Below are 288,358 nucleotides of genomic sequence, written 5' to 3'. Positions count from 1 at the left end.
AGTAACTATGTACATATACACAATGGTTAGATTATGTACAAACAAAGAAGATTGATAAACTTTGCAACACACCCCCTTCACTGTTGTTGCAAACCTTGAAGAATGTGTTAAAGTATTGTATTGCTTAGGACATGCTTAAGGGGCAAATGCAAGAAGGATCACGTCAAAAGTGCCACCCTCTCCTTGTTCCACACTTCACCTTTAATCAGTCTGCGTTGCCAGTTTCTTTCTCAACAATCTTCAACCTTGTGAAGATGCGCAAGCACACTTTCTTTGCATCCACGCCTGAGATCATATTGCATTTAAGCCATCTCTCCATGCTGACTTTGAACAGGGGGATGTCTTCCCATCAAGCTTTCTGGCATCTGTGAATTCATCTTAATACAAAGACAGGAGCAAATGAGCAGGCGCTGTCTTTATTCTATGAGGTTACAAGACACTTCTCGAAACGCACACAACAACATTTTGCCTTCAACCTGCTTATATAGGCTTATTTGGATGATGCAACACCCTCATACAAATGACTACTTGGTCAAAGTGTGCTTAGCCCATATTAGCATACTTGGCATTAACACTGGCTGTCTGATTGATGCATAGACTGATAGGCTATTTTAAACCCGGCTGAAAACAATGACATTCTTCAACTTCTGCCAAAAACAATTTTAATCACATCACCGTTAATCCCTTATCTGCTTCGCGAGGTGCTGCCAAGTTTAATTAGCCCTTATACCATGGAGAAATAAATAAGCTTAATTAAATGGTGCAGAGTAATACAGCTGGTCTGGATGTTGCCAAAGACTATTTCATGTGTCAGTTTCTGTTGCTTTATCAGCATGAGTCAAGATTTTCCCACACCCAACATTAACACTAGACACTAGTTTGTGCTTGCGGTATCCATTTTGAAATATCTCTCAGTTTGTCTACTGTATTTAATCTTTCAGGGAGCCATTATTTGTTTAAGCATTTCTTGCCTTGTATCCTATATTCATAATACCTCTTTGTCATGATGACATGTGTTTGGTATTTAAAGCACCCTTCACTTCTTGGGTCATCTTAACCTAGATACTGCAGCGCCACTTGCACCTTTACTTTAATAGAAGGCACTATAATCCTGATTTCTGCAATAATGGAACCATTGTTCTGCCTATCATGTTATCTGTACTCATTTGAGGCAGGGTAGTGGTCGGCACCCCTATACAACTTATCTGATTCCTAGTATGTTCTGTCTCAGAGGATAACATCCTTGATTTACACAGCTAACCTGTTGGTGTTGGTTTACGTCCCTTGAACACCTCCAATGGAGAAACTCCAGTCGTGCCGCATGGAGTAATTCTGTACTGGAAAACTCTTGGTATCAGGGCACTCTTCTGCTCATCATTCACACTGACGTACTTCCAAATTCCAACCATTATTGTTCTATTAAATCTCTCACCTCAACCATTGCTCTGAGGGTGATAAAGAGCAGTCCTCTTCTGTTCAATCCCCATGCTTTTTAACCACTCTTGAAATTCCTTAGAGGTGAATTGCGGCCCATTGTCATTCACCATTACTGGGGGTTAATGTTCTCACCAAAACACTCCATCCAAAACGTTAACATACTAGCAGACGTGAGCTCACATAGTTTTACCACCTCTGGACACTTGGACAATAGATCTACGGCAACTATAATGTAACTGTCCCATGCACCTGAGAAATTCAATGGAACTAAAATGTCAATAGCTATGGCTTCCCATGGCATCTTTGGTGCCCTCGGAACCAACATGGGAGGTTCCTTAGTCTCCAATACTTTATCATCATCTTGACAGGGCACACAATCTCTCAGCTGAGACATCAATTTCTAGCCACTAAAAATCTGCTCTGATTATTGACTTGGTTCTAGAAACACCCCTGTGACCTTCATGTCCCAGCATGACCACTGCTTCTCTCTTTCCTTCAGGAACTAGCAATCGCTCACCTCTACACGCATACTCACCTAGTACACTAAACTCAACTTTGACCTTTTTAAATTTCTTTTTAACTCTTGAGTCAAATCATTTTTCCCATCACCCTTCTCACACCAGTCAGGATTTGTTTCTTGACCTCTTGATACAGTGCATCCTGAGCACACACTTTGTTCCATTCTTCCTCTTTGAGACAAATCTCCAAACTAAAAATATCCCTGATGCCTTCCCTCAATCTTGCACACCCTTCCATACTGTCATCATCAATAGCATTCCTTGACCAACCATTTGCCACAGCATTCTTTTTTCCTGGTACATGCTCCACCACAAATGCTAAGCCTTGCAATCTTGTCACACAATTCTGCTAGACACACTGTTCAATCCTCTCTTATTGAAGTTTGCAACAAGTGGCTTGTGATCAGTTCTTACTACAAATGCCCCCCCACAGAGGTAGACCTTGAACTTTATTATGACCCACACTAAAACCAGAGCCTCCTACTCAATCACAGAATAGCATTTCTCCACATCCTTAAGCATCCTGGATGCAGGCTCCACCATGCTCCCACTGCCAGCATCCTCCTTCATCAAAACCTGCTCCTAAACCCAATTCACACACATCGGTGTAAACTATCATTTTGAGACCTTCTTTAAAGCCTGTCAATATGGTAGACCTTATAATATCCTCCTTGACTCTCTGAAACTCACTGTCACACTCTCTCCCCCAAAGAAACATCTCCCCCTTTCTGATGAGCCATCTCATGCAACATGTTTTGTTCGACAAGCCTTTAATAAACTTGGCATACTACTGGATGGTTTTAGGAACAGCCATCTCTGCTATAACTTTGACTGCACTAGTCTTTGGTTTGACACCACTTGCAAACAAAGTGTAGCCTACATTATCAACCGCTGACATACTGAACTTACATTTCTCCAGTGTCAATGTAAGACCAGCCTCCCCTAACTTCAATGCCAAATAAAATCTGTGGTCATGCTCAGTCTGATCAATACCAAGATCCAATATATCATCCTGGTAGAACCTAACACCATCAATATTCCCAAGAATGCTATGCATCACCTTTTGAAAGACACTGGCAACTGTTATCAAATCAAATGGCATCCTTACACACTTGAACATTCCCATGTGCATGATAAAAGTTGTGACATCTGAAGACTGCGATGTAGCCTGACTTGAAGGTAAGAGGATTTGAGATCAAGAAGAGAAAACATTCTTGCTCCAGATAAATCAGTAAGGAGTTCAACTATGCGTGGTAACGGAAATCTCTCTGCAACCACACACTTGTTGACTTCTCTCAAATCTATGCAGATTCTAACCACCCCATTGGATTTCCTCACCATGACAATGGGACTAATCCATTCCGATGTATCCATAGGTACTATTACACCTTCACTGAGCATGCAATTGAGTTCAATCTCTACTTCTTTCTTGAGTGCCAGTGGTACTGTACCAATCTTAGCCACCAGTGGTATTGCTACTCTCTTGAGTTTGATTATATGTACAAATGCCTTAAAACACCCAATCTTGTCTTTGAACACATCTGGCACCCATGACCCTATGTTCTCGTTCCTCCCAGAAAAACTTGCATCACTATCTTTAAGTGGCACTTCCACTCCCTCCTTCTCCAGACCCTGCTTGCTCTCCTGTGCCGTAGCACTTCTCACCATAAGAACAACTTTGCTCTCCCCAATGTAAATGTGTTCCTTAGCATTGGGATCCAATTTCATCCCGAGCTCTGGTTGACATCCCCAGGACAAATGATTATCACAAACATTCATCACATATATCTTGCTGCTTGTGCTCCCATTTTGAAACTTCAGTTCAGGGTGCATGTCTTCTATTATCTGAATAGGGTTTTCACCATACGAATTGGCTTTGACAGCTGCTTCTTTCAGCACAAAATACCCAATCTGGGCTTGCCAGGTATCTCCCCCAATGAGTGTGTAATCAGCTCCGCTGTCGATCAACACTCCCACTCCATTCACATCAACTACTACTATACGTTTCTTTATCCTGGCGCCCATATCTGCATTCACCACATGAATGATTTTGAGCCCTTCTTGGAGAGCCGATTCAGAATTCTCATCTTCACCATCATTCTCTTGAACAACCCCAGTCCTATCAAAGGCAAACCTATAAAACTTGGCAAAGTTATCCCTCCTGCCACAAAACCTACACTCAACATATACAGCGGTTCTTTCTTTGTCATTTACAAAATGTTGAAAACTGCCCCACCTAAAACACCTTCTTTGCTGGCAATTCATTTCCTATACATTTGACCATGCAAGTCCCATTAATCTCTCTTTGTCCCATTGCTCTTGTCTCTGCTCCTGTCTTTACTCCTCCAATAATTTCTCCCATCACCCTCCTTCTCGGACCTTTGGGCTTTCAATTTCAATACAACATTGTGCTTGTCAGAACTCTTGTCTTCCTCCTTGCTGAGCTGTTTTTATGCATTGAGCAGTGTGCTCAACTTGCTTGGCAATTTCAATGGCGCAGTCCAGATAGTGATCTCTCTCTTTCCACAACTCTTCTCTGATTCGATCATCCACGCACTTGATTATCAGTTGATTCCTAAGGTGTTCCTATTGACAGTGCCCAAATTGGCACTTAATAGCCAGACCTCGCAAAACAGTGACACATTCTTCAATTATCTTCCCTTTCTTTTGGTCTCTGGTGGCAAAATGATGTCTCGCTAAAATCTTATTTTCTTTAACTTCAAAATACTTATGCAGTTTTGCAATGCTAATGTCAAAACTATTTAGCAGTACACCATCAGAGGCCTGCTAGGGCTCCGGCAACCTCGTCTCCTGACAAGCATGACCCAGGCAGTGATACACAAGTGCATCCTCCCGCTCAATCGCATAACTGGAGACATACACCACCAGCACAAACTCCTTAAAATACTTCTTCCAGTCTTTCCACTACACCTCAGGCTCTCCCGTTTGAGGTAAGTATAATGCCTGACCTGGTACATTTGCCATGTTGCTGCATGAAGCAAATCACGTTACACTTCAAAAATGTACAGGTAATTAGAATGGTGACACTCGTCAAAAGAAATCTCCTCCGCACCTCCAAAACATCAGTCCTTAATGACAGCAATAGATAAGATACACACAAGACAGTGCCCATGCTCCTCACCTTCTATCACACTACTGAGATGAAGAGGAGGAGTGGCGACCAATCTTTATATTCGTGTTTGAGGTATGGATGATTGCAACTGCTCTACGGCACATGGTCCTCTCCTCTAATGTCTTTGTCCCCAGATGTTTTAACAGGCTTCCTCAAGGCCCAGCATCCACGTCCTTGACAACACTGCTGCAGTTAGGAGGTTATTAGACATGGCGAATGATGACAGGGAATCACATCACTTACCCAACTCGGCCCCTATGATGTGGCCTCACCTCTCACGGCAACTACGGTCGAGCTCACAGTTCACTCCTCACGGCAGTCTGTGCCAGCACTTGCACCCCTCCCTCTCACAGAGGTGCTACCGGACAGTTTGTCCCTACCAAAGATCTCCAATGCCACACCCAGCACCAGTGGTTGCCACACCTCTCTTCCAAGGGCACAGGATGGGGAAACCACGCTGGCTCGAACCCAACTGCTGAACTGGTAAATCATGTGAAAGCACCAGTGGTCACCGCACCTCTCCCAGGCACAGCGTGATGCACCTCTCCTGCAAGGGCACTAATGGAGGAACTGCACCGGCTCAGCCCCAACTGCTGAACTGGAAAATCCCATGGATCCCTCGGTCAGCTGTCCACTCCACTGCAGTCAGGACAGCAACAAGACTGTTGTTGCTAGTTTAATAGCAAAAGGTAAATCTGTAGCTCTTCTTGAAATGTTTTATTTATGATGACAGAACGGTAATGACTGCAATCTGTTCCACCTCCAATCTCTCTTCCAACTGAACTCTCATCCAACATTCCCTTTTCTCTATTAGTACCCGGCGAGGGAGGTGTGGTGGCCTCCCAGCCAATGGGAAGGCTCAGAACACAGGCATTATAAGACAGTAATCCCGCCGGCTTGAGCCTCCTCTGGGCTCCGGCCGCCATCTTCTTGCGGGGAGAATGAGACAAGTCTTTTCCTCCCCACCCCACTTACCTTCTTTTTCTGTCCGCTTCCGATCTGTGACAAGCCATCATGGAAAGGAAGAAGCGTTAGTCCCTTCTCTCCTTTCCATGTCGGCCATTTTTATTTAGTTTACTTTTTTTCAATTATTTTCAATGGCTGCCATGGAAAGGGAAAACAGAGTTCGTTTTCCCTTCTCCAGTGGCCAATTTTTGGGCATTTTCTTTTCTGTTCTGAAAGGCTGTAACATTTCAGAACAGAAGAAAATATGCTTTTTGTACCCCGGTCTCACAGGCCGGGGTACTAATAGCAATAAGCCCCTCAAAGGGGGGGGGGGGATTTCAGGTAATGCCCCGATGCCTTCATTAAGGCCTGAGCAAAACCTATGGGTCCTGCGGCATTACCTGAAGTGGTAATGCCCCCCTGCTCGGGGCTTATTGCTAAATTCAGCAAATAACAATTCTAAAGAGAACCTGTACTGCTACAATTCTATATAGCATGCTGGAATGATAACAATAACAAAGTGGTAACTATGTGCATATAAACAAGGGGTTGCTTATGTACAAAGAAGATTGATAAACTTTACAACAGTGTACAATTCGTTTTCCTCAAATAACAACATTGTGTTCGTCCACACGCTTCACCCCCCTTTCCCTTCTCAACCCCTGTATCTGTTATGGATACAGAATGTGGTACCTCACCTCCGCACCTGAACTATCACAACCCTACAGAATCATTTCTGTCCCTAAGGTGTGCTACGATAGCTCCTGGTGCAAAAACGTCCCTCCACACCAGGTGTGATCTTTTATGAGCAGGGTGTACAATTCATTTCCCACAAATTACAACACTGTGTTCTTCCACAGGCGTCATCCCTCCTTCCCTTTGGTGGTGCAAATCTTCTAGAGCTGGCACAGGTGGTTGGTCCTTTCTCCGCTTGGACCCTCCCTTCAGAAGGCATTTTCTCTCGATCACTCTCACTACCAATTCTAGACCCTGTATTAATCACCCAGCAGTGGTCATATCTTGTATCCATGCAACAATCTGCGCTAGCGCTGTGAAGCTTTGCAAGGGGAAAGGTTGTGCCAATATCCCCAAACGTGTCTCAAAGTTCACAACCTTATGTGACTACCCCCTCGCCCTACCTCCCACAACACCCCTTGAGAATGCACTTTGCCTTCCTGGGGATGGGAGTGGATAAACACACGTGGCACCACCCCTTGAAGAAGGTAAGATGCATTCTCCTGCATTGGTTGAACCGGATGAGTAACTCGCATCATGATGAGCAAATAACAGGGCAGCTCTGTGAATCTTCCTCTACTTCCTGCCACGTGTGCATCTTAAGGGCAACTCATTGCTTGCTAGCTCCTGAAATGTGACAGGATCTGGCCTCGTGAAAAGTGGCGTACTCTGCTCCCTCTGGAATCTCTGCCCAGGGGCCTTAATGGAAGCTTTCCTCTTCAAAGCACTGGCAAGCTCAGCCTGCAGCAGATCCACCTGTGTCAGCAAAAGCGAACGGCGAGCTTCCCGTCTATCAATAATTCTAGGCACGGTACAGCTGTGCTTTTGAGAAAATATCGACATGCAATAGAGAAACAAGCATGCGCAGAGAATACGTAACGTGGGAAGAAAAGCTGAGCAATGGCTTTCATGCAATGCAATTAAGATCACGGAACTCTCCAGCTGTCCAGACTCAGACGTCCTTTCCACATCAGAAGGGAAGTCCAGAAAGAAAGTAGGAAGAAACAATGCCCGACTTACATGGAAGTCCGACAGGACCTTTGCTCAAAAAAAGAAAGGATTTGTATGTATGTGCTTAGTCAGTGTTTTATCAGGTACCATGTGCGCAAGTTACTCCAGAGCATGCACAAGGCTTGTGAAAGCAAGACATCATCCCAACATTCAAATGGCAAAAGGAATTTAGCTAATGCTGGTCTGGACAAGATCGATACCACTGAGAGGAAGCAGGAGCTTGTGCCGACTTAAAAAAAAAATTCACGGAAGAGGTCCTGAAAAGCTAAGTTTTACTTTCTTTTCTTAACTTGAAATGGCCGGTTAGATGTGTAGGGGAAATGCACATATTCACTTGAACTTCCTTAATGATAAAGTTGCTTCATTTATAATGCAGAATGAGACTAATATGCAAGGGGTAGTCTCCTCTAGCATGGCCCAGAGACCTAAAACCTGGTTGAGGAGATCCTGAGTGGGTTATAGTTTTCATTAGAAGAGTTCTCACACTGGTGGCTTTGGTTCTAATGCATACAACATACCACACTAGTCTTCATAGTTCAATACAATAGGTATTTGTACAAGTGCTTAAAAACCTGTCTTAAAGAAATATACTTTGCTCCACAAACAAGGAGAATGTCGAGTTACAGATCAATGATTTAGACAAGACGAGTAGTCCCTTCCTTTTAAGGAATGCCACTCCTGTCTACATGTATGGATGCCCCTGTGATTACTGAGTCAGGAGTCACAGGAGCAGTACAAGAGGTAGCAAGGGAGTTGCCAGGGATAACAGACGGTACCCTGGGCAACTCCAAAATGATGTTCCAATGGGTCATCCCTGGGCAAAATCCTGATGTTAGGCCAAGAAGGCACCTTTGAGTCAATAGACTCAAGCGACAGCTCCCTATCAGGGTCCTTCCCTGCCCACACAGTCAGGAAAGCACACATCTTCAAGAGCGGTGCCTGTGTGACGAGACGTCTACTTAGATTTGGCTTCTGTTGAAAGAATTCCCAGAATTCCTGTGATGGTTGTTGTGATCTACACTGGGCTTGCTTTAACCTGTGTGTGGATGTATGAAGTGTTGGTCTTGTTGTGGAATTTTATGATGCAAGACTCCCGTGGGATTCCACTTAGTGTCAGTTGGGACCAGGAGCTTGAGTGAGTGGGGGACCGGTGGATGTCTCTCTAAGCATGAACTTGACCTAAATGTGCTGTACTGATTTCCTAATGTACTTACCTGCGCCTGTGAACCCAGTAAAGTTGTTTCTGTAACTTGGGGCTCCAGAGTGATCTGTTACATATAAAATGCTCATCTCAGCAATGGTCATCTTCCAATGGGATCTCACAAAAGCCCACTTGTCGCACACCCTCCGTCAGATAAATCCCACCATAATGCATTGTTATGTTTGGTTACAAGAATGTGTAGGGCGCAGCTATGAACGGCAAGGGCATCACAGCGATGAGAATAGGAGCAGAAAAAAGGACAAACAAATTTAGAACAGCAAAGCTTTAAGAAGACGACAGAAAAATAGGCGATTGTCCGTTGCGCAAAGGGCGAGGGGAACTTTGTTCCACAGCATCGCAGCGACAACAGAGAAGGCGCCACCCCCTTTCCTGGCACGGTTACAACACAGTACCTGAAGTAAAGGTGCTTCAGAGGAGCGGAGGGCACGGTGTGGAATGTAAGGGTGACAAATGTGCCTGCAGATATTCGGGGCTGGTGCTATAAAAGGCACAATGTACAATACAAAGTGCTTTAAATTCAATACGCTTCGAGACTGGGAGTCAATGGAGGGAACTCAGAATAGGGCTGCTGTGGGCACCCAGCGGCGTAGAAGTAGCAGCCGAGTTTTGAAGGATTTGGAGATGATGAAGAAGGTAGGCAGGTCGGGCTGGAAAAAGAGCTGCACTAATCCCACATCGCAGAGATGTAAAAAGAACCCAAGGAGCATGAAGGTTAACAGAGAGAATTTTGCACAAAAGCATGAGTTTGAAATGTCCAGACTGGCACACATCACTCACCTGGGCCTCTGCTGATAGAGAGGACAAGGGCTTAAAACCAAGATCTTTAACAACGGTGGCTGCCTTAGGTAGAAGACAAAGGAAGGAGGGACAAAAAGCTGGGGTACATAAGGTAACAGCAGATGGAGGACCAACCACCAGCACCTTACTTTTATTGCTGTTGAGGCGCAACCAGTTATCACTCATCCAAATGTTGACAGCCTGCAAGCATGCGCGGCAGCGCCCTGCTGTGTCATGTTGAGCCAAATCGAGGTGGAGGATGATCTGGATATCATCTGTGTAAGAATAACAGCAGAAACCAAAAGACTATATGAATGAAGCCAAAGGTTGAATATAAACATTATTTATACAGCAAGTGTTCCAGCTTTCCAGAAGGACTCCCCCACCACATGACATGGAAGCCTCCAGCGAGGGTCCCCCATTTCCAGAAGGAAAGCTGGAACACTTGCTGCACACATCTGATTGTGCCTCAATTTCTGTTGTTTGAGGACAGCAATTGTATTTACTGAATATAAGCATTAAACAACAGAGAGGAGGGCGCAGAACCCTGGGGAACACCACAAGTAACAGAAACAGGAGAGGAAAGGTAAGGGCTGAGGGAAAGAGATTGTGAATCATCAGATAGAAAACAGTGAAAGCAAAGCAGGAATGGGTCGAGATGCCTGACGAGGAGAGCCCGCTGAGCAGGATGGAATGATTGATGGTGTTGAAGTCAGAGGACAGAACTAACAAAATCGGTGCTCCTTCACCACCTTGATCTGCAAGCCAAACGAGGTCATCGAGGGCAGAAAACAAGACTGATTTGGTGCCCCACCAGGACGCAACCCAGACTGAAAAGAATCAAAGAAATGAGAGTTCGCCAGAAAAGAGCTAAAGAGAGAAATAGGGCCGAAACTAGCAAGGAGTAGAGAATCACAAGAGGGTTTTTTCAGCAGTGGGGTCACCAAAGCATGCTTAAGAGTAGATGGAATAGAACTAGAAGAAAGGGGAAGATTGACCACAGAAACCACAGCAGGCGCGATCGCAGACATGATCACTTTCAATACCAGAAGAGGGATAGCATCAGAGGGGGAAGTTGATTTCAGGCTATTGGTGGCTGCCACAATATCAGAGGGTCCAAAAGAGGAAAAGAGGGCCAATAATGTGAAGGATTGACCCCGTCCAGAGAAACAGTGTTCTCATGACACTGAGAGCCTGACGTAGAGATTTTCTGGCGAATAATAGCAATCTTATCAACGAAAAAGGAAGAAAGAGTCACACAGAGCTTGAGAAGGGAGAAGGTGATTAGAGGAGGAAGAATTGGCAGACAGTGCCTGAACATCTCCTTGGACTGATTATCAACAGATTCAACCGGACGGGTGTAATACAGTCGTTTAGCATTAAAAAAATGGAACACTGGTAGGTGGCGATAGCCTTGGGCAAGGGCGATCTAGCAAGCGGGCAATAGGATACGTGACATTTACGTTCCGCCTGTCTACGGAAGAGCCACAAGTTGTCCTGTTAAGGGGTCAACCAGGGTTCAGATAGACGACTTTGAGATTTCTATATTCTAAGTGGAGCTAGAGAGTCAGCAGTGGATTTCAGAACAGCAGAGAGCGAGGAAAGCTCAATCATAGACAATGAGGCACAGGAATCAGTGATATGCAAAAAGAAATATCTGATGCAGAAATAGAACACCAGCACGGATAAGGAGGATGGCCAAGGGAGTGGAGTACTGGAGAGGGGAGGAATCACAATGGAGGAGGGAATGACGAGACGGACAGTCCATGAAACCCGACCGGGGGCAACACTGGCGTAAGAGGGCCCCCCTCAGCCCCTGTGGTGCGGGGGACCCCACTATCACATGTCCTAGGAGGTTTCCCTTACTTGGGGGAAAAAAAGAAAAAAAATATTTTTTCAAAACTTTAATTTAATTTAATTTAATTTTGCAATCACTCTGCCTTCATAAAGAAAATAATGTCTTTATGAAGACAGAGTGACTACAAAAAGAAACTTTCTTTTTGAAGTCCGGGGGCTCCCCCTACCCCATGACATGGGGACCCTCGCTGGAGGCTTCCATGTCATGTGGTGGGGGAGCCCTATGACTTCAAAAAGAAATAGTTTATTTTTGAAGTCACTCTGCCTTCATAACGAAATTATTTCCGTTATGTTTGGTCCTTAACGGAAATCATTTCTTTATGAAGTCAGAGTGATTTCAAAAAGAAACACTTTCTTTTTTCAGTGATAGGGTTCCCTTCAACCTCATGATGTGTGCGTGTATTGTGCGTGTATATGGTGAAAGGTGGGTGTGCTTGTGTTCAGGGGCACAACAAAACCTACATTTCGAGGGGCTGATCCTTCAAATGTTAGGAGAGGTGCTAACTTCACGGGCGGTGGGGGAGGGGCAAGCTTATTTGTGTCAGAGCATCCAACTTCTTTACGCATTTTAATGAGACTATTCTAGCGCAGCATAAATGTTACAAGCAGTTAACTCTCTCCTTTAAGTGTGAAAGCACCCACTTATAAACTGCTGTGAGAATGAACAGTCTCCTGTTCCCTTTCTAACCCTTCCAATCACTTCCCTGGCATGAAAGTACTAAACCCACATCACAATTTAAATTGCCTTAAAAATGTGGCATTTGAATGCAGGTACTAATAGTGAAATGCTTTAAGTTAGTAATTGCTGGGCCCTTGTTAAGAGCGAAACCCAGGTGCCGTTTTACATCTGTGTCCTGTTCTGTCCGGCAACTGCTCTGATGGTTGAGTCAGGTTGACTCAACATAGCCCAACATTTCTGGGGGTGAGTGCTGCAGCCCAGTGAACTCAATATTGTGAAGCCCCTACTTGTGTTTAATGCCTTAATTACTTATTGGTAATCGCCATTACTCCTAGCCCTATTCTTCCTTGTCCCAGTACTTGTGTATGAGGCAGTGCTTGTGTATGAGGCACTATGCCTCATAAACAAGTACTGGGATGAGGTAGAGGTACGTGGAGGTACTGCCTGACTTAGCTACCTGTATCTTCATTATTCATAATCCCACTCTTCCTCATCCCAGTACTTACCTATGATGCAACAAGCCTCAAATGTAAGCTCTGGGAGAAGGAAGAGGGACGTGAAGGTAATTCTGGGCCAAGGAGCTGATTTTGGAGGTTGGGATAGTGCATGGGAGGGAGAGGGAATGTGTGGGGGGTGAGATTGTGCAACAAATCATAATAGTTGTCCATGTCCAGGCTAAGCAGGCATGATATGTGGTATTAGTGGCTAGAGAGGCATTTTGGTACAGCCAGTCTAGTTATTCCTCAATTTGGTATGACTTTTTTTTAACTGCGCATTTCTGATAAAGCAGTCCTACTAAGTGTAATTACCTAGCTAGACTGGCATTTGGGTGCTGCCAGTCTAGCCGTTTCTTACTGCAGCATTGTATATTTTTTGGGCATCTGTGATAAAATTATATGATATAAGTCTATTATAACACGTCTGTACACACGTGTTTCTAGGCGCGACAAGCAAGGGAGGAAAGATAGAGGGAGGACAAGACAAATGATCTTACTAGGCCTTGTGTCATTCAGATTGTGCAAATGCGAGAATGAGAAATGCAAGGGGAAAGGGAGGGGAAAACAGGGCAGGAATGCTCTGATTAAGTGCAGCCAGGGCAGTGCGGCTCTGGGTGTTGCAAGGAGAACAAGGGACTGTAGGATTAAAGTTACAGCCCCTAAGTGCATGGTAGGCCGGAGGCAGTGGAGGGTGACTGATCAAGAAAGAACCTGGACTCAGTGAGGCTCTGAGGGTAGCCAAGCAACCAGTCAGTACAGCAGAGAGGTGGGTCAGCAGGGGATGGAGAGAGAGCAAAAGCAGAGGAGAAGAGGAAGGTTTTGAGCGGCTTCTGGGAACATCAGGTGGTCTGCTAAAGTTTGAAAGGGGCAAGGAGGCCATTCCAGAGGGAGGCATCTGCAGAGGAGAGAGATCTACCCCCCAATCCCTGCCTGGAGAAGCGTCTAGCCCTTAGAGATTTGGAGGTAGCTGGGGGAATGGCTCGAGAAAGAACGTATTTTGGAAGAGTGGGCCCGACCCCAGAAAGCCTTGTGGACAATGCAAAGGGTCTTGAACTTGATTCTTGCAAACACCGGGAGCCATTGGAGAGATTTCAGGGCTGGCGAGATATGATCTCTGGGCTTGTGGCCAAGGATAAGTCTTGCAGTCCTGTTCTGGATTAGTTACAGAGGGTGGAGAGTAGAGGAAGGCAGCTTGAGAAAGAGGTTGTTGCAGTAGTCCAGTCTAGAGAGAAACAGGGCTCTGGAGACAGTGAGCTTCTGGGGGAAAGTGAGAAAGGGAAGAGTCCCTTTGAGGAGGAGCAGCTAGTAGGTAGTGGGACTTCTTGGCGACGTCTGAGATGCGAGGAGAGAAAGAGAGAGTGGAGTCGAAAGATGACACAAAAGGTTTTTTGCCTCGCAGGAAGGTCGAAGGAAGAGGGCCCATGGTGGGCTGCCAGAGTGAGTGAGGGAAAGCAGGGGCAGCGTCCCAATGAGACAGATCTCCATCTTGATGGCATTAAGGCAGAGATTGTTGTAGGCCCACCAATCCTGAATCACGGATAGACAGTCAGGAATGAGCAAGAGACGAGAGGAGCCTCAAGGAAAGCTGAGTGCCATCTGCATAACACTGAAAGTTAGAGGAGAAGGTAGAGATCAGGTGGGCCAAAGGGGCCAAGACGAGTTTGAAAAACCAGGGTGAGAGGATAGAGCCCTGGGGAATGCCACAGTTAGAGAGAGAGGTGGCAGAGAGAAAGGGACCAAGTTGGACCTGGGAGGGGCAGTCCAAGAGGAAAGAGGTCAGCCACTCCAGGGCCTGATCCGTGATGCCTAGGTTCTCACGTAGTCGATTGATCAGGAAGGCGTGGTTGACTGTGTCTAAAGTAGCGGAAAGATCAAGGAGGGCTAGGAGAGAAGGAATGCTGGCATCAAGGTTAGAGAGCAGATCTCCCCGGGTGTGCAGGAGAGCAGTTTCTGCGCCTCTGGCAGCTCTGAAGCCAGACTGATGGTCATGGAGACAACCAAGAGATTCAATGTGGAGAGTAAGCTGAGAGATGGCCAGCTTTTTTCAAAGAGTTTGCCCAGGAAAGGGGTGATGGAAATTGGGTAATAGTTTGCTGGACAGGTAGGATCGGCAGACGGCTTTTTGAGGAGTGGGTGCACAAGGGAGTGCTTAAGGGGAGAGGGGAACGTTCCAGTGGTGAAAGAGTGATTACAGAAATCTGCCAAGGCTGTAGCGAGGGTGTCAATATGGTCCTTGATGGTTCTGGAGGAGCAGGCGAGCACTTGTTTGGACAACACTTCCATGGATCGGACTTGTCTAGAAACCTTGTCAGGTGTTGTCAGAGAGAAAGTGGAGATAGGAGGAGAGGTAGAGATGGCCAAAGGGGGACCGAGAGAGGAAGAGAGAGCAGAAGAGGCGCTAGTGGACAGGATGTCCTGAGTTTTAGTGGAGAAGTGAGAGGCCAGAGCCATACAGAGGGTCTGGGAGGGAACAGGAGAGGTGGAGACCGCAACAGGATTCAACAGATCTGTGCAGATTTTAAAGAGTTTAGTCATGTTGTTAGAGGACGCAGAGACCCGGGCTTCAATGTGTGCTCTCTTCTTGATGAGTGTTATTGCTTCGACTGGCATTTTTGTGCAACCAGTCTCGGTATGTCTAAATGTGGCCTGGCATGCTTTACTGTAATGTTATTACGTTTCTACACTGGTCTACATTGTGCAGCCAATGGGACAAGTTTTTCAATGTGGCATGGCATTTTGAATAGCAAAGCTTTAATGTTCCTGTGCACGGTTCGTGACTTGCATGTATTGAATTGGTGTTACCCTACAAAACAATTGCAAATATTCAGGCTTTTTACCCAATTTTTCTCAGAAAGTGTGCTGTATATTGCATTAAAACACATATTTAACTATTTCTCCTAGTACAGTGTGAGGCGTACTACTTCAGCAGCATGTTCATACGTATTGTACAAGCCTGATAATCTAGGCCGGCGCAGAGTGTAAGACAACTCGTGATTTGCTGCCGAGTTGGGGGGGAGAGGGCCCTCAGCATGGCTCGCAGGGGGGCCCCAACATTTTGTGTTAAGCCACTGGGGGGAAATTGGTTACCAAGGCAGGTGGGGCAAAAATCAAATAAAGCGTATTGGTGAGAAGATGGATAGGTCCATTCATCAGCTGAGGGAGATTAAAATCGAGCAAAGTTGAACGAGCAGTTTGCAGGTCAGAGGTGTATGTTAAAATCATAAACGATGATTAAGTCAGAGAAACGTAACTTACGGTCTGAGACTAGTTCCAAAAAAGTCAAAACAAATGAGGAATCCAGGCCAGGGGGCCGATAGATATTCAAATATGAAGTGTTTTAGTTGGGGAGACAGCAGACTCCAACAGGAGAGATTCCATTTTGATATCATGGGCAAATGGAAGTAAAGCACAGACCAGGGAGAAGAAGTATATCAAAGTGACTCCACACCCAACCCCCTGGGAAGCACAGCAAGTCGGTCTACCCTAGGAATGCTGTAAAGCCCATGAGGCAATGCCTGAACCAATCATGGGCCAGAGGTGTCTCCCAACCAGGTTTCGGTGATACAGGCCAGGTCAGGCAAATGCTCATTTAGTAGCTTATCAGGCTAGCGCGTGTGCCGAGAAGGAGCGGGCATTGAGTAGAAAGCATCTTACCTGACGAAGAAAGCTAATCCAGTTGGGTGGAAACAAGGTATATGAGGGAGCTAGAACGATCAAGGTGTCATGGGAATAAGGCAACACATCTGATGACGAAGATGCCCAAGGCCTGTCTGCGGCCCGGATGGGGACAGATGGGCTGGACTTTGGCACGACTTTGGTGCTTTGAGTTCACCTCCACTGCGCTCATCGGCTGGGCATCCTTGGAGCGAGTTCTGTTGTATGGCACATTGTGTTGGCAGGAGGCAATCGGGCCGACTCTGTCGACAGACAGAGAAGAAAGACTCCACTGGTGTGTGCGAGTCAGAAAGCAAATAAAATACAGCATCCTATTGTGCGAGAGACCCCATAGTCGCCACCACCACACCACATTCCCCACTAACCAGGCTGGGATCAATGCCATAAAAAAAAGGTTTTATGACATTGCTGGGTTCCCTAATGAGGTGGGGGCTGTGGGCCACATACACGTGGTTCTTGTACCACCCGGGGCATTGGAGCAGTTCAGCCACAACAGGCATATCAAGTACAGTAGCAATGTCCTGCTCTTCAATTCTTTGTTTGCAAGATTCACAGGGTCAACACATGACTCCATTAAGCTGGGACAACACAATCTGCCGTGCATCAGGAAGAGACTAACATGCCAGACATGTCTGCTGTGTAAGGACAGCAACCCACACTCTCACAAAAAGCAATGTCATCCCAGCCCTACATAATCTGGAAATGTTCACTTATCACTCGTTGCACACATCACACAGAGGTGAGTGGACATCATCTTGCAGAAAAAAAGTATGTCAATATAGCCACATATGAATACAAATCGCTACGTTAGTACTGATGGTGTATTGCCACGCAATTAAATGGCCATCACTGTGCTCTTAAGAACTCCTCTGCAGGATGGTGTGGCCAGCATTGTCATTGCAAGCACCGTTTCCTGATTAACACATTTGTTTCATCTATTTTCCAAGCACCCCAGAAATGCATGTGCACCCTCTATGAGCATGCCCAGATCACAGAATATGAGTGACATTGTGGGAAGTCCCCAAATTGTGCCACCAGCACAGCCCATCTGTCAAGTTCAAGAATGATTACAGAAGGGCAGCAACCAAAGCATGACATGAGCAAATAGCACATTGTGACATTCTTAGCAACTAGGAGTAGCAAAAAGGTATGTTTTAAGAGAACATCTGAAAGCTTAAGAATGAGCAGGGCATCCTCATCATGTGAATGACATCCATTTTGTAGTGTGGAAAGAGGAGGTTACATACAAGAGGAGAAATAGGGGATCTAGCCGGGACCCCTTATGGGGTGTCTGGTGTCTGTGATGGATGAGTTACCAGTGCCAAGAAACATCTAATGGAATTTCCCTGACAGAATTAAGAGAAGCCAATCCAGTGCCTCAGGAGAGAAATAGGCACTAAGTATACCGAAGACAAACTCAGTCAGGTAAGGCGGATCATCATTCTCAGCCTTGGCCCCCATGCTATGGAACTCACTCCCACCCCACATCCGCCTAACTGAGGATTTAACTTCTTTCCGCAAACTGCTGAAAACCTGGCTCTTCCCCTAAAACCAACCCGTACCAAACTAACCCAAACAGACTAACAGCAACTCAATGGCCCTCATTAGGACCCTGGCGGTAAGGGGTTTGCGCCAGCGTTAGCTGCGCCGACCCCTTACCGCCAACTACGAGTTCCCATAGCGCCATGGTCATTTTTCCGCCCGCTTTTTGCGGGCGTAAAAATCCATGGCGCTATGGGACCTTGGTGTTAATTACGCCACCGTAATTTACGGTGGCGTAATTAACTCCTTCCCCACTCCCATTGAGCCCTATGGGGCCGAAATGGGAATGGGGAAGGGTCAATGGGGACTTACCGCCCCGCCGACCTCGGAATGGGGCGGTAAATCCGCCATCCGCCATGGCGTAAAGGGACTTTGCGCCATGGCGGAAAAAATCCGCCAGGGTCCTAATGAGGGCCAATGACACCATTCCAACAAACTACCTGATGTGAGAAATTGATAGTTCATAACCCCCAACATAAACTAGAAGGACAGAATTATACAAATAAAGTAGATCAAAGCAGTGAAATGGTTAATAAGAGTAAATCATACAGAAACAGTAAAGAGATTTAAACTGCTGAAATGGACAGAATGCATGAGGAGTGAACGAAGTGAATTGCGTGGATGAAATAGTTAGAATGGACGAAGCAGGTGGAACAGATGAATGCACTGAGTGGAAGAATGCATGAGTGGAAGAACAGATAACTATATAGTTCGAATGAGTGTGGAAATCGAATGAATATGTAGATCAGATGAGTGTGTAGAATGGATGAACATGTTGAGCGGATGAGTGTGTAGAGCGGCTGGGTATGTAGAGCAGAAGAGCGTGTAGCACGGATGAGTGCGTAAATACAGAGAAGCGAGTAGAACGCAGGAGTGCGTAAAACAGATGAATGTGCACAACGGATGAGCGTAAACCGGATGAGTGTGTAGTACAGAGGAGTATGTGGAGCAGATGAATATGTAGAGCATGTGACAGCTCCAGGTCATATCTGCAGGTATTCGCAGGTGAAGCAAGTAGAGCGCAAGAGTGTGGATAGCGGATGAATACAGAAGTGCGGAAGAGTGTGTAAATCGCTGGAGCAGATAAATGTACAGACCGGGCGAGTGCATAGAGGGGGTGAGTGCGTAGAGGGGACGAGTGCGTAGAGGGGGCGAGCGCGTAAAACAGGTGAATGCATAGTACGTGTGAGGGCATAAAGCGAACCAGTGCCTGGAGCGAACAGACGTGTTGCGTAGAGCGGACGAGTACATAGAACGAACAAGCACAGATTGCATCCAGTACTGATGAGTGTGTAGAATAGATGAGTATGTAGAACTGCTGAATGCGTAGAGCATGGGGCAGACAGGAGTCCATGCGTGGGGCAGATAGGAGGCCATGCGCGGGGCAGACTGGAGCATGCGGGGTGGACTGGAGCGCGCGGGGAGGGCTGGAATGCATGAGTGTATGGAGCGGACTGGAGTGTATGGAGCAGACTGGGGTGCATGGAGTAGACTGGGGTGCATGGAGTGGATAGGAGTGCATGGAACGGACTGGAGCGCATAGAATTGCGTGACGTATATAGTATGGTTTGGAATGCACAGAACGTTTGAAAGAGCATATAACCCATCATATCACACCACCATGCTTACTCTCTCCTTTATATCACCACTCAACTAGAACACAGAGATAGTATGACACCATTCGGTATAACTGTTCTCATACCAACATCCGCCACTCACTCCACATCATTCTAAGTAAACACTGCTGGTTACACACCCCCCAGCCAGGCGTTCTCCTCGGGCCTAACGCAGCCACATCCGGTCTGGATAGATCCTGCCAGAACGAACACATACTCCTGATCTCTCAACCACCAAACCTACTGCTAAGAAGCAGCTATTACATGAATACCCACGAGCTGCACACATACCCGGTGCTCACACGCACCATTTGACTCCCTCTACTCTCTCTACTGATCTGAACTTCGGTTCCCAAAGGCATTCAACCTACCAGCACCTTGAGACCATACCAATGGTATATAAGGCGCTATATAAATGCAAAATAACATAACATAACATAACTAAGTATGCTCATCTGCACTCTGCGATCCACCATGTCACATACCCACAAGAGGTTGAGGGGGGCAGATCAGGGAGCACTTGCCAGACCCAGGGGCTTCTAAGGTGGAGTGACAGGCCTACTGGTCACTGCACCCCATGTCCTGGGTGGAACCCACACTGGTGGCTGTCCAGAATAGTGTTGGCTAGTACTACGTCCGAAATCTGCACAGTAGCCATTGCCTGTAAGTAGGATTGCCACCTATCTGGATGGAAGTTGAACTGGGCATGTTTCCTAGTGCGATGCCCAGATTACCGGATTGCCAGTGGTGGAGCCAGGGGAGCAGGGGGGGGAGGCAGTCGCCCCCCTGCATGTCCCCTGCATGTCCCCTGCTGGAACCCTATTATCCAACCCCCCCACACACCAAAAGCTGCCTCCTCTACTGCAGATTTCCCCTCTGCAGTCCAGCTTGCATTTGCTTCCGCAAAATGGAGGCAGGGATTTATGTTCTATGCTTTCTCCCAGTTGCGGGAGTGCAAAGCCACAGTAAAGTGTGTGGGGTGCATTTAAAGGGCCCAAACAGAAGTCCCTTTCACATGAATGTCAGGCATTTTAAAAACAAATGAAAAAACCGCCTGGCATTCATTTTTTTTTTTCAAGTAAAGTTAAAGAGCCATGAGGAAAGGGGCCTACCTGTCATTACCAATGGACAAGCATCATTTTAATTTACAAAAGAAGGAGGAATCAAAGATCCCCGTGACATGGAAAACCAGATTTTTAAACATTAAAAACAAAAACGGCCTGCACATGTGTGTGCAAATAAAAACGGCTTTAAAAAGCAAAAGTGAAAAAAATATCACTGCTCACAGAAACATGTCAGAAAAACAAAACATGATGTCCGGGTTGACAAAAGCGACGTATATTGGCCCCGATTCATGGAATATTTGCTCAAAAAAACAGGATTTGTGCGCTATTCTGCCCGCAAATCCCTGTTTAACAAATGGGGATTTGCAGGCAGAATGGCACACAAATCCCGTTTTTTTCGGCGCAAATAATCCATGAATCAGGGCCATTATGTTTCACCTGCAAAACTCCAGTGACATTTAAAGAGCCACTTTGTTTTCATGGAAAATGTCAGCCCAAGGCAGAACCTGTTTCTGGCTGTGGCCAAAGCTTCACAAAAGAAATCTCCCACTTCCGGCCTCGATGTCACATCTCCCATCTAATGACCACCCGCAGTAAAATGTCCTGCTGAAGGAGTCGAAAGCCCAGTGTTCTCCAGACCTGCTGGCTCTGAAAGCAGGGGCTTCAAGGAAAGTCATCTTTGGCTGGAGCACGACTATAATGTGTGAAAATGGGGGCACCCACTTCAAAGAGCAAGCTTCAAACACAAAGGAGGCTGATGAAGGTACAGGCTGACCCAGTGAAAACAAATGGCCAGAAGCAGAAATTGCCATTTGTCCCACAGGAAGATTCACAATTAAGTTAAAAGGATTATTATCATTTAGGCCTTTTTCTCAGCACTCATAATGTGGATTCATTTTAGTACAATTTTTATGTCATTTCAAGGCGATTTTGGGGATATAAAATGCATCTACCTTTGACTCTGGGAACTGTAATAGCCAGTTAGAGTAGGTTTCTGGATGATCTGAACATGTTCCAAATGTGAGAGTTTGTGACCGGGTGGAAAATGAAATTAGGGATATGCTCAATAAATTACATATTCATAACTGTTGTACTTTTTATGGAAATGGAAGAAATGTGCCACATGGCCGTGCTACATCATACGGATTTGGTGGTCGGCTTATCTCATTCTCCATGATTAGCTAAATCAGAAAATATGTTTAGTATGGCAGTTACTAGTAAAATTATGAAGTTGTGATACATAACTAGTTTTGCCACAAAGTTGACAGGAGAACAAAGGGCCGATCATAAATGGGAATTGCCATATGTTGCTCCTGTCCCCTAAACCAATGCTGACCTGGAGGCTGGGTTGGGCGGAGAGAGAAGGGTAACTATCCCATCCTAGTGGCAGGGATTATTGCAGGGTACTTGCCCAAGATTGTAAAATTGATGATCTCATTGCTGCTATGTAAGGGGGACTGCACTTGGACAGGTGATACACAAAAACCAGGAGACAGGAAAAGGAAACAAAAAGACAGGACAGAGAGATGAGAGAGACATCAGGAAGGTTACTGAAACTTACCATCTGACAGCTGTTAGGAGACACCCGGGAGATTGCTGAGAGTGCATCTGGGTGGAGCTGTCTATTTCTAGGAAGGCATCAAAGCTGACTGGGTCCTGTGGTGGAGAGCGTGAGGTCATCTTTGAGAGTGGAGTGACCAGACGCCAAATGCAGCTGGCTTTCCTGAACCGTAAACAGAGGCTTCCTATGTAAGTAGAACTAAGCCCTGGGAAACCAAAAGGTGGGGGGTGACTGCTGGCCCTGAATCCTTTCCCTTTATAGTGGGTGGGGTGAAAAACTGTGTAGATCCGGGGCCCATGTAAAAAAAATATATATATTAAATTAATTCCCCATTTGGCAGAACACTACATGGTGAATTTTATTAAAATTCGAAATTAACAAAGCTCACTTCCCAGTGTGTGCTGAAAACTATAGCCTATAAGTTAATTGGATAATCCTTGTTGTCCTGCTGACCCCGACCTCTTTAAGGAAGAAGGGTGTCTTTGTTCTTAAATCAGTCCAACCTTTTTATCCAGCTTCCCCAACACAGGCCTTTCAGTAAGGGAGGGGGTCTGAAATCCAACATTTCCCAAAGTATTCCAATTTTGCTGTCTGACTTCCCAACACAGAACAAAGCAGGGTGGGGGGCCTGAAAAACAAAGCGATAAATCACCCCGTGTTTGTTTTAAACCAAACGTTTGGGCGAAATGATATTATTGATCAGTGCAATCATTTTGTGAAGTGAAATTGACAGAAGGTGTACAATTGTGATTGTGTTCTTTTTAACTCACTTTTGTGATTTATTTATGCTGAGAGAAGTTGATTGTTTTGTCCCACGGATAAAGTGGCGTTTTCGATATTTCCGTGCTAATTTCTATTGCTGTCAATTTAAATAAATATCAATATATTTCCCGTACATCGGCCTGGTTCTTGGCTCATTGTTAGCTCAGGGGAGAGGGAATCAAGGGGCATGCATGATATGTGTCTGAGATAGGGCTAAAAAAAATGTGTTAAATTGTTTGTTGCATAACCACTTGAGTGGGGAGGGAAGGAACTCCTTGTGTGAGGGTGGCTTCTCAATAAACCATTGCAAGTTTCAGTTGCATTTAGCTTCTGCTTCTGGGACCACGCAGCAAAGCAGCACTAGCCTAGGCCTCCGCCTGCAGTGCCTAGTGAGCCTCCAGTGCTGTGGGACCTCTGGGTAGACACCTGCAAGCTCTACTTGAGGGCAGCTGGCGGCGCCATGTACCTGATGATGAAAAGGAGGCAGCGCTTTAGAATTGTTTAGGCACTGAAGGGCTGAGAGTGCTCTGACATTTGCCTGGTGAGGATTTATATGCATTTCCATCTCAACGCCCAGTCCTGTACCACTTGGACTTGCTGAATAGAGGGAGGGGAAGGTCCTTGAAAAACAGGAAGTCCTGACAAATTAAGAACTGCTCCTGGACTTACAAAAGGTGACATCTGGCGCCTTATTAGACAAAAAAGGGCATTTACAAGATAAGCACATATACGTTTTCTACGTCTTTAAATGTGTCGATGTAAATATGCACTAGTCTTACTTTATGCAGTTACAGAGCTCTCAAGTTTCCCATGGCCATGCGTGAGAATTCCACCCTGTCCCGTTTCCGTTTGGAATTTTGGGACTTGTTGTTTCCCCATTTGAAATTTAGGAAAACTACAAGTGCTAGAATGCAAAGGGGAAACACAATATTGGATGGCCTTCTCACGCCTTGGCCATGGAAAACCTGAGAGCTCTGGCAGTTAACGCATATTACTGAGTTGGGAGTTTGTCCAGTTTCATAGCAAAGGGAATGTTTTTTAAAAACTAAATTGGTCTCCTTTGGTTTTATACTTACATAGACTTTCAGTGCCTCATGCCATTCACAGAACTCTTTGAAAGAGAACTGGGTGGATATAACCGGTGACTGGCAGAGGGGGCATGTCTGGACTTTTAAGTGCCAGGACAGTTCTAGTTCTTAGGTGTCAACAAAAAATATTTCTTGGGATGAAAGATCTTTATTTTAAGGGTACACTGGTAAGCGCTAGACCGGAATCTTGCAGGGTTTGGGTGTTGCATTATGTGTAAGTGATGGGCAGGTTACCAAAGTAACCTCCGCAAAGCACACATTCCTAGAGCGTGCACTCACGCTTCCCCAGCCTCTGCATGAATGGGTCCTTCCACCATAGTTTCATTCTTTGCATTTTGGGATTTGTAGTTTTGCATTTGCCATTTTAAATTCAGAAATGCAAGTCTCGGAAGGCGCAGCAAACTCTAGAACTGGATGGCCTGTTCACCCATGGCATGGGGGCTGCACATAGATGACTGAACGTGGTTTATGGTCGCTTGTTAACGAGATCCCATACAGCAGCACTGTTCGACTTTGTTGCCACTATAAAGTTGTATTCCTGATTTCAGTAGTAAAGCTGTTCTACTAGGCATCACACATCATTGTCTAGTGTTTGGGGCGTTCACAGGCCACTACTAGAACCGTGCCGGTTGGCGCCAGCCCATCCAGTAAAAACAATAACAGCAATGTTATTCTGTAAACACCTCGTCGCCTCATGGACAGTGTTATAACACGAAGTGTTTTAGAAATGTCCACAAGATGGCAATGTTGACCTATGTGCTTTGTCGAAGCGGAATTCTCAAATGGAATACTTTTTTATATTCACAACACTCACGCAAGAACCACAGCTAATCAGGTTGTGTTTTGTTTTGTTAAAGGCTATTTATACCGTGCACTGTCACCACTTGAGTGTTCCCTGGCGCTCTGGTGGATCTGAAAAGCAAGAGGTTAGGGTAAGTTAGTAGGACTGAGTTGGAGAAAGAGCAAGAGAGCAGTGATGTGCTGTTGGCAGCTTCAGTTCGGTTTACACCTTCGCTGAGCTTAGGTGTATTTTTGGGTGGTTGCCTTCATGTGCTGTTGTGTGAGGCTGGGTGGTTTGTTTTGTTGTTGCAGTGAAGTGCGTGCAGTTTGTTGTGGCTTAGAGGTATGGTTGTGTGTAGTCCAGAGTTTGAGAGTTGCCAAAGGGAGCTCCCCCTCTCCTAGCTTCCAAGTGTAATCTTAAAACATTTACCTTGCTTCTTGACGTTTGTATGGCTAGCTTCTTGAACATATGGGTTCCCCAAATCATTTTAAATTTTTAGTACGGAAAATGGTTGATTTCCCAATAATGCTGTGGGCTGAGAAGATGGCGTTACATGATTCCTTTGCTAAATGGAAGAGCCCCAACGGCCCAGCCCAGCACGTTCAGTAGGTCAGGCGCTGTACTGACATCTATAAGAATACAGATAGGCCTTGGGGTGAACACGGCGCTCCTCCATGTTTGCCAGAGGCAGCGCTGTCTTGTTGCGCCCACTTTCTTCCCTGCTAGTTAGGTTCTCAAACCCATCTCCACAAGACGATCCATAACTTTTGTTCCGGGGGGAAACCCTGGTCTCATTTTCCTCTTCCTGGACTTTGGTCCCACAGTCTTCTCTCGGTATCACCTCAATGCCTCGCCACGTACCCATTCACGTCCACTCCACAAGGTGTGTGGCAATGTCACCACTGTTGTATCCGCCCTGCGTCCCGCAACGCGGTGACGCAGGGTGTCTAAATAAAAGCCCCGCCTCTGCGGATGGGAGGCAGTTCCGGGCCGAGATACTAACGAGGTGTGAAGTGTCTTATTTCGCTCCTGCTGGAGTTGCGCCACTGTGGCCTACTTCTGAGGCCTCTGACGTTCTGTCTCCCCTGGCGCCGCAGCGTGGAGCCAGAACGTAACACTGGCGACGAGGGAAACGGGACCCAGCACACGCGTTTGACGCCCTGTCAGCTGTTCACAATAGCAGCGACACGCTAACTTTTTGGACACCCGGTGGGGGGGGACACAACACCCCCCGCCCGAAAAAAAAACAAATTTTCACAAGGAATGTTTTTTTTTTCTCTTCTCTATCATCTCATTCTCTCACAAGCCCCAGTTGATAGAGGAGATACAGTCTCTACACATGGCCATAAGGAACTGCAGTATCCACCCACTGACATCCAGGGGTCAAATGCACCACGGCACAATGCAGGAAGACGCCACACACGCGGCATGCACGTGTGATCACGGCAACCAGATGTGGTAAGCACCTGGATCAAGGCAGAAGGCCCATCCACCACAGCTCGAGAATTCAGCCACAGAGGGGACCACAGACGCCTGAAGCTACGCACCAAGGTGAGGCAAATAAACCCAATTAGGGGACAGTGAGGCCCTGCTATCATGACCGGCGTGTCCACCCCCAGGCCCGGCACGCCTTTGCGACTTGCGGCTAATCTATCAATGTCATCACTGCAAGCTCGCCCACAAGGGGGCTCCTCTGTAATAATACAGCCATTTGACCTATTCACGGATCCATCATCAGTTGCCCCCTGGTGGCAGCTATGGATTCAAAAATTTGAAATGGCAATGGAATGTAAGGACATAACCACCGACAGAAAAATGAGATCACACCTGTTTCTAAATGTGGGGGACGAAGTGCTACGTATTTTTAACTCGCTAACCATTGATGATGGCCAGGACATCTACCAGCAAGCGAAGGATGCTCCGACGGCTCATTTTCTCCCACAACTCAACCCCGATGACAAAACCTTTATATTCTGCAGCACAATTCAAGCAGAAGAGGAGACCTTGGATGCCTACCACACCCGACTCAGGAAGCTGGCAATATCGTGCGAGTTCACGAATGTTGAGAAAGAAATCCGAAGACAGCTCATCAACGGCATCCAATCTGAGAAACTGAGAAGAATGATACTGAGTGAAAGAGGCATCTCCCTAACACGCATTCTGGAATTGGGTTGTCAAAGAGAACTGGCACACGCCAGGGCCGCTCACATGGGCCCTACTCTTCAAAAACTATAGCCTGCCCTCATGACAGCCATGGTAGGCCAAGTCACCAACAGGCAGTCGACAAGTTATGAGACTGCCAGAAATTACACACATACCAGATGGCAGCCATGAATCCCCGGACCTATGTGGAGTGTGGATGGTGTGGTGGATCGCGACATGGACGGCGGAACTGCCCGGCGCAAGGAACAACATGCGGTGCATGTGGCAGGAAGGACCACTATGCTAAGGTTTGCCGGTCATCGAGCACCCCACAATCACCACCACAAAATCCTCAAGAGAAGAGTGGGACCAAGAAAAAGAAGCAAGCAAGTGCCCGGCGAGTGGAAACGACAAAATCCTCGACTGAGGAGGAAGGAGATGACACGACCGGGACCCAACAGGAGCTTAGCAGGGAACAGTGGAAGAAAGGGAGAAAGGTCTACCTGGTATCAGCCCTGAATCATGGACATGCCATGCCAAAAAAAGGGCCCAGGAGGCGCAAGTGCCAGATCACACTCCAAAACCAACAGGTATGGATGACCATAGACACGGGAGCATCCGTAAATGCTATGCCCATAAGCACATTTCAAACACTGCAGCCACAACCGGACCTGAAGGACACAGGCACTTTGCTGTTCGCATATGGTTGCAGGAAACCCCTACAGGTGGTTGGCAGATTCCGCACTACCCTCAGCCATAGTGAAAACATTTTACCGTGAAAAATCTACGTGTAGATGCGGGCATCGAATGCCTTCTAAGTGGTGATGCGGCCGAAGACCTGGGGCTACTAAAGTTCATCTGTCAAGTAAAGGAGGCACAAGAAGTCAAGAAGATCCTGGCACAGTATCCCAACCTGAAAAAAGGAATAGGGTGCTTAAAAGGAAAGGCAATCAAACTCCACATTGACGAGTTGGTCCAGCCAAAGGCCGTAAGACACAGGAGAACCCCATTCCACATGCGCAAACAAGTGGAAAAAGAACTCAAAGCGCTGGAAGAAGCCGTCATAATAGAAGAAGTAACGGGACCTACAACATGGGTCTCCCCGATGGTAGTCACAAAAAAACTCAAACAGCCTGGAAAAGTCCGGATTTGTATCGACATGCGTCTCCCGAACGCTGCCATCAAGCGGGAGCACCACATCACGCCTAACCTGGACGAAATTGTGGCTGATCTCACGGGGTCAAAAGTTTTCTCCAAAGTTGATTTGAAAGCAGGATACCACCAGCTAAAACTGCATAGGGAATCTCATTACATAACCACTTTTTCGACACACATGGGTTTGCGAAGATATAAGCGTTTGAGTTTTGGGATCTCCTCAGCTGCCGAAGTTTTTCAACAGACAATTCAGGAGGTCATCTGGGGCATACCAGGTGTCCTAAATGTGAGTGATGACATCCTGATCCATGCTCAGGACAGTGAAGAACACTTGAGGAGGCTACAGATGCTCCTGGGCAGACTAGAAGGAGCTGGACTAACTATTCACAAAGAAATATGTGAATTCTTCAAAACGGAAATATCATTCTTTGGCTACAAGTTCAGCAGCACTGGCATATCACCAGATCCCCAGAAAATTGCAGACATCCAGGCTGTGAGACCACCCATGACACCCACTGAAGTGTGCAGTTTCTTGGGGATGGCCACATACTGTGGGAGATTCATTCGGAATTTGGCCATACTCTCGGAACCCCTTCGAGAACTTACCAAACTCAACACAAAGTGGGAATGGGGACAAGCGTGTCAGAAAGTCTTTGAAAACATCAAAGAGTCGCTGTTTGTGGACACGAAAATGGCGTATTATGACACCGCGCTCCCAACTGAACTATATGTGGATGCCAGCCCCGTAGGCCTAGGGGCCATCCTCATGCAGGTGACCAAAGAGGGTGAGCAGAGGCCAATTGCATATGCGTCAAGAGCTCTCACAATGACGGAGCAAAGATACTCCCACATTGAGAAGAAGGCAAATTGCCGAACTTTGGGGGTGTCGTCATTTCCACCTCTATCTGTATGGCAGAAGATTCACAACATTTACAGACCATAAACCCCTGCTGCCAATTTTCATGGGCACATCCTCCCACCCACCGGTCAGAATAGCCAAATGGCTGCTACATCTCCAACAGTACAATTTTGAGTTGGCCTATCAGCCGGGAAGTGGGAACCCGGCAGACTTCCTCTCAAGACACCCTCGAGCAGCGACTCCACAAGAAGTTCAAGTAGCCGAAGAGACTGAGGAACATATTTGCCAGGTGGTGCGTGCCATGAGACCAAAGGCCGTCAGTATTGATGACATTGCAGATGAAATACACAAAGACCTGTATTGTGACCTAGTAAAGGACTCCATTATCTCAGGCGATTGGAAGTCCTGCATGAAGAACACCCACAACAGGACAGCGGAAGCAAAGGCATTTCTCACGGGGATGTTCACCATACGGCAGGACCTATCTATAGTGGAACAAGGGTTACTACTCAGGGGAAATCGCATCATCATCCCGCCGAGCCTTCAGGACAGAATAGTGGTGTTAGCCCACGAAGGCCACCAAGGGACTGCCCTGACGAAAGCTCGAATCCGGCACCGAGTGTAGTTTCCACAGATAGATGAGAAGGTCGAAAGACTAATCAGCACCTATCTACCATGCCAGATAACCGGAGCTCCACCTGACCCTGAACCCATCCAGTCAGCAGAACGTGGACTTGGCAGATGGGACGCAATAAGCATTGATTTTTGCAAACTTCAAGAAGGCTTGCACCTCCTGGTGGCCATTGATGGTGGCCACTCCCGATAAACCGAAGTCGAAATCGTTGAATCCACGGCAGCGGAAGTGGTCATCCCTGCCATGGAGAAGATGTTTGCAACGCATGGACTGCCCACAAGAAAAAAGAGTGATAATGGCCCACCATTCCAAGGGGAGGAGTTCAAACAATGTCTGCAAGAACTAAACATGCGTTACCATCACATCATGCCAAGGTGGCCCCAGGCGAATGGGGATGTGGAACGATTCATGAGGACACTCAACAAAGTGCTGAGTTTATCGAGAGCAAATGCCAGTCCGTGGAAAGTGGACCTCTATCGTTTTCTGCGAAACTATAGGGTTACCCCTCACAGCACGACAGGCGTCCCGCCAGCCGACCTGATGTTTGGCACAGTCATAAAGTCTTCCATTCCACATCAACCCAGCAGAAGCCCGGACAGGATTGACAATGAGCGCACCGAAAGAAGGAGAACGGGAGCCAATGCACACATGAACACAATGAACACAAGGCAGACCAGGTGGTCATGCTGCGAAACCCGACAAAGTCCAAACTGGACTCCCGCTATGAGTCTCTCCCATGGACTGTCAGTGAGAAACAGGGGACCATGATAACTGTACAAAGAGGACACCGACAGGTGACATGAAATGCGTCGTGGTTCAAGACTGTGCCACGCAACCTATGGACTGATGGAGAACGAAGGAGAACCCGATCACCCTCAGGAAGAAGATGAAGTGAGTGACAGAACGTGGGAGCAGTGGAGCGAACCTGACATGGGTGAGCCGGACATGGAAGGTGAGACACCCAATGAAACAGTGGGGCCCAGCTCCAGGGGTGGGAGATATGGTTTGAGAACCGCCACCAAGCCGCCAGCTCAGCTCAAAGACTATGTTTGGTAGTCAGCCCCATGAGAACTATGAGAGGAGAGACCCCTTATTTGTAGCTGAAATATTTGCAGAGATGTATGACATGTTTTGTTTGATGTTGAGTTAAGTTGAGTTAAGTTAAAATAAAGGAGAAATGTTGTATCCGCCCTGCGTCCCGTAACGCGGTGACGCAGGGCGTCTAAATAAAAGCCCTGCCCCCGCGGATGGGAGGCAGTTCCGGGCCGAGATACTAACGAGGTGTGGCATGTCTTATTTCGCTCCTGCCGGAGCTGCGCCACTGCGGCCTACTTCCAAAGCCTCCGACATTCTGTCTCCCCAGGCGCCGCAGCGCGGAGCCAGAATGTAACAACCATTGCCGCTCCGGCTGCCCTGAACACGTTGGCTCGAAACGGTGTTCCCCACCATGAGGCAGGAGCATTAAGGGGCAATGGCTGGGCGGTTACAGCACTGGGAATAAGCCACGTGCCAGGGGAAAACTGTGGGGACAAACCTACTTAAATTCCCAGAATGCCTAGCACCATCACATTTCCAGGCAGGTGCCGGAGACCCCAAGGCCTTTTATGGCCATGCCTCCCTTATAATAGTGCCCAACATTTGGGTTTTTCTTACAGGTTTACCGGGTGCTTTAAGTGGGATAAGAAATCGAGGAGGGGTGTAAATAAAGGAGCCAATCGAGAGTTCATACGTTCCATGAAAAGGAGTACATTTTACTTTAAAAGATGTTTAAAAATATAACGAATGTGTTTAAAAATATTGACCAAAATAATATATTGAAATATAAAATAGAACATGAAATCAAAATCTATGAGCACACCAAGCAATCCCTAAGTTCTTTTGAAAGAAATCCATGACTCTTAAGCACTATTACCACTATTCTCCTGTCATTTCCGTCAGTGTTCAAACAACCACATTTCGTTAATTAATGTGATTCTAAACGCGCCTGAAACTGACATCTACTCGCGAAGAGCAGTATTGCCACTCACATTTTCATTTGCATTACTGTCTAAGAGAAATCTGGTCAGGTGAATCAGTTCAGAGCGCACTGGCTCAAGGCCAATATTCGGAAACTGTCAGGGCTGAGCCGGGGCTAGCCCTGGCCTACATAAAGCCCTGAATTTACCTGTATCTCAGTTCTGGCATCCTCTGGCAACAAGGAAGCATTGTGAGTGGCTTCCCTGTACATGCTGGCGAGCAGTGCCTCCTCCACACACCTGTGAATGACTCTGCAGAAACACTTTCGCATGCAAGTGTGAAAGAAAGAAACCACAAAGTGGGACTTCACCTGACCATCTGAGTATCCTGTGAGAGCCTGATCAGGCCAACAGCCATAAACCATGCATCATCAAGATGGTGATAACGGGTACCAAAAGAGAACCACTCACTCTCCCTGTTCAGTGCCGTGGCCCTGCCCAGAACTTGCCAGGAGAGGACGCTGCATTGCGTTCATTGCCGCAGCCCAAGCTTTTTCATTGCTGCTCCCATTGAGGACACGCAGCACCCATCGTTCACTGCCGCCTCCAGGGCTGCGTCTGCCATGTACGCTGCTGCGTTCCTCAGTCAGGAAGGGGTCCACTGTGTGATTGGTGCTGGACCTGCCCCTGCAAGATCTATGTGATGACTGCGCCGTGTTTACTGCACCCTCTGAAAATGTGGATTTTTTTAATTTCACCACCCTTTTCACGCCATGAGACCCCCGCAACCACCTACATGCATTATTATTATTTTTTTTTATTTGTGTATGCTCCAAATTGGAACTTTACAAAAATATGCATTTGTTTACAAGGTCACTTCACAATGCGAGACCCTGGTCATGTTAAAAATTTCATTGTCTGTTCAAGGATTTTTACTGTGACTAGGAGCCAGGTTGTTCGGTCACCACCTATCAATCTACGTCACCATTTTTCTTCATCCCACCCACGTTCTCCAGCTAGCAGGTGGTAGAAGTACGTAGATCTAAGTTGTTGATTTTTTGGGCACGACAAGAGTAGGTGTCGGATTGTTTCGGTTTCAAAATCACATAGGTGACACTTGCTTGTCTCTGAGAGTCCTCTGATTAGACAGATTTCATTCATATCCAGAAAATGTAACCTTGCCCTCAGCAGGGAGTTGCGTGCCGTCCTGCTAGGGATTTTTTTTTAGATATCTCATGGGTTTGTTTAATTTGCAGAACGATTGAGGCAGTTGGTGGAGCAGTTTGTTTTTTTCTGCTGTGTCTTGTGTTAGTATCCAGTCTAGCTCTTTCAATTTCTTGGTTAATCTGACTGGGTTGGTAATAAGATCTTCTTCCAAGGAGGCGATTGTCAATAAAAAAGCCTTATTGACGTTTTTCCATGTCAATAGCATTTTCACCTTTTCTGCTTGCATTTCTTTGTTCAGCACACCGTAGAGTTCTTGACTTCCTACGGTGATGCATTTTCCGTATAGGAGTAAGGAATTTATGTTGACTGTTGCCGTAAGAGATAGGAGGCGGAGTTCTCGCTGTATTGCTGCAATGGCCGTAGATTTTGGCAAAGAGAGGACTGACTTCCAAAACTGGCCTTCTAGTTTTGGCCAGATTTTTGTAGGAATCAAAGGCATGGCCTCCGCGCCATAGGTGATTGAGGGGATGACTTTCTTCTTTTAGAATTCGATGACTGGAATTGCTGAGAATCTTCCGAATTTCATATCTATCGCCCTTCCTTGGGCTGCCAGCTTTATATTTTGTTTTGAAGGTTTTCCTGCATGGAGGTTTCTTGTTTCGAGTTGTCCATTATCACTCCGAGATATTTATACTCCTTTACTTTTTCAATCTCTGTGTCCTCTAGAAACCATTTATGTTTTTCAGGTCTTTTTTTTTGGACCCCCTTCCAGGATCATAATTTTGGTTTTCTCTTTATTGATTTTCAGATTGTTTTCTGAAGTGTAGAGGAGTAGGTTGTTTAGCTGTCTTTGAAGTCTGATCTGGGTCTGATCGAATAGAATGAAATCGTCCACGTACAGTAGGCGGCTAATTTTGACAGTGGCCAAGGTTGGGGGGAATGTTCAGGTGAGATCTTCGGTTTCCCCATAGTCGCCGATATAGGCTAGAAACAGAGCTGGGGCTAGGCGGCAGCCTTGTTTCACCCCTCTTCCTGTTGGTATTTCTGCCGAAAGGTTTCCTAGTTGTGATAGTCAAACCCTAAGGGTGGTGTCCAAGTGGAGGGCTTTTATTGGCTGGAAGATCTCTTGTGGACAATTCCACCCCTCCAGTTTTTCCCAGAGGCGAGAACTGTCAACTAGGTCAAAGGCCTGGGAGAGGTCTGTGAAAACCGCAAAGGTTTGTGGCTTACCCTCAAGAACTTTGCTTTTTAGGGTGCTGATTGTTAGTATATTTGCTGATGTACCAATGTTTTTTTTTAAGCCCGTTTGGAAGATGTCGTTACAGGGTGCCAATTTGGCCCAGGTTGAAATCTTTTCAAGCTCCCAAAAACGTTTCCAATACAGTCTAAAAGTGCTATGGGGCAGTAGTTTGATGGGTCGTTGATGTCACCCTTCTTGTTAATCGGGACAATAGTGGCTTTTGTCCAAGATGGCGGAATAGATTTCTGAGACGCGCATCTCTTAAAGATTTTCTTAATGAGGGTTGCCCATTCACCAGGATTTTTTTTCAAGTCTATGTTGGATATCCCATCCGAGCCCGCTGCTCAGGAGTTTTTCAGCTTTTTGAGGTGGTCTAAAATTTAATCCTGGTCGTCCAGTAGAAGCCAATCTGTGTCATCAGGTATCCTTAGGGTTGGTTCCAGGTCGAATGGCGGTTGGAAGAGGGCGCTGAAGTGGTCAATCCATTTTTGTTCACCCATGCAGTTTAGGATCAAGTTTTTATTCGAGGGCGTTGATGTTTTTAGCAGAGACCAGAATTCCTTCGCTTTATTTCCACATATTGCCTTTAACATATTTTCGGAGTCCTGCTGGTATAATTTGTGCCGGTGGTTTTTCGACAATTTCGGTATGTTTTTATGTCGACCAGTATTTCTTTGTTTGGCAAAGATTTCCCTAGCCTTCTTTTCGTTCTTCGCCACTCTCGTCGTTTTTCTACCAGGAGGGCGTCATATGAGTGTTTGGGGACATTGAAGGAGTTAGATGGTGCTTTGTTTTTCACCATATACTGGACTAGTAGAGGTACATAATCGGGATTTTCTTTGTTTTCCGGGCACCCTCCGGGAGCGTACCGTGCGGTCAGTTTTCTGACTGAATCGGATATTAGTTTCAGGCAGTTTCCCCGGATGTTTGGTTCAACCACTAAGCTATTAGGGGTGGTTGTTTGAAACTGTTGTGCCACGATGTTGTTAGCTGATTGTGGTCGCTGTTTTTTGTTTTAAGGACTTCAAAGTCCCTCGCTTTTGCCAAAAATGGGTGCGAAACGAAGATGTAGTCGATGGTAGCTTGGAGGGTTCCTTGCTCCCAGATAGGGAGGCGGTCCTTTTTTGGGAAGGTTGTGTCAAGGTTTAGTAGTTTCCTTGAAGCCATTAAAGTCAACCATTGTTGACTTCTTTTAGCAGCTGGGGAGAGATTTGTTGCGAGTCCTGTTTTGTTGGAGGAGTTGTGGCATTGGGCATTCAGGTCTCCCCAAATTATGATGAAGGGGATCTGATGGATAGATTGGATGTCGTCTATGGTTTGTTCCATCATAGACTGATAGGTGTTTTGGTTTATGGCCGCCGGGTTCCAGTATGTGTTTACAATTGCTATTTGAAACGCCCTGTATTCCGTAGACTTACCCAGTCTATAAGAACTGTCTGGAAAGATAGGTTTGATTGTAGCGTGTCCTTGATCTTCAATCCTGTTCCCTGTCTGCACGCTGTGAGGAGGCCAGAAGTAGGGTGACCAAAAGGTCCTTTCTTGGCCGGAGCTAGGATATTGTCGTACCCGTCCAAGACTGGTGTTTTACGTAGCCATGTCTCTTGGAGACAAATGATGTCAAAAGAGGCCAAATTTGCGTCTCCCGGCAACGTCAGATGAAGGTGGCCTTGGGTGTTCCATGAGCAAAAGCGTAGCAAGGTTGGTTTGTGGTCGGCTGTCAAGTCATCATTGACCCTTTGGTGCCGACCTGTGAGTTGCTATTTCCTGGTTTGTTTCAGTGCCTTTGGGAGCCAGGCCCAGAGGCCCTGAAGTTTGTCTCTTGTTTGGGGCTTTTGCAGAGACCTTTCTTTATCTGCGATTGATCTGGCATGAGGTCTCCGCTCTTGTCGATTGACTGGATCAATTTTGTTTCCATTGTTATGGGTATAGCTTGCTCTGTTCTTAGCGCTTTCGTCTGGGTTGTTGTTTCTTTCCCTCAAGCTTTGGACCAAAGATGGATTAGGGTTATGTTCAGTGATTTTTTCTGATTTTTTTGTAGTCGTTCCTTTCCTTTAATATGGCGTCGTAATCGTTTCTTCTGTTCGATCTTACTGGTGCTTTTTCTCGGTTGTACCTGGGCACTGGCTTCTGTTTTGAGATTTCCGACTTTCCGACTTTGATCAGTCAATATGTAGCCCAGAGTTAGTAGGTCCTCCTTTGCTCGGGTTATTTCTGTTTTCACACTCATTGAAGAGAAGTAGGCTTTGGCTCTTTGGTGTGAGTGGTATGGGTCCACAATCTTCAATTCGTCAGACTTTATCCGACGAAGGGCAGGGATGAGGCCGAACAGGGTGATAATTCCCCTTCTGTTGAGGATTATGTCATCCCTGTTTTCGGCGTGTTGTTCCAGTTTTATAGGTGACATTTTCGAATGCCTTGTCGTCTTGTGGTACATCTCGGTTCTGGATTTATAGTGCTTGTGATGGTGGGGCAGATTTTCTGTGCTTGAATTTCCCCTCGGGCTACGCTGATTTCTGGCCTTCAAGTTGCGGTCTGACCCAGGCACTCCACTCTTATGGTGTAAGGTTTGGGGGCGAGCGCGCCATCTTTCTGCTGGACGAAAATGGAGAAAGCGGCCTAGTTGAGAACGATACTGTCCGCCCCCTAGAGGAGGTAGCTGACTTCCTTTTTGGGTTCTGATGGAGCTTTGTCCTTCGATCTTCCAGGGTACGGAAAGGGGGGGGCTTCGTCTTCAGTGCTTGGAGATTTAGCTTGGCAAGAGAGTTTTTCAGGCGTCGCTGTGACTTGGACCTTTTGAACAACGGGCCCCTGTTCTGAGGACGAGGTTGAGTGGTCAGTATCGATATATTGAGAAATGTTCATCAAATGTTCCTACGCGAGGAAATCTTCCGTTGTTTTAGGTGAGGATTTGTTCCCCTTTGGTTTATTCAATTGAAGAACGAGGGTTTGGTCTGGTCTACGGGTCGAGGAGACTTTATTTTTGGTGCCAGTGGTTATCTTTTGGTTTATCTTTCCCATAGGTATTTGAGCTTGGAGCAGGTTTTCAGTATTACCTTGTTTGGCTGTGGAGAATATTGGATAAGCTCGATCTTTTGCCTCTGGGTTTGGTTTTTGATGTGAAGGATTGAGAGGGGGATTGTCTGTGATATGAATGACGTCCCGCTGATCTATCCTGATGTTTTCATCCAATGGAGCGAGTAGTCGTGTTGTGGGTCTTGTTTCAGGTTTTGAGCCTACGGGGGTTTCGTGTTGATCTTGAAGGTGGACATCCTCCCTACGCTTTTCACCGTTGATGTTATACTTCTTTAGACGTTCGTCTAGGGCGTTGATGTAACCTTCCAAAAAGATTAATTTTGTATGCATCATCGCTTGTATGGTGGTGTGGTCTTTTAAATTCTCGCTTATTCCTTCATAAAGTTTCGTAAACGGCGCCAGGGCATTTGTTACAGCTGACATGATGAATAAAATGTCCAACTTTTTTTGATGGTGTTTCATTTGGTGTTCCAATTTGTTGGGAGTGTCTTTTTGACGATGGCGTTGTTGTGTGGCTCTCATTAAGCAGCCTTCTGGCTGTGAGGCCACTTGTTAAGACTAATGACCCTTGCCGGTCCCGATCCAAGGTCAACTTTTTGTTTGAAGGGGTCAAATGGATCACCCTCCAGGAAATGCCGGTTTGAAAGCCGGTTTTCATTGCTGGGTAGTTGGAGTTCTTGGTGGGAATTTCTGGGCTTCTGTCCCATTGAGGACCCTTTGGCCGTGCTCGATTCATGGAGGCCGGGGGACGAAGTAGGTAATGGTTGATCAGGTTGTGTCATGTGGTCCACCTGATTTTCGTGCAGGTTGTTGGCTTGAATTGAACTTTGATTTCCCCTTTGCTGAGCCTTCTAGTCAGGAGTTGTTTGGCCCTGCTGATCCTCTCTTTCCTCCTGGACCCTATGGATAGCTGGTGTCAAGCTTTCTATTGCCCTGGAAAGTGGGGTCAGAGGTGGCATCCCAGCTGGGTGGAGAGGGGGTTTATTTAGAGATTTGGGAGTCGGTGGGCGCGGGGATGTTCTTTATGGGACCTTGGGCGCCTTAGAAGCTTTGTGATCCTTAGGAAGCGGGTCTGGAGCCAAATCCCTTTTTCTGGCTTTTTGTGGGGGTTGGCAAGTCATAACAGCCTCTAGGATTTCGGTGTCTGTTAGATCATCTTGTCGGTGCAGTGGGTGAGGTGCAAAAGCATTGAAGAAGTCAGTTACTAGGCTTGCCACTGATGGTTTGGTTGATTCTGGTTTCCAAAATTTTTTATTTGATTTTTCTCCGGATTTTTTTGATATAATTGCCATCAAGGCTGTATTTGATTTTTTTTGGTTTGGTTTTGTTTTCTCTTTCAGTTTTGGATGACGCTTTTTTCCTTTTTCGTTTGAAGCGATCTCACTCCACCAACGTTTTTTGATTTCATGGGTCGTGGCGGCTGGGGAGCCTCTGCATGAGGGATGTCTGGGGTGCCTAGTTCTTTTGTAGTGGACTGTGCCTGTCCATTGTAGTCTGCCTGTAGCAGGGGGGATACCCCAACCGGAGAAGGAGAACCTTTTTGATGCAGTCCCGAGTGGACTTGAGCAACTGTTTGTATCTGGCTGTTATGGGCACTGTGGTTTAAGTCCTGGTGCGCTTCCGTGTTTGAATTGGATGTCACACAGTTTCCCCCCTCATATGTGATTTCATCTTGTAGCGTTAAGATCGGGTCTTTAAAATAGTTTGAGGTCGCGAGGGGGGCGTGGCTTCACCCCGGAATCTCTGCTCGGCAGCAGGGGGAGCCTCAGTGTCGTCATCGGAGATCGCCACCCTCTCAACCAGAGGCTGTGGTCCCGCTTCCTGGCCTCCCGCAGGCTTCCCCCCCCCGCTCATGGATCTCAGTCCTCCCTCCGGAGGCCAGCAGGGACCAGAGTTGTGGGGAGGATTGCCACGGTGGAGACGACGGGTGAGGAGGGCGCAGAGCAAGATGCGCACCCGAAAGTAAGAGGACTCGTTCCACCTCAAGATCAGAGCTCCCTAGGTCCTTGAGGGAGGGGGGCCTCATGGGGGGCAGGAAGTTGCTTTCGCCCTGTCCCGGTGGTGTTTGTACTGCGGGGGTGTGAGTTGGTTCTTCGCCTCTTTGAGGCAAGGTTGAAGCAGGTGATTTCAGAGGCGGTCGATTTTGTAATTGTTTTTTAGTAACTAAGCGAGGGCGGGCACTTCGAAGCATGCAACCTTCCTCCTTACCCATAGTGTCGAGATCGTTTTCAGAGACCAATGGGTTTGCAGGGTCTGGCGCCATGGCAGCCATGCACAGACTGCAGTAGACTGCACACTCGTAGCCACACACCGCGGCTCACTCTGCGGTGTGGTAAAGGTCTTATAGCAAAACAGCAAAGCGGCTCCTCCTACAGGAGCAATGGAGACTGGAGAGAGACTGCAGTAGACTGCACACTCGTAGCCACACACCGCGGCTCACTCTGCGGTGTGGTGAAGGTCTTGTAGCAAAACAGCAAAGCAGTTCCTCCTACAGGAGCAATGGAGACTGGAGAGAGACTGCAGTAGACTGCACACTCGTAGCCACACTCCGCAGGTTATATATATATATATATATATAATACCTAACACTCCACATATATATGTGGTGTAAAGGGGGGGGTCGAACACTGTCGGGGGGCGCAGTGTAAAAGGCACAGTAATTGCATAATCCTTCTTTCCCCCCACCCAGCTCCATGCCAAGGTGGGCCTGTTCTCAGATACCGGTGACTACTTCCTCTGATCCTTCTCACCTCGGGCTTCAGTAGAGCTATCTTGGGTCTCCGTCTTCTTCTTCCTTCTTGTCTTCTTGGTTTCTTCACCTTTCATTTCCTTCTTTTTCTCAAAGAGGTAAGGGCGAGTTCCCCCGGAGGCCACGTTGCCTGGGTAAGGGTACTCCAGGCAGTGGGGACTCCGAGGAGCCAACCCCACTCAGGGAAAAAGCCTTGCGGCTAAAATAAAACCTGGATTGATGCGAGGGTCCAAAAATATAGCAGAAGATCTTATAGTATATATATAGTATAGTATATATATAGTAGTAATATTCTCTGTGAATGTGGTGAGCAAATCTCTTGGGAATAACGGCTTCAAAAGTATGGAGAACTGCGCCAAGCGGCACGGACAGGAATAGTAAGTAGCAGTCGACAAGGAGAAAATAGGGTTATGCACAGCGTTGAACCCAAGGAGAAGTCATGGAGAATAGAGGAGAAACAATAGGAGGAATAGAGCTTCCAAGGCAAGCCAGAGTGAAACCCAGAGAAAGCACAGCGGAAGGAGGCAGCAAACAGGTACGGCTCGGAGCAGCCACAGAAGCAGATTGCTATACAACGAGAAAGAGAGCAGAGTATGAGACAGCGAACAGAAGCCCGAACACCGTAGTGGGAAAAATAATCAGCCAGCACTGACAGAGGGAGTGAAAGAGCGAGTGAAAGAGCAAGGCAAGCGAACTAACGAGCGTCCCATCAGTAACTATGGTTCCAACCCTCGGAGCCGCTAGCAGGGAACTTGGAAGTAGTGGCGGCAGCCATGTTGGGGAAACACTAGACCGCTGCAAGAACCGCAGAGGAAAACGTGATGGAACATTCTAACAGAGCCGCCAACGTTGACAACACTTCCAGGGTTTCAGTATGACCCCTCTTCATCAGGGGGCCCCGGGTTTGCCTGGATGCTGCTGGTGGAACAACTTGATAAGGCGAGGGGCATGGATATGACCCGTGGGCTCCCAAGTTCTCTTGGAAATTTAGTAACCCTTCCAATGCACAAGGTATTGTAGGGTTCCTCGTTTGTATCAGGAGTCAGTGAGTTCGGAGACTTTGTATTCTGGTTCCTGATGTCTGGGTACCTTGAGACCTAAAGTCTTCCGCCCATATGGGTCTGGCACATAGCCAATTGCCATAGCCTAAGGACTCATGCCTATTGCGGTATGTTTGGTATTGTTGTAAGCAAATTTAGCCATGGGGAGAAATTCAGCCCAGTTGTCCTGTTTTTGGTTGCAGAAGCATCTTAAGTATTGCCCAAGGGTTGAATTAAGCCATTCCGTCCGTCAATTGCTTTGAGAGTGGTACCTTGATGACAATGCCCATTGCATTCCTAACTGTTCACACATAGAAGACCAGAACATTGCAGTGAACTGTAAGCCATGGTCGAACACTATTGTGCGAGGGATACCATGCAATCGGACAATGTCCCGCAAAAACACAGTGGCGGTCTCAGGTGCCAATGGTAGACCTTGCAGTAGAGAGAAATTAACCAGTTTACTGAATTAGTTTCTGGTGACAGTGATGGCCGTGTTGCCTCATGAGGGAGGTACATCCACGATAACATCTGTAGATAGGTGTTCCCAAAGTCTTGAAGGAAGGTAGGATATTTGTTGGAAGCACAAGTCGGACAAGCGGCCACATAGGTCTTGACATCTCTGTGGATCGTTGTCCACTAGAAATGCCTTGACACAAGATCCAGTTTGGCTATCAGACCCTTGTCACCTGTCGTTGGGAGATTATGGCACCAAGAGATGGCCATGGTCTGTAGGCCTTCAGAAGGTAGGAACAAGGCCTTATCATAAAAATAAAGGCCCTTCCTTTCTTTCAGCAGATGTTTCGGGAAACTTTGTTTGCAGGTCTTGCTAGTACTTAGCCGAACATCCTGTAGAAAGGTGTTGACCACAGCTAGGAATCTCTTTCCAGCCAGAAGTCTCTCATGACCTTGATATTGACCTAAATCATCTCCGAGACTATGAGACAAACCATTCACTAGAACTTTCGCTTTCCCTGGAAGGTAGGTGATGTCAAAATCAAATTGAGAAAAAAAGTATGCCCAGTGGGCATGACGGGAATTCTGACATTCCATCTGCTGGAGTATATGCAGGTTGCTGTGATCGGTACATGCGAGGAAACGATGTGTCGCTCCCTGGAGTAGATGCCGCCACTCCTCACAGGTTTGTCGTATGGCAAGCAATTCCTTCTCCAGGACTGAGTAGTTTCTATCACTTGGCGTGTGTGTCAGAGAAAAATAGGCTACGGGATGTTCAAGACCATCCTTTCGTTCCTGTAAGAGAGCTGCTCTCAAGGCACCCCCAGAGGCATCTGCTTTTTCCGAAAACCTGGGTAAAAATCGCCTATAAAAATTGGCTACGCCAAGAAAGCGCTGAACATCCTTGATGTTTTTAGGTTCGTATCACTGCAACATCGCCTTGACCTTCCCTGGATCCATTTGGACCCCATCCTTGGAGAGGATAAACCCCAGGTAGGATACAGACGAAACCTCCAAGAAACATTTCTCAGGCTTGGCGAACAACTGATTATTGTGTAAACAGAGCAATACTTCGCATACGTGTTTCCAATGTTCCAACAGATTAGCCGAGAACACCAGAATGTAATCTAGATAGACAACTACCAAGGAATACAGGAGATCTGCGAAAAACTTGTCCATGAACCGCTGGAATACAGCGGAAGCATTAACAAGACCAAACAGCATAACTTGGTATTCAAAGTTCCCTATAGTGGTCCATTAGGAATCACCCATTCTTATTCTCAAAAGATGAGAAGCACCCCAGAGGTCCAGCTTGGTGAAGACAGTAGATCCCTGTGCAGCCTCCAGAACATCCTTGACCAGGGTCATAGGATATCTGTATCGGACTGTGAGGTGGTTTAGTCCGCGGTAGTCTATACAAGGCCGAAGCTCTAGAGTGCCCTTCTTAGGAATAAACAATAGTTAAGCCCCTGCTGAAGACTGAAATTCTTTGATGAGGTAGTTCTGGAGGTTGACATCGAGGTACTCCTTAAGAGCGCTCCCTTCAGGCAGGAAAAGAGGGTACATTCTACCAAATGGCACAGATGCATCGGAAACCAAATCGATTGCACGTCATTCCGGTGTGGAGGTAGGGTACAGGGAACCTTGTCCTTGAACACCTCTGAAAACTCCTGATAGTGCAAAGGTATGGACTGTATTACAGACGTAGATAAGGAGATTTTCATCCTGAGGTTCTTGGACATGCTGCACGAAACAATGCTGACTGCAGAACGAGGATTTGAAAAAATCGTGTTAGCAGACCAATCTATATTGGGATTATGTCTGCGAAGCCAAGGAATTTCCAGTATGATGGGGAAGTGGGCTGCACGTATGACATCAAGCACAATCGTTTCCCGGTGTTGAAACATAGTGACCTAGATGAGGCTCGATTCTTGAACTACAGGTCCTGATGTTAAGGGAGAGTCGTCCACCCCTTCAAGTGGAATGGGTTTCTGTTTCTCTTGTAGGGGATTGCTGTTGTCTTTAGCCCAAGTAATGTTTATGAAGTTCCTGGCCGCCCCGCAGTTGAGCATGGCCAGTGTTAGGAAGAATTCTCAGAAATGTGTTCACTCCCTTCTACCTTAGAGACCCCCAGCTCTTTTGCTGGACTTTAGGACTTTTTGTCTCTCATGTAATTTTAATGTGATTTAATTTCTGTGTTTCTTTTGACTTTGGAGTCTGACAAGCTCCATAGGTATCATCTTTACATTGTGTCACACAGCACCTTCAGTGCAGTGGCAAAAGGAATTCTCATAGATTTCCCAAAGGTTTAAATATCTTCCTTTGGAGAAACTACTGTTTCCAAGAGCAGTGAAGTGAAATTGTAACTTTCTAGATTCAGCACACACTATCTTACCATAGGGTGCTGGAGAAGTTTGGTTTTTAGCTTACCCTTCTTACAGTTAATGGCTGGTGGCAGTGGTTTACTTTTTACTACCATCGTGTGTTTTTACTGCGGGCTGCGTTCACAGCCACGGTAAGGCACCCATGGGTGCCCATTTCGTCAAAATGGCCCCAGTCTTCTTTTTCCGCCATTTCTTGTCAGGAAGATCCTTCTTGAGATTTACTCTGTGCGCCAAACCAGGTTTGGTCTCTTTGTTCATTTTGTCTTTGGTGGGATTCACGAGGGAAGCCCGCCTCTAGCTTCAGTATCTTTGGCAGGGGCAGGAAGTGAGGGAGGTGCCTGAAACTCCCTGTGCTTAATCCCCTTGGTTACAGGAATGCACCCAAAGGTGATTGGCTGGCTGGCTGTCCGGCAAGGTGAGCTACCTTGGTGTGTGATTGACAGCTTGGTTGGAATGAATGGGAGAAACCTGCTTAAGAGGCAAGGCTTTTTGGCTTGGAAGGCAGAGTCGATCACTGGACAAAGGAATCCAAAGAAGAACTTGGAAGAGATGCCTGCTGCAACTCCTGGACCGTTGGTTTGCCCGGTGAAGCCCTGCTGCTGTGCTGAAGCTAAGAATTCACCTCGACTAGAGAAGCCCTGCACTGACGACTTCTCCCTTTGAGATGGTGGGACCAATTAACTCCAAAGTAAGCCCGCCTGGCCACTCTCTCAAAGCTGGTTGCATTTCCACTGCAGTTGTTGCTGGAACCGAAGAGCCAGGGAGAGGAACACAAGATTGTGTGGGTTGCTTTTAAGTCGGACCCGAGCACTGGGAAGATCCTCAGGACTTCCCTGATGCAGGACTGACCAGGCCTGAGCCACCTCAACAGAGTGCTGGACCCCAGAAGCAAGGAAAGTCTGAAGTGGTATACGAGAACCGCAGTGTTGCTATTTGCTGTCAGACTCGAGGAGCTGAAACACAGAAGAACCACTGAATTGAAGTTTGCTCATTAGTGCCGCTGACCATCCCATTGCAGAGCAGGAGTCCCCAGACGTCCCCCCTCTTGTCCCCATGACTGAGGCCCAGGAACAACAGGATCTGCAGACCTGCACAGGAACAGAAGCCAGCTGGAACCATTTCTTCTAACGAGAGGTACTGTAAAGTCTAAGAGAACTTCCCTCTTGTTGTGTAGCCTTGCTTGCTTTCAGTTGAGACCTGTCTTGGTTACCTTGCAGAGTTGCTAAATCGTTGCCCTTCACAAGCCTCCCAGCTTGTCGCCCTTCAAGTGTTCTATTTTCTACAAACATTGTGCAAGACCTTTTTACCTACCTGCAAAGAAGATCTTGAGCTCCTCTTGACATTGTGCAATTAACATTGGCTGTCCTTACTCCTCGAGGCTCCTCTTTACCTCCAACTTTGTGCTTTGGAAGGTGTTGAAAAGTATTTTCCTGTTTTTGAGCTATTTGTTAACCTCTGTTGCATTCTTCCATTCTATCTTTTTCACCTAACTCAGTATTGCTCTGAATGTACCAGTGATAAATCAATGTCCACAGTGTCCTAGCTATTTAAGTCACCTGAGGGTGTAGGAAGTGTCTGTGTGCCATCCCCAATGGGTGTCATCTGATTTAGCAAAACAGAGTGTGTTTTGAAGAATATTTAAGTGTTACATGTTTTTCTCCCTTTCTGAAGAAGGCTTATATAACTGACTGTGAAATAAATTAATAATTGTTTTATCAAGAAACCTTGTGTGTAAGTGTTTATTTGGATAACTGTACTGTGAAACTCTGTGTCACATCATTACTGCTCACATTGACCCCTTTTGAGATAAGCCTGGCTGCTCGACCACACTACCAACCTCTGTAGTTCAGACTTATACCCAAGGTTGGGTCCCTATTGCCAGAAGGTCAAGGTTATTGTAGTGCACCCAAAGGGTACTGCATACAATCTTGCCTAACAGCCAGAACTTCCAATGGTGGCAAAGGATTGATGTATAACAGTACTTGAAACACCATCAGCCTGCTCTCTTCCGTATCACCAACCCGTTGGGTAGTATTGCAGGCACTGGAGAAATCACCCCCGAACCTCTCACTGTTTAGGGTTGGGGTGTTGCGTTTCCCTGTCATCGAGGTGGGACTTCTGGGCAGTTTCTCAAGAGATGTTTCGAGGATCCACAGCACATACACAACCCTTGGTCTCTGCGTCTGTTGCGCTCCTCTGCCGTTAAGGGTCCTCAGGCAGTTCCAATCTGCATGGGTTCCTCTCCCTGAGTTTTCTCTGTGGGTTCAGAAGGGCTAACTAAGGGCGGCTGGTACCTTCTTGGTCTTCTCCTTTACTGCCTGCCCGGTGCTCTGCGGTAGTGCTTGGAATGGGGCGGGCCAAATGTGAATGACGCTGTGACGTCATCACCACCTTGTGTCCCGCAAAAGGATCTCACAAAGTTGGCCATCCTAACCTCGCCTTCACCTTGGCCTGTGCCTGTGCCTCTGCCTTGGCCTATTATAGGAGCGGGGAGGGGGTCATATACATACATTTCCCGCGAATCGGACTAACAGTGGCTGGCAAGTGGCAGCTAATCTGTGAGACAGCTCCCTGCAGCCGCCGGCCCCAGCCCCCAGCATGCCTAATTGTGCTCGAACAGAGCAAGTCAGGACAACCCGCGTCCCGAAAGAGCCACTGAGCAAACTCAGGTATGCAGGCCAGAGCTCCTGGAACATATGCAGACCCACCCCTTGCATAGCACAGAGAGGGGCGGGCTGCAAAAGAGCACACTGGGGGAGTAGCAGGAAGGATGGCAGCATTGGATGCTGCCATCCTGGCAGTGTTGGATGCTGGCACAGGGGATGCTGCCAAAGAAAATAATGCACCACAGGTGCAGCAGTGACTCGGGTTGTCCCCCCACTGAACGAAGCCGCCCAAGAAGATAATGGCCCATAGGTCACAGCAATGACAACGGCCCTAAGGCCAGGGTTCCCCCAGGAAGATTAATCGGCACAACATGCACGGCAGTGATGGGAACCTCCCCAACCCCTCACGGCATAGGGGCTGCCGAAGAGCATGAAGTGAGCCGTGAGACCATGGGGATGAGATAGGTGGTCCCAAATGACTGACGGAGCCACCTAAGAACAGTTAATTGTGCCACCAGGTAAGACGGCAAGCACAGGGATACCCTACAAACTGGACGGAGCAGCCCCATGTTACAGCATGGGGTAGATCCCTAACCACCAATGACCACACCACCCACAGGTATTGAAATGGGGTGGATGAGTACATCGGCCACCCCATGCAACATAATGTGAAGTTGTGCTGTTATTTGCGGGGTGGGTGAGTGCGTGTGCGTGTGTCCCAAAAAAGTGCTCTTCTTATGGGTTAAGCAACTTAACCATAACTACACCGCTGCTACTGCAGGCATTGTAATATACATATATATATATGCATACATGTACACTCACTTGTGCATCATTGTTTAAAGTATAGTTAAATGTATGTTTATAGTTAATATATAGTGCATGTTATAAAGTGGAGATGTATATAGATTTGGAAGGGTGCGTTTTGAAGACAGAAAAAAAGGGTGTGGCTTGTCCCCTCTACAGTGGGTGGTGCAGAAGAGGTTAGGGGTCTGTTCCGCCAGACCCTAGGCATCTTATTATGAGCCCACTAAGGGATGGTGTGCTAGAGAGCAAAGCTCTCAAGAAGAACTCACCCCAGGAAAGAAAAAGAAGCAGGTTAGTGTTATCAGGAAATGCTATTAACATTGTTCCATGTACTTTTATAAATAAAGAGGTGTCCGTGTTGGGGTCCCTAAAATTCCACCTTTATTTTTATTATTATTTTATTGTTTAAAGCGCAGACCTAGCTCTAGAGCAGCAGAGCGCTGTACAAGGTGCGGGTAAGCTAGCATTTGGGCTGGCATCTTTTAACAGTAGCACAATACTGTGAATTGGTCCATTGGGATTAGCCCTTGGTGAGGTGTTGAAAAGGTCCTTGGGTGTTGCGATGGGGAGGGAGCATGCACCCCTTTCCCCAGTGTCTGAGCAAGGGAAGTTCCCCCTCCCCACCCCTCATTTCCCGATTTGATGGTGGCTCCTATGCCCCAGAAAGGAGATGCAGCAGCACAGGAGCAGATCCAGCAGTGGGACACGGGCCAGGGCATTGCAGGGCGTGGTATTCACTGCAGCGGGGTGAAGCAAGTGCAACCACACCGGACGCTGCTGGGGAAAGTGCATGGCTCCAGCCGACAGTGTAGCCTGCTCGAGCAGGGAACACCACTAGCCCACCAGGGAGACTTACTAATGAAAAGGCCCCATATAAGCCTTAAAGACAAAACCACTAGCCCACCAGGAATTTGAAAAAAAGAATAAAGGACTCCATAACGGCCATGTTGACCCAGTAAGCCACCAGGGATATTTGGGGGAAAACTGGCCTCTAAAAAAGGCCTTGTGTTAGGCGGAAACCTGTGCAGTTCCCTCTGGGACCACTGCAAAAGATTTAGGACTACAGGTGTTTGGCGGTGAACCCACTTGGTAGCAGTCTGTACCACACAGATTCACTTGGTAGCTGTGGCTGAGCAGTCAGACTTCCCTCAAGAAGAGTTAAGCAGTATGTGGAGTATACAAAATAGGGCAATTCTTCACAGTCAGACAAGCAAACACGCAACGAGGCTCAGTGTAAAGATATTAAGGTATTTATTTATAACGAAACATCTATCAAAAACACTATGGCACTATCGCAGCAAACAAATCAATCACAATTACTCTACGAAGAAGAAACGATCAATCCCCCTAGCAATATTTCGACAAGTCTAGGTTCTACCGGCACCACTTATTTACAGGCAGAGGTGTATGCCTCAACCTAGATGGCACTCTAATATTAGTTAGGACGGGAGAGAAAAATAGGCAGGTTACGAAATCAACACAGTTCAATAATTCACGGGTAAAAATGCAAGGCAAGAAGGCAAGAACCACAGTAGATCATAAAGTTCAGAGGCCAGGCCCACTCGGAGACAGGCAAGGCGATATGTCCCAAAAAGTCTCTAGTGGAAATGCGTTCGAGTCTTTGTAGCAAATTGTTATCGGCAGATTGAACTAGTTCAGAACAACACGTGAGAAAGCTTGGAGGCGACCCAACGGAAAGGAGAGGATTAAGACATCTCACTCGAACCGATCGAAAGGGAAGCCAGGCGGACACGGTACCTTGTTGTGGAGGGCAGCTCCGGCGGGGGCAGTTGTTCCTGGTGGTGGATGCACGTCGGGTCTTTGCCAAGAGTAGAGATGTTCTCGTCGTCGAAGACAAGTGAAGTCCGGTGCTGTAACGCTCACCTGATTCCCGTAGAGGCGCCGGTCTTGACTGGGCGTATACCGTATCTTCAAAGGTGATGTGTAACACACGGCTGGCTCTTTGGGCTGGACCTCTGTGCACTGTATGTCTGACTCGAAGGGTAAGATGTCTGCAGATAGAAAATATGGGATTAAGGAACTGGGTTATTGAATGTCTCTCTCTTCTTCCCTTTCTCTTCTCCTGTAGAACCCCAAAGGTTAACACTCTCACCTTAGGTAAGTGAACGCCGTGCTCTCCATCTGCCTCGGGGCAGGGTGCTGTAACCAGTTTCTTCACTGGATAAGGGGAGCAGGCCTCTTGACTTCAGAGGACTGCTGTCCGTCGTTTACTGCACGAACTGTAAGTTTCGAGTAATTCTAATGTCTTTAAAGTCTTTAGTAATGATGTTTCTTGTTTTGCAGGGTTCCGGCGATGGCGGATGACGGGCTGAAGTGAGTTGAAGATGGAGCCCGTGTGATGAATAGAAGCGCCTGGAAGCACTTAAGTAAGCGCTTGTTGCCTGCTTCACGATGCGCTCTAACTGTCTTTTTATTTTGCAGGTACAAGTTCGGAGCGGCTGCAGGGTGCCGGAATACCCACTGGGTTAGATGTGGAAAGGAGTAATGGCACGTGAGTATTAAAGTTCCCCAATGTCTTTAAACGCACCTTGTTTTGTCTTTCAGATGCGGGATGCAGCGCCGAAGGCCTCCGGAGCGTGCAAAGAGTTGGTAAGCTTTTGTCTTTCAGATGCCGGAATGCAGTGAGAAGACCTCCGGAGCGTACGAAGAGTAGGTAAGCCTTTGTCTTTCAGATGCCGGAATGCAGCGCGAGGCGTTGGTGACAGCCGATGGACCAGGTAAGTGAAGAGCTGTCACTGAAGACCGTAATGCTAACCTGTTCTTTCTTGTCTTTATAGGTGTTGCTGAAGACTGGATTCAGGATGGTAAGCCTTTTTCCTTAGGCCCAGGATCAGATGCAGAAGACACGATGAGCGTTCTGCTGCAGAGGATGCAGAATAACGCAAAGCAAGATTCATCCATCGGGTGTGGTTTAAATAGCCTCCTGTAGTGCTAAGGTGTCTCCTTCCACAGCCACGCCTAGGTAAGAAAAGAGTTCCTGCTTTCCAGAAGAGTTCCAGTGTTCTGAATCTAGGGAGTGGCTCCTGCCCCACCCAACAGGAAAAGTAGTTCCAAACAGAAGAGGATCAGAGGCTCAACTGGCAGGCAAGTAAGCAGCATGGTCTGCTGCAGGTAAGTCCACCCAAGCATTATGAGCCCGGCGCTTCCAGCGCTGGGACTGGGCATATTTATGAGCCTGGTGCCACTGGCGCCAGGACTGGGTCCAAAAGGTCCCAATTGGGACTGGTTGGCACTCGGAACCTGGGTTATGGATCTGCTTCCAAGGGAGTTGGGAAAACCCTGACCTTTTGGAAGCAGAGATCATGACAGGTGCACCACCAGGGAAGAGACCAGCCGCGGAGTGCTCTGTCACAAGGCACCACCTTTTGGTCGCGGTACAGGGGTAGTGGCTATCCGGTTGCCGAGGCTCTGCACGGGCAATTCGACCTCTGCGTCCTGAGGCTAATAAAAAGCAAAGGGGACTGGTTGTTCCCACCAGTCAGGGGAAGAGACTCTCCGGCAGGGAGATCTCCTCTGTCGTCGGGAAGTGGTGAGTCGGCTCTGCAGAGCTCCACCGGAGGTGTCGTCGTGGCAGGTCGGCTCAGCGTTACCCTCGTCGGATTCTTAGGTCCTGTGGCGACTTCTGAAGATCCAGTCCCAAAAGCCCTGCTTTTATGCAGAAAACCCCCATTCATTCAGCCTAGCTGTCAATCAACACATGCTAAGTGGTGAGCGGGGAGGCTCACCACTTGGGCCAATCACTCCAGAGTGCGACCGGAGTTGGCAAGGCAACTCGGTCCGGGGTGCCTAAACCCCCTCCCACACCCCTGTGGTAACCCAGACAGAATGGCACCACTTTGGAGGGTCTCTGTACAGAGCCCGCCAAAAGTGGAACAAAGTGCTCAACCTTTGGTTTAGGAGTCACAGAGACGAACACAGATGCCATTTTACAAACCGAGTTCTGGCAGAAAATACCATCCGATAAACTTATTTAAGATAAGTAGACCGGTGGTACGTTAGAGATTAACGAGGAAAAGTATCCATCTCCAACAATGGGACGAATCCCATAGGGTTATGTTCGGGGTCGAACATAACAAGTAGTTTCCACTGCCACCAGCCAAAACTCGACGAGGGGGGACAGGAGAGTGCCCCCTCGAGTAACAGACCCAGGAGTAATCAAATTACCCCTACTAGCACGTCCACAATAAGGTGGTTTGTACTAGTTCTGTTAGTAAATTTAGGTCTAGTAAAGCCAATGGTGACTTTACATGCCCGGGGAGACAGTAGTCAGTCCCTGGGTATGGAGTCTATGGTGGAGGTCCGCTAGGACGCCCCAGTGTTACGGCACGTAGGGTGCGGTGTAACACACATAGAAAAACATATGAGACCCTATGGAGTAAAAGACCCCATAGCCCATAGAACACATTGACATTCAAAGGAATTACACACATTCATGTCCAAGAGTGGGAGGAAAAGAGTCTCACTCTTGGCAGAATGGAAAAAACAAACTCCCGAAATCCAGCAAAGCTGCTGGGGGACTCACTAGGTTAGGAAATTCAGCCTAAACAGAGAATTCTCCCTAACACCTTGAATAACGAAGTGCCCTGGACTCTATCTGGGTCCAGTTGGAAACAGCCACACCAGGAAAAGGGGACAGGGCTAAAAGGCCTTTTTGAGGCCTCTCTCACCCGTTTCCATGAGACACCCCCTGGAAACAGGTAATTCTATTGGATAGGGTAAGTATTCAATCCTGGGAGGGGAATTAGGTGCATGTGAATAATTCAGTGTGGGTTAACTGGGTGAGAACAGTAGGAGGAGGAGGAGGAGGAGGAGGAGGAGGAGGAGGAAAACGTCCGAGAGAGCAGAGGAGGTGAGAGCACAAGGAGTGCAGAGGCTATTATTAAGGAGGGGTCTGTGGAATACTTGTGTGGGAGAGGAGGGTGTAGGAGTAGCGTAGTGGTAGTAGTGGCAGAGGTAGCAGTAGTTGGAAGTATAGATGTAGCATGGTAGTAAGAAGTAGTAGTGATAGGGGGCATGAAGGATAGGTTTAGAGGTAGTAGTAGTAGAGCAGTAGTGGAGGGTGATAGCAAGGGTTAAGTAGGAAGTAGAAATAGGAGGAGTGACAGAACAGTGAGAGCGGCAGTCAGTGGGAGCAACTATCATCGTAGGGTGAGAAAGAGGTTACAATGAGAGACTAGCAAGAGGTGAGAAGGCACCACCCGTAACACCTAGGAGGTCTAGGAGAGGGAGAGTTAGAAGACCCCCCAGGGAGTCGGGTAGCCAACTCCTTAGGAAAGCCACTCTTAGGGCCTCATCACAAGTTGGGTGGTAACGCCGGCGCTAATAGCGTTGGCGCTATCTGCCCTACTGCCAAACCCCCGGCGCTATTAGCGCCGGATCACGGGTTTTGCGGTAGTGGAAGTCCCCATTCCCCACTGAGCCCATTCGGGAATGCCCCATTCCCCATGGGGCTCAATGGGGAATTTTCGCGCTCATACCGCTGGCGGATTTCCCGCCGGCGGTATGAGCGCAAATATTCAGCGGATTTCCCCCCAGCTCAGAGCTGGGGAGAAATCCGCCGAAGCCCTGATTTGGCGGACCCTTAAATCGGGTGGTAATAGCGCTATCACCGGATTTAAGGGTTACCACCAAACTCGTGATGAGGCCCTTAGTCTTTAAAAGAACAAGAGACAGTAGGGGTCAACTGGGGGTAGCTACTAACCTCCCGTTAGGGAGAGGCAGAAGACAGGGGAAGTTGAGAGAGAGAGAGCGCGATTGAGAGAAAGAGAGAGAGGGGGGGGACAGCCCTAGCATCAAATTCCCAAAGAACCCCCGAGACCTACCCGAGAATCCTAAGCCCAAAGTGACTGTAAAGTCCTTATAAACACCCTCGGAATTCGAGTCAGTGTGGTTCTTTGTGGCTTGCCGCCCGGTCACAGTGTCCGTGTCCCATTGGAGTGAACAAGGTAACGACTCAGGGCGTAACCCACCTTCTGTTTAACAAACCATTTTATTTGCAGGTTGCAGTGCCCCCTTTTCATTCCAGCTGGTCTGGAAGGTGGGGGAGATTTGTTCCCATGGGGACTGCCCCTGGCCTGAGGTGAGGGAGGTGCACACCCTTGGCCCTGCTCAGGGCCGGAATACAGGGGCTACAAAAGGATAGCATAGCCACCCTTCCCCTCCCCCGATTGAGGCAGAAGCTATCAGGGTGGCCCTGAGGGAACGAAGGAGACATTGGGTGGGTCTAGAGAGGGGGGTGAGGTTCATGTGCAGAAGGGCTGTGTGGGGCAGAGAAACCCATTACAGAACAGAGGAGGGCAAAGAATAGGCAGGTTCAGCTGGATTGAATTCAGTAGGCGGGGCAGTGGGAACAGTGTTGAGGGTGGGGGGTGGGATTTGGACACTGAAGTCGGTGCACACACATAGATCCCATGGAGTGCATGGTTGCCAGGTAACCAAACATGCTTCAGGGAAGATGCTGCAGTGAGGACACTAAACACAAAGCTGTTGAGCACCAAACTGAATGACTACGAGGAGGCATCAGTATATGCCAGCAGACCATTATTAAGCAACCTAAGAAAGTAAAGTAGACAAAGGACGGCAGGTGCACACAAGAACAGTTGCTACATGCATGCCATTGTCCTCATGACTAAACTGCAAACAAAAGACAGTAATTGATTTTTCTCTTTGGGTTAGACATTTCAGGCATCCTACCTATGCCCCAGGGTGTTCACTAGGGTCAAGCAAAGGTAGACCGCTTCTTGCAGTCGTCCTATAAGCTTTCTGCACAAACAAGTTGTAGGCCAATGCCTCCCACACTAATACCAAGGGCATCATTAAGAGTATGCCAGTGCGGTAAAATGTGCCGATAACGTGTACTGGCTCCTTTTCGGGACCGGCATACTCAGAGTCTGCTGGTAGGGGCAAACTACTGGCAGGTCTGACCTGCCAGTAGTACAGGCCCCTACCGGCAGATAATTCGCAGAAGCACCGCCAGTGCGTCAGTGGTTCCCATCCCATGGAGTCCTACGTGACTCCATGGGAATGGGAACTTAGTTACTCCACCGCCCGTGATATCCCGTTAATATCGGGGTATTGTGTGGCAGAAAGGGTAAGCAGAGATTGCCGGTAAGCCGCTGGTACTACACTGCAACACTGAACACCCCAGCGACAAGGAAATGGCTAGGATTCCTGGGCTCACACCTTTCCTCCCAATTCCCTAGAACAAACAGTCCAAAAGAAAAGACTAATGGGAAGGTTTCCTTAAATAGGTTTTGGACGTTTATGGCTCCACTGATAGAAACGTTTCTTTGCTGCGTCACTGTTTAGGGCATAAAGGCTTGAAGGTATTTTATAAGTTACCAAAACCCAAAAAAGAAGGGGAGCCGGGAGTAACCTCAATGCTTGCAACAAAAACTATAAGAAACTAGATACACACTACATCCTAAAGGGGGGTACACGTCTGGCTAGGTACCTGAAATAATCACTGTGTGATGGGTACATTGGGTAAACCTTCTGTAAGAAGTGGTCATAGAAGTAAAGACTCACAATCTCCTCTCATGTCCTCAACTGCAGCACTATCACCCATTCTGCATTACCTCACCACCCTCTGGAACCTTCTTTACACAGGAGACTGGATGCCAGACATCTCACACCTTACACCCAGGAAAGGAAGGACAAGGGAAAATTGCACAATTGATCAATACCAAAGCTTGTCAATCTTTTACTCCAAGTGATGTCTCAAATAGTTCAGTTTGCCACACTGTCTCCTGGGTTTGCGCGCATCCAAACTTGGACTCTTCTCCAATTTGACGACTGTGAAATAGGCAGCTTCTCACAGGAGGGCCACCTCTATGGAAGTCAACTCTTTTGCTTTAGCCAGTGGTTTCCATTAGATACTTCCTGTCCGAATTAGGTTTGCAATCTATCATTTTTGCTACACTTCCACATTCTATTATGTCCCCTACACCCATCTGCTGTCCTACCAGATCCACGCAGTAGGCCTACTATTCAACATGGGTATGGCCATGCATGTGCTTGTCCTCTCAAAGCTGCAGAAACTTTCATATGAACCCACTCTTGGGTGTTGAAAACTAATTGACACTACAGCCGTGCGTTTATCATATAATGCCTTATTGCCGATTTGTTGTGCCAGAATCTTGTCTTTAACACCGTCAGCATCAGCACATGAGTTGAGACACGGAGTAGTGTTCGATTTCTCTCTCTAATCAATACAGTACAGAGACACAGCCATGGTGGGGTGGGTGGTGAGAATGCCAGACTCAACAGTGCCCATAGCTGTTTGTTGCCAATGTTTTCCCTGTCATCAGGGCACTATGTATGCTCCTCTTGATTACACGGTTTAAAATGTCAACAATCCCATTTGTTTCAGGATTGGTATGCTGTGCTGGTGCAGTGATCCAACCCATTCCCTTTGAGGAAAGCTTCCATCTCTTGGGTTTTCAATTGAACCCCCATTTCATCTAGACATTTGATGACATCTTTCGTGCAAATATCTTCAATAAAGACGATCTCTACCCACCTAGTTAGGAGATCCACCAGAATTATGCAGTTAGACTGAGTAATGGGACTTCATATGGGGCCAACTCTTTCGAATCCTTTTTCTGACTATGGAACATTGGGAACAGTCATGAGGCTGGTACAAGCAGAACAGACGTCCTCACTGTCCTCAAGAGTGGCCCATTCCCTACTCAGCCTCTTCATCTGTAAATTGCATGCAAGCCACCAAAATTCATACGTTACCCTCTGTTTGGTCTTGGTCATTCCCTGGTGTCCCTCGTAGGCTAGGCGGATGATAAAATCTCATACCTTTACAGTGGGCATGATTCCATCTCTTTCTGTAACAAAACCTTATTTGGTAGTTCATACCTAAATCTCCAGAAAGGTTCACATCATAGATCTTGAAACACCCATAGATTTCTAAAAGCAACCTTTATCCCATTGAGAGAACACTCTTTCTGCATGTTGGTCTCCTGCTCAATCTTTGACACCATTTAATGTTCAACTGATAGAACCTGGTTGCCCCTTCAGAATTCCCCCTTCTTTTGCATCCGAGAGACAGTCAGCAGCTCTATTCTTTACCCCTGGTAGGTATACTATTTCCATAGTGTATTCTTCAAAACCAGTAATCATTTTCCTAATAATGGATGACACTTTATTTAGCCCTTTGGTGGTTAGAATGTTCTTCAACTGTTTAGGAACCAAGCGTAACTCAAACTTAGTATCCCATAAAATGGGTTCACACTTCTCTAAAGCCCATCTGATGGCTAACCATTAATTTTCAAAGTTAGAATGGTTGTTCTCTACTCCCTTCAACATCATTGAAGAATTCCTACGCCCCATCTTTCTGCATCAGAATAGCACCCAATCCTTTCCTTGATTGCTGGCTTCACTAGTCCAATAATTCCTCTCACTGGTTTGACATTTTTTAGCAACAGTGCCTTTCCCAATGCACAATTCACTTCACAGAACTCAGCCTCACACTCCTTGTCCCAAATAAAACCACCAGCCCTTGTGGCTAGTTTACACAGGTTGCAAATTTGGGCAGAATTTTCAGCCATACCTAAGAAGGCTAGCGATTGTTCCTGGTCTTCGGGACCGGGTGTCTTCTAAAAGGTGCCTATTACACCTTTTCTGGGCTCCACTCACTTTTGAGTATCAAGTGCATGCAATTTCTACATTTCTTGCACTTGCCCTTACTTACAGTAATTCTGGCTCTACTTAGCAGTAGCCAATTCAAACATAAATTGTGTTCTGCAGAGTCTTTTCCATATACCAATACATCATCCTGAAAACAAGCTATGTCTTGCTCGTTCTGGGATGAATACAATCAGAAGGCAAGTTGGTACCTGTTTTTTTAAATACTGCAGCAGTGGATACTAAACCAATGGGTATTCTTGCACATTGAAATAACCTTTCGGGTGTTATAAAAGCAGCAAGGCTTCTAGAAGTCGGGTGCAATTTCACTTGATGGTAGGCACACCCGAGGTCTAGAGTGGAGAACAATTTAGAGGCCAAATTGTTCCCTAGTCCAGACCTTAGGTGTGACTTCCATCAAGTGAAATTGCACCCGGTGTCTGAGGGCCTGGCTGCTCTTATAATCTCCTGAACCATGGGAGACACGCCAATGTTGGGTTTTTTGTCTAATCAATTAAAAAGGGTGGCACACGCCCGTAGTGGGATGGGGATTGAGCCTCTGAGACTGGACAGTGCCCACATCTGCTTGTTTCCAATATTTTATCCAGTCATCAGGGCACCCAGTTTTCTCCCCTTTCTTACTCAATTGAAACTTTCAACAGTTCCATTAGTTTCGGAATGGTATTCCCTCACCGGAGCAATGTTCCATCCAGTTGCTTTTGAGAAAGGCTTCAGCCTTGGTACTCAGACATTTTACCAAAAATAAAAGAGTGGTAAGTTTCACAGAAAACAAAACTACCAAACATTTTAATTAAATACATGTATGGTAGTGGGGTAAGAGGTCAAATGGGTGGGGTTAAATGAAAGAAAAATGGGGGGCTTGCATGGTGGGGACACCCCAAATTTAAATAAAATTAAAAAACAAAAAAATAAAATGTGTATTTTTTCAGTATTTTGACCACTCTGAAATGTACCACTCTGGTGTTACCTTTGGTAACATCACAAATAACCTCCACCTGCAGGGATTTCAATTGAACTTAATTTCATCTAGAAATGTGAGAACATCTTTGGTGCAAATATCTTGAGTAAAGCCAATCTTTACCCACCTATTTAAGAGATACATCATGACCATGCAGTAAGACTGAGAAGTGGGACTCTGTATGGGGCCCATATATCAAATGATACTTTTTACTATGCAACATTGGAAACAGTCATGGGGCTGGAGCAAGCAGAATGGTCTTGAAGAGTGGGGCATTCACAAGCCCCACCCAGGGTGCCCACATTCTGTAATGCTAGGCAGTGGATGCCTGTCTGGAATAATGCACTTGTTGAGCGATCGGCAGTTGATGCACAATCTTAATTTGGCATTCCATTTGCACAGAACCACCAGGTGGGACACCCTTTCGGCCGATTCAACTCTTTATCAAGTCCTGTTTCTCCACAGAGGGTAATTCGGCCTTTTCTTCATCCACTTGCAAATGGGTAGGTTCCTGACCCTTTGTACAACAGTAACTGATCTTAGTATTAGTCAAATTGGATGGGATAAACATCTTTGAGGCATCCAATGTCCTCTTTGACCACAAGGTGCCTATGTAATTGATGCTGAATGTGCTCTCCTCCATTCTCAAAGGACATGACAGATTCTTCAGCATTGGGCTCCAAACACATCCCCAACCTTCGATGATGCGGCCAACTCAGTGGAGTGTTCCCCTTACGTGCTACATAAATCTTACTTCGGCAGATCAGTACTAAAGAAAACACCCCAATAACTCAGAATGCTCTCCCCCATATGCCACTGAGTTAATATGCATTGTATTGATAAGTTTACACTGCCTAAAGCAGCATCAGAAATTATTTCTGGTGCAAAGCACTCGCTGCTACCAGTATCTACCATCATCACTACAGCCTTTCAAGCAACATGTGCTGTATGTATCGCAGCCTCATCATCAACCACAAACACAGATTAGTCAGATTCGTCACAAACTTCCTCTACAGCATTTGCGGTGGTTAGGCTGAGACCACATTTGACCATGTGGCATCTCTTCCTGCACGTTTTGGACACCATTTAAATTGCTAGACTGGCCTCACTGTTAGACAGATATTAACCATTTCAATGGTAACATCTCCTCCTATCGGCTCAATCTCATTTCTCTGCGCGGTTGGATACACCCTTTCTTTTGAAGGCAGGTTTTTCTTGGTCAACATGTTTAGGTTTCACAGTGTGTACCTCCAAGGATGGCAAATGATCCTGCAGACTTCCTCTCTCAAGTCTTTCTCTCCAAGTCCTTGACACACTGCGTGGTGTGCTCCACGTCTTTGGCAGCCATCAGGATTTTGCTCAGGGATGTATTTTCCTTGGTCCAGAATGGAACCCTTACTTAACTCTCTCTGCACTCCAGCAGGAATTCATTTCTGAGGCACTCCTCTAAACTGGTGCCAAAATCATAAGAGGCATCCAAACCGTGAAGGGTTATTCTATATTGCTCAAGAAACTTACTTCTGCTTGTATTTATCTAAAAATGATAACGCTCCAGAATCACACCCACTTTCTTTTCATAGTGCTTGTAGAGCATTTTGACCCACTTCTCCTAATCGTGGAGGCCTTGAGCTTCTGTCTGATTTATTAGAATTGGAAGAATTTCAAGTTGGCTCTGCACAGCCGTGCCAATGCAATGTATAAGGAGGGACCTCTTTCCTTCCACCCCACAATTAGATTCATGAGCTGCTCACATATAACGTTCAAACCCTTTTTCCATGGTTTCCATGGACATTTGGATCTCTCCATGTAAAGCCAAAACAAATGGGTGGCGTATTGCAAACCCTTACACTGTAAGCATCACCTGCGCTAAAAAGGTAGCTGCCCGAGACTTCTAGTTGCTTAAGAGGAGAAGTAGGTTCTACAGTATGCCACCTGTTGTGATGCTGCACCCCATTCCCATTTCCTGATGTTCTTGACATCATTCCAAACATACAGGACGTTCCCCGTCCTTTCTTAATATTTTATTGCAGATAAAACATGCAGTTCTGGAGTCTGAACTACACATTCACAATCAGTTCTGCCGAACCAGAGGGTCAGCTGTTGGCAGGCCACACTGTAGAATCTATGCGTAGATAGACAAAAGTTGTACCAAGCAGCATGCTTACACTCCACACCACATGAGCAAATCTGGAGGCAGGCTCACGTGGTATCCTACTGGATGCCCCATGGCTCCCAATCACCTTGCCTGCAGTCCATCCCATTACTGTTGGGTTAACACTTCAATGGATCAACTGCTATGGACACAAAACAAGTCGTGCAGCTCGTCGTCGCCGCCACCAGTAGACATATCACATCCTTCACTTTTTGCGTGGTTCATCACGGCTCCAGCTCCGATGGGGCACACTGGGAGTGAAACGATCAGTGTGTGACACAAGTACATTTGGTAAGCTTTCTTTAATTGGTGAGTTGAGAAGTTGTCATACAATGTAATGGTAAAGACTGATAAACTCTCACTACTCCTTCAGATGGCGCACTCCCATCCAGAGTACTTGACTGTCACCTAGAAACACCAAGAGGGTATTCCCAGATATAGGAACTATAAGGGTTTTGGTGGCCAACAGTGTTTTTGCCATGGCAATTTGGGGGCCCTTCACACAAGTGAGAAGGGCAGATGGTGGAAATATTAAAAGGGAAAGGGCTTTCCGGAGGCGAGTGAAGCAGAGGGTGAGGAGGGGCTGTGCATCAGTGAAATCTTAAGTGGATACGAATAAAACCCATCTGTGAGCATTAAAATCAACAGGTAGCAAGCCAACCTCCTAGCAGCTAAGTGGGTTAATCCTATTAATCATGAGCGTACAAGCCAATGCTTATGGTGATGCATAAATTGCCTCTCTGAGTGTCCTGAGGCATGCTTTAATTCACAAATGAGACCCAATGCAAGATCAGTTCCAATTGTGTTTTTATTTTGGGAGTGCACATGATGTGCCAAAATAATAAATGGGGAGGAATCAAAGTAAGACATCAGAACTCAGACCAGACAAGGCCCTTTCAGGGTCCTTCTTTGGGGGCTTAACAGAGTTCAAAAAAGCTTCTTCACCAAGACTTCATTGCAGGCTTCCCGAACTCTTCTTCTGACTTGGTCTTTTGTCTTTAATTACGTGCTTCAATGTTTCCGGCTGCCCAAGACTCGGGTTTGTGGAGAATTGTATCAGTTGTGAAAGCCTGGGGATGGGAGGCAGGCAGAGGCGAGGAGTTTATACTACTTTCCTCTAGAAGCTCTTTGCAGATTACAGTCACCTCCCTTTCCTAGGGTCCTGGCCTGGCCTGGTCCCAGTTGTCCACCTCTACTTCCGCTCTCACCCCATCTCCTCCGAAATGCACAGGATCACCTTGTTGGACCCACAGCCTCTTTGACTCAGGATCTTTTCCCTGGCCACTGCCTTGGGTTTAGCATGCCACCTGGAACCATCCTATGCTTTCTGACTGCACCTTCCGCTTGTACCTTTCCTGCCAACTCTACAGGATGTTCACCAACCTTCCTCCGATATCTCTCACCAACCTCCTCCTCCTCCTCCTCCAGGTGCTGCCCTTTAAGGAAGCAGTGAGCCGTTTGAAAGGATTTGCTCACCAGGTGACGCCAGACCCATCATAGCTAATGAGATGGCAAACGCCATTTGCTGTGAGGAATTAAGTGATCTCAATGTAGGAGAATTAGTAGGAGGGAAACAAATTTAAATTAACCTTTCATTTCTCACAGTGGGTCAGCTATGCAGCTGTAACACGCACAGTTAACAGATCTGGGAGGCTGTACATTGAACTCTGTGGACTCAGCAGAATATCTACAGAACAATTTCCAGAACATTGCGGAAAAAAGGCAGCAGCTGTATTCAGAGTCAGAATTCTCTCACTCACTAAAGTCCTTCTGTCATCGGTTATAGGTTGATCCAAACGCCATTAATTGGACAACCTTTCTTGCACCTGTTGGACATTTCAGATGCAGACACATGCTGTTTGAGCTAGTCAATGCGGCAAATGTTTTTAGAAATCATGCACGACAAGTAAAAAGACAAAAAACACACCTAAAAAGACAGGAAAAAAGGTGGATGCTCAGACAGCTCCCAGACCCAAACACAAGGCAGAAACTGTCAGTTGGACTGCTTGGGATGTATACGTATAGGCAAAGGGGATGGCGGCTCTCTGCAGGGCGAAGGGATGATACTTCTGCTTTACAATAGGAAGAGAAGTTTTTTTTCAGCCTTCCACATGGTGAGGGGTAAAAACAATCTGGGAAGGCCCAAGACCAGATGGGTGCAAGCAATGGGAGCTTCCATTAGCAATGAACATGTGGTCTTCAGCAGGTTCTCAGATCGCAAAAGCTGCCCGACCACTAAAATGATTGCCGATGGTGAGAATTGCTTGAAGTCATTTTTTAATGTTGATTTGCCAGATGGCAAGGGACTCGGTGAAAGAGGGCCTGGACAGAGACCACATCCGTTAGTGAACCATTTAAGGGTGGCAACTCGCCGCCCTCATCAGACAGCAACAGGGTTTCAGAATGGAATGAGCGACAGAGGTGCATGACACATACCTTTCTTCAAGGAAAGCAAGGAGGATGTCGCAAACATCAGCGAGTACTCCATAAAAGACTACGGGAAATGGTTCGAGTGGAGCAGCTCTTGCTGTATCTTGAGCACAAAAACCCAATCTGGATTGCAGAGTTCTTGCATCTCCCTTCATAAGGTTACATTATGAAAGAGCTCTGCAGTAGCTGCATTCATAAACATTGTGGTGATTGGAAAGTCTGAATAACAAATGTCTGATATATTTTGGACTCCCATAGGAACCTCGAAAAATTCAATTGTTAATAGAATTTAAGCCAAATCTGTTACTCCAATCTAAAGTTAATTAAGGACACTCACTCCCCAGACTGCAAAGTTTGGAAACGATTTGTTAAAAAATAAAAGGTTATCAAAAAGAAAAGAAAATCAAAGTTGTGACCGAGATCCCATTAATTTTCCCATAGACAAACAAGGTCAATTTTTGGCCGACGGCACAGTACACAAAGCTCAACAGATTTGGTCCAGGTCTGAACCAACTTGGGCACAAAGTGTTTGTTACAGGCCTTTTTGTGGTTTGGGGTTCTTCTGTGCAGCATTTCTTTAAAATATTTCATGGAGAAGGGAGTTGCCCCTTCTCCAAAATAGATAGCTATGTCGCTGGCAAATTTTCTAAGCTGGGTGTTTTTAGAAATAAAACAGCCGAAATCTTGTTTTTCTCTTGATGCAAGAGATCATTTTTTTTTTACAGCTCCAGTGACGTCGGGGGGGGGGGGGGGGGAGAACCACTGACCATGGCCAGTGACACAATAGCCATCCAGGTCTCCCCCAACCATGCAGTAACCAGGACCGTTCCTGCTTAGCTTCATAGTGAGGAACGGGTCAGCCCCCTCCGGACATGTGGCCTAATAAATGAGCCCACATTTCAGGACCACTTAGAGCAAGATGGCCTGACGAGGCCAGGCCCTTCCTTGCTTTGAGCTAAGCAGGGTCAGTCCAAGTTATTGCATGGATGGGCGACTGTCCACAGTCCCAGATGTCATGTGTTTTCTTAGTTTTAAACGTCTGATAACCTAGTAAGAAAACACATAGCATCCGCATTCTTTTTTTAAAACCGTGCTTCCGCCAGTCCTTGAAAGCTTTGCAGACAGAGACCATCATTTATATGCCTTTTGCTGAATTGCCTTCTGGTAGTTCTAGTCTCCCAGTCAGGATGGGGGGAAATAATGACCCAATTGTGCACTTTTTGCCTAATATAATTCTTTAAGGATGTATATATTGAGTGACACTATGATGTGTACATTTCAACTTATCTTTATAAAGCAGAGTACATCTGAAAGCCAGACATGGGGGGTGAGGAGGGGATATGATGAGAGGGCAAAAAGTCATGAGTATTTGCCCATGATGTGGCAAGAGAGTTTGCAATCCTGGAAACTGGTGCAGTTATTTTCCACCGATTGTTGCTGCTTTTCAGGGCACAAGTTAAGGACACATGTGGGTGGACAGCGTATCTTTTTTTTTTTTTTTAATAGGGCGGGGGCAAACTCTTGTGGTTTATAGAGGTTGGCAAGCATGCTCAAGTATTTGGCAACCAGTATTTTACTCAGGTTGTCATGATCCCTGTGCAGATACTTACTCACAAGAACACAAGCACTTGTTTCGTATTGGGACTTTGATTTTCAGGGAATATTTCACAACAGATTGCTGGGTTTAAAAGGTGAGCACCTTTAATAATTTGCCAGCATAGTTATTGGAACATTTCCTCTCTGTGGTTATTTTTCTGGTGTTCAAAACTTTTTTTTAAAAAAAAAGTCCAATGCTAGCTTGTCTAGCTTTTCTTTTAAGGAGAGGATCACAAAGAGACTGGCCATAAAACAAGGGGCTTGTAGCACACAGCTTAAGTGTGTGATACTCAGCAAATAATTTAATCTGACTGCTCATTGCCTAAAAACATAGTGAGTTCTCAAAGCCTGCAATCTTTTATACCTGATAATACCACTGCCAAAACAGAGGAACGTCTTTCACTGATGGAGTGGCTGTGCCCACCAGCCATGGCTAGTGGTCCGGTAATGTTCTAAAATATACAGTGGGCATGGCTGTAGGCCGTGGCCACATGCAGAAAAAAATAAAATCTATGGAATAACAAAACCCTTGAAATTCAAGGAAAAAAAACTTTGTTGCAGGGACGTTAAGGTGAGAACTTTATGCAACAAAACACCTGAAATTCAGCTGAAGCCACCATAACTTTGGGCCCCCTGTTGTGCAGCCTATGACCACAACAACATCATAGATGATATCACTGGTGACATTTATGACAAACAAAAGTCAATGTATTAAAAAATTGGATGCTGCTTAAAGATCACTTTTACTTTGTACAGTATTAGTTTTATTTTAACATGTTAATCACAAAAGACAACAGAAAGAAATACACATCTATGTACATGTTTCCAGTCAAATGTAGAATTGTTTAACTTCAATTATGTTCTATACATATAGAGTAATAATCACTTTTATTTCAATACCCATGTATGGAAATCTTAAAATAAATCCTAATGCATAGTTCCTTGTTTTAAAGCACTTGTCATGTCATTTAAAAACTGATACATGCAGAAATGTATCTTACAATAAAACAATAAAGCATTATCATATGTTCATTTTAAAAAGTAGTAAATGATCAGGGTTCAACATTGTCTTTATTTCTACTAATTATTTTGTAAATGTATATACAGATTATATTATGGTGAACATGTCTTAGATATACTTGGCAGAAACAGGCACATTTTAAGCAGTGTACTATTTATAATTCATATATCTTTTACCAAAGTTCTACAAAGGAAAACTTCACAAGTAGCGATATGATGTATGTGCTGTTCACGGTTTTAAACAATGTACTCATTGTTATAAACTATTCTAAAATGCTAATTTCACATATGTAGAAACGTATGAGTGGTCTAAATTTTGGCAAAAACCTAGAGTGAGCTTATATCTGATGACATTAATTAAATAATCATGGATGTCAAATACAATGTTATTACCGATGTCACCAATGATGTCGTAGATATCATTAGTGATACCATCAGGGTCATAGGCTGCGCAAAAGGGCCCGTGAAGTTAAGGTGGCTTTAGCTAAATTTCAGGTGTTCTGTTGCATAAAATTCTCACCTTAACATCCCTGCAACTTAAAGAAAAAACAAATTATATATATATATTACACACACACAAGCCCATTTGAGCCAAGTCACACATTCCACAACACCACCTAGTAGCCATTGTTTGAAGTTCACCTCCAGTTCTGAGCCACAATAGCAAGGCATTGTGGGTATGCAAATTAGCTCAAATGCAAACCCTTTTCTCCAGGACATTGTCTAGGTCTAAGAGGGGCAGTGCTAATTTATGCGTAGCTTAATCAACACAAGAGACATTTGCAAGGCTGCAAGGACAAGGCTATAAGAGATACATTACTCACCATAATCGTATTTCTGATGCTTGTATCTACTTAGATTCACATGATATGCATAGGCCGACATCTAGTGGTAGCCGCAGAGTATAAAAAATGTTGTTTTCAAAACTCAAAAAGGGATATCGACAGGCGTGCCAGTAATAATATCCCTAGTGTGACGCATACTGTACCCATAGTCCTTTACGCGTCAAGGTCCCTCAGATTGTTCTGTTTTGGACATGAAGTAGCATGAAGTGTAGCGCGAGTCCAGATGTAATAAAGCCGAGAAGAGTAGATAAAGCCAGAAACATCTATGCATCTTCTACTCCACAGGGGAGGCACGGTGGGCGCATGTGAATTTAAGCAGATACAAGCATCAGAAATATGATCACTGTGAGTAATGTATCCCTTCTGAGGCATGTGGATCTGCTTAGATCATATGCGATGCATAGATTCCCAAGCAGTGTCTGGAGAAGGTGGTGGGGTTGTGAGAAAGTACAGCGGCAAATAGATGTTTTAGCACTGCTTCTCCCACCTGTGAATCTGCTTTAGAATTTGTGTCAATGCAGTAGTGCTGAGCAAAAGTATGTACAGAGCTCTGTTTGCTGCTTTGGAAATGGCATGCAGCAGGATGTTTGAAATAAATGCCAGAGTCCCTCTTGTACCCCTGGTAGAGCAAGGTCTTGGTGTGAAATGAAGAGGTTTGTTTGATGTAGAGTAGCAGAGTTGTATCCACTTCACAATCCATCTGGAGATGGGGTTCTTTGAAACGTAATCATCTTCCCTGCCAGTTGCCATGCAGACAAACAGTTGGTCTGTTTTTCGTAGCGGTCTTGTTTTGTTTACTTTGTAAAGGACTGCCCTCCTTACATCTAGGTGCATGGAGTTTTTTCTCAGCTGAGCTTGAAGGGTTTTGAAAGAAAGCTGGTAGTTCGATGGACTGGTTGACATGGAACATAGATACGGACTTAGGTGAAAACCTAGGGTGTGTTCTTAGTACCAACTTGTCTTTGTGTATAACAAAGAAAGGGTCTTGCACTGACAAAGCTTGTAATTCACTGACTTCTTATGGAGGTGATAGCCAGCAGAAAAGCTATTTTAAATGTAAGGTGTTTAAGGTTGGAGTGATACATAGGCTCAAAGGGCTGTCCCATGAGCTTTTGCAATCACTTCATTTATGTCCCATCCTGGAGGTGCGTTTGAAATGGGGGGTGGAGGGGGTAAAGTCTCTTTACTCCTTCCATGAATGCCTTAATGACAGGGACTGTCCACCAGGACACCTTGCTTTGAGAAGTGGTGTACGCGAATAGAGCCGACAGGTGTACCGTGATAGAGTTAAACACTAGTCTGGAGTCAAGTAAGTCGAGCATGTAATGAAGAATGTCCGATGGAGTACATTCTATTGGATTTACATTTTTTGACTGGCACCATATTACAAACCTTTTCCACTTGTTAAAATCACAGTGTCTGGCATTTGGTTTTCGTGCCTCCTTAAGGATTTCCATACACCTTTGAGGTAGTTTTACATGGACAAAGTCTATGACTTCAGGAGCCAAGCCGCCAAGTTCATAGACTTAGGGTGTGGGTGGAAGGTTGTCGCCCTGCACTGTGCAAGCATGTTGTATGGGCATGGTAGTTTAATTGGATCGCACATCACAGTTTATGCAGATGTGGAACCCTGGGTTGTATCACACACATGGGAGCAACTAGGATTAGTGTCACTTGTTCCTCATGCATTTTGTACACTAATTTATTCAGTATTGGTGTTGGAGAAAAAGTTTCCCTGACCAGTTCATCCAGAGAGTGCTCCCCTTGGATCCTTGTTGGGGAAACCTGGATTCGAAGTCTGGGCATTGCATGTTTTTGCTTGTGGCGAACAAGTCTAAAGGGTGGGTAACCCCACAGGGAGAAGATATCATTTACGATGTTTCTATCGAGCTGCCACTCGAGCTCTTCGGGTAGAGGGTCTCTGCTTAATGAGCCTGTCTGCAAATTGAGTTCCCTTGGAACATGTCACAATGTTAGGAACATGCCCTGCTTGAGTACCCACTTCCAGATTATTTTTTGTGCTAGCCTGAACAGATTTGGAGAGTGTGCGCTGTCTGTCCTGACAGGTGCACTTGGAAAGGTTGTAGGGCCGTGAGTACTGCTAAAAGTACCAAAAGGTTTATGTGATTTTGGGCTGTGTTCTGTGTCCACAGGCCATGTGCTGTGTGGTGAAGGTAATGGGCTCCCACCCCCAGTGAGTGATGCGTCCGTTGTGACAACTGCCTGCACTGCTGAGCTGTGGTCTATGTCCACAGGCCATGTGCTGTGTGGTGAAGGTAATGGGCTCCCCACCCGGTGAGAGATGAGTCTGTTGTGACAACTGCCTGCACTGCCGGGTTGTGAAAAGGTTTTCTCTTGTCCACCAGCATAGCGCTTGAACTAGGGTTAGCAAAACAACCACTAGATCGTCCCACTGATCGCTTGCTTGAGACCACTGTTTTGCTAACCGCTCTTGCATTGGGTCCATGTACAACCGTGCGTGCAGGACCAGGTAAATGCATGAAGCCATCATCCCGAGCAAAAGCATTGTTTTGCATACGGTTACTTGTCAACCGTCTAGATACTGTGGTATTTGCAGCAGTATGTTTTGCACTCTTTCGTTTGATGGAAAAGCGAGATCCTCTTCTGTCTTTATGACAGCTCCTAAGAACTGTTTTGTTTTGCTTGGAATGAGTCTATTTTTTCTCGTTGATTGAGAATCCCAATTGAAACAGAAGATTGATTGTTCGCTGGGTGTTTTGCTTGCAAATTTGTGGGGATTCCCTTGTTATCAGGCAGTCTTCCAGGTAAGTGTACACTGGAATTGATTGTCTGCATAGGTGCGCTGCCACTACCGCTAGTACCTTGGTGAATACCCTCGGAGCAGAGGCTGTGCCCTAGGGTAGCACCTTGAATTGGTAGTGCTGGTTCGTTATCTTGAAGCCCAAGAATCTTCTGTGCGCAGGGAAAATTGAAATATGAAAGTATGCATCTTTCATAGCCAAGGTTGCCATGTAATCCCTCCGTTTTAGCAGTGGGATCACTTCCTGTAGCGTTGTCATGCAGAATTTTTGTGGCTTGACATGGGTGTTTGCAGGGCGCATTGTTGGGTCTTTTTTTGTTGGCACAAGGAAGTACATTGAATAAATACCCATGTTTACCAGGACGATTTTTATGGCGTCCTTCAGTAGTAGCGGTTTGACTTCTTCGAACAGGATGCACTGTTCCTCCTGTGACGTCTGCCTTTTTCTTGGCGGGTGGTTGGAGCAGCTCTATGCAATAACTCCTCCACGGTGGAAAGTACCCACTTGTCCAAAGTGATCCTCTCTCAAGCGTGGATAGAGTCTGAAATAAGACCTCCTACTGGAGTGGCATGGGAGGGAACCTGTAGCGGGTGGTCATTGCTTGGGAGGGCTTGAGCCCCCTCTTGAGGAGATCTGCCCCTACTTCTAGACCTTTTTTGGCATCTTTGAAACCCCGGTTGGGAGGACTGCCCTTGTGAAGAACTCCAGGATGAACCTTGCCCACCCTGGTTGTAGTTTGAGGACCGCTGGGAGTTCTGTTCTCTAAACCGGCGAGTTTGATTCCCCCTCTCTGCCCAAAGGGTTTGTTAGTGAGTTGTCCTAGGGATTTGAGGATATCATATTCATCCTTTACGCTTTTAAGCGCATCCTCAACTGCTTTGCCAAATAAAGCAGTGAGCTTGATAGGCATGTTTAAGAGTATAGCCTGGGTCTCCAGTTTGACCCCCAACTGGCGGAGCCAATCCCGGCGCTTTATCAGTGTGCCCTCTGCCACAAAACTTTCTGCATGGTCTGCTGCATCCAAGTTGTTTTTAAGGATGCATCTGGCTACCCGTTTTCCCTCAGCAATGGTGAGTGAGAGTCGAGGCTTTAGGGGCTCTGCGACTGAGTCTATCTGCTGAGCGATTTTGTCCCATTTGTGGCAATTATAACTTGCTAATGGTTTTGTGTTATTAGCTATCCTTATCTGATAGGCTGCCGAGGAAGCTACCTTCCTGCCAAGGGTATAAATTGTTTCATTCTCCTTGTCCGGAGAGGCCTCAGAAGAGGCCAGAGGGGTTCCCTCTCTCTTTCTTGTGTTGGTGACTAACAGAGTCAGGTTTCAGCTGGCCCCTGTTGTATAGGGTATCTAAGGGGGTCGGTCTAAACATCTTTTCGATGCACGGGTTGACTGCACGTGTCAAATGGGTGTAAGCAGAGAGGGTTGAATAAGTCTCTGGACTGATTGTAACAGGGGGGGGGTAAACGGAGTTGCCGATTTGTTATCCCCTAGAACGTCCTCCACAAAGTCTTTGTCAACTTGGGCTTCTTGAGTATATATTTTCAAGTGTTCTTCAGCTTTTAGGAGCAAGTCATTTTATTGCAGTTGATAGTCTACCAGGGACTATGTAACGGTGGGTCAGTGTGGTCTGGGGACTGGATGAGGTATACGTCCTCATCATAATATTGGTCCAAGTCTCCCATGTCCCCTTGGTCTGTGTATGAGCCAGGGTCTTGTGAGCCTTGGGTGCTGTAATAATAAGTGTCCTGAGCTAGCGCCTGATGTGACGAGGTGGTAGCCTGCGTGGTGTCTAGGCTGGCTTTTTTGGCAGCGAGCTGAGTGACTGCAGCCAGTCTGCCGCTGTGCTCTGTGGGGTCCCATGAAGGCTGTGGAGGACCTCAGGGTGATCGTCAAGATGTTTATAAAACAGGACTTTCTCCTCATGACATTGTCTAATTGTTCTGTGGTCCATTGAGAGGACCTGGGCAACACAGAGGGAGTAGGAGTAGGTGGAGGTTCTGGTGCAGGTGTCTTTTCATGATGCATAGCCCCTGAAAGGGGTGTCGAAGATGTTTTGTTTTTCGACATTTTGGGACTTTAGAAGGGTGTCAGGAACATTTTTCTTAATTAACTCTCTTAACTTTTAGCTTTTTGCAGAGGCCGTCGACACGTCTTTCCACAACTGGTCATCGGCACCCATGGACTTCCCAGATTTAGACGTGGTGTCAGAAACAGACTTCAACGTCTGATTGGGGAGCCCATTGTGTGGTGATTGCGACGGCCCAGAGGACAGGGAAGGTTTGAACCTCCCCCTCGACACCGCATGTGGCTTACTGGTCGGGACGTGATCAACTTTCGGCCATTGGGGATGTGCTTGGTGTGATGCGACTTGGTAGTGCTTGAGCCACCGGGCATCATCCCCATAGCAGAACCGCCAGCCTGCCTGCTGGGGTTGGGGAATCCCACGCGGGAATCTGATAGACTCCGATTGCCATCAGCGCCACTTAGGACATCGATGCTGCCATCGCTGGAGGCTCCCTCGACGTCCATGGCAGCCTCAGGCTGCATGGCATGGTGGGCCCAGCACTTGGTCTTGCAATCCTTTAAAGTCTTTGGCCTGAACAGTTTGCAAGACTTGCACTGTCCTTTGGCATGGTCCCTGGGGAGACAAAGGTTATACACTCAGCGCGAATCGTTCCAGGGAAACCTGTTACAGGAAGGCAGCATTTAAAAGGAGTGTTCTCCATTTTGTACAAGGATGGCAGCCTGGCGAAATAAATGGGAGTAAAGGGGAATATGCATTCTCTTAGAGAGACTCAAATATGAACCTCCCCCCGCTCTCCCTACTGTGCAGGGCCGAGGCATGTGAGGCCTTGGAAGGCCATAGTCAAAAATTCTGTTGAGACGGGAGTCGGTGTCGACGAATGGCCTTGCCCTTGAAGCCATTGCTGGAGATCGTGCGGTAAACGATTGTCAAAAGGACAGAAAGAAATACCAAGTTAAACTTTTCATAAAGTAATGGGTCAGCCAAGAAGGAACTCTGCGATATGCGTCCGACTACGATGGAGGGAAAAAAAAAAACAATCTGAGGGACCTCAAAGCGGTCCCTCAGATTGTAGACGCCATACAAGGGATAGTATTACTGGCATGCCCGGTCAAGGCCCTTTTCGAATTTCAAAAACAAAAAATGCAATACTCTGTGGCTAGCACTAGATGTTAGGCTATGTATATAATGTGATCTAAGCAGATCCACATACCTCAGAAAGACACAGTCACACGTCTTTATGCCAGATTTCTCCTACTTCTAAGTTCTGTGCAGTTATTATTAACCAATTTAATGGTATTCAATTAGTCGACCTTGGAAGGACGAAGGACTGAGTCGGCCTTCCGAAGGGATTCAACCTTGCAAAGTGGGGGGTGGGGGGTCATGGCCAACCAGCACTCCTCTGTGCTCCACAGCCGCTAGCCAGATCCTGCGAAATATCCTGTAAATACTGTTCCAGCAAAGCCCCAAAATTCACGCTCCAATAAACAACAAAGCTGACAACAGCGGACATCAATACAGCGCAAATTCGTTGCGTGGGGAAGGAGATACAGACTGCCGAAATTACGAGTGCCTGCGACCGCACCACGACCAAGATGGCTGCCGTAACCGCCGAGTGAGAGAAGGTCAGGCAGCCCCAGCAAAGCGGAGCTTCCCTCCTGCCGAGCTCCCCCTGTGCCGGCAAAACAACCAGAGAAGGAAGACTGGTGAGACTGCCCTAGCCCAAGCCCCGAGCTGCAGGATTGCAACACACAGCGGATAGACAGCGGAGGAGATCGACCGAGACCATCGAGCAGGAATTTTGCCCGACCCGTTCTCCAGACGTCGGCAGCTGCCGGCGCCCATCTGCACACCCAGGCAAGCCTGGCAGGCCCCCCCCCACACAGACTCCCACGGAAAGGGGTGCGCAGAGCTGCCGGATCACAGAGCGGGAGAAAACGCGGCACCCCAAGCAACACCTGGGAAGCAGTGCAAGCGAAGCCGCCAACAACCGCTGCATGATCAATGGGAGGCACGCCAATGTAGGTAAGAGGGGAGCCCCGAGAACATAGCATCACTACGGGCCCGATCTGCGAGAGCCTGCGGCGGCGGCTATACGTAGGACTAGCTGTGCGATCAGCCGCCACCGACATCGAGTGTTGCATTTGAACCCTGACTGTTGCTGTGAAAAAAAGGGAAAAGGATAATAGCAATTTGAACCACCGTGCCACAAGTCTGGGGGTCTGGGTTGACACCGAAGATGAGGAGAGGCCAGCTCCCTCTTACACTCAGGAACAATGTTGAAGGTGGTTATACCAGAGATATACAATCCACCTAACAACACCCGTTCAGAGCTGCACAAACAATCTAGCAAACCCCTAAGCACTTAAACATGTACCACACCAACTGACAAAAGATACAAACTTACACGTTGTAAGACAAAATTTAAAAGGCTCCCCTGTGAAGCAAAGGAAGCAGGGCCCCACAGTCTGGAGAGACACGCGACAACTGCCATACCTGCCTAACCTTGAGACTGCTACCCCACCAAGAGCTGGAATTACACGCAGCGAACAAATCCACACTGCTAAAAAAGAAAGAAACACTCCAAATCTGAAGCACAGTAGTGACGAGAGACCCCTGAACACTACAGCAGTGTGAAGACACACACGTGCGTGTAACCTAAACAAACGCAGGTGAAAATAGGGACTTGCCCACTGGAAACACACCTGCCCCCCACAGTGGCCAGGAACAAATTAAAACAGAAGCCCACAGCAGTGCAATCCCAGAATGACGCCTCCCGTTGCAGCACTAAATCCCACGACTCCGCGGACAACAAACCCAAGACACTGAACAACACCTGGAAGGCAACACTACCAGCAGCTCGAACCTCCCCCACCCCCACAAACCGAAATAAAACCCCTACTGTACGACGACGAAAACCACAATATGGTGAAAGACAAACCCAGGAAAACCTCCACACAGAGCAGAATAGAACAATACATAACCACACCGTCATCTCGCTCACCGGAACGGCCTGCATCAGCGGAACCGGAGATCACCGAAGACGACATCTCCCTCAGAGACGTAACGGGTGCCACTGCTAGCTTCAGATCATCAATGGAGAAGAAAATGAACAGTATAGGCGCTGAAGTATCTCTGCTGAGACACGACTTGCAAAAACTTCCCTCACGTACCGGGGAAGCTGAGGCCTGCATCTCAGACAGAGGATAACCTGCGGGGGGGTTAACCGACACATGTCTGGCATGTTGGAACGCATCAGAATCCTGGAAGGGAGAGTGGATGAAAGTGAGGGGAGATCGAGACGCATTAATATCCGCATCCTCTGCCTTCCTGAGAAGGCAGAGGGGGCAAGCATGGAACTGTTCCTTGAGCAATGGCTCAGACTTATTTGAAATGAAATCCTTCTCAAATTTATTTTCAATATAACGGGCACACCGCATACCAACTGGAAGAGTCATACCAGGCTCACCACCACACACAGTCATTGCAAGGCTCCTAAATTACAGAGATAGGGACGCCATACTACAGATGGCAAGGACTAAAGGATCCACCACCTACAACGGCTCCAAAATTGCTTTCTTCCCTAACTTTACCAGTGAGGTGCAAAAAGCTCACCAATCCTTTCAATCCACTCAAAGGCGCCTGCAAGCAATGAAAATCAAATACAGACTAATCTTCCCAGCCCAACTTAAAATATTCCACAACAGCACAACGGTGCACTTCACAGATCCCAAAGAAGCATGGAACTTGGCAGAGAGACATATAGAAGGAGACTGGAGCACAAGAGGAAGAACGGTGGGCGAACGCAACAGACCACGTCCAGAGAGACAACCAGATATTGGTTCACAACAACATCAAGAAGAAATGCCACAAGAGGAAAACGAGTAATGGGAAACTGCAGCCATAAATGCCAACACAACCTTTGGAAGCGAATATGCAACAGTACTTCTGGAACGAAATGGAACTATGGATCACAGATGTGCATAACAGCTGGCGGCCAAGCCCGAGCCGCCCCCCCCCCTACGAAGAAGTGTGCACACAACACCAAAAAGTGAGTGAGTTAGACGTCCAAGCTTCACCGACCATACACAGGTCGGGAAACTTGACTAGTAAAGTGTTAATGTATGTGAGTTGAAGTTTAATTGTTCACAAGTTCAAGACGGGACGACAGATGCTTCCGTTGGGGTTGGAGTATAGGGAGGGGGGAGTTGGGAAGGAGTTTTCTATTCACCGGCTGGCATACAGAGGCACTATGTTCACAACAAATACAGGAGAGTCAAGAACAACACACACCCTAATAACTGCAAGACATTCACATTCTGTGGAACATATCCACAAACCACTATACCTAGACACTCAATGGCGCCACAAACTGCACTAACCAACAGACACCTGACACTTATGACATGGAACGTGAATGGACTAGGATCTGGCATCAAAAGGCATCTGGTGTTGCAATATATAAACCGACACACACCAGATATAGTGCCCCCAACTGAAACACATCCTGCTGGTACGATATGTAACCTATTCAAGAGATCCAACTTTCGCACCACAATTCTCGCAGGCTTCTCCATGGGTACTACAGGGGTACTAATATTAGTCCATAAGAGGCTACCATTGGCAATATCAAAAATAACTCAGGACACCGGAGGAAGAAATGTATACATACACGCTACATTATGGAATCAAACCCTGGCGATTATGGCAGTATACTCTCCACTCCTAGCTACACGAGTAACAGAAACCCCCCCCCCCCCATCCTTGTTACAAATCCAGCCGATACCTGGATTATAGGTGGAGACTTCAATGAGGTTATGGACAACACAGATTGCACGCACATGAGAGGGAGCAATCCCACAACCAACACCAAACTAGCCACCTTTGCCACTGCACTGGGCTCGAGAGATGTATAGGGAGACCTACACGGAGACACACGCGAATACTCCTTCCACTCAGGCGTGCATGCCTCGCTATCTAGGATAGACTACTTCTTCCTACCAGCCCTGAATATACACAAAGCACACAGTGCATCCCTACTTCCGCGCGGCATATCTGACCACTCCCCACTAATACTAGAACTTGAAACAGAAAGACCACGACCTCCGTCTACCTGGAGATTTAACAACTACTACTACCTGGGGTTCCCAGACCTAGAAGAAAAAATAGAAAGAGATACCTACACTTACTTTGAACTGAATGTGGGCTCTGTGGACAACCCCAGAACATTATGGGAGGCTTATAAGCCAGTTTTGAGGGGTGAAATCCTCTCGTGGACAACAGCGCAAAAAAAGCGCACCGAGTACAGGTTGTAGAAGCTGAAAAAGAAGTAGCACTTAAACACAACACATAGATAGCAATACACCTGAGACAAATAGAGCCTTGATACTAGCCCAGAAGAAACTACACAACCTGTCCTTAGACTGTGCCAAGAAAGCACACAGAGTCATGAAGGCACGTCTGTATGAAACAGGGGAAAAAGCAGGCAAACCGCTGGCTTGGCTGGAAAAACGAGATGAAGGGCACCAACAAGTCAAAAATATCAAGGCTATAAACGCGGAGCTAGTCTCCACTGACCAGGAGATAGCATAATGCTTTGCAAAATATTACAAAGAGCTAGACAAGCACCCAAACACCCTAGTGGAGAGGACTGTAATAGATGAAACTGACCTCCCCACACTCACCACAGACAAAGCCAATATACTAGACGATAAAATAACAGAGGAAGAAATATCAGCAGCTATGTCCCAACTCCAATCAAGCAAAACCCCAGCCCCAAACGGTTTCCCACTGGACATTTGGAAAAAACTAAATAATCTAGATATAGCAAGCCACCTGCTAAATATGTTTTAACACTCAAAAAGAGAAGGTATACTCCCACTAGACCCACGTAAGGCCACCATAATAGTAATTCCAAGAAAGGGCAAACCCCCAGACGACTAGCTCTTACAGACCCATATCCCTAATTAATAGCGAAGCCAAAATATTAGCGAGGGTATTAGCCAACAGACTCCAAACGGTAATTACATCATTGGTCCACCCAGATCAATGTGGCTTCATGCCGCAGAGATCTACGAGGATGAACATCCGCAGGTTACACTTAGCACTTGAAAGAGCACCCACCATACAATATTCATTGGCACTATTAGCCATTGACTTTGAAAAAGCCTTCGACTCGGTCCACTTGGAGGCACTATGGTTAATTATGAGGAAAATGAACTCTGGGGAACAATTCATAAACTGGGTCCAGCTCCTATCCAACGCCCCAATAACAGAAGTGAAGGTGAACGGATGGCCCTGCCGCAACATCCAACTGGGAAAAGGTACCAGACAAGGCTGCCCACTATCGGCGATGCTGTTCGCATTGATTGAGCCATTGGCGGTGATCCTGCGAAACGCATGGACGTGGTCTGGTTTCCGATGGAGCCCAACATGGGAGGATAAGGTATCTCTCTACGCAGATGACCTTCTGGTTTACCTGGGCGAACCGGCAGTCTCTTGTCCCATAGTTACACAAATACTGATAAGTTATGGTGCCTTCAGCGGCCTGAGAGTGAACTGGGCCAAATCAGTACTTTTCCCAGTTAAGGGAGTAGACTGTATACCGCCGGATGGCTCCCCATATGAAATCAAACTGAATCAATTCCGATACCTGGCCATTCTGATCTCAAACAGACTAGAAGACTATGTGACCCAAAACCTACATCCAATAGAGAAGCGATTTGCACAGGACGTGGGCCACTGGCAGTCACTGCCACTGACACTACTGGGAAGAGCAGTGCTCTTCAAAATGCTCCCCCTCTCCCGCTTCTTATATATACTACAAAATGCCCCCCCTAAACATCCCCACAGCGGAATTTCGCAAAATAGATAAGGCAATACGGAAATTACTATGGGGAGGTAAGCACCTGAGGATAGCCCTAAGCTCCCTCCATCGATCAGTATGGGAGGGAGGGTCTGGGCTCCCAAACATCCAAATATATTACTGGGCGACCCAGATGGCGACGGTGAATGATATATTACATGGTAATCCGGAACAACCGCACATACAGGCGGAAATAGCAGCAAGGCACGGCATACCCCCAATTGAAAGCATTTATAACTCTGGAATAAGCCCCCCCCCCCGCCCACACAATAACAGCCCACACGGCCCAAGTCTGGAGGGAAACACACAGACACATTGTTTGGGAAAACAAAATCACCCCTGTGCAACCCCTTTGGAACACAGCGGCAATATTGACTATCCAGCAGATGATCAAAGAAGACAAAATCATACCCTTTGCCAAACTATCGGCTACTCATGGTCTTCCACCCACTGAAAAGAACAAGTTACTCTCTTACCTGGTAACGTTCTTTCGGTGGGAGGGTCCGACGACGTATTCTATATCTATGACAGACTCCCAAAGCAGTACCAATTTATGGAGGAGGGAAAAAGAATTTAGAATATAGAAATTTAGAATGCCCAATCAAATTGCAGAGTAAAGGACCGCCTTGCCAAAGGCCGGATCCTGCCCATGGATAGAATCTAGGGAGTAGTGTCGAACAAAAGTATGGATCAAAGCCTAAGTGGCTGCTTCACAGATGTTACGAATAGGAACACCCCTCTGCAGGGCAGTAGAGGCAGCCATACCCCTAGTAGAATGGGCCCGTAAGCCTACTAGAGGGTACTTACCCGCCAAGCGGTAACATTCAGAAATTGCCAAGATAATCCATCTAGACAAAGTCTGCTTAGTAACAGCTTGTCCCAAACACCTTCCAGCGTAACCAATAAAGAGCTGATCGTCCACTCTGACCCGGGACATGCGAGAAATTTAGAAACTTAAAGCTCTCCTAGGATCCAGCCTATGGTGCCTCTCCTCTTCCTTACCAGGATGTGGAGGAGGATAAAATGCCGGAAGAATAACCTTCTGGCTTATATGAAATTCCGACACCATCTTCGGAAGAAAGGAAGGACGAACTCTAAGGACAACCCTGTCCTTATGAAACACAGTGAAGGGTGGCTTAACTGAAAGTGCCTGTATCTCACTCACTCTGTGAGCGCAAGTGACCAGAACTAAAAATACAGTTTTAAGGGTTAACAGTCTCAAAGGACAAGAATGTAAAGGCTCAAATAGAGGACCCATTGGAAACTTGAGAGCAAGGTTCAAATCCCAACCGGGCACCTGGAAAGGTGACGGAGGGAACACATTAGTGTACCCTTTCAGAACCTGAGAAATTAAAGGAATTTTAAAATAAGAACTCTCCTCAGACGAGTGCTTAAATATGGACAGCACCGCCAGGTAACCTTTAACAGTACCCACTTGCAAGCCCCTGTGGGCTAAAGAAAAAAAAAAAAGACAGAACCACAGGAATGTCGCATGAAAAAGTGTCCACATTCTTAACCCTGCACCAGTCGCAGAACTTTCTCCAACGGCAATGGTACAGGGACTTTGTTGCCGGCCGTCTGGCCGAAAGCAACACCTCCATCACGTCTTCAGGGAGGTCCCAATCCTTATACCTCAACCTTTCAGAAGCAAAGCGTGAAGGTTGAGGTATCTGACTTCTGGATGGAGAACCTGACCCTCCCCCCCCTTCCCGTGAGAGCAGATCGTCTCGGAAGGGAAGACGACGTGGAGGGCAGATGGACAAGTCAAGAAGGTCCGGGTACCACATCCTCTGGGCCCATGCCGGAGCAATGAGGATCATCCGGGAACCGAACCTCCGTAACCTCTGCAACACTTGCGGGATGACGGGGACTGGAGGAAACGCGTACAGCAGTGGGAAGGACCACTCCACTACGAACGCGTCTCCTAAAGCTCCTCTTGGAGGAAATTCCCACGAGCAGACCCTTTCACACTTCTGGTTGACACTGGAGGTGAAGAGATCCACTTGAGGGGTCCCCCAAAGAACCCCCAGAAGAAAATACCTTCTTCGCCCAGCCGTCAAAACGTTTGGTGTCCCTATCAGGAGGGATGGTAGGGTACGACGCCTGCTTTGCTGGGTCGTAGCCGCCTGCACCACCAAACTCTCCGGAGTAGGGTGCGTGGTCAAGTAGCAGGGGTCGCCACTGGCTGGGCGAGATTTCTTCGGCCAGGGCTTGCTCACTGCCGGCAGACTCTCCAGAGAAGTCCAAGCCGCAGCCACCCTTCTCTGCAAGGCCATATGGAATGGCAGCACCGGGTCAGTTTGAGGACCTTGGTCCAGGATATCAGTCAGGTCATCCTGCTGAAAATCCCCAGGGGGGGGCAGACCACCCCAGGTAATCTGTGACCCTCAACATGAGGCGCCGGTATGAGGATTCAGCATGTGTGCCAGGCTCCGGCCTACCAAACTCCACCTCCGGAGAGGTGTCTAGACCACTGGCGTCGTGCAGCGACCGACGCAGGTCCTCAAGTTGACTATGACCACAAACAATGTCATTAGGAACCTCTGCAGGAACTTTACCTCCCTCAGACCCCTCATCCACCTCAGAAATATCCATAGGCTGGAAGGGGGGTACAGAAAAAGGCACAAAGACATGTTTAGCCTTGGCCAGCGCTTCCTGGCGGGTGCCACCGTGCGACGGGGCACCTCCGACCAAGCGACCTCGAAAGGCGTTGAGGGCGGTGCCGACAGCTTCGACGTCGACACAGGCCTAGAGGGCGGAGCACCGAGCGGGTCTCTCGACAGCCTGGGCGCCGATGGTGTAGACGACTTCCTCGGAGGTGGGGCCTCGAGAGAGTCCGTCGACAACCTCGGTGCCGCCGGCATCGATGTCTTCCTCAAAGACTTCACAGGTTCTCGTGGTTTCGAGGGTGTCGAGGACCGGGACCCGAAACGGGCATGTCTAGAGCGACAATCCTCGTCCGACCGGGACCTCGAAGGCGCCCGGTGGTCGCGATGACTGCTCAAGCCCAAAGGAGGATGAGCGGTGTATCTAGCACGGCCGGCGTCCTCCGACGGCGCGGATGGACCGGAGCCCTGTGATTGAAAAATAGCCAACATCTCCCTTCGGAAGGAATCCCATTCCTCAGGAGTGGAATGCTTGTTGGGACAAGCAACCCGTCCACGGGCGGAGTCCTCGGAAGAGGACGGGGAAGGAGACCTGTGACGGCGCTTCCTGGAGTGCCTCGAAGAGGCAGAGGAATGGCGGGACTGACTCCCAGACCGAGAACCCCCGGACTCAAAACGACGATGCGGAGAGTCGCCCCTCGAATCGTCTGTCAAAAGACCAGTGGAATGCGACTTCTGGAGTTTGGCCACCTTACCGACCGACAGCTTCTTCTTACGTTCCCGCCAGGCCTTCGATGTGAGCGATTGGCAGTCGACACAGTTGTCCGTATCATGGTCCTCCCCGAGGCACCAGAGGCAAGTGTTGTGCGTATCCGTCAGCGACATCAAGTGGCCGGTCAAGTGGCACAGCGAGTAGAGCGCTCGCTTTGACACCCGTGCAGAGCCTGTTAACGCAGGTTCGAATCCCGGCGGGGCCAAACTCAGCCTTTCATCCTTCCGAGGTCGATAAATGAGCACCACACACCGTGGGTAATAATAAGCAGCGCTCGGATACCTGAGGGTTTGTAGCGCTATATAAAAGCCTAATTATTATTATTTTATTATTATCTTGGACCCGCACACCCGACACTTCTTAAACCCGGACCGCGGGGTGGAAGAAGCCGAAGGCATCATACAAACTCAATGAAGAAACAAGTTCTAAGAACCGAAATAACAGGATTCAGTAGAATCGAGGCGCGCCAAGATCTCCGAAGCGAACAGGTTCGCAGAAAAAAACGGAACTGAGGCTACGGGCATCGTGCGTCCTACTTATATAACATCCTGTGATGTCGGCTCGACGGAGGCCTCGAGGACGTCATTGACGCAGAAAGATTTTCCGAAGCAGCACAGCTGTGGTGATTACTGTCATAGATATGGAATACGTCGGAGGACCCAATCCCCTCGAACTATCATTACACACAGCTATCCCATGAGTTCATTAAGCAAATGGCAAAATTAGTAGACCTGCCAGAATGTACACCGATAGAAAGTAACAGTCATAGACAGCGTGAAAACCAAAACCACATCTAATATGTACAATGCAATCTCCTCCTTTGCCACGAAAGAGATGTCTGGTCTGAAAGCAAAATGGGAGAGGGATGTGGGCCCGCTACTACCAGAGGAATGGATATCAACTTTAATGTACCCCAGAGAAACTGCAATATCAGCTAGGATCCGACTCATGCAACTGAAAATACTTCACCGAATATACTACCCCCGAGTAGCACTATTTAACTGGGGCAAAGCCAGTGATGCCAAATGCCTACGCTGTAAACGGGAAGAGGGGACCTTCTACCACATCCTATGGCAATGCACACAGATAAAAGCACTTCCGGCAAAATTGTTGTGAAATAGATAAAAAAAAATGAAATATGCTACCTGACAAGGGTTATAGGTCGGCCAGTCCAAAACGAACCAAAACTACTTCTCTTGGGAATTGAAGAGGAAGGAGAAATGACCCGTTTCGAAAAGCTCCTACTTTCAACAACCATCGGGCTTGCAAAAAGGAACATCGCACAACTATGGGGATCTGCGATTGCCCCTCAATATGACCAACGGACAGCGGACATAGATGCCTGCATACTAATGGAGCGTCGAGTCTATCAAGCAAGGGGATGCCTGAGGAAGGCAGACAAAATATGGCAGAAATGGGAAAAGACCATGTAATGAAAGTAACAATCAAACCAAGGGACTCTGTTACATAAAACTGGAAACATGAAAAGGATCCGATCTGGGAACTGTCATAATACGTCTAAATAAGTGTCATTGTACCTAAACTGTATATGGTGTCTAACCACAATGCCTCCATGTTTGTATGCAAGTAAGTTATGTATTGTACATCATTGTTTTGTAGTAACAAAATACAATAAAATGTTATCCAAAAAACAAAACTTGCGAAGTGGGGGCTTGTCCCATGGAAAGGCAAGTGCTTAACTTGACAACTTTCCACTTAAACATAGGAAACTTGAATACTGACGCTCTGATCATTTTCAGCGTAATTCTAAGAGGATCATTGCTATATATTTGGGCAGACAGACTCATATTTCCAAAACAAAACAGAGCTGTTTTAGCCTTTCATTTCTTTTTAAACGTTTATTTGCATTACAAAGTCAGAATTGTAATCGCGAAGAAAAACAAACCTCTTATATGGAACACATCTGATGAAACTCAAGTACAATTCACAAAGTAGTGCCAACAAAATAATTACTTTGAGAGACACATGACCTTCCAATCCAATAGCTAAGGAGAGGAAACCCAAAGTGACCGCTGACTTGTACCTTGAAGACTCACCCAGACAGGAATCGACTGATCAGTCAACTGAGATGTCTGAAAGTTTACCTTCAGGTCAAAGCCACCTAAACAAGAAGGTGTGGTCTAAATGCCCCTAACCCTTGCTACTAATATAATCTAGAAGACCATAGGTGCTCAAATACTTAATTGACTAGTTAGAGAGGGTTCTACAACAATTTGACTCTTGCATCCAAGAGTGGGACTTTGAACTTGGAGCTATAGTTGACCATGCCACACAAGCACAAAATAGGAGTCCCTAATATTGCAGGAGGCACCAACTTTCGATATTTTCCCTTGTTATCAGGCCATCGCAGTGGAATTACCAAAGGATACATTGTAAGGGCTATGGCTATGCCAGTAGCAGTGCAATCTTGGTTAAAAATACAATTCAGCGTGATTCCAAGATGGCTGCGATGAGCTGAACACTGCAGCCGCAGAGCTCCCGTCCCGAAGCCCTGCTAATCTGCATATAGGCCGAGTCGTCCTCCCCAGGCAGCAGATTTCTTTTGGGGGCTGAGGTCTGGGACCAGTGGCAAGCCTCCGGCGACGAGGAGAGGACAAGGTGGGGTCGGGGGGCAGTCGGCCCTGGGAGTGCTGGTGTGGTCGGTTGGAGGCCGGCGCCGTTGCCAGGGGCTTGGCTGTGACCTCTGAGTCGCTGCGCTGTCTGCGGCGGTGTGGAGGAGGCAGGACGGGCCGGGGGGGGGCGCTTGGCCCCGAGAGTGCAGGCAGACACGCTTTGCGGACTGCGCTGCTGCCAGGAGTCCGGCACTGCGGTCTGCGTTGCCGCCTCGCGGGGGACTTATTGGAGACCCGGCCGCCCCTGGCGGAGAGGACAGTGAGGAGCGGGGCGCCCGTCTCCCGTCTCGGCGCCTTGAGTTGTGCACGGCCGCTGGAGCCGAGAGGAGGACCCGGGGGTGGGACCCCCTGCATCGGCGGTGAGGAGTGGAGCCCAGCGTGGGTGGCCGGCACTGTCCGGATCGGGACCCGGGAGCCTTGGAACCCAGCGCGGGGTCGGGGCCCGCCTGCCCCCGCAACTTGTGGTCTGCTGGGTCTGTTGTGGGGCGGCCATTGAGCTTGGCATATCTAGTGCCGGCGTGAAGAGGGAGAATTAAGTCTTTATATGGCTGCCTCTTTGGAAATGTCATGGGTTTGAGCCCAACTTTGCAAAACATCCAGGTTGAACGGAGCTATAGGGAGGATTTAACATTATGCGCCCCCATTCACAAGTGCTAGCATTGAAGGACTGGAGTCTGCTCTCAGCACTGAAGCAGCGCATCTGGGTGGTCTGCCCTCCCTGGGTCCTCAATCAATGGTTACACCCCGCATTCCCAGTGATCTTTGAGAGGATTATTATTTTTAGCCTTGGGCCCCAGAGGGGTTGGGGGAGGCGTTGGTGGGCTCCCGGAGTAGTCGCCCCCTACCCCGCGTGTGTCTGGTTCTTCATTAGAGTTTGTTTTCAAAGGGGCGCAGCGGCACTATAACTTACAGCTACAGCGTGGTGCCCGCTCGGCGGATAGAGGGGCATAGGGGCCCACTGTGCAGTGTTGGGCGCCCGAGGTAACGGAGGTATGGAATGCCGCTCCTGGCGTCTGCTCATTGGCCATCATGTCGAAGAATAAGCATAAGGACATGCAGGCCCTGCAGAAGCCTTTGAGGAAAGTGCAGGAAAACGCACTGTCTAAGCTATGGTCTAAGGAAGCTGAAGAACCACAGACAACTCCGGCTAACGGCACCCCCCTGGGGGAGTCAGCGATGGATCTGCCCATGTCCTCTCAGCAACAACCGGTCAACTCAGTCGGCACTGGAGCTCTTGTTGGCTGACATGCTTGATAAAATTACCAAAAACAAATGGGCGCTCTTAGGGAGGAACTTGCTGAGGTCCTCCAGGAGATTAAAAGGAACATTTGCAAGATAGAGGAGAGGGTGGATACCAATGAGATGGTGCTTCAGGACCTAGCCGAAGATGTGAGGAAGACGGATTCTCTCCAGGAGACATTGGCCACGGCGACGCAGAATCTCGAGCTTCAGGTGGAAGAACTGGAAAACAGGTCCAGGCGCTCAAACATTCGCATTAAATCTCTGCTGGAGGCCTTTCAGGAGCTCGACCTACCCCAAACGGTGAAGGGTATCTTCGCGGACCTTCTGGACGAGTCGGGATCTGAGGAAGTTGTCTTTGATCGGATACATAGAGTGAGTCCCAAGCGGGCGGACCCGGGCGCGAGGCCCAGGGATGTCCTGGTGGCCCTGCACAGTTTCACCGTGAAGGAGAGGATTTTGGCTGCAGCGCGAAAAGCCGGGCGCCTCACGTATAATGGCAAGGAGATTGCGCTATATCAGGACTTGGCACGGTCGACTCTTCTCAAGAGGCGACGAATGGGGCCGGTGCTGTCCTACTTAAGAGCCTAGGGCATTCAATATTGGTGGCTGCATCCCTTTGGTTTGGCGTTTGACTGGGAGGGGAAGTTGCAAAGGATCTCCACCTGTGAGCAAGGTCTGGCCCTGTTGGGGGTGCAGGACGACGAGCCGACTTCCTCGTCCCCGCCCGCATCGCAAGCTCCCGCACGCAGAGTGTGGGAATGGTCCACGGCCCGCCCCAGGAAATCGAAGAAAGGCAACAGACCACGTCTGGGGGGCCCTCTGAAGGGGGGCGAGAACCAGCTGCAGACTTGATTGGGTACCTATGGGTGTGAGGTCCTGAGGGGCCTTGCATATTAAAGCTTTCATCACATGCCTGGGGAGGGCATAAAAGCGCAAAGTTTGTTAGTTACGGCCTTTTCGTTGTTAATTGGCATTGTTTGTAACGGCTGAGGGGGGGGAGGGTGTGGGGACTCACGTCTTGGGATTGGGTGATCCCGAGTTGGAACAGTTGGGGTGCATTGCATGGGGCGACTCAAGGTTCTAATTCGAGGGGGGCTGAGGCCAGTCACCCCACATTGTAGGAGGAGGCGGGGGGAAGACCAGAGCTCCAGTTGCAATTGGAGGGGTTGGGGGGGTGGGGGGGTCCATTGGCGAGTACACCTGGATCAGTGGGAGAGTGGGCTCTTTTATGCTACGATTTCATGCCTAATCACAGGGCTCTGAGGATTTTCTCCCTCAATGTGAATGGACTTAACTCCCCATTCAAACGCAGGAAAGTAGAGCACTATATTAGGCGTGAATGACCGGATATCGTCACACTTCAAGAGACCCATATCCACACCGCAGATTGGGGTAGGATTCGGGTATGGGGTTACTCCAGATTGTTACAATCTACTCAATCCGAAAAGAAAGCGGGGGTCCTGCTGGTCCTTAGAGATGGGTTGGAGCTAAGGATTGCGGAGGAAATGGTTGACGATCACGGGAGATTTCTAGCAGTGTCTTTGGTGGGGGGTGGGGGAGTACCAGCCACTCGCGGTAGCTACGGTATATGCTCCAAATGCGGAGCAAGAAGGTTTCCTCCGAACTTCCTTGGGGAAGCTTGAGAAGTTCGCCAGGTATCCCATTGTTCTTACGGGCGATTTCAATATTGCTTGGGACCCAGCGGTTGATAGATCAGCGGGAGGGGCGGGTTCCCAGAGGGGTCCTTCGTGCGATTTGAAGAAGAAATTTAGCGAGTTGGCATTGGTGGGAGGGAGGGGGGGTACACGTTCTATTCTCACGCCCAACGGTCCCACTCCAGAATAGACTATGTGTGGTTGTCAACTGTTTTGCTGGGGAGGGCCAGGGATATTTCGATGGGTGTCACTACTCTTTCTGACCATGCCTCCCTGACCCTTTCCCTGAAATTCTTCAGTAGACCGTCGGGCTTGTGGAAATGGCGCTATCCTATTGCCATTTTTAAGGATGAAGTCCTGGTGCGCGAATTGGAAGACAACATGAGTCGGTTTTTTGCGGAGAATCCCGATGGGGACACCTCCCCTCAGATCAGGTGGGAAGCATTTAAAGCAACCATCAGGGGGGCCATAATAGCGATTAAGGCGAGAAGGGAGAGGGAGCTGGCAGTGAAGGCGGCGCGTCTGGTAGAGGCTCTTAAACTGCGAGAGTGGGGACTCATCGGACTCGGGCTACTAAAAGGGAATATAGGGCGGTGCGGGCCCAGCTACAATTAATTCAGTCATGGGCGGTGGAGAAGAGGCTCCTGCATCTTAGGCAGAGAATTTATATTAAAGCCAATAAGGCTGATCGTCTGCTCGCGAGAATGCTAAGAAAGGAGCAGAGTGAGAAGACGATACTCTGAATTAAGAAGGGGGATGGCTCCACTAGCACTGACAATGAGGTTATTCTAGGGGAAATTACCCGTTTTTACTCAGCCCTGTACGCTTCCGATGCCCCGGCGCGGTCGCTCCAGTCTCAATACTTGGATAAGGTCACTCTTCCTTGCATTCCAAGAGAAGAGAGGGACGCATTGGAAGCACCGATCATGGTAGATGAGGTCAGGGATGCTATTAGAGCGCTCCCTACCCTTAAAGTGCCGGGCCCGGATGGGTATGTTGCAGAATTTTACAAGCGCCATAAGGAATGGTTAGCTCCTATTCTAACCTCGCTTTTTAATCAGATGGGTCAGGACAGCGCGATTACAAGACTATGGAGGAGGCAAAGGTAGTTTTAATCCACAAAAAAGGCAAGGACCCCTGCGAGTGCGCCTCCTACCGCCCCATAGCGTTAATTAATGTAGACCTGAAAATCCACTCTAAGATCACCTTGTCCCTGCCTTGATCACCCCGGACCAGTCCGGTTTTGTAAGAGGGAGGCAGACCACCGACAATGTCAGGAGGTTGGCTCACTTAATGGAGAAGGCTCACAAGAAGGCGGTCCTTGCTCTTCTGATGGCGATTGACGCAGAAAAGGCGTTTGATCGGGTGGGGTGGGGATTTCTTTTTGCCACCATGCTTAAAATGGGCTTAGGCCGAACTTTATGAGTAGGATTAGAGCCAATTATAGGAATCCGACCCTTAGACTGTCGATTAATGGTCAGCTTTCAAATCCGGTGCGGGTGGCACGAGACACTAAACAGGGGTGCCCCCTTTCGTTGATATTGTACGCCCTCCATTTGGAACCGTTCCTTCAGGCGGTGCGAGCTAACCCTCTGATTAAAGGAATTCCTTTCGCTGGCGAAGAGCATATGATTGCGGCATTTACAGACGATCTGATTCTGTCCTCGACATGCCCGGGTACGGCCATCCCAGCTGTGGAGACCAAACTGCCGCAGTTTGGTAGAATGGCGGGCCTAAAAATAAACCCTCCCAAAACAGAGATTCTCAATCTCTCAGTCCCGTCCCCAGTGTCCCGCTCCCTACAGTCCGGCTCTCATTATAGGTGGGTGAGCAACTCAATTACTTACCTGGGAATAAAACTTGACAGCGAGGGTGGAAAAATTGTATCAGGCGAACTATCCCCCCTTCTGGAGGAATTAAAAGGTAAGATGATCGATTGGGGACCGTTAGCGGGTTCCTGGTTGGGGCGTATCAACATCCTAAAAATTGTTGTCCTTCCCAAGCTATTATACTTTTTTGCAGCCCTTCCGACGCATGTTCCCCGGCCTTCTTTCGCTCCTTAAATAAGTCGGCCAGTAGATTTGTATGGGCTAACTGGGCCCCTAGAGTGGCGGCCAAGGTGATGAGATCTCCCACTGAGCGGGGAGGGTTGGGATTTTAGAGTTTACTTTAGGGCGGCCCAGTTGAAAGTCCTTCGGGACTGGCAAAAAAATTATCGGCGGAAGGTCTGGCGGGTGATGGAAAGGGCGGTTCTTGGGGAGGATCTTGAAGGGGTCTTGTGGAAGCCGAAGCAGGACAGGCCTCATCGTCTGTACTGCAGTGAAATTCTGGCCTTGGTGGCCCGCACCTGGGATGCGACAGTGCAGCAGACCCACTTAACGACGCACCCATCCCCCTATACACCACTATTCTCCAATCCACAGTTCACGCCGGGCCTCGTTCTTGGTGCATTTCAAGCCTGGTCCCAGGGGGGACGTAGACTGTTACGGGATTTATCAGAACGTTTGCCATATCTTACTGCAGAACTGCACTTTACTTGAGGAGTTTAGAATCATGGTTACTTATCCACAAAATTTTGAGAGGTGAAATCTTACGCAATCCCAAGTATCTAACCAGGAGATTACAAAACCAGTGCCACAGAAGAGCATACACAAAGCGCTCAACTGCATCCATCATATACTTCTCTGTATAGTCCCAAAAAATGAATTCCTGCCGCTACCACCCACTGTCCCATTTCGCAAAAGGTGTTCTCTTCAGGGCTACTGTAGATGTACTTGATACTGCAAGTGTCGACGGATGTGAAAACCAGCTTGGAACCAATGAAGTAGCATGACCGACTATACCCAACTTTGTGCTTGGAATGCTACGTAGTACATGAATGCGTCTTCCGAAGGTAGCCTGCTGCACTCATCCCTTCCGAAAAGGTTTGGCATGCCTGTACAATACCAGGGCGAGTAGAAGTAACCATCTACATCTGGGACCCACATTTTCATCCCATATATATTTGCAAATGTACCTTTCGGAATAAATGTGAAACTCCTCCCTTGCAAAGTGCGCAGATTTTACCTGGGACCAATTTGTGGAATGTGGAACTGCCAAACTAAGATATCTCCAAAGTGGCCTTCCTTTATATCCATAAAGAGAAATGTTTAATTGTCCAACAGTGTTGCTTGTACACACAGGTCAGCTTAACCACATTAAACAAGTTTTTTCTGCTCGTAGCCGACTGTGCAGGAAGCCCATGATTTGAGGAGATCGCGAAATAGTCAAGCCCATGAGTTTACTATATGTTATCAAGAATCATGACACGGCATTCCTTAACAATGCCAGGGCGATTAGTGTCACTGCTCATAAGAAAGAATAAGGGGTCATCAACCTAGAAGGGTATTTTATGGGTAGTAATCTGACCTGACCGTAATTTCCTTTGCACATCAACTCTCACAACTAAAGGCACCATGGACAGCACAACATCAAGGAGATAGGGTAGCACTGTCAGGTAACCAGGGACAAGCCCTGGCCATGTGAAAGGTTTGCCTTGACCCAGATCCCAACTTCGGGAATCTGAATGCAGGCCACAATTAGATAATTTTGAGGCCAAATCCAAACATGGACTAGATATACATCCAGTCTATACTGCCGAAAGACTTGTATGCATTCAAAGAATTCATTTTTACGATTAGCCAGCTCCAAGATCCACAGCGCGTGTCTCGTATTATGATGGAGGCTACATCCTTAGAAGGAATCCGGTTTGGTCTCATGCAACTAGGTTGCGAATAATCAGAATCAACCTGTTAACTATGGACTTGGTAAATATCTCGAGATTAATATTCAATACAGCTATCATTCATAGGCTTCCCTCTCAAGTTTATCCTTTGTGGGCAATAGCAAGGTTGCAGCAGATTCCAACAGAGTCATTAATCCGGTTTAATAACGGTGTCCCCTCTGAGAATATATTGTAAACAGGGAAGAAAGTCTTTACTGGCCAGGCCTTTTATTACAAGGCGACTTTCCACAACAGCGACATCCTTAGACATCTGTGGAGTCCACCGCAGTCACATTGGAGCGATGTAAATCTCTCAAGAATTCCTCTTGTGCAGGCTCACAAAACGTTGGCTGTGTATAATGAAGAGTAGTAGACAATTATTAGTGGCAGTTTACACACCTCGTCTTGAAGTGTGTCCATACTGTCCCTCACAGCAGAGATGAAGCGCAGCTTCTATGTCAAAAAGCAATTAATCTGGTTACTTTTCGAAAAGTAAAACTAGCAGACTCTCCAGAGAAGTCCAAGCCGCAGCCACCCTTCTCTGCAAGGCCATATGGAATGGCAGCACCGGGTCAGTTTGAGGACCTTGGTCCAGGATATCAGTCAGGTCATCCTGCTGAAAATCCCCAGGGGGGGGGCAGACCACCCCAGGTAATCTGTGACCCTCAACATGAGGCGCCGGTATGAGGATTCAGCATGTGTGCCAGGCTCCGGCCTACCAAACTCCACCTCCGGAGAGGTGTCTAGACCACTGGCGTCGTGCAGCGACCGACGCAGAGCCACAATACTGAGGCAAAGAAACCCTGGGTCATCTTTGACTCCCCTCTCCTTCTCGCCTCACATCACGGATCTTGCCAAGGCGGCCCACTTTCAGCTGCACTAATCAGAGGCATTCTCCTTTCCTAACCTTCTGGCAGAAACTCAATGTCTCCAGAGCTCGGATACTCTCTAGGCTGGACTACTGCAACAGCCTCTTGATCAATCTGCCTAACTCCTCCTTTCGCTCCCCTTGAACAAATCCATAATAGGACTGAGACTTATCCTTGGTCTCAGGCCCAGCGACTGCATCTCTCCAGCCCTAAAATCTATCCACTGGCTCCCAGTTGCTGTGAGGATCAAGTTCAAGACCGTCATCCACAAGGCTGTCTGTGGCCTGGATCCCCGCTACATCCAACTTTCCCTAAATATCCCTTCGGTCTTCTTGTTCCAACTCCCTGCAGATCAGACACTTCTCCAACCAGAGAGTGGGTGGGGGGAGGGTAAGATCTCTCTGCAGGTGCCTCCCTCTGGAATAGCCTCCCTACCACTCTTAGACTTGAGCTGGATCTCCTTAAGTTCCGGATGCTTCTCAAGACCCTCCTTTTTTCTTCCTCCTTCCCTCCCCCTCTGCCTCGTGACTGGCTGAAAGGTCCCTTCAGTTCTTACAGGGCACCAGGCTCTCCCCGACCAGTCTACCCCTGCACTTGGTCGCCCCTAGCCCCCCACATTTTGCACTTGCCCTTCTGGGCACCCTCCCACTGCACTAGCCTGACTGGACCTGCACCCCTTGAGCCCTTTCAGCCCAGAATCTTGCACTTCGCTCTTTGACCCCCCCTTTCCCCTGCGCTCTCTGCCTCTGTCCACCTGGCCTCCCCTGGTGCTTAACCCAAGGGCCATTCCGCCGTGACCTGCACGTTCCCCTTTGCCCTCTCCCCTGCATTTCTAGTTACTGCACTTGCATGATCCGAATGTCACAAGGCCTAGTAGGACCGTTTTCTGTCTTGTCATATCTGGACATCCTTCCCACCCCCCTTGTTTTGCCTTGAAACGCATTGTGTATATGCGCATTACAAATAACCAACAAATCATCCAGTTCATTAGCACTGATAATTTATGTCAAAGTCACAGTGCTAACATCACAACCAGCCCCATGTCCACCTGAAAGTAGGACTGACAAGACTAGCTCCAAATTATATTCCAACCCACTGAGAGAGCAACTAGCAAGAACTGGTAGTGCCCAAAGAAAGCAGGAATTCGGAGTTGCCCCCCGAGGCCTTTGTTGAGAAAGCTGGAGAGCATCAGAGAAGGGGGGTAGGGGGAACACACAAGTCCAGAAGAGGGGCGGGCTCCAGTAAGGGGGGAGAAGAGCATTTTGAGCCCCACAAGAAGGGTGTGTTCCGATGAGGGAGAACAGCCCCTTTAACTTCAGAGAAGAGGTTAGCTTCTTGAGGGGTAGAAGATCCCCTTTAACCCCAGAAGAGGGGTGTGCTCCAGTGAGGGAGAGAAGAGACCCTTGAACTCCAGAAGGAAAGAGACGGTGAGCCAAGAGAAGTGAGAGTGTGAAGTAATGAGAGAGTGACTGGTCTCCCAGAAGAGGGGATGTGTAACAGAATAGGAGAGCCCCTTGAACCCTAGAGGGGTGTGCGCCAGTGAAGTGGTGAGGGGGGTGGGGAAGAGGGGCCAGAGGCCAGTAAGCCCAGAAAAGGTGTGTGCTCCAATCAAAGTGAAAGTGCTCTTGAAGTGGCGAGCCCCTTGGCTCACAAAGAGGAGAGTATGTAATGGAGGGAAGGAGAGCCCCAATCTGTGGAGGGCATGTGGGACACTTGGCAAAGGGAGGAAGCCGTAAAATCCTGAGAGGCAGAAAAGCCTTGTGGTCCCCAGAAAAAAGGATAAGAACAGAGTTCTAGAAATCAATAGGAATGAGACCTTCCTATACAGATCCTTCTGTAAATCTTCACTTGACGACCTTCATATAAAATCCTGCATCAAGGACTATGTTTCCCCAAGAACCTTCATGTCACAGCCACCCTGAAACCATTTCCAGGCGAGAGAATTAGGTTTCAATTTTGCTTAGTAAATCCCGTTAACTTCATTCCATCGTAAGTCGTGTGGTTCCCTTGGCCATGCGAGATCTAGCCTTGATCACCTTCACCTTCACCTTGAGGTCCACACAGGGTAGTCGGTCATTTATGGGCAGCCTCGTAGCAAGTCAGGTCTTTCTCAAGAGATTACCATTCCGCTTGGCTTTCAATTAGGAACCCCCTCAGACTGTGGCCTTGCTCACATCCCACAGCACAGACTGAGACAGGCACTCTAAGATCATTCTCGTGGACTATGCCATCTACAATAATTGGCATCCTAAAGGACGGAGTCATTCATTGCACATTCAGTCGGGCTTGCCTTCATTATTTTAAAGTCAGTAACATTCATATCAGATACTTACCATGCTGCAAACTGTTGGCCTAAGCTCTATATTTAAAATAAAATCAAGGGTCTAAAAATAACAAATCTCCGTTACAAACCCAACACCCCCGCCCCCTTTCCTTGCAGGAGGCGATAGATAATGGTCTTATAAACAGCATTGAAAGAGTAAAAAGGTAGCCGAATGTTCTTTTATTCCTTAAATAAAATGGGGATTGTATTTTGGCACAGCAAAAACAAAGTGTGGGGGAGGGAGCCAATGTTTAGGGAAGACTGGCCACATGAGTAATGCAATTATCAGATGGGTACAGCAAGCAACGACCCCATACTATACCACACTTCCCTCCCCTTGAAAATCAACAGGGCGTCGTTAGCAACAGTGCTAGAAGCAAGGTCCTGGTAAGAAATAATAATGTACATTCAAATTAAACAAATATCTTTCGTTTCTCTGCTTCACCTTGATATTTAGTGTGTCACATAGATGGTGTGCACACAACAGTGCGACAAATCAGTAAACTTGATATGAAGGGGTAGAAGTTACTAGTCAAAACCTGTAAAATATATATATATATAGATTTATATAAGGTGAAGAAAGACATGCACAGTGAGGAGTCACATGGTGGCAGCTGTCCAGACACATCAAAGTAACTGATCAAAGGGTGATAAAAACAGAAACGACTATGCAACCTTCAAGACCAGGGCTGCGGGTGAGCAGAGTCCTGTCCTATTGCCCCATTCCTTCGTGATCCCTTCCTGCACACAAAGCAACTCACAAACTGCAAAAACACAGGCAAGCGCCGCTAGCCACTGAGCAAGAGTTTAGCGTTAAGTAGGGATGGCAGAGTCAGGAGGTGGCATAAGAACAGTATAACGGTTTTGAATTGTGTGGATTTTAGGCATCTGCCCCTTCCTCTACCACCCTGGCGCAAGACTGTATATTGGGTTCATGATGGCAGCATAAAGCTCAATCAGTGACTCCACCTTGCACCATTCAAAATGCCCAATAGGCTCCTCTGAGCTCTGTAATCTGCATCATATGCCCATTTGGACTCGAGTAGCTGGTCATTCCAAAGCAAGGCATGCAAGGTGCACACATCCATGATTTGATGAGGTCCCGGGCAGCTGGGGGTGAAAAGGCATCTATACACAAGACCTCGTTTCCGTAATGTGAAATGTATTTTGGTATATGTGGTTTTATGGATGAGGGGCACCAGTTCTGGTCCCATTAGCCTTTCCAGATCTCCTAAAGCCAGCCTCACATCTTCTCAGGTCTTCACACCAGGAGCTTGGTTGGTGAAAGTGGGAACACAATGTTGTGGATCCACCAACAATACCAGCGGCTCTTAAAGGTTTCCCACGGGTCAGTGTAAGATTTCAGAGATCTTTGGGAACCACCACAGTCTACAACTGCTCAGTACAGAGACAAAAAGGTATGCCCACGCAGACCACCTGATGAGCAAAGCTTGGGATCCCGGATGACAGAGGGCAGCAAGCATAACATAAGAGAAAGGTGCCACTATGCAGAAATGCTGAAATGTTATTCATCAATTGTCCAAGTACTTGAACCATGCGTCACTGTATTTAACTGTTCAAACAATTCTTCTTCGGTTAACGATTCAGCACAGCTTCCCTTTGAAGAGCACTTGTCCGGCAGGCTGAGCAAGCGGTGACAGAGCAGACAGCATCCTACCTCCTCTGACAAGATGACGTGAAGCAGTATCCATCTGCTCCTCGGTGCGTTATTCTGTAGCGACTAGTTGCAGTCCTAATGGCTTAGATGGATAAAATGTTATATAAATAAAATGAATTTAATTCAGTCAGTAGCTGTGCTGGCTTGCAGCATATTCTGCTAAGACTTTGAAATGCAGCAACATGAATGGGCTGAGAACCACAAGTGTAAAAACATTGTACGTTATGAGATTTAACTTTCAAACATGTTGTGAAAGGGGAGGACCCACCCTCACCCAGTGTGGCATGGCTACCTTTGGGGGAAATTGCTGAGACCATTCCTAACCTTTCAGCTGATGAAAAGCAAAGGATCCGTCACAAGTTATCCAGAGAAACAGCCACGTGTCTGGTACAGCTGGCTCCCATACACCTGCCCCTCCGACCCCCAGCCTCCCTTCGGAAGTGACACAAGGTGTGCAAAACAGTCACAACATGCAAAACAACTATATTCCAGTGACCTAACCCGAGACATCATACAAACAGCAAATACCTATTAAAAGAAAAAAGTAGCTCCCGCTCCACTATCCGACAGCCACAATAAAAATTACATTTCATTCAGCATTCCCGGGCTGCGACCCAAAATCCTTTGCGGTCCAAATGCCTGCCGGCGTCTCAGTTTGTGTGCAAAGCTCTAAAACCACATTTGGAACCGGGGGAATGCAGGGATCTCGGTTCCCTCTTCTCTCTCTCTCCCATCTTCATTTTAATGGCGTGCAAACATGGCAGTCTATCACAGGGGTGTGAGCAGATTGTTAACAGTCGTGCAACACATCTGATCAAGGAACCAATAACGTCGTCATTCTTTACAGTTATTTAACCCAGAGTGAAAAAGATCTCCAACGTCTCATTGGTTAGTGAGCATTTCCAGACATTTTAAAGTGCCATGTTTGAGTTTCCATAAAAACAAAAAAAAACAAGAATGGAACCTTATGAATATGTTATGCTGTTAATAATAAACATTCCAGCGCCGCCCACTCATTCTTATTGAGGGCGGAATGCACTCTGAGCCGCCCCGGTGGCTGCATTGGCGGCTGCTGTGCGAACCGCCTGGTTGGAGAAGACGCCAGCTGCAAACTCCTCTTGAGCCTTCTGGAAACTGGCTTCAGTCCTGCGGTACATAGAGTGGATCTGGTGTAAAGAAATAAAACAAACAAAAAACCATTCAATAAAGACTGTAAAGGTATAGCGTCCATATGCTCATCCAAGATTTTCTATAAAGTCATTATGCCATAAATAGGAAGCTGAATGGGCCAGAAAGAAGGTTGTCAGGAGACCAGTTGCAGATGTCTAAATGACGGTATTGGTCATTGCATCGAATCCATAGCATCGACAGACCAATCCATCTAAAAAAAATAGCATCGAAAAAAATGTATCGAATGCATGTTTTTGGACAGTAAAGGGTTTATTTTAGTGGGTAAAAAAACGGGGGTTGGGGAGAACCACCCCATTAAAAAAAGTACATAGAAAATGCATTTGATGAATTTTCTTTTCAATGCACTTTTTTTGGATGGATATGGATGTTGATGGAACGACTAGGAACCCTAAATGACTACTACAATCAGTGGTCAGGTTGACAGAAGTCGGATGAACCGTCATGAGAATTCCCCATAGGCCATGCTCCTAAAGGGCTGTCAAAGCTGGAGCAGCATCACCCATAGGCCACCTTATTGACTGTTAGGTTGCTGGCTCAGGAATATCACCTTTTCCCCGGTGGTGTGCCAAAGGGCTCCCAGAGCCAGTGGATGATGGGCCCAGGGCAGAATAACTAGCATCTCCAGGCCACCCCTCCTTTGGTCCCCGTCACAGGTCAGAAGAATCCCTGGCGGCCAGAGCAGGGCAATCCTGGTAACATGGATCCTCCAGGGTTCTATGTGGTTTCATCCGCCACAGTTTGCGAGTGGACATTTACTTGGACCTGTTGTGGGTAACGCAACTTTTTATTTTTTCTTTTTTAAATGGAGGCCTCACCAAATATCCCCATGCCTGAAACAATGTACACCCTACCCGCCTTCATATACGTGCACACATATATATATGGGATACATTACTCACCGTAATCGTATTTCTGATGCTTGTATCTGCTTAGATTCACATGCTGTGCATAGGCCGACATCTAGTGAAAGCTGCAGAGTATTACAGTTTGTTTTTCGAAACTCGAAAATGGGCGTCGACACGGGTCGTGCCAGAAATACTATCCCTAGTGTGACGTCCACTGTACCCATGATCCCTCACACATCTAGGACCCTCAGATTGTATTTTTTCTGACATGAGGTAGCATGAGGAGTAGCGCGAGTACAGATTATCCAAGCAGATAGATAGAAAGATAAGACTACAAGCATCTATGCATCTTCTCTCAAAGGGGAGGAAGGGTGGGTCGCATGTGAATCTAAGCAGAAACAAGCATCAGAAATACGATTACAGCGAGTAATGTCTCCCTTCTGAGGCTTGTGGAATCTGCTTAGATCACATGCTGCGCATAGATTAGCGAGCAGTGTTAGAAGAAGGAGGAAGTGGGATGTGAGAAGGGTATTGAGCAAATAAATGTCTAAGAACCGCTTGTCCCACTTGAGTATCTGTCAGTAGTGCTGAGTAAAAGTGTGAATAGAGCTCCAAGTAGCCGCTTTGCAAATGGTGTCAAGGGGTACATTTGCAATGAAAGCCAGAGTGGCCACAATGCCTCTTGTAGAGTGGGCTCTTGGTGTGAAAGGCAGAGTTTTTTTCAGAAAGGGAGTAACACAGCTGGATACAACTTATAATCCACTTAGAGATGGCCCCTTTAGAGACGCGATCTCCCTCTCTGACTGTAGCTACGGAGACAAACAGTTGGTCCGTTTTCCTTAGCGGCCTGGTCTTGTCTACATAGTATAGGACCGCCCTACGCACATCTAGGGTGTGTAGTTTCACCTCAGCAGAGCTTTCGGGTTCTTGGAAGAAAGCCGGAAGCTCAATGGACTGGTTAACGTGGAATTCAGAAATAAACTTCGGTGAAAATCTAGGGTGTGTTCGTAAAACCAGTTTATCTTTATGAACAGTAAAGAAAGGATCCTGCACTGACAGAGCCTGAATTTCACTGAGCCTTCTTATCGATGTAATGGTTACTAAGAAGGCAGTTTTATATGTCGGGTGTTTGAGACTGCTTTTATGCATGGGCTCGAATGGGGGGCCCATGAGTTTAGCCAGCACCACATTAAGGTCCCATCCTGGTGGTGGGTTAGAAACTGGAGGATAGAGTCTCTTTACTCCTTCCATGAAGGCTTTAACCAATGGTACTTTCCACCACGATACCTTGTTATGGGAGGTGGTGTATGCTGACAGAGCTGCCAGGTGTACCTTGAGTGAATTAAATACCAACCCTGCGTCCAGCAGGTGGAGCATTTAGGTGACAATAGTGGAAGGAGTGCAATCAACTGGGTTGAATTGCTTATTCTGGCACCAGATAACAAATCTTTTCCATTTGTCAAAAAACAGTGCCTAGTGTTGGGCTTCCTAGATTCCTTTAGGATGTCTATGCACCTCTGTGGTAAGTTGAGGTGTCCAAACTCTACGACTTCAAGAGCCATGCTGCCAAGTTCATTTAGTTGGATTGAGGATGCACTGTTTGACCTTGGTGCTGGGATAGTAGGTTGTACCAGCACAGGAGTCTGATTGGTTCGCACGTTGCTAGCCTGCGCAGGTGTGGGAACCACGGTTGTCTCGCCCACATGGGATGAACTAGGATAAGCGTCATCGATTCCCTGTGCATCTTGTTGACCACCTTCATCATCAGAGGAGTTGGTGGAAAAGCGTAAGCAAACATCCCTGACCAGTTCATCCACAGGGCGTTCCCCTTGGAGCCTGGCTGGGGAAACCTGTGGCGAATAGGTCTATAGTGGGGAAACCCCTCTGTGAGAAGATGTCTTCTACGACTTCTCTGTGTAGAGACCACTCGTGTTCTCTTGGGAGAGGATCTCTGCTCAAGGCGTCTGCTAGAGGTTTGAGATCCCCTGGAACATGTTGAGATGACAGGAAAATGTTCTGTCTGAGTGCCCATATCCACATTTTTTGTGCAAGCTTGCACAGATTTGGCAAACAAGTCCCTCCCTGCTTGTTTAGGTAGAACATTGCTGTTGTGCTGTCTGTTAAGATCTGCACTGACAGGTTTAACAGGTGGGGCTCGAACGCTCGAAGCGCTCTGAATACTGCCAGAAGCTCTAGCAGATTGATATGATTCTTTGCGACTGTGTGAGACCAGAGACCCTGAGCTGTGTGGTGAAGGAGGTGTGCTCCCCACCCTGACAGGGATGCATCTGTAGTGACTACGGCCTGTACTTCTGGATCGTAAAAGGGTTTCCCCTTTGACTGGTTCCCTCTTGTCCACCAGTGAAGAGACTGTACCAGTGTTGGGGAAACGACCACTAGATCGTCCCACTGACCACTTGCCTGAGACCACTGTTTCTCCAACCATTCTTGCATGGGACACATGCGCAGACGCACGTGGGCGACCAGGTAAATACAGGACGCCATCATGCCTAGCAAACGCATCGCTTTGCGCACCGTTATCTGGCGACCGGGCTGATATTGAGGAATCTGCAGTAGTATATTCCGAATTCTTTCCTCTGCTTGAGTGTTTAGTACAGCTCCCAGAAACTGTTTGGAGGTGATTGGCACCAGGCTTCATTTTTCTCGTTTTTGGAGAAACCCAATTCGAAGAGGAGGATGATCGTTCTTTGAATGTTTAAACTGCAAATTGCTGGGTTCTCCCCCGTGATGAGCCAGTCGTCCAGGTAAGGGTACACTGGGATTGCCTCCCTGCGTAGGTGTGCCGCCACCACCGCCAGAACCTTGGTAAATACCCTTGGAGCCGAGGCTATACCGAAGGGCAGCACCTTTAACTGGTAGTGCGGACTGTCCACCTTGAAGCGCAAGAATCTTCTGTGTGCTGGGAACATGGAAATATGAAAATAGGCACCTCTCATGTCCAATGTTGCCATGTAATCCCCTTTTTTAGGAGGGGGATTACCTCTTGGAGAGTAGTCATGCAAAACTTTTGGGGCTTGACATACTTGTTTGCAGGGCGCAAGTCTAAGACTGGGCGCATTGTTAGGTCTTTTTTTGGCACAAGGAAGTAAATTGAATAAATACCCTTGTTTACCTGTTTGCCCGGGACGAGTTCTATCACGTCCTTTTCTAGAAGATTGACGATCTCCTCGAGGAGGATCTTCTGGTGGTCCAAGGAATGTAGTTTTTGACGTGGGGGGTGGTTTCGGGGACGCTCAAGCAGTTCTATGCAGTATCCTGCGGACACTGTGGACAGCACCCATCTGTCTGATGTGATCCCTTCCCAAGCTTGGGTGAAGTTGGTAATGCGTCCTCCCTACTGGAGATGCGTGGGAAGGGACCCTGATCTCGGCATCACTGTTTTGAAAGAGGCGTGCCGCCTCTGCTGGGGCTGCCTCTTCCCTTACCACAGCCCCTCTTGTTTCCCTCGTTATATCTTTGGGTAGACTGCTGGTTGTTACCCCATGATGTACCCTGCCCCTGAGAATAGGCGGAGCCTCTGAATTGTGGCCGCGGGGGCAACGAAAATGGCCATTCCCTCTTTGATTAGGGGGCTTGTTGGTCAACTGTCCCAGGGATTTCAGAGTCTCATACTCGTCTTTGGCATTTTTTAATGTGTCATCTACCGCCTTGCCAAACAGTAGATTAGGCTCCACCGGCATGTCGATTAAGGATGCTTGTGTCTCGGGTTTAAACCCGGACGGTCTTAACCAAGCATGCCTCTTAATGACAGTGCTCTCTGCTATTAGCCTGCCGGCGTTATCCGCGGCATCAAAGGTTGCCTTAAGGATGCAACCGGACACGGCTCTCCCCTCTGACGCAACCTGTGCAAACTGGCCCTTTAAAGGTTCCGGCGCGGAGTCTAAGTGCAGCAACTTGCTCCCACGGTGGCAGTTGTAACTAGCCAGCAGAGTGGTGGAGTTGGCAATCCTTGCCTGGAAGGCGGAAGTGGAGGCTACCTTCCTTCCCAACCCGTAGATCTTCTTGCTCTCTTTGTCGGGGGGAGCCTCAGACGAAGATAGGGGCGTTCCCGCCCTCTTCTGGGTATTAGTCACTACTAGGGAGTCCGGTTTCAGTTGCCCCTTTATGTAAAGCGGGTCCGATTGGGCTGCCCTGAACAATTTTTTGATTCTGGGGTTTACTGCCCTGGTGACGTTAGGATTGATAAGGGAAGGATCAATTCTCCTTTGTATAGACTTGAGAATAGGGATGGCCTGAGCAAGGGCTCTTTTCCCCCCTACTAGTTCCTCAGCAAAGTCCCTCTCCTTCTGTGCTCCCTCGGTGTCTATGCGAAGTGTTCAGCCGCTCTAGACAAAACCTCATTTAGGAGAGGTTGGTTGTCGACTGGAGAGTCGGTAACCTGAGGTTCTTTGCCTACCGGGGAGTCTTCCTCTTCCTCTTCCTCCTGGTCCTAGTCATCCCCATAGTAGTCCACCCCAGTTTGGTCGTCCAACGTTACCAATTCTGGATCCTCATCTTGTAGTGGATCCTGACTATACTGAGTGTATGGCTGTACGTACAAAGGGTCAGAAGACAGACCTTGCGTTGGTGCCTCAACTCGAGGTTTCTTACCGGGGGTAGCGGGTCTCTAGACCCTGAGGGAGTAGACCCGTCAGGGGGTATAGGAGAGGAAGTGATCTGGGTTCTTGGCATAGAAGTCCGCTAGGGATGACATTCTAGACATAACCCTGTCTATATCCTCACTGGACCATTCTTTGGAGCTGGGTATTACCCTTTCCTGGGAGTGTTTCCCTGCTATGACCTGACTGGACCTATGGGCTTTTGCAGGGGTCTTGGGTAGCTGTTTATCAGAAGACCTAGCACTGTCTTTATGTACCAGATGAGTAGAAGAAGGCTGAGAAGGTTTCTTCTGCTGTTTTCCCCCCTCCCCATGAGTGGAAGAGTGCTTCCCTGGTGTTTTCACTTTCTCTGGGGTTTTTGACGTCTGGCGTCGAGATTCGGGGTTAGTGTCCCTTTCCTTACAGTGAGAACGTTGGGAAACAGGAACCACCGTCGAGCGGTCTGCTGATGCTGACTCCTGGAATGCGGCCTGGAGATGGAGGTCGGCCTCGTCTTCCAACGATCGTACCTACATTACTTTGGTGAGTGAGGCACTCTTGGCAACAGTGGATGGTTGCCTGGTGTCATGCGGCGATCTTGACCGAGAACGCCCAGAGGACACCGATGCGGTGGACCGTTCTTTGCGTGCCTCTTTCCAAGGACTCGACACGTGCGTCGAGTCTCGGTTGGACTTAAGAGTGTTTAGTGGAAGTGGTGTGGGTAGCGCTCGCGTCGCAGGGTGTGCTCCCCAGAGCTGCCCTGCCGGACAACCTTCCGAGGTTGGGGACTTGCGCTTGGCTGTCTTTTGACGCCATGTTGCCCTCGCCGTCCGATAGTACGGCGTCGCTGCCATCACTGAAGGTGCCCTCCGCTTCCATGGCCTCTCGTTGCCTGGCGTGGTGGGCCCAACGTTTGGTCGAACGGTCCTTTAGAGACTTAGCCTTGAACCGGCTACACGCTCTGCAGTTCGCCTCGGGGTGGTCCCTCGGCAAGCAGAGGTTACAGGTGACGTGTCTGTCAACCCAAGGGTACTTGCGATTGCACTTGGGGCAAAATTGGAAAGGGGTACCCTCCATACGCACCCTGTGGCAGTGGGCTAGTGTGTGTAGGAATATATATATATATAAATATATGTGAGTGCAGAGTATGTACCACCCCCCACTCTCCCTACTTGTAGGTCCGAGGCCAGAGGCCTTCCAAGGCCCGGGCCAAGGCCAATGCCCTTCCAAGGCCCAAAGTCCGTCGTGCAGCTCTCGACGGTTGTTTTCTGCTCCGGGCTGGCGTCGAGCTTCGATATTCAGTGACTCGACGTGGGGATGGAAGAAACGGGGAAATATTATACTATTTGCAAAATTATGGCTAAAAGCCAGGGAACTCCGTGGAATGCTTCCGACCAGTATGGTGGAAAAAAACAATCTGAGGGTCCTAGGCGCGCGAGGGATCATGGGTACAGTGGACGTCACACTAAGGATAGTATTACTGGCACGCCACGTGTCGACGCCCATTTTCGAGTTTCGAAAAACAAACTGTAATACTCTGCAGCTTCTTCTAGATGTCGGCCTATGCACAGCATGTGATCTAAGCAGATTCCACAAGCCTCAGAAATATTTTTATAAACTATCCAAACGGGTCAAACTAAGTGTCCAAACTGTGGTCCACGGAACCACTATATATCATGCACACTGAGAAGTTCTGACCCCCATCCCCTTCTGAGCCAACATTTACACTCTCCAACAGAGACTCTGAAGCACTCTGTAGGCAGACCCAGAAACAGCTTTACCCACACAACACTTGTAGCGTTTACCCGGCTATGGTTACAAGTGAATCCAGGGTAACCGGGAAGTTCGTTCAGAGGAGGCACTTTCTCTGGAACGCAGGATTCGGGTGCTCGCAATGTTACACATCCATGGTTTTCAGACCACAGGTTTAACCACAAGGGGTACGGTATTTCCTGCCCATAGTCGCCTAGCAGAGCATTTGCTGGATAATGTCAAAGTTGAGACTTGACCGTGCACTTCCATTCTATATACATTGAGAACAGGTTTACCAGGAGCTTTTGCAACATTCAGTTTACACGCTGGGGAAATGGGGGAACTGGATCCTTTCCCAAAAGAGTGCCAGGCAGAAACAGGGAGAAGTGAATCCCAAGATGGCTACTAGGGCTTCAAAGGATTAGTCTGGCCCACCCAGCACAAAGTAAGTGTAAGTAAACAGGGCGAACACAGCCAATCTCAAACCAGCCACAATTATGGACCACAGGTGCAAACCCTCAGGGAGCGTCCACTAAGGGGGCTGGAACAGAACCCTATATAAAGCAGACACCACAGTCAGTCTGTGTGTGGTGCAGTAGGCTCGGGTTAGGAGGCAGAGGGAGAGGGCTGGGAAGGAGACAGCAGTGGAAAGGATGACAAGGTAGTAACATCCAGAGTGCAGGAGACCAGGCAACATCAGGCAGGGAAGGTGGTAGGCCAGTGATCGTGACCTTAAGAAAGAAGGAAGAGCTAGTAGTATCAGGACTGTAGGTGGGGTTGGTAATGCCAGGAGCTAAGGGAATAGACCAAGTAGATGGTACAGTCACGAGGTAACACCAGGAGAAAAATGGTGGTAGAATGGCAGAGGAGGTTGCAACATCAAGAGAGGAGGAAGTGAAAGTGGTGGAACAACGGAAGCAATAACAAGAGGGGACAACAGCCATGCCAAGTAGAAAAGCAGTTCTGCAGTTGCAGCAAGAAGATTGCAGGTGGGCAGGCCTGCTCTAGGCAGGATCAGAAGCTGGGAACACAAGAGAGAGACAGAAGGATATAAAGGGTACAAGACCCAGGAAAACTACCTGCTAGTCTGACATCAGAAAAGGGGGTTGTTAACTGCTAAAACACGCAATCCAAGGAATTCAAGGGGGTGGGAAAACCACTTTGGGACTGTAAAATGAGATGGAAGTATGGAGAATTAACCCTAACCAAAACATGGCTAACATCTCACCTCCAAGAACCCACCCCACAGGGGTCCATCAATTAAGCTGGACAAAAGAGTCATGTAAGCAAATGTTTCTGAGATGGGGACATTACGCAGACTGAAAGCCTTTAAACATCTGACTCATCCATATAAAAGAAGTAATAGATTGCAAATGTCTACGATTCCTCAAGTTTTTTTTTTTTCATCCCCAGACAAAGAAACATGCTTTAGCAGGGCAGGAGGGTTTCCCTCGCAAAGAGGGTTCCGGCACCTGCATCTCAAGCAGAAAAGAACTTGGTAATTTTCATGAAACGTGAGCAGTATTAGACACCTGTTCTAAGCAGTACTCACCCGTTTCAGCATGATTATTCCAAGGACAGCTGTTGCAGTAAAGAACATGGCCACGATGAGCATTATGATGGCGACAGCCACATTGAGCTTCAGGGCACTGAGCATTGAAATCCAGCCACTGTAACAAGAGACAAGTACCGTCAGAAGCATCATCAGTGTGCTCTCTCGCACTGCTGACCAACCACGTGAGAAGAGTGGTGGCAAATTGAGATGAAGGATAAGATGGGCATGTGTGTAGGTAGGTGGGGGAGCAAATATTTACTAGCCAACAGGCACACAACTGATATTCTGGTTTGTTTTTACTGTGCAAACAAATTACATTCTTCGGTGTGAGGATCGCACATGTGCCCTTGCGAAAATACTGGGGCACACAAGCGGATGAGAAACATTGAACCTCACGTAAAAGGACGGTCCTTCTGGTACTGAGCATCTCGCTGTATAGTACAATCAGAAGACCAAGGACAAGACCAAAGGGTGAAGATCAGAAGGCAAACATGAAAAGTGGAGAAGGGCACAGAAGCCAAGGAGGAAGCAAAACTCATATATCCATGTAACAAACATAAGCCAGAGAAATGTAAGGAAGGGCACACGGTCGATGGTGAATTACAGGCTACTGAGAACCGAATGACTAAGCAAGGCACATATTAGCCAGATCAAGCTAAATCTGTATAATCCAGTTATGAAGAGGTGTCCGCTAAACAGTATACTTTGTCACTACTTTCTGTCTCCACAACGATTGTGATCAGAAAGAAATATTCAACCAATCAAGCACTATGGATGCAGTCTTCATGTTAAGACCCACCTGAATCCCCAGCCTGGGATGCCAATAGCCTGCATGACGTATACAATGTCCTGCACGAAGAAAATGAAGAAGAAAACGAAGAAATTGAAAGAACTGTCACTCCTGCAAGACAAAAGAAACCATTGAAATGATTACTTAGTTCAGGCATAAAAATGAAGAAATGCACAACATGGTTTTGTGACTACAACACAGAGAATATCCATGAGGTCTGGAAATATGCTGCAGTGGTGTCTAGCTTCCCTGAGAACTGTAGAAAGCCTCAGTGTCGAGCCACAAACACTTGGAAGGATTTGCAAAGAGAATAAAGTAAAGCTCATCATAGGGATTGGTGTACTCTTAGTCCATAGACCCCCCCTAACCCCTCACTCCAATACTATGTCAGTCAGCATCCTGTGATCAGTACCATAGTGTGCGCAGCTAACACAGCCTTCATAGGATTAAAGCCTTCATCACTTAAACATAAGAGCAAGCATTCTATCCATGACCAGCCACGCCCCTCGGTCAGCTCCCCACCCCAGACTTCTTCTCAAGGTTACAAGGCCAGGAGCTGGACTGAAACAAACCACAGACAAGGCACACTGGCAAACGGTGGCCTGGAGCCAATGGTTCGGATTCATTCAAAGTCTTTTAGTCATCAGTTTTGCTCAAGTCTCCACGAGTATGGTGGGTATGTCCAGAAGCGCAATGAGACCTAAATATTTCTGGGGTAGCCAGGTCCCATGCAGATGCATTGTGACTTGGCTGGGCTGCCCCATTTGGATAGGGACCAAACCGAATTTACACATGGTCTTTCCCCTTCTTTCATGGAAAGGCAGACTGAAAACTATGGTGTGGAGGGCCAGAGCAATCCCAGCAAACTGTATTCAGTGTGGCAAAAGGGCCGCCGTTCACTGCCTTGCTGTCGAGAAAAGAGCACCAGCTGATTGGTGAGCAGAGGCCCCTAAAAGGAGAGCTCGTCTAAATTAATAATGAACGTCGTAATCCATAAACACTGCAAGCCCAGCAAGGAACAGACCACTGTCCCGGAGAATGTTTGTCCCTTTCCGCCATGTGGAAATAAGGGAACACTGGTTGGTTCCATGGGAAGCCTACTTTGTTCACTTGTTGAAAACCTTCAAAACCACTTGATGGTGGATTTCCCAAAAAGGGTGAGGCTCAATGAGCGCACCCAGATGACATGCAAACCCTGCTCAGATTTTTAAAAAGTACTGTTACTGTATTATGTAAATATTCCCCCCCCTCTTACCCGCTTAATGAGGAGAACACCTTCCAGTGCTAGGCCTATTGGCATGAGTTCAAGAAGGTTTGTATGTTTCCTGTGTTCGGATGCCTTGCAGGCAGTGCATCCTAAAGTACCCCAGGTCTGACCCCAGATGATGACCATCAAAGAAGGGTCAGGACTGGAGAAGCAGAGTGTATGAGTGGATACATTTAGAGTCATCGAAAACAACAATCTGGACCTGCCCTGGCACATTTGGTGCAAATGCAGAAGTAGTTAATGGTGCCAATGAATGGCTACAGCCAGCTGGAGGTGGTACAAAAACATAAGCTATATGCAACAGCAATGTAAATAACCCCCATTTTTGAAATGTTATTGTTTTAGGCTGAGACAGGCACAGGCGGAAGGTCCACTCTACAGACCCCTCGTCCGAAAATAGGGGCGAGTACCAAGCGATTGCAACCGAATTATTTTTAAACATGTTACATTCAATTATGTTCAAACTGCTTTGCTCACTCTATCGGATATCTTGTTAGGCATCATTCACAAGTATAATTACTCCATTTAAAAAAATGTTTTTATTCACACATTGGATTTTGATGTTCAAGGCATCACAAGTCCTAATTTTAAAAATAATATTTTTTTTCTGTTGGGAGACCTAGGAAAAAGCAAGACCGAAAAACACCACCACAAACAAGGGACACAGGATGCCAACCGACATTGTCTTGGGCAGACATGACGTAGCAGCAATAAACGTCACCAAATGTAATCATGATTGATGACTATGTGGAGAGGCCAGAAGCCGAGTTAAAAAAATTATCATAGAAGGTTCATAAAAGACCACTGCTACTCTGCAAGGCTTCCTACCCACAAGACAATATTAATATATGAGGTAACAATTTAATGCAGATCAATATATTTCCCAATCTAGCCCAACTTGCATGGTCAAGAGACCAATTTTCCATCATCGCCCATTGCATCCCATGCAACTGAAATGGCACCATTTGAAGCTTCGGAAGGGCCGGAAAATATGTTGGATAATAAAGAACTTGACACAAACTAAAGTTGGTCTACTATTGAAGAAAAAACTACATTGATTGAAGCAAAAGTAAGTAAATTGCCAAATGTTGGTCGATTGTGAGAAGCAAAATAGTTTGAGGACTGCCTGCTGGATATTTTAGAGATGCCAAAAGGTAAAGCTTGCAGCAAAATAGGATTCAATTTTCAATTGGAACTACCTCAGCAATGCAAGGTACCTGTGAAGATTAGCACTACAGCCTTTCTTGGTCTGCTCAACCTCACAATGTTGCTGCTGCTTCAGTTCATGTGCACGTTTATTTATCAGTTTGCCATTCACCAAAATGCTCGGTTTTGTGACATTTTAACCAGAACTCACCTCTTCCCTGCAACAGGTGACAGATGGAGACATGAGCAGGCAGCGCTGGACACCGCACTGGCAGAAAAAGGGCATTAGTTAGCAGGTGATGGTCTATGTGAGTGCTCTGGATTTAGTGCAAAATATTGCACTTATTGCCAGGATGAGTTCTATAGTGGCCCAGGTTACAGAATGTACTTCCTCTGTTGCAATGCAGGAACATTGTTTTATAAAAATCAATTGAACGTCTTCAATCCAAAGACTGAAAAGTAGAACTGGCAGCCACGGAGTGACACTTTAGCAAAGCCAAATTCACGTGAAAGAGGTTCCCAAAGGTCAGGCATCAATTCAACATTTGGCAGGTGTCTAAGCCAGTCGACAACACCCAGAAGGCCTTAATCTGTGCTTCAAAACCTGGACCTTTAGGGAAAACCGATCTTTATCCCGGCTTGAGGATCCTGCCCTTGGAAGCCTTCAGAGGCCTCCCAGAACCATCTGTGACCTGAAGAGCATCTTCATGGGCCAACTTGTGCCATCGGTCCCCCCACGCCCCAGAGTTGACTCTTGGAATTTTGCTAATTCTCAACTTGTGAAACAAGAAGCATGGCCCTGAAGTTGCAGCTCACCAGCATGAAGAGAGACTTTGCAGGAGCAGGTTCTTTGTTTCTGCCACGAGGGTCAACTTATGCCATTTCTTAAGAGTGGCCATCGTTGATCGTCACCTACATTGGGTCCTGGGGTCCTCTGAGGTGGTCACCTGAGTGTTGGTCCTTTCTTCAGCCTAGCAGAGGTGTCCAGATGTCCGCATCCCAGAACTGATCCATCAGAGCATGGAACCACCGACTAGCCAGCCCAAAACCTGAAGACCAAAGCGACCTCTGCACCCAAGACCCCTGACCTCCGTCAACAGAAGCAAAACACAAATTAAGGGGGCACGGTGATTTTTAGGAACTTCTACCGTGGTCCCTGAGTGAATCGGAGCACAGGGGTGAGTAAACATACCTGTTCCGAACCCACCCCTCTACCCCTTCCTCCAGTGTTTTACAGGCATAAAGTCCTTGCCCTACCTCTACCTTGTGTGGCCATCAGCGGTGGCATTCAAGTCAAGGATCCTCCCCATGACTTCCCTTAAGGTGGTTGGATTGGGAGATCTGCAAAGAACTTTTATTTTTTTTTATTGTTCTTTAACTCCGAGACCCCTACAAACTGCTTTCTGCACTGCTAACACCATCTTTCTGAAGGGGGCTGCATTGGGACATGTGGCTTTAGTGCAATAGGCCTTCTCTTTCCTAGTTAGAGAAGGAACAAGTTACGTAACTGTTGTTCTCCAGCACGGGTCTGGCATGGATTCACATGCTCATGAATATTCACCGTCGTCAGGCCGGGAATCCTTGGTATAGAAAAAAAATCAGTATCAGTTTCGTTTCTGATCTGTCTTTCTTAGTAGTAACCAATCACTGGTCTCTGGGTCATACTGCCCCCAGCCAATGACTGCCCTCTCCCTAAGCCCCGCCTCCGGCAGCCATCCTCAGATTTGGTAGCACGAAAAGTGGCAGTATGACCAAGTGAAGAGCCGCAGAGGGGTAGGCGGGAGGGTTCGCATGTGAATCCATGCCAGACCCATGCTGGAGAACAACAGTTACAGGTAAGTAACTTGTTCCTTCTCCAGCATGGGGTCTGGCATGGATTCACATGCTCATGAATAAGAGAATACATAGCAGTACACACATGCACAACCACGGGGGGTGGCAACAGGCTCAACATTAAGCAACTCTTACCTCCTCACCAGGCTCACCTTAAGCGAACAGGTTGCGCAGCACTGCTTGGCCGACCCTGGACTCCTCCCTGGAGTCCCGATCGACGCAGTATAATCTTGTGAAGGTGTGCTTCGACCTCCACGTCGCAGCCCTGCAGATGTCCAGCAGGGGCACACCAGACAGGAACGCCATGGTAGCAGCGATCGCTCTGGTCGAATGGGCTCTCGGACGGCCGGGCAGCTGTCAGTTTGCCAACCTGTGACAGTGCATGATGCAGCCGGAGAGCCATCTGGAAATGGAAGTCTTCGAGAGAGCCTTCCCTTGATTCACAGTCCCAAAGTTCACAAACAGCTGTGATGTCTTCCGAAAACTCTTTGTGCGGTCCACGTAGAACTTCAGCGCTCTAGCTAGATCCAGCGAGTGCAAAGTCCTCTCGGCCGGCGACGAAGGCGACGGGAAGAAAACTGGCAACACCAAGGGCTCGTTGAGGTGGAAGTCCGACGGCACCTTGGGCATAAAGGATGGGTGTGTCCTCAGCACCACCCTCGTGTCATGAAAAGTCAAGTATGGAGGCTTGCAAGATAGGGCCTGGATCCCTCCCACTCGTCGTGCGGAGGTGATGGCCACGAGGAAAGCTGTCTTCCATGACAGGAACTTCAAAGGCGCTGAATGCATAGGCTCGAATGGGGCCCCCCCATGAGCTTGGTCAGGACCACATTAAGCTCCCACGCCGGGGCAGGAACCTTCACCGGCGGGAATGATCGGAATAGTCCCTTCATGAATTCTTTCACCAGGCGATGAGACCACAAGGACGCCCGTCCCGTCAGCTTTGGCCAGCAACAGTAGGTACGGCAGTACTTGAGGGGCCGTAATCCGCAGAGGGTTAATCTTCTGTGCCAGGGACCAGACAGAGAACCTCTTCCATTTATGTCCGTAGCACTTGAGAGTTGAGGATGCCCTGGCCTTCGCAAGAACCTCTCTGCAGTCGGCCGGGATGTCGTACCCTCCAAACTCTCGTGCTGCAGGAGCCAGGCCTGCAAGTTCAGTGACTCCGGGTTGTGGTGAAGAATGGCGCCTCCTTCTCTGGAGAGAAGGTCTGCGTCCGTCGGCAGCTTGACTGGTGGGGACGTTGACAAGTCCAGAAGGTCCGGGAACCAGCTCTGTCTCGGCCACGCCGGTGCGACGAGGATCATCCTGCACCGGGACCTCTTGAGCTGGTTGATGAGCCGGAGCAGTAACGGCAGCGGAGGGAACGCATAAAGAAATAGGCCGTCCCAGGGGAACGAGAAAGCATCGCCCATGCTCCTCGACTGGGGGAACCTGTTGGCGAACCTCTTGAACTTGGAATTCGTCGCCGTCGCAAAGAGATCGATTTGGGGTTCGCCCCATCGTCGGAAGAGTCGATCCACTTGATCCTGGCGTAGTTCCCACTCGTGGCACGAGCGCAGCTCCCTGTTCATTACTGCCAGATGAAGAGGCACCAGAAACATCCTTTGGGTGACGGCCCAATGCCACAGATCCTGGGCTTCCTTGGATAGGGCCGGGGACCTGGTTCCGCCCTGCTTCCAGATGTAGAACATCGTGGTGGTGTTGTCGGTGAAGATCCTCACCACCTTGCCCTTGAGGGACGGAAGAAAGGACCCGAGGGCCCAGAACACCGCACGGAGCTCCAAGATGTTGATGTGGAGAGGCCTCTCGCGTGAAGATCTCCGGAGTGTGCTCCCCAACCTTCCAGGGAAGCGTCCGTCGTCACCGCCACCTGGTGAGCTGGGGTCTGAAAGTCTGTGCCCGCCGACAGATGGGAGCGGGTACCCCACCACCGGATCGCCTGACGGAACGTCTCGTTGAGAGGGATCCTGTCCTCGAAGCGGCCCGTCGACTGGAACCAGCGGGCGTCGAGGAACTCCTGTAAGGGTCGCATCCGAAGCCTGCAAAGGCACACCAGATAAATGCAGGAGGACATCATCCCGAGGAGGGATTTGATAGATCTTACCCTGGCCATGTCCGTGGCCAGCAGACGCTGCACCTTGCCCAGAATGGTCCTGGTCCTGTCCTCCGACGGCGAGGCCAGCCGTGCCACTGTGTCGAGCTTGGCTCCCAGAAACAGGGCGACTTGCGACGGAACCAGGTGGGATTTTGGAAAGTTGATGGAGAATCCCAGGTCCGTGAGCAGCTGGACGGTCTTCGCAGTGTGCTCCACAGCGAGCTCCCTTGTCCTTGCCTGGATGAGCCAGTCGTCCAGGTAGGGGTAGACGTGGATCCCCTGTAGGCGCAGCCGCGCCGCCGCCGGTGCGAGGCACTTGGTGAACACCCTGGGTGCCGACTTCAATCCGAATGGGAGGGCCTTGAACTAGTAGTGCCGCCCTTGGACCACGAACCTGAGGAACTTTCGGTGTCTTTTTAGAATGGGGATGTGGAAGTACGCATCCTCCAAGTCAGACGACAACAGGAAATCGCCCTCCTCCAGCTGTCCCAGCACATGCTGGAGGGTGACCATACAGAACTTCTGTGCCTTGATGTACTTGTTCAGTCGTAGGTCCAGGATGGGGCGCCATCCTCCTGTCTTCTTTTTTACGAGGAAGTACCTTGAGCAAACTCCGGAGCCCCAAAGCCTCTAACTCCGGAGCCCCAAAGCCTCTTTGGGACGAGCTCGATGGCACCCTTCTTGAGCATCGCCCTTACTTCCAACAGTAGTTGAGGGACGTGATTTTCCTTCCTGGCCACAGGTTGAACGCGAGGGCACTTCTTCTGAAACTCGAGGGCGTGCCCTTGGGCCAGGGCGTCCAGCACCCAGCGGTCGGTGGAGATGGACTCCCACACGCTGACGAACCTCGCCAGCCGGCCTCCCACCAGGGTGCTTCGGCGGGGGCCCGACCCCACGGTCGATTGAATCTTGTTTGGAGGCCGCCTTGCCTCCTTGACCTCCCTGTCAACGACAACGGGCACCACCTGACTTGCCGCGCCCCCTGTAGGCTTATTGGGACGAAGATCTTGCCGCTTGGCGGTACGTGGAGGAGCCACTGCCGGATCCCTTGGAGGCACCCTGTCTGCCTCCGGAGCTCCGAAAGGACTGCCGTCGTTGTTGGAGCACTCTCATTGCCCGGGCAGTCTCTGTGTCTGTCTTGATGGCCTGAAGGGACTCATCAACCGCCTTCCCAAACAGGTTGGTCCCGTTGAAGGGCATGTCCAAAACCTTGGTTTGTACGTTCTGGTGGAAATTCGTGGCCTTGAGCCATCCTCGTCGTCTCAAGCAAACGCCGTTGCCCAACTGATGTAAACCGGAGTCGGCGATGTCCGTTGCCACCGTGATGGCGTGGTCCGAAGCAATCTCCCCCTCCTGTAGGATTTCAAGGGCCTCAGCCCTTTTGGCGTCCGGAAGGAAGTCTAACAGAGGGGTGATTTTGAAAGACAACTCCCTGTCGTAGCGGGCTACGATAGCCAGGGCGTTGGCCACCTTGATAGTCGTCGCTGTGGAGGAGATGATCCGTCGTCCCATCGTGTCCAACTTCCTGCCCTCGCCGTCCGGCGGGGAAGTTGATGTCGAGGCCGATGCCCCCCCAGCTTTCTTCTTTGCCGCTGCCGAGACGACTGAATCCGGGGTAGGTTGTGCCCGAAGGCACAAGGGGGCAGCGTCGGGGACCCGGTACTTCTTCTCGTACCGGTCCCTCTTTGCCGGCCCCGTGGCAGGGTTCTTGAGGAGGGCGAGCCCCTCATCCCAGATGTAATCAAGAAGCGGTACGGCGAGGACCGTCTTCCTTTTAGCCTCGCGCCTTTGGTAAAGGAACCCTTCTTTCTTCTGGGCAGAGCTGAAAAAGCTCGGATGCCCTGGAAATCATGGCATGAAAGGATCCAATCTCGTCGGGCGGGGACGCCGCCCAAGCAGGGGGGCAACGGGGGACACTTCCCGTCGTCGCCTCCGTCGTCATCTGTACCTGTCGTAGCCGTGCCTGTATCATCCCCGTGGGTAGTAGACCGGGGGAAGGCAGAGCAGGCCGCAGAGGTGGGAGGGGTGGCGTAGGATGCGTCCTCCTCCTCTTATGCGGTGGACTCTCCGAAGGTCCTGGCTCCGGTTCCCCCATCGGGTCTGGCTCAGGTACCTCCGTCAGGGGAAGGGGCAACCTTGTCCTTATCTCCGAGCATAAGGACTGAATTGCTGACAAAATGGCCACCGAGGTGTCCTGCGGCGCCGGAAACGACGGGCGCGAGGGCTCTTGAGGAGCCTTGTCGGCGACACCGTCGCTCTCGTCGTCGCCCTCGTCGGGATCCCTCCCGATGGGCTGGGCCTCTTCCACGACTTCGATGAGCTCTTCTTCAGAGGTCGTGTCTGTATCCACGATGGCCACCAGCCCCTCCCCCACCTTTTCCAACGAGGACTTCGTGGGGGTCTTCTCAGTGGGCCTGAAAGACGACTCCCTCCACGGTGGCAGGAAGACTCTGGGTCCTGAGGGCGCCTCCACTGGTGTAGCCTCCACAGGCTGAGCCAGGGCCGCAGCGACATCCTCAATCGAGGTCTTAGCAGGGTGAATTAAGGCCATCGCCACCTTCTGGACGCCTGGGGCCTTCACCTTGAGGGGAGGGTCCTAGCCTCGCTCCCCCCTCTGCCGGAATCTTCGAGATCGACCGGGGCCTCTCCAGAAGCTTGCCAGGTTCTCGGACTTCCTCTTAACCAAGCAAGAGGGTTGGCTCGTGGTTGATGGCGCAGGGGGAGGATGCGCCCTGCCTGGCAGCCAAGGAGCCCGACCGTTCGGCGCTCCCGGTGCCCGCGGACTCGCGGTGCTTAGCCTTTTGTTGGGCCCCCGTCGCCAGGGCGCCCTCACAGGACTTAGAAGGCCGCTCGGACTTCTTTTTCTTCTTCTCGCCTGACGGGCTCTTCCCTTCCAGCCAGTTGGCGAGACGGAGGTGGCGATCCTTCATGGTCCGCTCTGACATGTTCCCACAAAACGCACAGTCCTTCTCCGTGTGCGTCTTGTCCTCATGGAGACAGTAGAGGCATAACGAATGCTCGTCCTCCTTGAAAACATTCTGAAGCTGGCATCCAGGGCAGGTCCTGAACAGCTTCCCGGGCGTCGAGCTTCCTTTCTCCTGGGCCTCGGAACTTCTGGAATCCTCCAAAAGCGTAACTCGACGAAATCTTCACCCTTGAGGGGCGTGGAAAACTCCAAAACGGATCCCCGTTGATCGGATGTAGAAACGGTGGAGCTTGAGGCTCTATTTAACTGAAAAATGAGAAAAATCTCCTGAAAAAGCGCGAAAACGCAGCCAAAGTGCGAGAGCTACAGCACGAGGACTCCCAACACTTGAACGTGCGGTAAAAATCTAAGGATGGCTGCCGGAGGCGGGGCTTAGGGAGAGGGCAGTCATTGGCTGGGGGCAGTATGACCCAGAGACCAGTGATTGGTTACTACTAAGAAATACAGATCAGAAACGAAACTGATACTGATTTTTTTCTATACCGAGGATTTCCGGCCTGACGGGGAATATGTATGAGCATGTGAATCCATGCCAGACCCCATGCTGGAGAAGTAGTATTTAAGGTGTAGCACCTTATATTTTAAGGTTTTCTATAGTATTGCTAACTTCTTTATTTTCAACATATTAGTTCTACAACTAATGATTACATACGTGGCTCTTTTATTCACTTTTTTTTGCTATCCTATAGTATGCTGAAACTGATCTGACTAATCTAAAATAAAAAGTGTCCGTGCTCTTAGCAAAGCACACAAAAGTTAATATGGTAGTAGTGAATGTTTTAGTATATTACTTACATATGTTTTTTGTCTAAGACCTAAATAAATAATTGCACCTAGCTTTTTTTATTCAGAGTGATGTGTGCGCTTAAATGAACCCTTTACCACTCTAACAACTCCCAAGTCCATGCGCAGTCATACTACCTAGTATGGCTAGACATTCGTGTCTTTACTGGTTCACCAGAATAGGGGGCCTCATAATCTGTCCACAGGGCCGATTCTGAAAATCCATCTCAATCATGATATTGTCGAGGGCACTGCTGAGGCAATCAGCACGGAGCCTGCTGCCTAGCAGCTTGACAAGTACATTTCAATGTGGCCCATTTAGCCTGTACTGTGTTCAAGGTTCATGGAAGTAGATCATGTTAGCTTATTTACAATGGCACAAGCGGTGTAGTGTTTTCACTTTTATGTGGGAAATAGATTCATTATGTGCAGGAACCAATTGCTTTTCGTAAACTATCACATGTTCTTCTGCACATCGTGAATAGCAAACCAGATGTCTGCCTGTGGAGTTTTTTTAAAAAAACGTTCAAATACAGTAGCAATGCCCAGATGAGATATTGGAGGTACTGTACTTCTTTTGAGGGAGAAGACAAAGCTACAATTTTACATAAGTTTAAGCTAATTTTAAAAAACTTCAAGCTTGTTTGTTATACGATTTGCATAGTTTAAAGTCCACACAATATGCAATAATTTTAATTACAACTAAGACAATATGATCACATGCAGAAATAGACTACGGTCAAATCCCATCCCGACCTTATAACCAAAGTGTGCAATCCTGGGCAACTCATGGTCCCTAATGGGTCAAAATTGCCTGTCCCTATATCCTTGAAATAGTCAGCCCCCAAGGTTTTCAGGGTAAGCGGTTCAGAAAAGTATCATCCTAAAATGTTGCTTCATATAAAAGTCAGTGGTCGAAGTGGGCGGGAACTGTGCTTCTCTACTTTTTTTTTTTTAATAAAGTCTGACTGTTCCTATACTTTTATTTAAAAAAAAAACCTTCCAGAATGGTTTCGTTTAAAAATAAAAATGAAGAAGTAGAAACTTGCGCTGCACTGCGCGTTCCCTTAAACAGCAGGCACATTTGTTTAGTGGTTTGTATGGCACGTGGGAGGGGGTGTGACAATGGGGTTTGTTGGGAGCGGGGACATGCCAGCAGGGAACATAGTTCCACTACTTCTTTTCGTACACTTCGACCACTGATAACAGTGACAGTGTACCGACTGCACAGCACAAGGTCATTTTTCTTTGCTCACTAATGGCCACACCGCTTGTCCCGCTCAAATGTCAGTCTACTGTGTCTATGCTGGACTGTGTATATTATTTTTACATGGTTACTAATCTCTGGCCTGCCTCTACTGACTTGAATGGAGGACCCTTGCATTTTTAGGCTTTGACCAGAGAGGTGCTGTGGAGAAGGTGCGAGGCGTGGGCTTTCATTGAAGAACAAGGCATTGACACAACCAAACAATTGTACTTGTAGTTGTAGTGATGGTGGCAAGTGGGGCTTAGGCCATGCCTGGTAAACCAAAAATAAATATGGGTACAACTTTTCGATGTTGGCTGGAGTCTTGTTAAGTGGGCAACTGCAAAGGAATTCAGCAGACACTGCAATTCTGTGCCCCAGTCATTGAGGCCCAATTGTGCTACTCAATTGACTCTAAATAAAACACGTTTTTTGTTCTAGGAGTGAAATAAAATAGTTTTGATATACAATGTGTTCTTTGCCTCCCTCGCTGGTCAATAGCAGGTGTTGACATGTGGCTTTGCTAACGATATTACATTGGGGAACACAGTGCTCACTTGATCTAACCTGGCCGTGACATTCCATGCACCCAGCTAGCGACAGACCCAATCTCTGCATGAGGGTAGAACGTTTTAGAATACAGGAAAAAAGCAACAACTAGGGTTATTCGCAATGCTTTTTTGAAAATGAAACATAATACTTGGTTTAATTAATTAAAAGATTCAGAGCTGGCGAGAGAGCGAGGAACAGAAAATTGAATAAATTGAGCTGCAAGTACGGAAGGTTTTGCCCTGCGTGGAAATTTATGACGTGGTCATAGATTTGTCAAAATGTTTAGTTCAGAAATACGGTATTGAAAACAGTTTATGATAAGCAAGGTATGCGTACGGTTTCTTTGGGGAGTTGGGGCAAGGCATTACTACTATCGGCCACGTACTTCGTGTACCAATAGACCGATTAGTCAGGGACCCTTCAAAGACAGTCCTTCCGAATGGCAAACTGCTCAGACCCCCACCCCCATCCCCCCCACCCAGTGGAACCCGCAAATACTGGTTTTCCCACTCTTCGTTCCAGTTATTTAAAGCAACAGGTGACATTTGAAACTGTAATGCAGAAGAATTGGCCACGGTTATAAAATGTAATCAAACCATTCTGTCAGAATTGTTGGACTAAAGACTGAAAATGTATTTTCGTCCTTCTGTTTTGCAGAGAACCTAATTTTGATCTCGCTTTGAAATGACACGAAGCTCCCCATAATGACTGGCATATGGAACGTGAAATGCACTGGACCCATCACGACACGCCCACCAACCAACCTTTCTCCATTAGACTTCGCTATTCACAGCAAAGTGGTCGGAGACTTGAAAGGATGGTATAAAAATGATGTGTTTTATACGTGTGCAGAACGATTACTGTCTGTCCGACTCAGATCGAATTACAGCTTTTAAAAACATTTCTGCAATGTAAACATCTAAATTACTGCATCGACTGCTTTGAGAAATTATATTATTGAAAACAAAATGAATAGAAAAATGAAGAGCGAGGGGCAATGTTGATGGGCATTACAGTATTCTGCCTTTCTATGGCAACACATGATTGTGTAAATATATTTAGACTATGTTGTACTCTGATGGCTACAAGAATCTGGAGCGCTTCGTCCAGTTTGCGCCAACAGGGCAGACGTTAACGCGCCAGTGTGTGACTGACCGTTACCAAAACACGGCCATGGTGAACAAGGTTAAAAAAATCACCCCTTTAAAATCAATGTCCCGGGAGGATAGCTCAGCGGCAACGTTCACGCCTTGGAAACAAGACGACACGAAGCAACACAGGTTCGATCCCCGGGTCCGCGCTTGGAAACCTCCAGGCAGTGATTGATAGAATTGATTTGATTTTTGATGTGGTTTTGCGGAGGTCGGCAGTGAATGTCATACTGCTTTCTCGTAAGGATAGGGGTGGTCGGATTGCGAGACATTCTTATTGGATTGATAGGGCCATAATGGTGGCTATCAAGTTAATACTCAGGGTTTGGAAATCGAGGAAGAAACCTATTGTGGATGAATGGCTGACGGAATGACATGTGTTGGCGCAGTATGATAAGGTTTCATTTCATAATAAGGAGAAGGATGAAGATTATTTGAAAATTGGGGGTCCATTTATGGCTCTATATGATTGAAGGGTAGGTGGACTTGTTTTGGTGGTTATGGTAGTAGTAGTGGAAAAGGTGGGGGTCCCCCCCCTTTTTTTTTTTGTTTGTTTGTGCTGTCTTGTATGGTTGTGGTTATTTTGTTGGTTATGTTTCACTAGTTGGGTTTCCGTTTGCTCTGAACTATTTATGATGCTCTTGTCTTTTTGTAAATTTCGTTCTTTATGCCGATTGTGAAGCATTGTTACTTTTACTATTGTTGTGATTGTGAAAAACAAAGTGTTGTTGGAAAAAAAAAAAAAGAAACCTCCAGGTATTAAGCGCGTTATAAATACTCAACCAAGGGACATATTCCTGTAACAGCGCTCGATGCCCCCAGGCTGTGTGAGCGCTTTAAAAATGCCAATACATTTTTTTTTTTTTTAAATAAACTGGTGCGGGTGTTCGGATGATTCATTGAGAATCAGTGCAGGGGGGTGACCACTCCTTGATCTTAGGAGTTTACCAGTCACAGAAGGTAAACGGGAAATTCAAAGGCTAGTTTTGAAAGGCATATACTTGGGGAGTTTTGACAGCCCTGCAACCCACTCAAAACAGATGGAAAATTAGGGACTTCTGCAGAGGTCCATTGTGGCAAAAAGGTCCAAGGGCGTGTGCATCCAGTGGAAGATCACTACATCGAGTGTCCATCCATTCTCTTTCCACATCCTTTTTCACGAGAGGGGCGTTGTGCCTGCAAGATTTAACGAGGCCTGCAACTCCCTGGAGAAGCAAAGCAGACAACGCGGCATGCACTCGACAACTGCCCATTGCAACTTCAACCCGGTCAGAATGGGTTTTAAAACAATGCCCATGGAGGGCTGTAGAACAGCTCAATGTACTGCAGCCTCTGCTAAGGCTGATTAGAGCTCCACGCTGCAGGCACCCGCTCAGTGCAGCCCGAGGCAGACTGGGTGACTGGTGGAATGTATAAAGATGCACATTGCATCAGAGACAGCAGGGCAAGAACTCTACTCTGGGCACGCCTTCAGATCCGTCTCGCAATTCTAGCGATATCTCCACCAATGCACCTTCATCCCACTTCTATAGGTTACCATTAAATAATGCAAATGATTACAGGGCAAACAAGTATTGCATGCGCATCTCCCACAACACTGCACTGGCGCGCACCAGTCTGAACGTTCCAAGGCAGGTTGCATCTATAGCCTCACCCCGAAATGAATCCAACTGCCATTCTTGCATGCGTTTTAAACCCCCCCCCCCCCCCCCCCCCCCCGACATTGCAGCACACACTGCAAACGTGTATTCAAACTAGTGCCTCGTATACCATTAAGGTGTGCACTGTGCAAGTTCTCTACAGCGCTTCTCAGAGTTGCAAAAGGCGATGTTCCTGGACAGCCCTCGGTTATGAGCACATGCTTTTACATTTGCACGGATACCCTGTTATGAGCTGCATGCAAACACATGCTTTCGCTGCATACCGTATGTGTCGCACGGAACTCTTCTGATGCTCCAGGGTCTTGACTGGCATCACTCCTGCTATTGCACTGCTGGGCATTCCCTGCACCTCTAATGACATGCAGCCTCACTAGCTAGCCATACCAGTTACCTTGACCACATAGCCCCTCTACCTGAGTTCATATTTGTGTGAACACATCCATGCTGCCACCCCCCCACCCTCTACCTCCGGCACTCCATGTTATTCCAGTAATTGAACTTGCACACATCCTGTCCATCAGCACCCTGTATCCGGGCGCATGAATGCACCCACTGCTCAACTCATTCATCCTAATCCTTACCCGCAGCAACTGCACATCCAGTACTGCAACAGAGGCAACTTGAGCAGCACATCTCCATCCCGATCCCACAGCGCCCCTTACTAGTCCATTAGGGGCGTCCACACAAAGCTCTGCCACTGTATCTCAACCCCGTCCTGCGGCACTGCCCCGCAATGTAAACAGGATATACTCACTAATGTGTGAATGCGACTTAATACTAACATCCAGCATCCATGCTCTTCTACTAGAGATTTGCAGTACATCCCAGCCACCTCTCCTTTGACTCGCATCCCACCATGGAGTGTCCCACTGCCGTGCAAACATTCGTTATTTCTTCCCTCCAGCCATCTATGTTTTTCCACATAGAGACCCAAGCATAGTTCTGCAAGGGTACCACAATACAAACATGCCGCAGACTACAGCGTCAATGCACAGTAGAACGGACATTCTCATAGCCATAGGGCTTAAGGCATACCCCTTCTCAGCTTCTATGGGGAAGCACATTGTGCTATTGCAAAAAAGAGACAAACACAGCTTTAAGAAGATCAAATCACAAGTGGCAGCAATTGGGGTCCGTTTAGAGGTAGTTCAAAACAGAGCGTGTGGTAGGAACATCTGCTAAGCACCTCTAAAATCGCATGCCCCTGGCGAGAGTCATGATAGAGCAGGTACTATGATATGTGTGTGTTCCAGTGTGTACCTGATTGCTTTGTACAGCGGCCTGTACCAGCAGACGAAAGAGCAAGGTGTGAACAAGAGAACCCAGAGGATGGAAAGCCCAAAGTCTGATCCAACGCTGGAGTCCACACAGAACCATGCCAAGGTGGCCAGGAAATTGAGCAGAAGTGTCCCCGTACTAACTACAAAACAAATGAAAAAACATCCATTAGTGTAGGACGAAGACGTCAACTGATGCATCCAGAACGACTAGTAGAAGCATGGGTTCTAGCTGGTACTCACACAGCCAGAGATAGTACATAGTAGACATGGTTTTCTGGCACTCTTGCGGGATCTCTAGCGGAATGTCTTGGTAGAAGCAAGGCTTCACAGGGCAGAAGGACGGCAACGGAGGCCAGTTATTCTGCCTCGCTGAAAAGCAGAAGTGAGATCACAAGAATTTGAGGGTTCATTTACAAAAACCATCAATCTACACACGCGCACACACAACACACCAAGGTGTGAGTTTAATCATTAAAAAAAAAAATGTTTGCACCACAATAAAACCGCTATAAACGAAATTACCACCACTTGACTCATAACACATTCTATCACAATTTACATTTTCATAAAGCAAACAGAAAAACAACCAATAAACATGTGACTGAAGATCCATTTCCAGCAGCACTACTGGGTCACGAAAGGGTCAATCTTCTGATTTTGTTAATGCCAGTCCTTGTCTTAGCTGTGGGGTTGAGTCTAAGTAATGTAGGAATGCTTTCTTTATTGGAAGGTACAATTGTATTCACATGAAATAACTTCTGAACACGTATCCAGCCTATTAACGGCATTAAAACATGAATATTTCAAATGAAGGATGCCTGCATGCAATGCAAGTGCAGTAATCACTGATCTACCAATTCTGGCACCATTGCTTCTAAACAGGCATCACACCAGAGGAAGCAAGTGCTCCGTGTGCACTGTACAGACATACAAGTAAATATGGTGCAGATGTTACATAGCCAGTCATAGTACGATGCTTGCCTCTGCTTTGCACTGCATAGGTCGCAATTGTCTTAGAAGCTGTACACTTCCAGAGAAAAAGGGGCATTCGCCCTACCCTGCATTTCTACCAATGATGCTCCACACGCCAACATCTTCAGATTCTTGCCTTTCAAATTGCCCCATATGTGATAGCAAAAGTGAGTAGGGAATGTTCAGGGGCACTCTCGTGGGCTGGATAGGTGGGCGTCTGCAACTCTAAATAGATACAAGCCACAGAAGGAATACTACTGGGTAAGAAACATCTGCCTCCTGATGTTTGTGAATCTATTTAGACTCGATGTTTCATTGCTGCTTGCTAGTCCATGCAAAATAGCCTGTCCCATTTGTGGCTATGCTGGAGTTTGTGTGTCTAGATAAGAGTATTTTGTCAAATGTATGTACTGAACTCCATGTTGCTATTTGCAAATGGCATACAGGGAGATGCTAGCAATGAATGCTAGTGCTGTGCCTCTACCGCTTGTGCAGTGAGATTCAGGAGTGAAAAGCAGAGATGTGTGTGCCAGTTTAGACTTTTTTTATGCAATGCACAATCCACTGTGCAATGGTGGATTTGGTAAAGTGAATATTGTCCTGCCTGCAGCAAAAGTTCCCATTCATATTTATGCACCAGTGACTTGCTCAAGCTGTCTGCTAGGCAGTTTTGTATCCCTCGCATGTGTTGTACCTGCACACACACCCGTCACTGAATGTACCAGTGCCAGATCTACTGAGCAATCTGCAATAAGGTTAGAAAGTGTGCTGTCCTGCTTGTTGACGTATAACATGGCTGTAGTGTTGTTGGTCCTGAGAAGCACACACGTGTTGTGTAAGGGAGCTAGAGGCAGTCACTTTGCTGCTAAATGTTTTAGCACATTGTTTTGAAGTTTGATCTGCTCTGGCGATCCCAATGTGCCTTGCACAGTTGAGATTGCCAGTGCGCTCCAAAGCCGAATAGGGGCAAGTGTGTTGGAATGGTCAACTGAACAGGGGGATTCACAAATGGACTGTCCTTTACCATCTTGAATATTGTAGGTGTCCACCAATGCAGAGATTGCACAATCCTTTGGATATGACCATTAGATCCTCCCAATCACCCCAGGTTTGTGACTATTGTGCCACAAACCACTCTTGCAGAGGGCCCATTTATAGGCATGCATGCAGGATGCCACCCATCCCTAAAAGCTTAATGACTTTGCGCATTGGGATGGACTGTTGAGGATCATAAAAACAAACATATGCCTGTAGAGGAGTACCCTTTCCCGTGGCAGGAAGGCTGTGCCTACAAACACTGGACAGTAACCCCAGTGGTGGTGACTTCGATTTGAAAAGTTGCACAAAGAAGTCACTTAGTACATGAATTCAAACCCCAGCCCAGTGTGTCTCAGTGGAGTCATCTGATGACACAGATCATGAACATGGTCCAAAACAGCATTGCTATCAAATCAAATTAATAAGTGGGGTCTAATGACAATCCATGATGTCAATATGACCAAGTATTAGAATAAACAGCATAATGATCTGATCTAGGGGGACTCATCAGCCGACATAGGATGTTAGTGGATATCAGAGCTCATTTCAATGGCTGCAACATTCTAGTTGTCTGAGCAAGGAATTAAACAAACCAGATGCAACTAATGTGGAATGATACTAAGTGGCCAAAACTAGTTGGTGGCGGCACGCTCTGTGTTCCTAGCTGGGTGGCGGATGCCACGCTGCAGTGGGGCGCCACTAAAACTAATATGAAGGACTGCCTTACCAGAATGAAAACAAATGGATGCGGAATGAGTATTTGATTAAATCTATTATTAAAAGGATGTACGTGATGCTGAAATAGGTTACACAGCGAGTAGATGGGAATAGGCATACAAGGTGTGCTTGAACTGAGAAAACGAGTTGTGAATTCTGAAGCAATAATAGGATTTAAGACATGTAGGTGCATTGTATGATAAGGGCATGGGTCATAGTAAAAAGCAAGAGATGAATGTGTGCAAGGGTCGATAGTACAAACAAAATTGATAAAGAAAGGTTCATCATTTGCAGACAAATTTGGGAGAAGTAATGAAAATGAACACGGTGGAACTATTGTCACTGGTTAAATGTGGAAGGCCAGAAAACAGGGAGAATCCGGTACGTTTTCGATAAAGCTATATGAGGAACATGTGATCTACAGACATGGGATATTTCAATGGATATGTATTTTTCTATTTTTTCTAGTAGTAGGAGCCCATCACTATATTGGGGAGGCTTTTGATGTCCACAAGTGAATCAGTATCGTCCTGATGAAGGGACGAGTAGTATACATATAAAAAGGGACAGAGTATGTTCTCGTACCCGAATATCAGGTCAAAACACATGTCGACAGTTTGGAGCTCATGATGAAGATATCGAGGCATTTGTTCCACAGCAGTCAAAATGGTTCCGATAGTGTAGTGGGACCGAGAAGGTGGTCACAGATAATAGGATTGAATGTACACCTCTGTTCCCATTAATTACAAAAAGGAGAGGTTGTTGGCCGATTATGCCTCGATTCATCAAGTGTATAATGTTGTTGTTTACTATATATACTATATCCACATTTACTAATCTGATGCACTCAAAACGGATGTTGATTGACTTTTGCTACTGAAGATGAATTTTAATTGTTGCAATGAATACAGCAAATAAGTTTAATCGCAGAACTTAAAGCGGTTACATTAATGTGTTGGAGGATAGTCTCTTCACACACACACACACACAATAATATGGCACTGTGTGCCTGTAGACTGTTTGTAGCAATGTCTGTCAGTCTGCCATGTGAGCCTTTGTAAGCACGAATTCTCATCTGGCAACAATGGAGTTCAGTCTGTTTTCTATCTGGCAGGACAGCCACTCAACTTATGGCTTAGCTAAAACAGACTCCTAAACTTGCATCCAGTAGGCACACAACCTTTACAGGAATCATATAAATCATGGGTTATATTGTCATTGTTTTCCCAAAGGTAATACAACACAAAGGTTTAAAGAAAGCTGAAGACTTGAGCAATTTTAAACGAGAACATAAAATTATCAGACCAGACTAAAGTGGAGATTAAGAGCAAAGTATTTCTAGCAAAGTGAATGCCCCCTGAATAAATGGTGCACCTCAGTAACATACCTAAGTGACCTACCTCAGTAACATATGCCCCAAGCAGAACATAAAATATCAGGATCAACCAACCATAAAGTTGATGAAGAAAAGGACTAGTCACAACCTAGTGCATTTCCTGGGACAAAAATCAGACAGTGCCGCCCTTCAATTGGATATTTCTCTGCAAAGGGCCACGACAAAAAACAAAACCAGATCTTTAGACCTTGACAAATTCAACACTTTCAAACAGTGGGCAATCTGTTCTTTAAAACACCTTACTGTGGACCCTAAATAAAAAGCTACTATTGTTCCAGGGTCATTTGAGGGAGAAAAACAACATTATGCAATCTCTCACATCCAGTGCAAATGAAATAACGTCCACGCGCACAAACACCTATTATCTACACTGTATACTCCATGAAGTACTGAATTTTATGGACGCCATATCACACAAGAAATACACATCTCATTTTCCCTCTGCCTTTGCACTGGTACTTTTGGTCATCAGCATTAGGCTCAGAAAAGTTTCACCTCAACCAGGATCATGGGGTCCTGCTGCCGTAGCAAAAGACAGTATGTAAACTCCTTGGTCAATGCATTGAAAGGCAGCAGTGCAAACCCCAAAAGGCTAGAAGTCAACATCAGTCATTCACTAAAAAGCCGCCCACCAATAGCTATTAGAATAGCCCAATAGCGAGGGTACTGAACCCATTCGAAGCTCCCATAAAGACATACTACAGGCTTGCACTACTAGGTTAGGAGATCATACTTGCAGAACTGCCCAGTGAAGCACTCTGCAACTCTCGTTCCCGCCTGTCCAGCTCTTCTGCTTTCCGGTTCAGCTCTTCCTGTTGTCGCAGCAGATCGGCCGTGGCTGCTGCCGCCGTGTCCTGCAAGACCAAAGCCAGAAATTAAACCAGCAACTATAAACTCTGGGACATAAAGGCATGAAGATTTGTAACATCACATGAGCATAACCCAGTCACAAGACCTGTGCACAGCTTAGTGACACCAAGTAAAAAGAATATAAAACCAGGATCTACAGGAACGCTACATCTGCTCTGCTAAGACTGTGCGAGTCACCCTGTTGCAAGAGCCTGCACTCCTTTCCCGCCTTCTGGAAATAAAATATAATCCTACTGTTGGCAATACACAGCATCAGTAGAGCGCAGGTGAAAATTATTCATAGGTGAATAAGGGCAAAACCTGGAATTGCACATTTGGAATGATGCTCCTGCACAAACAATAGGTTCAGATGTTCAGTTTCTTACAATGACCCTGGACTTTGGACTCGCTCCAGCGCCTAACTCCAATTGTCCCTTTGAAGAATGAAGGTCTTCCTGCAGTCTAGAACTGGGCTCTCCAGATGTTTTGGACTATGGCTCCCATGATACCTTGCAAATAACAACTCTGCACAGGATTGGTGTAGTCCAAAAGAGAATGAAAGGTTGCAAACCCTGGTCTAGACTTTGTCAGCATCTCAGCAGACCAGAATGCAAGATTGAGCAATACAACTAAATGAATAGGTTTCATAGTAATCAAAGATTACCACACATTTCTATGTTCATTCTAGAACAGAGGAACCTCACAAGCAAATTAAAACTCATGCACAGAATCAACAAGAAGAAAAATACACACGTTGACCAGTCATATATAAAAACATTAGAATTTCCTTCGGCTTGGATTCTGGACCTTCCAATTCTGCGTTTGCAAAACCGTTTTCTTACACTGGATCATGCTCGTTGATTCAGTGAACTTACTCCTTCCATTTTAAACAAATCCAGCTATTTGGATTCTTAGCATATCAACCACACTTACCATCAAGCATTCCCTTTACCCTGGACAAATCATACCTTTATTGGTTAGTCCATGTTTTTCTGTGCACATAATCTTCCTTTCATGCAAGTACTCTGTGTGCCGTTTATAACCACACTGGAGACAGATGTGCATTAGCGTGGCAGACGTTCAAAACCTCAAAACAAAGTGCATCATGCGCCGTGACTGGTAAAAACGACTTTCTGCCATCAGCTCTTAAACCACTTGCTTTCAACCTTTCCTGTCACACGGACACTTGCCATTAAAACTGTACTGGCTCTCCCCACAGCACCATTAGTTTATGGTTGGTTCAACAATGTACTTTTAAGTTTAATTTAACTGCTTTTTATTAAGCCTTTCATAACTTTACTGAAACTGTGTGTCATTATCTGTGAGAATGGAGATAGTGGGCCCTTTTCCCCCCCCATGAACACTTCCTCTAGAGACAAAATGATGCAGAGCTGAAGGATCACAGTTCCATGGGTGAGCAAGCCACCCAGTCCCAGTTCTTTCCTCGCCTGTGGCAAGAAGAAAATGGTGTGCTGTGTGCATGTGGAGAACGTGAGGGGACAAGTGACCTAGGACTGGCTAGTAGATCGCAACTTGAAATGTTTCGGCCCAGTCCTCCGGCTGGGGTGACCACAATAACCCAAGCCAGAAATGATCCTCTGACCTTTCCTTAAATGATGCAATTCCTTTATGCCGTAATCTCAGCACAACCAACCAACCAACCAACCAACCAAAGAAACACCCACTGCTATGCTGCCTATGTAGTGTCTTTCCACAGGTAATGAACTCCTTACAGGCTAAAATGTATAAGTCTTACCAAACTCTGGCTTGCACGGGCAATTATCGCTACTTGTATGATATATCTGTATTATAGTCTTCGTCCGACACTTCCTTGGTAACAACCCACAAAGCCATGGGAAAATCCTGATCCCGACATTCCACAGCACCCCCTCATGATCTTACGAATTATTCCTTGATAGACAGCCAATCTCCAAATGCTATGTCCCAGAAAATGCTGTTCACTAAAACCCAATCTCTCAAGTCAACCAACCGAGTTAGCTACACATACTCCAAGTCCTTCGAACTCAAACGTTAAGCCATTATATTTTTTCGAATTAACTTCATTCTGCACAAGAATGACAAACTTGTAAACGGCCCATATGCAATTCAATGTCTTTTACCCCACAATGTGTGCGAGAGAGAAAGAAGGAGTGTGAGAATGTGTGTGCAAGAGTTAGAGCATGCGAGCGTGTGATAGAAACAGAATGAATGTGCACGGGCGTGAAATAGCATGCAAGGGTCTGCGTGGGTGACCGCTTATGCCTCTGAGTGGGTCGCAGTACACCATCAGCTGGTACAGCTCCCTGTCGAGGAGGAAAAGTGGAGATCCGGGTGGGAGAAGAGGCTTTGGTCAGCAATTTGAGTGCCTACAAAAGACGGATGTTCGATGGTGTCGGGGCCCTCTTCTTCCTGCCTCTGTCAGCAAACTTTGTCAACTCCTTCATCCTACAGAGAACAAGCCCTACACAGTGGTGTGAATCTTTTCAGCTGGTTTCGAAGCCATTATCGGCCTTTGGCAGGCCCAATTCTCTTTTTGCATCAATATATAGAATTAGGCAGAAGAATCCGCTTTTGCACAAGCTAAGCAACCTTCTCAAGTTCCTGCTGGCATATGATTTACGATTAGCCAATAGCCGGGAAGCCGCTTTCCTGCAACCCGACCCCTCCACCTCACCCCACACAATAGGATCCAAAATATCGGGTAATCCTAGCTCTTAGGTCTTCCCTTTATGCTGTGAACGCTTATGTGGGTGGGCTTCCAAGTATTTTTACTAAATTCACCTACTCATGTATTCTAATACTGTGGGTCCTGGAGGCCACATTTCTCCTGCATTCCAGTCACTGTACAGCGTGTGCCACGGGTGATCGAATGGCTTTCAAGACCTTCTGAACGGAGTACATTTCCTCTATGAGGAAGTCACCTTTCATCAGTAAGAGCATCTTCCTACGCCATGCACTACTCAAGAATCATTCATCCCTCGGGACAATGTGCAGCAATTCAGCAAAAAGAGATGGCGGGAGCTTCTACAGTTTGGGTTGGGGATTTGGGGGGCGGGGCGGAGGGTTCAGTGGCTGGAGATTCAGCTAGCAGAGTCAAAAAGCATTTGTGCACTAGCAGAAACACACAAGAGGTGCATCAGATGTCAGTTGCGGAGGCAACAACCAGTCTACAGTCTACCTGGCACTGCCACAAAATAAGCACCTTATTGATAATCTAATTAGCATAACCAATTACTTCTAACCATATAGGGTTGCTCACAAAGCCAATTGGGCTTTTTGATTTGATCAGGTCTCTTAGCAATATGCTCTAATGCCAACTTGTTCCCCAGGTTTTGGTGGTCACCGTCATATATGCCATCACCAAGAGTTTGGTTAATTATTGCGGGACATGGTCCTTTTTAAAGGCAGTTCGGGATGTTGGGTATAGGGACTTGGGGGGCGGGGCTTTTCACTACTAGGCTTAACACTTCGGGACCACATGGTTCCTTCAAGATGAAATATAATGTAGATATCTTCAATGAGTCCTTGAACACTCGAGTTACATGAATTTCCTTTGAAACTTCAAAGTCTCGAATGTTTGCGATTTTACTTTGTTAAAATGTCCAATTTAGTTGCACGGCCTGCACATTTTACAGAAGAGCGGAAATGAAAAAGCAAGTAAGTGCTGTTTTGAACTATATTTGTTGGTCTTTGAGCTAGGTTTGGCAGGATACCAGTAAAGCAGAATGCAATGGACTTGCTGTTTAAAGTGCTCTTGCACCGTATTTGTTTGTTATCACTAGGACAGGTCTCCTGCCAAAGCTGCCTCAAAGTGCAGCAAATCTAGACAAACATAGTTCACATGAAATCGCAATTCAATTCTTGGTCAAAATTCAAAATAGGTTTTAATTATTAAATACAAACAACGCAACAGTTCAATCCATTTGCTCTCACATTAGGATCTTGTAGGCATCAACTCTGAAGAAGGTTGGAGGGGAACTGTTGACATGGCTTGCACTACTTTGTGAAAAGAAGGTTGTAGGAATGTGCTACCTCCATATAGCCCTCACAGGGGTTTAACTGGTCCCCCCGCCAGTTAAAGGAACTTCAATTGTTCTGTGCAGGCATCTTGGACACCCCCCAATGGCATTGTACGCATTGTTTTAACCCGGCAACAATCTTTCTTCCCGTCCCATTCCTGCTCTCCCGAAGAGCACTTTACTCCTCCCCCTGAACCAATCCTCTCCTTGCAATCGCCAGCCGCTGCCCCCATTGGCCGCGTGCATCTGTACCTGAGAGCCGTAAGATCCATACTTCTTGGGTTCTGTGGGGCTGGCTTTCTTGGGCTGCTGCAAAGGCGGTTCAGGTGGACGGGGTGCACCTCCCCCCGGATACTGCAAGCTGGCCGTTGGCTGTGCAGCGGGCATTCCTGGCGAGGGTTGGTATGGAGGAGGCATCTGAAATAACAAACGGCAAACATGGATGCACTTAGGTGTGATGGAATTCCTTCTGCTCTGCAGCTCACACTTTTCACAAGTGGCCTAACAGCAGCAAGGCAATGCTTCCTGCACAGTTATCAGACAAGGGCCATTCAGTTCTCAGATTAGACACAATTCGTTGACAGCGCTACTAAGCTAAGAAAATGCGATTTTCTGATATCGTACAATGGCTCGCTTTATTTTGGTTTGTAACGCAGTCACACAAGCCACCTCTCCTTTTATCCTTCACAGGTTAAGAACACAAACATTACCAGGCAAGAGGGGTATCTATTAGTCATAGGACAAGAACACATTTAATTTGTTGGGTGAGGTATGTACATCTTTGCGGTTCTCATCGTTCATACTCGCCAAAATAAATTTCGCAAATAAAAAACAAAAATAAAAGACGCAGCATCATGCGCACTTTCCAATTTCATGAATGCTTCTCAAATGGTACAAAAATTATTTTACGTTCTGACTCGCACGTTCATTTGTTCAATTGGAGCACTAATGAAAACCAGAATTACCTGCTAACCGCATCACCAGTGTCTTCGCAACAGTAAATGAAGCAACTCGCTAGTGATATGCGGAAGGAAATCCAATATTGGCCTGAGCTTGTACCAAAGTTCCCCGTTGTAGCGTGACAGGATGGCAAGGGCATTGGCAGCTTTGACGGTGGAAGCCACAGTATAAATGATGCGTTTTCCCACCGCATCCGCCCTCCTGACCCGGGAGCACCATGGAAGACGAGTGCTTCATGGTGGCGACCAACACCACCGAGTACGGAGAGGGCTGTGACCTCAGGCCCCTGGTAGAGGAGTCTGGGACCATGTATGTCTTCTCCAGGCAGTCTCTCTTGAAGGGGGGCGGGGGGGGGGGGGGGGTGTTATTCGGCCAATCCTTCCTCCCAGACACCATCCAACAACGGGACCGACATGACGGCCTTCCTAGAGGCTTCTCAGCGTTAGAAGAGAACCCCATCTTTCTTCTTCTCCGGGACCAGACTGAAAAGTTTAGAAGCCCGCAAGATCATGGCATGAAAGGAGCCAATCACTCCCAGCGGCGAAGCCCTGGCTGGCTAGTCGGTACCCAACGGCTAACCGTAAGCAGGGACATAATCAAACTCATCCGTATGAGTTGTCGTGGTGTCTGTGCCAGTGTCTGCACATGGTGGTTCCTCCTCCACCGGTGTCAATTCACTATGGGGCGGTGTTGGCTGACAGCTCATCTTGGTAGGGTCTGGCTGATGCTTCAGCATATGCAGGCTCGGTCTGGGTGGAATCCTGGTCGGAGAACTGGGCAGACCAGGGGACGGCTCAGGTAAAGGAGCAGCAGCAGGCAGCTTCTGAGGAATCTCCGTCACCAAGGTGTGCAGGGTGGGGAGAATGTCCAGCGCCATATCCCTGGGTATTGGCTGGGGGGCAAAGGGTGCAGTCGGTTAAGGATCCAGGCTTCAACCCCTTGGGGGATAAACGGCTGGAATGGACGCTGGTGTGGAGTCCTCTCCAGGGCCATAGGACCTTGAAACCCCTCTCCATGGTACAAGCAGAATTCCTCCGGCAGCTGTTAGTCTTCAGAACTACTATAGATGTGAGGGGATTTCCTGTGAGACACCCAAAGGCAATGAGGGTGGGACAAGGCGGGACACCCTCATGGGCCTCTGAAGGAAGTCTGATGGGGGCAGAAGGCGATGATGGGAATTTGCAGAACTGGAGGAAATGCTGACGAAGTAATGGTCAGTATAGTAGACAGGTTGTGGAGGCAATGTCACCCTTGGCGTGGCTGTTGTCATGACTGAGAAAACAATGGTCACTGCTGCGCTTCTCACCGATGACGTAATGGTAGATGTCAACGGGGTTGTCAACAAGGAGGTGGTCTTGGCGGACAAAGTGGTTGTCAACAAGGTAGAGGCCCTGGTAGATTAGGTACAAAGCAGATGGGGGAGCCGTTGACGGGCCTCCAGCAGGTCTCTCCTTTGAAGACTTGTCCTTGGAAGAGGACCAGCGTTTAGAAAGGGTCAGGCAATTAATCGCAGAAGGCACCCCCCACTGGCTGGATGGCTCACCATAGACTGTGCCAGAGACAGGGAACGGGCCCACCTCCAACTAGATCCTGCAGCAGCGACGACGACCTTCATGGGAAGTAAATGCGTTGTGTTTCGCCTTCTTTTGGATCCCCTCAGAAGGGGCATCTTCAAAGCACCTCAACCTCTTTCTCGGAGGGAGCACGCACCTGGCACCTGCCGGTCCTCGACAAGGCATGACTGCACTCTGAGGCCACGCCAGAAGACTTCCCCTCCTTGTGCCAAGCCACCAACCTGCGATAGCAATCTCTCTTGGTCTTTGCCGGGAAACCACAGCAGATCTCACATCCATCTCCACCGTAGACCGGGTGTAGACAATAACAGGCACTTGAGGTGCCGAGCCTCAACATAAACATTCAGGCCACTGGAGACACAGGTCCTGAAGAGACACCTCTCGCCCCTTCAGACATCGTCCAGGTGAGATGTATGCCCACGCTTCGACCCGTTGAAACTCGTTGAGCAAAGATCAAATGATCGAACATTCAATCTTCGCCGATAATGGGTCGCAATGGCGATAGTCAACAGCAAAAGGTTGATGAGAGAAGGGTTTAAAAAAATATATACATATCTCAAAATTATCAAAAAATAGGAAAAGGAACAAGTGGTGAACTGTGGTGAGCTTTGAGAGTGGTGAGCCAATGTAGTGGGAACCAAGCTGGCCAGTTAAAAAATCCCCCAAAAATAAAACTGGTACCGAGGGCATAGGATTACGATGTGGCAGCATAATGCTGAAGAGATGCTGAGAAATTCTAAAAAGAGCACAGGTGAAACATGGAAGTTAAGTCTTGTTATGAGACTAGACACCTTACAAGCGAACGTGGTCTCGGAGAGTGGATGTGTGACTCATTTTAGAAAGCTATATGCCATAGGTAATGACCATAAAGAGAAGGGATGTGCAGGTACTGTTGCACCAGGGAATTCAGAGGATGGAGAGAGGAGGAGCTGCCCCCAAACTGTTTGGATAATACCACTGACAAGTGATGAGTTAATAGTCCCAATGAAAAAAAAACAGAGCACATCACGAGCGCCAGGCCCAGATGGGCTGTCAAATGTAATGCTTAAACAGGATCTGGAATTTTGGCCAAGCTTCCTGCGAACAATCTTTGACAGAATAACGAGAGCTAGTACCTTTCCCCCCCCCTATATGGGTGCAAGCTGTGGTGGTCCCCATATTGAAGAGAGGCAGTTGGAAGGATCTGGGTAATCACCGTCCCATTACCCACTTGGATGACTTGGGGAAAATCTACAGAAGCAGTCTCCTGAGGAGAGTGAATGACTGGTCTGAATAGACTGGCTGTCAGGATCCTTATCAGACTGGCTTTGTGAAGGGCCTGGGCACAAGCCCAAATGTGGCCGTGCTCTCGATCCTTAAAGGAAGAGTGCAGGAGGGCAAAGGAAAGAGCAGAGGCGGTGCCCAGTCGACCTAATAGACCAAGTACAAGCTTTGCACACGGACAACCTTAAAAGGTAAGTCTGGACAGGAAGGGCTGCCTAACTGAGGAAATAGGAACATGGAGAAGCCTAAAGAATGGGTGCCGAAAGGCGCCCTTGTTGTACAATCTTTATATTTTGGATTTGGCCCAGACCTTTGGCCGGGCAGTTGCATTTCCCCCTAAATTCAATGGAATCCCAGTTAGCCACATTCTTTATGTGGATGATCTGGTCCTTACGGACCAGACGCAAATAGGTCTTCAACAGTTGTTGGCAAAGCTGGAAGCGTATGTAAAAGAGAACGAGCTAACCATCAACACCGCTAAAACAAAAATGTTGATTCTAATCTAAATCTGAAAGGCAATTCAAATGGTATATTGGCAAAGGCCAAGAGGAGGTGGTAGAGTCATTTAAGTATCTAGGTGCCTGCATTAATGCAGGCAAGACAGAGGTCAAATCCATTTGATTGAGAGGAAAGGCAACTGCATTGGCAGCCCAGGCTGGAATATTAACGAAAAGTATTGTATGTTCTCACTGAAACCCTTGATGCTTTCAAAGTTAAAGGTTACAGCAGTGCTAGCATTTGGTTCAGAGGCCTTGTTCCTTTGTCCCGGAAAAGACTTGAGCACTTATCGAAGGCCTATTTTGGAAAAAGGATTTGGGCCTCCAAAAGTCCACTCTGATCCAAGTAATTCACCGTGAACTGGGGCTGATCTCGCTAAGAGGTAGGAGGTATGGTTGAGTGGAAGTCTTTCATTATACAGGCAATGTGTCCGGGAAAATCTGCCCAAGATTCTTGAAATGATAAGTGATTAAGTGAACAGGGGATGAACAATGGCCCTAAGGAAGTGGAAACTCCAATGTGAAGAATTTTTGGGGAAGCCTCAGCAAATGTAGAAGATCTAAGATCAAACCCAATGAAGGTTAAGATAAATCTATGGAGGGCGGTTTGGATTGTGTATTTGGAGGAGGCAAGCAAATATAAGCTGTTCTACGCCATAAGGTTTGAGCCAAGGGCGGTTGATACGCACCCCAAATATCTCGTAAAGTTTCCGAATAGCTCTTTACGATCTTGTTTAATGAGGCTGAGATTTAATATCTACCCTTAGGCAATGATCGTACATCTGCGACCTGTCAGTTTTGTAAAGCGCAGAACATGGTAGAGACCCTTGGCCATTTGGTTCTATTTTGTAGACAGTTTATCGACATGAGAACAAGTGTTCTGGGAAGTTACACGAGTAAGGCAACGACTAACAGTGGATGAATGGTGGAGTCTGATACTGAGTGGAGAATGTTTCCCGTGGGTTTTTGCAGTATTAAAATTGGCAGACAAAACACTTGGGCTATAGCAAGCAGATGGGGAATCAGATAATCTAGGTCACGAGGATGTGGATATGTTGATGGTTTTAAGTTGATTTGATGCAGATGGTTTTAGGTTGATTTGATGTTGTTTCAGGGATTTGTTAAGGTTTTTTCTGTTTTCCATGTTTGTCTGTATTGTAGATGTAACTGTTTTTGCAAAATGGTTCATTTGCTAAACTATTGAACTGCAATAAAAAAAGAAAAAACGAACTCATGTTCTCCAGCATGAGTCTGGCATGGAGTTGCATGCTCATGAATATGCCCCGTCAAGCTGAAAATCCTCAGTAAAATATAAATAAATAACAGTTTCACTTTAGTTTGAAAACTGTATCTCCTTTAAACCAATCACTGTCCTTTGGGGTCATACTGCTCCCGTCCAATGCCAGTCCTCTCCCTAGGCAGTGCGAACCAAGAAGAGCCACAGAGGGGAATGCGGAAGGGTTTGCATGTGAATCCATGCCAGAACCATGAAAGAACGGGAGCTACAGGTGAGTAACTTGTTTCTTCTCCAGCAAGGGATCTGGCATGGATTCTCATGCCCATGAATAAAGATTACACAGCAGTACATATACACAAGCACTGGAGGTGGCAAGGCTCAACAGAAGTAAAAACATCCCCCCCTGGAACAGACTCCCGGTTGCATAGCACCCCTTGGCCAACCCGGGACTCTTCCCTGAAATCCCCGTCAACGCAGTAGAACCTTGTGAAGGTGTGCATGGACCTCCACTATCAGCCCTGCAGATGTCGAGCAGGGGCACACCAGAGAAACGCTGGCGTTGCTACAATGGCTCTAGTGGAATGGGCTCTCGGCCAGCCTGGAAGGGGGCTATTAGCCAGCCGATGACGGCGCATGATGCAGCGGGAGAGCCATCTGGAGATAGAAGCCTTCATAGGTCCAAAATTGACAAACCATTCAGAAGTCTTCCGACACCCTTTTGTGCGCGCCACGTAAAACTACAAGGCACAAGCAACTTCCAGCGAATGCAAGGCCCTCTCCACTGGCGACAACGGATTCGGGAAGAAGACAGACACCAAAATCCAGTTGAGGTGGAACTCCGATGGCACCTTTGGCATAAAAGGTGGGGCGTGTATGCAGTGCCACCCTTGTGGCATGGAAGGACAAGTATTGCTGCTTGCAAGACAGAGCCTGGATCTCCCCCCACCCACCTGGCTGAGGTGATTGCCACGAGGAAAGCCGTCTTCCACAAGAGAAACTTAAACAGGGCTTGATATTGGCTCAAAGGGCCCCCCCATGAGTTTAGTAAAGACCACATTGAGTTCCCAAGCTGGGGCAAGAGCCTTCACCGGTGGAAAAGTCCTGAAGAGGCCTTTGAGGAACTGCTTGACAAGTTTGTGCAACCACAGGGGAGGCATACCCAGTGTCCTGGTGTAACAGGATATGGCAGCGACGTGCACCTTGATAGAGGCGTGAGCCAGTCCAGCTTTGGCGATGGCCATGGAAAGCAGGTATGGTAGGAGCTGCGGGGCTGTGACATGCAGAGGGGTAATCTTCTGAGCCGGGCACCACACGCAGAAACGCTTCTACTTAGGGTCGTAGCACATCAACGTTGAAGAGGCTCTGCCCTTGGCCATAATGCCCACATTCTAGCATAGGTCCTGCCTTAAAAACGCCATAGAGGACAAACCAGTGGTGGCCCATTTTGTCCTCAAAAAACACAAACACACAGAACTAAGATGGTGTGTAATTCAAACCATTAATGCCAAAGCCCGAGGGGGGGGGGGGGGGGGGGGCTGGCAGAGACCTTGAACTGAGAAAATTAGAGCAAAAATGGATACACCGTTTAGACACGGTAAAAAACGGTTTAAATGTTTCCATAGAGTGGAATTTGTTTTTCTGAATATAACTTGTAAGTTTGTCGGGTTCAAATATGTACTGACATTGTTCCTTGAGCTTACACCATTCTGCTCCCAAAAACATTCTTGAATTATGACAACAATGGCTGAAATATCTAGCTGGTTTGGTCTAATTTGAGTTATAAAGTAGACATTGTTTGAAGATGATCCATGATGTGTGTAATCTGTGCAATTATCTCTGAATGTACACTGATATTGCTTATACAGCATCATTTTGCCCTCTCACATTCTTCTCTGAGTAGCGTTTGTAACTGAGGACCAGCCCAGCTGAATTGCTTTCACCTCAGTTACAAACGATACCCCTCTGCCATAGCATGTACTGCATAGGGCTCCTGCCATTCCAACCGTGGCTAGGCTTTCTAGAATATTACTCATACACTGGGGCCCCTCGTTGTAGTATCCCGCGTGGTAAATGCACTTTAGCCAGTGCCTGCCTATAGACTCGGCCTCCATTAGGAGTGACAGATACGCTAAGCGCTACGTCATAACGGGATCGTGCACAAAACATGACTCGCGCGCACCTGCGCACGAGATCCCCGGTCGCATAGTTACGATCCACGCTCCCGCATTCAAGCCCTACGCATGCGTGGAGCTTCTGCCACTGCACTGAGACGCACGGCACTAGGAGCGGGCAGCAGGTAAACCACAGTTCCTTTCCCCGAGCGAGCGCTCGTTTTTCATAAAATAAAAAACACACGGTGAGCACGATTCTGCACTGCAGGATAGAGCAGGCTCCCACACAGGTGTAAGCGCACCCACATTTTTGGGACACGAGCCATATCCACGGACACACACAAGCACAATCTCATGCTACCCACCCTCAAACTCCGTAACAGCCACCGATAGACAACATGGCACCGGTTTGGCACCTTTGGGAATTTTTAATAAAGCATGCCAACAAACACCACTATTGTGCTCATGTACCAATTGCATGTTCACACAATGCTACTAGAGATTCATTCTCTCCTTACAGCTAATTTGCTGAAGAAAAGATCCTAGTTTCACAGGATCGTACCCATATAGGCGCACAGAAGGCACCTTTTCCGAAGATTTGGAAACATTTGTCCACACCTGCCACACTGTGAAGTAAAGGCCCAGGTAGGATATGTTGCAACACATTTTACAGGCACCAAATCTCTGTAGAGAAACACCCCTTTTTTAACTTCAATCTCCTTACTTGTTGATGTTCCAACCAAGGGAAACATCAGTGATACCACTCAGACAACGTCACCAGTCCTGAAGACAGCACTAGTACATCTGCCTTTTACTATGTGCCAGAAAACACCATCCAGTGTCGACTAGATAGATGTTCGGTCACCATGACCTCATTCTAAGTCACTGTGTATACTAACCCACACTGTCAAGAACCGAATGCCTAATGCAAACAATGTATTGTATGTTTTGAAGAGGTCTTAAAATAAGGCTCACTCGAGGTAACACTAGGTTACAGCATTAGCCCTGCGAGGCTACTTTTAAATCACATGATAATAAAATTTGCTAATTAGTTACATGCAAATTCGGTGCTGTTCTCATATGTACCCGTCGTAAGTCACAATGTGTTGAATGTGTGTTGCATCTACCGCCGGCCAGTGGTAGACAGGTGGGGTAGTCTATGTCCCTGTCTCTTCCTTACCAAATTCTAGGGCTACAGGAGCCAGGCCCTGCGGTTGTGGTGTAGAATTGCCCCCCCTCTCTGGAGAAAAGATCAGTAAGTAGTGTTAGCCTGATGGACGCAGCCGCCGACTGACGTAGGAGGTCTGGATACAAGATTTGTCGCAGCCACGCCGGAGCAACAAGTATAATCCTGCAGTGACACTGTTTGGAGTGTGTTGATCACTCGTAGCAGGAGTGGGAACAGAGGAAAAGTCCCTCCCACGGGAACGATAATCCAACCCCCCCTAACCCCCCAAGCTCATTGGCTGCGGGAACCTGCTGGTGAAATTCTGATGCTTGAATTCATTGCAGTCGCGAAAAGGTAAATCTGGGGTTGACCTCATTTGTGGAATAGAAGATACACCTGGTCCTGGCAAAGCTCCCACTCATGGCAAGAAAGTAGCTCCATGCTGAGCGAGTCTGCAATGGTGTTCTTGGTGCCCACCAAGTGAAAACATGTCCTGACGTATAGTTCAGTGCCTCAAATCCTGGGCCTCCCTGGAGAGAGCTGGAGAGCGTGTCCTGCCCTGCTTCCGGATGTATAACATGGTGGTGGTGTTGTCCGTGAACATCCTCACCACCTTGCCCCTCAGCCATGGAAGGAAGGACTTGAGGGCCCAGAAGACGGCCCAAAGCTCCAGGACATTGATGTTAAGTGTCTTTTCTTCTGGCAGCAAGAGGCCTTTGGCATGCGCTCCCCCAATCTACCAGAGAAGCATCCGTGGTGACCATTTCCTGGTAAGGAGGGACTTGGAATGGGGCCCCTTGCATGAGATGAGAGCGCATTTCCCCCCCCCCACTGTATTGTTCATCGGAACTCCTCTTTGAGGGCTATCTTGTCCGTTCAGGATCCCGAGACATGCAGCCACCTTGCATCCAGAAACTCCGGAAGAGGCCTCATCTATAGTTTGTAAAGGAAGACTAGGTTAATGCAGGAGGACATCATGCCCAGCAGCGACTTGACTACTCACACAGTAGCTGACTGCGCCGACAACAGGCTATCACCATCTCTTCCGAGGGAGACGCCAGACAAGTTACTGTGTTGCGTCGGGCTCCCAGAAATGGAGCGTTCTGAGATGGCTTTAAGCAGGACTTCTGGTAATTTATGGAGAATCCCAGATACGTCAGCAGACACACGGTCCTTGCTGTGTGCTGGCTCGCCAGAGCATGGGAGCGGGATCGGACGAGCCAATCATCCAGGTAAGGGTAGACGTGAATGCCCTCCGGACGAAGATGCGCAGCCACGCACTTTGTATAGACCCTTGGGCCCGATTTCAGACCGAAGGGGAGCACCATGAACTGATAATGTTGCCCCTGGACCACGAACCGCAGGAACATGGGGATGGGAACATGGAAGCAGGTGTCCTCCAGATCCGGAGACGCCATTCCTCCAGCTGGCAGCGCACATGCTGCAACGTGACCATTCTGAACTTTTGGGCCTTCAAGTACTTGTTGAGGCATCTCAGGTCCAGATTGGCCTACACCCTCCTGATTTTTTGGACCAGAAATATCTGGAGTACACTCTGGAACCCCAGAGGCACTGGGCTCTATAGCTCCCCTCTTCAACATAGCATGGATCCTGCAGCAGCTGCGCCCTGTGCTGTTCTTGTCGAGCCACCAAGTGAATACAAGGACACCTGCGTTGGAACTACAAGTTGTGTCCCTGTTCAAGAGCGTCCTGCACCCATCATGTCGGTGTTGGTCTTCCACGCGCTGACGAACCTCACCTTCCGGGCTTCCACTGTGGTACACAAGTTGGGGCCCAGAGTCCACGGCCGGTTCAGGCCTGTTTCGGGGTTGGAGCTCTGCCCAGTAATCGGCGCCAACGCCATCCTCCGCTGTCATAGGTCTGTGAGCAACCTCTGTAGGCCTCTTGAGTCATGGACCGGGAAGGCTGTCGAAAAGGAGTGGTATATCCCTTGGAAGATCTACCAGGCTTTCCTCTCGAGGAACGAAAGGAGGACAGATGTTGCTACAGGGTACCCAGTGAACGTGCAGTCTTAATTTGCAGAGACTCATTGACTGCCCTGCCAAATAGGTTCTCTCCATCAAATGACATGTCCAACACTTTGGTCTGAACGTCCGGTCTGAAGTTGGTGGCTTTCTGCCATCCCTGCCGACGAAGAGACACTCCGTTTCCCATTTGACGGAACCCGGTGTCCGCAATGTCCACCGCCACTGCGATGGTGTGGTCCGAGGCCACTACCCCGCTCCCTCATGAAACAGCGCCAGAGCCTATTCCGTCAGGTAATAAGTCCAAAATATGCCCCTGTTTATACCATAGTCCCCAACCATAGCAGGACAAAATGGCCCGGGCATTAGCAGCCTTAATGGTGCTGGCAGCAGTATAGATGATCCTTTTCCCCCACAGCGTCCAGCTTCTTCCCCTGCTGGTCTTGAGGCACTATGGACGAGGATAGGGTCGCAGAGCGTTTCCTGGCCGCGGATGAGACCACAGAATGAGGTGAAGGCTGGTACCTCAGGCACTTGGGGGCGGAGTCCGAACCCTGCATTTCTTCGAACCTGTCCCGCTTGTGTGGAGCCTTATTCATTAAGGCCAGGCCCTCATCCCATATATCGTCCAGCAAGGGGACGGACAGGATGGTCTTCCACCTGGACTCACATTGTTGGTAAAGGAATCCTTCCTTTTTTTCGTCTCCTCAGGCACCAGTTGGAAAAGTTGTGAGGCCTTGGACATCGTGTGAAAGGAGCTGACCTCATCTGGCGGAGAAGCCCTGTGCGGTTCATCCGTGCCCACTTGTTCTCCGTCAGCAGATAAAGTCATCAGCTTCGTTGGTGTCTGTCGCAGTGGCCATCGTATACATGCCCGTGTCGGAGTGCATGGCAGGTTCCTCAGTCGGGGTCAAGTGACGAGGCGGGAGCGGCGGTTGAAACACCTTGGACCAGCGGGGTCCTTTGACCTGCGCTCGTGCCGGGAAGGGCTTCTAGAAAGCAGTCTTGGAGGAATCCTCGACGGAGCAGGGCCCGGTGTGGGCGTCCGCTTCTGTAGAATTTCTGATACAAGCGTGTACAGGGTGGTCAGAATGTCCAAAGACACGTCGCTGGGCTGAGATGTGGAAGGAATGAGAGGTGGAGGCTCTGAACTGGTGTGCCTCTTTTAGTAATGTGGCAGACCGGGCTTGCCTCGTGGTGACCCACCTACAGACACACAGGTCCCCGACCCCCTTTAGTGGTACGAATAACATCTTCAGGCAGATTGTCATTGCCCTCATCGGAGCTCAATGCGACAGCCCGTGGTTCCGTACCCTTCATAGGGTCTGTAGGAGTTTCACCCTTTCCCCCTCTCTGGAGACTTCTGGGGAGGGGCGACTGCTGTCCCCATTCCAGGAGTCTCTGCCGGAGCACGGGCAGCTGCTTCACGCCGTAGCGGTAGGGACACCCGCGGGGATGGGGGGGGTAGCGGGCAGCCATCACCGTGAATGTGGACATCACCTTCGTGGCCACTCCCCTTTTTGACGAAGTAGCGGTCTTCAACGAGGTGGTAGCAGGAGCCTTCGTCGACATGGCCATTGATTAAGTTGTTTTGGGGGGTTGAGCTACTGATGGCGTCGCCGAGAGGGGGGGGGGGGGAGGGGGGGCAGCAAAGGACCACCTTTGGATCTCTCCTTCGTCATCTTGTTCGCCACTGTTTTTGTTTTTTAAAAGATATTTTTATTGGCATTTCTTTAAACATGAACTTCGGGATTTCAATATTATCCCCTTGCCCCCCTCACCCCTCACCGGTTATACTGTCCTCGATTTCCCCACTGCTTCCACTTTTTATGCTTCCGTCTTATCCTGTAAACATGTCCAGAATGCAGATTTTATGTGGACACCACTGCATCATATAGTCACTTTGTAGATAGTCTATCGCCTCCCCCAGTCCGATGCGAATCTCTGCCGGGCCCCTTGCATGTTTTATGTGATTCTCTCCATCGCCACGTATGTCCATATCCTCTGTAGCCACTCTTCGTTGGATGGGGGTATCTTCGGTTTCCATTTTTGTGCTATTGCTAGCCAAGCTGCTGTGAGGAATCCCATTTAGTTTCTCTTTTGTGTCTTTGTCAATGACCTTTCTCGAGGATTCCACATGCCACACATCCATACATCTTCTCCTAGATTTTCTGCTCCCTTGAAGATATTTTGCATTTGAGCTTTCACCTCTGTCCAGAAGTGTTGTAGTACCGGGCAGTCCCACCAGATGTGTCTCCAGTTACCCACTGCGTCACATCACCTCCAACATTTATCTTGCGATGTGATGCACATTCTGTGGAGTCTTTCCGGAGTATAGTGCCATTGTATCATACTTTTTGTCCACGCTTCTCGTTTGGATCGCCCGTGTTCATTTGGGGATTATTTGCTAGATGTACGTCCATTGTTCCCTCGTGATTTCTTTCCTTAACGTAGTGTCCCCATTTCTTCATTTAATGCCATTTTACTTCCTCTGCCTGGGCGTTTGTGAATTTATATAGGGTGGAGACACTTTTCTTCCCCCGTCTGGATCATCATATATGTTTCAAATGGGGTCAGGGTCCTAGTTATTGTTTGTGCTATTCTTGGAGTAGTGAGCCAGTGGTGAAGCTGTTCATATTGGCATCTGTCCTTTTCCGCGAGGCCCAGGAAGTCCTGGTATTCGGTGTATATTCTGATCTGTAGACCATCGTACATGTCTCCCACTTTCATGCAGTCTGCTTCCCACCATTTCTGGAATGCTCCTTTTTCCGTGCCTGAGGGGGGAGGGGGAGGTTCCGGGTTGTTAAGTATTGGTATGAAGGGGGCTGGGTCTATTGTGTGTGTTTCTTTCTTGGTTGCTCCGTCCCATATTTCCAGGATTGTGCTCATGATCTCACTTATTCGGACATTTTGATGTCTGTGCTTGGGTCTATTACGTATAGTTTCCTTCATAGAGATTTTTTATCACGGTGGTTAGCGTGACTCCCAAGTATCTCACCCCTTCTTCCGTGGCTTGTAGGTGCAATTCTTCAGTTTTCCTTTATATTTCTTGTTTGTCTCCGGCCAGGACCATTATCGACGACTTTTGTTTGTTTATTTGTAGGCCTCATATTGATTCGTAGTCGTCAATCTCTTGTATGAGGAGGGGTAGTAACTTTGTTGGTTCAGTTAAGGTCATCATCATGTCATCCGCATATGCTGCTGTCTTGTGTGTCTGCCACCCCATTTCTATGCCGTTGATGTCGGATGCCGCCCTCATCTTTGCCAGCAGGGGCTCGTGGAAGATTGCATATAGAAGGGGGGAATAGTGGGCAGCCCCGTTTGGTGCCTCTTCCTACTCTGATCGGGTCTGAGAGTTCTCCATTTACTGCTATCCTAGCTGTGGGTGAGTTGTAGTTAGCTTGTATCATGCTTATGTAAGTGTTGCCCATACCCATTTTTTCGAGTGTTGCGAATAGCATAGTCCATTCTACCCGGTCAAATGCTTTTTCCGCATCTACCGTTAGAGACAGTGGGGATCACCAACACCCCGTCAGCATTACTATCAGGTGTGCAACGCTTCTAATATTGTCGTGGGTTTTCCTGTTTGGGATGAATCCTGATTGCTCTTGATGCATCAGCTTGGGGAGCAGGGGTGAGAGCCTGTTTGCGAGGACCTTTGTGTAGAGTTTTGCATCAATGTTAATTAGTGCTATTGGGCAATAGGTGCTCGGATACTCTGGGTCTTTCCCTTTCTTGTGAAAGGCCATGATTTTTGCCTTGTTCATTGAGGGAGCGATATTGGTCCTATCTTTAAAAGGTGTTGAAATGATTTGTTAGAATGGGGGATAGGATCTCCGCATAGGTTTTGTAGAAAGCGGCTGTGTAACCATCCGGTCCTGGTGCTTTATTTTTGGATAGGTCTCCGATTGCTCGTTACCTCCTCTGTTATCTGTTCTTCCAGTGCTGTTGTTTCTTCTGATGTGATGGTTGGAAGTGTTATCCCCCTCAGAAATGCTGCCTGTTCCTCTTCTTTCGGATTATCCGATGTGTACAGTTTCTGGTAGTAGTCTCTGAATATTTTTTTAATGTCTTTTGATTGTGTCTTCCTTGTTCGTCTTTTAATGTTTTAACCATTTGGTTTTGTTGTTTCCCTTTTAATTGTCTTGCCAGCAGTTAATGCACTTTGTTTGATTTCATCGCACACCAATGTTTCAAATGGAGTAGTTGAGTTTCCGCTCTTTTGGTTCTGAGTGCTTCCAGCTGGCTCCGGATGTGTCGGTATGCTCTCTTTATTTTCAGAGATCTATTCTCTGCCATTTCTTCTCTGATCTCTTCCAATTTATTTTCCAATTCACTTTCCCATTTATTTTATTGCTTGTCTTTCTGTGCTTTCAGGGATTTTGTCCTTGTATCACCGCTTTGAAGGCTTCCCAGACGGTGCTTTGTGAGACTTCCGGAGTGTCGTTTTGTTTGAAGTATTCTGTTATTTTCTCTCTATTTGTTTCTTTCATTACCGGATCGTGTAAAATTTCTCTTGGCAGTGTCCAGCACCATAGACCTGAGCGTTTACGGATCTTGGGAAGTGAGATCCACAGCGGGGCATGGTCTGATAGCGAAATTTGGCCTTTTTCTATGTCCTGAATCTCCCCTACTAGGCTCCCGGAGACGCAGATATAGTCGATTCTGGAACTTGTGTCATGCACGTGCGAGTGGTATGTGTACCCCTGGGTTGTGCCTCTGATTCTCCGCCATGCGTCTTCCAGGGCCATCTTGTTCATCATCTCTTTTAGCACTTGTGACGGTGTCCCTTGCTGTGTGTGCTTGGGGTTTGAGCCATCGTCCCTCGGGTTCCATGCAATGTTGAAGTCTCCTGTTAGAATTACTTCTACTGCGAAGCTTTCTAGTTCAGGGTATCTTTTATGAAACCGTTCTGGCCCATGTTTGGGGCGCATAACGTTGCTAGTGTCAGTGGGCGATTTTCGATCTGAACTTTCGCAAATAGGTATCATCCTTTATCTGCAATTGTTCCTCGTATTTGTATGTTGATTTGATTGGCGAATGCTATCATGACCCCCTTTTTATTCTCTTCATTGTTGGCTTGGAGTATTTGGCTGTAGCCTCTTATACGAATTTGACCTTTTCTTTTTACGTCATACTTCTCTCTGTGTAGGAAGTGTTCAGTTTTTTTCCTTTTTACAGGAGAGTTCAGCCCTCTGATATTATATGTTAATATTTTTCGCCCCATTCTTTCCCTTGAGTCTTCGATTTCCCCCGTCTCTTGCCGTGTGGGTCGCAGTAATGTCCATTAATACTGGTGTTTGGATCTTTTCCCCCTAGAACCTCTCCCGCAACCCCCCTTTACCAACTTTTTCCCTGAGGAGGGCCATGGCCCCTATGGTTGCTTGGGCACCCTGCCTTCACTCCATGCCCTCTAGTGACTCAGGTTTTAGGATTACGCAGGGGATCCTAAACCCTGCTTGTATCATGTGGGTTCCAAGGGTGTCCCTTGGCTCTGCCGCTACCTCATGTATCCTCTTGCCCTTTCAGGTTTTCCTTCTCTCTATGTAGCATCTCCTTCCTGACTATCTTAGCTTATGTCCTCCGTATCTGGGGGCGGAGTTAATTGAGGTCCGGTTTTCGGGATTGGAGTCTTGTCTTTCTTGTCTGTGTCTGCCAGCCTCTCGCCTCTCGTCTTCCTCTGTGGAGCTCTCTGTCCCTTAGAGGCTCCGTCTCTTGTTCTTGCCTGCCCTGAACCTTGAGACCCTTCTCGCAGGTGGTGATACAGTGTTGTCTTTCCTCCCATGTGAAGAGGAGGCCAAATGGGAAAGTCCATTTGTAGCGCACTTGTTTTGTCCGTTAGGTATTTTGTTATCTGGGACATCTCTCTTCGCTTCCTGAGTGTGGATTGTTCGAGAACCTGGAATAGCAGTAATTCTTTGCCATTCATTATTATATGATCTATTGTCCTGGCTTTTCTCAGGATTTGTTCTTTTTGTGTGTACTGAGTCATTGCTACTAGTACGTCCCTTGGGCGGGCCCCGGGTTCTCCCAATCTTCGGGTGCCTACTCTATGTATGCTATCTATCTGGGTTTCTTCTCCTGAGCCATCTGTGAGTATGTCTTGAAAGACCTGTTGTACTGCCGTGCGGAGGTCTTTATCCTCCACAGTTTCCGACAAATTCTTTATTCTTACGTTTGACCTCCGGGATCGGTTTTCTAAATCTTCACATTGTGTTTCTAATTCCAATGCGAGGTGTGCCAGTCGTTCTTGTGCCTCAGCGTGTTGAAGCGTTTCCTCATCTATGCTCTGGACCGCTGTATCCAGTTGGTCTGTTCTCTCCTCTAGATTCCCTACATCCTTCTTCAGTTCCTGGATGGATTGAAAAACAAAAGGAAGTAGAACTGCTACATTCCAGGTTAATACCAAATTTTTGTCAGTAAATGAAACTAATAGGAATTGGGGAGCCTGGTATAGTTGTACTAATGGATTAAATCCCTGAGTTAGTAACCCAAGAGTTAGTCCAGAAAGAAAAAGGTTGAAAAAGGAAACTCACACGTGTCAAAGGTTGTGAACATAAATGGTTTGTATTAAAGCAGAGAATATTAAAAAAAAAAACACATTTGTAAGCAATATACATAAGACAAATTTCAATAATCTAGACATCAATAACTTGGTGAAGTAAATAAATGTGAGAAATACCCATTCAGGCTTTTTAGTGCTTGCTGAATGGAGAGTATTAAACGTGACCCGAGAGGGAAAGATACACAAATGATTCTAAGTGTAAATCATGCTCCATGTATGGTACATGTGGGAGTCAATTAGACCTGTAACCATCTAGGTCCTAGAGTTGCTTCTATTCAAGAAAGCATCTCATCTTGCAGGTGCCAACGTGGCAGGGGGAACTTGGTCAGCTTGTTATTGACAAGTGCTGGCCTGAAGGCGTTTGTTTAATAAGTCCTAAACGGACTTGTTGATTAATGCAGCCCCCTTGCACATAGTACACGTTTCGGCGGAAGAATTATCCCACTTGAAAATGCTTCTGAGGGATAGATGATGTTCTACATGAACCGCCTTCATCAGGGCAAGTGGGTGGCCCCTGTAGCAAGAAAACCAAAACAAAGAAAAAACAAGAAAAGAAAATCAATATCAAATCCTTGTTTATCAGAACCTAAATTCTTTCTGGACATAACTGGGTTAAATTAGTAGCGACAAATGAATTGTGCAACGAACCAAGTGTTAGGTTTCATAAAAAAGCCTTAATTTATAGGAGGGCAAGACAGAGAAAAAAATTACAAAAGTGGAGATGAATACAACTGTAATCTATCTGTGGTGGTTCGAAAGCATGCCTAACTCACCACGGAAACCTTGAGGTGAATCTCACTGTGAGGCAGGCTCTCCGTGTAGGCCGGACCAGTCAAACCGCACTATTTGTTGCTTGGTTAAAGAGTGTGTGGCTGAGCCAAGTCCACAGAAATAGGTGGTGCAGGAACCCACCTTCTCTGCAAAAAAGGGCAAAGAACAAAATGATGCAATTGCACTGTATGGTAGGTGTGCAGAGGTGGGGTGCAGTGAAGGCACTCTGGGTACTGCGGAGTGTATTAAATAAAATGCGCCCACCTGGACTGAATCAGGAACTAGTGGAGGGAGACAGAGGTGCCTGTGTGTCCCGTGCCCAAAGCGTCCCGCATAAGGGCATAGGCGGTACCTGGGTTGGAGGTGGCTGACTCCCTAGGTTTTTGGATGTCGCTCATGTAGCTGGGCGGGGCGGGACTTCACTTGCACCGGCACTGTGACAGGAAGCAGGCTCTGGCAGTTCGAGGCTGGCTACTGGCTACTCCCGTTCGTATGGGCGAGAGTGAAGGGAAAAATAGCCCTTAACGCACAGTGCAAATTTGGACGTCTGGTGAGCTTGTGGCTAAACTCGAAATGTGGAGTTCTGGTGGCACTTCCAAATTCGTGCCGTCTGGATGTTAGTTCCCAGATGTCCCAGGCAGTACTAGAGTGTGCGCTCAGGCGTGCGGTGCTTTCGGTCTGGCGCACTGCTGCAGACTGAAAGGGTTTGCATTACTGGCATTTTTAGGTTTCCAGAAGGTGTGTACATGTGCGGGCCAATCAGATCACGGAACGTGTTGTATCCTGATTGGTAGCCGCATCAGGAATGCGGAACCGACTCTAGAAGGTCCGCTGTGCCCAAACGGGCGGAGTCACCAGTTAGGGCCGGTGCTGGATGTTCGAGGAGGGAGAAAACATGGAAAGGTAAGAGGGACAGTGTGTGGCACGGAGCCTGAATGTGTGTGACCTCATGGGAACGCCCTATGAGGTTGATGTGTTACTGTGGGGGAGATTGAAGAGAAGGCGCCTCGTAGTCCGATTTCGCAGTAGTAACTCGAATGGGTCGGTGTGCGCCGGCTAACCAATCAGGGCAGGCCTGAGTCCGCCTGATTGAAAACCAATGTCACGTTGCCTGAAAAAGGTACTGCAAGTAGCTGCATTCTGTTATTGAAAGGCAGGCAGGTATAGTCGGAGATATGCTGCCCGAAAAAAGTACTTTTGGTAGAGCAGGATATGGAGTAGTGCTATTTGAAAAATAATAATAATAGCACGCGTGTGTATGCTGAGAGTGCACAGGCAGGCTCCCAGCATAATGTGGTCAACGTGTTCGTTGACCAAGTGTCTTCATCTGTGTCTTAGATGAGTGTCCTCGGAGGAATGCACTTTTGAGAGTGCAGGGCGAACAGTTCTCTCCCTTTAATATGGGAAGATTTGCTGTTCATTGAGGCCATGTTCTACCGAGTCCAATCTGTGGATCCACCTACATTCAAGGTCCAGGAGTCGTCCTTGAATGTTGGGACCGTGGCGCACTCTTTCAAGAACCCACCATCTGATGTCTTGGGTGGTGTGCTTTTTGTCCATGTAGTGTTGTACCAAGGGTGATGTGAGATTTTTGCACCTGATCCGTGACCGGTGTTCGGAAATCCGTGTGCCAATATTGCGCATGGTTTGCCCGACATAGCGTAACTTACAGGGGCATTCTATGCAATAGACCACTTGGTTGGTTTTGCAATTGGAGATATCTTTGAGAGTCCAGGTTTTTGTCCCACTTGGAATTGTTGTATTTTGGACGTAAATTGACAGACCGAGCAGGACCCGCATGGATAGTGTCCTTTTAGTGGTCTTAAGTTCCACAGATTGCTTTGCGATGGTCTCTTGATATACATAGAGTGCACTAAGTGCTCTCTGATGTTCTGTGCTCTCTTGAAAGAAAATCGGGGTATTTGTTGGTCAGGGAGGCATAGTCTGGCAATGGGCCAGTACTTGTGAATAATCTGTGATCTGGAAGGCATGCTGGCCGTGGGTTATCACACATGTAATTTGATCTTGAGGTTCCTCTCTGGATGGATCGATTCAATTCCCCCTTCATGTTTTCGAATTGTGCCTGTGTGGAGGACATGAATTGGTCCTGGAATTCTTTACACCACGTTTTCATATCATCTTTCGATGCCATTTCCCCTTGCCCTTCTGCGGGTTTGTTTGTGTGGGCACACCTTCGTCTGCGCTCCAGAGTTGGATCAAGTCCTGATCTGGTTTGGATCTGCTGTTGCTAGAAGGCGTCGCCTGTTGCCCCTGCAGATTCCTGGATTTTGACGTGTGTACCTCCTTAGGTATTTAGGTGTCTCTATTATTCGCGGTGGCCTTGGATTCCGGGTGGGAGCCTGCTCCGCTGCGTGCGCCCTGCCGGGCAATCTTGGCCATGCCGGGATCTTCTGTGTGTTGTTGACCCGGAGCTTTCCTGCTTCTTATGTCCCGTGAGTGTGTTCTCTGACGGTGCGTCTTTAGGCTTGTGGGGAGTGGGTGAGATATTGGGGATTTCCTTCTCTGATATCTGTTTGGTCTGTAGGCTTTCTCTCTCGCCTACCCATTCTCTTACTGTGGTTACCATCTACCGGCCTCCTGGTCAAATCACCTCATTTCTCTCTGAGTGGGCAGACCTCTCCTCCTCCCTCCTGGCCTCTACCACTCAACTCCTCCTCCGTGACCTAAATATACATTTAGACTCTCCTTGCTCCTCCTCTGTACTCTTCCGTGACCACTGCAACTCCCTCTCCTCTGGCCCGACTCACTCTGCAGGGCACACACTCGATGTCTTGATCTCCTCTGACCTCCCCCTCTCCATCCCTCCGACCACTCCTCTCTCTCCTGGAGCGATCACTCGCTCCTCTCATCTCATCTCTCCCTCTCTTCCCCCCCAGGCCAAGCCTACCCCAACACTGCCACCTACCTTCTCGGACATCCGGCCAATGAAGCGTGTGTCAGTTGAGGCTTTTGCTACCACTTTCTCCCCCCCCCCTCCACCTTTGGCTGTCTCTCATCCTGATACAGCCCTGTCTCTGCTCGACTCTTCAATTTCTGATATGCTTGATGCTCTTACCCCTGTCATGATCCGTTTGAAGTCCAAAGCCAAGTGCAATTCCTGGTATGACTCTGCCTAGCTACACTTACACATAAGTGTAGGGCAGCTGAGAGGAAATGGAGGACTTCCCGTTCATCCTCTGACAAACTGGCCTGTCGCCTGCTACAAAGGCAATACCGACTCTCTGTCCTCACCAAGAAGAGAGTCCACATTCAAGCTCGTGTCTCTGCGGCATCTAACAACTCGGCCGAACTCTTTAAAATCTGCAAGGAGCTGGCCAACCCTGCTGCAGTCTCTACCCCTCCTGTTGCCTCCCAGGCTCTATGCAATGCCCTTGCCTCACACTTCATTTAAAAAACCCAGGACAGCCTGTCCACCCTCTCCACCCACACTCCTCCTCCTCCTCTTCCCTCTCCATCTGTGCTTGCTGACCCTCCTTTAGCCACCCTGCCGCCATCCTTCTCGTCCTTTCCTCTTTTCACCCCTGACGAGGTTGCTAGACAAGCCCGATCTATGAAAGCCTCTTCAAAACAGGTTCATCCCTGTTCATCTAAAACCATCAAGGACCATATTGACACCCTCGCTCCGGCCCTTCCTGATTTTTGCAACCACTCCTTTGCCTCTGGATCCTTCCCCTCCCCTCTGAAGCACTCCTTTGTGCATCCTCTTCTCAAGAAACCCACAGCTGATGCTTCTTGTCCAGCTACCTATCGCCCAATTTCCATTAGTCCCTTTCTTGGCAAACTCCTGGAAAAGTTGTCCATCTCTCAGCTTAACCTTAATTCCAATTCTGTTGGCTGTCTCCATAACCACCAGTCTGGCTTCAAAGCTGCCAGAAGCACGGAAACTGCTCTCCTAAACATCCGTGAATATCTGTTCACCAACCTTGACTCTAACATTCCATCTGTCCTCATCCTCCTCGATCTCTCTTCTGCCTTCGACACGGTCAACCATACCATCCTGCTCAACCGTCTCTGTGAAAACCTACGTATCACTGATCAGGCTCTGGCCTGGCTGACCTCTTTCCTCTCAGATCGACCCTCCCAGGTCCAACTTGGGTCCTTCCTTTCATCCATCTTCCTCTCTACCTGTGGTGTTCCCCAGGGGTCTAACCTCTTGCCCTGGCTTTTCAACCAATACCTGGCAAGTCTCGCCCACTGCATTGCCATTTTCTGCTCAAATTTCCAGTGCTACGCTGACGACACTCAACTCATTTTCAAGCTACCCTCTGCCACCTCCTCCCTCATCTGTGATTGCCTAACTGCCATTCAAGATTGGTGTGCCACCAATGATCTTTGTCTGAATGCCAGCAAGACAGAGATCCTCCACATCGGCACACCTTTCCCCTCACTCTCTGGCCGGCCTCCCTTGGCCCTCCTCCTACTCCCACCTGCGAGGCTAAGAACCTCGGGGTCATCTTTGACTCCACCCTTTCCTTCTCCGCCCACATCTCTGAGGTCTCTAAAAAGTCAAATTTCCGACTGCACCTCCTCAGAGGTACTCTGCCTTTCCTCTCCTTCCCCCAGAAGCCCATGGTATCTCAAGCTCTGGTTCTCTCTAGCTTGGACTATTGTAACAGCCTCTTTCTAAATCTACCTGCCTCTACTCTCCGCCCTCTGCAACTAATCCAGAACAGGACTGCAAGACTTGTCCTTGGCCTCAAGAACTGGGATCGTATCTCTCTAGCTCTGAAATCTCTCCACTGGCTCCCAGTGTTTGCAAGGATTAAATTCAAAACCCTCTGCATTGTCCACAAGGCTTTCTGGGGCCTGGGTCCAAAATACCTTCAGCTATCCCTCCGCAAATACCTCGCCTCTCGAGCGCTTCGCTCCTCTACCTCCAACTCACTCAGGGTCAGTCGTTTTTCTAAGAAACGAGCTGGGGGTAGATCTCGGTCTTTGGCTGGGGCCTCCCTCTCGAACAGCCTCCCTGCCACTCTAAAACTTGAGGAGAAGCATCTCCGGTTCCGGAAGCACCTCAAGCCCTTCCTCTCTTCTTCTGCCTTCGCTCCCCCTCTCCCCTGCTGATCTGTTCTCTCTTGGCACCGTGCACCTGGCCACCCTCTGTCTTTTGGGCCCAGGTACCTGCTGATCCTGCCACCCTCCCGCACTGCCACCGGGCCACTCCTTGCACTGGGGTCTGTATCTGTACCCATACAGCCCCCCCTTTTTCTTCCTGCACTTATCAGACCTACCCTGTCTACTGCCTTAAACCTAGCACTTGCAAATTGCTGGCTGCATTACCACTGTTTGTTGACTTTATTATTTATTGTTATTTATCTGTTTCTCCTCTGCTTCGCACTTTCCACCTCTCCCCCCTTCCATGCACTTTTCCCCTCCCCCCTCTCCCATGCACTTGCGCATTCTCAATGTCACTGGGCCTAGTAAGATCGCCGTTTTGTTCTCCCCTGTTCCCCTCCCTTGCCTTGCCGCGCTCTGAAACACTTGTGTACGAGCGCGATAGAAATAAAATATCAATCAATCTGGGGTGTGTTTTCCGAGTCTCTTATGGATATTGCTATCCCCCCGGCTCTGGCTTTCTGCCTCAGGTCCCCGTTGTGTTCTATGTTTGTATGGGGCCCATCCTGGGGGGGGGGGTGGGGGCAGTTTTCCCCTGACCCCCTTTCCAACTCAGAGAGCCCGGTTTTCCTCCTGTTGAGCGTAGGAGCTCCAGTTGGTCTTTTATCCATTGGGGGCTATGGGGGCTGGCTATGGGGGCTGGCTCCGGTGTCTCTGGGTTCTGTTGTCACCTCCCCTTCGGGCCGAGCCGCCTTCCAGAGGGACCTTCGATTTCCCCCCCCCCCCCACTCCCCACCCCTGACTCTGGGTCGGGCTTGCCGTTTAGTGTACTGTTCGTGTGGGATGGAGAGGGAGCTCAATTGTTGTTTCGGGGGGGGGTTCTGCAGGCCTACCCTCCCCAGGTTATCCTGGGTATCTTATTTCGGGCCTCATTTCCCCGGGGGCTGAATGTGGGGGCCTAGTTTCCTGAGTCCTGTGGCGCTCAGAAGAGTCTTCTGATTGTTCCTTGCTCCCAGGATTTGCTTAGTACCCCCTCCCCCACTACTGTCCTAGCTGGGCAGAGGTTTTCAGGAAATTGTGTGTTCATAAGGATTCTTTAAATGAAGTGGCGGGTAACGTCCAGAAAAGATATAGGATGTTTTTGTGGCGTTTTGGACCTGTATTTTGTGTTTTCAGCAACCAAGAAAAAGGGATTTAAGAGCAATTTCTGGGTTTCTTGCAATTAAGCACTGCCTTTCCTGCAGTGTTCATATTTACTTTGTGGGCAGCCCAGTAACATGTTCCAGCAGTGAGGTCTACTTTCCACTACTGACAGGCAAAGTAGATTTGGCAGCCATCTTTTCGTGTTTCAAAGCGCAATTTTCGTAGGTTTTGGTGCGCATAGGGCTTTTGCAGACATTTTTGATGATTCTTTCACCATCAGCACAAAGGGATGTCGCAGAGCAGAGTGGGTTGGGTTAAAACATCCCACAGTAGGTGTGCGAGTGTATCAGTTTATGTGTGTATATGGGGCCTGATGTGGTGCATAGGAGTTTGAACACTTTTTTGACAGGAGCATGGCATGTTTTACTGGTGTTTTTCTTGGGGAAAAGCAAAGGCAACTTGAGTGTTATAATGTGAAGCTGGGGTTGGAGCAGGGGGGAGGGTACAACAATGGGGCTGACTGGAAATGTACTCTTATTAAGAGCAAAGCCAATATGTTGAGTGTTCTTACGTGGAGGGGGGACATGTTTCCTTACTGTAGCATGGCATTTTATTTACTGGTGTTAATGTCGAAGGTAAATGACAGTGCCAAAATAAGTGTCCTTACATGGGGGCCTGACATTTTTACCGGTGTTAAGGAGTAAATAAAATGTGACGAGCGTTCTTACATTTGTATAATGATATAATATTGTTACAGAGCTTTGGCAAAAGCGATCACTGAACTGAAGTTGGTACTCATTTATCAACCTCGGCAGGATGAAAAGCTGTATTGGCATTGCCAGGATTTGAACCTGTGACCTGCAGATCAGCGTCGGATCTCAACAGCAAGCTCTCAACCCGCTAAACGATTTCACCGGCAAGCCAGCAAGGCCATGTTTTCTTTCTGTGGCATGGATTCTTTTTTTACTGGCATTAAGGCAAAGCCAACAGGAGTAGGTTCTCACAGGGGGATAGTGGCATATATTGGCAGAGCTAGCATGAACATGTTTTGTTATAGAATCATTATTGACATTAAGGGGAAAACAAACGTGTACTGTAAAATGCACTATTTTGACCCATTATTTCCAAAGTATTCTCAGGGCCCTGAACGCCTTTGATTGTTTTTTGTTCCCTCACTATGCTCGGTCACTCCTGCACATTTGGCAGGGGGGCAGAGGATGAGCCCTACTACATTTGTTGCAGGCACCACTTGTTACACAATCCTGGATACGCCTCTGGTGATTTGGGATGAAAGATGCATCTACTCAGCCTTCTGGGATCAAGAGGGTACGGGGGGGGATGGGTAGTCTATAGAACAATAGGTTTAATGGCCCCTCTCACTACCAGCTTTCAAAACTACCATCCAGCCCACCCCGCCCCCAAGAATGTTGAGGCTGGCTCTGCCCGATTCGCACTAGGTACTGGCTCTGGCAGATGGTTGCTGGCTGTAGAACGTTGCAATATAGCAGCATTCTTTCCTTTTTGGGTTGGGCAGGGTCCTGCTGTAAGAGTAGTGTTCAATGGTTTACATATCCACTTGTGACATACCAGCTGTTATTTCAATTCTTAATTGCGAGTGCCAAAAAAGAGAGGGTCTTCACACTTATCAAATCATTTTTCCAAGACTATATAAGAGAAGCCTTAAAAACAACTGAATGAACAAAAGTATGAAATACTAGATCATAATCCATTGAAAGAATAACAAACATGGAATAACATGAGCAAAGATTGGCAGGAAACTGGTCTCTTAACAGAGGAAGAGCATACCTAGATGAATGTCCAACACCCAAAAATGTCAACAATCTATTTCCTTTCCAAAAATCATAAAAAGTACATAGGTTATCCTACCTTTAGACCCATAATAAATGGAATTGGCTCAATAACGGAAAGAATATCACAATTCATTGACATACATCTACAACCACTAACCATGCAACTAGCTTCCTTTATACGTGACACAAAACACATTATCCAACATCTAGACTCAATCCCTTGGCAAAGAAATTACAACTTGGCAACATTGGACGTTGTATCACTGTATACAAGCATAAATCATAATCAAGGATTTATTGCATCTGAATATTATTTTAAAACAAGATCCATTTCATTCAAAGAGGAGAATAACATGTTATTAGAAATGCAGAATTTTGCCTTGCACAATAATATCTTTTGCTTTAACAAAATAATCTACAGGCTAAAGCAAGGCGCTGCGATGGGGTCCAAGTTTGCCCCTTCGTACGCAAACCTATTTATGGGTTACTACGAATTAAAGCATGCATGGAAACATAAGGCCTTTACCAACTCCAAAAATATTATCTTTTGGGGTCGGTTCACTGATGACATTTTTTTGATTTGGGAAGGAAAACAAAGAGACTTTAACCAATATGTAGAGTATCTAAACAACAATGAATTTAATTTGAGATTCACCACAAGCTTTAGTGAAGAAAAGATTCAATTCTTATATCTAGAAATGTATGCAGCAGAAGACAAACTTTTGACGAATTTATATGCAAAACCAACTGCAGGCAACAGTCTATTACATGCTCATAGCAACCATCCGAGACATATAATATCTAATATCACCTATGGAGAAATTCTCAGGATAAAAAGGAATTGTAGTACAGCAGAAGCATTCAGTTCGAATCTGGAAGGAGTAATTACTAAATTCACGCAAAGAGGATACGAAATAAAGAAAATTAAGGAATCTATCAAAATAAACTGAGAAAATCTCAAGTGAGTATCTGTTACAAGACAAACCAAAAATGGACGACCGATGAAAATAAAATGTATCACGACCTATGGTACAGATGCCTCAATACTAAAAAAAATCCTAAAAAAAATCCTAAAAAAAAACAAAAAAACACACACACACACTGGAATATTCTCTAATCATATGATGCTCTTCTAAAACATTGATGAGAAACCAGGTATATGCTATAGAAAAGCTCCAACACTTCGAAATAAACGGAGCCCTAGTCACCTAAAATCTATTGAGACGATAGATATCAGAAGTATGTTCCATCAGCAACCTATCCAAGAATCATTTAAATGTGGTAATTGCAGACTATGCCCACATATGGGCAATGGAAAGAAAGACATCAAATTACCGAATGGAAGAGAATACAAAATGAAACACTATCAATTGCAACAGCAAATTTGTGGTATACGCTATTGAATGTATCTGCTCAAAAATGTACATAGGGAGTACAATTAGAAATTTTTAAACTAGGATTTTTGAACATCTGCGTGCCATCAGGAACCAAGATATGAAATACCCGCTATCGCTTCACTGTAGGACGGAACATCAAGGGCTCAAAATGGACAATTTGAAAATGTATGGTCTGGACAAAATTGAAGATCTGCCAAGAGGAGGTAACAAGGAACAAATCCTTAGGCAAAGGGAATCCAAATGGATTTGTCTAATGGACACTTGTGACACTGGACTGAATTCGGACAATTAATTTTGCATCTGGCTTTGATTGTATTTGTTCACAAAAACTTATCCAGTATTCATCTAACTCTTCAAATATTGTTTTTCTTTCTTTGTTCCTCTTTTCTGATTATCATCTTTTATTCCTTTCCCTTTATGATGTTCTTTTCTAATATATTTTTATACTTACTTCTATTATTTTCTTATTTGAGCTAAAATTTAAGCAATATTGCTTTTTCTGAAACATAGTTTATTACAATAGGGAAAACTGTGACTTTGCCTGCAATTAATAACAGCAAAGTTCAACATACTGATGTCACTTTTTTATTAATATCTAAACATCCTTTAAGAATGATAAATTACTCCTGAAACATTGGTAAAACAAAAATTATTTTATTAAAAAAAATGGTAATTCTTTGGTACGTAAATGCAGCATACTAGGCTCGGGTGCCTAAAATGACCGCCTCACAGTACGCAGTTGCGTGATGACGTCATTGCGCTCACAGAAACGCGAGCACGATGACATCACACGTGATTAGCGTATATAAACACGCGCGATTTCAACAGAAATCGCGCCGAAACAAGGAGCCAGGGAGCGAAACCTGGATTGCTATGGAAAGTGAAGGTAAGCGCTAAAATCTCTTGATTCCCCCAAAGGTTTTTGATACTGTATATGCTATCAATTCTAAACAAGACTAGACTTAACGGTGTAAATTATTCTTGTGCCCTTTCTTTGTTTGAATAGGGCAATCACCCAAAGAAAACTCGTACCCAAAAGAAACAGAGTTTAAAAAATTGAATGGTTGACAATTACAATCCCAAATCAACAAATTTGGTGAGTGCCAATTTTTCATATTAAATTCATTTATTTGTGATGCTGAAAATTGGAATACAATAATTAAGGCAGCAGAATAGCGGAATAAATTAGTACACTGTACAGAACCAAATAAGATAAAATTAAGATATCTAAATGTAAACCATTGTGTGAAGCAATTCCTATGGTTAGAAAAGACTATCCGTTCCTTTTTTTCTTCTTATGCTTTTCGAATAGACTATTTTTTCCTTTTTTTTTTCTTCTTTTGAATAATAAAATAAATGTGTCTTGATTTTTTTCAAATAACAGCACGTGAAACACGTGTAGAGAGAAAGAATTGTAGAACAAAAGTGAAATATACAAGTATGAAATAAAAAAGATACTTCTTGGAAAAATGATTTGATAAGTGTTAAGGCCCTCTCTCTTTTTTGGCACTCGCAATTAAGAATTGAAATAACAGCTGGTATGTCGCAAGTGGATATGTAAACAATTGAAAACTAGTTTAGCCATATCTACGGCAACCTAGATACTAATACAATACCACAGCTGACATCCAGAAGAAATAAACTAATGAACTGGAATTCGCCCAGGGTCAAAGTCCTGTCAAAGGTTGCAATAAGTGTAAATCCTGCTGTAAGAGTAGTTGTTCCCCCAGCTGCTGGAGGGGCAAGCACTCGTCTCCTGCTTTTTAAAGAACATGCACAAAGTAGTAACTGCTTGACAGTTGGGTGGTCTTTGTATGGTTTCTGTCCATGGTGGGGTTTACTGTGTTTTCCTGGAATGCACAGTCGCTGGACACCACATCTAACATGGCCGAAATTGCTGTTGTCTGGATATGCAAGCAATGGGCAAATGGTCTTCGTGGGATATAGTACTAACTTCCAATTAATATGCTGGCAATACACATACAGTATTGCCGAGAGCTCCCATAAACTTAAACTGCTTTTCTGCTAAATGGGCAAGGTCCGTCAGGGTATGGTCTGCTGGTGGTGGTAAAGTATCAGATTTTTACTGTATGTATAAGAAACGGTGCTTTTCATACATTCGGCATCAATGAGTGGCGATAGATGAATGTACATAAATCCATTACATTAGGTCTATATTTATCTAACCTGTTACTTGTGGCGTTTTCACTAGAATGTCAAGTATTGAATTTTGTATATGATTCCAGTAGGTTTTACATAAAATATGATTTTTTTTGTATGATTGAAATAGATTTCTTTGTTGTACCCCCCCTTTAATTTAGATTCCTTTTTTGTTTAAGACTGTTTTATTACCCATATAGTAGGCATTATTTGAGCACCTCTGTAAGCTGTGGGTTTATTCCGTTTATGCATTTGCGGTAAAATATTTTAAGAATATTGTCTGGAGTTGCGTTTCGCCACAGAGGCGAATGCTATATTTTCCTCAGCCTCATGAGATGGCCTCATGAGATTCCACAAGGTGTGGAAAAGCTCTTCATTCACAAAATCATGGGCACCCCCCCCCCCCCCCCCATGTACCTCCTGCGGGATTGCCTCTGCCACGTCAATCTGAACACCACAAGATTGCTTATCCTTATCCAGATACACAGTGGCAGGTACTGAGATCACGTGCACCCTTCAACCTCACGCTCTTCATGTAGGGCTGTGCGGACCCTACAGGTTGTGTCAAATCCCCAGAGAGGAAAAAACAAAAATGAGAAAAGAATTCAACAAAAAAGTATTTGTTTTTAAAACAGATCGGTTCTTTGTTATCAATCCAATTCGGACCTGCTAGACTTGCCTCATAAAAAGCACTCAGTCCTGCTAGGCCCCTCCTCGGAAATCCTGTGCCCACCACCATGGGCCACCGCCCCCGTACAGTGGCGTACAGAGGCAGGGATGGCGGGGGGGGCAGAAAGGGCAAGACCGGGATATTGGTCAGTGGATACCTCTCCCATTAGACACCTCAATACCTGCTCAGCACGCTGATTGTCCTGGCAGCATGACACCTTACTCTTTCAGAAAGGGAGAGGTGTCCCACTGACAGGACAATGTCCCAAGGAGCTTCAGGGAGCATTAGAATCCGCGGATCCCATCTGCAGGACAACTTTTTTTTTTAGCCATCAGCTTTTTCCCTTCGTTACCGGCTGCTTCTGGGAGGCAGGTCTCTTGTCTTAGATGTCATTGCAATGGGCATAGTGGCTACATGCCGGGGTCGACCATTCCTCTACAAGGAACGAAAGATAACCAAGAAGATGACCTCCTCTGCACATTCCGATGAGGAACTTGAACTCTCATCTGAAGAAGACGCAGATGAGAACGTTCACCCGATTGTTGACACATCAATTTAAGTTTCAAGCAGAGCCCTTTGCCATCAAATCTCTGGTGGGAGACGGAGTAAATTGCTGCTACAATTATATGCATCAATCGTTCAGCACTAGGCCATGACTACTCATGGATATAGCAAAGAATGTTTGGCATCATTGCCGCTCCATGAAGATTTTGGTTAGGAATGCATTGCTTGCAAGTCTATCCAAGGTGATGGATGACAAAGTATTTTTGTAGTCCCAGCGAATGGGTAGAGGTTTTTCGGTTGCTAGCAGGGATTTGAGGTCAGTTTCAAATGGTACCATTTGCTTTGTAACTGAATGCACAGTTGCAAAGGTTCTTCGGTTGGAGGTCATAACCGTCCACCAAATGCGCTCATATCCAGGACTCTGGTTTGACTTTGAAGGCAATTTGTGTCAATGGCCCTGGATGGCAAGCGGGGATTACAGTTCTTCTGGAACTTTCTTTCTACTATTTGGGGAGTCTTCTTCAGATTTCAACGCTGCTGACCAAGCTGGTGGTCTCTCCCGGTCGACTACTTGTGGGGCACAGAGGAATTCAAAGCTCACTCATGCATTTCATATGTTTTGGACTAGCTTGTAAGAGTAAACTGGTTCTTGGGTTCCTCACACAGCTAGGACGGACAGGATGGTAGAGCTAATTTGTATAACAGGGTTTCTATTCAACGTAGGCCCCTGTGATCGGTTCTGAATATTCCGCATCCTTGTATTTGGAGGGAAAGGCTTTCAGGACAGAATGGGTATATCAGCCACTCATAACAGCATGCAGTGGCTTTATAGCCATTTCCCCTTTGGGAAACGCCAGTTTTTTGTCTCGTCTTTTGAAGGGCGTGAGAATTCCTTGTCGTCCATCCTTATCCTTATTTAAGTCATAAAACACACTTGAGGAAGCTTGGAATTCTCTTCCATTTAATTTTCTGCAAGACTCGTGGGTTAACACACTGGATTTTGCACTCAGAGGGGGTGTTCCAACATTCCCAAGTGCACTAAATATAGCCTCCAGTCTCCGTCTGTTTTTTTGCAGCTAATCCATAATGGTGCCTCGAGCACTGGCTAAAGAAGTACAACCGAGTTGCATGCTGTTCTGAACACTGGGGACAATTCTAGATGTTGCTTCACAGTGACCTTTCAAGGGTGCCAAGGCGTGGACACTGGTTGCTGACATGCGCAGAAATGAATTTACTTCTGTGTTTGGTGATTTTTCCGCCAGAGGGGTCATGGCACTTTAAGCTTTTGTCTTGGGAGTCCATTTGGAGGATATAAGGACATAGGCAGACTGATCTAGTGAGTCAGCTTTAAAATAAAATGCATTAAAAACTACCAACAAGGCATCATCGATACGTTAGTATAGAACGAGCAGACTGCTGGTCTCCAGAGCTGCCATAGATTGTAGAGTTCTGCTACTAGAAATGCCAAGGAGTTCAGAAGCAAGGATTCTCTTTCCCACAGTACAAAATAAGCAGGGCAATGGTGTGCAGTTGTACCATTTGTATGGAGCACTCGCATTCCACCGTTGTAAACAGCGTATCCACAGTTTTATCAACAGTGCATGTTGTCAGATGTGACTTAAGCCACTGAAGATTTGGATGGGAAACAAAGTGACTGGATTGCTGAATTCTGAGCGTTTAAAAACACCTACAGGAGTCCCAGGTTTGTGGAGATATGTAGGTTACTTTGTTAATCTAAATTCAGTCAAAACTATTCATACACCATCCTACTTAGACGGGTGCGTACAGTAGTGGAATGGCAAATATAAAGTTGGAAAGAACTCCCCAAGTGCCAGTGTCTTTCAGGGCCTAAGGGAGATGAGGAGTATGGCCACCTCTGTTGTGCATTGTGGCCTGCAGCAGTACAGTTCTTTCTTTTACTCTTGTGGCCCATGTAAGGTCATAAGCGTTCCCATTGTTGGCATGCCAAGCGTGAGTAACTCACTCCTTTAGGGTTTTTTCATCTAACTCTGGTACATTTAGATTTTATTTTTCCATTTTACAGGAAAGACTACAAGTAAAGGGAAAGAAAATGAGAAAATCTGTATGAGCAGCCAGGGGTTTGAAGATGAAGCAGAGAAGCGAGAGACGGACAGTGGTGAAGATTAAGGGAAAGATGCACAGGCTTGCAATGTAGGAAACTATTTGAGAAGCTTAAGTGGAAGGGATAACAGGGAGGTCAGAGTGGAGATAATATTAGGGAGAACATTGATGAGAGTATCATAAGGGGGTTAAAACTGTAAGGAATGTGAAAAGGGCTCAAAATGAAGTGGAGCTACCGATAACAAAAAATAGATGCCCTAACCTCGCAGGCAGACCTTTAATCACAAGGCTATGTTGAAAGGGCTGCCTGAGGTGTTGGAACCTCTCACAATGAAACAAAATGATGGATGCCACAATTATTTTTGGTGCACCCTCTCCCACTGTTTTCTTAAACACCGGCCCAGGTGCCCTAGGGCAGTGCATCTGGGGTTCTGCCAGTGATTAAAAAACAAAAAGGAGAGGTTGCACCAAAGAGCCCCACTCCTTTTGCTCGTCTTCCACCATCCCCACTCGTCCACCAACCACCCCCTGCCACTTAAACCATGCCCCCTTGTCTCGGTCCCCCTCAAACCCTTGCCCCACTTAATGCACTGATCCTGCCTAATCCCAACTGTAAATGTGGAGCATCAGGACCATATTCCGCTCAACCAAATGAATTACTGAAGCGCAGAAATCCACTAGCTTAATTCTACAGCAATTAGGCATCACAGTGGAGTAGGGTTTTATCCAAGTGGCCCTGACAAATTCATCTACCTATGAAACACTGAAAGACCCTGCCCCTTGGGAATGGCAGAGCAGAGTTTTGGAGCAGCGGATTTTGAGCAGGTGAGGTATTTAAGAGAGAGAGTGGGATCAGTGGGGTCTAGTAATTGCAGTGCAGGAAGTGGGGAGGGAGAGATTAGGAATTGGGAGCGAGAGAGAAAGACTGAACATTGTGCGGGTGTTCATCATTAGTGTACGAGGCAGTGAGTGTTAGAGAGGCTAGTAGGGAGGGTGCAGAAGTGGGGTGTAAGGTACATCCTACTGGATGTATTAGTGAAGTGGGGAGGGGCTGCAAGTAGTGAGAGTGCGAATTGTGAAGGGGTGAGCAGGGCACCATATGCCTGGGTTTAGCGAGCAGCAAACAAGGTGGGCAGGGCACCATATCCCAGGGATTTTTAAATAGCGAAGGGGTGAGCAGGGCACCATATGCCAGAGGTTCGTGAGTAGTTGTGATAGGAGTAGAACAGGAATTCTATTTATAAAATGTTTTGTAACGCCCAAAACCTGAGGCATCACAGCATTTGTACTAGTAAAAGATGAGAGAAAACAGTGTAGTCAGTAAGTACACATTTGTGGAAATGTCAAGCACCAAGAGATGCAGCCTGATGGGAAGGTAAGTACCCAAAAGTAGGGTCTGAGCCACAGGGTATCCCGGCTTGAGCGGTTAGTTTTATTTATCAAATAACCAGGTTTTTAACAGTCTCTTAAATGCTGCATATGAAGGTCAATTCCTGATGGTCGGTGGCAAGGAGTTCCATAGGGCAGCCGCTGCGATACTGAAACTCACGCTGCCTGCTTTGGCACGATTGAAGCAAGGAGTGGACAGGGAGATGCTGTTGGAGGATCGGAGTCGCCGCTTCTTGTGATGGTGTTTTTCAGGGAGAATGGGACTTAATTGTAGATGTACCAGTGGGCCATCGAGAGGGTCATAAAGTGAATCCGGGCTTTGCTGGGTAGCCAATGGGAGTCGCAGCATGTTGCTGTGAGGAGGTCTGAGCTGCGGAGTCGCAGGGCTGGAGGAGAGGTTGGACGTTGACGTGCCTTTAAGTACATTAAAGTAATATAGTTTACTGGGTACGAGGGCTCTCGGTAGAGTGAGGAAGTTGGTGGAGAGAAACATCCTGCTCAGAGATACAAGCTTGGACGTGTAGGCTGTTCAGGAGGAAAAGGCGTTGATATGCTTCGTCATTGTGAGCTCGGTGTCCAGGTAAACCCTGAGGGTTTTAACTTGTTTGAGGCCTGGAATGGTGATGTCATCAATGTGGAAGGCGGAGTAAGTGGTGTCCAGGGACTTGAGATGCTGGGACAAGCCAACAACGAGTAGCTCTGTTTTCTCATTGTTGAGAAAAAGACTGTGGTCATTGAATTTTGAATAGCACTGTAAACGTTGTTCATGGTGGTAGTTGCCTGAGATAGTGATGAGGCTTGGAGTGTTATCTGCGAAGTTTGTGCAAGTGATATTGTCGTAGGAGGCAGCTTTTTCTTATATGACCTGGTGGCATTTGGCTAGGTTGGAAGAATTGCCCGCGACAGGCGTCTCTCAGAGAGATGCTCTAGTGATCTCTTAGTTCTGTGGAGGGCGATCAGCTCAGAGAACCAGATGTTAGTGGGCGTTTGGGGATATTCAGTTTAAGGGGAGCATGTAGGTTGATGGTAAGGAAGAGGCCCTGGTGGTAGTGGTTTGCTAGGTCATCTGGATCGCTGGGGCAGGGAGGGGGTGAGTGTGGACAGTAGCGTGGGCTTCAGAATCTTGTCCATTAGTGTTTCTGACCATGATCTAGGAGTGTGGGCCTTCTTTCAGGGGGGAATTTGGAATGCAGATTAAATTATTTTAGGTGATAGTCTGACCAGGGCACCGGGTTATTGGAAGAGATTTTGATGTTGGAATTAGTGGGGAGGATCCAGTTGCGGATGCGACCCTGAACATGCCTGGGGGCCGAGACTGTTTGAGAGAAGCTCATGTCTTCAAGTGCCTGTGCTAGTATTGTAGCTTTGGGATCAGTTGGGTTATTGTAACCCAAATAAATGTCACCTAGAATGACACCTTTGGTTGGAGGATTGAGTAGAGGGGTGATGAGCAGGGGAATGTCAGATTCTGGTACATTTGGCGAGTTGGGTTGGGTGGTAGAGTAGGCGTATGTTGTAGGTGGTGTGTGGGTTGATGACTAGTTTTAGTAGCCGCTTTTTGTAGCCTGAAATGGGTGTTGTATGGAGGCAGCGGATGGAAAGGGAGGATCTAGCAATGAGGGCTACCCCTCCTCCAATAGGGTTGGTGCGATCTGCCCTGATGGTGGTATATTAAGGGGGATGGCAGGCAAGGGACCGGATGCACTATGCACCCAGGATTCGGTGGTGCCAAACATGCCCAAATCGTGATCTAGGAAGACTTATAATAGCGTGGAGAAGGTAGAGAGTTGTGATGAAGAGAAGGTAGGTGGAGTGGTAGAACGGAGGAGAGTAGGGGGGTAAAGTAGTAAAGAAAGGTGGGGCATAAGATCAGGAGGCACACATTCACCACCCTCTAGAGCTAGGATCCGTGGTAGTGTAGAAATAGGTAGAAGTCCCAGAGGGAGACAGATAGCCAACGTCTCAGGGACACCCCAATTTAGCGGACAGACAGTAGGGGTTACGGATCTGTAGAAACTAAACAGTGCTACGGACGCCTGGGCTAGGGCAGGACTCGCAGGTAAGTTCAGAAAGAGGGGCAGCCCTAGCGCCACCTTCCCAAACCCCTTTTCCAGCCGATTTGCTTTGTGTTACAATCGATGCATGTCTATTCTGCAATATTAAAAACTGTAAAAAAACATTTAAAAAAAAACTACAACATATCTCTACGGTTTGCGATAATAATAAAAACCCTTTAAATAGGAGCAAGACTCTGTGCTTTATTCAGGCCATCTGTCACAGTATCCAAAATGGCTGCTTTGCCAAGGCTTCTTTTAGACCGAACTTCAGACGCGAGGACACACATCGTGCTTAAAAATCAAGCGGCTGAAGGCACTTGTTTAAAGACATTTTAATTAAAGGGGCAAGTGTGCGAATAAAGCATTTCATACATCATTTAAGCATCAAGGGACAAGTCCGTTTGCAGTGTACGATAGCCAAACAGTCCATACAATCCAATAGTGGCGAGAGTCCATGAAATGCAAGTGCTAGCTTACCCCTGGGTTGTCGAAGGGGTTGTATACATCCAGAGTGGCATATTGGTTCGTCGGTTTGTGCTCCGTCACTGCCGGGTCCTGGGAAAAGAGCAGCCGTTAGAGTCAATGCAGCACAGCGCGCGCAGCAGCCAGCTCTGCCAGCAACCCACAAGCCATCAGAAAACAACTAATACGTTCCCTTATTACAATTGATATTCAATGACTAATAAACAAAAAAATATCAAACATTTGTAGGACCAATTTTACAATAACACGGGTGTTGAAAGTAAGCGTGGGGCAAATGAAGGCAGGGGAATGGGAACCCATGCAAAATTAGAGTAAAGAGAGGGGCAGGTGTAAGGGGAAAGGGATTTATGCCCCCCCACCCCGCTATATAAAAGAAGGGAATGCTACCAGAAAGGAGTCAAACAAAAGAAAATATACTTATTAAGCAATGTGTCCAAACACGGTTATAAATGCACTCAAAAACACCATGTACTCCAGATGTTAACCGGACAGACGTCACACCCGTAACCTCAGTGGTCAGCGCTCCGAAGGACACTTCACAACACAACTGCAGGGGACACTGCTGGGGGTCTAATCCTGTCACGACATACCCGCTAGAACGCTCAAAGTATTAATATGCCCTGGCATCCGTCTAGCAGATAACACTACTGAAGACTAATAATGCCCTCTGTTTCAGCCCTCTGAATACAAATAATTAGTAGCACTATTCTCCTACACTACCCTTTCCCACTACACAATTACTGGTGGCTTTGTTCAGACTATAGGGCAGTGGAATTTGGTATGAAAAGCGCATTTAAGGGAATGAAAACTGAACAGAAGCACGGCCATTTCACTTTTTTAAATGGATGGTAAAGCAAGTGAATTAAAAAAATGCATCCGCCTTTGCAGTCTATGACGATTGGTTTATGGCGAGTTCATACCAGATCCTTCCAGTTTCTAAGCACGGGAATAATCTGTGTTGCCATGATTGCCCACTGGTAGTATTCGATGTATTGAACTCGGGAGAAGGAAGGGCTGAGTCGGCTTGCCGAACCTATGTTGCACACATCGCACTGTTCCTAGAGCAAGTGCCTAGCGCTTGAGCCATTCCCTGGCCTGAGTAAAACGCCCCGTTTAATGGTATGTAGCCCTTTTAAAGGCATGTCTGAAGAGAGAGAAGGGGCACCTCACAGTTTTACCAGTGAAGAAAAAATGAGAGGATTCTTATAGACATGTAAAAGCAGCCACTTAGAATGCTGCTGACAGGGACTGTGGCGAGACAGCCAGGCCATGCGGTTATGAGGAGTTCTGTAAAGAGATGGAGAGGTAAAGATCATTCATTTTGGGGAGCCAATGGACACAAGTAGAGGTGGTGCACCGAATAGCATATTTAAATATTTGGCGAATACCTACCAGTTAATAAAACATTCCGCCAAAATTGAATATAAACCCGAAATAGCTGCTTTGTTACATCTTAACACAACTTTTTTTAAACCTTATTTCAAACGTGTTCCCACGTTTCATTTATTTCTTGCCACTGACAACAGCTCGTCCTTCTTTAAAGCACAAAAGCCAGAAAAGATTGACCTATTCCCACTGCACCCCACTAACCGCTCCCACAGTATGCTCCCTGTTTCAGATCCACCAGAGCGCAAGGAGACCACTCCGGTTGTGATCGTGCGCGGTACAAATAACCCTTTAACATTAACATAACGAAAAAGAACAGACAGTGTCTTACCATCCAGCTACCGGCCAATCAGTTTAATAAATACGGATAACAAGATTCTCGCGAAGGTGCTTGCTTTACGTATTGAGGATGTGATTCAAAGGCTTGTTCATGTGGATCAATCAGGTTTTGTTAGACATCGTAGGACATCTAGTAACATTCGGAATCTCTTATTGACCATGTACCAGGCCCAGAATTTGGATGATGATGATGTGGCAGTGTTTTCTTTGGATGCCGAAAAAGCTTTTGATCGCATTAATTGGCAGTATATGTTCACGGTGCTGAGGGCAATTAATCTGGGTGACGATTACATTTCTTGGGTCTCTTTTGTATGCTTGTCCTATGGCAAGTGTTAAGACAAATGTTTTTTTATCTGATACATTCAGTCTTTGGAGGGGCACTAGACAAGGTTGTCCACTTTCACCCTTCTTGTTCGTACTTGCTATTGAACCACTTGCTATTGCTCTGCGGAATGATTTATACTTGAAAGGTGTGTCCTTTCATGGGGCTGAACAGAAGATTTGGCTCTATACTGATGACCTTTTGTTGGTTTTACGGAATTTGGAGGTTTCTTTACCGTCTTTAATGGACATTTTGGATCGGTTTCATGTGGTGGCGGGGTTTAAAATAAACCGGTCGAAATCTGAGGCTTTGCCCGTCACGGGAAGTTGTTCTAGACCTTTGGTGACTGGATTTGGATTTCAGTGGTGTTTGCGTAAAATGAAATACTTATGAATGTTAGAAAATGTGGTAGGAAACTTCCTTTGACTGAATTTTTGCGGGACGTATGGAGGAGCTTACATTAAATGTGTGGTTCAACTGCGCTGAAGTCGACTTCAGCCTCAATTTGGTTTAATAAAGCTATCACGTAGGCTGGCAAACCTATGTTTTGGCCGGAATGGTTTGTTGGTGGAGTTCACTGGATTAAAAATATATGCAGAAATGGAAAGTGGATTGATTTTCGTTATGTGCGAATTTCGATATTCATAATGTTTCTATTGCGGATTACAGGAAGCTGTAGAGATGCATCAGTGAGATTGATGGAAGTGAAGCTGTGGTTTTGGATCATATGGTGGTGGGATGCCAATCGGTTGCGATCAAATTGTATCATCGAATTGTTGCCAACTCCAAATATAATACTGGACTGATGGAGGAGTGGAGTACAAGATTGAGTAGTGAGAACACTACGGATATGTGGATTGAATTGTGTGCAAATGTGAAGCTTTGTTCAGTTAATTTGAGTGAACGCTCTCGACAAATTAAAATCCTAACCGTTTTTTCTGGTGTCCGGAGAGGCTCAAGCACAGGGGCATGTCGGATTCGGATGTTTGTTGGTGCTGTGGTGTGGAGGTGGGCACTCTTGAACATTTACTATGTGACTGTGTCAGGGGCTTCTGGCAGGAGGTTTGCAACATTTGTTTACGGGTCCTGGACTGCAGCATTGATTTGGATTTTATGACGATGGTTTTGGGCAGTGGTATATTGCTGGATGATCGTTCCTTATCTGAGAAAACAATTTTTGTTCAGGGGAGCGTCGGTTGCCAAGAAAATGATTTTGAGGGGGTGGAAATCCCGCATCCCGCCTTCATCTAATGAGTGGATTGATGAAATGATTTCTTTGGCGGCTATTGAAAAGGTGATGTACAGGCGGTTGGGGAACTGCGGATGCATGCTAAGGTGTGGGATGTTTTCCTGACTATGTATTAACTAGAGGGATTTACAAAAAAAGGGGTTTATTTAATTTTTTTCCCTCCCTCTCTTCAATTGCTATTTTTGATGATGTTCTTCGTTCACACTATTTTGTGTTTATTTCTTGGTTGATGTATTCTTGTTCTGGTAAAACGTAAATAAAGAAGTAAAAAAACAAAAGAAAAAGAACTGACCCCATGTACAGAGGGAGGTTGCATATGCAAAGCCAGTGCTACTCAAAGTGGCAAGCTTCATGAAGGCATAGTGCTAGCACAATGGATTCTTTAGTGCGCAGTTACCACTGCAAATTCCTTACATTGCAAGTTGTAAAGTAGCTTAAGCGGAAAGTGCATTTTGAACCTTCCTTTCTGCTCAAATAGAAATGTATAAATGATTTCCATTTACTCCGATGGGGCAAGTCGAAGGTACATGTGAGGTGAGTGGACTCTCCAAACTATTTTTAAAGAGGGGACTCCTGTGCCCCCCCCCCACTCCCCATATGACAAACATGTCCCATGTTTGTCATATGGGGAGGGGGCCGAGGGGGTGGGGGAGGACAGTTGCAGATAGACCGATCGGGTTGGAACAGGGGCTGTGGCGGCTGGCATTAATGGGCACAGGGGCGGAGCCCCCCCCCCATGTGTCTGCAGCAGGAGAAAAGAAGTTGCACTTTTTTATTTAAATATACACCAAACTTAAATCCATCTTTCAGTTTCACTCGATACAGTGCTCCACAGGGCCATCATGTGGTCCTTTGCGGCCATGGCCCAGTCCCCATCTTTCTTATCTACTCTCATTTTACACTCCCTCCCATTCTCTCCGTTTGCTGACCTCTTCTTACTCACTGTACCCCCTTAACCATGTGCCTCTTCACGCTTCCGTTCCTTTCAGCTCTTGGCACCCCTTCACTGGAACTCCTTACTTCTCTCTATCCGCTACATCCCCACCTACATTTCCTTCCACACCTCCTTGAAAGCCCTTCTTCTCCACCCCCCCTTGACTTTCCTTCCCTACCATCTCTCCTCTCCAATTTCCCTGTCCCACACTCCTACCCTCCCCTTCCTTCTCACACCCACTTGAATTTGAACCAGATAATTGAAATATTGTTCCTCCTTCCCTGGACTACCTCCTCTCCCTTCCTCCTCACCCGTGCCTCACCACCTCCACCTAAGTAAATTCTTCTACGTATTGTTTAACTGGTTTGTTTCAGGATTGTAAATATGCTTCTTTCATTACTGTACCTTGTTGTTATATTGTAAAGCGCTTTGGATTAAAGCGATATATAAACCTAATAAACAAACAGTCATGATTATTTGTTGAGGGGTGAGTCCTGATATACTGTTTAATCTATTTGGCGCTAGTTTCCTTGCGCTGTTTTACTAAACAAAATCATTAGATGGCATGTGGGGCGTCAAAGGTCTGGCCCCCAAGGTGTAAGCGTCTGCGCAAAGTTTGCAAGGACACCTGATTGACAGCAATCAGGGGCCTGTGAACTGTTGAGAAACCATGGTTGTGCGGAATATATCCAGCTCAGTGCATGTCCCTGTTTCCGTCAAGTGTATGGAATTGAGCAGGACTGGCGAATCGATGTGTTGCCAAACGTAGAAAACTGTATAATAAATGTGTGTGCATGCGTGTTAAGGTCGTGTCTGGGAGTGCAGGCTGTGAATATATATGTTCCTACATGGCCCGGCCCGAGAGTGTGAGAGAGTGCAAGTGTGGCATAGGAAGTTTATACATAACAGTACCACCTTGTGTCTAAAGCACAGTGAACCTGTAAACACGATTATTATTATGACTAGTCACATTCAGCAATCTAGGTGTCAAAAATAAAATATAACGTGATCTTTATACAATCAAATAGGATTAAAAAACAAGTGTTCTCTACAGCCACTGAGCAGGCTGCTCCAGCTTCATTTCTTTAAAGCAGCTAGGCAACCTTCTCACAAAGCATTCCTGATGACGTCCCATGGGGTGTGAATCCGAATTCTAAAGTACAGAAAATGAATTCTGTGTCATTTGTGCTAAAGATGTGCAGGCCAAAGTTCATTTTTAAAATTGAAAGGGTTAACAAAGCTGTCACATTGAGTTGATAGGCCCACAGCTGTACATAATCTGTTGGTTTATGTAGTGTTATCATGTAAAATCCGGCAAATACTTCACATGGAATAATAAAAGCAGTGATCGGCCCAGAATCACAGAAGGTGGACTTTTTCAGAGTGCTCGTAAAGGTCTAGTGCCACCACAAACAAATATTGTATTAGTGGCAAAGACAAATTGCTTTTAGTGAGAAAAAAAAAAAAACAACAAAGTAGGACACGCAATAGGTCAGGTCCTAGCCGGACAGATGACAGCGATGTCTTGAGAGATTTGTCCATTTTTTGTTTTTACTATTAGGTGGAGCCACCTGTAAGCTGAAACATTTACAGTGGAGTAGAGTAAGGAGGTAGTTGGGTTGTTTGGGGGAGCATACAGCATGTGAGGGTTATATACAGGTTTTCTGTCATGCAGTAATATCGGGCTTTGTGCCGTTTAGAGCCAGCATTATTTCTAAGCAGTCTTCTACAAGTTAAAAGCTTGATTGCAGCTGTAAATGCGCTACTGGTGTAATGAACTTGAAGCACTATGTGTGTTCTTACAGGTGTTCCTTGCACTGAAGTCCAATCAAAAACAAGTGGTGGCAAAGAAAACATGTTTTGCTTATTTATAGGTATTAGATAGTCACTTGTCAGGGACCGACATCATATGGCAAGTAGCACACCCCATTTTCAGGTATTTGGCATTTTATGGCAACATAGTACCATTATGACAGTACCTAGCAAATGTTTTACCCAAAAAGAAAACGGATGACTTTGCCACTGCTTGCTTGATTACTGTCTTTATGGTTGCAGACAGTTTCGTTACTTGCCACATCCGGCATTTGACATGTTTTCTTACAGTGGCATGGCATTCTGTAATGTATTGGCATTATAGGCATCACCAACATGAGGAGTGTTCTTATGTGGGCATAATGGCCTACATGGGTACTCCGTTAAGGACACTATCAAGACTGACGTTACTATAGTTGGCATCTTTTGATAATGGCACAGATGAGTGAAAAAGTACAGTGAATTAGAATGCTACAGAGCTGAACTCCCGTGGCTTCGAAGTGTCTGCTCTATAATTTCCACCACTCTGGTTTTCCCTGTGTTCTTGAATGAGCAACTTTTCCCCAGCATTTCAGGAATCTTTCATATCCATCACAATGGACTACAGGGGACCCACAGACAGATTCCGAGTGGATGTGCCGACGATATGGACATGTTTTCTTACAGTGGTATGGCATTCCTTTATTAGTACTATGGGCAAATCCAATAGGAGTATGTTCTTACAGGGGTAGACCATAACGGTCATATTATCTTATAGTATCTTTACAAGTATTAGGTGCAAAACAAACATGTGTATCTTCTTATGTGGCAATACTGGAATATATTTGTGAAACCACCATGGATACATATAGGCAAATCCAGCATGATTTTTATTTATTTTTTTATACTTGCAGATTGTGGGCAAATGTTTAATAAAAGTGCATTGGAAAATTTGCCTGTGCACTGTTGGTGACTTGGCATCTATGACATGCTACCCTGAAACCCGATTCAAAGATGTGCGGCTTTTACCCATTTTTATTTTTTCACAGAAAAGTGCCATGAAAGGACCATTTGAACCCATTATCCCCCACCCCCCCCCCCCCCCCAACCCCTCCTTGGATGATTTGGACTCCCTCGCTAAGCTCAGTCAATAATGCACATTTGTGGCAAATATTTACGCAACACTGATCAAAAAAAAAAAAAGATTTTTAAAACCACCACCCGCCAGTGAACAGGGGTAATCGCGCACAGCAAAGCCCGACATGCGACTCAACCTGCCTAAACACAACAAGCTCTACACGACCGTTGAGCAGTCAATCAATTCTACCGAACGCACCCCACATACACCACCTCATTCTCACCCCATTAGAGGTGCAAGGTTCCATGGATTTTTCATTTGTCGCTCACTCTTCACCCCAACAGATAAGTGCTCCCCCAGAAAACTGCTCTCATCTCTGCCACATATCCTTTGAAAGCGGGGGCCTGTAATGTTATTTGAGAAATTTCCTAACAGGCAAATTCTCCCAAGTGGTTACTAGGGGCTGGAACTTGCACTGCCTGGCATGCAAAACACATGAATCCCCTTAAAAGAATGACCCTACAGGTAGCGCATCACCAAATCACATCATATCAGTCGGCTATTAATGAGTGCAACATATGAATGATGATTAATGTACAACTTTTTGTCGAAGTTACATAATATCAATTTCCTCTTGCGTCGGCTTGCAAAGTAATAGGTTAGCAGTTGCATGGATCTTTCCCTATTGGCCCCTTATCCTACTCTCACTCACACACACACACTCATCACATAGACAATTATTCATAACTCGCCACACTAATCCTACAGGTTTCATTTCATTTACAGCATTGAAAAGTTCAAACTAGCGGACACAATTATGCAGAATTCAGTGACACTTGTACTATGACTTATTTGATTCTTGAGCTACAACAATATCAATATTTCCTTTGCTCATATTCAAATGAGGACCAGCACTTGCACCCCATACACTTGTGTTTAGTAAAGCTGCACCCAAGATGACCTCTGTAAGACCTACCTTGTACCCTGAGACTCTCAGGGGGAATGACCCTCGCACTCCTCAGAAAGACCCACAGTTCTTAGGGCACGTCTGGTACCACTTTTGAAAGTACATAGAACTAGGCAATTAAACATTCTCCATGCCATCCATTTCCCCCCAAATTGTGTGTACCATGTTGCAGGCCCTCACTGCGCTCTTCCGTTTGGTTTATTAAAGCCATTTGCACATCCTTGTAAACATCCTAGAACTTAATTACGTGTCCGTTTCTCATTTGCTGGTAGAGGGAGTCTTGATAAACCATCCACCCTTCTGGTTTTTCTGCCATGTACTATATATCAATCACTGTAAAGTCCTGGCCATACATCCTAGTTTTAAACCCTAACCAGTCAGGGGACTTAGTTAAACCCAGACCTTCAGGTAATCAGCCATATTTTCTCCCAAAAACCAAGCAAATACTGCAGATAAACAAATAAGGGGTAAAAATACTTCCCCCAAAAAATATTATAGGACACAACTGATACAGAGAATGCTGCTCCAGGCTGCCATCCACACAGCCCCATGCGATCAATTGTACTAACAGGGAAGTGTCCCAGAAAAGCAACTACTAGGATTACCGCCTGTGCTTAAGAGGACATTTCATGCACGTCTCAAAAGCACACATTACATTCTAGGTGCAAAGAAGTCTGGATTACTAACAGGTAACCTTTTTAAGGTAAAATATATTGTCGCTTTCCTAATATACCCTAATTGGGAATGGGAATGACTTGTAATAAAGAAGCAAAATACTTCCACTTCAAAATTGTAACCAGAGATCTAGATATACCCTCCTTATTACAGAATATGTATTAAATAAGGGTTTAAAAAATAAAAAATGTTTTAAAAAAAGCAAGTGCACCATGAATGGATTTGTGGCTCATGCACATGCTGTAGCCTCTTTTCCTTTTCAGAAAGGTTGGGTTCAGTTGGGCGCGGTGCTCTTGAGAGACGCCGTGGTTTTCTCACTTGAGCCACAGGATTGGGTGAACAAGACTCCCAAACCCAGAGACATTGGCATCCACTGTGATCTCCTTTCTTGCTGACATTGCAAGATTTCTAGGATCGGAGCAGTCCATGGTCTTCAAAGAACTTCACAAAAGTCACTCCTGTCTTAAGATAGCATCTTGTTGGTTCCGGAAGCATGGTGACTTTTACAGTGAAACATGCACATAATTCAGAGAACTAAAATGTACGTCATGTGTGCTCTATACTTTGACATACAACCATGATTTACTGTGCCAAGGTGACTTTCTCCTGGCTTCACACCATCATTCAAAAGGACACGTCCTAGGGTTTCAATCTCTCCACAATTTAATCCACATTTCTCCTCGTTTAGCATCATTCAGTAATTCCGGAACTACGTCTTGGGCCTTGTTCAGTACTGCGCAGCGTTCCATTTGGTTGATTGTATACAAGGATGTGGCCTTGGAATGCCAAGCTTTAAAACAGATGGAGTACAATTATTTGGAACACCACAGCTGCTAATCTTAATTCTCTTTGCTTTAAATATCCTTGGGGTATGGTGAATGCAGCAAACTTCTTGCATCTCTACTTGAGGAGAGGAGGACAGCGTATCAATCCCAGAGAGATGGCATTTCCTCGTGACATCACCTCCTCCTAAATGGAGGACGAGGAAAACTACCCTTATAATCATGTTTAACCTGCTTAAGTCTACGCAGGAGTAAATCGCCAGTCTTCTTCCGTGCAACCACCACAGTCGCCAACCAGAACACAGACTAAGGGTCATAGAAGACATTTCTCTTGCAGCTTTTGAAAAACAACTGGCAGCTCCTTTCCAGTGGTCAGTGGTACTGCATAGCCCTTGTGCTTTACAGGAATCGTGCTGCTCTTTTTGTAGGTGGAACCCAGGAGTCAACCCGATCTTTACAAGGAAATGAAGATACATGCAGTCATTTCTCTTTAGGTATTTTGGATTAGATTATGTGTGCGGATACCGCTGTTACAGCCAAGTTACTTCAGCACAAAGGCTGCATTTAAAGTATGCACCTCTGTTCCAAAATAGGAGTATAGGCAATCACAATCCTGGTGGCAGTGTAATCTTTCAACGAAATCCATATCAGAGTTTGGGGTATTGTGGCTGGTATTTCATATCATTATGAAAACCATTCCCAAATCTGTATCATACATGCGTCAACGCTGCGAGCCAGGCCAGCCCCGGGCAGGCTCCGTGTATTGTCTCTAGACTGGCCGTCTATGCTGCACCCAGCAGAACCATAGATAGTGGGGACTGACTTGCTCCTTTGTGAAGTCGGGCAACACCCCTCTCCCTCCAGGCAGCCACTCATTTGGAGCAGTCCTGGGTAACAGGAATCAAAGGGCACACCCTACACAAAAGGACTAGCCTCATAGCAAGATGTTGCATACCAAAGAGCCTTTGATGCTATGGGTCTGAGAAGAGAGTTGCGCTAGTGTAGACACAAGGAGCTCAACACGATTGGGGAAATGTTCCACCATCTTCTTTCTCTCTGTACGTCTCCTTTCTTCAGCTCTCCTTCACTTCCTTTAACACAAAGCACATAGGGTATGACGCAAGAAAGCAAATACCACTTGTAACGAGGACAGGGACTGGACCCCTTCAAGCAGGCTTGCTTTTGTCCAGTCACCTGCAGACCTTTGCCTACAAAAGAGGGGGGCTTCCACTCTTGATTCACTTTCGGAACATTCAAGACCTCAGAATTCCTTCGAAACTATTTTGGGAGATTTGATCTTTCCAAAGCCCTCAGCCATGGATGTGGAGAAGGAGTGTTCCAAGGAAGAGGCAGGCTGTGCTCCTTACCCACTTTGCACCAAACCTCCCTAGGCTGGGAGAGCAGAACCTGGAAGGACATTACCTTGTCCTAGAGTCCTGCAGTGGGTCTCAGCATCTGGAGGGCCAGGCCAGCCAGGATCCCTGTTCTACCACATCGAACCATGTCCACCGCACTGAAACCAGAGGGACCCACTAGTGCTACTTTTGGTACTTTATCGACTGCTACTTTGAACCGTTGAACCAGCACACCACCACAACATGTTAAGCAGAGCACGTCCTCTGTTTGGTTCGAACAACCTGCTTGCTGCTACAGATCAACTCACACCACTGCCTCTTAGAACATTACATCAGAACACCAAGGTCACTGCATCAAACAAACGAACATTGCCTTGAAGAGCTGGAGCAGCGAGTCACTTGCTGACTCAGCACCAAACATTATTAAGGTACTTGATCTGACCTGGCCACCTTGCTCCACTTTTAGGGGCCCTAGAGACTGGCTAAGTCTGTTTTGTACCTTTGTCCCCCAAAAACATCATTTTCAAATATCTTGTTGCATTTCTTTTCCTCCCTGCTGAAAACTCGAGTGCATTTCAAAGTTTTTTGTATTTTTACAGGTGAAAGTTTTTTAAGTGTTTTTATAGTCCCCTGTACATTGGTGTTTAACTGAAATTATATACGATAAAATACTCACCGTAATCGTATTTCTGATGCTTGTATCTGCTTAGATTCACATGCCGTGCATAGGCCAACATCTAGTGGAAGCTGCAGAGTATTACAGTTTGTTTTTCAAAACTCAAAAATGGGCGTCGACCTAGGGCGTGCCAGTAATACTATCCCTAGTGTGACGTCCACTGTACCCATGATCCCTCACGCCTGTAGGACCCTCAGATTGTATTTTTTCTGACATGAGGTAGCATGAGGAGTAGCCGAGTACAGATTATCCAAGCAGATAGATAGATAAGACTACAAGCATCCATGCGCCTTCTCTCAGAGGGGAGGAAGGGCGGGCGCATGTGAATCTAAGCAGATACAAGCATCAGAAATACGATTATGGTGAGTAATGTATCCCTTCTGAGGCTTGTGGAATCTGCTTAGTCACATGCTGTGCATAGATTAGCGAGCAGTGTTAGAAGAAGGAGGTGGGATGTGAGAAGGGTCATGAGTGAACAGATGTCCTAGAACCGCTTGTCCCACTTGAGTATCTGTCTTGGAATGAGTGTCAATGCAGTAGTGCTGAGTAAAAGTGTGAATAGAGCTCCATGTAGCTGCTTTGCAAATGGTGTCAAGGGGTACATTTGCAATGAAAGCCAGAGTGGCCCCAGTGCCTCTAGTAGAGTGGGCTCTTGGCGTAAAAGGCAGAGTTTTCTCAGAAAGGGAGTAGCACAGCTGGATACAGTTTACTATCCATTTTGAGATGGCACCTTTAGAGACGCGATCTCCCCCTCTGCCTGTAGCTACGGAGACAAACAGTTGGTCTGTTTTTCTCAGCGATCTGGTCTTGTCTACATAGTAGAGGACCGCTCTTCACACATCTAGCGTGTGTAGTTTCACCTCAGCAGAGCTTTTGGGTTCTTGGAAGAAGGCCAGTAGCTCAATGGACTGGTTAACGTGGAATTTTGAAATTAATTTAGGTGAGAACCTAGGGTGTGTTTGTAGAACCAGTTTATCCTTATGAACAGTAAAGAAAGGATCCTGCACTGACAGAGCCTGAATTTCACTGACCCTTCTTATGGATGTAATGGCTACTAAGAAGGCAGTTTTATAGGTCAGGTGTTTGAGACTAGCCTTATGCATGGGTGCAAAGGGTGGCCCCATGAGTTTAGCAAGCACCACATTAAGGTCCCATCCTGGTGGTGGGTTTGAAATTGGAGGGTGAAGTCTCATTACCCCTTCCATGAAGGCTTTAACCACTGGTACTTTCCACCACAACACCTTGTTATGGGAGGTGTTGTAGGCTGACAGTGCCGCCAGGTGTACCTTGAGTGAATTAAATACCAAACCTGCGTCCAGCAGGTGGAGCATGTAGGCGACAATATTGGAAGGAGTGCAATCAACCGGGTTGATTTGTTTATTCTGGCACCAGATAACAAATCTTTTCCATTTATCAAAGTAACAGTGTCTTGTGTTTGGTTTCCTGGATTCCTTTAGGAAATCCATGCATCTCTGAGGTAGATTGAGATGGCCAAACTCTAGGACTTCAGGAGCCATGCAGCCAAGTTCATTGAACTCGGTTGAGGGTCCACTGTTTGTCCTTGGTGCTGGGATAGTAGGTTGTGCCAGCACGGGAGCTTGACTGGTTCGCACACTGCCAGTCTGCGCAAGTGTGGGACCATGGTTGCCTCGCCCACATGGGAGCAACTAGGATGAGCGTTGTCGATTCCCTGTGCATCTTGTTGACCAACTTCCTCATCAGAGGAGTGGGTGGAAAACCGTAGGCAAACATCCGACCAGTTCATCCACAGGGCGTTCCCCTTGGAGCCTGGCTGGGGGAACCTGGATGCAAAGTCTGGGCATTGTCTGTTTTCGCTTGTGGCGAATAGGTCTATAGTGGGGAAACCCCACTGTGAGAAGAGGTCTTCTACTACTTCTCTGTGCAGACACCATTGGTGTTCTTCTGGAAGGGGATCCCTGCTCAAAGCGTCCGCCAGTGAATTGCGATCCCCTGGATGAAAGGTAAATGTTCTGTCTGAGTGCCCATATCCAAATTTTCTGGGCAAGTCAACTAATTTGGCGACCGAGTCCCTCCCGTTTGTTTATGTAAAACATGACTCTAGTGATGTCTGTTAAGATCTGCACTGACAGGTTTATCAGGTGGGGTTTGAACACTTGAAGCGCTCTGAAGACTGCCAGAAGCTCTAGCAGATTGATGTGATTCTTGGCTACTGTGTGAGACCAGAGACCCTGAGCTGCGTGGTGAAGGAGGTGTGCTCCCCACTCTGATAGGGATGCGTCTGTAGTGACTACAGCTTGTATCTCCGGATCGAAAAAGGGTTTCCCCTTTGACAGGTTCTCTCTCGTCCACCAGTGAAGACTTTGTACAAGCGTTGGCGAAACGACCACTAGATCGTCCCACTGACCACTTGCCCGAGACCATTGTTTCGCCAACCATTCCTGCATGGGTCGAATGCGCAGGCGTGCATGGGGAACCAGGTAAATGCACGACGCCATCATGCCTAGCAAACGCATTGTTTTGCGCACCCTTATCTGATGACCGGGCTGATATTGAGGAATTTGCAGCAGTATATTCCGAATTCTTTCTTCTGATGGAAAGGCCAACCCCTCTTGAGTGTTTAGGAAAGTTCCTAGGAACTGTTTGGAGGTGCTTGGCACCAGGCTTGATTTTTTCTCGTTGAGGAGGTCGATACTTTGGATGTTGGATCTTCAAATTACTGGGGTTTCCCCCGTGATGAGCCAGTCGTCCAGGTAAGGGTACACTGGGATTGCCTCCCTGCGTAGGTGTGCTGCCGCCACCGCCAGTACCTTGGTGAATAACCTTGGAGCCGAGGCTATACCGAAGGGCAGCACCTTGAACTGGTAGTGCAGACTGTCCCCCTTGAAGCACAAGAATCTTCTGTGCGCATGGAAATATGAAAATAGGCATCTTTCATGTCCAATGTTGCCAAGTAATCCCTTCTTTTTAGGGGGGGATACCTCTTGGAGAGTAGTCATGCAAAATCTTTGGTGCTTGACATACTTGTTTGCAGGGCGCAAGTCTAATCCTGGGCGCATTGTCAAATCTTTGTGTGGCACAAGGAAGTAAGTTGAATAAATAACCTTGTTTACCTGGTTGCCCCGGACGAGTTCTATTGCGTCCTTTGCGAGAAGATTGACGATTTCCTCAATGAGTATCTTCTGGTGGTCCAGGGAGTGAATTTTTTGATGTGGAGGGTGGTTGCGGGGGCACTCCAGAAGTTCGATGCAGTATCCTGGACACTGGACAGCACCCATCTGTCTGATGTGATCCTTTCCAAAGCTTGGGTGAAGATGGAAATGCGCCCCCCTACTGGGAATGCGTGGGAAGGGACCCCGAGCGGAGCGTCACTGTTTTCCGGCAGGTGTCCCTCCTCTGGATGGGCTGCCTCTACCTCTACCACAGGCCCTTTTATTACCTGTGCCGTAACTCTGGGTAGTCCGTTGGTTGCCACCCCACGATGTACCCTGTGCGTAACTGGAGCCCCTCTGGGAATTTTGGCCGCAGGAGCGACGAAAATTACTAATCCCTCTTTGGTTCGTGGGCTTGTTAGTCAATTGTCCCAGGGATTTAAGGGTATCGTATTCGTCTTTGGCAGTTTTGAGTGCCTCCTCAACTGCTTTGCCAAATAAGACATTCGGTTCCACCGGCATGTCGATAAGGGTAGCTTGGGTCTCGGGCTAGAACCCAGATTGTCTAAGCCAAGCGTGCCTCTTAATGACGGTGCTCTCTGCTATGAGCCAGCCTGAATTATCTGCGGCGTCAAAGGTCGTCCTTAGAATGCATCCGGACAAGGCTCTACCCTCCAACGAGACCTGGGCTAACTGGCCCTTTAGTGGTTCCGGTGCGGAGTCAATGGGAGCAGCTACCTGCTCCCACTGGTGGCAATTAACTTGCCAGCAGAGTGGTGGTGTTGGCAATTCTTGCTTGGTAAGCAGAAGTTGAGGCCACCTTCCTTCCTAACCCATACGTTCTTTTGCTCTCCTTGTCTGGGGGAGCTTCAGATGCCCATAAAAGTGTCCCCGCCCTTTTCCTGGTGTTAGTGACTACTAGCGAGTCGGGCTTGAGTTGACCCCTTACGTAAAGTGGGTCTGATTGGGCAGCTCTGAACATTTTCTCAATTCTGGGGTTAACAGCCCTGGTGAGATTAGGGGTGAGGAGTGTAGGGTCAATTCTGCGTTGTATGGACTTCAGAATTGGAATTGCTTGGGCAATGGGTTTCTTGTCCCCCATGATCTCCTCTGCAAAGTCCCTCTCTTCTTGTGCCCCTTGGGTATCTATGTGGAAGTGCTCTGCAGCTCTAGCCAAGACCTCATTTAGAAGGGGCTGGTTATCTACTGGGGAGTCAGTAACCTGTGGTTCTTTGCAAATGGGAGAGTCTATATTGTAGACTTCTGCCTCGTCTTCCTCCTCCTCACATTGACCCTCGTCATCTCCATAATAATCGACTCCTGTTTGGTCATCCAATATTTCTATGTCTGGATCCTCACCATACTGTTGGTAAGGTTGGATGTAGAAAGGGTCTGAAATGAGGCCCTGAGTTGGAGTCTGAAACCGAGGTCTCTTATTAGGAGTGTGAGGGTCCTTGGATCCTGAAGGAGTAGAGTTGTCAGGGGGTACTCTGATAACTGAGAAAATGTTCTGAGTTTTTCTCGTAGAAATTAGCAAAGGAAGATATTCTCCTCATGACCATGTCTATGCCCCGAGAGCTCCATTCCCTGGAGCTGGGGATGACAACCTCCTGCTGAGGCCCCTCTTCTATTCCCATAAGCTCTAGAGTGGGAGGGACAACTTTAGGTTTAGTGACAGGGACAGGGGTCTTGGATGTATCTTTATCTGAAGACCTGTGAATGTCCTTGTGTGTCTGGAGTGCAGAAGTAGAGTGTGATGACTTTTTCTGCTGTTTGTCCCCTTCCCCTTGAGTAGAAGAGTGTTTTCCTGATGTTTTCACCTTCTCTGCACTTTGACGCCTGGCGTCAAGATTCGGGGGGGGTGTACGGTACTTTAGGAATCTTTCGAGTGTGCACATCGACCTTCAGAGGCAAACGCCGAACGGGCTGCCGGGGCCGATTCTAAGCGTGCAGCTTGGGGGTGGAGGTCGGACTAGTCATCTGACGATCGTACCTCTGTGACTTTGGGGAGAGAGGCACTTTTCGCAACTGTGGACGGTTGACTTGTGTAGTGAGACAATCTCGACCTGAAACGCCCAGAGGACATCGATTCCTAGGACCGCTCTCTACGTGCCTCCTTTTTCCGAGGACTCGAGTCCCGGTTGGGATTAGTGCATTTATGTGTAGTAGTTGTGGTAGCACTCGGGTCGCCGGGTGTGGTCCCCATAACTGCCCTGCCGGACAATCTTCCGGGGTCAGGGACTAGCGCTTGGGTGTCTTTCGACGCCCCTGTGCCCTCACCGTCCAAAGGGACGGCATCGCTGCCATCACTGAAGGCACCCACCGCTTCCATGGCCTCGAGCTGCTTGGCGTGGTGGGCCCAACGTTTAGTGGAGCGGTCCTTTAGTGTCTTAGCCTTAAAAAGGCTACACGCTCTGTAGTTAGCCTCGGGGTGGTCCCTAGGCAAACAGAGATTAGAGGTGGCGTGTTTTGCAACCCAAGGGTACTTGCGGTTGCACTTGGGGCAAAATTTAAATGGAGTACTCCCCATATGTCACATAAAGACAGCGGGCTAATGTATGTAGGAAATAATAATGAGTGAGTATGTTTCCACCCCCCACTCTCCCTACTTGCAGGGCCGAGGCCAGAGGCCTTCCGAGGCCCAAAGTCTGTCGTGCAGCTCTCGAGGGTGGTTTGTTCTTCAGACCGGCGTCGATCTTCAGATCTCGACGCGGAGGTGAAAGAACGGGGAAATATATATATAATTTTTAGCAAAACGGCTGAAAGCAAGGGAACTCCGCGCAATGCTTCTGACAAGTATGGCAGAAAAAAACAATCGGAGGGTCCTACACGCGTGAGGGATCATGGGTACAGTGGACGTCACACTAGGGATAGTATTACTGGCACGTCCTATGTCTACGCCCATTTTCAAAAAACAAACTAATACTCCGCAGCTTCCACAAGCCTCATATATATATATATATATATATATATATATATATATATCCATCCTTGTGTGGACATTCCTTTATTTTGGACTGCTGGTCTATTGCAGTTTGGGCTGTTAAGGAGATCTCATTCACATCCCTCTTGAGAGCATTGAATTCCCTCAGCCACCGTTACCACAAAAAAGGCAAAGACGGTATGTCTGGGCTGTGCCTATTTTGCCTTCATGATTGGGATCACTGTGGGATTGAAGAAGTGCAGGGGCTACATATGCGGTTTAGCCACAACTCATTCTTATAATCATGCTGAGCTGAAGTCATTTCATCCCACTTAATTGCTGGTCACAGAGTTTGGGGGAAATATTGAAGGCGGTTACTGGAAACGGCAAGACTGCGGCTTCCAAAACTACAAGAAAAGCATGAGCGACCATGCAGTCTAGAAATCGCCTGCAGACAGTCCCCAGTTCAGAATTCCTCCCGCGATCGTGCAGACGCTTGATGAATAAATTATGGAGGACGGTTGTGCAGGGAGTAAATGGATCAATTTCGTAATTAGCAGGATGCACTCCAGAAAGAATCGGCAAAGGGCTGACTCAGGCCGGGTGATCAGACAATGCAGAAAGGACGGCCTGGAAGGGTTGGGGGTGGTGAGGAGTACGCCTGCCTGCACAGCTTGTGCTTAGCGAAGGGATAGGACAACAAGGATATTAAAAGTGCAAGGAGGCGACTCGGGTGACATTAATGCACACAAACACAACCCCAGGCCAGGAGAGGGAGGTGAAACCAGTCATGGATAGCCACATCATCAAATTCCTTTTGGCGCCAAGCCACGGTGGAAGTGGACTGACATTGTAGCAGGTGGAACACCCCTCACTCGACTGGCAAGCACTTCAGTGCTGCAGTGGGAGTGTGACCACTCACGTTACTGTTGGCAAAGACCCAAGGAGCCTGCAAGAGAGGGGAAACCCTACTGTGTCTCTGACAAAGTATGCAGACGTCAGTCAATCTCATTTCTAAGATCCAGAGATTGCGCAGGTCTTACTGGAGCCAGGCACGACTCGTGAGATGTCAGGCCATGACTGCATGATATTACAAGGGGCCGTGGCCCACCCTCATATCAACCTGCCCAGCTCAAGGGCCTATGTAACCTTTACTGTGCCTGCTGTACTGTAACCCAGCACCTCTTACCTTTCATTTAAGCTCCCAGGAGGCGACCAACTGATGGTAATAAGTACACCATGTTAAAGCTTAACATAAAAAACATACATTCTATTGGAAACTCTGCGACATTTTACTGCACTGCCAGTGTTTGAAGGGGAGGCGCATGTTTTACTTTGGTCACCTCCTGCAACATTGTGGCCAGGTTCCTACCGAAAGAGTGTGGCAACTTATAACTGCCGCAATAATTGGTTGGTTGCTGAAATTCGTTTTTTTAAAAGCAGTTTTAGAATTGTAACATATTAGGATTGATTTATGACACTAATGTCCATTTGCCAATTCTTTTTTTTGGGTTTCGATGTTTTACATTTTTTCATTGTGGTTATTGTTCTGTTTTTGATGTTTGTTAAAAGGTTATTTTGTTGACCAAATAATTAAAAAACATAGATTCTATTATATGCACGCTGAGAGTTCTTCAACTGCATGGTAGGGAATGGCCAGCTTCTCATACTGCATCATATGCAGAGGAGAGGGAGAAACTACCCCAACTATTGGGTGCGGGGAAAGCAGGGAGGGTGCATCACAGATTTCACTCCTCATTCCTGAATGCGTGAGAATAGAAAGGGGCTTGTTCCTCCTTTGGGGGTGAGTGGAGTAGGAGATCTTGCTTCCCTTTTGCGGGGGTAAAAGAGTAGGTTGGCTTCATCTGACCTCTCCTGGGTGGAGAGGCAAGATGGCTTCCACTACTCTAGCCTGAATGTGCGAGACTTTAATGGAAGGCTACACTCGCTCCCGGGAGGGGAAAGGAACACGACTTTCTGTATCCTCTATCCAAGATTGATCAGTCTTCTTTTCCAGCATAACCCAACAGATTTTATGACCCAGGAACTGACCACACTAGCAACCTGGAGAATTTAGATAAAGGCAACGAAATGGTGCACACACGAACAGGCCAGAGGAGCAAAGGTCACACAAAGATTGAGGAGCAAACCTCACCTGGACGGTGGGGCGATTCAGGGCACAGTGACAGCATGAGAACCATATGGAACACAAGCATGAGGCCTTTTGGGCACACGCACAGGGTGAGAAAACCATTGGGCAGCAACAAAAGAAAACACTGTGTGAGGAGCTTGGACAGAGGAGTTGCTAGGTCTGGAAAAGACCCGGGGCTAAGCTGATGTCGGAACTGTTGGGACTGGGGGCTAGCTAGTCTTGACTGTAGCTCCCGAGATTCTATCCGGGGCTACAACCAAAAGATCAGGGGCTATAGCCCCCTTAGCCCCCCCCTATCAACGCCCCTGAGCTTGGGGAACACGGTTGGAGTGTGGATCGGACAGAACGCGTGAGAAGCTTAGGCTAAACCGAGGACCCCATCTTCCAGTTCCCTGAAGGCGTCACCTTTAACGGGTGCTGTAGTCCACACAGCTAGAGTTGATGCACCTCAGCACTAATTATTGTTGTACCCTTACCGTTTCTTGATGTGCAGTGATATCACGTAAATATGAACGTGTTAGCAGCACTACATAAAGATATAAAATCAATATTGCTAAACAAGATGCCACATCATACATACCCCAATATCTCTCTAACTTGCATCACAGACCTAGTCTATCAGATCAAAATGTCCCGCTGCCACCTTAGTTGTCACCATCTTGTGTGGACCGGCTCCAATTTTACAAGGAGCACTCCTTGAGCAGCACTCAATAAAAATACAAGCTCTTCTCGTATGCAGACCTATAAATAAGATGGTACTTCTGCTTTGACTCTGCTGCTCAGGTCTGGAGTCACAGCTGTTCACGTTTGCTTGAGGACTCTAGGACTCGCATGAATACACTGCCTGAATTTCAAGTAAACCGGCCTCTCCCTGGTGAGCCTCAGCCCCATCTTGTGGTTTGTTACAGGCCAAAGTAATCACAGTACAAATTAAAAGTTACTCTAAACATCAGGTACCCGGATCGCTTCTTCAAACCAAAGGGTTTCAATTCCATGAATGGCGCTGCATAAGAACAGAACAGGTTGGGCGAGAATAGGTTAGATTTACAGAAGAAGAAAAAAAATCCAATGGACAAGGGTACTCCCCCTCGTCCCCACCCCTCTTGCCCCCATTCTCCAATATAAGTGGGGGGAAAGCCACCCCACTACACCTTACACTCTGCCAAGGCCAGACGTAAAGGCTCCATCAGCAATTGGAATCAAGCAGCCTTCAACTAGGTCTCCCTCACTACACGACCTCTAACCAGGCGAGTGGTACAAACCTTGCATGCTCCCAAACCCACCCTGTTTTTCACACACCGGGCATGCTGGCTCACTATTGAACTTCGTACATGGCTGCTCCCTTCACCTTGCAGAGGCTGCATACGTGCATACACGTAGGTAGGTTTCATGTCATTCTACGCCCCCAAATTTCCACCAGGTGTACCTAAAATCTGGTACCGTCACTTTGCAGTGCATATGCTTTTCATCCTGCCTCTTCAACATGTAATGTTCTTCCTATTGACATATGAGGTCTGCCACCACCTTGGGCATTGTTAAAAAGGTGCCCCAAAACCAGCACCTCCATCCCCAAAGAGCCCACTCCCATCACATGGCTACGGACAAGTCCATCGCTCCTAGGACCGGCTAACTGCAGGCAACACCTGCACGTCATCACACTTCCCACCCCAACCCCCACATGCTGCTTTTCTGTAATCGGGCAATGTCAAAAGCACAGTACCATCTGACATGGCGCCTGAGTGCCATTTCCTTCACTATGCAAAGCTAAATATAACGCCATTGTCTTCAGAAATGTCAACCAGAGACAAATTATTCATTTGTTGACCTTGCGTTAAAAGAGGACTCGAGTTTGTATAGTGCACGAATGAGAGCAGGTGAATGCTAACCTTTTCACTGCTGTGTACAGACACGAATAGAAACATTAATTACAAAATAAAATCGGCCAGTGCTCTTAGAAGTCCATGGAAACATAAATGGGGCAAAAAAAATAATAAATTAAAAAAAAACTAATATGGACTACACCGTTTATGGAAACGCATATTTAAGGCTGGAGATTCTTCTGCTGCTCAAATCTTTAAATAATTTAAGTGTGGCAGCAGCAAAATTGAGCGCATAAAAACCGGAATTCCCACGAAACCAGTGTGAGAAGGGGCCAATGACAAATCAACTTCAGGCCACCGAGGATGGCGCCACGCGTCCTTTGTCCCCACTGTGCCCCCAGTTAGTCTTTTCTGTTGGTGGCGCCGTCAGGTTAGCTCATTTTACTCGCTTCAGATTTGTCATCGCCATTTCGGTTTAGGAATTACTAGCGGTTAATGTATTTGTGATTCGTCTGCTGTATTGCACATGCGCCGATGGCAGCTTCTTCCTGCACAGGTGTTCCTGCTGGAGCCCCTGCGTGTTCTGGCGCGAGTAGAGCGTCTTCCACGAGTGGTTGCTCTGCTGCGGCTGTGGGGTGCCTGCTCAGTTCAGTATTGCATTCTCTGTGGTTCTTGGTCTGTCACACATCATTGGCGCGGTGGTTTCGCGGTCTGGTCTCGTTGCCCCATCACCACAGCTTCTCGCTTCCAGATACCGGTTTCAGGTCGCTAGCTAGTGGTTGCTCGACTGCTCGCGTTCACTTTCTATGAAGCAGGGGGACGGATGCTCCTTGAAAAATCACTGACTTAGGCTCCATCAAGTGAAATTTAAAATTTTGGCCAATTCCGAACAGGTCTGTTCACAGGGTTGTGTCGGAGGTTAGTCCAATACCATCCACAGAATAAAAATATTCTCTTTAGCGGTTTACTGCAGCGCCTGCCTTCTTATCGTACATCTATGCCAAAGAAAGGCAGCTCCCATTCCAACTTGATTTTTTCCCCTTTTGTTTTCTTGGTCCAAGGCAGGGAACACCGATAGGTTCACTACATTTCTGAGCCCCCATGCCCACACAAGAGGGGGCCTCCAGTGCACGGACCACCACCACAATATATTTAACAGGCCGCCCAAACCTGCAGGGGACACCAACAGAATATTTCATGAAATACAGGCCTCATAACATTTGCTTTGTGTTGGTCACTATTATTCCCTTTGAACAGATAACGCCTTAATGTCCTGCAGCAACTCCAATAACTGGGGATCACACTCCCGCAGGATGGATAAATACGTGTCACTGTCTGACTACATGCCAATCCTTACAGCTGCCAAACCAAAAACCTTGCTCAGCGCACCAAACTCTCGAGCCCAAGGCTTCAAACCACTAACTGCACCTTGCAGCCTGAAACACCCACCACACTGGGAGAACTTTCATCAATGGTCCTAACCATGCCCACCCATCCATTAGGGCAATGCACATTTCCATGCCATTTGCATCTGTTGACCCCATCCAAGAAACATACAATGGCGTCACCACTCCCTTACCTCAAACGTCGCAGACATTCAGAACTTGTTGTGCCTCCCATCACTGAACACGGATGGCATTCCACTCGGACTTACGAGACGACATTCGAGCGTCCTCCTTCGGTAACGTGATTATTTCAATGAGGGCCAACCGGAGAAGAAAGATCGCCAGCGCTCCCGTAACTCCATATGCTGTGGGGTTCTACACTGTGTGCCCTTGACCAGGCGCCCCAGTCCGTGATAACCTTATCCGCGGGAAACACACGCCTGCTACATACCCCTCAACACTTCAGCATCCGCACGCATCAGCCCTTCAGACCTTCAAGTCTGGCCGCCAAACTTCTCGGTGGCACCGCTTTACCAAGCAACTTCTAGTCAGCGACACCGCTCCACCCTTCCTGGACTGTGATCCAAGTCTCCTCCAGCCAGTCCTGTGCTATCCAAATGGGAAATAGGTGAAACAACCCCTGTACTTTACTTGGTTGGGGGGGGTGGGGGAGGAGGTCGCCCACCGCTGGCACGCAGCCCCAGTTCCCCTCTCCTTTACGGTCCCATAAGGCATGGGGGGGGCAGTGGTTGATCAGATCTCTCAGCTTTGTTCCATCTGGTTTCCTCCTCAAAGACCACCTCCTCACCAGTGAAATCACCTGGAGTGACATACTGACCTTGGGATTCAACGTAGTAAGCAAGTAGACTTATTTCTAGTTCCAGTAAGGCCACTTAAGTACATGAGAGGGGGGGAGGCGACATAAGGAACAAAACAACCACTGGTCCATCCACAACCCAGCCAGCTCACTCTCCAACTGTCATACTTCAGAACACTCACAGCATCTCATCCACATACCAAACCAAGGTTCCATTCATGCACTCCGGCACGCCAGCCACAATCATACATACACTGACAAGCAGACTACCACAAAATATCAGGGGGCTAGTCGTAGTGCCTTTAGAAAAGAATTTTCACAGAGCATGCAATGCATTTAAATCGCCCATTTGACCACCATTCCTGGAGGAAAATAAAAAAAGAAAGGGCACGAGATCCTTCGGATATCAAAACGGTCTTAGAAGTCTGGACTTTCTGCAAGCCTCACCAATTTGGGGTGCTGGGGAACAATTTTAAAAAGTGGGTCAATTGTGCCTTTGCTTTGTGCACTTTAGCTGGGGTAAACTTCACATACAAGTTATCTTGGCTCCCAAATAACCTGAAAAATGGAGGGGAAGAAAGCGAAGCCTAGGAGTGAGTGTGGAAACGCTATTTGTGCTAGGAATTGATGTGAGTAAAGTGCAGCTCTCAGCCCAGCAAGCAAACATGCATCAGTATTTCACAGAGAGCTGGATGCGTGGCCTGAAGATTATACCTAGATGCATTAGGTGCATTGACCCACTGCGCTGTCGACTCCCCCACATTCCTCGGAGTCCAGAAGGATCTCAATTCAGGGAATATTTCGTTTCACAAATAGATGTTAATCATCAGACGATGTGGGCCACTAAAAGCGGAGTAGTTAAGCCTTTTGGTCACATGGGTACATGGATATGGGTAGAGGAAAGGCAGGTATGGTGAGCAAGATTCAGGACTGTCCTTGAGCCCTCTCAGTGGCGTTGGATGAAGCATTCAAACCTGCTACACCCAACAGTTATGAAGCAGATCTTGACCATACACAAGGCCAAAATATGTCTGGGGTTGTTTGTTGTCATCTTGCGATGAAGGGATGGCCAAGCACTTCGGGCTGGACCTTCCCCTTTTGGGGTGGGACCAAGCTGGATTGGCCTATGGTCTTTTGCCCCTTGTGTAATGGCTTGGTAGTTGACCGATTATTTGGTTAAGATTCATTTTAAAGCTTCCAGCCATCACCCCGGAGGATGTTATTCTTGCACATCACTGAAAAAAATATGGGCGCTAGCACTCCAGGAATGTAATTTACACTGTAAGCGCAGTAGCAGATTGCTTGTCACAACTTCCACTTGAGGCAAAGTTTACAGAATAGGAATCTTGGTGGCCCAAGAGGTCAGAGAGACAATTATAGACTTACCTACATGGAAATGTGACTATACAGTGCAGGAAATGCATCCCTTATTGATTGAAGGATGGCCCTGCAATCCAACGGTACACATGACCAATTTCGCCAAGTTCATAATGAATTATGGACAGCAGAGGACATCATGTTCAGAGGGGAGAAAGATGTTTGTCCAAAGGCTATATGTGCACTTATTGTTGGGAAGGAAACAGGGTCCTCCTGAACCCTCAAGCGCTTTAGAGTTAGGCAAGACAGCTTCAAGGCACTATAATGGACTGGGGGGGGACAACGGGAAGGCTCCCTCTCATGCAAGCATAATCACATATACAGACATAGGCAAGCACTGAAGACGGTAGTAATTGTCTACAGAAGGATATAAAGGCACAATTAACTATTAGATTTGTAATGTCAGATCCCAGGCTAAAAGCTTAGTTAGTGCTGTAGAGGAGTCAAACTCCCCCCTCATCGACAGAAGGAAAGCAGCCTGTGGGATCTTAATAGACCACATGTGCTTTGTGTGCATTGTTCTGAACTAGGATACAAAAAAGGTAGCAGCCGCCCCTCTCTCGAAAGAACACGTCAACCTGTTCAGTGGTTTGTAACCGGTTGAAGCACATGTATGGGGTTGCTGTTGGTACTCTTGTTCAGAAGAGAATTGCCATAGCATTTCCGTGCTGGACTGCCCATTAGGGCGGGACAAAGACCGATATACAAATGGATATTTCCCGATCTGTGAAAGGTACAGTGAGCAAAAAGCAGATGGCTGCGAACTCTCAAAGTGGTTAATAACCACTTAACAGGTTATCATGCCGTGTTCTTTTCGATAGAGGGGCACCTGCTACCATTTTTGTGTTGTCCTGCACTATGGGCAATGCACAAACTGACACACCAGGTGTCCACTGTCCGTCAAGGGTCCATGCGGGTTCAGAATAGGATTTGCATGTGTTGTGCGGCAAAGTGCAGAATTAGATCAAATAGGAGTGTAAATTGTGGAGTAAACTACAGACCCAGATAACGTGAGCAGGACGAGTGGAATATGGATGGATGAAATATGTTTGCACATGGATAACAATGTTTAGGTTTGTGGGCTATGCCTCAAGGTTTGTAAAGGCCTGCAGAGCTGCAGTGTGTTTTTGCATAGGTAACAAAATGTAGAACAGCATGCCCTGACAAAACCGCCGACAACGAAGAAAGAAGGCGTTGAAGCATCCCCATTATGGAAAAGGGACAGATTGGGCTGAAGTCATGATCCATATCCAGTGACATCACCATGGCAAGTTGGACCAATATAAACCCCATATTTGAAACCATTTTAGCAGGAAGGAATGGGATAAGGGACAGGAGAAGACCGCTACTGCTCAGGCAGCAGGGTCCTCTGCTACCATCCTCATTTGTAAGATTAAACTTGTTATCCTTACCCTTTGGCCTTATTTTCCCTAGCGGGGTGTACAGATTCTGGTGTGACCATTATTAGGGACACCCTTACATTATCCTGGCGATAGCTCTCGTGTCACCTGTAGAAAAGCATGACAAAATATAGGGTGAGAGTGGTACTGATGGCAGAGACATCATTTCATCAAAATGTATGAGGTAGTGGAAGTGACATCAACTACCCTTAAGCCCCCTGATGACATCACAGGCAGTGATGTCATTTGACCCCAAGCCCAAGTGACATCACGGGAAGTGATGGCAAACGACCTTCAGATGCATCTAGCATCTGTGTTTCCAGGCTCTCTCATTTCAGCCAGATATCCGAGGCACGGAGGTAGGCGTGATTTGTCCACGATCACACATTTGTGGAAAGCCATTTTCCAGATTCGACGTGGGGTCTCACTGGCAGACTTCAAGGAGCACACAGCACACTACCCCTTTTCCCCCACCCTCCCAAGCTGCTTAAAGCACTGGGTATGCCACACCGCGGGCCAGCCCAGACCACCACGTGTGCTCAATGTCCATGATGATTATGCTGATGCAAGGGCATGCACTACGGCAAATGAAAGAAATACATATTTTATTTTATTTATTTTTTTTAAATCAAAGCTTAAATGTTTCACATAGCGTAGAAAGATCCACAAATATAAACCAGTGGAGTTGTTTTTTTGGAGGGTGTAAATATTTGCCACAAGTATGCGATTGCTGTTGCGACCAAATCTCCCCGCTCCCCGAGAAAATGATTTGAATAATGCGTTAAAAATGGTGCATTACAAAGCACACACAGAAAATGTGGGTATAAGGCAACAATCTGTTTTGTAGAGTGCAGGGTAAATAATGAAAAAATAAGCACAATCAATGCAAGTCACCAACAGTGCACAGAGCATTTCCTAAAGCATTAGCATGCCGGTCCCTGCAATATATGCCAGTATAAAAAATATTTCCATGCTGGCTCCACCAAAATATGCTAGTATTCCCATATAAAACCATACTCCTGTTCGCTTTAAGATGTTTTTTATGGCATCATTAATGGCACTGGGCACAAAACTGTCTCTGCCAATACTCCATGACTGGTGGCCCAGAATGGACGCAGACCGGAAGGCATGGTCTTCCATGTGCTAAAAGAACAGCGCTTAGTTGAACAATGTTTTCCGGCATGAACAGTTTCCCTCTATTCTCTTAACAAATAAGCATAGTTAGATTTTGTTTAAGCAAATAGCTAAGTGTCATGAAGAACACTTGAGCGCACTAGCCCCTGGAAGCATGTGCAAAACAGACAACCTACCAACATGGACCCAACTGAGAACTGAAATGCTAGGCGTTGCAATGCATTGGATATGACAAAATATGCTCTTGAATATGACTCATTTATAGACATTCTCCCCTATGAGCATATAATATTAGCCATTATTTCGCAGTACCGTATATCGGAATGTCATTAATGAATTGTATTCGTTTATGGTGCATTGGTAAGGCATATAGCCAAGTAAATGGTGAGGCACAGATAAGGGGACCACTGTCACATTCTTAATAATTATTGTTGAGTTCAGCGAAGTGGCAGTCGGGGCCACTTGTCTGAAAAATTACTGCAGCGGTCATGATTTAAATGGTATACAGTCTTTATAATGAAACTTTTATATAGACATGCACATATAACAAAACTTTTAGAACGAAAAATATAACGAAAATGTACGTGGGGTTGGGGTAAAGGGTTAAATCTCCTGGGGCAAAATGTTTGGTGTGGGCTTTTAGGGGTGGGAAACAGGGGTGTAGGGGTGGGACCCCTCCTTGCCCCCTAATTGTTTGGAAAAATGTGGTTATATTTTTTTGTTGTAACATTTTCGGTATATGTGCATTCTAAGACATGTAACCAATTTAATTAAATTTGTTTATCATGCATTTGTAAGGTGCACATACATCAAGAGAATGGTAGCGAGTAACATGATCGCAATGGCTCGGATGTTAAATGATTTGTCCGAGTCACTGGCAAGTTGGTTACGCAAGGCAATACAGGCCCTACCTTGTGCTTTGGTTGGGATGAAGAGGGATTTTGCCATAATTCACTGCCTGAGGGGACTGGGGCGGGGCCGAGTCGGGTGGCCGGTGGTAAATTCAGCCGACAAGAGACACAGGCTTTCCAAAGTCATGTTTGATTAAATGTAATGGGGAAGTTTAAGGCCATGAGGATCAAAAAAGCATAGTACGCGCTTCAAGTACTCTGACTGGCGGCTTTTTGGTTTATCATCCATTTGGCGGTTACTACGCGAGGCTACTGTAAATGTGTCCGGTCGTCATGGGATCAGGTGCACGACTGTAGGTTAGGGGTCTGATTTTGGGGGGGGGGGGGGGCGATTGTGGTTTCCCCATCAGGATGTTATATCCCCATCCTAATGTTACAGCCAAGCTTTTACCCTTATCTCACCTTGTATGTGGTTTCTCACAGGTATAGGATCAAAGGTTGGTATCACGTCAAAGAGGTCGAGCACCAAGAAGTTTGGAGGACATGCCGACGAGCGCAAGAAGAAAGTATAGTGAGGGCTGTCATGACAGGTTTTGTGGACAGCAGGCCTTGACCCCTTTGTATTCCTACAGATTGCCATATTTGAGCCAGGAAGCCCAGGCCTCGAGATTGTGGACAACGCACAGATAGAAGGGCTAACGGAGGAGGAAGTTGGGGTAAGATCAGCTGCAGGGCGGTCGATGGATGCAGAGTTGTGGGTGAGATTTGCCGCCTTAGCAAGAAGCATAGGTTGGGACGCAGCAATGGCAAGGATGGGGGGGTAACTCTCATGTGGGGGTGCAAGAACAGTACGAAAGCCATGATATGCCCTTCACCCAACACCAGCGGACAATTGCAGGCCTCATCTGGGGGCTGATTTGAACAATTCCAGCAAGCGACCAACAAAAATGTGTGGCAGGCCCGGCTTATGCAACCTCGAACTGTGCCATTTCTGACGACAATCCTGTGTAGAGGGCGGGGGTTAGGGGGGGGTTATCGGCAGACAAGACCAGGAGTTCGGAGGGTGATTTGGAACGGATTAAGAAAGTGGACATGATTATGGTTTTACTGCAAGGGGGTAATGCATTGCCTAGAACCGGTGGCAGACAATGCCAGTTGAGTGACTGGTGCAAGCAGGTTTGGGCAGGAAAGAGCAAGGACACATCTAAGGGCGCAAGCACAGGTCTGGGGAAGATGTGCTCCGAAGGCTCAGCAGGGCCCTCCAAAGGGGAACAGCCTGGACTTGCGCTCTGTATGTCTAAGACAGCCAACGATAGAATCCCAACCATCAAGGAGAATAACTACCCGAGCTGGCATATTCCGGAGGGGGTAAAAGATGACATTTGGAAGGAGGTTTATTGATATATTCTCGCTCCTCGAGCAGGAGACCAAGGGCCATGATACATTGCAGGGGAATGGAGGTAGGGAAGCGGTAAAGGTCAGAAAGAGGGTGAGGCCCAAGGAAAACTTGGAAACCTGGCTGGAGGGTTTCAAAATAATGGCTCAAATCATAGTTCAGAGGGAACCCGACTAGGGGCCGGCAGTGTATAAATACAGTAAGTGTGTAATTGAGGAGCAGCGTTATGTTGGGGGTTTTGTGTGGCTTCTCAGGGACCAGCGGTTAGAAAATGATCTGCTCATGAAATGGGACCACAAGCAGGGGGAGGAGTGGTTAGATCCAGGAATAGGGTCAACAGAAAAGCTTTTCAGTAAAGCCTTAATAGGCGTGGGCTCGTTCTCAGGGGACACCCAGTTTGGGGGGGGGAGGGGGTGTGCGTGTGTGTGTGGGGGGTGGGGGTTGGGGCAGGGTGCACAGCAGCCTCATCTTTGTCAAAACAGGAGCAGAAAGATGGTCCTGGGGCAAAGGCAGGTTGCCAGTGGCCTATTGGGGTGGTGAGCAGACTAGCGCCCCCCCCAAACTTTCTGCAGGAAACTTGGGGCCCAACACAGCAGCGATTGGGCCGAGGTCTCGGCAGGTAGGATCACAGGTTGGTTTCAGGGGCGGGGGGGTGCCAACCCGATCAATGGGTGGCACACCTACACATGCAAATATAAATGACAGTGAGTGTCAAAGGGGACCCTATTGCCGCATCAGCATAGCTGTTCAATTTGTAGAATTTTTGGTCATCCAGCAAGGATCAGCAGGAATGGGGGGTGGGTTTTCATGGCCAGTGAGGGTAGGAGGTAGACTTAAGTGCCTGCTAACAAATGTTTGAAGCAAATAAATTTGTCATGATCTATACTAAATAACGTTGTCTTTCTTCAAGGTGGCAACATTCATTGGGCAGCTAAAGGAAATTCACAAGGGGCTCACCTAGTCTCTGAGTCAACTGTTTCTCTGCAAAACGGTAATGACCGTTCAATGGTTGCCGAAAGAGGGGACGTCAGGAGGGGTTAGGTGCGGGAGGGCGGACAGTGAGTGGTGGGGGGACAGGTGGGAACCAGACATAAGGGGCATGGGGGAAGAGGGTAAGTGTGCTTACCCCCCCCCCGCCCTCCCACTAAGGCCCCTTCGAGATTAAGGTTGAGAAAATACTTCCGTGGCTGGCAAGGTATCCCCTGGCACAAGAGAGGGACATCCTGGTTGGGGGGTTTCGCGATGGGTTTCATTATACCTTATAAGGGACCCCTGGGTGCACGTATAGCTGAGAATCAGAGATCAGCAAGAGCTTTCCCCGACATGGTGAGGGATAAGATCAACAAGCAAAGGGCACTGCGCAGGGTGGCAGGCCCATACCCTGTTCCGCCATTGCACAACTTAATGATTTCCTCTTTAGGGGTGGTGCCAAAGAAGGAGAAGAGGAAATACCGGCTGATCCACAATTTGTCACAACCAAAAGGGTACTTAATGAATGATTGGTTAGATGAGGGGGCACGTTCGACCAAGCAATCAGCTGGAAAAGGGGTGTTGTTGACTAAAGTGGACATCGAGGCGGGTTTCAGATTGCTGCCTGTACATCAGGGGGAGTTTCCACACGTTGGGTTTTCAGTTCATGGCAGAGATCTATGTTGACCGGTGCTAGCCTATGGAGTGTAGCATATCCTATGCTAATTTCGAAGCATTCAGCTCGTTCTTAGAATGGGCTTTAAACTAAATGGAATGCAGGGGGGAGAGGGGCGTAGGGGACTGGGGGCAGCCATTACCTGGACTATTTCTTGTTCATCAGGGACAGGTGGTCTTACTCCTGCAGCGCACTCCTCAACAAGTTCCTAAGCTTGACAGGTAATTTAGGGGTACCAGTAGCGGCAGAAAAAAAAAACGCAGGGCCCCTAGGCTGACTTACCTGGGCATTGAGATTAACACGGTCGAAGGGATTTGCAGTTTACCAGAAGAGACGATACTGGAGTGCATATCCGACATCAACGCAGTCTTAGTCTGCAGCAGAGCAATCCAGTCATTAGTAGGGCAGCTGAACTTTGCGGGCAGGGTCATCCCGGCAGGGAGGGCATTTGCGAGGTGGCTCGCCTTCAAGGGAAGATTTGGGCGGTGCGAAATGTTTGCACATGGTGCACCTGAGCTCAGGTCTAAGGGAGGACATTCATGTGTGGCTGGATTTCCTGAAAGATTTCAATGGGGTAAACCCCTTTGGCAAGCCCCCTGGGTTTCCTGCTTCCAAGTTTAGCTCTTCAGAGATGCATCAGGGATGCATGGTCCAAGGAGTTGGCCAACAAGCGTTTGGTAGCGTGGCCTGATAACTTGGCGGTGGTGCAAGTGATCAACACGCACTCAAAACGCTGCCTGGCAACTCAGAATTTGCTTCGCCAACTAGTAAAAATAAGCTTGAAAATTAATTCAGCCATAAAAGCGCTGTATATCCCCGAGATGCATAACATTGCTGCAGATGCACTCTTGTTCACAGATGGGGTGGTTCCAGAAGGCCCACCCAGGGGCGCAAGCAATGGTGACACCTTTGACCGACCTCCTGTGGAATCTAGTGATCTGGGAAAGGGCATGAGGGAACTAGCATCACAAGCTCCATCAGTGCGCACTAGAGATAGATACAGCAGGAACCTCAACACCTTTTTGCAGGCAACAACAAATAACACAGGAACTGAGGACTCAAAGTAAAGCATGTATTGTTATGGGCTCGGGACACACAGAAGGCGAAGTCGTGGGTGGCAGCCCACCTCAGCCAGATTGCCTTCCATAGCCAATTGGCAGGGAACGGGGATCCAACCAACAGTTTTCACGTGAGAGCTGCTCCGAGGGGTTGGGACAGGGGGGGCACCAGCAAACGGGGACAACAGGCAGCATATCCACTTCGACCTTTTGATAAGGATCATTTACTTGCAAGGGAATGTGTGTTAATCAGCGCATGAACATGCCCGCTTTACGCTGGCATTATTCGGGGCCCTGCACATCGGCAAACTGGTGGCTCGGGCTAGGGAAGACTCCGATTACAGGGCACTACTGAAGGAGGATGAGGCCATATTGCAGGTCGTGGGGGGCGGAGTAGTGGAGGAGCTCTGCACGTCAAGAGAAGGTTGTCCAAGACCAATCAGCGTGCCAAAGGGAGGCCAGTGTTATTAAGGAGGCTAGGGCTGGATGAATTCTGTCCAGTGGTGGCAATGTCCACATACCTCAGCGCAAGGTTGAAAGGGGCAGCGTACCTCCTCACACGCAGACCGATCCCACTCACGCAATTCCAGTTTAGGAAAGTCCTGGCAGGAACTTTAGCCAGAGCGGAGTGCGAATCAGGCCTTTACACGCCGCACTCATTTCGGATAGGGGCAGCCACGACAGCACATGGGAAAGGCCTGGGGGATGAGAGAGCATAGGGAGATGGGACTCCGACCGATTCAAACTGTATATCAGACCTGATCTGAGGGGGGGGGGGGGGAGAGGGGAGGTTGTGGGGACTGGCTTGTGATGGAGGGCAGGCAGTAACAGGGGCATAAAGGCCTGGGGGCTGGGAGGGGTGTTGAAGGGAGTGGGAAGGTTAGGTAGGAGGCGAGGGGTATTGTCAACTAGGTGGCAGCCAATTGCCCATATCAGCGATAACTTGTGCTCATCGCTCCACAGCTTGTACTTTGGTATGAGTCGTTGGCCACTCGTTCGTTGCCAGAGCATCGGAGGAAGCAAGGAAAGAGACGGGATGGCAATCTGGCTTTCTCGCAGACATGAATTTGGTGGATCGCAAAAGGAGGGTTGCTATGGGGTCAATTGTGCAGGGTACTAGAAACGTGTACACAACACCACCCGCGCCCGGACGTTCTAGTCATCCATCGGGGAGCGGAGGGGATGATCTGGTGTCATTGGGAAGAAAGGAACTATTGAGCACCATGCAAGGAACTTTGACACAGGTAGGCAATGGGATTCGGGGCGCAGAGCTACTATGGTCCGATATAATCCCCAGACAAGCTTGGCAGGGGGGGGGCTCTCGGTCACAAAGGTATCGAGATGTCGAAGAGAAAGTTGAACACCAAAATTGGATCATTTTTAAAAAGCATGGGCCTGGGTTGGTTCAGCCATCCTCTAATCCTTTTGAAAACGCTGGGGTAGTTGGGGGGAGCAGAGGGGGGGTCGGGGGGGGGGGAAATAGGACACACCTGTCAGATGTAGGAGTGACCTTAATGGTCATGGAGCCTAGAGACGCCTTGGCTGGCATGGGGTGCGGATAAACAGGACACAGGGGAGGAGCATTGGGTGAGACAGAAGGGGGGAGGGGGGTTAACTGCCACAGAGGGGTGGGGACTGGGTTTTATTTTTCCAAAATTTAAGGCGCTGCCGTCCTCTGACAGGGGGGGCCCCTTCATGCATGGAGCCGATTGGGTGTCATTTTGAAGATACTTGTGACGCCACTGCTGGCAAGCGGGCGACCCTCTGGTTAAGGAGCCCAGTTGCTTTACAGATTGTACGAGAGATGCCTTCATGCAAGGGTGAAGGCTGGATCTGAGGCCCCCTCCATTGTTGGTCACGCCACCGGACACAGTCCGGTTGACCTTCTGATGGCATCAATGCTTGTGGTGAATGTGGGTGTGCGTGCTAGGTGAAACCTAGTTCTAAGTCCCTTGTCCCAGGGAGAGCCACGACCAGATGACTGGGGAAACTCTCTGCTGCCGTTAACCAGCAGAGAGTCATGGCGAAGTCACAGGTCGATCCCGTAGATAGCATTGGCAGATACCAAAAGGGGACTGTGCAGCCACTAGCTTAGAAAGAATGGCGCTCAGGAGTACTAGACTCCGGGGAGGCCCAGGAAAATGGGGAGGTGTAGGGGGCTTGGAAGTCCTTGCAACGCCAACAACACGGGGGGAAGTGGGAAGCTTGTGAGAAGGGGAATAAAAGCAAATGGGGAATTAAACTAATAGGGAAGGAAAACTAATGGGGAAGGGAGGTGAAGTAATAGGGAAGGGAGGTGAAGTAATAGGGAAGGGAGGTAGTGGTGGAACGGGAAGGGATTGGTTAAGAATTGGGGGAAAGTAGGGAATTGGTTAAGGAGAGAACTGGGGGAATGAAAAGATTCGGGCAATGGGAACGAGTCGGGCAATGGGAACGAGTCGGGCAATGGGAACGGCATTGGGGGAGCAAGGAGTTTGGGACTGGAACGAACTGGGTGGTTGAAAAGAATTGGGGTTTGGGGTATTGGAAGTCAGGGGGAATGAGGGTACTGGGGATGGAATCAATTAGCGATAGAGGGAGTGTGGGCAGGAAAAGCAGTGGGCACTCAGATGGGGGCACAGAAGGAATGCTAGGTATTTGGGGGACCATGAAGTGGTATAGAAGGGCGGGGGCAGGACAAAAAAGGAGAAAGAAAGCACAGGGGGAGTGAAGATACTCAGGGAAATGGCAGAACAGGAAACGTGTTAGAATGGGGGGCGTGGAGTGGGGAGAATGTAAAGGAGAACTAATGGATAGAAGGGTAGGATGAGAAGAAAAACAAAAAGGAGGATAGAATGTCAAGAAAGAAAGACTTGAATAGAAGGACAGAATTTGAAGAAAGAAAATTTAAGGTAAAAAAAACGTAAAGAAAAACAATGACCATGGGTAGCGAGGGAAGGGTCTACCCAGTAGGGCCCTCCTGATGCCGACAGGAGGTGGGGAGGAAGCCAAGCCTAGCGCAGAATCCTGAGGTCTGGGGGAGAAACGGATCACCTGTAAGCCAACTCATGGCATGATGTTCAATAAAAATTGCTGTGGCATTTGTGACTTCCACCTTTGACAACTGGTCCTGCGTCCTTATTTCAGGGGGACCTTGGGGAGTTGGTGGAAGAGCAGGCACAAGTTGGGGTCCAGTACTACTGGTGTGGTGGTTGAAGACAGTCTGTGGGGCGTGGGCACAACGATGGGCTGTCCCCGTTAAGAAATAGGCCCACAAAGTCTGAACACATGGTCTCAAAACGCACAAACAATATGATGAAGAGTAACTACAGAAGACACCCATTATAGAACAAAAATGTCCACTAATGAGGCTGAAAGGCCAGTTTATCGTATCAATCTAATACGGCTAGATTCAAGGGCTTTCTGATGGGCTGGCTTGCTTAAGGGGGGCAAAGTGGAGAGCAGCAAGATTCTGGACCTTACACCCCAGGCAGTCAACATTACATCGGGAGCGGCATCCAAACCTGGCATTCTACACCATACTGTTAAAGAACGGTTGACACAGCAGCAGAAGCAGCAGCGGATTTTGGGTCGCCTACGTAAAAGTCATTTTCTTTCCCTCATCTCCTCACTTGCAGCTTACTTCAAGAAAACCCCCTTCTAACACTCATCACCGCCTGGGTTGATTCGTAACAGCAAGCTTCTGTCCTCCACCGCTGCAGGTTTGCTGCGGTCTTTTAATGGTTGCTTAAACTTAGTCTGCTCTCAAGAGGTGTGAAATTTAACAGGCTCTTGCTGCAGAGCCCTTTTCCCGCCCCCGAGGTGCACCGGGCTGAGCATTCACCACTGGAAACGTCCCTGCCATGATGTTCAACCCTAGAAAAAGACCTACATTTTTCGAGGAGGGCAATTGCTCACAGTTGGGAATGATGCATCATCCTTAACTGAGGTTACGATAATTTGCGGGAACCTTTGTGACACCCAAGCAACACTGAGCATCCAAGTAGTTTCCCGCAGAACGCACAGCAGCATACACAAGATTTTGGATTAGGAATGGCATTGAGAAACAAGCTTGTAGAAAGTTAATTGTGCAACGCACTCTCTCTGCAATGCCTCGGATGGCGCATAATCCTAAATTAGGTACACAAATGCTGGCCTTCATACATAAATACAGAGATTGGCAAGAGACCATTTTAGGAAGAATAATCAGCATGGCCATGACCGCCTGTGAAGACCAACCTCTGAACATTTTGGGTATATTAAACATTTTTTCTCCTTGGATCAAGAGATTGTCTGGGGCTGGGCTCAACAGCCAATTTGCCTTCTCGAAACACCAATATCGCAACCTCTACAGAGCATCTCAAAGGACTACTCATCAAGCTCAACTCGAAGTTCAGAGAATTGGCCGCCAGGATGAGGGCCTTATAAAAAGAATTAAAAACGGACTAATATGTGGCTATATTTAACATGCTGGAGGAGAAGGCTCAAGTTAATAGGCACCAGATTTTCTATAAAAAAGGATTTTCACCATAACTTCAATGACAGGGATGCTCTTCTGGTCAGTGCTTCCAAAACTCCAATTATCACAGAGGATTCACCCAAGGTAGAAGGCCAAGACTTCCAGCAATGGAAGAAGTAAAACCCCTTATTTGTTCCTGGAAGCAGATAAAGTCAAAGTCATCAAAACATTCGTAGTAGCACCCAATCCAACACGCACGACCATATAATCATCTGTTCCCACACATTTTGTGAAAACCGAGGTTTCCGATACTTGGGTTCTTCAAGAGGTCAAGGGTTTCCATTTAGTTTAATTATCCCCTTAACAACCTTTTCCTCCCTCCTCATTTTGTGTTCTAGAAAATCCTTTACAATCAATAAAGAAATATCAAAGTTAACACTCATAAGACCGCTGCACCTTTGGGGTGATGGGGTTTACCAGCAACATTTGTTAAGATCTCAGTTATACATTTAAAAACATTCAGCACTTATGTGCTCTACAGAAATTTCAAAATGGAGGGAATTTGTACTGTTCCAAGATTCACTTTATCCAGGCAACAGATACGAAGACATGACCTAAAAAAATGATTCTCTTGAAGTCCAGGTTTACCCCTCCTCATCAGGAAATCCTTCAATTTCTCGGTCAAATTCAGATTTGCCAATTGTTCATTCTTCCGTTCGGACTCTTGGGCTCCACGTTTCACTAAATGTCTGAAACTGGCAATTGCAGCTCTTCAAGCCGATGCAATTTGAATAGTCATTTATGTAGATAATCTGCTCAGCAGTGCTCAGGTGAATATGATTTGTATGTGCAGTGGGAGCCAGTGATGGTCTATGAGGGCCGGAGTGACGCATACACTCCGGTCTGGGCCTAGACGGTGACTAGGCAGTAGGGGTGTCACGGTATTAGTTTTATGACGGTACGATAACCTTCTTGCCAAATGACGGTATATCATGGTTATCGCGGTATAGCAGGTGGAGTTAACTGATCTTAACAAATATTTTCTAAAAGGTCATAAATTGACAGATGTATCATCACAAACAAAACCAGGCACCCAGGGCCAGAATTGGGCTTTTCAACGTACTTTCCACTGAAATGCCTTGCTTCCACCAAACACAAACACACGTGTGGAGAGGTGGGGGTGGGGTGGACGCCTGCTGCAACTGGCAAAGCAAACTGAATAGCTTTTCTTACGTGGTCATTTAGGCTTTTTGCTTCCCCACTGGCTACTGGTGAAGATGAACATGTTGTTATCTTGATAACCTGCATGCCACAGATCAATGGAGGCTGATGGTAGTATACGCTTGTGTGTATACACACACACACTTTTTCATGGTGTATGAACCTGGCGCCATAGACGCCAGGACTGGCACCTTGAGGGCTTTTGAAGAGGATGCCAGGCTCTAGAGTCCCGAGTCCTGACTCCACCTGGCCAATGGGTTTGCCAGAGGGGGTTTTGGGCAAGGGTCGTGACAGCACTCCCCCCTAAAGCCCCTCCCATGGTGTTCCTTCTGTCTGGCCCTGGTTCTGTTTTACTTGGTTGGGAAGTTCTGATGGAATGTCCTCATTAGACACACGCACTCTCTCTTTACGTTACAGCCTTTAGTTTACTTGCGGGCCAAAAGGTGTTCAGTAATCACTGACATGTTACCCTTTGGTATGGCAGCAGGGAATACCCACAGAGATGAGTGAATATTGCAGTGTGACTTATTATATGTAAATTCAATGATAGAACAAGGGAAATCCCCCATCGCCATATGTTTAGAGAACATTATCCATTATAAATGTATAAACCGCAAAGCCGCCACCCCAAAGTAAACCCTTTTCCTTCTTGGCACTGTATCTATTCTTCCTATTGCTAACATATTGATTTTGTGTAAGGCACGTGTGGTTTATGGAATGGCATTAAAAACTGCTCCAACTGAAACTACTTGGCAGAGGCACATCCAACAGTGCAAAACCAAGACTGCGCAGAAATTGCTTACTGCAGCCTTTCCAAATCAGATTGAAAAGCACACATAACGGTATAAACAATGTGACGGTTATTATTGTTCAATTAAGTGGTTCACGGTATCTTTAACGGTATACCGTTATACTGTTACATCCCTACTAGGCAGGCACTTCCTCTATTCTCTCCTGTGAGAGAGTCCAGCACAGCAACACTTCAGATTGAGCCGACAAAAGACCCATGGCAACGCACAAGGAGGTTAGATGGTTCTGCCTGGACAGGTTCTATGTTCAAGCATTCCTAGCTTTTGCACACTTGGAAACAGAGCATAACTTTACTCTACAGAAGACTAGACGTGGACATAAACCACACCCACCCAGGACTAATGGACCAGGCCCCTGATCTACCAGCAGGAAATGGCCCGATCAAGATAAACACACACCAGTTGCTCCACAAATTGTTAACATTGATGGGTCTTCGCTTAAAACTCTAGAGGACATAACACATTCGCTAATCAAACAAGGACAGTGGCCAATTACTGCAAAGCCAGATTCCACCAAGAAATTGCCCACTAAGCCGAAAAGCGCTTTGAAGTGACCACTAGGCATCATGTAATGCTAAATAAAGCACATGAATTGGTAAACTAGCACTTCTTTATAGAATTAAATACCCAAATGGCGGATGTGTATAGTTGCAATTCCATAACTTACATTTCCATGACCGATAACATTCGTATAAGAGAGGCATATATATTGTATGCAACAACATCCCTAAGACACAGTTTCCGTCCTACATCAAACACACATGTGCTGCATGCACAAGACTAGCACATCCCTGAGCAGTTACACTGCTTAATACACGCAAATGTACCATTACATCTCCAACACCTCCAATCCTTTGCACTTGAAGCCATCTAGTACACATTTCCTCACTGCTGAAAAGCTAGGTTTCATGTTCGTGCATGGTTTCTGTATACTTTGTTATGTTTATCAATCCGTTTAGGTTTCTAGGCTTTTATGCTGTGCTAGGTGACCTTGCAATGTTACTGTTTTGCAATGCTAGAGGTATGCCATATTTTTCTAGGTATTTGTGCTATGCAAGCCAACGTTAGAGGATCCTCGCTGTGCTATGCTATGTACATTATACAACAGTATGTTGCTATGTCGTGGTAGGCTATGCAATTATGCATCACTAGGTTGTGTTTTGTCGTATCACGCCATGCTATAATCAGAACTTGGCCTCTCTGCACAATTCCTACTGGTTAACTTCTCCCACTGTATATACAGCAGTACACGTCATGTTGCCAGCTACTAACCAGTCAAAGTCACTTCACTTGCTCCCTCAGTTTCCCAAAAAGCACACTGTTTTACTTGGCAAACGCCCATTATCACCCACCAATGTCTAGTAGCAAGTGCAAAATCTGAGGCATGCGTTATAGATACCGAGTGAAAGCCATGTTTCAAGTCTTTAATTAGACAATAACACTGAATGGGGTGGGCTTTAGCAGGTGACAACAGCCCATCACCCGAGTTAACAAGCCCAATCAAAGAGAGAGCAAAAAGGACAGTGACAGACCGCAAGGATGCTCTTGAGTTCTCCCTCCTCCATTTCGATAAAACTACAGTGAAGTCCTCAAAGTGAAACTGCCCTGCATCCTCTGAAATATCTTCGGCCCTCAATTAAATAACACACAGTTATTATGGCTGCCCAACTCAAGAGCCACTGCCTGGCAATTAACACAAAATATTCCAAATGAATAACCAGAGGACACTTGGTGGTGGGCTTTCGCTGAAAGAAAGAAATGGCTTGTGTCCAAGAAGATGAAGTCTGATTAGGAACGTGAAAAGGTAACCGGATATTGCACAGGTGATCATTCTGTGATTAAATTCCCCATTTGAGAGCTATACCAGATCCCAGTTCGAGTAATGATGGAAAGCCACCATTGAGTTTAAAGGGAAGCGAGAGTTTTGTAGAGAAAGGGGTAGCGGAGAAGCGAGAGGTCAGGCATTAAGGACCTTGGAAAGTTTGAAGGCCCAGGAATCAACACGATGGGATCATCATCAAGAAACTTCGGCAAATAGCCGTATAATAGCATTACAATGAAAAGAAAGCAGTTCATAGAACGTCTGACCTTGTAACACATGTTTCCATTATGTACAGCCTAAGACCATACAATACGTGTACACTGTTGGTTTTATGAGATTAAGGGGACCATGCAATCCATTTAGGTTGGGCAATCCTAATCTACAATAATCATTTTTTATAAAAACGACTTATCAATTTTCCACAGAGCCTTATGACACTTGATCTAGACCAGCATTATACGAGTTGCACTATGAAGATCTTGATATCTTTGAATGGCGCCAGTGCAAACATTTTTTTTTTTAAAGCTATTGGAATTCTCTTTACCCCGGCTTTGTGCAAATACAATGTGAGTGCAAAAACCATGTTAATATTGTTTGTTCTTTTGCATAGTCATAGCTTCAGCAGGTGAGAGTTCCTAGTTATAGAAACATTGGTATTACATATTGCTTTGTAAACTTGATGTACAAAAGGGCAAATCCATTTCTTTTTTAGAGTTCAATCATTGATCCGAGGTGGACATACTACAATGGCAGTTCTGAATTGGTAATATTCCCAGTCTAAACTTTAAAAAATAAAGGAGTGTGAAAACCTGGGCCTTATTGTATTGAGATAATGCCCATAACCAATACAGAGTTTCCCCGATAGCTTGGATAAGGAGATCATCTTGTGCTTTCAATTCCTATTCCTTCAATCTCCTTGTTGCAAAGTTCTGCCGTTACTAGATTTTTAGAATTCATCTTTATCGAAGTAGGATTAGAGCAGAATTCCCAATACCCTAAATATATAGCAGTCTCTTTTAAATGTTGAAACCAAGAGCGCGCAGCCCCGCCCTCTTGCTTAGTAGACCCTGGATAGCAGCTCTATGACTTAAGAGCAGCGGTTCAGACCAAAGTCTGATCCAGAACAATAAGGGTTTCACAAAAATGAAACAGTCTATATGATCCAAATGAAGCTCTGCCTGTAAGAAAATAGCCGAGCACTCTTTGGGACTAGTAGTTTATTTAAGAAAAGGTTTTGCACGGTTAGCAACATTTTACAGTTGGAATACCCCCATAGGCCTGCCCCATATTTGGCCACTGACTGAGGCTGTGCCTTATAGACCTCCAGTGTTGGGCAGAATACCCCATCGTTGTGGAACCTGACAAAATTCATAATAGCCGAAGTATTTCTAATTAAAGAGGGGTTGCTGTTTTCCACTTGATAAAATCAACTGTCAGAGGCCCCGAATCACATGCCCAGATAATCATAAGGCTTAACTTGTTCCACAGTAGAGCCATTCATAATGATATTGTGGTTATTACATCAAGGTTTAAAAACAATGGTCTTGGAGTGGTCGATTACCAAAATTCTGAAAATAGTTCCAACTGATTTCTAGTGATATTAGGACATGCACTACTAGATATGTATCACTGCCCTGAGTACTCCTGCTAAAAATCTTATCTTGAGCCCAGAGTGTCATTGGCATGCTGATGGACCGACTCCACAGCTTGCCACCCGCTTCCTTCAGCGGATCAAAGTGAAGAAAGAAAAACTAAAAAAAGGTATCCCTGGTGCACTCCACTGCCCACATGGTGGTGGGGTGTACTGGGACATGCCAATCACATACACAGGAACATCGTTTGTCACCTTTAAACGGATTGTGATTTTCAGCCAACATAAATAAACAATAAAAGTTGCAGCCACTGATGTCAAAGCACACATGGGGTGGGCAATGATGTCAATGCCAATCAACAGAAAGCGGTCTTGGACAGACCGGTAACCTACCACATAAGACGTGTGGAGCAACCATGATTTGAGGTACAAATAGATTCCCTAAGAACGAGAACCAAAATCACAAAAAAGAAGGGCATGGAAATATTGCCTGAAACAAGTGAGAGGTCGGCAGAGTGCGGCATTGTCGGCCCTTGTGGGAGGGCCTCATCAACATGGGAAATGGAAAATGGGAATTCACTTCCTGTGATGTCACTTATCTAACAGTGAAAAAATGCACATTACAAATTAGCATGCTCTTTCAGAAAATGAGGCAGGCGTCAACAGCTGAAATGACCCGAGGGAGGAGTATCTGCCCAATCATGAAGTACAATCGACAGAAAATATCCAAAGCAAGGTTCACTGCGTTGTTGTTGTTACTTTAAAGCACAGGCAACTCCGATAACAGGATGGGAGTTAGCCATGTGTGGATACTGACAGACGCACAATGCACGTTTTGGCCGGAAAAGGAGCCTGTGTGCCAGGAAGGTGCTATATAGCGTCGCAGTGACTGCTGGGTACCCGTTTCTTCGTGAAGGCATTGCTCAAGAACTAGTAACTAATGCTGCAATGCCTGCTCAGTTTGTCCCTGGCGTGGTGGGAGGCGTTTCGAGAACATAAGCCGACTCAGCCTCCACAAACTCTTCTCCGGCCACAAGGTGTATGGGTAGGTCACATTTGCTCCAGGACACTTTGAAGCAACTCTAAGAAGGTGGAACTTAAATTTGACTTGGATTGCAGTGAATGGTGAAGAAGGGCGAAGGGGATACGTGCGTGCCCCACTGTGTTGGTCAGTTCTGTGCTATCCTTGGTTACAACAATGCGTAAAATGTGTCACCTCTTTTAGGAGGGTGTGCCGAATAGCTAACACAGCAGGGTGAATTCACATGGGCCCCTCCAGAGGTGGAAGGCCCAAAGGCATGAGGTGGGATTGCAGGAGGATGCGCCCCTCCCTAGGGGATATGGGCAACACCTAGCAGGTGCTTGCCTAAGTTGCACCCAGGTGCGCAGGGAGCGTCACCAGAACCCCCTACCTCCCCCAGACAATAGAGACCTAGACTTCCGGGCGCCCGAGCAGGCTGGAAGGTGGCAGGGACAAGTGACAATCACCTGTCAAACAGGTGGTCCCCGACAGCTACATCAAAGGCCCGCCCTCCAATCCGACAGATGCGAGGACACAGGGCCTTTGATGTAACAAAGGGGGCTACCTGTCCTCAGGGCTTTCGTGGCCTATATCTGAGGAGGGCAAGGTAGCCCCTTCAGTACTCCCTCTCTACTGGCACTGGAGCTTCGTGCATCCAAGGCTGGCACCGTGAAGCAAAACGGAATCCACAAAAGTGGTGCTTTCTGCACCTGGTAGCGCCGCAGAGAAGCCTGGCACCCAGCTATCTGAAGCCCAGTAGAGCAGGGCTGGTAATGAGGACACAAGACTGCAGCAGCCGTGTGATGGGAGCCAGGCCCCCCCAGCAGGAACAATTGTGACCGACGCTCACCGGGTTGCTGCAGGAGGAAGAGGTCCCCAAGGCAACGTTCATTCGCAGCTCAGAACCGGTAGGCGCTGCAGCTTAAAAGGACAGACAGAACACTCCAAGAGCACCTTGGAAAAGCCCAGCAGGCCGGATCCCATGGAGCGGGGACGGCAGGGCAAGCAGCGCAGGCGTCCAAGGAATAACTGCAAATTCCTATGAGACAGCTGAGGGACTGACTCCGTCCCAACCCCTTCCACATAGCGGGGGCGCTCTGCCCGACGGCCTGCGGAGAGCGCGAAAGCAGCAAAGGAGCACCAGCTAGTTGGAACGCGTAGTGTGACAAAGCTGCATCTCAACCGCCGAGATGGGAAAAAAAGCCCCATCCTCGAGAGGACAGCGGTTTACATACAAACTCACCTTGGAAACAGGACAGCAACCACTGAACAATACCAACTGGTGGATCCACAATAAGAATCATGAAAAGTGTGGAGAGGCACCTTGAGGGTAATCTTCTACCACACTGCCACGGAATGCACAGCTGGGGCAGCTCTAGTGGGATACGCCCAGACATTTTTCGGCACTACCCAGTGTAAAGCACAGACCTGCATGTTGGACCTGACCATTGATAAAACAAAAGTCGGTGACAACACAATGCTGCCACGGCAAGGGTGCTGCACAATGGGCGGGCTCCACCACACTAAGGTCGCAGTCAAGGGCACAGTTGAGATCAGCCAGACACAGACAGCAGGAAAAAAAACAATCACAGGAAAAAAACGATTTCTTGCTGGCAGAACAAAGTCAGCCTTGTGTAGAGCAGGGAATCTGCAACAGCTCCAGACTAAGGCAAGGCTGTGAAAGAAATATTGAAGGGGCATTTCGTGCGGAGGATCAACAGCTAGGACAGGAGCCAAGGATGACAGAACCCTTTTCGTTGAAGGAGAAGTTGCTGTTGGAATAGGCAAAGGAGGCAGAAGCGGCCCAGGGCATGGATGTGGTCAAGAAGAAGATGGCTGAAATAGCAGCAGCCAGCGGGGAATCGGATGCGGACGAAGCGACAGAAGGAGACTCTAGCGAGGAACAGAACCAAGCAGAACAAGAAGAGCAGGTGAAGAAAAAGAGGTGCCAAGGTGTCCACAGCATGCTAGCCACAGCAGGTGTCAATCCAGGAAGGAAAATAAAAGCCAGGTACTGTGCAGAATGGCTTGGCGGCAATGTTGGAACAATTTTTAAAATTGCATAAAGAAGGGGGCTGAGGGGAAAAGAAGAAAAGGAACAGGGAAGACTAGCAGCTACAGTAGTGAGGGGGAAAGTTCAGATACAGGGTCTGAAACCGAGAGCAAAGATGACCAAGGCCACCTGAAGGCATGGGTCGCGCCCAGTAGCAATAAAGAAACCCAGGGCATCAAGAACACCAAATTTGGCAGGCGCACATCAGGGAAGAATGTTAACAGAAATGTGATGAAGACTATAGCATAGCATATTGATAGTAAAATTAAGGGGAAAATATGGAAGAACCAATTTATTGAAATCTTCTCACTGTTGGAGTATGAAGAATTGGGCTTTGACATTTTAAGGAAGGACAGTAAAGAAGAGAAAGAAAGAGCGAGGAGACCAAGAATAGAAAAAACCTTACAGAATTGGGAAGCAGCATTTCAAATATTAGCTACAATAAGTCTAGCAGTGAGTGAGTGAATTACGATAGAGAATTCAGAAAAGAAATGCAGAAATGTGCAGACCTGGGGTGGGAGGAAGAGGATACCAAGTTATATATGCATCATGTCCTGAATGAGAACTTATCTCACAATGCACATAATAAAGAGGAGTCACCGGGTCCTAGAAGCGGGGGTACAGACAGCGCAGCTCCCGCTGATACCAAAGAGGCAGTCTCCCCCCCTCCACCCCCATCATCATAAGACAAGACACCCCTTTTGGAAACCTGCCCCGGGGGGGCAGAGATCCGGGCAACAGAACCCTGGTTACACAACACCCCGTAACTCGGGGGGAGGGGGGGGACTACACCACTGCTGACATCTGGAACTTTGAAAAAGGTTTCTGCAAATGGGGAAAAGAACGCAGGTTCAGACACAAATGTGGTGGAGAGCATGGCAGTGGTAAACGCACCAAGGACCCTGCTGCCAGGCCAGGACCCAAAAAACACAGAGGGGGAAAAACACAGACTAAATTCAAGTTAGGGGCCTCGTCGGTGAAAATAGACAATTTGATGCTAATGTTACAAGACTACCCGGAAGAAGCAGCAAAAATGTTCATAGGGCAGGACTTTAAAGAAGGCTTTAGAATCCCATTTGATGGGCATGGATCCCAACATATCCCCCCCAACAACTTGAAATCCGGCTCCTCCCTTCCAGATATAATTAGGGGAAAAATAAACAAAGAGCTGGGATTGGGCAGGATAGAGGGCCCATTTGACAACTCCCCCCCCCCTTTACAGAATTTTTATGCCCACCCTAACCCTTAGGGCTAGTGCCCAAGAAAGAAAAGGGGGAATTTAGAATGATCCACCACTTGTCCTACCCACCATGCTGCTCATTCAATGATGGCATCCCCACCACAGAAGCAGCAGTTTTACAGCAGCTTTCAGGATGCAGTTGATTTGGTTATCAGGGCGGAACACACTCGTGGCCAAAGCAGACCTTCAGTCAGCTTTCAGGCTGCTGCCCGTCCATGAGAGTGCATACCAGTGGCTAGGTTTTTCACTTTTACAAGAAGTTTTATTTTGATAAATGCCTCCCCATGGGTTGCACGATTGCATGCGCACATTTTGAGCAAGTAAGCTCTTTTTTGCAATGGACCTTACAAAGGGCCATGCCAGGAGTAAGAGCAGTTCACTACTTGGACGATTTTTTCTTCACAGGACCAGAACCGCGCCGCCATTAATAAATTCAGCGAAATCATAGCAATATTAGGGGTCCCGCTGGCGGGAGAGTAAAAAGTAGGTCCAACACGGGTCCTGTCATTTTTGGGAATTGAAATTGAATCCATAAAGGGTGAATGCCGTATACCCAAGGAGAAAGTAGATGACTTGCTAGGGGCAATCAGAGAAATGTCAGGCAAAAACAAAGCAACCCTTATAGAAATCCAGTCACTGGAGGGAAAATTTAATTTTGCAACCAGGATCATGCCACAAGGCCGGGTGTTTCACACGATCCTAGAGATGAGAATGAGAGGTGCAACTAAACACCAACACATACAGCTGGGCAACGCAATACAAAAAGACTTAGAAGTATGGGAAACATTCCTCAACAATTTTAATGGGAAAGCTATATGGCGCACGCCCATAAATGAGACTGACAGAAGGGTCCTGTTCACTGATGCTTCAGGGGGCAAGGGCTTTGGAATATGCTTTGGCAACAAACGGTGCGCAAGCCACTGCACCCCGCCCAATCTGGCACTGGCCCCCCCCCAGCTGGTGAAATCAAGGTTGTATCAAAAAATCCATCACATTGCTGGAAATATTTACATATAGATAGCACTTTACATATGGGGGGCATGGGGGTGGGGGAGAATCTGAACAAACAGAGCTAGTCACTTGGTCCAATAACTTGGCAGTTGTGCATGTGCTAAATAAAGGTTCTACATCTTGCACACTGGTACTAAAGGCATTGAAAGAAATAACAAAACTTACCCTGAAATGCAACATTGTCATTAATGCCCAGCATATTGCCAGGAAGGAAAATGAAGCTGCTGACGCACTGTCCCGTTTTCAGTGCCATACTTTCAGGGCGTTCAATCCTCAAGCAGAGGAAAGTATGATGGCAGTACCAGAAGAAGTGTGGGCAATCATGGAATAAAACAATTTCGGGCACATCATCTCAAAAGGAAAGGATCCCCGGGAAAAAATCCTGCTCACAGCGGCACCCAAGTCAAAGGCGTTGCGGGGAATAACTCGCGGCATCAAATACCAACAGGTGAGCCCGCTAGGATTTTGGGAGAGCTGGCAAAAAAATGCCCTGGCCCAAAAAACAGCAATAACTGTACAGCAAATGCCTCGTAGAATTTGGCGAGATAACGAAGGTCACCAACATCAGGGAAATCCAAGGAAACCAAGTTATATTTTCATGGAGTGGGCCTTCAGACAGAATAAGGAGGCGGCATGGGAATCCTCCCATTTAGCAGCAGTGGCATATTACACTAAACTGGCAGGAGGTACAGACCCCACCCACAGTGCATTGACAAGATATGCATTGAAAGGGTGGTCCAAACTAGACCGAGTTAAAAGTGACACTAGGTGCCCCCTGAATTTTGCGGAATTAAAAATCCTAATAGATAGCCTATCCAAGGAATGCAGCAACACTTATGAAGCAGCCTTATTTAGGGCAGGGTTTAGCAGTGTCTGACATCAACCTGGGAAAAGAAACAATGGCCATAGAACTTAGCAGATCTAAGACTGACCAGACGGGAGAGGGGAGACTTATTAACCTCTATTGCATAGAGGAGGCAGAATATTGCCCCATTTGCAAAACCAGAGCCTTCCTTGGTAAACGCGCAGGGAAGGGGGGCCAACTCTTCACACAAAAATGGCTCAGCCCATAGCAGATTCCACTTAAGGACAGTACTCAAAAAGGCGACAAGGGCAGTGTGATGGGACCGAGCAGAATTTGGGTCCCACTACTTCAGGTTCTGCGCAGCAACATCTGCCTGGATGGGGGGGGGCATACAGGAAAAGCAATAAAAAGGGATTGGGGTGGAAATCTGGGGTATATAAAAAATACATTAGGAAAGACCTAATCTAACAGACATCCCTCCCGCCCCCCACCCCTTTTTCTTGTTCCACCACACAGGGAGACCTCAATTTAAAACAGCATGGATTGTGGGTCACTCCGTCACAAGGGCTAGCTGATGGCTGGAGGAAACACAGGAGGGCCTGCACATTCAGAACATGGTCATTTACTGGTGGGTCAAGCCCGGTTTGAGCTCGGGGTGACCTACATCACAAACTTGCCGGCCTACTGGGGGTCAGCGGCCCACCCCCGATTTTCTGATAATTCACCTTAGGAGCAATTACCTGCTTCAGTGGGGAAGAAAGTCACTGCAGGCAGAAATGTGCACCTCACTCAGGAGAAGCGCACAATGCTGTAAACAGATTGAGCTCCTGATGTCTGAAATCCTTCCACGCCAGCATTGGCAAGGTGCTGAGTCCCACAAAGCAATAGAAATTTCCAGACGTAAGTTGAAGAAGGCATTATGTCATTTTTGCACATTCTCATGCCTCAAATTCATAAAACACGGGATCATATTGAATAATAAAGAACTATTCGTCAGCAACTGGGTGCACCTCTCGATAGAAGGTATGGACATCTTGACATCATTTGAACTTTGGCGGAGAGGGGCTGTACAAAGTGGTCCATTTTGGGGGGACCCGAGAGGCTGTGCACCCACAAAGGGTGGCGGCAGGGATCAGCCTCGAGTTGGCCCTACGGTGGAGTAGGGTACCCGCTCACCTGATTCCATGTTCCCCAAATTTTTTTGTTTTACCATTATGTTTTTGTTGGTTGGTTGTCTTTACACATAACTCATTATACAATAAAGCGTGTGCCAAAGTTTTTCCACCTTACCTGGCTGTTTGGTCTCATGATTATGGCACTTTTATCATTTCATCCGGTCACTTACCTGCTCTGCTTCCCTGCACTAAAACACTCCCAGGCTTATAGGGGTTGTTTCCACTATCGTGCGCCTTTCCCGTCAGCCTAGTCAAAAAGCACTTTAACAAATGCACACACCCACGCACAGTAGCTATTTGGACAATATGACTATGGAATCTCTACCCATTTGGGTATCTCCCTACCCAGCCTATAGGCATCAGAGCACTGCCTATAGAACTATTCTGTAGCAATCCGACATAACGTCACCACTCAGAGGTCCGACAATCTTGGCGCCGAGAGATAACACAGCCTCGCAGCAATTACCTTGGACACTTGTTTTAACTTTTTAAAAACCTTTTAAATAGAAGTGGGCAGACTATGTCAGTCAAGTCCCCTTGTGGCTCACAACTTAGCCAGGTTAAGAGGATCCATTTTGGACTGATGGTGTGCCTCAGGTCAAAGGTCACAAGTTCCTCTTTCTAAGCTTGCTGCTCTGAATCGCATAATTATTTCCGTTTTGCTGAAATGCTGCACTAAAAGGGCTTTCGAGCAGACAACAACTAACGGTAAATGGGCCACCATGACCAGCTCATTTTCCGTCATCCCTTTTAAGATCAGAATGTTCCTAGAAAGTGCTAATGCTACGATTACTTACCGGTAATCATAATTACTCCTAGTCCTACTCATCACATCACTCACCTATGAGGATACGCCTCCCATACAGTAACTTTGTTTTTTTCCCCTTTGTGCGGAGGTATATATCCCTCCCACTTACCCACAATCCACAGTTCATAGCAAGCCCTGAGAGACCATGGAACCGTCCACACCAGGGGAAGGTCGGCAGTACTGTGAAGAGGAATAGAACCAGGCGTAATGAAGATCATCGACAAGTAATCGTAGCATTACCTCCACGTCCCTCTTCCTCGTCCCAGTACTTACCCATGAGGAATACCCAAGCCAAAGAAGTGGAAGGTCCCAAGGGAGCAAACAAAACAACACCCAAGAGACAGGCACAGGAGCACAACTGAGGCACCCCCACCCCAGGGAAACAAACCATGGGAAACCAACAAAGAGCAGGCAGCCACTGACAAAGGCCAGAGAATCGGCCAGAAAATTGTCCAGCCAGGAAAGTGCAGAGCCAGAAGAGGCCCACTCCAAGATAAGAAACGGGGGAAGGAATAGTACGCAAATAACAAGGACCAACAAAAACGGGAGAGCATGCGAAACAGGGGAATGCAGAACAGAGCCCCAACAACTCCCAGCATGCCGAAGGGAAGACCACCACCCAATAGAGCACTAAAACAACCGGAAAAGAAGGCCAAAGAAGCAGACAGCCGAACCGAAAACCAAGGGACAGGCCCCAAAGAGGAAGACGCAACACTGGCGAAGCTGGGAAGAAACCAAGGCCACAAAGTAGGCCCACCAGCACCTGCAGGAGAACGCCGAACCCACCAGGAAGAATGAAGAGCAGAACACAACTCTATTCTGTAGCAATCCGACATAACGTCACCACTAAGGCGAAAATCGCCCCAAACACCAGGGGCCAAGAAATGTGAAGAGCAGACCCCCCAAAATGGGCAGAGGAACCACCAACGGCCAAAACTAAGACACCCCCCAGAGACCAACGACCGCCAAGGAGGACCCAAAACTAGATACCTCCACCTCAAAGGGAAGGAGGAAGAGACATCCCCAAGGGACAGAGGAAGAGACACAAAGGAAGCTGAGGCACCAAGAAGAGGGTGAAACCCACAGGAACAACGAAAGACTACCACCAGAATGCCAGGCTCAGGGTCCAGAAGCATAGGACACGCAGCCTGCAGGGGAGGAAGCACCAGTCCAACCCCTGACATGCATGCATGTGTTAGGGCACAGCGAACCTGGCACCCACAGCCCTGACAGACTAGCCAGGACCGACCCCCCGCTGGGCCCCTTAGACCAGCAGATGACCAGGCTTGGGATAGCAGAACACTCAGCAAGGGGAGAAGAGCCACCAGGGAAGCCAGAAGCACAGGCAACACTCAGAGGGCCGAGCGCAATGCAGAAGGAGGAAGCCATAACCAAAATGCCCAACTCCCACAGCCAACCAGAGAAGCAGGGAGACCAACAGCGCCACAAGGGGAAAAAGCAAGCCAGGAACGCAAAGCAAACCCCAAATGAACTAGAGCAGTGGTCTTCAAACTTTTTTGGCTGGGGCCCCCCTGAGCAAAATTTGGGCAGACCGGGACCGCCAGAAATGCCAAATGGACAGTATGTATTACGCGCTATCACCTGCTCCCATCACAGTCGCTGGGCTCCCTCATCCCACGCCTACCAGTCTCTGGTCTCTCCCCACCCCATCACACACCATGGGCTCTCCCCACACTGCTCCCACCACTATCCCATGGTTCTCGCCCATTGTGCTCCCACCATAGTCCCTGTGTTCCCCCCATCCCGTTCTCACAGTCTGAGGGCCAGTGGCGGCTGGTGATTTTTTAAGTGGAGGGACATAACTATTTCCCCCCAAAAAGGCCATAGCGACCGAGCATAGTGAGGGAGCCCGAACAAATAAAGAGGGGTTCAGGTTTTTTTTTTTTTTAAATAAAGGGTTAAAATGTTGCACTGTACAGCATACTTAAAAAAAAAAAGGGTAAATAGCCAAACAGTTTGCAATTGGTTCTGGGGGGGACCAGGGGGCAGGCAAGACATTTTTGTACTGGATATCTACGATAGATGTGCAGTAAAAAGATACCATCCCTGTCCCCTAGGCCCCACTGGGCCTAACACAATCAACATGATTATGTGTGTATGCAAGGTGCTGCACATCCATACAGCAATCACTATCATTCACACGAGCATCCATCACCATACACTCACTCATAACCATACACGCATCCATACACATGTTTAAATAAAAAAAAGGAACATAAAACGTACCTTCTGCATTGGCCTGCGTGTGGGTGCTGAAACGCCCTTCTCCAGGCTGCTCTGTCCGTATGTGCGAGGAGGCGCAGGAGCTCCCCCTCGGACACAGACATGCAGTGCCCCAGCCAGCATTTCCATTGAGCTATGCAATGCTGGCGAAGCAAAACGCCCCAGCACTTGCAAGGCTCAGTGAGCATGTGCGGCTGGGGAACTAAACTGAACTGTCAAAGGGAAACACGGTTTCCCTTTGACAGTTCAGCCAGCTCAGGAGCACTCCATCAGCTGGAAATAGCAGCATAGGGAGCGCTCGCTGTTTCACTGGGCTGACTCATTAGCTCCTCCATAATGGGTGAGGGGACCACTGGGTGGGCGTCCCCTCGCCAGGCTCCGACTGGCCTATAAGGCAATGCCTGTACCAAAAATGTAAAATGCTTTTGTGGGCCAGTCAAAATGGCCCACTATTTTGGTCAATGTGGACCAGTTTGATGAGTTACTTTACTATGCAGTTAGTCATTTTGACCATTGTTGATGAATATATCACAATTTACTTTACATTTTAACACAAGGCACCCCCTTGGGCACTAATGAAAAAGTGGGCCTCATTAAAACCCTAACCCTGCCGGTGAAACCGGCATGGCTGCTGCCGGAGTTGCATCCGGGTCTGGCACCCGCAAATGGGCAGTTACGGGTCATGCCGAGTTAGGCGGACCTAGTAACGGTGCATCCGACGAGCTGTGCTCATGGGTGCCGCTCGGCCTGCCAGGTCAGCTTACCGGCACCATTGTTACCGTACAGCCATCGTTGTAATGAGGCCCAGTTTGTGACTAAAGGAATGAATATCCATTTACAACTGCGGGCCACTTTTTCCATTGTTGCCCGAGACAGTTTCATGCTTCAGCCCGACCATGTGAGCACCCCATTTCTTCAAAACAACAAAACTTTTTTTTTTTTAACATTTCATGCTGAGCTCTCAGGGTCCCCCCAGGGATACACCCGCGGGCCCCTGGGGGTGGAGGGGTGGGGCTGAACCCAGCGCCACCTGTCGAGTCACCACCGAAAACCCAGAAGCAGGACAGGAACCAAAATGAGGCAGGAGGCGGCAAATCCGGGCACCAAGACGGCCAAGCCCGCACATAGCTCCACACAGCCCAAACTACTGGGGCAAATGGAAATGCACCACCGAATCAACATGCATCAGAGAGACAGCAGGGCAGGAGACCAGTAGCAGTGCCGCCGTACCCCTGCACCTACAGGCAGGCTGTACAATGACGGTCTGTAAGGGCACACAGAGGGATCCCAACATCCCGGAACAAACCGAAAACTGTCCAACCAGCCCCCGTCAGTACTGTGCAAATGGGAAAAACTGCACCCGCAATGACCAGCGGGCCCACATCACCCCACAAACCACAAGACGCCCCCAACACCGGGCAAGGTCAGAAAACAAGGCTCCAAGATGAATGGAGCGCCTGCCACAAACCAACCCCCAACAAGAAAATGCAGCACGGGACAGGCAAAAACAGAGCAACAAAGATGCTGACCACCATGAGTTCCACAAAGTATCCACAGGTCGAAAGAAGCATGCTCCATGGACAGTGGAAAGACAACAGAGGGGAGAGGGGAGAATGACAGGCAGCAGGAAAGCACAGAAGCGACACCCCCAGCGCCAGAGGCCCCTCCCCTCCAGACAGAACGGCGGGAGCCGCATCCTCCGCAGCCATGGAGGAAGGCCCATCAAACTTACCAAACATCTCAGCCAGGACATGCGAGACCAGGAGACACTACCCCACCAACACCCCTGACTTAATACCACCCTCCCCAAACTAATGGGTGGAAACTCGAGGAGGGGTAGGAAGAGGGGGATAAAGAAACAGAAGAGGAAGGGTCAGACCGACAGGAGTGCCCGCCCCATGCATCCTCAAACTCCAAAAAGGCCAGCATCAGAAGATCCTTAGACCCCCCATCGGAACAAAGAAAACTTGAGTGCCATCGTAGTCACAGACCACCTCCAGGCGTGGTGAAGGCCAGGAAAATCAGAACACCTCAAGAGATTGTAAATGTCGGCGCTTCACCGACCGGGAGCCCAACCAGGAAGCATAGCCAAAGACCCACCAGCCTACAACACAAAGGAGAGCCACTCCATCGGACCAGACAAGCAGGCCGGGCTTCCCCCCCCCCCCCCCCCCCAGGGGCAGGCAGTCCCAAGAGGAAGCGGGAAGAGTGTTGCCAACTCCTCAGTAAGCAAAGTAGCTATTGGCTCCCCTAAATGTAGCCAGAAGTAGCTAAATGACATCATTGGCCAATTTGCATAAATGCCTACTCTTGCCCCCTATGATTTTCGCTTTTAATGTGGCCCCTCCCCTTTTAACTATTTTGTTTTGCTCCATCACCTTAATCACACCCTGTGTCTTCTCTGCCTCCAAGCTACTTGCATCACTGTCGACTTAACACCTTGGCGGAAGAACACTACTGAAACTCATGCATACATTGTTATCATTAACAGTTAACACCTCCCTTTTAGGTTCACACTGTTTTTGCATTACTCCCGTTAGTAAACTGGCGAATGACAACACTTTTGTCTATTGGTTTGGAAACTTGCATAAATGAAGCAAGTCTCCAAACCAATAGATAAAAGTAGTTAGATTTCTTGCTAGTTGCTTTAACAAAAAGTTGCTAGGGGCCATACGTTCTCGCTAAATATAGCGAGAAAGGTGCCAAGTTGGTAACACTGAGCTTGCCTCGCGAAGGAAATCAGGCAGCGTCCCAGAAAGGAGGCGGTAACCCACGCGAAAGGAATACCTTCTGCGCCCGAAATCCAAAGCAGTCTTGTAGCCCCTACGCAAGACCCCCCCGGATCCCATACAGCCAAGCAGGGAAGGACACGCTCTCGTCAGCACACCACAGCCTGCCAGACCCAAGCCCTGCAGGGGACTGACAGAAAAACAGCTGCGCTACCAGACTCAAAGCCCCACAGGGAGCCAACATCTTACCGGAAGTACGCCGCCGCCCCGCAGGAGACGCCACCACGAAATAATCAACTTCAATGCTCTCCAGAGCCCCGTTCATGGAACAATTCCCTGTCAGAGACATAGCGGGGAGATCCCCACTGGACACCCCCACCTCCTTAGGCCCTCATCATAACACGATGAATATGAATAAATGAATACACAGACAACTGTATTAAGTTCTTTGGAAAAACACAAGGTCACAGTTTATTTTGGAGCAAGACAACTTGGGACGGTCCCAGCCACATTACAAACAGTCAGATACGGGTGAACCATGTCACCACTTTAGCCACTGGCCAAACTGACAAACTGCTGGTTCTTCCAGCTACACTGGCACAGCCAGCAGGAACCAGGGGCACTGACCAGGATGATTGTTGGCCAAAGCCCTAAGGAAGGGAGTCAGTGCCCGTCGAGGGATCGGCTCGAGCCCGGCCAATCCCGAGCCGCTGCAGCTGCAGCGTGGAGTACCTCATTGGCTAGGACTTTATTACTTCTCACTGGGCGGGAGCTGCTGGGCAAATAGACTGATGGCCAGCAGCTCCCACCCTTATAAGTGTCCGCAGGGGGACCTGACCGGAAGCCAGGTACACCTGGGGACGCCCCTTCCCCCTCAGGGAGGAGAGGAAGAGGAGAGAGGCTTGACCACGACCGGAAGGGGGTGGCCGGAAGGGACAGCCCGCTATGTAGGCTGTCCCTCTAGCGCCCCCTGCGGGGGCCGGTCAGCCTCTGGAGAAAGAGAACCGAGGATAGTGGGAGGTATATATACCTCCACAGAAAGAATAAACAAAACTTCCTGTATGGGAGGCAGAGCATCATAGGCGAGTACTGTGGCGAGGAAGTAACGGTCTAGTTGTAATGACAGAGATGGGCCATCCGAGCTGGAAAGATAAATCCCCCACCGTAGACTACAGTGGATTCATTAATTTTCAAAAGAGTAACACCTCTTAAAATGTGCAGACTGCCGTACTTGATCCACAACGAAAAGGTAAGGTTTTTTGCAGCAGAGGGCATTTTATTCGCTTAAGGCATAAGAACAAAATGCGTACGGCTTTCAAACAGTTTAGTCATCACGCAACTGTTCCTTGATCGCAACCCCCGGCCCTGCATCCTTTCCTTGCATTCTGCCACATGCAGTGACAGAAAAGGGAAATAAGTATCAGAATGTAAAGAAAAACAGGATACACCACTCGCTCCTCAGAGCAGCCATGAATCCTTTGCATGCATGCTGCCAAATGCAATAATAGAAAGGCAAAAAGAAAAAAAAAAAAAAAAAGAAAAAAAAAAAAAGTACAGGATGCCCAACTCGCTTCTCCCACAGCCTAGTTACATCATTACGGTTATCAATCATTACGGTTATCAAATTGCTTTGCAAACACCACAATTTCAAAAAGGTGCTCTACAGACTGCTCAAGTTGTCCTATGTCATGCATTAACAACCCATCTGGTCCAGATTGTCTTTGCCATCTGGCGGCTAGGGTTCTGCATTTATAACAAGTATAAAGTACAGTTAGTAAAATGCAAACAGGGACCATAAAGCATCTCCAGCCCTAGTGAGGAACTAGGCCTCACTAACCGGAGTGCACACAGCTGGTCACTCCTCTGCCCTATCCAAATGAACCAGCCATCAGCCGACAAGCGTATCAGGCCAACTATCGTATGAAGCCCAAATCTTCTACCTCGATGCCACCCACAAGGGTGGCAAGCTCTTTGAAGCAGCGGAGAGTCACCCATTGCATTCCAAAAAGCACTGGAATAGATCTAACCCGTTAAGTGGCACTTAACCCATTTTGCCAAAGAGAGGCCAGCAGAACACTCAAGGCACTTGGGTCGCTTTAACAAACTGGACCAATAGCACATCATCGGGGACATGCATAGATGTCACAAGTCGTGGGAAGGAGTGTGCACTCATGTTATGCAAAGCTGCTTACAGGGGGGAAACAAACCATTGTAATGCAGAAATGTATGGTGAACAATCAGGAAAATTCCCTTAGAAATATTACATCGGGCTACGAAAAATAAGGCCACAATAAGATTGCCTCGAGGTTTTGCAGCATGTAGACCTGCAACTGAGGCCAATGGCGCAAAATGCAAGACAGACGCAACAATTCCAAATACCATATCCTCCCACTGTGACATCACAGCGTAGTATTGTGGAATTCATAATCAACTGAAGCAATGTAGCAGCACGAGGATACTGAATTTTCAGTGTTGTGTCCTCCACAACTCCCTCACAGTGCAGGAGTATAGAAGGACAGGTTGCTGACTCCAGCTCTGTCAAGAGGCCAGGTCAATGGTCTGACAGCGTGGGATCTGCAGCTCTCACAGCCAGACGCACAGTGGGAGCTGCATCAGAGGGGTGTGGGTCGAGAAGATGGTTGGGGTGGAGAGAGGGGTCGAAGTAATGGAGGGGATGGTGGGTGACTGGAAACCGAAGAGCCCCACAATGATAAGCACCACCACAACTGTCCCACTCAAACTTTCAAAAGGTATCCTTTGAAGCAGCCAACATTTGCACCTCTTCCTGTACTGGTGCCATATTAGAGAGCAATTACCCCTTCAACTAGTCTACTCTGGTTTAGGGCTGTGCAATGACAATGTGATGCCAACCTCACCCCTTCTGTTACTCTTCTGTCAAGTGGATTTTTATTTATGTGCCGAATCCCACAGACATGGCGTGGACACAAACACCGAAGACAAAAGAAAGCACAGGACAAGCGGAGGCAAGGTAACTTAGGACAGTAATGTTTACGTGAACAAAAACGTCTTCAAACGTTTTCGAAACTGGCATGAGTCAAGTTCTCGCCAAAGGTTCAAAGGCAGAGTGTTCCATTCTTTCGGGGCCAAAGTGACAAAGGATCTTCCATTGCCCAAGTCGCATCTTGCTTTTGGCCATACAAGAATCCAGGTACATGAAGATCTAAGGGTTCTCTACTTGGTTCGGATTTGGCTAATCTGAACGAGAAGTAGGTGGGTGCAAAATCCTGGATGCATTTCTGGGCCAAGGTAAGTAACTTGAACTGTACACGGGCTGCCACACGCAGCCAGTGTAGTTCCTTCCTTATTTCCGAGATGCAAGTGTTGCGAGGTACGTTTTTTGCGACGTGAATAGTATAATTTTGTTTGACTTGAAATTTCTGAATTCTCTTGCTCTCGCCTCCCAACAAGCCGTTACAGTAATCAATTCTGGGAAAAATAATCGAGCAAGAGAAATGCATTTTTTTCTGAGAGGAATTGTCTTATTTGTCTCAGCAACTTGAGATGGTAGTGCACGTTTTTGGAGATGTAGTTGAGCATTGCATCCCAATGATGCGTGTTCATCTATTGAGGGCTGGAATTACACAGTCCTCGATCATAAAGCTGGAGCAGTTTACAGAGTTTTGACCTATATTGAGGAGATCTAAATTTTAACAACTAGGCTTTGTTGCTATTGAGGCACATCCAAATAGTAGTCATCCACTCCTTGATAATACCGTAACTGGACTGTAGATTTTCCTAGTCTATTTTATATGTCCACTCCAGCACAAACAATAGATTGTGAGGAGTACGCCCATTGCGGCCAATGTGTCAAAGTGGTTTGATATAGATATTAAATAATGCCAGTGACAAAACTTGCACCCAGAGGAATACAGTAGACTATTGGAGCTGGGGCTGAGGAAAACTCTCCCTATCGCACGGCGGACCTCTTGTTGCCCAGGATTCGGTCAGATCAGGTGGTGTGGCTTCAGTCCAGAGACACCAAGACTCCAGTTCCGCCATAAAAGCTTGCAGATGTGCTTGATATCTTTTCATTGTCTGTGCTACAACGTATAGGTTTTGTGCCATACATGACCTTCCCAGAAATTAAAGGGGAATGGGTAGTGAGGGCACTCACTAGCCATTAGCTAGTGATATTCAGTTACCCCTTCCTGTGAACATTTCAAAATCTTTGTGAAAAGTGCTAATGTAGCGGTTACCAGAGCCTGGAGAGAAAATGTCACTAAAATGTTTTGAAGGGTGTAAACAACCATTTCATTTGTACAAAACAGTTTGCTTTATTCAACAACAAAAAAAGCAAAAAAAACAAACAAAAAAAAAAAGTGTGCGGCATTGCACAGCAGGCAAAATATCAGTTGTCAAACCATGAAAAAAAATCAAGTGACATTTCCTGTATAAAAAACCCATGAGGCGAGTTTGAATATCCAGCAAATAGCTGTTTGCAAGTTAAAAAAGCTTATTTTGCCAGGTTGATTTTTTCGGTCTGCTTACTGAGAGTTTACACTTATACAAACGTAAAACAGCAACCTCCCGTGGACTCTGCTATCAATCAGCAGAACAAGTAAAGTTCACCTGAATGGTTCACTGTATTTCAGAGTCCTCACCGTATTGGAGTGAGAACATTACACAATAGGGTCAAAAATGTGCACTCGCCATTAGCCATTGATATTGGTCTCTTGGCAGGAAAGAAATGATGTGCTGTATGTATGTTTAGAATTGAGATGGCGAGTGACGTTTATGGCTGGCTAGTAGCTTGCAAGCTGAATTTTTTGCATCCGGTTACAATGTATGCATCCTAAAGCCAAAAAGTGCCTCCAGCAAGGGGGTCCAATAGCAGCAGGAGAAATTATGTTTTTCTACTCTTCTGGGTTAGGGCAAAACCGGAAGTTCCGCAATATCTGCTGAACAGTTAACAGGGTGCCCAAGGGTACAGCTAGAGGGCTGGAATAGCAGGTGGCTCCCCAGGTCCTCAGAGCTAGATCCTCCACACCCCTCTAGCCATCCAGACTGCTCTGTTGGGTTTTCTGAGATTTCCATGTCCCCTCCGAATGGAGCACAAGCAACTTTCAGAAATGTTACCTTTCTGAGAGGCATCAATTAACCAATGCTTTATTCGCTAGCCACGAGAAGCAAGGGTCCGACCTTTCTGCAAAAACACGTGCGTTATTTGCTCGCTGCACCGAATCGAAGACTGCTCTGCTCATGGTTATTCCCTTATGCAATGGCGCAAAAAACAATTGAAGAAAAAAGGAAAAGAAAAAAGGTGCCCAGCAGATGTCACAGAGGTTACTGTTAAGACAAAGATTTCCATCCATCACTTTTGGGCGTATATTGCCTGGGGTTACAAAAACAAATCAATCCGTCCAATGGTTTAAAAAGTTACAAAGAATCAAAAAAAGATGTTCCCACTTTTCACAGTGGTTTTCCCACAGGACAAATGCACATCTTACAACAGGCACACGGCCTATTTTTGCCAGGCCTTGTTTAGGGAGCAGCAGAAAGCAAAGGTGTAGAGAGAACCTTTTTTTTGTTTTGGTGAAAGTCTCAATATTTTAAAATTAAAAAATAATTATTATTAACAAATAAAATAGAAAATGCATACGAGTTCATAAAACAAAAACAAAAAAGAGATGGGGTTTGCAATGTTAACTTACAAGTTATTACATTAAAAAAGGTAGGGTGCAAATATGAACTGTACAGTGGAGTCTAGGGTGATATAGAAAAGGAACTAAATGATTTTAAATCTTTTTTGTTATTTATTAGGGGTTTTATCATGATTTTCTGGATTAGAAGTTGAAATATACTATGATGACTGGCTGCATACATGTGCTCACACCAACGAAAATAGTAATGTCTATGTAGGGTGACCTGTAAAGTTCAAATCACAATGAAGTAGAATTTGGTGTTTTAAGGCAAAGACATTGTATCATTACAAAGGAAGATGAAGGTGTTTGACTGCTTATAATGTATATGAAATTCTCGACTACCTGGTACATGAATTGCTTTCTATAAGGTACTGTTAATAGGCATGCATGACACATGGATAAGGTTTGGAATATCTGTGTCTGTATGAGATGATATGATATGTCATTTATGCGCCTAGGTGCTACAAGGGAGGGAAGACACAGGGAGAATAAGACAAACGATCTTACTAGTCCTTGTGTCATTGGATTGTGCAAGTGCAAGGGGAGCAAGGAAGAGGGGAAGGGCAGCAATGCTCTTATTAAGTGCATCCAGGACAGCACAGCTCTGGGTAGTGCAAGGAGAACAAGGGACTGTAGGGTTATAGTTACAGCCCCCAAGTGTGTGGTAGTCTTGGAGGCAGTGCAAGGGTGACTGATCAAGAAAGAGCCTGGTACCCAGTGAGACTCTGAGGGCAGCCAAGCAACCAAACCAATCGGTACAGCAGACCGGTAAGTCAGGTAGTTCAGCAGGGGGGGGGGGGGGGGGGAGAAAGAGAGAAAGAGAGAAAGAGAGAAAGAGGTCCCCCGCCCCTACTCTATGCCTTAGAGAACTGGTGTTAGGAATCCACCTACCACTAGGCTCCTTTCACGCACACGGGGATTAAGGGGCTCTGCTAAGCTACAAGATACCTCGCAATATAGCACCAGGTTCTCACGTAACTGCCAAACGCCTCGTTCTGCATAAGAACCTGCGCCGTTTTACACATAGTGCCAACGTACACTACATTTCCCAGAAGGCTCAGCATATTGGACATTACGGGCGTTCCTGGCGGTTGGCCTGGAAACTGTGGCGCCTGTGATGCTTTCGTCATCACGTTCGAATTTCTGTCATGTGACTTGGTCTTATTTAGTCCCAGTTTGCCTTGGATTCAGCGCTTCTGATTAACGCGGAAGTGCGCCTTGTTTCCTGCTTTGTAAACCGTTTGGATTTCTTCTGCCTTGACCTTGGATTTCGTTTTTTGGATTTGTCCCTGCCTTGTCCTTGTCTGCCTTGTTTGCCTGGTTTATTTTGGATCTCTGGCTCCTCGATCTCGGAACGTTTTCCTGGACTGCCTGGCTACTTCCTTGTCTGCTTCGTGTGCTGCTCGTACTGTGCAGTGTTTTCTGTGTTTCCTAAGGATCAAGTGTACCGGACCTGTTTGACCTTCTCTTCACTACGACCTTTCAAGCAAGGTGCCTGTATCCCAGCATTACTTCAGCCCTTTACCGTTTTCCCACAGACATACACCTTGGACTAGAGACTTCTTTGGGTGTATTTTCTGTGCGTCCTCGTTTCGTCGGGTTCCCAATCTGGAACTAGTGACTCTACGAAGGCGTCCTCGTGTCGTCGGGCACAGTTGGGCTGTTGCTACCTGGGTATGGCATCTCTTGATTAACCTCTCTTGCCGACTTCCTGGGGTCCATGGTAAGGTACATCATACATTATACACATTGTTCTCTCGAAGGTTTAGGATTTCCTCCTCTTATCATATTTGTCTTTGCTTACTTTGTCACAGAATTTTGGAGGATAGATTTCCTTGTACTTCTTACCGGCTCCTGTGTAGCTACCTTATAAGGTTGGTTCTAATACTTAGTACTCTATGACTGTTGCCTTGCATTGTGCTGATAATTAATCAGGTTTTTTTTCTATAGGTTACCGGAGTTGGCTGACATCCCTTGCTGTTTAACCCTCGGGGCGTCTTCTGGTTTTCCTCCGGATTTTCGTGGATTTCCAGCTTTCAAAGAATGTCTCAGTCTGTCCGATATTTGGCGGCCAGTCAGTGACATTGTTGGGAAGATATTTTCGGCTACACTACGTGGTCAAGCATTTGCCGACGATATCTGACACTGGGTAGCTGAGCAAAGGACTCGAGAAGAAAGGTATTTTGGAAAAGAGCGTTTGATGTAGTGCAAGCCCCAGCCTCAGAAAGCCTTGTGGACTATGCAACACATGTGCACCCATAGAATCTATGTTTGTCCCATGTCTTGCATCGCAGCAATGTTTTATTTCTTTAGTATGTTTCCATTGGGTACATAAGTGATGTGATAAGGTGGGGATGCAATGCAACAAACCCTTGATATTCGGAAAGTGTTGGACGCTATGATAACTTAACTCTGATGCTCCCAGTTTTGCTACATCAGCACACAGATGAAATCACAGTTTACGTCATTGTACACTAAAGCTCACTGATGGCAGCCATGCCCCCCCTCCACCTCCCCAGCCCAAAAGTAATTTTCCCAAAGTCCAGATTCCCCAGACTAGCTCTGCTCTCAATCTCCCATGATGCTGACGAACAAGCCACCTCCGATATGTCAATCATTGTTATTTAGCTGTGCAATGCCACATTTATCCTTCGAGTAACTAGCTGAATTTAAAGAATCAAATTAGAGGTCAGTGGACCACATATCCCAGGGGTCTGCAATTTTTGGCTCTCCAGACATTTTTTGACTGCAACTCCCTTAATCCTTTAGCATGGACTATTCTGGCTAATGCTGATGGAAGTTGTAGTACAAAACACCTGGAGAGCCAAAGGTTGAAAACCCCTAGCATATCCGATCAAATAGTTCTTGTGGCGATTTCAGTCCTGGTTACTCATTGACCGGACTTCGCAAATGGCTCCCCATGGCCTGGCTATCACTTTTACCACTTATCTCGGACTACCTTGGCTTCTAGGCTCTTCAATCCAAGCATTGTAATACTTCTGAACTCTTTCTTGATCTATTTACACATTAATGAAGAAAGAGGGATGGGCCAAAGTAATAAGCGAATAGCAGCAGTAATTCTACATAACTGACCCAAAAGCCCTTTGCCTGGGAGTTTAAGATGCAGCACGATAACATGTAGTGCTACACGAATATTCTGCTATTGTAAATGTCCGAGGACGACTCAATATTTACAAATAGAATTACAAAAAAATTCGATCCCGTTAACGTCCAAATAAAAAAAAGTGCAGCGCTACATTTATTGTGTTCTGTTAACAACATATAAAGTTCTATCAACCATGTAGCCATTTCAAACGCAACAGTGCTTTGAAAATGGGCACTTGCTTTGCCCTATGCTGGATGCATGTGCGTCATTTAGTTCCTGTGGCCCAGACCAAAATGCACTTGGAGGCCAGAACTCTCGGCAGAGCTTTGCCACTAAAAATGCCTGTGCCCCATTGCAAATCTTAAATACGACTTACATTTTTGTGTGCGTTATTTATTTGGGTGATCGGGCTGGCACTTCAACCAAAAGTGGAATGTATAGAACTAACGGTCAGCAGAGGCAGTGCCATTCCTTTTTGGCTTAAGGGTTAATTATGATGGGGAAGGCAGCGATAGGCCAAACATTGCAGGGGTGGAATATGTGGCTGGTGGCTCTGTGCACACCTCCCCACCATTTCAATTGGTATTGCTTCCTGCCAACATCTGACGAAAACTACTCTATAACCACCATGGCAGGGTTCGAAACTGCCAGGAGCTATTTGGCACCTGCTTGTAGCCTAGAAGAACTTGGTTACCTTAAAACCAACAGCAACCCAGACCAAACGGCGCCATAGAAACATTCATAGGGGACATTACGTCTGGGTGCTTGGGAACGTGTCTAAAAAGGAACATCAGGGCACCTCAAGAAACTATTCGAATCATAGTGGGTCACATAACGCAGAATAAAGGCCATTTCCCCTATGGAAGTTACATTTGAAGCTCTGTAAACTGGTAGTATCTGCTTCCTGGGTGATCAGGGATGCCCAGGAGCTGCTTTTAGCTCCTATTCAACAAATCCGTATTCCTTTCCCTACATGGGTAGGTTAACTTCTCCAGAGGAAGTTTTGGGGAAGCTGAAAATGGTGTATGGAAATCACTGTTGTGATTGTAGGATTGGCTTGGGGGCATGGGGCAGGGAGGGGGGTCGGGCAAAGGTTGGAGGGAAAGATACATCTCAGGCTTGACAGAATACGACAAGTGTTAGCTAGTTCAATGGCAGTTCATTCAAAGGAACCATTACAAAATAGTAAACTATGCATTTAAAAAAGGACTACACACAAACAATCCAGAACAGGCATACGCAATACCCCTACATGCATTACATTTACATGGGCACCTGAAGAACAAACAGGCAGTCCAAAATTCAAGACAAATTCTTCAGCAAATGTGTTTTCAATAGGATCGTTGGTTTGCATGGCTGCCACCTGTGCATTAATTGCACCCAGCAATCATCTCTGGCTTTGACAGCCAAGTCCTGGAAGAAGGACTTAGTTCAAAATAAGTGGCCATTGCTGGTTCCCAGGCTGCAAGATTCACAGGGGTAAAACAGTTACAAAGGTTTCAGGTCCACAAATGTGCCAATAATTCTTCTCGAGAAAAGCAATACAATCCATAATTCTCTTCATCATGCTTTATGGTTGCCTAAACACCAAACGATACTTTCCTGGGCGATCTCGTGGCTGCGGCGGCCCATTTAGAACCAAGTCTCATCCTCATTTGGCCTTGGGCCCAAGTGAATGACTCTGCTGCTTGTATGGGAAAGGAATCATAGTTAGCCCCTGCGAGGTTCGTACACAATACAATATCCATTTCCATCAATGGGCTAGGCTTCAAACAATTATCACCACAATCGCACATCAGGAGGGCTGCTCATAATAGGGATATACAGCGTTTTACTAGGCAATGATGGAAGACTATTTGATGCAGTCCGGCTCCATTAGTCTGCAAGCGACCGTAGATTGAGGGGACGGGGGCGGGGGGGGGGCAGTCACTACCACCAACATTGGGCTACTCATCAGCTTCCATATTCTCAAATTTCCTACATTCGTTGGCAAGATTACTGTATGGGAGGTTTGTTTCAATGCATCTGCAACAGAACAATTTGCAGATTTACAAGGAAAACTCGATACATAGCACACGTTTTAAATTATACTATAGCAAATGCAGTGTGTGGTATAGGATGATTGGTTCCTCCCCAAGATGTCTCCTTGGCACCCGAGTGACATTCAGAGTATGGTTCACTAAAGATCCAAGTAAGTTAGAGTACAGGGCCTTCTTCATAAGGGGACATGGCCCGTTCCACATGGAGGGGCTTTGGACATCTAGAGCCTTTATATTCAAACTAAGTTAAAGCATTGAATTCAAAACGTTTCCAGTTATTACCAGTGGATTTTGAGGTTTTCTATTCTATCCAGCAATAGCCTTCCTGGTGATTTAGCCCCAGCAATCTGACCATCGGGGTAGGTAGTCTTGGCTCTACAAGATGGTGATTGACAACACATGCCAGTGTAAAGGATTGGCATGCAACACTGGGCGGATCAAGGGTTCCTTGCGAAGATTAGAGATTAGCAGATCTTCAAATAGGAGAGAATTGTCAGTATTTATCACAGTGCTTGGGGTCTCGCCTTCACAGTATTGGCCTCTTTGTCCGATCTTCCTCGTCCCAGTAGGATTTGCATGAACGAAGCCCTCTTCTCTACAGAGATACATATAGATGTGGGGGACCACAGGGGACTGAGAGAAAAGAGTGCAGAAATGGAGGGTTGTGAATACCGCGTTCTCCCAAGGTGATCGTCACTGGTCCCATGGAGGACTTCCCTCCCCATAAGATCCATTGAACTTTCCCGTAGGGGGCTAAGAAGACAAATCAGACTTTAAACACCATACAAAAACAAGAACTTCCTGCGGGTTCCAAACATAAAACTATACTACTAGGCTAAAACTCACAAGAGACTTTCACAGGCCCATAAAGGCAACTCCAGTTGCACAATGAGGAGCACTTTCGTAAACCATTCTCAACGATGGATTCAGTTAACCAAAATAATCTCCTTTCCCGATGCAAGAGAGTCCTGACAGTCGAGGGAAATACAGAAGGCCATACATAAATGTGAGGGAATCACAGTGGGTCGGATTACTAATGGTCCCTTGTGGTGGTACAAACACCTACAGAAAGCGGGTAAATCGCTTCTGCTGCCCAAACTGAAAGGTGAGGTACCTTTGAGGGCATTACAAATGTAAACTCACACATTTTCTAACTTTTCTGCCCCCCGATGGCCAGGCTAAAAGAGGGGACACCGTTGGTCAGTGGAGGTGGGTCCTAAGGATGCCAACACTGAGATTTCAAACAGGCTCCTACATAGAGCTCACTGGCATCCTTACAGAAGCTAGCATCCAACACTTGCTGGAGCCACACTCTCCTCCTGTGATGCAGCTTGGCTTTAGGATTTTCTGAAAACCATTGAGTCTGTACTTGGTATAACCCTGGACAAATCTTTCTCTCAATCCCTGCTGGGAGTCTGAAAATCAAAAGATGCTAACAAACCAATGGGTTAAGTGGAGAGCTCTACCTCTTAAAAACACCAGGCGTATCAGAGAAAGACATTGGAAAAACACCAGAGTAACACGACAAATGGGCGGACTGGATGACACAAGTGTCTACATATGAACACACATAGTGAAGAGCACAAGGCCACTTATGTATATAACTTTCCACTGTTAGTGGGAAGTTACATAAGTGGCATATAGCGGTAACAGGGAGCATGCTTTTGAATAAACAAACTAGTATCATAATAGAAAACAGCGTTTGGCTTAAGGAGATTAAGGCTATAATGTACATCTGCCACATTCTCATTATGCATTAAGTGGACTTTTTTATTTTTTTTAATTTTTTTAAACAAAGGAGGTTCTTCTGTATAAAAGAAAAGCATGATTATGTGTTTTTAAATCGGATTGCAATTGGTCTTGTATTTTGATAAATGTAATACAATGAGGATATATAACATTAAACCCTCTGATGTAGTAATGGACAAATTAAGCTACATGGAAGAAGCGATGCGACAACTGAGGAATACAAGACTACCACAAATTGGACAAAAACCCAACCCCAGAATATCAGATACTATGAGGAAATGACAAGAGGATGGCTGGAGAACCGGCTCTTAGATTGGGAGGAAAGAGTACCCAGTAACTCCCACGATTTACTTTGTACCCAAGGTGCATTAAAAAAAACTACAAAAGCCACCAGGGAGGCAGATTATCTCAGCCATGGGATTACTCCTGGAAAAAAACATTGAGGTACATAGATAAATATTTCTTCCCATTTCTATCAACATTGCCCTCGTATATCAGAGTCACAATGGACTTTCCAAGTAAAATACAAGAGATACCGTAGAAATACGCATATCTAATGGGAATATTAGATGTGGTCCCTTCATGCATCAGCATTGAACATAGCAGGGGAATTAAAGCGGTGCAACAATTTCTATTCATGAAGTCTGCAAATTACAGAGACCATTCAATGATGGTACTTAAAAAGCTCAAATTCTGTCTAGAACACAATGTTTTCTTATTCAATGGAAAATGCTACAGACAATCATGTGGCAACGCGATGGATACAACGTTCGCACCCTCGTATGCAAACCTGTATATGGGAGTATGGGGAAAAAAAGATATGGCACACAGAAGCACTACAAAGATATACCGAAATAATACAGGTTTGTACACGGTATATTGATGATTTATTCATAATATGGGAAGCATCATCCAAAGAGTCGTTGGAGTTTGCATCAATAATGAATGAAAATAGCAATTTGAAGTTCACAGAAAATCACAATCAAGGAAACATTGTTTATTCAAACACCAAAATTGTGGGTGAAAGGATACAAAATGAGAGACAGGAAAGACGCGAGCACAAATGCTGTTTTACATGCAGAAAGTGCCCATCCTAACACCCTAAAAAAAGGAGCATCCCCTATGGAGAGTTCACTCGAATTAAGAGAACTGCTCCGAGGAAGAATGTACAAAATCATCTACAGAAACAGCTCACAGGTTGAAAGAGAGGAAATATTCAAAGAAAGTAATTGAAAAAGCATATGAGATGTTAAAAAACCTCCAAATGAGAGGACCTGCTAAACGCCAAAAACAAGAAGGCAAAAGAAGAGAAAAAAAAGGAAACAGTGCATTTCATAACATATAATCCACAACCTGTAGTGATAAGGAAGATCCTTGATAGACTGCTCAAACAAGATAAGGACATTACAGACCAGATAGAAACAAGGGTAACAATAACGTACAAGAAACCACTGTCAAGAAGAAATCTGTTGGTCCCAAGCTTCCTACGGCCTGAGAACAATAAAGCAAATAGGTTGTCCATTAAGAAACAGGGATTCACAAGATGCAAAAATGTATAGCGTACCAACAACCGGGAACAAAGGAAGTCATACAAATCAAAGAACACCTAACATGTAGTAGCACAAATGTAATCTAGGTTATTACATGTAGGTGATGGTATTTAGGAAGCACATTTATGGTCAAATTAAGAATATTACAGCATCTACAAGCAATTAAAAACACGCCCCCCCCCCCTGCAAAACATTTTGCTGAAATACATGGGAGCAGTGTGGAAACATTTCAATACTTAATTATCCACCAGGTGTTGCAACACCCAACAGGGGGCGACAGAGAACTGAAATTGAGACAAAAGGAATCAAGATGCATTGTGGATATGGACACCGAAGTGCCAAGAGGTCATAATTTGGACGAATAATTGTTTATATTTATAGGCAATACACAGGACTGCAGACGGAACAGGAGGCTAGGGAGTGACAACAGTCTTGCCCTTCGGGATGCGATAAACTCCAACCAAGAACTATGGAACAAGAAAACCTAAAAGAAATACGTTTTTAAATTTGGTATAACTGTGAAAATGATATTAGTAATTCAACCAAGAGTGAAATGTGACACGGACCAGGTGAAAGGGTTTTTACAAACCTTTTTAAACCCACCATAACTTTCTTGGTTTTGTGAAAACCTGGCCAAATGGTCCAACCACAACGCGGTCAGGACTACACTGCACTGATGATGCCTAACAAGGGTGAAACTAGGTATGTAGTTGTCCTGGCAGCCTGGCAAATGTCTGTTTTGGGTGGATTAAGCTATGCAAGTAGCACTGCCCTCTTAGACAAAGAATTTCCTGGAGAAAAAGGTTTGCATTTGAGATAATACCCACAATACCTTGCTGCTGTGGTTCAGAACTAGAGGTGAACTTCCAGCGATGACTACTAGGTGATGTTGTGGAATTTGTGACTTGGCTCACATGGACTTTCCTAAATATATAAGTTTTTGGGAAAAATCTGATCTGATCCTGGGTCAAGTTATAACATTCATAGGAGCAATGTTTTGAACAGTGAAGTCAAAGTATTCCTTCCGGAGGGCCCCATTTCACAACTACAATCTCACTGTCTCCAGAAACAAAAAAGAGGTACCAGCACAGCAGTGGTTCATGTTGTAAGGGCACATGGCCTCGTGCGTCTTCACATTACCCCTGGCAACATCGCATCTTCAACCCCCATGAAGTACCTACACAAGCATTAGAATTGATGTCTGAGAATTTCAAACCCTTAGTGCCAGTGGGTCAATGTGCAGGCTCTGCAGTGGTAGGGGAGTCCCAGTCAGTTGAGCAAAACTGCAAAGGTTCTAACCCAAACTTCAAACCAGCTCCCTGGAGTTGGAAGAAGCACTGGTGGAGTCAGGTTCAAGGGTGGTGGTCAATGGACAAAGAATCAATCCTCCAGCTAAAGAGCACTGGCAGCTGTATTCAAGGTCGTAAGTGAAGGTTGTTTTTAAAAGAACAACCTCAAAAATCGATTTAGGGGCTGACAGGCACACCAGGACCCAGAAACGGCATCGAGGGAGAAGAGATAAGTGTATGTATGTGCGAATGTGTGACTGGGCGTTTGTGTAGGTATTAAAATTGGGGGAGTCTTGGGTGGGGTGAAACCACCCAATTTTGAGATAACCCCGCCAGAGGAAGGGAATGTGTTTTTTTTTAGGTTTTTGTGGGCCACCTAAAGTCGGGCAAAAGAAATCTTGCTTTTTGTAGGTCGCCTCACAAAAAGATCGAAGAAAAATAAATAATCACATAGAACCAAATTGCAAAGCTTCACAGCACTTCATTCTAGTCACGAAGGGTCAGGCAGGTCTAGTAAAGATAAGCAACCAGGTGTCTATGGTCTACATCAATTTCCACAGAGGGACAAGATCCAGCAAAGTGGCACAACTGGCCACACAGCTGGAGATTGACAGCAGTGTATCAAGTAGATATCTATGCCTCTCACATAAGATGCCTGGATACTCGGAAGGTGATTTGCCTCAGGAGGGTGCTCTCCTCCTCACGATCACTTCTCCCTTTATTTTAAACCTTATGGTAATCTTCAATACACCAAGTGATAGTTTGATTAGGAAAGGGTATGTTGATATCCCTGTAAAAGAGGAGGCATGGAAGAAATTGCCATCTTGCTCAAAGAGTGAATCAATTCATACCGTAACGAGGCGTAGGACTTTGCATAATTAAGACCACTGATAAATAGGAGGGGTCCAATTTTCAAGTTGGAAGCTAGTAGTGAGGCATAAAAAAAGTCCCTTGACCCTCAGTTCACACGTAGTCTGTTCACTGTTTCTAACTCCCCACGAGTCAAACTCCACAATGGATAGTTGCAAGTACAAATTTGGGACATCTACATCTGCTTGCAGCACTTAATAGACATTGTGATCCTTCAAAGTTCCTGCGATCTCTACATTCACACCCCACTGAATTTCAACATATTGACTAGATCTGTGTAACAATACAAATTGTTTCCTCTACAATAAGAACAACATTCTTGAACTAACCGTTCCCAGTGAAAATATCTTTTTATGAAGATCTTTTCGCGGAAAGGTTGATTTAAAAAGACCACTCTGTGTCACACGAGTGCACGCAGGGCCTGACAGGCTCTGCGGGACCAGGAAGCGCAGGGCGGGGAGAACAGGTAAGTGTGTGTGTTTTGGTTTAGGGGTTGGGGGAAATGGGGGTTTGGTGGGTAATAATCGCTGAATATTTTTTTTCTTCAAAAAACGCATTTTAAAAAGGTCCCAGGAAAAAAAGACCTTTACAATGCTGATTTTTCCGATCAAAAACAAAAATCGGTCAAAGTAAATCAGTCTTTTTCTCTTGAGACCTTTTAAAATAAAAAAGCCCATTTCAAATAAAACCAAACTAACAGTGGAGGAATTATGACCGACTCTGTGAAAAGCCTGTAATTCTGTTAAGTTCCCACCTACTTCGAGGGTCAAGGCTAGGGTAAACATTTCAATTGGCTAGCTATGTAGCCAGGCATAAAAAGTCACTTGCCCCCGCAATTATTCACAGGCAAAAAGCACACGATTTCTTACTCATCAAGACGCAATGACACCTAGTGCAGATTTTGAGGCCTCCCGCTCATCACTGAATGTCTACAGAATGCCATGCTGTTGAAAGCAGGTTTTCCCCTCACTTATGACAAGGTCCGTCTTGTGTAAGAGATTTCCCACAGAAGGTAAAGAAGGCCATCATAACTCGCTTGTTGAGATCCAATGTCGACCAAAGGATTCTGGTGTCACCCCACACAGCATTGTATGATATTCTAAATGATTATCAATAAGGATTCTGCCCCAACAGATGGTAAATGTCCTCATGGGTACTGAAGGAGATGGCCTACGAAAATAAGGCAGCTATCCTTGCTGCTCTCCGAATTCAGTCCCCTTTACCTGTGACACTGCAGACCATGAGATAGATGCTTCACATCTTCCTTATGAAAAATATGGGCATCTATGTCGCTGCACTCACCTGGTTCTCACTTTTGACATAAAACATTCACCAAGTTAAATTCTACTCCTACCACTCCAATAGTCCCATCATCACGTGCAGGGTGCAGCAGTGGTTTGACTCTCTGATCCTTAAACTGTGCACCTGGCTATTTTGCATCATCAGCAACCCTCATGTTGGCTAAAATATGTACATAGGAGATCATAGAGCCTTTCTGTTCTGGTGTTCATTATCACGTCCCCAACTGCCCACTGTACTTCCAGAATTGGATGCAATGCTAAATTTGTACATAGCGATTACCGCCATCTTCTAATAGTTTAACCAACATCGATCTCCTTTCAGAGGCCCAAAGCATGGATAACCTTCCTTGGCTTTCTGAGATGGTGCAAAAGCTGGGAAACACAATCTCCCATCGCTCTTGTAATGTAACGCAGCATCAGAAAAAGCAGTTTGTACTACCTGCACTTGAACGATGGATTCTTTAATTCACATCGCTGATTTAATGGATCGCTTTTTATCTTCGTGTTGCATGTCTCTACCCTTTGGGGTAAGGCAATTCTCCCTTTTGGATTACCGGCATATTTGTTTTATTAAGTGGTTTCTCAGAGCTTGATGGGATCTCGCCTTGCTCAACTCCCACTGGTCGCCTTACCTGTGAGGGATTGGTCTGTCCACAGAGCACAGGACCAGAACATCCTTCAGAAGCCTTCCCCGGGCAGCCTTGGATGGCAGACAGCCAAGGGCCACTGTAAAGGGCAGGCCCATCCCCCATTTGCCACTGTTCGCAGATGGACGCCCGACAGAACATCCTACAGCAACAACTCTGGTAAGGTGGTATGGGCGGGGAGCACAGCGATCACTGTGCTCTGGTAAAACCCTGCCACTCCTACATTACTACCACCTACTCTTAACATTTTGCTGTCCTGCACTGTGCTCTATTTTGCCATTGTATTGCACCTAGATGCATTGCGCAGATTAGCCAATGTATTGCACCTAGAAGAAATTTGAAGGTCAGCCTATGTATTGCGCTTAGACGAATTGCCAAGGATAGTCCTCTACCGCTCCCGAGGAGTCTTGCAGTTTAGCCATTGCTTTGCACTCTGAAGAAATGTCAGGGTAGCCGTGTATTACACTTAAGACAGTGAAGCTTGCCTATGCATCAGCTCAATTATGTGTTGCACACAACAAACTTATGAGGATGGCATCACACTGCACTTACACGAAATGTGAATATAGACAATGTGTAGCACTTTGAAGAGTTGTGAAATTAACCAATGTATTGCACTTGGGGAGAACTCTTGGGCATAGCCAATGCATTGCAATTAGAAGTGTAGATCAAACGATGCATTGCACCTAGAAGAATTGTGACAGTTAGCCTATGCATAACAACTCAGAAGTATTGTGAAGGTTAGAGGTTTTGCACTTTGGAAATATTGCGAGTAGACAATGTACTAAACCACCCCTGCTCCTCTCCTGCATACCTCCCAAGAACCACACGCCCCGTAGGCCAGCCAAACCAGACATCCAACGTAAACATTTGCAAACAAACAATCCCAGACACTGAGCCTTATCCCTCTGGATACACCAGGCCAGTGCCCACAATCAATCTCACTTAGAAAACTGACTCGCACAGGAAGCTAGTTCCCCAAGAATCAACAGAAGAACACAACATCTATCCTACCCCTCTTCCATCACTAACCCGCCCCCCACTCTCTTTCTTACAGAGCCACTAAGCGCCTGGAGACTATGCCAATGGTAAAGATGCACAGTATAAGACAACTTAACATAACCTGACTATATAACAACATCCATGATTAAAATACCAAATACACCATAGAAGCTCCAGAGGGCCCCAGCCTATGTAGCTCGTAAATAGCCATCAGAGAGCTTAAGCATCATATAAAAGGTCTGAAGCCAACACGTGACCTATACATTACTCCATAGCTCTTGGACAACTGCTCCGATGATGCAACAAAAGACTGGAGTGACAATCCCTGCATGCAGCTATGCATTGATGCAGTGTTGTGAGCCGCTTTCGCCAAGTGTGGCTATTCTGGCTCTAGGGGTGGGAACCTTATTCTCATGATGAACACACGGCCATTCCTCTGGGCGAGGGGAGAGGGATGCTGGGGGAATCATTTGGTAATTGGTGAGCACTGCTTTTCAATTCCAGAGTTATGTCGGTTTGTCACACTGCTTAGTCCACAGATCTACGCCAGTTTTGCTAATAACTAACTGCATTCTGCAGAGGATATGCTAATTCAATCATGTGAAATTGGCTTCCTGATCAAACTAATTTAGTTTCAATTAGTCTGTATGCCTGGCCTCTGTACCGCCCGAGTCTGTAGGACGCTGACCCAAAGCACCCATCTGGATGACAAGATTGTAAGCCACGAAATTTCACATAGGAGGTGAAGGCCTCCATAAGGCCCCTGGAGCTTACAAACAGCACTATGCGCACAACACACAAAAATGTGTGACCAACTTTGTAAAGTGCCGTCGCAGTGCTGCCCGCCATCTAAGCTGGGAGTTGAATTTTCTACAGCATTTCGGATTTCAACGGACAGAACAAAACATTCACTGGATAATTCAACATCAGAGAACACTGGGGGGTTAGGAGGTGCGAGGTTGATCCTCTAGGTTACTTCCTTTCGATATGGCAATACATTAAAAAATAAAAAAAATGTAAAAAGCTGTTTGTGGGAACTTTTTATGCATTTCTCAGTCAAGGCTGAAGATCAGATTTTGAGGCAGGATTTATGTGACCCAGTATTTTTTTTTTTGACGTTGGGTGCAAAAAAGTATTTCCCCATTAGAGGAAACATAATTTACCAACTCTACAACTGCCATATTTTCGTACTACCGACATCAACTCATATGTATTATTATTATTATATATATTTGCCAGAATGCAGCGACCAGGGGTTTCGTGTGAATACACGAGAAGGAAATTGTCTATTTCATACATGCCACAGGTCATTAGGGAGCTGTACAGTTTGTAGTTTTTAACCGCAGCATGTTTTTAATGGTCCCTAAAAGTATTTTCTTGCCTGTGGGATGTGGAACGACAGCAAGGGCTTTAGTTTCCCTCTCTTCTTCGTTTGAGTGGGGACACCGCCACACTCCGTTAGTCAGCCTGTTCGCGCTGCAGTGGTCCATTTCTCCATTCAGAGGGAAATGATGCAACTTGGACGTTGTATAACCTGGGAGGGCAGTTACTAAGCAACAGCACTAGGCGCCAATGACTTTTTTTTTTTTTAAACTGATAGAAAACTCCCTGAGGAGATTTGGAGGTTTGAGCCTGAAGTAATAAGGGGGGGTGGGAGTGTTCTTAATAAAACTCCTTGACCTCCCTCCCACTAGATGTCATCTTGTGATTTTGCTGCCAATGATCCAAATAAATAACAGCCTGGTCTGCGGCGAAAGGCATCCCCAGCCCCAACTCAGGCCTCAAAATGGGCACTCGCCACTGGCTAGTGAGAAACGGTGTGCATGTGGAGAATTGAGAGGAAAAATGACTGTTGACTAATAGCTTTCAACTTAAAGTTTGTATCCCGCCTTTTTTATACTGTTCACTCATTTTTAAAAGAATAATTCTAAAGATCCTCCTGTATACATGTTCTGGTGTTCCTATCAAAATTATTCAAAGCCGGCTTGTTTCTAATAAATTAAATGTACATTCAACATTATTAGTTTTGATCCTTGCCTCTTGGTGCACGTTGCTCACCTTGAATGTCTGGCTAAAAGCATCCATGAGAGATGCATGGCACCCAAGTACCTATATGCATTAGTAGGATGAGGTACACTAAAACGTACTGCAACTATACCCTACAACTTTAGCTGTGCTTCCTGTTGGCAGCAGCAACTTTGGTTAGGAACTTGGGTGAATTTCTTTGTGCCTACTCCTGAATGCTAGCAGGTTAGCACCTATGTCCTCAAAGGCGCCTTTTTATTTCAACAGATATTATATAGAAAAAAGGGAGGTTACACTAAGCGAAGGCATCGGCCGAGATCGTTGTATACTCAGAATGGCATTGGCAGAGGTCTGCACTTCATGCTGCAGTTATTGGATGCGATGTTAGACCTGGTGTGGGTTTTATCACTGAATTGTTCTGCCTTGGGGACATGCCCCGGATGTGCGAACGTTCGAAGCATTGGACTGCTGCCAAAATGAGTGGTTCTACCAGGTGCAGGTTTATGTTCCTTCCCTGCTGGAGTGCTTGGTTTCGGAATGCATCTGTTCTAGTGTTTAAGTACAGTGATATGTTATATTTGAAACCAGGAGATACCCGAGCTCTAGTCACGTGTAATAGGGTCATTGCTTACAGGCGAGGAGTGCATGCAGAGCTCTAGAGCTAGTTCTCAGCTAGCGAGTCACATAAAACACATTTTAAAAACCTCTGCATTACAAGAATTGCGTTTGACTACACATTCAGTATAGGAATGGAGGCTAGATATGGGTCATAGAAGTTGAACTGAGTTTAATGGAGTTATCCCCCCATTGACCCTGTGCGGCGAACAAAAAACAACACTATTGAGGTCATTGAATTCCCCGCTACAAAACGCAGTGTGAGGAAGTCCCATGCCTAACTGTGGGGACTGTCAGGAGTGCTGTCGAAGGGGTTGGGTAATACCCCACACTAGTGATTGCTAGGCCCGGAACAGGAACTCAAACCACCCTCAACAAATCCCTGCTGGAAGACAGTGGGACATGGACAGTGGAAACCCCCTCCCAATGGTTCCCCAAGTCTACGAGGGAGAAATTAGGAAACCTAATACAATCAAGAGACAGACCCCAAAACCACCAGGATATAATTAGATCCACTTCCAGAGACAGGGCAAAGGTAGCAATGGATGCAACACGGGTCAAAGCAAGGTCACGTGACAGCAGGCAAGCTCTGTGGATACTCTGTTCCAGATCTGCAGTGCCCTGAATGAAGAAAGATGTGGGACCAAGGTTTTTAAGCAGTGTGCCCTGGTGAAGGATTTAAGGCCAATGTGTCACTTTCACACGGGGGGCGAAATATAATTTTTAACTGAAGGCTTAACCTTCACTGGCATTCATAAGTGCACAATTATCGAGCACAGGAGTGGCCATCGGTCCTGGGACCCTACGCATGAATTGCAATACCATCTTGGCATCAAGAGGGCACGAGAGGGTCAGCAGACTTCAGTAACAGACCAGGCGGGATGTAATCAAGCAGGTCTTATAGACAACAAAGGAAGAATTGGCCTGTGGTGGCAGGTCCACCCAGATCACCACTTCAGGCGCTGGGATTGAGCGAGCATGCCCCAAGTGGGCACAAACGCAAAACCACGGTAAACAGGTGCGTGCATGTCCTAGTCCTGCATCTTCATGAAACACACAGCCTGCACCACCTACTGCCAATCATCAAGGAGAGGCCCCAATTCGAGATGGTCATGAGGATTCCTCAGCAGCATCCATGCCAGTGGAGGAACTGCACTTCATTTTCTTTAAATCAAGGATAGGGGGTTATGTATGCTGCTTTTCATGGAACTGTGACCAAATATTTGCTTATATAAATAAGGTTTAAGACAGATATAGGTTGAATGCCCAAGGAATTTGTGTAAAGCACTCTCCAAAAATAACAGAAGGGTCTAGCGGCTTGCTCAATTTTTGGGTATCTGCGTGTGGTTGTTCCCTGGAAGCTGTGATTGGACAGAAAGGGGTGAAGTAGTCCTCTGCTCGTGGTTTAAGCAGGGACCTCACATTCCTTTGGCCAGCAAGCCTGGGTTGTGGAAACCACTCCTCTCTTTGCCGTGACTCGCAGAATTCTACGAGGAGGGTTGGAGACGAAAGTAATTAGTGGTTCTGGTAAAAAAGTTACACAGCACTAAGGGTTTGTCTTACTGATGTGTTTTTCTGTAGCGCAACATGCTTCACTCCCCCAGCTTCTAAGTGCTTTATTAACAGGCATTATTGCACCATTTAATGGCACTCAATGTATCGATATCCAAAGGATGAAGGGCTGAGTTGGCCCTGCCATAGCATTTGTACTTGCAAAGTGAAGCTGGCTCCAGGTAAGAGGCCAGCACAACCTGTGAGCTATCCACTTAGATAATGTCCTGGTTTTCAGATAAGCTTGCCAGATGGAGAATACTGTGTGATGCAGCATAGGAATAGCTCCCGACGACTCTAGGTATTCTGTCACCCGAGAGCAGGACTTGGTAAACTGACTATGATATAAGGAATACTTTATTATCGCAGCCTTTAGGAGCCTGCAGGGGTTGAGCAGTGGAGCCTGCAGGGGTTGAGCAGTAGGATAGGTTTTGTCTGACGAGGGTGAGGGTCTTTCCAGATCTCCTAAGCATCCCATCATAAATGTGTTTCTCTGAACTTTGCAGGGTAAGAGCAAACCTGCTTTCAAATGTTACCCCATCATCCCTACTAATTTATCTGGAATCCCAGGGATCCCCTGGGATGCCACTGATAACGTATTCATCTTCCAATTGACCCCATGTCACATCCCGGTGCCCCCAACATTTTTCAGTTACCAGGGATATTTTTTGGGTGAGATCACAGCATGTGTAAAAAAAAAAAAAAAGACCACTAAGCTGCTGTAGTATTCCCTCATTAACATTCTGATACCCAGGTGAGGAAAGGGATTTTTTGGGAGGGGTTGATAAAAGAGATTGCTCAACTAGCTGCTTTCTCATGGTAGTGGGGGTGGGTAATTTGGACTGTGCTAACAGTCCAAGTAACTAACAACCATGTGTTAGCTAAACCCTCCTTTTATAATGTTGTTTACTGATCATTTTAATTGCTTTTTAAAGAAAATCCAAGGATCTGTCTGCATGTCTTAAGTTGGACCTGTTAAAATAACGTAATGTCATCTTGCTTCTAATAAATGATTTGGAGTCCTACGTTCAAATTGTTCTTTTGTTCACGGACTTGGCGTTTGTTTATTTATTTTATTGAATTTATTACTCGCCCAAACCCTTGGGTACCACGGCGATGTTACAGACAGCTTGGTTAAAAACATTTCTTAGAAATTGCCAATCGGGCGCAGTGCATGTGAATACAAGATAATCATACACAAAGACATTTAATGCAAGGCTACAGTACAGTGATATTTCCTGAAACATAGAAGGGGATTTTAGTCTTGGTTAAATAGCCACGTTTTCAGGGATTTCTTGAAGCCTGAGAACGTTTGCTCATTTTTGATGGGGAGGGGAAGAGTGTTCCAATATGTGGGTGCGAGGTATTGGAAACTACTGCCTCCTGCCTTGGTTGTCTTGTAGCGGGGATGGCTAGGAGTAGTTGACTGTTAGATCTGAGGGGCCTCTTTGATACTTTTTTGGTGATGGCGTGGTTGAGGTAGATGGGGACACAAGAGTGGATGCATTTGAATGTGACGCACAGGGCTTTGAATGTGACCCTGGCTTTGATGGGGAGCCAGTGATGGTTTCTTCTAATATTTGAGATGTGATCTGACTTCCTTAATCCAAGGGCCGCCCGAAGGGCTTTATTTTGAATAAGCTGTAGTTTGTTTAGATTGGCTTTTGAGGTACCCAGGTAGAGTACGTTGCAGTAGTCGAGCCTGGATAAGATTAAAGCTCTTGCCAGCGTGATACAGTTGGTGGGTGTCAAGAACTGGCGACTGAGAGCAATAAGTTTAGCGGTGTAGGAGGTAGAGGAAGAGAGGGCGTTAATGTGCTTGGTCATGGTGAGGTTGGCATCTAGGTAGACACCTAGTGTTTTTACTTGTTTGAGTACTGATATGTTTGTGCCATCGATGTTGATGGATGAGTAATCAGCATGTAATGCTTCTATTTTGGATTGGGAGCCCACAATGAGAACCTCAGTCTTCTCATCATTGAGACAGAGGCTATTTAGTGCCATCCAATTTTGGATTATGGCATATATTTTGTTGATAGTGTCGGTGTCTTGAGTGTAGTCTCCCGATAAAGGGATGAGGATCTGGGTGTCATCTGCAAAGTTGGTGTAGATGACACCCATGTCGTCTAGCGCTGAGAAAAGGAGTTTAGTGTATGCATTGTATAATGTTGGTGCGAGACAGGAACCTTGGGGGACACCAATGGGTACTATGATGGGGTTGGCGGCTTCTTTACCTATGGCGACCCTGGAGGTGCGGTCAGCAAGAAAAGATTTGATCCAGGTAGTAGCTTCGGTGGAGAAGTTGAAGTCTTTCGCTAGTGTGGCGCACAGTTTATTATGGTCTACTAAATCAAACGCTGCGGAGAGATCGAGTAGGAGAAGGATGCAGAGTTTTCCTGAGTCTCTGATGGTATCCATCTGGATTTTTAAGTCAAGGAGTGCCGTTTCTGTGCTATGGTTGGGGCGGAAGCCTGATTGCCTTGTGCCAAGGAGGTGGTTTTGTTCAAGGTGAGTTTGGACTTGGTTGTATGCTAATTTATCCAATATTTTGAGGAGAAATGGGACAGTTGTTATTGGCCTGTTATTAGTTAGGCACAGTAGGGTCTAGGGTAGGTTTTTTCAGGAGAGGGGTGACCCAGGCTTCTTTGATGCTAGCTGGTACTAGGTTAGTATTGAAGGATGCGTTCACGAAGTTGGTGATAATGGGGGTGAGGGTGTGGGCGCAGGATTTGACTACTGATGCGGGGACAGAATCTCCTTTGCAGTTGAAGGCTTTAAGTTTGGCGATGGTGTCAAACACTACATTTTGGGATACTGGTGTGAAATGGAATGGGGAGCTGGTGAATTCCTGATGTGGTCGATTTAGATTAAGGAGGGCATGTTTGTGGCTAGTGATTGTTTTTTGGATGTGATTTTTATTTGGAGTAGTTCAATTTTGGCTGTTAGTGCGTCTTGAATAGTGGTGCACCATTCCTTGCTGGGGGTGGTTGGGTTTATGGCTGGGGTAGGGTTTTCCAATTCTTTTAGAATGGCAAATAGTTCCTTGGTATCTGAGGTCGCATTGCTGATCCTATTATTATACGCATTAGATTTGTAGGTATTCATCTGTAATGGTTTTCTTAAAAGCAGAAACAAGTGTATGAAGGTCACCTACCAGCCCATATATTTATTGGTAGGTGGACACACATTTAATGGTAAACACAGATCAACTATACACTATTTCTTTGGCAACAGTGACTTTTTAGGAGCTCGGCCAACTTGTTCTTCCCAGTCTTCTGTATACCAGCACTTGGCTCTGAAAGATGCCTTTCAATTTCACCAGTAATAATTAAAATCGAAACAAGGGTTACACGTGTAGTCTAAAATGTGCAGTTTTGTACCCCATTATGAATCTAGAAAGAAAAAAATAATAATGAAGGATTGGGTGTGCATTTACAAAATGACAATCACCATCACAAAATAAGGAAATAAGGGGTTCATAGCTATACTGGTTTGCTACATTGGTTAATGCTACGATTACTTATCGGTAATCTTCATCACTCCAAGGCCACCTCTTTCACGTCAACGTACTTACTCACTGAAGGTGTTCTGCCTTCCGACAGAACACTTCCCCCCCGCCCCAACCAAAAGCACCACCTCCTCACAGCCTGGGGTATAACGCACTTGACCTGTTCCATAATCCTCCCGTCTAAAACAAAGGAACCGGGACGATCTTGCCACTCCACAGAAAGAGGTGGGTGTCAGTACTGTGACGAAGAAGAATAGGAGCAGGGGTAGTGAAGAGTATTGTAATAAATCCGAGCATTACCTCCATGTCCGTCTTCCTTGTCAAGGAACAGTACTTACTGTAGTATACCAAAGATCAAAGAACATCCACAACCTGCACATCGGGAGAATTTGTCATGGGATGGCCAATCACAGGCAATCGTCTCCCCCAAATTAACAAGTGTGGAGGACATCCTTCTCCGAAACCAACATGAAGGTCCCAAAAAGTCAGGCGCTATGAATAGACAATTATCCAGGCCGCTCAATAGGACTACTTCATGTAAGGCAAAGGCCATGGTCAGACCAAACCCATAAAATAGCATATGTCCTAGGAAAAAGGCATCCCAAGCCCTACTTCCAACTCAAGGATCCTCAAGGAGCCCCAAGGAACAAACCAGGAGGGCCAGGGGCCCAGCACTACATTCAGCAGAAGAGGGCCACAACCACACCTTTATTCCTAGTCAGAAGATCAGGACGAGCCCTCCAGAAAGACCCCTCATCACAGATTACATCTCCAATTACTGGCCTATAGTTGTCCAAGCGTGGGTCTGTCCAACTGCTGGAAAGGGTGAACTAGAGGAATTCAAAAGCGCTGCCAGAGTGCTATAGATCCAACTTAGCACCAGGGCAGAAACCTCCCAAAGAGGGCAGAAAATGAGGCTGGGGTTCCCCAAGACCCTGATCCTTACAAAGGGAACCTGGTCATCGGGGGGGCCAAGGTGGGTTGGGTGGGAGCCCACCATACGAGGGTGTCGAACTGAAACTTTCTACCCAGAGACTGTTGCCTCCCAACAGATCTAAGGTTTAGAGAGAAGGGGGACAGACTCATTCCAAGAATAGGCACACTAAAACCATGCAGGACACACTCCTGCAGCATACCCAGTGTGAGGTTGGCTTCACCACCAAAAATCAACTAAATAGTGTTTGAGGACTGACCCCCCCCCCCACCCTGCGCCAATGTTCACAATATGACACTACTGCATTCCAAAATGGACAAGCCAGATGCCTTCCGAAGTTGGGACCCAAAAGATGGTCAGTAGCACCCTTTTTCTTTACCATGGAGGAGGGATGGCAGGGAAGAGGGTCAGAAGAACCCAGATTGCCCTCCTAACCTATAGCAATGTCAGATCCCACAGAGGCTATAAATCAGGGGGCACGACTGGCTGCCCACATCTTAAATGGGCCTACTACCACGCAACCTATACACGCTCCATCTATTATCCAAGGTGAAGCAAGGACCTGGCACTTAGGCCACGTATAGACAGGATCCTAGACCCCCTCTTAGACAGTGAGTGCAACTATACACCAAGCACTCCTATAACCAGCGACTGTTTTGGCTCATGAGCAGCACTAGTCATGACCCACAGTAGTCTAATGTTGCTGCTGTACAGGCAGAGGGCTTCAAATCTCAGGTAGCACCTGAAAATCTGGGAGTAGCATAAGCCAACCTAAAGGATGCCCCTGAACGTAAGCAGATCCAGGCCAGTAATTTGTCTGAAAACAGCGACCCCACCCAATACCACTACCAGGCAGGACCAATCAAGCTGACGGTAAAACCAAATTTTAAGTCGCCAAACTAGCCCCCCACACCCTCATGCCCCCATCCAGCCAACGTGATACTTTGCATAAAGCCAGGAAACACACCATCTGGTCCAGCTAAGAGGCATCCCTGATCACTCAAAACTATCGCTGTCCAAACCAGAGATGGAGGGGAGCTGGTAAGCAAAAGGCGAAGGGCAGGGGGGGAGCCCAGAGAGCAGGGGACCAACCTGCTAATGTTGGCATGGCCAGCAAAGAGAAGGCATGCGCAGGCCATCCCCAAACAGGAACGAGGCACAGCTGGTATCTGACAAAAATACTGAAGGCACTTAACCCAGGTGAAAGCTAAAATAAAATGGTACGGCAGGATTTGATGAGCAGGAGCTAAAATCAGCTATGACTGCTCAGTAAGCAGGAGATACTGCTGGGGAACCAGGAGCGAGTGCACAGCAGTTCCACAAGAGATGCCAACTTTAACTGTTTGCCAATTATGTATGATACATTATGTTTGAATGTACCCCAATTATTTTTTATGAACATTCTCAAATGCTCAATGTTAAGGTCACATTTGCGTTTTTGTAAGATACCGGTTGGTCTGGGGATATAAAAGTAGCTGCTGATAGTTGTTGGTTTCAAGCCAACCAGGCTCTCCTGGGTTAGGAGCAGGAGCTATCCAGCTCCCATCAATTTCGAACCCTGAGCGGGATACAGCGCCCACACTGAATGTAAAAATGCATCTGATTGCAACGAAGTAGGACACACAATTTCAAGGTTCAGCCATGTGCGGGTACTCAACTCCCCTATGTGGGGATTATATGCCAATGCTCCTAGTACTGTGCTATGCAGGTTCCAAACAGCAGCCAAATACTAACATGGAAAGAAAAAAAAAATCCATTCAATGGAAATGTACAAGATTTTGTCACTGAAAAAGAATTGTATTACACAACGGTGCTTGTATCACATTCACCGTTTCCTTTGTAAGCATACAAAGTCAGCCTGATACCGAGGTCAGACATATTTCTGCAAGAAGAAAACTGATACACAAAAGCAGGCTTGCCCACCCCACACCAGACCTTATTCCAATCAGCAGGGCAGCCCGATAGAGAGCTAGATTCACTGATTACTTTCAGCTGTTAATGTCCCCAGGTTAATGTCCCCAGGTTTCCACAGTAAGCAGTGAAACAAGTTCATTCAGAACGACAGGCACTTCTGACAGCAGACACTCCCTCTCTTGCTAGGATCCCCACTTATGCCATAGAGAACCTACACCAGCTTCCTCATGTAGTCTAGATCAAGCTAGGCCAATGTCTAAACGAATACAGGTACAATAACAGATGAAGACAGCACAGAGAGAAACACCATCACGCCGGGCTGCCCATTACATTAGCCCTTTCTTTAAGGCAGCACCCAAATCACCACACGGTTAATGGAAGGGGTGAAGAGATACGGGATTCCTAGCTGCACGTCTAATGTGCTGTGGAAGGACTTACACTGGAAATGTCGCTCTCCTGCTAGGTCTGGGCATCCTACCATTAACCCCAGCAGTGGCAGCGCCCAGACCTATACCTACCCTCAAACGAATGGGAAGCACTGCCGAATTTGCAACGCAGCCTTGTTGGTTGCAAAACAGGAAACGGGTTGCCACCAGACCCCCATAAGCAGAATAGCGGCAACATAAAAAAGAACAAAAATGACACAGCGACTTCAATCTTATTCTCTCCTACTGACGGAGATCCCAAATATCCTAGGAGGTGGGGGTCTGCAATCAGCACACATCCCCATTCAGTGATCCTTTCTATAGTTGGGGGCAGAAGAGACTTTTGCCAGCAGCCCGTCTACTGTGCTGCATGAGGATACCCTGCAAGAAGCCTCGTCATTTGCAAACCTTATAGTGGTTAAGCGCCAGGCCCCATACACAGAATACAGCAAATGTCCAAAAGATAGAGAGAAAACAGGGTAAGAAGAGTCAGCCTTGCAGGTAAGAGGTGATCAGATATGCGTACTCCCTAAAAACAGGCAAATAGTACCATAAAATACAAATCGGGAGTAAATATACTCCCCAAAAAAAGAAATCAGAAATGACACAAATGTGCTTGTGCCCCTGCATTCACCCAAAACATCTACATAGTAATCTTTGGACCAGTAGTGCAGGTACGACCAGAGGAAGAAATATACTACAATTGCAGAAGAGATCAAATGTATCTTTTAATGTGAGTGAATAACTTGGTGCAAAGGTATTTCTCACAAAAACATTTCTTTTTTACAGATACAAATATTTTGAATCACTTTTAAAATGCTCCCATGAGGTACGGGACTGGTTTACTCCTTAAAAAATCAATTTAGTTCCAACTTAAAAAAAAAAATGGGGAGTAAAATATTCCCACTTCAAAATAGAATCTGAGGCACTGAGCACGGTCCAATTCTCCCCTACTCATTGTGGCCACGACGTTCCTTAAAGGATAGACTGCAAACCACAAATCCTCATGCAGCACAGCTTCCTTAAGGCATGGCCAAAGCATGGGCTTCAGTGACCCCCAGCACAGTTGACTTCTGTTGCTCTATCCCATTCACTTGCCCTTTGCAGGCCACAACCTGGGCACACTAGCGCGCAGCCCAGCTGAGATTCCCAGGGTGCCCCGTACCCACAATGCCTGGGGCTGCCCTACCCTCCCAAAGGCCAAGCCAAACAGAGGCTGATGGGGAAATTAAACAGCATTCTTAGAGCCACAAAGACCAGCAGTGGCATCAAAACTTCAGGAAAAGAAAAGACCAGCCCAGTTGGCCCCTCTAGTCTGAAGGACAGAAAGTAAACAGGTGCTTTAAACTCCACACTGTGATGAAGTGGGTCTTAAAAAAAAAAGATTTTGGGTGAAGGGTTCTGTCAGAAGGCCGATCACCGTCAATGACTACATTCTGTGACGAGTAGTAGGGGCACGGAGGCAAAGCCAGATTACAAGGACTTAACCTCTCTCGCCACATTCTCCACATCAACCTAGCCCTTTGCTACATCATCCTGGCTGGCTGATCCTTCTTGCGCTTTATGCCTGAAACTGTCCGACCCCTCAGATTGTCATGCATTCTGTATGACCACCCACACTACTCTACCATTTAGTCCCTTGGAATGCTTGATCCCTCCCTCCGCAACACCTCCGCCTATCCGCGAACCCTGTGACGTTTACGTTCTGGCATAATGATGCTCCCTTACATTCATTATCTGTATGTGTTCTCCCATCACGTCAACCATGACCTGTTTGCACAATACACCGTGAACTTACCTGTCCCCGCCACCCACCCTCCTCATTCGCTGTCATTCTCGCCAATAGGATGCCAGACTGCATCCCAGTCCCTTCCTTCTCCCCCCCCCACACACCTTAGACACGGCAGGTGTCCTCAGTTTCCCCCCGTCCAGCTTTCTTTCCTCACTTTTGCCCTCGCGCCCAGCCAGCACACCCGCCCATGTCAAATAAACCCACCATGGCCAAGATCGGGGTGTGCAATTATTCCCACTTACCTGGAACGGGTTATCCAGCTCCCCGTTACCGCCAAAGGGGTTCGGGTCTCTCTGAGCCATAGCAGCACCACCGTTCCCCTGTACCCCCCTTGCCTCTCTCCGGTAGTCCCGGCTTTCTTTACACTACCTCCGGCAATCCCGGGTTCCACTCCCCTCCTTCCCTAGAGTCACGAGGGGCCTGCCTGTATACTCCGCCCTCACCCGCCTATCACACCCGTCAAAGTAGGAGCCAATCCTAGCTCTGAGTTCCTAAGGCAGAGGCGGGCCCAGGTCCCAGAGTGATGACTAGAACGCGCACCCTAGTTCTACCCCTGCAGCAAGCTTGGATGGGCACTTACATCTGCGCGTGCGTAGTTCAGCAGTTCAGGATGTTGGAAATGATTTAATGTTTTTTTTTAAAAAATCATTATTAAAACATTCGACACGTACAGAAAAGCATACATACCAACTGCACACAATTTTGTCAATACACACTGACGTAGACTACTACCTTCAATTGTCCAATTATGTTGCAGTTCTACTCATTTCCTGATTGGTGTCGAGAATAATCTGGCGTGGTGGGGCAATCGTTGGAAACAAAAATGCGTGATTCTGACAGCTACAAGCTATTTAAAAAGAGAAGAAAGACTAGTCGTGCTCACGTGTCTGTTTACCAGTCAAGTGACTTTCATTAGCATTGTCGGGTGCTTGCAGTGCCTCTGCTAGTATTCACAAATATATTATTGACGGTAGTGTTTTTAGCACACTCAAAAGACATCAGTACTCTCAACTGACATTGATGAGGTCACTCAGTATCTTAATTCTGTCAAGACACAGAGGCTCGTATTATGCTTCTTTTCCTTTACTCATAACTCGAGCAGCATATCATATAACAGTTTCAAACTCATAAAAGAATAACTAATCCGAAACTGCATTTCCCATAAAGTCTTTTGCGTGTAGTTCATTCTTTTATGTCCATGAAAACAAAAACCACATGACTCTTTCCACCAGTCACAACATGCACTGTCCTTTATGTCTTTCCTCTTTCTTTGCATCTTGGTCAGCCAGTGTTACTTACTTTACTTTATTGAGTGATGTTTATGGTTTTATTCCTGCATTAAGCTTTGTGAAAGCGCAGAAAGGGCTAACGCACGCAGCGTTTAGGAGAGGTGGTGGAACATATCCGCAGGGAGTAGAAGATTCAAGTTATTTCGGAATGAGAAAGCAACGGGACAAATAGTTCCATCAAACGCATTACCACAGAGGGCACTGCAGTCACTGAAGTACGAGGAGCACGGCAATGATTCTTCAGGGTTCCGGTGCTCCTCGTCTATAACTTCTGTGACGGTTGAGAGACTTGCCCGCACTTCGGAGAACCAGTGATCTGTGTTACAAGTGATTGCGATTCCCCAACGTGCAATTTGAACGAGGGATTAAACATTTCTACAGCGAACGAATCAGAATGTTCAAAGTCGACAGGAATACACGTTTAAGAGCGTGTGAGAGCAGCGCATTAACGCTACAACAGAGTCACCTTGTAACCAAAGAAGGCATAACAGCCACTGAAGACTAAAAATACAGGCGTACAGCACGCCAAATAAAGACTACAATCTGTCCTAAAAATATTAAGACGGGTACAGGCCCAAGACTCCTGTGATTTTCATACAGAAGCATTAGTGTCCCCATAAATCTCAGCATGTCCAGCTTGAGCGAAAAGGGCAGGGCTCAAGTGAGCCAGAAAAGATTGCAACCTGGCATGGGGGAGATATTGCAACACTCCCTGAGTATCACGATGGGACACAGTTCCTAACAGCTGGCAGTCATGGAGGACTGGTTAAAGTTCTCCAGAGGAATGGAGTAGCTGATGGGGATAAGTGGTACAGGAATGGAGAAAGGGGGAAGGAAGAAAGCCTGCAAGGCCAAGAAAGCCAAGACCCCCACAGGCTCGCCACTGAAAAGAAATGGCAAGAGAAAGGCTATAAGCCAAAAAAATAAAAGAACGCAAATGGCGTGATGACACCTCCGACAGCTCAGAGGGGTATGACGAAGATGATTGGGGGAGCCCATCATTGGAGGAAGAGGTAGAAGTTATATCCTCGGAAGAAGAGGAAGACAGAGCTTCTAAGAAAAAGAGAACAGAGGTCAAAGAGGAGGAGGCCGGGGACGAAATTGACCCGGACGCACTAATACACCCTAGGTCCTCCAAATGGGAACCGCCGACCAAGATTGCGGTATATATAAAAAAGAGACTGCAAACACTGCTGACAAAAGAAGCCAGAAACAAATTGAGGGTGTAATGCCCAAGGCCACACCTGTCGGAAGGGATTGCAGAGACCCTGGACATTGATGATCACATGGTCACATTCATGAGGAGGTATGTGAATGATATAAAGGAAGGATTAGACAGATCCTGGCGTTCATGTCAAGATAAAATGTTAGATGTGGTCGGACCACTTTCAAACATAATGGAGATGGCAGAAGAGGCAAAGGGTAACAATGAACCTATTGACCCAACTATTTTATTGGGTTGGCCCAGAAGGATATATGTCTACTGGGGAATGCTAACAGCGTGATTATGGAGGAGAGAAGAAGGATAATCCTGGTCAAGATTGACCCCAAACTTAGTGAGTTGGCCACAGCAGAGGCAGCAGCTTTGGCGAAAGGAAAGCTCTTTGGAGATACCTTTATAAAAGAATTGACCAAATTCCCTAACTCATATGCGGCGATAGACAAAGCTCAAGCCTCTTTGAAAAGAGTTTTTGGAAGACAGGTTTTCGGCACGGCTGGTAGAGGCAGGGGCCAGTCCGCCAGCCGTTTCATAACTTCCAAACTGACAGATACTACTGGAAGCAAGATGAAAGGAAACCAAACCCATTGTTCCAGTCAAGAAGAAGAGGAAGAGGGCGGAGACACTCTGAAAATCAGCACCAACCTAACTCAGGTGAGAATGAACGCACAAGTGCAAAAAATACAAACACAGATTCCCGCAGCAGGGGGGAGAGTTGCAAAATGGGCAGAGAGATGGAGATTGATTTCTACAGATGCTTGGGTGCTAGACACCATACAGGGATTCCACATAGATTGGCTAAGTTTAGCAAAACAAGAGAAATGGCCAGAGCCATTAATGCTCAGCACCGCAGACAGAGAGTTACTGGATACAGAGATAAGGGATCTGGCACGGAAAGAGGCTATAAAACAGGTAGTAGACACTGGGGACAGCTTCATAAGCAACATGTTTATAGTGAGAGTACCGCCATAAGACAAGGGCGATAATAAACTTAAGAGAACTAAATACGTTGATAGTCTACAGACATTTCAAAATGGAGGGCATACACCTCCTGAGAGACATTTTACAACAAGGGGAATGGCTGGCGAACAGATCTCAAAGATGCTTACTTGACCATTCCTGTGGCAGCGGAACAGATGAGGTTTCTGACGTTTCGCTGGCAGGGACAGATTTGGGAATTCACCTGCCTACCATTTGGTCTAGCATTGGCCCCTTGGTGCTTCATGAAAGTGATGAAACGGCTAGTGACTTTCCTCAGAGAAAGAGGGATCAGACTAATCATTTACCTGGATGACATTTGCATAATGTGCCAGGACAAAACACTGATCAAGGAACAGTTAGAGGTGACTATAGATCTGTTACAACAACTGGGCTTCTTAATATACTGGGAGAAATCAAGTCTGCAGGCAGAGCAGAGCACATAGTTTCTGGGCTTCAGATTAGACACAGTGCAGGGAACGTAAAACCTCCTTCTGAACGGTTCCATCTGTTAACATCCCTGCAAAAATATTGCCATACAAAAATATTGCCATATTGTTGCGGCGATATTAAGGCATGGAACCTGCGGGGGACACCCCTGCAATCCCTGCATTATTTTTAAAGGAGTGGGGGACACCCTGCAACCCCTGCTCCTAAAAACCCCAAAAATTATCCCCCCCAAAAATATCGCCTATGGCCATTCCAGACGACCATATATACGGCGATATTTTTGGTGGGGATAATGTGTAGTGATACCCTCTGAACAAGGTGAACAATATAAAGAAAGAGATACAGAACAGATTATCATCAGAGACGATATCCCTGAGAGAACTAGCAAGACTAGTGGGACGTTTAGACTCGTCAATGCAGACGATATTCCCATGCCCTCTACATTACAGGGCCCTTCAGAGACTGTAAATCCAACACCTTAGGATGGGAGCTTCCTACGAACAAAGGATACCCCTTATTATAGAGGCGAAAGAGGAACTGGAATGGTGGTTGCAACACATGGATGCATGGAATGGAAGGGCAATATTTGGCTCATCCCCGGACTTAGTGATAGAATCCAATGCCAGCAGGTGGGGATGGGGAGCCAGATGCAGAGATCTGTCGACAGGAGGCAGATGGTCAGCAGAAGAATTAAATCTCCACATAAATTGCCTAGAACTCCTAGCAGGATCCTTTGTGGTGAAATGCTGGGCACAGGAGAGAGCACAATGTTGCGCACTCCTAAAAATGGACAACGTATCAGTAGTCCGGTATATCAACAGACTAGACGGCACGAAATCAAGGATGTTAGCGGTGACATACGACAATCCAATAGCGTTAACGAGATCAGACCTCATAGTGAGAGACGCCACAGGAGAAGGTCACCCACTGGTGAGGACAGGCAGACTCAATTACATAGCGTGGGCAATTTCAGGGAAGCCAGGATTAGGACAGGATTATCGGAAGAAGCTGAACAGATTATCGATGAAGCTTGGTTACGTGGGCCCAAGAAGGCATACAGAACAACCTGGTCAGGTTGGCACAATTGGTGTGTGGAAAGGGACATACATCCCAATAGAACAGATGTAGTCCACGTGGTAATTTTCTGGCACAGCTAGCAGCCCAGGGCAAAGCGTATAGGATGATTAATACCAGTGAAGTAACTGCTGAAAATGTTGGGGGGGGACATGACATCTGAGGAAAACGTGCCCCAGCCAAATGAATGGTGACAAAATGGTGTGCCATGAAAGTTGGGGGGACAAATACCCCCGTCCCCCCTAAAATTACGCCCATGATTAACACACTCCACTCAGATATTTCGGCAGGACGCCTGAGAATAAAAGGGACACTGCGGGGGAACACCCTTTGCTTTGCAGGCTCTTTAAAGGGTTTAGAATTATCAGACCTCCAAGGCATAAATATGAGCAGGTATGGGACGTAGACAGAGTCCCGAGAATGTTTCTATCCTGGGCAGACAACAACGAACGGACTATGAAGGCGTTATCAGCCAAGTTTGCTATGCTTTTATGTTTGTTGTCATGCAAGAGGGTGTCAGACGTCTGGGCATTAGAGATCAATTGGAAGACTCTATCCCTTCAGTGATTAACTTTTGATATTGTGAAGAGGACCAAAATGTGGTTGAGATAAATATCTTATCAAGCATTCCCAGAACAACCCAAATTTTGTCCAATGAGATGCATCATGGCATATGAGTCCATTACTAAGGAAAGGAGACCTCCCGGGGTGAATCAGTTATTCTTAGCCATAAAGAAACCATTTGTGGCAGTAGTGTCAGCCACGCTAGCTAGATGGATCAGATGGGTGATGACAAAGGCTGGGGTAGATACAGATGCCTATGGGGCGCACTCAGTGAGAGGAGCCATGACTTCTAAAGCTTTCCTAGTAGGGGCCAGACTAGAGGATATCATGAAGGCAGCAGACTGGTCGAAAGAATCGACGGTTAAAACTTTTTATTTTAAGCCAGTGGAAAAAATAGCTATGTTGGTGGTAAGTAAGCTTTAAACAAGCATAATACGAGCCTCTGTGTCTTGACATAGAATTCAGATTTTCCACACACACGTTACAGAAAGACATAATTCTATTAAAGACACGGAGGCAAAGGATTATCCCACCCAATAATCGATGTTATAAATGTGATTGTGTTGCATTCTGTTATGATAATAATGTAAAAGATGGTATTGTTGTATAAAGGTATATGGGAAAGTTTTATTCATGTCGATTACCCACCCTTGGGACAGTAGTCTGAAATATAGTTTGTGTTTCAGGTTCTGTGGTGGAGAATAAATCTACTGGATCATGAGGTCATGTTTTGTATGGGAACATGAGGAATAGAAGGTCGAGGATTACAGCGTTTACACGGTTGGGATGCAAGGTTGAAGTTAATGTCAGACACAGACAAAGAAAGAGGAAGGACACGGGACGTAAAGGAGAATAAAGGACAGTGTATGTTGTGACTGGTGGAAAGAGTCACATGGTTTTTGTTTTCATGGACATAAAAGAATGAACTACACGCAAAAGACTTTATGGGAAATGTAGTTTTGGATGTGTTATTCTTTTATGAGTTTGAAACTGTTATATGATATGCTGCTCGAGTTTTGAGTAGAATAATCCTTTGCCTCAGTGTCTTTAATAGAATTATGACTTTCATTAACGTGTGTGTGGAAAATCTGAATTGACAACATGCAAGGTAGATGCCAACCCTACATATCTAGGAAAGGAGACGCCTGATTTTTCAGACAAAATGTTGCGACTTTTCAAAAAGTTTTACTTTTTCTTCTTAAAATATAATTAATTCAAATGCAAGTCAATGGGTACAATTTGTTCTCTGATGCTCTGCTTCACTATCTCCCTACTGGCTGATCTAAAATGTTGGCATGTATGTGGAATGCTAATTCATACATGCCAACTCTCCCGATTTAGGCGGGAGACTCTCTATTTTTCAATGAAAAATATTACTATTTTTCATGTTCTCCTGGCTAAAATAATTCTGCCACATTGCATTCCGATGGGAACATTCATGTCTCCCGAATTTCTCTGACGAAATCTCCCTCCCAGGTGCTTCGGGATTGTTGGCATGTAGGTGCTATTAACAATATAATACACACCACCATTAGGTTATGTTAATATATTTATGGCATCTTCGGTGACACACTGTCACTGGCATGAGAAGCACATTTGGATTTTGAGCCCTGTAAATTGTTCCCGAAGAGGGTGTCAGGGTCCCAAGACCACCCCTCCGCCCCATTAAGTTCATGGCGAGACGAAAGGTCAGAAATGCTCACAGCCACCCAGCTTATTTCAGACGAATCCCAAACGCAATCACGGACGTCATTTCACCAAAATGCCAGGGGTAACGGAAGTGACATCACGTGACCTTTGACCTCTGATGACACATTGGGAATTTAACCCCATTCCCAAGTGACATCATGGGAAGTGGTGGCACACAAACTTTCACCCCTTGACAAACAGAAAGTGACATCACATTACATTGTTCCTCAGTACACTAAGAAAAATATGGTTATGATACCACTGTAATATGATGATATACATTTCATACAAGAATGGATCACCATATGTAGCATTAATATCAGTGTGAATCGGCCCATGTTACCAAATTACCGAGAATGTAAGCAGACGTCCAACACAATGGTTCTACGTGATTTCATCACCGGACTTTTCATCGCAGGGTTTTTTGCCACAGATTTTTTTTCGAAAAAAACCATCAATTTTTATTTTTTGGGGGGGTTAACCCCGCAAACTCCCATCCCTTTAAAATATTTTAATATTCCTTTACACCCACAGCATCTTGAAGAGGCCTAAACCCCAACGTGCAGACTTCCAGTGCCTGTCAAGTGTCAGGTCACAGACTGGAAAGAGCAACTGACCAACACAAGTACAATGAGAAAAATGAGGGTCTGGAGGGTTGCCCAGCGCTGTCTCAGTGGTTAGGAATGATTTGGAACCTTCCAGCTATCACTTTTCTGTTTTGCTTATTTGGTAAGTAACCCACATTTCTTTTTGTTAGATGGGAGATAGCGGGGAAGGGTGTGTTGCAAATCACAGTAATTGCAGGGCTTTTTATGTTACAATGTAAGCAGCAGCTCCATGACATCACCCCTAGAAAAGCCTGCTGGGTCTACAGACCCAGGCTACCCCTCACTCATGATGACTGTTGTGTACTGGGTACACGTATTACGCATGCGCGAGACTCACAGAGCTCGCGCATGCGCTGTAGGTGAATAAAGGCGGTGCCCCGGCATTTGGAGCCGGAGACCGGAGCCATCGCACGTCTCCGGCGTGTGTTCTTCGCGTGCATGAATGTGTGTGCCTGTTTGCGTGCTGGGTGACTCGCGGGGAGGGCCCCGCGAGCATACAAAACTGGCGACGAGGCGGGAAGTGAACCGCTACTTCGTTCCGACAACATTGCAAGAACGGAGTACAGCTCCGCAGTCGCGGACCCGCTCGAGATAGCCGGCGGCCATTTTGAGCGCTCGAGTGAGAACATCACACGCAGTGGTTGCGGCCCGTTTTGGGTGCTCGTGCGCCATCTGTTAGTCATCAGCAGCTAAAAAAAATAAATAAATAAATAATTTTTGGACACTTCACAGCCCAGCTGGAGCAGGGCTGTGATAGACAAAGCGACAAAAGACAACAAAGAAGATTTTTGTCACAGCTGGGAGCCGGATCACCCATTTTCAGCCAAGACTTTACTGTGAGTACCCAGGGAGATGGGTGATGAGACAGATGAGGAGGGTGCCACCGCTCCAGTACCACGTATAGTGCGCACCACCCTAGCGCCCATGCCTGAATTCGACACTACAGGTCCCCCATCAAAACTCGGCCCCAAATGGCTCATATGGGTCAAAAGACTGGAAATGATGTTCAGGGCCTCGGGGGAAACAGCAGATGAGGCAAAGATTGCCATCATGATGTACTCGGCAGGCACGGAGGTCCAGAAGATATACGACTCCCTTGACATTCCAGTGGCGACATATGACGCAGTCAAGCAAGCGCTAAGGGATCATTTCCTACCATTAGCGAATGTCGATTTTGACAGATTCGTTATGGGGGCTGAAAAACAACGCAGCGACGAATCACTAGACCAGTTTTGTGCCCGTCTGAGACACCTGGCGAGCTCCTGCAGGTGGGCCAATGTAGAGGAAATGGTCCGAAACCAATTATTGCAAGGATGTTGCTCTGGCAAACTCAGGAGGCAAGTCCTGAGAGAACCGGGACTAACCCTCCGGCAAATCCTAGACATGGGGAGGGCGCATGAACTGGCGGAGGCCAGAGGGTCGAAGATGGACGCAGCCACTCATCCCAAATGTGAGGAAGAGGCACTCGCTGTCAGGCGTTTTACGCCGGGAAAGGCCAGATGGACACCAAAACCGGAGGAAAAGACAACTAGATCGGGCTCCCCTCAATCGTGCTCATACTGTGGGTATGATCTCCCTCACAGGGGTGAGTGTCCAGCTAAGTCGAGGACATGTGGCAGATGTGGGGTCCCCGGACACTATGCCAGGATGTGTAGGGCCACTGTGCCCGTGGCGGCCAACAGGGGGCCGGAGAGGTTCGTGAGGAGTGGTGCCCGCACTGTGAAGGGTATATCTTCTCTGGAACAGGAGATACAGGATATGAACATCGCCGAGGAAGAAGAAGAAGAAGGAGAAATATTCTGTATCTCCAGCATAGCAAGTGGCCCCGGAACTCGACGAAAACCTGCATGCACTGTGAACATTGGGGAAGTTCCCACCCCGGTCCTCATCGATACGGGAGCATCGGTATGTGTGCTCGCGGATAGACACTACAATGCACTTGCGAGCCCGCCAGCACTTTCGCCGTCTAGAGCCCAAATATATGCGTTTGGCGAAGATACCCCTCTACCCATCCAAGGAGTGTTCATAGCCCCAGTATCCCATGGCAGGAGCAGCATCAAGGCTAGGTTTTTCGTTACCAGCGTGAGCCCGCATTCATTGCTGAGTTGCGCAGCTTCGGAAGCACTCAACCTAGTGCAATTCACATTCGCAGTATACCAGTCGGATCTGAACAGTTTGTTGGCACGCTTTGAGAAACTCTTCAAAGGGCTGGGAAGCTAAAGGCAGAACCTGTACGGCTCCACATCGATAAGTCAGTCAGACCAACAGCACTAAAACATCGTCGTGTTCCTTTTCACTTGAGGGCCCAGGTTGAAGAGGAACAACAACTCCTAATAGAACGAGACATTATCGAAAAAGTGGAAGGGCCGACGCCTTGGGTTTCCCCGATTGTTGTTGCCCCAAAGCCCAAGCAACCGGGGCTGTGCGCATTTGCGTCGATATGAGACTACCCAATCTGGCTATAAAAAGAGAGCGTCATATCACACCAACTCTGGGCGACATCGTTGGCGAGCTTCAAGGAGCCAAATTCTTTTCGAAATTGGACTTAAGAGCAGGGTACCACCAGCTGGAGCTCCACCCAGAGTCCAGATATATCACAACCTTTACAACCCATGAAGGACTGTACCAATATAAGAGGCTCAGTTTCGGAATATCCTCCGCGGCTGAGGTCTTTCAAAATTCCATCAAGGGGGCTCTGTCAGGGTTGAAAGGGGTCATAAATATGTCGGATGACATTCTTGTATTCGCCAGGTCGGAGGCGGAGCACATCAAGCGCCTAGAAGACACTTTTCGCAGACTGCACAGCCTTGGGTTAACACTGCACCAGGAAAAGTGCGAGTTCATGAGGGACAGTTTAGAGTTTTTTGGATTCATTTTTCACGCGGGGGTATATCACCTGATCCGAAGAAAGTGAAGGACATTCGGGAAGCATCATCACCCACGTCCCCGGCGGAAGTTTGCAGCTTTTTAGGCATGGTGACATATTGCGGACGCTTTATTCGTGACTTAGCATCCATCTCTGAACCGTTAAGAGCTCTCACGAGGAAGGAAGTGGCATGGGCGTGGACTGGAAAAGAGCAGAGAGCGTTCACGGCCATCAAAGAAGCTCTGTCTGAACTAGACACCATGGCGTACTTTAACCCGGCCCGGGAGTCTGAGATAGTGGTGGATGCCAGTCCCGTGGGACTAGGGGCAGTCCTTTTGTAGGCAGATCAGCAGGGAGCAATGAGGCCCATCGCGTATGCCAGTAAGGCACTGACCAGCACCGAGAGGAGGTATTCTCAAATTGAACGTGAAGCCCTCGCCATATTATGGGGCTGTAAACACTTCAGGTTATACATCCTAGGGAAACCGGTTATAGTGGTGACGGATCACAAACCACTACTGCCCATTCTAGCTGGTGCCTCATCCAAGCCACCACCAAGAATAGAAAGGTGGATGTTATCCCTCATGGAATACGGGGTAAAACTGGTATACCGCCCAGGGACCCAAAACCCCGCTGACTACTTGTCTCGCCATCCCAGCTCTGGACAGTCAGGGAATACCACGGAAGTTGCAAGCTGTGCGGACACCATTCATTTGGTTGTCGAGTCGGCGCTTCCCATCGCCCTATCGAGAGAAGAGATTGCCAACGAATCCAACTCTGACGAGGCATTTCTGAGAGCGAAGGAGGCAGTGGCCTCAGGAGCATGGAAGGACCTTCTCATGAACAATGCCAGGAGAAATGTGGAGGTGCAAAAGGACCTGCAGGCATTGTGGAGTGCACGACACGAATTGTCTGTGACGACCGATGGACTACTACTGAGAGGACACAGGATCGTGATTCCCAGATCCCTCACAGCAAAGGTCCTTCAACTGGCTCACAATGGGCATCAGGGGATGACCAGAATGAAAGCACGCCTCAGACTCAAGGTCTGGTTCCCGGATTTAGAGAAGAGGGTTGAAGAATTTGTGAGGACATGCATCCCATGCCAGGCCACCATCCCAGCGGAAAGAGGTCCACCAGTACAATCCATGGCAAGAAGTGAACTACCCTGGGGGACAGTCCATGCCGACTTCGGCTCCACCGGTCGGGGTCTGTACTTCCTGGTTGTGACTGACCAGTGGTCCCGTTATCCCGAAGTGGAACTGGTCGAATCCACGGCCAGCGATCACACCACCATAGCGATGGACAAGATTTTCGCCACCCATGGTTTCCCCGTGGAATTGTGTTCGGACAATGGGGCACCTTTTCAGGGGCAGGTGTTTGCCCGATATTGTGAAGAAAGGGGAATAAAACACCGCAAAGTCACCCCGTTATGGCCAAGGGCCAATGGCCAGGTAGAGCGCTTCATGCGCACCTTAAACAAGATATTTCGCATATCCGAAAATGGAGGGGAAGACCTCCGAAGGAACCTGTTTGAATTCCTCCGAGAGTATCGTACAACTCCGCACCGATCCACGGGAGTTGCCCCGGCGGAAGCGCTCTTTAAAAGGATACCGCGAGGGCTCATACCTGAGTCCGAAGGGCGGGAACCAGGTGTGATAGACAATGAGCAGGTGCAGTCGGACAGAGTGTCCAGGAATGAGAGAGAGACAGTACGGAGAAGGCTCCCCGAGGGGCAGATAGCAGTGGGTGATACCGTATTAGTACGAAATAGAAGGTCGGAGGGCAAGTTATCGACAACCTATGAGACTCAACCGCTGGGTGTAACACATGTGAAGGGTACCATGGTCACAGCAGCCAATGCCAGAGGTACTATTACACGGAATGTATCATTCTTCAAGCGTATCAAGACAGCAGAAGATGATGCGGCGGCGGACCAAGCTCCGGAACAAGAGAGTGAGGCAGAGCACGAAGAGTGCCCTCCAATGGCAGATATGCAGACGGCAGAGGTCCCGGAGGAGACTGCGCCACGATACCCGAGCAGGGCAGGACGAAGGCTGCCCCAGAGGTTCAGAGACTTCATCGTGGACCCAGCCCCCTAGAAAGGACAGTTTGCTGTTCCAGTTCCTGACGACAAGCAAGTTCTGTTTTGATGTTTTCATGTTCAAATGTTTGTTTCTGGGGGAAGAGGAGGAGTGTTGTGTACTGAGTACACGTATTACGAATGCGCGAGACTCACGGACCTCGCGCATGCGCTGTAGGTGAATAAAGGCGGTGCCCCGGCAGTTGGAGCCGGAGACCGGAGCCATCGCACGTCTCCGGCGTGTGTTCTTCGCGTGCATGAATGCGTGTGCCTGTTTGCGTGCTGGGTGACTCGTGGGGAGGGCCCCGCGAGCATACAAAAATGACCAATGAGGCTGGAACATTTCTGGGGATGCTTGTGGTATCGTGTAAAAAGGATGTGACCTAGCATTTCGGGTTGGACTGCCCCTTTTTGGGTGCGACCAAGCATGATTTGCATATGGTCTTTCCCCTTTTGTAGTGGCTTGACAGGCGTAAATGAACAATGGTCTGTAGGGTTGCCCAGAGCTGTGCCAGTGGCTATGAATGATTTGAAACCTTCCAGCCCTCACCTTTCTGTTTTGCTTATTGGTAAGTAATCCACAGTTTTAGTTTTGTTAGATGGGAGGTAGAGGGGAAGGATGTGTTACAGGTCACAGTAATTGCAGGTTTTTATTTTATTTTAAAATATAAACAACAGCAGCAGCTCCATGACATCACCCCTAGAAAAGACCTATTTTATTATTTTCTTTGGTTCTTTATATCTTGATTAATGCCAGCTTCCTGTAGCTTCTAAGCACTGGAACAGGAACTGCACCAATGCATCCCCTTGTTCCCAACGCAGGTGTGTTGCCCCTGAGCTATCCTTACAAATATATATGTATATATTTTGCTTGAGGAAACCACAGATGGTTTATTTCAAAGGCAGAGGGCAGCTTCATGTAAATTCATTATCTCCCCTTGCGTCTATCTACAGTGTTCCTGTGATGCAGGTCACACTGTTCCCAGGCAGGATTGGTGGCAGAAGCAATGGGGCACACCCCTCTCATCACAGGCCCAGTGGCTCGCTGGATGTGCAAAGGAGATGAGAAACACTGATGAGATTTGCGTTCATGCTGTGCTGCAGGCTGCTCTTACCAATTCACAGCTAGCTAGACCTAGCCCCCAAACTCTTCCGGTTGATACAGTACTGGGTATGAGCTGCACAGACAGCCCCGCCTCCGAATCCAACCATTCAGACATTCTTCACTAATGGACTGCCAAGCTGTTAGCAATGGCGGCTTCATGGGTTTTTCTGCATCTCTGTTATTTCTCCAGCTAATGAGATCAAGATTCCAGGTGAAAAAAGCTGTGGCACATTTAGCTGCATTTACAAACGCCCTTTTCAGGTGCAACACAGATATCTGCTCTTGGTACTGCCTCTTTGTCCAGTGGCCCAGGGGTAGCAAAGACAGGTCTAGGGGTAGAAGATGGGGAGCAGTGGTAGCAGTTGCTACACCAGGGTACCCCCAAATGATGTCCTTGAACGCACCAATGATTGACAAATACACTGAGAGGTACCCACTCAGCCAGCCATACAGACCAAATACAATGTAGAAACCGCATTATACGGTTTAGTAAAATTACAGCAGGCCTCAAATCAGTGAGCAGAAGACGAACAGAGCTGACTATGGTTGGACATAGAGTAAGCTGCATGAGACGGGCCCACAGCCAAGGTCAGAGATATGAAGACACATTCCAATCCCCAGGCAACAAAGGGACCAGCTGCAGAGGAACAGAATACATCCTCATAATTAGGAGCTGCAGAGCTCAATCTTGTGGTCTCTAAACATGTGGCACAGTCGAATGTAACAATGGACAGTCTTACATGGTGGGAAAGAGAAGCCAGTCCCAGGAACCAGATGCAGATTGCAACAAGTGTTGCTAACGTTAGGAGAATATTCTCATAATGCAAGGTGGTGTGCACAAGTTACAATACAGACACATAATCATTCACATCACCTTGAAAAGGTACACAGCGAGCTGAGAACTTGTTTGAGTCCCAGGTAGGGGGTGGGGGGGGAGGGATCAGCTCTAACCAATCACAGTTTAGTCTTCCAGGGATGGATGGCAACAGACAAGAACCAATGGTAAGCCCATTACTCTGCAACAATGTAATATATGGTCAATTGGGGACGGGGCAGGCCAACCACCTGACCTGCAAGGGCCAATAAAATAACTTCTATAGGTAGCCAGATAGGTAATAGAGGTCTCAATATCCAATCCCTCACAATGATAGGTTTTTTGGAGAAGGCCCAAGTAATGATACAATTTTACAATAAAAGTGGCCTGCGAGCCAGGAGATGTTGAGAAGTATTGGAATCCGCCAGTGTTCTTGTATTGATCCCTGTTGGTTTTATCTTCAATAAACCGCAGTTTGAACTTGCCGTTGACAGAGTTCTCTATGTATACTGGGGAAGGGAACTGGGCTCTCCAAGTCCGCGGACTTCCAGCATCACTCGGGCATACCTGGGAGTTCCACTCAACAAGTTGGTAGCAGAGCTGATGTTTTGCTGCGTCAGCCCGGCACAAGGTTGTCTCCTCTGCCGCAGAACCTGAGAGGCTGCAAGACCCTCGCATATTTCGAGTAAGATGGGGAACGCGTACCTGTGGGAAGGCCGTCAAGAACCAGCCTCGAACATTTCCCGCCCGAAGTCAGTGAGGAGTCCAGGCAGCCCAGGACGGGAAGTGGCACTTTCTGGAGGACACGGCAGCCAAGAAGCGCCAGCAGACCATGGAGTGTGAGAATTGACCCAGTCGAACAGCAACTGTTGGTGTGAGGGAGTGAGGGAGAGTATTGAATATTGTGCAGTATTGTTTAGTATCATCAAGTATTGTCAAGTAAGGGGCGTGGTCAGAAACAGAGCGATGCGGACGTGAGCCTCCGAGCTCCCACGACCGCTGCATATATCCTGGATGAAATAGCCTGCCATCCGTGTCGGATCGATATAAAAATATACCTATCGGGAGAGGAACTGCTGCTACAGATAATAGTAGAAAATCGCTGCGGATGGTGAAGGATTGAGGCGGCAGGCGAGCAAGGAAGTTTCCGAGGCGAGTCAGAGAAACGATTCCAAGATGGTGCCGTACTGCGCAGCTCCGACGTGAGCCCGTCAATGCAACAGAAGTGCCTGATCGGGAGGCGGCCAGGACGAGAGAAGCGAGAAGAGGAGGTGGGTGCGAGCAAGCCGCCACGTGAGGCAGGGCCGTCCTGGGGCTGGCCGGTACTACATAGGCGGCGGGTAAGGGAGAGGCAGACCGTAACATCTGCACACTAGAACGCCCCCCCCTCGCCGCAAAACCATTGAGAGCGGGCAGGCCCACCACGCCTGAAGCGGGTACCAAGAGGAATACCCCGGTGGAAAGGGACACGAATGAGGAATTGACGCAAGGAAGCAGCTGCGTGGTACGTGGCCAAAAGATCCAAGCATGGCTGGAACCCCCCCAACCCTCCCAAACAAAACTCAAGGGCAGTGATTGCACTGCGGCGGGGAGCGAGGGCGCCCCCCACCCAAACCCTGTGGTGAGCGTACTCGAAACAAACGGGGACTAAAGGTGTATCTACCAGCAAGCAGCAATGACCGGTTCAGTGCACCCTGACACCCAATACGCAAGCCATTGCTGCACTGGAGGAGGATTGAGAGCTGACACTGGGAGGCAGCAAGGTGTGGCTGGGGCCAACAGGAACATCCGAACCGGGAAACAGAAAACGGGGCTTCCACCCAGAGCAAAACAAGCAGCTAATCCATAAACTCTAACAAACCCAAAAGTCAGAAAGCGGGAAGCCACACAAGGGACGGCAAACATACCCTGCACCTGAAAGTCAACAATATACGCCACCATAGTGGGTGCACTCCCAAGAACACATCGGACCAGTGCGTGCCCGGACAATGCCCAACGGCAGGAGACCACAGTAACAAACTCCCCCATAGGAGTGTGCTCGTGCACCAGAAAACACCAAACCAAAGGACACGAATGCCCTGCAAACGTGATAGTAAAGACCCCACTGTTCCAGTGGGAACAACTGGGCCAATTCAGGAGCAGCAGCCGTGTGCAACATCCGAAGGGCACACGTACAAGCAGCAACAAACTGCCAATCGTCGGCGATAGACAACAACAAAATAAGCAGTCCCAAACACGCCCAGACACGAGTAGGGCACAACTCACTGAGCACAATCACGAGCCTCCAATATGGGCAAGGAAAAAAACAAAAAGCCGGGAATGCAAAGCAAGATTGATCAATTCACCACATCTGCGACAAACACGTTTACAGAACAGACCCACCTGGAAACAATGGAGGGGGAAGGGGATGCAATATCATTGAAGGACATCATGGCGGCAATCGCCGACTCACGTGCCTCCATGGAGCAGAAAATAGATGGAATTAGCGTGGATGTCTCACTACCACGCAACGATCTCCAAAAACTAACCTCCCGCACTGGGGAAGCAAAGCAGCGCATATCTGAGGCGGAGGATGGACTGAGGAACCTAGAACAGAAGCTGAATAGGGCTACAACCTGCCTAAAAGTACTGGAAGGGAGGGTGGACGAAGGAGAGGGCAGATCAAGACGGAACAATGTAAGGATCCTAGGATTGCCGGAGAAAGCCGAAGGCTCCAGCATGGAGTTGTTTCTGGAGCAATGGCTCACGGACTTGTTCGACCAAAAAAGTTTCTCAAAATTCTTTTCGATAGAAAGGGCTCACCGAGTACCCACCGGATGCCCAGTGCCCGGCACACCGCCACACACAGTGGTGGCAACATTTCTAAACTACAGAGACCAGGACGCACTGCTGCAAATGGCACGCACAAAAGGTACGATAACCTACAATGGCTCAAGGATAGCCTTTTTCCCAGATAACACAAGAGAAGTGCAAAAGGCAACGCAGTCATTTGACCAACTTAAGAAACAACTGCGCTCCTTGAACGTTAAATACGGCCTAATCTTTCCAGCTCAACTGAAAACCTTCCATAAAGGGACGACAGTCCATTTACCGACCCGAAGGAAACCTGGAGAGGGGCGGAACTGCACATAGATGGCGATTGGAGATCAACTCGGAGAAGCAGAAATGGGCACCTTGGAATCCTACCGGTCAGAGAGCCCCCCTGAAAAACCACCGGACCAAGACGAAATCTTACCTCCGCACGAGGGGGAGGGCTGATACAAGAACCAGCGCGGCACCATAAACTTGAAAACCGGCGGCAAAGCAGGAGGGGACTCCCGACACACAAAGTAACACAGTAAGACACTCGATATGGATGAAAATACATAAGCGGCCGCCTTGAACGAACGCAGGCCCCCAGCTCTTTGGGAAAAGCTGTGGATGTTGTAAGTGTTGTTAATTGCAGTCTGGAGTAGACTGGGGCAGAGTGTGGGGAGGGGGTAAGGGAAATTGCAATGGTTTGTTTAGTTTATTGTTCTAAGAAGGCTCTTGTTCATATTTGGGCCTGGAAGTTAACGCACAATTTGGGTCAAGGTCTGACTCCCACTGTAGGGATGCAATGCACAATAGCAAGATAAACACAACACACCCTGACACACCCATCCCCCAGCTGGAATGACAGGATCCCCCAATAGAACCAATACCAAATCCATTAGGATTATGACATGGAATGTGAATGGGCTAGGCAGTAGCATTAAGAGGCGCCTAGTATTACAAAAACTAAATCGGTACGCACCAGATGCAGCGTTCCTGACCGAAACGCATTTAGCAGGCACGAACTGCAATTTATTTAAACGAACCAGCTACCGCATAGCATTACATTCTGATTTCTCTATGGGGTCCCGCGGAGTACTCATACTAATACATAAACGGCTACCATTTAACCTGATATCCGTCACACAAGACACAGGGGGTAGATTCGTACATATAACCGGAACTCTCTGGGAACGCGCTACTTCCATGTTAGCTATCTACTCACCGCCAACCCTGCTTACCTCCTTAATTAATGACATAACACCCATAATCACTGTAGACCCTTCGAACCTGCTCATAATAGGGGGAGACTTCAATGAGGTCATGAATCTGGAACTCATTCGCACACATATACGCACATGGACCCCCTCCACACGTACCAAACTAGCTACATTTACCGATGCTCTGGGATTGAAGGATGTGTGGAGACACTTACATCCTGATGCAAGAGAATATTCATTCCACTCTGGAGCGCATGCCTCCCTATCAAGGCTTGACTACTTCTTTCTCCCGGCAACCGAATTACACCTAGCAAGCGAGGCACAGCTACTACCCAGAGGCATCTCAGACCACTCCCCTCTCATGCTAGAACTTACCACCAATAGGCCGCCCCCCGCCCACCTGGCGGATAAACAATTATTACTTGGGATTCCCCGAGCTAGTGGAGCATGTCCAGAAAACTACGGAATCGTACTTTGAACTAAATGCAACCTCAGTGGAAAACCTGACAGTGCTGTGGGAGGCATATAAACCGGTACTAAGAGGCGAACTCATCTCCTGGATCACAGCCCACAGGAGAAAACTGTTAAAGTCACTCAGGGAAGCCGAAGCGCAAGTACAAAGAGCAGAGGCAAGACACTTATCCCTAAACCAACCAGAGTCACACCGCGCATTACAACTGGCACAAAAACAGCTATAGTATATTGCCCTAGATAGCGCCAAACAGGCACACACAGCAAAGCGAGCCAGAGTGTATGAAACCGGAGACAAAGCGGGCAAAAGGCTGGCATGGCTGGAGAGGAGGGATGAGGGTCTCAGATATGTTAGGGCAATCAGAATACAAGACAACGCACCAATAACAGCAGATCGGTACATAGCGGAAGGATTCGCAACCTATTATGCTGAACTCTATAAAACACCAACCTCCCCCATAGACACTTCAATCCTAACAGGAATCAGATGGGATGTCTCCCGCAGGACCTTAGGAAAGCCCATATAGTAGTATTGCCCAAGTATAGTAGTATTGCCCAAGGCAAACAAACCTCCAGACAGATGTAGTTCTTACAGACCCATTTCTCTCATTTATACCGAAACCAAAATCGTAGCAAAAACAATAGCTAACCGACTACAGCAGATCATACCCTCCTTGATCCACCCGGATCAATGTGGATTCATGCCGCAAAGATCCACGCGCATGAATATACATAGGTTACACACAGCATTGGAGAAAGCGACCACTATTCAGGGCCCATTAGCTTTACTGGCGGTGGATTTTGAAAAAGCAGTTGATTCAGTCAACTGGGAAGCAATCAGGGAAATAATGCAGAGAATGGGATTCGGGCCGCAATTCATAAGCTGGGTCAAACTATTGTATAAATCACCGGTAGCAGTAACAAAAGTGAACGGCTATGTATATAACCCCTTTGAATTAGGAAAAGGGACAAAACAGGGATGCCCCTATCAGCTATGATTGTCGCCATATCGATCAAACCCCTTGCGATAGTGTTAAGGGACAGAGGGACATGGAACGGCTTCCACTGGTCACAAAACTGGGAAGACAAAGTGTCCCTATATGCAGACGACCTGCTTATATACTTAAAAGACCCAGTAAGATCCTGCTCCATATTAACTACTGTGCTGGAGAGATACAGCTCGTTCAACGGCCTATGCGTTAACTGGGCCAAATCCATTCTGTTCTCATTAGGACAGGAAGAAGAAACAATACCATCCCATTGCCCCTACCAAGTAGAGAGGGAACAATTCAAATACCTGGGTATACAAATCCCGAACAACTTGAACGACTACATTCCTAAGAACGTCCACCCGGTAATGACAAAATTTGCGGAAGATGTCCGACACTGGTCCACCCTTCCATTAACACTATTAGGCAGAGCGGCACTATTCAAAATGATGACCCTGCCCCGTTTCCTATATATATTGCAAAATGCCCCGTTACATGTCCCTCCAAACGAGTTTAGGAAAATAGATCAAACACTCCGGAAGCTGCTATGGAATGACGGCCACCCACGCATGGCACTCGCTACTCTCCAGAGGTCCATATGGGAGGGTGGAATTGGGCTCCCCCGACTGCAGACATACTACTGGGCCAGCCAAATGGCAGTCGTGAATGATAAACTGCATGGAGACATCTCTGCGCCATATAACAGACCACCAGAGACGGACACTCCTGAAAAACCCATCATGAAATACCTCTATAAGAGGAAAACCCGAACGACCATTCCCACCATGCAATTACACACAACCCAGATCTGGGCAGACATACATAAATTCGTGGGATGGGAAAATAAGCTATCCCAAGCACAGCCACTATGGAACAACAAGAACCTCCCGGAAGTGTACATGCTTCCCAAATGGCCGAACTGGTCACGGCATGGGACGCTGATGTTAGGCGATGTAGTGAAAGAAGGAAACATAATTCCATTTACGGAACTGGCAATCCGCTTCAACCTCCCGCAATCCGAACAATACCACTACACCCAGCGGCATCACACACTACAGGTCAGCCTCCCGATATGAACTCCCTGCCGGAATACACCCCAATAGAACGAAACCTATTCCCAGAACGAATCACCCACAAAGTAACATCGGTTTTGTACAGTGCCATAACCTCCTTCGGCACAACGAAACTGTCAGGGCTACAAGCCAAATGGGAAACTGACGTGGGTACTATACTACTGGAGGAATGGGTCTCTGCACTGATGTTTCCCAGGGAAGTGGCTATATTGTCAAGACTTAGGCTGATTCAACTAAAGATACTGCACAGGGTATATTACCCTAGGGTAGCCCTCTATAAATGGGGAAGAATAAATGATCCAGCCTGCCTGCGCTGCAGGACTGAGGAGGGTACCTTCTTCCATATCCTGTGGGATTGCGCCCACATTCAACAATTCCGGGAGGTACGTTGCAATGAATTATCAACAGTCATGGGCAAATCTATTCCTAGAGACCCAAAACTACTATTGCTGGGAATGGAGGATGAAATTGAGCTGTCAAGATATGAAAAGCTGGTTCTGTTCACCACCACCGCACTAATTAAAAGGAACATTGCACAAAAATGGGGGTCAGAAGTGACACCGAGTTATGATCAATGGGTGACAGATGTGGACATTTGTGTTGCAATGGAGCGCAGGGTGTATACGGCTAGAGGATGCCCGGCAAAGGCGCAAAAAGTGCGGCAAAGATGGGAAGACGGCCACTGAAATACAACTCGGAATAGTTGATTGAAGGGACATGTGGGGGCACATCTTGGTGTTTCTTGTGTGCTCATAACAGGGGAATGGGGTATGATTTTATGTAACATGTAGACTCATTCTCAACTATTTGCATGTACTGGGGGTAAACAGACAATGAACTTTCATTAGTAGTGTGCTTGTATTTGTTTTTTTTTTGTTTGTTTTAAAAATCAATAAAGTGTCATAAAAAAAGTATTGTCAAAGTATTGTCTAGCATTGTCAAAGTTAGTAGGGACAGGAGCTGAGGTAGATGTCCTTTGTCCAGGGCAAGTTTAGAGGTAAACAGTTCTGGTGAATAACCTAGACTATTGACTTGAGGCACGGATGACAGAAGTTATGCAAATAGTGGATTTCCTGGGGGTTGGGCATTTTAGCTTGGGTCATAGATGACGGTATCCCTGTAAGCTTTAGCGAGGCAGTTGGCCTAGATTGCAGAAGGTGAGTCGAGTGGATAAGTCTCCTGGAGTGAGACTTTTTGCATGCAAGGTGACGCCACAGATACAGTTTGATTGCAAGAGAATACTGGTATACTCCGCCTGGAGGCGGGAAGACAGAAGTTTTATGTATTTTGGGAATAAGGGACTATAACAGTGTGCGCGCAGCATTTGATTTTTCTGTATTACTTTGTCTAGTAAATTGGTGACGTCACCCATAGGTTTGCAAATAGGACACAGAGGGCACGAGACAGTGAGGTCTTAGCATTGGAAACTTGGGATTGTCAGACGAGGTGAAACAGTGGCGGTGCACGGAAGGCGCATGCACAAGATTGTGGGTGTGCCTAAGGAGGCAGCAACTGTGAGGAGGGGGGGGGGATAAGTTGCGGAGCCAGAGAGGCTCGAAGTAAATTCAAAAGTATTGTTATTACATTGTACCTTTCTCCCTAAACAGCAGATTGTTGAAACCCTTGACTTGACGTCAGGTAAAAGCGAGCAAAATGTATCAGGGGAAGTGCAGGAGTGACATTCTCCTACCGCACCTGTGTAAGACACTCCACCCTACAGAGAGAAAATATGTAAATATATCATAGAATGGTCTAAAAGCACTGAGGGAAAGATGACTAAACCATAGCCAACTTGCGGATGTTTCTCCAAAGACGTGCAGCAATTACTACTGACACACATGCAGGGTGCCCATAAGGGGCAGATCTTGGCAAGCCGCCTTGCCATGTTTGAATTGTCGCGCATGTTTCAGGAGGGCGAGGGGGATGCAGCGAGGCATCAGTGAATGCTGAGCCAGCAGGAGATACCTGGGTCTACGACCCTTCCTTCCGCTCCTCCACACGTCCCTCCGAGTGTAGTATCTGATGGCACAGACGATGATCAAGGAGTGTACCTGTTAAAAAAAGTAAGAGCATTACGGGAATTAAAAGCAGCAGAGGGGTATTCAAATCCGACATATAAGCCACCACCATATACTTGGGAGGAGGGGCAGAGAGGTGCAGGACAGCTGATCGCTGACAAGGGAAAGAACAGTGAGGTGCAGAAGGGCGTCAAGAAGGGGCTCAGGAGCATAGTCATTAACGAATGGATAGGGAGACAGATACTCCTGAAGCTGGAAGGGAAGACAGACAGGGAGACACAGGGGGCAGCTAAGGCAATGGAAGGTCTAAAGGGGAGCAGTAAAGTATCAGATTGGGCTGAAATAATGGAGGAAGCAGACAGAAAGGAAAAGGAAACAGAGGAGAAGAGAGGAGAGGAGAGGAGAGGAGAGGGTAGGAGAGGAGAGGAGAGGAGATGGAAAGAAGACAAGGAGAGGAGAAGAGAGGACAGGCTAGAGTGAGATGATAGGGAGAGGAGAAGGGAGGAAGAGATCGTAGAGAAAGAAAGTGTGAGGAGCAGGAGCAACGGAACAGAAGGATAGGAGAAGTAGAAGAAATCGAGAAGCGCAGGGAAGCAGCAGAGCAGGAAAAACGCAAGTTGCTTGAGGGTGAACAGAGGAAGTTGGTTCTGGACAGATTGGCAAGTGAACCTGCGCACAAGGAGGAGGATGAGTGAGCAATAAGGCGGTAAAGACACAATGGACTGTAGGTAGGGGAAATTACAGACTCGAGGAGGGCAGGCGAACAGAGCCAGATAGCACAACCTCACGGGACAGGAGTACCACAGATTGAGACAGTACAGGCCTAGGGGCTTCAGGGGGGCAGCAGATGTGACTTGATGGTTATCAACCTTAGCCTGAAACCAACACAGACAAGACAACTAGGAAACTGAGCTTCACAGGTGACTTTTGCAGTAGTATGGGCTCGGGATCCGACAATGAAGGACTGAACAGTGGGGATGAGGGGGAAGCTATGTCGGCTCCAGTCCATGGGGATGGGTGCAGACAAGCGGGTGACATGGGAACAAGGGACACATACAGAGGGAGCAGGAGGAGGCAGCATGGACGAGCGGGCACGGCTGGCTGATGACTTGTGCATCCTCAATGACTTAACTACATACATAGACAAGCTTAGAGATCTCCCAGAACGAAGAAAGGGGGAGACAGCTATAGTGGACTCAAGAGGAAGGCTAGCATCGGAACATGACGACAGCGTCCGAATACCCATACCATACCCGATAGACATGTACGCAGGCATCGAAAGTGAGAACAGGCAAGTTAGGCTGACCAGAAGCATGCATGGGGTGGAAGGGTTTACACAAATGCCCTTACTGGAAAGGGGAGGCTTGCAAACTCAATATATTCCATGGAAACATACTGACAAGGAGAACATCGTTAAGTGCGGGTGCTGAGAAATGGATTTACAAAATGGAGAGAATGACAATGGGACAGAGGTTAGCAGTGGGAGATGGAAAGGGGTTACTAGTGGCGATCCTCAAGGATGCTGCTGATGACTTACGGGAGAGGGCGGCGTTCCCCGGAGTGACAACGCAAAACACGGCGCACAATGGTTTGCGGTTTGCAAACTGCAGAGGAGCCATATGGCGAGCATTAAGGACACAATACCCAGACACATCAGACATTGGGGCAATTATGTCCTGGAAAATGAGGGAAGATGAAGACCCCTTAAAGTATATTCAGGAGATTCAAGAGCTTCGGTGCCTTGAAACTCAAGAACCATGGGATAAAACAGTAGCAATATTCAATTAAATTTTTTATTTTATTTATTGCATTTATTGTACGCCCAAACCCTGGGGTATCACAGCGTAATATACAGTTATCTTAGTTCTTAATCTTAGTGGTTGCAGGTACAGTACAATGAAAATAGTAACATGTGTGATATACAACAATGCATGAAAGAGAATAACTTGAATGCAAAGTGAGAGGTCTATATGCAGGCTTGTTACTTAGATATCAATCTTGGTTACTGGGTGGAATGTCCAATAAATGCATGTGGTCACACATAGAGTCAATATTTCCAGCATGTGTAACAGACGCTATGGTTGATACAGGAGTAGTCTGAGGTCGTGGCTTGGCGCCATGGCGGTCGGTTTGGCTCCGTAAGAGCTCCCGGCTGACGCCACCCATCCATTTGAAATGCCTCAGTGATAGCGCACTTTGAACGTAACCGGTAAGCGCGCTCAAAAGCCAAGGCGATGCTGCATACAATCATTTAAAACACATCACTCCTGGAACTTTGGGTGCACCGAGCCTGAATCGGCGCAAGGTGCAGCGGTAGCCCAAAATGGCAGACGCCACCATGTTACGAATCTAACAGTGGCCGAGTGCACTGTGGCGTAGCCGGGCCCCAAGCGAGGAAAGTGGGGCAGCGGCTCCTGAACGGTGGCGAGCTTTAGCCGCTGCAACCTTGCACGAGGAGCCCCATCGTACCCAGTTACCTTGTGCAGTTGGTCCCCAGCAGGCAGCAAAGCCGATCCTCCATGTCAGCACGGAGCCTGCTGGACTGGGCAGACACATGTGGAGCTGGAGCACCACATGCCCCCGACGCAGCATGGCTCATAAGCCAGCACGGCCCAGAGACCAGCAGCCAGCAACAGCATGGCACGTGGGCTCGTAGGCCTGCAACAGCCAGCTGTGGTGCGGCTCATGGGCCAGCAACAGCGCTCCGGAGCACACACCACACAGCAGGAGGGGAAAGGGGGCAGCCGGCAGCAACGGACCAGACCCGGACTCAACAACGCGGAAGGGCACAGCGAAGTGAAGGTGAGAGCGGCCCTGAGCCCCCTCAAACCCATCTACACTGGAATAAAGCCAGGGCCCCCTCACAGAACTCCCTCCTCAGGGGGAGAAGCAGACTCTGACCAGCTGAGCACAATAGGGGCGCCGGAGACCCCCACCACGAAAGCAACCACACCTGAGCCCCGAGGCAGCCTACCACGAGCGCCCCCAAGTCCTCATACCGACACCTATAGCCGGACCAAAAGCCAGGCAGAACACGTCCAGGCACCGGAGCCACCCACCAACGCAAGCGGCCAGAGCTACCCCACAGTGGGTCTCCGTATGACAGATCATTGAGGGAGAGAGGCTGCTGTCGGGACAAAGCCAGACAGCAGAGGGGGGCTCACCAACATGAACGACCCACATCGGCACAAGGCACCCTCGCACTCCCAGAGGTTGCGGACAGCACCAACAGATCCCAGGACTCAGAGCGGCGAACCATCAGCAGATCCCAGGTCGCACCTCACACCCGGGTCTGGGAACCAGACCGTGACACCACCTGGCCAATAAATTACTGAGTGACCACCAAGCCCTCGCACCGACACCCACTGCCGGACCGAAACTCAGGCAAAGTGCGGCCAGGCACCAAAGTCACCCACCAGCACAAGCTGCCTGAGCCTCCCACAGCGTTGCCCCCCACCTCAACGGGGGCAAGGGACTCTGCAGATCAGTTCACTGAGGGAGAGGGGCTGTTGCTGGGACAAAGTCAGACAGCGGGGGGAGGCCCACCTATGCAAGCGGTCCGCGCCTGCACGAGGCACTTTCGCACTCTCAGAGGTTGCAGGCATCATCAGCTAACCCGAGGACTCAGAGCAGCCAACCACCATCAAACCCCAGGTCGCACCTCACAGCTGGAGCCGGGCCACGAAACCACCTGGTCAATATATTTCACGGAGGGCACCCTACTTCAACGGCCTCACCCAGCACCCGCCGGGCAGCGGCACAGACCGCGGCAGCCAGGAGAAAGTCATCCCGGCCTTCCCCCAGAGAAACCACTGGTGTGGGCCTACACACCCCGCACCCGAACAACCCCCGAGGGGGAGGCCCTATCCAACCCCTCCCGGGGTGAGCCCGGAACCACTGAATCACATACCCATGGGCAGGCCACGGCTCCCCCGACACGCTGGAGTTACCTATAGTCCGGGTAGTCAATCAGTCACAGCTCTCTTCGTCCTCAGGCCTGGGTCTGTACGTCCGGCCCCCCAACCTACACTCTACGACCTCAGCACACCGCACCCCAGCCTGAGACACGGACCTGAACTCATCATGTCTAAAAAATGAACTAAGCAAGCAGACATTGCAGCTCTCCTATCCACCCCTGCAACAGATAGGCACAGGAGGGGGGACTGCCTGGAACCAGGGGATACTAATGCTGAGAACACGCACACGGAGCTGTTCCGGGAGGCCCCGACTCATGGGGTCATGAAATCGGACCTCCAGGACCTCTTAGCAGCATTAACCAAAGAGTTCCAGAAGGGCAACAAGGAGATAAAGAGCACCATCACAGTACTGGAGGCGAGAGTAGGGGAACTGGAGACGAGAACAACGGAGGCGGAAACCACCCTGTGCAAGCACAGCTATGAAATTGAGAAGGGGCGGACAGGCTGAATGTGCTAGAAGCCCGATGTGAAGCACTTGAACTTAAGCAGGAGGACTCAGAGAACTGCTTCCGCCGCAACAACATACGCCTGAGAGGGCGTATCCATTCCGTCGGCGGACCTCGAGCGCTACTTGAGCGACCTCTTCAGCTTCATAATAACCCTGCCAGACGACTCCCCCCGGTGCTTGACAGGGTCCACAGAACTAGAGTTAAATCCAACTCCCCGGCCCCGCCGGACGTCCTGGCAAGACTATACTACTTCAAAGTCAAGGAAGAAATCATGTGGGAGTCCAGGAGCTCCCTGCGAATACTGTTCAGAGACGCCTCAATCTCCCTATACCAAGATCTCACCTCCATCACACTCCTGAAAAGGAAGGCACTGAAACCACTCATGGAATGGCTGAGGGAGAAGGGCGTATCGTACCACTGGGGCTTCCCTACCGCCTTGATTTTCCCCTGGAACGGGAGTATCTGTCACATACATAAAATACACGAGGCGGAAAGACTGCTGAACCCGGCTGCAGGGGAAGGAACCAACAACGAGGACGCGCCCTCAGAACAAGAAGACCCGCAGGACTCTAACCGGTCCTGGTCACGAGTGGAGTGACACCGTCGGAGAATCAGGGGACCCCCACTCAAAAGCAAACGCCAAAGCACGATGGCTAATGCGGGGCGGCACCGATGCCCCGGACCCTCAGAGCCGATAAGCATCACCCAAAGAATAGACGCCAGCCACAACCGCTGGCTATGCATCGAACCTTTGAAGTAAGACAACACTCCAATCTTACACTCAGCTTTCATCGCCACGCAACAGAGGCCTAACGGTCTCGTCTACAGAGGATCCCGTTGGCCCAGCCAGAGCCCCCGCTGGTCGAAGGCTGGCCCAGTTGACCAAGTTTTGTTTTCGTAAAGGGGAGAAAGAGGGGCAGACAATGAAAGGGGCGCAAACTACCAATACAGGGCCCAGCCCAACCGACAGCCGTCTGCACAGGCCGGTGGAAAGTGGAGCACAATGGCACCCATCAGCCGCAATCCGTACATCTCGAAATGGGGTCATCCATAAAGAACCTGACCATGATCACCTGGAACGTCCAGGGCCTTAACGCCCCATGGAAATGGAAGTCCGTGGAACACCGCCTGGCCCAACTAGAGGCGGATGTAGTCTTCCTACAAGAAACCCACCTTCTGCCCGTGAATGAACAGCGAGTCAGATACCAAAGATTCCCTAAAAGATACACATCCTCCAGCCACAAGAGAGGAGGGGTGGCAGTCCTGCTCAGCCAATCAGCGGTTCAGGCAAATATCACAGTCAAGTGGGACCCCAAGGGCATGTTCCTAATGATCAAGGGCCTGCTGGTTGAACTCGCAATAACCATCATAGCGATTTACTGCCAAAACGACGCCCAGGAGCACTTCCTACGTAGGATTCTCCCAGTAATAATGTCTTTTGCCAAAGGCAGACTGCTGATCAGGGGCGACTTCAACCTCACCCCGGACCCAACCATCAACAAAATTTTACCGGCCACCGGAACAGACTTCTCGAAGGCATTGGGGCTCGCGGAATTCCTGAGAGAGACGGAAACGATTGACGCCTGGAGGCTGGCGAATGACAAAGCCTGCGACTACACCTTCTTCTCGCATGTCCACAGGGGTCTCTCCAGAATAGACCTTCTACTCGTCTCAAGTGTGCTGTTCCCCTGTATGGTGGACATCCACATTGGTCTAAGAATAATCTCCAACCATGCCCCAGTCATAGCACAGCTCCAGACAGAGGGCCTACCAATGCCGCGACATAGGGCCTGGAAGCTGCAGGACTATCTCCTCATGGACATAGCAGACAGCCAGGAATTGTCGGAATCTCTAATCAACTATTTCACAGAGAATGTGGGCAAGGGACCCACGGAGGCTATGGTGTGGGATGCCATGAAGCCAGTGATTCAAGGTGTCGCCATTAACTGTTCAGCGGCACATAGGCGCAGACACCAGCTTAAATTTTAGAGGAACTGGAAACAGAGGTGACACAGAAAGAAGAAAACCACAAACGACGCCAATCGACAAGGTCATGGAATGAACTATGCAAAGCTAAAGTAGTCCTGGAATTGCACCTGGCAGACCGAACAGCTCGAGCTTTGACATACACGAAGCAGTATTACTATCTGAACAGCAACAAAGCCAAATGCCTACTCGTGCACAAGCTCAAGAAAGTACACACCAGAAACAACATTGCAGTCCTATTGGATCAAGATGGGATACCTCGCTGCTCGGACCCCGAAAAGCTGGCCATCATGACCGAGCACCATAGGAATGTAATGTCTGGGAACCCTACAGAAGCGGTAGCACATGCCACCTATATGCGAACGATTCCAAGGCCGCCCCGCCATCCGCAGATCGACACCCTGGAAGACCCCATATCTCCGGAGGAGGTGTCGGAAGTATTCGCTCCATGAAGAACATGGCACCTGGCCCAGACGGTCTGTCCGCACCATTCTACAAGAAATATAACCACATCCTGGCCCCTCACCTAGCCTTCCTGGAAACTGGCTCCACCACCCCCTACATGGAGGAATCAGTCATGGTCCTGATCCCGAAACCCAGAGCCAAATTCTGCGCGTCATACCGCCCCATCGCTCTGATGAACATGGACTTCAAAATCATCTCGAAACTATTAGCACGCAGGCTCGCCGGGCTCTTCCCGGATCTCATCCACCCGGACCAAATGGGCTTCATCCCCGGACGCAACATCTTGGACAACATCAGACGCACCTTAGATATCACTGAGACAGCCAATAGAGCTGGAGGAGAACTAGTGGTAGCCTCGCTTGATGCACATAAGGCGTTCGACATGCTGGTCTGGGGTTATATGAGGGAGACACTGCGCCACTACGGAGTAGGCCTGAAATTCCTGAAATGGACAATGGCAAACTATCAGCACCCCACCACAACCCTGAGAATCAACGGTGCCATGTCCCCCAGAATCGAGATCACCAGAGGCACGCGCCAAGGCTGCCCCTGTCGCCTCTCATCTTTTCCCTGTCAATGGAACCATTTGCCTCCAGGATCCAACAGAGCCCGGTAATCCAGGGACTTAAGTTCAAGAACAACACCTACAAAGCAGCCCTTTATGCCGATGACGTGCTGCTAACACTATCGCATCCAAGCATATACCTAGCAGCGCTATGAGAAGAGCTGAACAGCTTTAAAGCAGCCTCTGGGTTCTCGATCAACCTCACAAAGTCTGCAGCACTGGGCATTAACATTCCAAAAGCAACGCTGGACTCCCTATCGTCCTGCCTCCCAATCCCATGGGCTAGATCCCACCTAAACTACCTAGGTGTCCGCCTAACGAAGCTAGCAGAACGCACCTACAAACTAAACTCACCGCCCCCCACCTCCGCTGAAGGACCTACCGTTGGACATGTCCTGCTGGCAAGATCAAGAGATATCCTTGTTAGGGAGGATCACAGCACTTAAAATGAACTTGGTCCCCAGACTGCTGTACCACTGCCAAGCCCTCCCAGTAGCAATTCCCAAAAAATCCAAACAGAAACAACAAGCAAATATGCTAAAATTTGTTTGGGGGGGCAAAAGGTACTGCTTAGCCGCCTAGCTCTCAGCAGCATTTACGTGGTAACCGGGTACTAACAAATCCCGCTGATTAAAGCTGGAGGAGGACTGGAGCCAATACCCACTGGGATCCCTCCCACACATCACATGGCCTAAGCATCCCCCAAACGCTGGGCCCCTCTCGACTACCAGGAATACGGTAAGCAGCTGGAAAAAAGCGGCAAGGAGGTGGAACTGCAGGGGCACGGTTGGCCCACTCTCTCCGGTCTGGGAGAACCCGGACTTCACCCCAGGTCAAGGGCAAAACGCCTTCTCCAAGTGGAAGGCGGGTGGCCTGAAGCACGTAGCGGACTTCTACGAAGGGGACTCCCTACTCACCTTCGAGGACTGCAAGAGGAAATTCCGGGGTCCGGCAGGCGAGAGGTTTCACTATGCCCAACTCCGACATTGGCTGTCTCACGACTCAATGAGGACACATAGGCACAGAGAACTTACAGCACTGGGGCGCACACTAACGGCAACCCCACCCAGGGGGAAGATCTCAACCCTGTACAGGCTGCTGGACTGGGCAGACCCCGAATCCAAGGATTCCTACCTGAAACGGTGGGAGAGGGTTCTAGGCCGAGAACAAGACAGGGCCAGCTGGGAGCGCATCTGGACGAGAACCCACAAGACTTCTAAATGTGTGACAAATAAAGAGGGAGCCATCAAGGTTTGCTACAGGTGGTACATGACACTGGAAATCCTTCACAAATGCAACCCCACCATCCCGCCACATTGCTGGAGAGGCTGTGCGGACACAGGAACGCTCTTCCACCTCCTGTGGTCGTTTTTCGAAAGCGGAAAGGTTTTGGAGGGAGGTCTTGGAGCAGATCCGACATATCACAGGCTTATCAATACCGTGGGACCCGGAGATTGTCCTACTGGAAGATACGGGAGAAGGACAGTTCCCGATTACTGGCGATCTGGCGGACCTCTGTATGCACCAACTGACTGCAGCCAAGATCTCAATCGCCAAGCTGTGGAAACTTCCGGAGGGCCCAGCAATCTCCGTGTGGTGGGTAAAGTGCTGGGACATTGCTGCAGCTGAGAAAATCACTGCCATCTGCCTGGGCAACCAAAACAAGTACTACAGCATCTGGGACCCATTCTTGGACTTTGTGAAGAGATTCCCAGGAGTAGCCAGACAGCCTCCATCCTTCCGTTGGCTGACGAAAATGGACTGACAGTCTAATGACCTCCCCCCCCTGATCTGTGTACACGGTTGTCCAACCTATCGCAATCACTGAACCTGTACCCTGTAACTTTGACCCGAGACTGCAGCGACCCCTCTCCCGGACCACCCCGGAGTACCACCCCATATCTCTCTTTCATTTTCCTTCTTTTCCCTGTTCTTGTTTACCTCAGTTGAGGTCATGTTGATTTTTGTCATGTTACACTTTAATAGCATGTCATGAAGAATAATGAAGATTGTGTTGTTTACAAATGCAAGTAAAAAGTCATATTGAAACAGGAGTAGTCTAAACTAGACAGAGGATAGCTGATGTAATGATGTGTGTCTGATGAGTCATTAGTATTTGTTAAATAGCCAGGTTTTGAGGAGTTTCTTAAATTTGACTAATGAGGGTTCATTGCTAATATGGTTTGAGAGCGGGTTCCAGATTCTGGGGGATGCTACGGGGAAACAGGAGTTCCCTGTTCTAGAGTTCTTGAATCTCGGGATGTGTAGGAGTGGGTTGGTATTGGATCTAAGAGTTCTGGTAGGGATTTTACGGTTAATGCTTTTATTGAGGTAGTTGGGAGCGTTGCCTCTGACACATTTATGTGTGATAGTGAG

The 288,358-nt window shown here is 47.3% G+C and overlaps 1 protein-coding gene across 2 annotated transcripts; it reads right to left on the bottom strand.

Annotated features, from left to right (window-relative positions):
• Positions 1 to 93,506: 93,506 nt before the first annotated feature.
• On the bottom strand, positions 93,507 to 256,086 carry SCAMP3 (secretory carrier membrane protein 3). Of its 2 annotated transcripts, none has more exons than XM_069650106.1 (9): positions 255,970 to 256,086; positions 167,642 to 167,719; positions 130,997 to 131,161; positions 126,610 to 126,730; positions 121,994 to 122,122; positions 121,734 to 121,893; positions 105,760 to 105,861; positions 104,958 to 105,075; positions 93,507 to 96,185 (listed from the first exon to the last, which is right to left on the bottom strand). In XM_069650106.1, exons 3-9 carry the CDS (start codon positions 131,159 to 131,161, stop codon positions 96,039 to 96,041), a joined length of 942 nt encoding a protein of 313 aa, XP_069506207.1. In that variant the 5' UTR covers positions 167,642 to 167,719; positions 255,970 to 256,086; the 3' UTR covers positions 93,507 to 96,038. The 2 variants fall into 2 exon arrangements, with proteins under 2 accessions (XP_069506207.1, XP_069506206.1); XM_069650105.1 differs by lacking the exon at positions 255,970 to 256,086 and adding an exon at positions 255,480 to 255,689.
• Positions 256,087 to 288,358: the final 32,272 nt, after the last annotated feature.

The sequence above is a fragment of the Ambystoma mexicanum genome, chromosome 1p (assembly GCF_040938575.1).
Source record: "Ambystoma mexicanum isolate Mex_15411 chromosome 1p, UKY_AmexF1_1, whole genome shotgun sequence".
NCBI lineage: Eukaryota > Metazoa > Chordata > Amphibia > Caudata > Ambystomatidae > Ambystoma > Ambystoma mexicanum.
Note: the sequence above shows the minus strand (reverse complement) of the source record. Positions and strands in the feature narration are given on the sequence as shown.

What these genes read in the sequence shown, in the direction of transcription:
- SCAMP3 (XM_069650105.1), bottom strand. Translation starts at nt 255,539, where the DNA reads ATGGCTCAGAGAGACCCGAACCCCTTTGGCGGTAACGGGGAGCTGGAT. An exon ending in TTCACTGGGCAGTTCTGCAA is followed by an intron (nt 122,123 to 126,609) that starts GTATGATCTCCT and finishes TCTGCTTTTCAG; the next exon opens with CGAGGCAGAATAACTGGCCT. An exon ending in CCGCTGTACAAAGCAATCAG is followed by an intron (nt 105,862 to 121,733) that starts GTACACACTGGA and finishes TTTGTCTTGCAG; the next exon opens with GAGTGACAGTTCTTTCAATT.